This window comes from Scyliorhinus canicula, chromosome 6, assembly GCF_902713615.1.
Source record: "Scyliorhinus canicula chromosome 6, sScyCan1.1, whole genome shotgun sequence".
Classification (NCBI taxonomy): Eukaryota; Metazoa; Chordata; class Chondrichthyes; order Carcharhiniformes; family Scyliorhinidae; genus Scyliorhinus; species Scyliorhinus canicula.
In genome coordinates this window covers 98,338,024-98,626,381 of record NC_052151.1, presented here as the reverse complement: position 1 = coordinate 98,626,381, position 288,358 = coordinate 98,338,024, and the positions used below count along the sequence as shown (strand labels likewise).

Below are 288,358 nucleotides of genomic sequence, written 5' to 3'. Positions count from 1 at the left end.
TGGAGTCAGACGTGCCTACGGAGCAGGACGGGTCCTGGAGATGCAAGCCAAGACGGGAGCGACACCCTGGATGTGGACTTCCTGGGGAAGGCAAAAAGATGTTCATGGGGTGTGTTGTTAGTGGCGGTGCACAGTGGTGACCGAATGGAGTGTAGTGCATCAGGGAGGACCTGCTCCCAGCTGGAGGCCGGGAGGTTCCTGGTCTGAAGGGCCAGCTGAACAGCCCTCCAAACTGTCCTGTTCTCCCTCTCTACCTGTCCATTTCCCCGGGGGTTATAGCTTGTCGTCCTGCTGGAGGAGATACCCCTGCTGAGCAGGAACTGACGTAGCTCATCACTCATAAATGGTGATCCCCTGTCACTGTGGATGGAGGCGGGGAAGCTGAACAGAGTGAAGATTGTGTTGAGGGCTTTGATGACGGTGGCAGACGTCATGTCGGGGCATGGGATGGTGAAGGGGAATCCGGAGTACTCATCAACCACACTGAGAAAATGCGTGTTACGGTCGGTGGAGGGGAGGGGCCCTTTGAAATCCACACTGAGGCACTCAAAGGGCCGGGAGGCCTTCACCAGGCGCACAGACCTGGCAGTCTGGTGATTGTCCGTACTTCCTCGATGGAGTAGGGCAGATTGCGGGCCTTTATAAAATGGTACAACCGTGTGACTCCTGGGATGACAAAGGCAGTCGTGCAGGGCCCGGAGTCGGTCTACTTGTACCTCAGGATAGGTCGTCTGGGGGCTCGTTGAGCTTGCCGAGGCGATACAAAATCACAAAATCTCGTAATTGTAGATGGAGAGCTCGATCCTCCACCTCAAGATCTTATCATTCTTGATCTGGTCTCGCTGTGTGTTATTGAACATGAAGGCTACCGACCGTTTGTCAGTGAGGAGAGTGAATCTCCTGCCGGCCAAGTAATGCCTCCAATGCCGCACAGTTTCGACAGCTTGGGCCTCTTTTTCGACGGATGAGTGCCAAATTTCTGAGGCATGAAGGGTGAGGGAAAAGAATGCCGCGGCTCTGCCTGCCTGATTGAGGGCGGCGGCTAGGGCGACGTCTGATGCGTCACTCTCTACTTGAAAGGGCAGTGTCTCGTCTACTGCATGCATCCCGGCCTTGGCGATATTGGCTCTGATACGGGCGAAGGCCTGTTGTGCCTCAGCTGTCAACGGAAAATGGGTGGACTGTATGAGTGGGCGGGCCTTGTCCGCATAGTTTTGGACCCACTGGGCGTAATATGAAAAGAACCCCAGGCAGCGCTTGAGGGCCTTGGGGGAAGAGGGAACTCCATGAGGGAGCGCATGAGGTCGGGATCGGGCCCCAGGACTCCGTTCTGGACCACATAGCCGAGGATGGCTAAGCGGGTCGTGCTAAACACGCACTTCTCCTTGTTGTAGGTGAGGTTTAGGAGAGTGGCGGTGTGGAGAAATTTGGTAAGGTTGGCCAGGGGCTGGTTTAGCACACTGGGCTAAATCGCTGGCTTTGAAAGCAGACCAAGGCAAGCCAGCAGCACGGTTCAATTCCTGTACCAGCCTCCCCGAACAGGCGCCGGTATGTGGCAACTAGGGGCTTTTCACAGTAACTTCATTTGAAGCCTACTTGTGACAATGAGTGATTTTCATTTCATTGTGGTCCTGCTGATCATGGCCGCAGATGGTGACGTTCCCAGGTACAGAAAGGTGGCCCGCAAACTGTACCGGTCAACCATTCGGTCCATCTCCCTTTGGAAGACCGAGACCCCGTTGGTGACGCCGTAAGGAACCCTGAGGAAGTAATAGAGGCGACCGTTTGCCTCGAAGGCAGTGTATGGACAGTCCAATTTACGAATGGGGAGCTGGTGGTAGGCGGATTTGAGGTCTACCGTTGAGAAGACTGGGTACTGTGCAATCTGATTGACCATATCAGATGTGCATGGGAGAGTGTACGCGTCGAGCTGCGTGTACCAATTGATAGTCTGGCTGTAGTCCACGACCAGTCTGTGTTTCTCCCCAGTTTTAACTACTACCACTCTCCAGGGGCTGTTGCTGGCCTCAATAATACCTTCGCAAAGCAGCCGCTGGACCTCGGACCTGATGAAAGTCCTATCCTGGGTGTTGTACTGTCTGCTCCTGGTGGCGACGGGTTTGCAATCCGGGTTAGATTTGCGAAGGGGGAAGGCGGATCGACCTTTAGGGTTGCATGGCCGCACACAGTAAGGGGTGGTAGGGGCCCGCCGAATTTCAGGGTTAGGCTCTGGAGGTTGCACTGGAAGTCCAGGCCGAGTAGTAGGGCAGAGCAGAGGTTAGGGAGGACGTAGAGGCGGAAGCCGCTGAATTCTATGCCCTGGACCATGTGTGTGACAGTACAGTACCCCCGGATCGCCACGGAATGGGATCCGGAGGCCATGGTGATTCTTTGGTTTGCGGGGTGTACCGCGAGGGAGCAGCGCCTTACCGTATCCGAGTGGATGAAGCTTTGGGTGCTCCCGGAGTCCAGCAGGCAAGAGGTCATGTGTCCGTTGATTTTCACACTGGTTGATGCGGTGGCCAGGTTGTGCGGACGGGACTGGTCAATGGTCACTGAGGCAAGTCGTGGTCGGTCATCACTGGTGTCGGATGATGTGGAGCCCGGGGGGCACAGGTCCTGGAATGCTGGCGGTGCCCATGTGCCGTAGGGGAGACAAGGTGGCGATGCCTGAAGATCTTGAGGAGAACAAAATGGCGGCAACCATGGGCCACACGTGTCGGGGGTTGAACAAGATGGCGGCGCCCACTGGCCGCACGTGTTCTGAGGAGAAGATGGCGGCGCCTACTGGCCGTGCGTGGTCCGGGGAGGTGAAGATGGCGGCGCCCATTGTCCATAAACGAGGGGTTGGTGCGATAGCGGTGACTGCATAGGCCTGGCGCACCGCGGCGAAGTGCCCCTTCTTACCGCAAGCCTTACAAAGGGCAAAGCGGGCTGAGCAGCGTTGGCGGGGCTGTTTCTGTTGGCTGCAATAGTAACATCGGGAAACCCCGTGGTTCGCTGGCTGGCGCGTGGCACAGGCGTATTGGCTGGGTAAGGCCCCCGCTGGGGCGGACGTCTGTGGGGTCCACGGTGCATAGGAGGGGTGGGCCGTGTCGCTTGATTGCGGATCCAGCTGCAGGCGATCCGGCTTGATACGGAGGTCCATCGTTTGAAAATCTCAGAGCAATAATTTGATGCACGATCAATTGCACAAAGACGAAAGTTGAATTCAACTGGGGCTTTATTGCTCTAAGATGTGTGGCCTCCCACAGCAGCTGGTGAAATGGCTGCAGCATGGAGGACACACACATCTATACTCCGCCTACTGGGTGGAGCCAGCAGGCAGGGACTACTGACGTACCTGTAGTACAGATCCTACCATACATCACCTAATATAGGTACAACTGTGGTTTACCACATAGTGCCAGTAAAACATTGCAGGATCTGTTTTCAACTGGCAACAGCCTAACTTTAACAAAACTGACCTTACCGAAAAATACTAGACTTTAGCCTCATCATTTAATCCTTATACACATTTGTTCAACTTCCAGAGTACCCCTTCTGTGTTAGCTGCCTCTTTAGGAGGACGGAAAAAAATGTCTCTCGGGAGCTGATGCCCCTGCAAGAAGGCAACTTTTATATCTATAGATTTGCATTCCCATGCCTTGGTGGCTAATACGGCCAAGTAAATCTTTAAAATAACCTTTCCTGCCTTCGGTGAATCTACCCTCAAATCCCCTTGCTACAAGCCTGGCCTTTGCCTTATAAGTTCCATCCGGACGAACCTTTTCTGTGCAAACCCATCTGTGAGATAGAGCTCTTTGTCCCCTATCTGGTACTTCCGCGTATATCCCAAATTCACTCCAACTATGCAGTTCTTGCAGTTTTGCATCATTGAAAACATTCATTTATCATTCTCCATGCATTTCTGGGGTTCATCTTCCTACTGTACGCTTAACTGGGTTTCTGTCTTCATAATTTCCGGGTTTCAATCTCCTTCAATAGATTTGGAACCTGTTCGTAGCCGTATGATTTTGCCATCCTATTTGTAGTGTATCTTCCATATTCTGCTTTATTGCAGGCTGACCTATTTGGGTCATCAGAGCCATCGGAATCAAATGTTTCCCCAGAAACTTTTTTTAAAGCTTCTGTCATCTGTTCGAATAAGGTATCCTTATCCACAAACTGAACTCCTGTCAAAACCAGGAGCCTATCCATGTTCGTCACTCTAGCACAGTCAAGTAATTTAAAGGCCAACACAGACTGTGGAAATTCCAGGTTGTGTTTCTGCAGCCTTTTATATAGTCTGCCAAAAATTCCATTATATAGTCTTCCATGGAGAATTCCTCTATTTTCCAAAACCTATCAAAATCTGACCAGGCTTCATACGCACTTAACAAGTCATCTTTCTTATAAATCTTATCCATATAATATAATAAAGTCTCCAGACCTTCTTCTGAGTCTAACTCTTCCAATTCCAGCTCAGAAAACACTTTGCTCCGGATTTTACTGTCAGAAGGTAGAGAAAGAGCCAATGCCATACCTTGTTTTCTCTCTCCAAGGCAGTTACCATAGTCCACATAACTACTGCACTTCTCCATTGGTCGTACGATTCCCTTTCAGAAAATAAGGGGGGGTAGACATATCCGGCCATCTTTATCCTAGGTTCAGCCATATATCTTTTTTTTTCTTCTCACTCACTCCTTGGTTTGGTCTGGAAAAGTTGTATCTTTCAACCTTCACATTTGCACAGCAACCATCCTCTGCTGCCAATTGTTAGATGTTTAGCTGCTGAATAAAGAGTCAAAATTCTGCTCCTTTTCACCAACACCTTTATTTCACTTTAACAGACTCTGCACAAAACACTTACATCACATCACCAGGCACAAAGGCCACCTGAAGCCACTTTACATATTAGTGTTAATTATTGGATACTTAACATAAATGAGTTAACTAATTGGAATGTCTCTTAACCCATTACTTAACAGTCATCACTGTCCCGCCTTGAATAATGACCTGCTAACACTGCCAACCCAGGCCCATCAACCTCGTGTGATGTCAAATAGATCCTTGGGGGTGGAGAAGGAAGAGCATGATTTAGGGAAGGAGGAACTGAGTTTAGAGAAGGGAGATTGGGTTCGAGGAAAGGGGGAACACAGTTTGGAAAAGGGGGTAGCTGGGTTTAGGAAAAGGGGTTTGGGCTGCCGATACAAAGCTTCTTAACTTGGGAATCTGGAAGCTATGAGGGCGTTCCTGGTCCTTCTGGCCTGTCAGACCTTGCTGCCACCTGTCCTCCATCCTCCTTGGGCTTGTCCTCCATTCACTCTTGGTCTTCCTCCTCAGATGAGGTCACAAATTCCTACTCCTCCAGCATGTGGCCCCACTATCGTGCCAGGGCACAGCAGACTATAACGATGCGGGAAACCCTTCTGGGGCTGTACTGGAAAGCACCACCAGATGTCACAGGCTGTGGTTACACGTTGGTCACATTTTTTGCAGCCCAATGCACCGCTCAATGATAGTCCAGGTGGCAGCTTGGGCCTTATTGTAATGGGTCTCCACCTCAATCTCGGGCCTCCGCACTAGCATCATCAGCCATGACCTCAATGGATATCCCTTGTCCACCACAATCCAACCTGTCAGCTTGGGGTGGTCCCTGACTCCTCGGGGTTCTCTGAGTGCCCTAGGATGTAACTGTCATGCACGCTCCTTGGAGAGCATGCACACACACACACGCATGATCCTGAGGCAGTTGTCACACAGGACCTGTACATTCAGGGAGTGGAAACCCTTTCAGTTAATAAAGGGCATTCCCTGATGCAAGGCAGACAGACATTGACCACTGCATCAAGGTCAACACCGACTGGAGCCTGAACCGTTGCAACAGGGGGCCTCCTCTCAAGCTCAAGTCCCGGCTGCCCATCAGGCTGAGGAGTGCGCCAGAAGGGTACACCGACAACAACCCAGAGTGTATAGGACTCGATGATCCATCAATGAGCTGTCGGACACCAGACAATCCAACCTGTCAGCTTGGGGTGGTCCCTGACTCCTCGGGGTTCTCTGAGTGCCCTAGGATGTAACTGTCATGCACGCTCCTTGGAGAGCATGCACACACACACACGCATGATCCTGAGGCAGTTGTCACACAGGACCTGTACATTCAGGGAGTGGAAACCCTTTTAGTTAATAAAGGGCATTCCCTGATGCTATGGTGCTCTCAGGGTGATGTGTGCCATCGATGGCCCCCGGACCTGGGGCGATGGTGATGGATCCTGTACCCCGGGCATCCTGGTGAGCCTGGTCCAGGTCCAAGTGCATGTGATTCAATGTCCGGGATCTGTGACCACATACTTTATACATGTGTGGCCTGACGACTGCAAGATGCCACACAGGTCCTCACTCAATCCCTGGAATGGCCAAGTAGCATAGAAACTGAAGGCAGCCGTGACCTTCACAGCGACTGGGAGGAGCTGTCCTCCTCGTTCTCAGGGTGCGAGGTTCACAAGGACTTGGCACGTGCCACCCTGTCTCCCTGATCAGACGCAGTCTGGTGTCCGACAGCTCATTGATGGATCATCGAGTCCTATACACTCTGGGTTGTTGTCGGTGTACCCTTCTGGCGCACTCCTCAGCCTGATGGGCAGCCGGGACTTGAGCTTGAGAGGAGGCCCCCTGTTGCAACGGTTCAGGCTCCAGTCGGTGTTGACCTTGATGCAGTGGTCAATGTCTGTCTGCCTTGACTGCAGTCATTAAGATGATACCTATCTCAAAATCCTATCTCAAAATCCACATTTAATCTGGGACGGTGGAGAACCAGAGAGAATGACAGTCATAGAACATAGAACATAGAACATAGAACACTACAGCGCAGTACGGGCCCTTCGGCCCTCGATGTTGCGCCGACCTGTGAAACCATCTGAAGCCTATCTGACCTACACTATTCCATTTTCATCCATATGTCTATCCAGTGACCACTTAAATGCCCTTAAAGTTGGCGAGTCTACTACTATTGCAGGCAGGGCGTTCCACACCCCTACTACTCTCTGAGTAAAGAAACTGCCTCTGACATCTGTCCTATATCTCTCACCCCTCAATTTAAAGCTATGTCCCCTCGTGTTGGTCATCACCATCCGAGGAAAAAGACTCTCACTGTCCACCCTATCTAACCCTCTGACTATCTTATATGTCTCTATTAAGTCACCTCTCAGCCTTCTCCTCTCTAACGAGTCAGTAAGGTCTTCCATCCCAGCACCCTCAAAGCCCCCCCCCCCCCCCCCCCACCCCCCCCCCCCCCCACCCCCACACCCCCGCCACGCGCCCCCGTCACCCCCAGAACCCCATGTACTCACGATCCTGGAAACTGACAACCCATCACCATCCCGGCACCCAGGTTTCTATGAGACCTTCCTCATCCTTCTGAACTCCAGTGAATACACTCCTACCGGCTCAATCGCTTCACATATGCCCATCCTACCATCCCAGGAATCAGTCAGATAAACCTTCTCTGCACTGTCTCGACAGCAAGAACATTCTCTCTCAGATGAGGAAAATAAACTGCACACAATATTCCAGGTATGGTCGCACTAATATCCTGCTTTTTGGACCTCATCCCTTTTTTTACCCTTGTCATTCATGACCACTGGCTGTTCACTCTTCCCCCCCCCCCCCCCCCCCTCCCGACACCACCCGCCCCCCACACTGTCCTGTAACCGCTCATATCAGACATATCCTTGATCCGAGCACCAGAGATGCAATATACCATCCTGGAACCTTATTTGTGGTCTCAGAAATACCTATGTATTCCCTTACAATTGAATCCTCTATAATTATTGTGTTCCCACACCTTTTACTCCTCCTGTGTCGAGGCTCTCCTGCAATTGTCTCAACATAGCAGGATTGGGGCAGGGCGCAATACATCCCGAGAATCGCCCCCGCGGTGTGATTGTGTTTTGATTAAGTCATTTGATTAATCAATAGTAATCATTGTGACATTATTAACTGTGATCTTGTATTTTCTCAAGGCTTTGTTTTCACACTGGTCAGGCTATCTTCACAGCTGTTATTTTAACTAAATTACTGTTTTCCTTCTCATGTTAAATTTGCTGAGTATAAGTTGTTTGCTCAACAGGATCAATTTTTATTGTAAACAATTATCCTTGAAGGACAAGCCAGGACAATGGATAACCTTGGACATGGGATGGTCAACTATGATATGTAATAAGGAGAGGCAGTGGCGCAGTGGTATTGTCACCAGTAATCCAGAGAACCAGTGTCATTCTCTGGGGACGCAGGTTCGAATCCCACCACCGCACCGAGCTCCCGACAGAAAATAGCATGAGAGACCCATGCCGTCAGGAACTTGGCCGGTTGAGGGCGGAGCACTGGGTGAGGGCCTCAGGCAACGTTGATACTCCTCGAGTATCCTGCTTTGGAGGGGGTGGAGCAGCGTGAAAGTGCCGCTGACCTGTATTTGGTCGCAAACGGGGATTCACCGGCCGATTGCTGATTTTGGTGTCGGAGAGCGGAGAATCCCACTGCTTATTTATTCATAATCTAGACATTTTGCACCTTGCTTTGATTTATAGATTGTATCTATTAACTCTTCCTCCATCTATCGGGCAGCATGGTAGCATAGTGGTTAGCACAATTGCTTCACAGCTTCAGGGTCCCAGGTTCGATTCCCGGCTTGGGTCACTGTCTGTGCGGTGTCTGCACATTCTCCCTGTGTGTGCGTGGGTTTCCTCTGGGTGCTCCGGTTTCCTCACACAGTCCAAAGATGTGAACGTTAGGTGAATTGGCCATGATAAATTGCCCTTAGTGTCCAAAATTGCCCTTAGTGTTGGGTGGGGTTACTGGGTTATGGGGATAGGGTCGGGGTGTGGGCTTGGGTGGGGTGCTCTTTCCAAGGGCCGGTGCAGACTCGATGGGCCGAATTGCCTCCTTCTGCACTGTAAATTCTATGATCAAGATCAATGGAGAAAACCTACCAAATGTGGAACATTTCCCCTACCAGGGAGCCACCTCTCATCTAAGGCTGACATTGATGCGGAGATCCAACATCGTATCCAATCCCCGTGTGCCTCCTTCAGAAACCTAAGGATGAAAGTCTTTGATGTCCGCAACATTTGTGCTGACACTAGGATCCTCATGTACAAGTCTTCTATACAGGTCAGAAACTTGGTAGGGGAAATGTTCCGTATTTGGTAGGTTTTCTCCATTGGTGCAGCAGGATGGAGAATCCTGCCCATGAACTTTAGAACTATAGACTTTTATTTCACAGATATGGGCAGGTGGTGGCATAGTGGTTGTGGTGAATGTATTCACCATAGTATAAACTGTCTGTTTAGTACCATGGCCTATGGTCAGGAAATGGTAATACGATCTACCCTGTCTCTATAGTACTGTGGCCTATGACCAGGAAATAGTAATATGATCTACCACCATGTACCGTGCAAGAACCCCGGTATGCCCCCCCCCCCCCCCCCCCCCCCCCCCAGGGATGTATATAGACCTGGCCACCTGTGGGCGGCACTCATTGTTACTGAACTCACAGGCAGGCAAGCTCTCGGTTAATAGTAGCCTCTGTTCACTCATTCTCATCGTCTTGCAGTGAATTGATGGTACAACAATTTATTAAACGACGACATCACTATGGAAGCCACTCTGAAGCCTGATAAACTCGACCTTGAAGTACGAGCAACCGAAGCTAAGGAGATCTTCTCCCACTGGCTCCGTTGTTTCGAGGCCTGCCTCGACTCCTCTGAAACGCCTCCCTCTGACGCCCTCAAGCTGCGCCTCCTCCACGCCCAGGTGAACCATTGAATCTCCGTGATGATTGAGAAAGCCCTCACGTACGATGCGACTGTCGCGATACTGAAGGAGAGTTTTGTGAAGCCCGTAAATGAGGTGTTCGCGCGGCACCTTCTCACTATCCACCGTCAACGTGCCGGAGAATCGCTGGACAAATACCTGGAGAACCTGACCCTACTCGCCAGAAACTGCAACTACCAGGTTGGGAAGGCTGAGGAGCACATGAAGCTGCAGATCCGGAACACCTTTGTGGTTGGGGTCCAGTCTAACTACGTCAGGCAGCGACTGCTGGAAAACGGGGCCTCGGACCTGCAGGACACGGTAAAACTAGCCACCTCATTAGGGGTGGCCTACCAGAGCCTCAGCGCATTCCCCGCAGACCCAGCAAACCTCTCATGGGAACCACCGGCGCGGCCCTCACCAGGTCCGACTACGTCATAGGCTTGTGCTGCACGACTGCCCGTCCAGGCCGGGGTTCCGCCGTGCTACATCTGCTGTCAGGGCCAACACTCCCGACAGCACCGCACCGCAACATGCAGCGACTACGGCAAAAAGGGACATTTTGCCAGAGTCTGCCTGGCCCCACATAAAGCCCTGAAGTCTAAAGCGTACCAGGCCCGATCCACGGACTCACAGGCCCACAGACCCCGCAATGTGGCTGCGTGTTGGCCAGGGACGCTCCCTTCAGACGCGTCATCCGCCTCGTGCAACTCGTAGGGGGGAACCATCTTTCACGCAGCCCGACATGTGCAACTCATGGGGCCGACCATCTTGGCCGCCATCTTCAGAACCAACTGACACGTGCGACCGATGGGGGTGGCCATCTTGGTCGTCATATTCAACTTAGCCCGACACGTGCGACTCGTGGGGGCCACCATCTTGTGACTCCGATACCTCCGACCATGCAGACTACCCGCAGCTCGGTGCCGTCACCCTCGACCAGTCGCAGCTGAAGCACCTGAAAAATTAAATGATGGTCGTCCGGGTCAACGGGCACGTGACCGCCTGTCTTTTTGACTCTGGGAGCACAGAGAGCTTCGCCCACCCCGACACGGTAAGGCGCTGCTCCCTCCACATCTACCCCGCGTCCCAGACAATCTCCCTTGCCTCCGGATCCCATTCGGTGCAGATCCGGGGGTACTGTGTCGTGAACCTTGAGATACAGGGCTCAGAGTACAACCAATTTAAACTGCATGTCCTCCCTCACCTCTGCTTGGACTAGACTTCCAATGCAGTCACCGAAGTTTGACCCTAAAGTTCGGCGGACCCTTACCCCCTCTCACCGTATGTAGCCTCGCGACCCTTAAGGTCGTTCCCCTCTCCCCCACTCTTCTTGAACCTCACCCCCGACTGTAAACCCGTCGCCACCAGGAGCAGACAGTACAGTGCACAAGACATGACTTTTATCAATTCAGAGGTCCAGCGACTCTTGAGGGAGGGGGTCATCGAGGCCAGCAACAGCCCCTGGAGGGCACAAGTGGTAGTTGTCAGGACCGGGGAAAAGAATCGGATGGTTGTGGACTCCAGCGAAACCATAAACCGGTTCACACAACTGGATGCGTACCCCCTCCCCCACATTGCGCAATACCGGATTTTCTCCACGGTAGATCTGAAGTCAGCCTACCACCAGCTCCCCATCCGCCCGGAAGATCACCACTACACAGCTTTTGAAGCAGCCGGCCGACTCTTCCACTTCCTCAGGGTCCCTTTCGGCGTCACTAATGGGGTCTCGGTCTTCCAGAGAACGATGGACCAAATGGTGGACCAGTACGGGCTGCGGGCTACATACCCGTACTTGGACAATTCCACCATCTGCAGCCATGATCAGCAGGACCATAACGCCAACCTTCAGATTTTCCTCCAAACCGCCCAATCCCTCAACCTCACATATATGAAATGAAATGAAAATTGCTTATTGTCACGAGTAGGCTTCAATGAAGTTACTGTGAAAAGCTCCTAGTCGCTACATTCTGGCGCCTGTTCGGGGAGGCCGGTAGGGGAATTAAACCGTGCTGCTGGCCTGCCTTGGTCTGCTTTAAAAGCCAGCGATTTAGCCCAGTGTGCTAAACCAGCATATAACAAAGAGAAGTGTGTTTTCCGTACAACCTGGCTAGCCATCCTCGGCTATGTCGTGGAAAACAGAGTCCTAGGGTCTGACCCCGACCGCATGCGCCCCTCACGTTGGCCTTCCCCACAGCCTCAAGGCCCTCAAACGATGCCAGGGGCTATTCTCCTACTATGCCCAGTCGGTCCCCAACTATGCAGACAAAGCCGGCCCACTTATTAAAGCCACGATATTCCCCCTGATGGCTGAGGCCCGCTCGACCTTCAGCCGCATCAAGGCCGATATCAGTAAGGCCACAATACGCGCGGTGGATGAATCCAGGCCTTCCAGGTAGAGAGCGATGTGACAGACGTCGCCCTGGCCGCCACCCTCAAACAGGCGGGCAGGCCAGTAGCCTTCTTTTCCCGAACCCTCAACGCCTCCGAGATCCGTCACTCCTCTGTTGAGAAGGAAGCTCAACTACGTAGCCGGTAAGAGGTTCACCTTCGTCACTGACCAGCGGTCGGTTGCCTTTATGTTTGACAACGCACAACGGGGCAAAATTAAAAATGACTAAATCTTGAGGTGGAGGATCGAATTCTCCACCTACAATTACGATATCAAGTATCGTCCTGGGAAGATCAACGAGCCCTCAGATGCCCTGCCTCGCTGCACATGCGCCAGCGCGCAAGATGACCGACTTCGGGCTATCTACGATGACCTCTGTCACCTGGGGTCACCCGGCTTACCCACTTTATTAAGGCCCGCATCCTGCCCTACTCCACCGAGTAGGTCAGGGCCATGACCAGGGACTGCCACGTCTGTGCAGAGTGCAAACCGCACTTCTATCGGCCAGACAAGGCTCATCTCGTAAAGGCCTCCCAACCCTTTGAGCCCCTCAGTATTGACTTTAAAGGGCCCCCCGTCCACCAACCGCAATATATATTTCCTGACCATCATTGACGAGTACTCCCGCTTCCCCTTCGCTGTCCCTTGTCCCGACATGACCTCGGCCACTGTTATAAAGGCACTGCACAGCATCTTCACCCTGTTCGGTTTCCCTGCATACATCCACAGTGACCAGGACACATCATTTATGAGCGACGAGCTGCATCAGTACAGTACCTGCTCAGTAAAGGCATCACCTCAAGCAGGACTATGAGCTACAACCTGCAGGAAAACGGGCAGGTGGAGAGGGAGAATGCGACAGTGTGGAAGGCCGTTCTTTTCTCCTCCAGTCTAGAAGTCTCACGGTTCGCCGCTGGCAGGAAGTCCTCCCCGACGCACTCCACTCCATTAGGTCCATGTGTTTGTCTTCCCTAGGAAGTCCACCTCCGGGCTCCCGCTTCCATCCTGGCTGACAACTCCGGGGCCCGTCCTTCTCCGGAAGCATACGAGGAGCCATAAGACCGACCCCCTGGTCGAGAGGGTCCAGCTGCTGCACGCCAACCCCCGATACGCCGACGTCGCGCACCAAGACGGATGGCAAGATATTGTCTCCCTACGGGACCTGGTGCCCGCTGGTTCCCCGGCCAATGCGCCCCCCCCCTGCTGTCTACCGCCACCCCGCACGCTCCTTCCGCTCCCCTGGGGCTCCTATACTGTCCCGCACCTGCACTGCCACCATCCATCACCCCCCCTGCCTAGCCCCTCTCCTCAACCGACGCCGACACGCAGGACTGAAGCTCCAGACAACACGCTCTCGGAGTCATCAACTGCAACGCCTGCACCCGCCACTATTCCAGAGCCGAGGAGGTCCAAAAGAACAATCCGGCCTCCAGACAGACTGAATATATGATGACCACGCTTCACCACCGCGGACGTCATTTTTTTAACGGGGGTGAATGTGGTGAATATATTCACCATAGTATAAACTGTCTGTTTAGTCCTGTGGCCTATGGCCAGGAAATGGTAATACGATCTACCCTCTGTATAATATTGTGGTCTATGACCAGGAAATAATAATACGATCTACCACCATGTATTGTACAGGAGCGCTGGCGGGCTCCGCCTCTGGCTCCGCCCCCTCCCCCCCCCCCCCCCCCCCCCCCCCCCCCCGGGGCTGTATATAGACCTGGCCACCTGTGGGGGGAACTCATTGTTACTGAACTCACAGGCAGGCAAGCTCTCGGTTAATAGTAGCCTCTGTTCACTCGTTCTCATCGCCTTGCAGTGAATTGATGGTACAACAGTGGTATTGTCACTGGACTAGTAAACCAGAGACCCAGATTTGAATTCCGCCACTGCAGATGGTGAAATTTGAATTCAATAAAAGTCTGGAATTAAAAGTCTAATGGCGACCATTAAACCATTTTCGATTGCCGTAAAAACCCATCTGGTTCACTAATGTCCTTTAGAGAAGGAAATCTGCCATCCTTACCTGGTCTTGTCTACATGTGACTCCAGACCCACAGCAGTGTGGTTGACTCATAAATGTCCCCTCAACGGTAATTAGGAATGGGCAATAAATGCTGGCCCAGCCGGCGACACCCATGTCCCATGAACGAATTTTTAAAAAGATAGCAGCCATTCAGCCCACTCTGCCTATGTCAGCCATTTTCTGGAATGATTCAAAAGTCATCCAACTTTCTGGCTCTCCCCATAGCCTCCTATTTTCTTCAGCTTCAAAGATTCTTTAATTTCCACTTAAAATGGTACAATGGTCATTGCCTCAACAGTTCCCAGTAGCAAAGTATTCAATGCTCCAACAACCAACTACATTAAGAATGCTCCGTTTCTCTCTCTTAGTAACAATTTTAAATGGACAACCTTCATAATTGATTCTCCACAAGAGAATAGTCGTTCCCTGTTTATTGTCAAAACTCTTGATTATCTAGGGGCCGCACGGTGGCTAGTGGTTAGCACTGCTGCCTCAAGGTGCCGAGGACCTGGTCTCAATCTTGGCCCCAATCACTGTCCGTGCACAGTTTGCACATTCTCCCCGTGTCTTACCCCCACACCCAAAGATGTGCAGGGTAGGTGGATTGGTCATGCTAAATTGCCCCTTACGTGTAAAACAAAACCTCTTCATATTCTTACAAAAAGCTATTCTGTCCCTTCGTAGCTTTCCCTGGTCCAATGAAATTTCAATATCTCATTTGCTATGGCTAAAATTTTCCAAACTTGACATGAACCTGATGAATCTATACTCTCTATGGCATTAATGGGATGATCTTCAATTGTCAGCCACATCTTTTACGGCCTGAATGTTTCCATATTTTCATGAATTAGCTCTTCTAAATACTCTTCTTATTTTTTTTTTAATAACGTTTATTGTCACAAAGTAGGCTTACATTAACATTGCAATGAAGTTACTGTGAAAAGCCCCTAGTCGCCACATTCTGGCGCCTGTTCGGGTACACTGAGGGAGAATTCAGAATGTCCAAATTACCAAACAGCCGTCTGTCGGGACTTGTGGGGGGAAACCGGAGCACCCGGAGGAGATCCACGCAGACATGGGGAGAACGTGCAGACTCTGCACAGACAGTGACCCAAGCTGGGAATCGAACCTGGGACCCTGGAGCTGTGAAGCAACAGTGCTAACCACTGTGCTACCGTGCCTCCCATATGGAATCATATCCACTGGGCAGTGTGGTTGCTGACCTTGCCAGACAGGGTGAGGAGAAACTTCAGTTACTTGCATACTATCAGAGTGGGCTCACACAACAAAGGACAGCGAATTGTTCCTAAGGTCATAAAAGGATCCTTCTCCTGCCAGTCTAAGAAGTTCCCGCACGCACCATTTTTAAGAATTCTCATAATTTTAAAATAGGTATTAGCTTGTACTTAACCAAAGCGATATCCCATTTTGTCACATCTATATAACCAGCATTAAGGCCTTTATGAGTGCCAAAACGTTACCTGAGAGAGGGCAGCACGGTAGCAAAGTGGTTAGCAAAATTACTTCATAGCTCCAGGGTCCCAGGTTCGATTCCCGGCTTGGGTCACTGTCTGTGTGGAGTCTGCACATTCTCCCTGTGTCTGCGTGGGTTTCCTCCGGGTGCTCCGGTTTCCTCCCACAGTCCAAAGACGTGCAGGTTAGGTGGATTAGCCATGCTAAAATTGCCCTCAGTGTCCAAAATTGCCCTTGGTGTTGGGTGGGGTTACGGGGTTATGAAAATAGCCTTTTTCTTCACCGAATGGCCTTCTTCTTCACTGTAAATTCTATGGTCTAATATAGAGCTGGATATTCCTTGGAGTGTTCCAGCAGCAGTGCAAGAAAATACAGGTTGGATAGAGGTCCATTTCCTATTGTAACATTGCTATCCCACCTGAATTTGGACAACAGGAAATTTAAGGCATATAACAGCAATCTGCCCATTTCTGTTCCATTGCCCACTTGTTGCCAAAATCTAAATCCGCATCTTACCGAAATATACTTTTCTACTTGCTGTCTGGCACTCCCATTATTGCCACCTAAATAAATGTGATGAATTGCATCAGTCAAGTTGTAAATTGTTACTACTTATGACTGTAAGGCTTGATGTATCAGAAAACAAATGGAGTCAGAACTGGGGAGCAATTGGATTGACCACTAATTTGTCTGGAAGATTACCTCGACAGATTGTCTTAACATTTCCCAATCTCACAGCTCCAAAGATAGGGCTGTAACTTTCTCCACATCCTTCAAATAAAAAGGTTTGGGCAATAAATGTTTTTATTTATAATGTTAGGGTAGCACAAGTGGATAGCACTGTGGCTTCACAGCGCCAGGGTCCCAGGTTCAATTCCCCGCTGGGTCACTGTCTGTGCAGAGTCTGCACGTTCTCCCCATGTCTGCATGGGTTTCCTCCGGGTGCTCCGGTTTCCTCCCACAGTCCAAAGACGTGCAGGTTAGGTGGATTGGCCATGATAAATTGCCCTTAGTGACCAAAAAGATTGGGACGGGTCATTGGGTTACGGGGATAGGGTGGAAGTGAGGGCTTAAGTGGGTCGGTGCAGACTCGATGGGCCGAATGGCCTCCTTCTGCACTGTATGCTCTGTGTTTTATGTTCTATGTCATGTGAAAGTACCTTTAAGAAATAGGTGTTTATAAATGGGTGTGCATATAAATATCTGTAGTACTTTTAAGAAATAGGGGTTTACCACTGCAGTGATGTCAGAGCTGGGCTGTCTGTCAGTTTTTTACTTTCATTTTAGGCTGTTTGCTGCAGGGTGTGTCTTAGCATGATTTTCAGTATTGGAGCTGAAGCCAGACAGAGCAGGTGTACTGTTGTTCTATCTGCCATGAAAAGACTATCTCTTGATCATTTGGTGAATTCAGAATTATAAATGTTTTCAGTGGTGACATTTAAATGTTGCTAATTGTGTGCTTTTATTTAATTGCTCTGTTTTAATAACCTTTGCTCTTGAGTCACCAGTTTTACAATCCTTTATTCACAAATGAACACATTTATTTATTTACAAATGAAGACGCACAAACAAAAACAAAAGTTCTTTATTACATATCAAGGGGTTCGGGGGCCTGATGGAAACTGAAAATAGGGGATCTTATTCTGTATGCCGGGGTGCGAGAGCGGTAGGCTCTCCTTTGCCATTTCCTCATGCAAATAGTCTGCACGATGCTGCAGAGTATTGACAATGCTAGAAGTGATTCGACAGCATACGAAAGGGAGTACCATGTGATAAACTTATCACACCATGTCGGGGTACTGTCAATCGTTACTGGGCTCTGTGTACTATGGGGGGGTGAATCACTGATGGCCGGTGGGGTGGGGGTGAGGGGGTTCACGATCGCGTGCAACCAAATACATAATGTCCATAAAAGAAAGATGGAGGTCGTCTTCATCTTCTCTTCTCTTCTCTTCTCTTCTCTTCTCTTCTCTTCTCTTCTCTTCTCTCTTTTCTTCTCTTCTTGGAGCTTCTGGAATTCTGTGGATACAAGCATAATTTCTGTTATTATCTTGCTTAAGATCTCGTGTGTTAGTCTGTCTGTCCTTTAGTGCCAATTACCCTTCACCATCTGTGACTCCCTCATTTATTTTTTTTAAAACCGAATTTCAGGACCAGACATTCTTGAAAATACTGAAACAGTGCGAGACGTCTCGCAGCCTGTGCGATTTACCATCCCAATGTTTGAGGATGAAAATAGCAGGAGGGAAAGCAACCGAAGGGTGACCTTGAAACAAAACAAAAAATTTCTAAACAAAAGAGCCAAAATGAGGTGCGTATAGGCCGCAGCGGGTAAGAGTTGGATGGAATCCCCGGGTAGGGCGGGCTGTGCTCTACCCGAGCTTAGGTGACCAGAGGGGGGGTTCTCAGACAGGGCGGGGATAAGTGCCGTTTCTCCACTGCCTGAGTAACCCGCAAGAATGGGCAAGAATGTAGTCATCGTGGGGGGTTGCAGTAGTGTCTCTACCGACAAATCGGAAGAGCAGTTATGAAATGGGTGCTGGCAAGTCCTCAGCAGTTTCTGCTGAGAAGCTGGCCGGTAAGTTCTCATAGGTATCTGCGGACAAATTTGGCATGGGGCTGTGGAAGGCTGTCTAAACTCAGACAAAGAACTTTGACAAACACAAACAAACAAACATGCAACGAAAATCGTGCAGGTTCCATCAGAAAGGACACCGTTTCTCTCTAGCGGTTCCTTTTTAAAACATCATCTGGACACCTCAGTTATCTGTTGCGAACAGGGTCGCAAAGGGATTTGCGTTTTGGAAGTCAGACTCAATGTCATCATCTTCTCCCGGATGCCATACTCTTGTATGGATAAGGGTCGCCAAAGCTGCGTGGTGCGAGTTGGGGTTCATCTCATCATTCCGGATGAGCCTGAATGAATTGTCGCGGTGCCAAATACATGTGTCCAGTTCTGTGGTAATGGAGTCAGGGTCGTCATCGTTGGGCGGTAGTTCTGGGTGTGGGGTATTAAGGAATGTGATCAGGAAGGGATCACTCGAATTGTGTTCAGAGTCGCTGGGAGTGGGGCCTGTTGCAGGGGGACGGTAGCGAGGTGTGCTGTGGCTGTTGTCTGTGTCACTGTCGCTGCCACTGCTGCTGCTGCTTGTGGGTGTGGCGGGGTGGAGTCGAGAGTCAGGGGGCGGAGTCGAGGTCAAGTCCGTGGATGGGCTGGACGTGCTGGAGGAGGGTAGGAATACGTCTCCTGTGGGCAGGGTGAGGTCGTCTGCTGCGGCGAGCATGACGTTTGTCTGTGGATATTTGTCTGTGAGACCTGAACTACGTGTACTGGGGCGCTTTTGGGAGGGTTCCAAAAATAACCATGCCTGGAACCTGCTTTAGCTAGTGCGTCAGCTTTCACATTTCCAGGTTGAGAAGAACGGTGGTGACTGCGAACTTTTATGATTCCATATGTCCTGTCCTTTGCTTGTTCTAAAATATGTCGGAGTAATGGGGCTTATGGTAGGGGTTTTCCGTCTGCGGAAACAAATCCTCTTGCTTCCCACAGGGGTAAGAATTCTGTTTGGCTGTCACAGACATAGAGGCTGTCCGAGTATATGCCTGCTGGGCTGGGAAAGGAATTGGGGTGATCTAAAATATGAATGAAAATCGCTTATTGTCACGAGTAGGCTTCAAATGAAGTTACTGTGAAAGCCCCTAGTCACCACATTCCGGCGCCTGTTCGGGGAGGCTGTTACGGGATATACGCAATTGCTGCCAGTTCTGCTGCCTGCGAGCCTAATTGTCCTGGTAGCTTTAATGAGATTCCTTCGAGGGCGCTTCCCTGCGCATCCACTACATAAATTCCGCATCCTGTAATGCGTTTCCCATCTAATACAGTGGAAGAACCATCCACATATATTCTCAGGGGTGCGCACATGTGCTGGGGGCTCTGGGGTGAGCTACCTATCTTCTTGGGAGGCGTTTTAGCGATGAAGGGGTCTGTGTTGTGGTGCGGTGAGATAATCTCACATTCATGGGGGGGTGCCTGGGTACTGTAGGTTGTCGGCTAGGAAAGTGTGGGTTTTAGTCCTTTTAACAGTGATATCCCATCCCTGTAAAAGAAGGGTCCATCTGGCCCCTCAGATCTGGCTGACTGTGCCGTCCTTAAGTCATCCGTATAATAAAAGTTGTGTTGGGGTGTGTTCTGTGAGGATTGTGATGGGGTTGAGTTCTGTAATGTACGAAAAATACTGAACCGCCCAGAAAACTGCGAGCAGGTGCCTTTCACAGGCAGAAAATCCTTGCTCCACAGGATCTAAAACTCTTGAGGCGTATGCCACGGGTCTTAACTGTTCGTGCCGTTCCTGGAGGAGTATGGCCGAAAGGGTGCGGTCTGTGCTAGCTACCTCTATAGCATAGGGGGAAAGTGGGTTTGGAACCTGTAGCGCGGGGGCTGCGATGAGTGCGCATTTTAAAGCATCCACGGCATCCGTATGCTGCGGAAGCCATTCCCAAGGAGCTTTCTTCTTTCGGAGGCTGCCTTGGTGGCGAAACCAAGTAGCCAACCAGTCCTATAAACGACCGGAGGGCTGATACATTCTGGGGAAGGGGCAATTTGACAATCGAGTCAATACCTTTTATGCTCGATCTCGCATTTACCGTGCGTGATAATTGTTCCCAAATATATCACTTTGTCTTCCAAAATTTGGGCCTTCTTGGGGTTCACTTAACATCCAATCTGCTGCAGGAGCCCTAGGAGTTCTGACAGAAGCGAGATGTGCTCTGCCTTTGTGTCTGTCTGCAGTAACAGGTCGTCTACGTACTGGACCAGACATTCGGGGCGGGAAAATTTAGCTAATCCATTTGCCAGCTGTCTGTGGAAAATGGAGGGGGAGTTGTGGAATCCTTGTGGGAGGCATGTCCACTTATATTGCTGACCTTTGAGAGTGAATGCAAATTTATACTGGCACGCTTTAGCCAATGGAATGGACCAGAATCCGTTACGGATGTCCAAAACTGTAAAATATCGTGAATGGAGTCCCTGTTTGAGCATGGTCTCGGGACTTGTGGCTACAGTGGGGGCTGCTGCTGGGGTGACTTTGTTGAGTTCCCGGTAATCGATGGTCAGTTGCCATGATCTATCGGGTTTTCTTACTGGCCAAATCGGGGCATTATTAGTAGAGGCTATTGATCTTATTACGCCCTGTTCTAATAAGCTATCAATCACTTTGGAGATTTCTGCCTCTGCCTCTTGGGGAAATCCGTATTGCTTCTGGGGTCTAGGGTCAGGTCCTTTAATCTGAACTGAGCCAGCCATCCTGCCACTGTCATGTTTATGATGTGCAAATGCTGCTCTGTTTTCCTGCAGAACTGCCCTAACCTGCTTGTCTGTGCTAATTGTGCTCGGGTCAAACCAGTATTCGCCTACTGCGCTGATCCTATTAGCATAATCTCCTACTGTGAGCATGGCGGGAGCTCTTGCTGTCTTTGCCATTTTCCAGACACATTTGTTTACTGGATGAAAGGTTGTGGGAGCTCATGAAATCAATTCCCAAAATGTGTTCTGCTGTGTGGGGCAGATCAACTAGAACTATGGGGTGTTTGGTTGTAATGTTGCTAATCTGAATGGATACAGGGGCTATGATGTGTCCCTGCTGTGAGTACCTGTAAAGCCGCTGAGGGTGATGGTGTCTGTAGTGGGCCACGTGTCTTTTTGGAACATGGTGGAGGAATTAAGTGTGGTGGGGGACCCTCCTGTGTCCCAAAGGAATTCAACGGGCTGACCCCGTACTTTTGCTGCAACGACCTGTCGGCCGGACCTATCCCAAAGGGTGTCGCAGACCCAAGTTGGGGAGCCCGAACACCGTCAGTCTGCGCCATTCATGTCTCCCTGGTCTGAACGGGCGCTAACACTGTGAATAGGCTTTGGCCTATTCCTATTTAGAGTGCCTGTCTGTTGGGCTCTCTGTGCTTTCTGTGGGGCATTGCACTCTCATGCAAAGTGTCCTTATTGACCACAGTCATAACATTCCTGAGATTTCTGGGGTGGGCTGTTTCTACCTTCATTTGTCCATGCGGGTTCTGGTGCATTTTTACTGCATGCATGTCTGCATCTGTCTGCTCGTCATTGGGATTCCTAAATGCTGGTTTATTCTGAACAGATTGCTCCCATGCGCGGGACAACCTTTTTAAAACCCATTTTTCGTTGTGGGCCTCTTCTGAAGGGTCATAATTTGCGCACGCTCTCTGTCCTGCCTCTGTGGCATGAGAGATCAGGATTCAAGTCCATTTGGATGTGTCATCTGTGGACAAATGTGCATGGTTTAAGTTTCCAAAAACTGCTGTAAAATGGATCCACAAGCGTCCAGCAAACACTGTGGGGTGTTCTGTTTTCTTCTACTTACATTTGTTGAGGGCATCTACGGGGTCACCTCTATTGTAACCGATCGCATCAAGGATCACTGTGTGCATCTCTGCTAGGGTGCCTCCTCCTACATTCTGTGGGTCGGGAAGGGCTGCTACTACTGAAGGATTGAGACTCAAAACTGTGAGCTTCACTTGCTCTCGCTCCTCCAGGCCGTACATGGTTGCCTGCTGCTTAATGTTAGCAAAGAATTGGTGGGGGTCAGAGGTGGGGAGGAACGGTGTGATTTTCTCGCACACATCCCGTAATTGGGTCACGGTTAAGGGGGTTGTGTAAAGGAAATCCGTGTCTCCTTCTGCTGCGGCTCTGCGGTGTGTGGTTACCGGATTCATGGGGGTGTGTTCTATCTGCTCTGTGGGGGGTTGGGGTGCTCTTCTCTTCTGGGGTTTTTCGTGCGCACATGTTCCGTGCACATACCTATGCGCTGTTTCATTAAACTCTTGCCAATCGGGGCCGCTTTCCTCATTTAATTGGGATCCAAACGTGCTTTGGAATCCATTCTGGACTGAAAGCAGAGACTGCAGTTCTGCAATCTGCTTCCGGCACTTTGCATGATCTACCGAGCTCCTCCTCTGTTCAGTGGTGGAAGCATGTAGTGCTTGTAGAGCTGCCTTTAAATCGCTGCACTGCTTCTGCAGTGCCTCTACCTGTTGTTCCAGTTTCTTGTCGTACCAGGACCGCACGTTGTGTGTCCTGGTAGGCCTTGTTGTATTGGGTCTGGAAGCTGCTCAAGTGCGCCAGACAAGACTGGTGTGCCCTCTTGGCATCATCCACCTCTCTGTCTTTCGCTGCCAACTTCCCTTTTAATTCTATATTCTCCTTCTCTATCTCACTTACATCGACTTTACTCATCCTATTCCTCTCATCTATCTCTTTACGGAGCGTCCTAACGACCTCCTCTGTGCCTTTAGTGCCAGACAGGACACGATTGCCTCGGCTTGCGAGCTTTCCCTGAGCTCTTCTTATGGATCTCGGTCAGGTTCTCCCACCAAGTATGTCCTATACTCCCGGGACCTGTTTCCTCATTAGCGCAGAATTCACTCCAAAGTGGCCATCCCTTCCCTTTGAGGTACTTTCTGATTTCTTCTCAAACGGGACACTGTCCTACCCTACTGCTGGTCGCTGCAACCACGAATTCCTGCGGGTTCATAAGGCGTTCCATTGCCTTCATTGCCATTTTTCTTATCTGAATTCTCTTTAAAGTTAGAACAAGGGGTAATAAAGCGGTGCTGCAAACACGGGTATGGCTTTCGCTAATTTCCGGAATACAAACTCCCGACAGTTTTTCGCAACAAAATCTATCAGGTTTACCTTATATCCCTGTTAGTTACGCATGCATTAACACACTTCCCAATTCTGGAGGATTGATTAGAACTGCTTGAAAACTTGTGGTTATTTCTGTTCCTAATTGGATTCTAATTCAAATTTTGGGTTCTCTCGGAGTGGGGGGGCCACTTCTAAGTCGAGTCGCGTCAGAGTTCGCCAATAAATGTTGCTAATTGTGTGCTTTTACTTAATTGTTGTGTTTTAATAACCTTTGCTCTAGAGTCACCAGGTATCTTTCTGATACCACCACGAGGTTCAAAGCCAAGTACTGATCAATAACTCAATACACCAGTTAGTAAGTTTCAAATCAAAACACATTTATTATATACACAGTCAATCACTACTCATGCATAAAACTCTACTTACTAAACTATCGCTACTACTAAAGCCTATACTTAGCTTCGAATGGCCCACCAGGTCAGAGGAACAATGGCCTTTGTCCGGTTCTGAGTCTGCTGGCTTCAAGCTGGTATGGAATAGTAGCTAGGAGCGTCTATCTCATAGCGTGCATTGACTGGAGACTTACTTGGTTGGTGCAGCTGCTAGGCAGGTCTCTCCTCGCTGAGAGTCACGGTCAAGAGTTCTTTGAGAGCTGCCAAGAGCTGTTAGACAGGTCTCTCCTCACTGAGAGCCAAGGCCAAGAGAGCGAACTGAACTTGGGGACTCTACTTTACAATCCCCAGGGGTTTTGCGCCCTTTTGGGTGGACCCCGGACCTGGTCCCAATTAATTGGACCACGTCCTAATCGGTTCTATCGAGTTCTCCAATACTGGAGCTGTTTCCTGATCGCTGGGCGGTTCCTATGTGTCTGTTGGCCTTCCTTTGTCCTGGCTCCCGCTGGTGCCGGGGAGTCTGTCTTGGTCCTGATTGCTTCAATGTTTCTAATTGTTCCTGGGGATTGCTCATTAGTATGTAGATGGCTATTGGTTTCGGTTCTGTCTGGGTTCTGCAAGTCTTAATACACAGGAAACCTTGCACCTGCTTGTTTTCCTGTGACTGGCCGATTTTCCCTGCATTCTTTGCGGGCCTCCATTTTGGAATCAGGAAGTGGCCACCCCAGGTGGCTACAAACCTGACGTGCTTCTGTTGAAGGTTTTGTTTTTAAGTCGTATGGATGTTAAAAGGAAAGCTTAAAGGATTACATAGTGTTGTAGTCTTTGGAGGTTGTATTTGAATTAATGGTTTCTAAGATGCTCACTGTATGTTTTTAAAAATTTAACTTGAGTTCAGAGAATAAACATTGTGTTACTATTAAAAAAAAATACTTTCGACTTCCGGTGGCGGCGATGACGTAGGAAGCCGCACATTTGGGAGCTCCCGATTCAAACGGACTTTTCGGCTCTTTTTAGAGCCCAAAACGGAATTTATTCGACATCTACCGGTGGGAGAAGGTGTGCTGATAGACTTTCTCCGCATTTCATGACTCGAACTCGGAGTGGAAAGGGGGAAAAAATGGCAGCAGCTCCCCAGAAAAAACGGGGGAAGGATTCAAAGATGGCGGCCGGCGGAGCACCAGAGGAGTGGAGGCTGTGGGCCCAGGAGCAGCAAACTGCTCTCCTGCGCTGTTTTGCAGACTTTAAGGCTGAGGTGCTGAGCTCTCTGCAGGAAACGAATAAAAAGCTCTCGGAGATTCAGACGACCCAGGGTGCTGCCATCCAGACGTTGCAGGCGCAGGCCACTGAACGAGAGGAGGAGGCCGTGGTCCTCGTGAGTAAGGTGGAGGGGCACGAGGCACTCCACAAGAAGTGGCAAGACTGCTTCGAGGAGCTTGATCACCGCATGAGGCGGAAGAATTTGAGGATCTTGGGCCTTGCGGAGGGGCTGGAGGGGTCGGATGTGACAACCCACGTGGCCACGATGCTGAACTCGTTAGTGGGGGCAGGATCTTTCCATCTGCCCCTGGAGCTGGAGGGAGCCCACAGAGTACTGGCCAGGAGGCCTAAGGAGAACAAACCCCCCCGTGCAGTGCTGGCGAGGTTCCACCGGTTCAGTGATCGGGAGTGTGTGCTGCGCTGGGCCAAGAAGGTGAAGAGTAGAAATTGGGAGAAAGGGGTAGTATGGATCTACCAGGATTGGAGTGCGGAGGTGGCTAAGTGGCGGTCCGGATTTAATCAGACGAAGGAGGTGCTCTAGAAGAAGAAGATAAAGTTTGGAATGTGGCAGCCTGCGCGCTTGTGGGTACCTTATTTGGATCGGCATTATTATTTTGATTCCCCGGAGGAGGCGTGGGCCTTCGTGCGGACGGAGAAGCTAGACTCTAACTAGGGGTTGGTGGTTGCGGGGTCGGCTGTAATGCTTTATTGCTGGTTTCTGCTGTTGCTGTGTTTTTTTTTCTGTACTTTTGTAATTTTGATATGGTTATTTATTGGGGTGTTGTTCTGTTTTTTGTTGGGGGGCATTGTTTGGGTTTTGTATCTTGCGGGGGGGGGGGTTGGGGGGGGTTTGTTGTATTCTGTATAGGGTTGGGGGTATTGAGTGGGGCTGGTATTTGGGAGCTGCGTCAGAAGGGTGTGGTGGGGCACTGCGAAAGCGCGGGCTTTCCTCTGGTTTCCCGCGTTGCGGGGCTGGGGGGTGGAGATGATGACGGGGGGCGGGGCCTTAACTGGTTCCTCCCCGCGCTGGAGCGGTGCCTTGAGGAGGGACAGGATGGGGGATGATCCCACTTTGGGAGGGGTCGGTTTTTTGGCGGGAGTTTCCGGGGTCAGCAGATGTTAGCTGACCCACGGAAGCACAATGGAGGACGATTTGTGGCTAGGAGGGTTCCTAGCCTGGGGGGGGGGGGGGGGGGGGGGGGGGGGGGGGGGGGAAGGGGAATAACGGGTTGCTGCTGGCAGGGTCAGGAAGGAGCTGGTGTGGGCCGGGGGGACAGAGGTGAGGTGTTGTCGCTGTGGGGACTGGGTCGGGCGGGGGGTGCTGGCCTGGGGCGGGCAGTCGACGGGCTATGGCTAGTCGACGGGGGAGGGGGGCGGGACGTCCTCTGATCCGGTTGGTCACCTGGAATGCGAGAGGATTGAATGGGCCGGTGAAGCGGTCTAGGGCACTTGCTCATCTGAGGGGGCTAAAGGCAGATGTGGCAATGCTTCAGGAGACCCACCTGAAGGTGGCGGACCAGGTCCGTCTGAGGAAGGGGTGGGTGGGGCAGGTTTTCCACTCTGGGTTGGATGTGAAGAACCGGGGAGTGGCGATTCTGGTGGGGAAAAATGTGTCGTTTGAGGCATCTGAGGTGGTGGGGGATAAGGCGGGTAGGTATGTTATGGTTAGGGGCAGGCTACAGGGAGAGAAGGTGGTACTTGCTAGTGTGTATGCCCCAAATTGGGATGATGCGGGCTTTATGAGGCGTATGCTGGGACGGGTCCCGGATCTAGAGGCGGGAGGTCTGGTTATGGGGGGGACTTCAATACGGTGTTGGATCCTTCACTGGATCGGTCCAGTTCAAGGACGGGTGGGAGGCCGGCGGCAGCCAAGGTACTGAGAGGGTTTATGGACCAGATGGGAGGGGTGGACCCATGGAGATTTGTGAGGCCAAGGGCACGGGAGTACTCTTTCTTCTCCCATGTACATAGGGTTTATTCTCGGATAGACTTCTTCGTGGTGAGTAGGGGGCTGATTCCGAGAGTGGAGGAAGCCGAATATTCGGCCATTGCAATCTCCGACCACGCTCCGCATTGGATGGAGTTGGAGATGGGGGAGGTGCGGGACCAGCGCCCGTTGTGGCGGTTGGATGTGGGGTTGTTGGCGGAGGAGGAGGTGTGCAGGAGGGTCCGGGCAAGTATTGAGGGGTACCTCGAGGTGAATGATACGGGGGAGGTCCGGTGGGGATGGTCTGGGAAGCCTTGAAGGCAGTGATTCGTGGGGAGCTGATATCCATCCGGGCACACAGGGAGAGGAGCGAGAGGAGTGAGAGGGATAGACTGGTGGGAAAGATGCTGGAGGTGGACAGGAGGTACGCGGAGGCACCAGAGGAGGGATTGTTTGGGGAGAGGCGCAGCCTACAGGCTAAATTTGATTTGTTGACCACTAGAAAGGCGGAGGCACAGTGGAGGAAGGCACAAGGGGCAGTGTACGAACATGGTGAAAAGGCGAGTAGGATGCTGGCTCATCAGCTCCGCAAGCGGGATGCGTCTAGGGAAATTGCTGGAGTGAGAGATAAGAGTGGGAATGTGGTGCGGAAGGGGGTAGAATGAGGTCTTCAAGGACTTTTACGGGGAACTGTACCGGTTGGAGCCAACGGTGGAGAGTTTCTCGACGGACTTTCTTTCCCGAAGGTTCAGGAGGAGCAGGTGGAGGGGTTGGGGGCGCCGATTGAGCTGGAGGAGCTGGTTAAGGGGATCGGGCAGATGCAGTCAGGGAAGGCGCCGGGGCCGGATGGGTTCCCGGTGGAGTTTTATAAAAAGTTTGTGGACCTAGTGGGCCCCTTGCTGATGCGGACACTTAATGAGTCGTGGGAAGGGGGGACTTTGCCCCCGACAATGTCGCGGGCGCTGATTTCTTTAATCTTAAAGAGGGACAAGGACCCCCAGTAGTGTGGTTCATACAGGCCCATATCTCTCCTTAATGTGGATTCCAAGGTGCTGGCAAAGATCCTGGCCACCAGGATAGAGGACTGTGTGCCAGGGGTTGTACACAAGGACCAGACAGGTTTTGTGAAGGGAAGGCAGCTGAACACGAATGTGCGGAGATTGTTGAATGTCATCATGATGCCAGCGATTGACGGGGAGGCAGAGATAGTGGTGGCACTGGATGCGGAGAAGGCCTTCGATAGAGTAGAGTGGGGGTACTTATGGGAGGTGTTGGGGAGGTTTGGATTTGGTGAAGGGTTTATTAGATGGGTGAGGCTGCTATATGAGGCCCCGATGGCATGTGTGGCCACGAATGGAGGAGGTTGGAGTACTTCCGGCTTTACCGAGGGACCAGGCTGGGTTGCCCCCTGTCCCCCTTGTTGTTTGCATTGGCAATCGAGCCGTTGGCGATGGCGCTGAGGGATTCAGGGAGATGGAGGGGTTTGGTGCGGGGTGGGGAGGAACATAGGGTGTCGTTGTATGCCGATGACCTGCTACTGTATGTGGCGGACCCGGTGGGAGGGATGCCGGGGGTGATTGAGCTGCTAGCTGAGTTTGGGACCTTTTCAGGCTATAAACTAAATCTAGGCAAGAGTGAGGTGTTTGTGGTGCACCCTGGGGACCAGGAGGAGGGAATTGGTAGGCTCCCACTTAGGAGGGCAGGGGAGAGTTTTAGGTATCTGGGGGTGCAGGTGGCCAGGGACTGGGGGACTCTTCACAAGCATAATTTCACCAGGCTTGTGGATCAGATGGAGGAGGAGTTCAAGAGGTGGGACATGCTGCCATTGTCGTTGGCGGGGAGGGTGCAGTCCGTCAAAATGATGGTGCTTCCGAGGTTCTTGTTCCTCTTTCAGTGCCTGCCCATCTTCATCCCCAGGGCCTTCTTTAGGAGGGTGACTAGCAGTATTTTGAGCTTTGCGAGGGAACTGTGGTTTACCAAAGAAGTGGAATCTCTTGTTAAGAGGAAGAAGGAGGCCTATGTGAAGATGAGGCATGAAGTTTCAGTTGGGGCGCTTGATTGTTACAAGGAAGCGAGGAAGGATCTAAAGAGAGAGCTAAGACGAGCAAGGAGGGGACATGAAAAGTCTTTGGCAGGTAGGATCAAGGAAAACCCAAAAGCTTTCTATAGGTATGTCAGGAATAAAAGAATGACTCGGGTAAGAGTAGGGCCAGTCAAGGACAGTGGTGGGAAGTTGTGTGTGGAGGCTGAGGAGATAAGCGAGATACTAAAGGAATACTTTTCGTCAGTATTCACTCAGGAAAAAGATTATGTTGTGGGGGAGAATGCTGAGACCCAGGCTATTAGAATAGATGGCATTGAGGTGTGTAGGGAAGAAGTGTTGGCAATTCTGGACAAGGTGAAAATAGATAAGTCCCCGGGGCCTGATGGTATTTATCCTAGGATTCTCTGGGAAGCCAGGGAAGAGATTGCTGAGCCTTTGGCTTCGATTTTTATGTCATCATTGGCTACAGGAATAGTGCCAGAGGACTGGAGGGTAGCAAATGTGGTCCCTTTGTTCAAGAAGGGGAGTAGAGATAACCCCGGTAACTATAGGCCGGTGAGCCTCACGTCTGTTGTGGGTAAAGTCTTGGAGAGGATTATAAGAGATACGATTTATAATCATCTAGATAGGAATAATATGATTAGGGATAGTCAGCATGGTTTTGTGAAGGGTAGGTCATGCCTCACAAACCTTATCGAGTTCTTTGAGAAGGTGACTGAACAGGTAGACGAGGGTAGAGCAGTTGATGTGGTGTACATGGATTTCAGTAAAGCGTTTGATAAGGTTCCCCACGGTCGGCTATTGCAGAAAATACGGAGGCTGGGGATTGAGGGTGATTTAGAGATGTGGATCAGAAATTGGCTAGTTGAAAGAAGACAGAGGGTGGTGGTTGATGGCAAATGTTCAGAATGGAGTTCAGTTACGAGTGGCGTACCACAAGGATCTGTTCTGGGGCCGTTGCTGTTTGTCATTTTTATAAATGACCTAGAGGAGGGCACAGAAGGTTGGGTGAGTAAATTTGCAGACGACACTAAAGTCGGTGGAGTTGTAGACAGTGTGGAAGGATGTTGCAGGTTACAGAGGGACATAGATAAGCTGTAGAGCTGGGCTGAGAGGTGGCAAATGGAGTTTAATGTAGAGAAGTGTGAGGTGATTCACTTTGGAAAGAATAACAGGAATGCGGAATATTTGGCTAATGGTAAAATTCTTGGCAGTGTGGATGAGCAGAGGGATCTCGGTGTCCATGTACATAGATCCCTGAAAGTTGCCACCCAGGTTGATAGGGTTGTGAAGAAGGCCTATGGTGTGTTGGCCTTTATTGGTAGAGGGATTGAGTTCCGGAGCCATGAGGTCATGTTGCAGCTGTACAAAACTCTGGTACGGCCGCATTTGGAGTATTGCGTACAGTTCTGGTCGCCTCATTATAGGAAGGACGTGGAAGCTTTGGAACGGGTGCAGAGGAGATTTACCAGGATGTTGCCTGGTATGGAGGGAAAATCTTATGAGGAAAGGCTGATGGACTTGAGGTTGTTTTCGTTAGAGAGAAGAAGGTTAAGAGGTGACTTAATAGAGGCATACAAAATGATCAGAGGGTTAGATAGGGTGGACAGTGAGAGCCTTCTCCCGCGGATGGAGGTGGCGAGCACGAGGGGACATAGCTTTAAATTGAGGGGTAATAGATATAGGACAGAGGTCAGAGGTAGGTTTTTTACACAAAGAGTGGTGAGGCCGTGGAATGCCCTACCTGCAACAGTAGTGAACTCGCCAACATTGAGGGCATTTAAAAGTTTATTGGATAAGCATATGGATGATAATGGCATAGTGTAGGTTAGATGGCCTTTAGTTTTTGACTTCCCATGTCGGTGCAACATCGTGGGCCGAAGGGCCTGTACTGCGCTGTATCGTTCTATGTTCTATGTTCTATGTGTGGGCACATGGGACTCCGAGAGTGAAGAAGGTTTTCCTGGAGCGAGGGAGGGATGGAGGCGGGCTGGCGCTGCCCAACCTTTTGGGGGACTATTGGGCGGCCAATATGTCAATGGTGCGTAAATGGGTGATGGGGGGGGGGGGGGGGGGAGGGGGGGCGGGGTGGCAGCATAGAAAAGAATGGAGATGGCGTCTTGCAGAGGTACGAGCTTGGGTGCCTTGGTAACGGTGCCGTTGCCACTCTCTCCTAAGAGGTATACCACGAGCCCGGTGGTGGCGGCGACCCTAAGAATCTGGGGACAGTGGAGACGGCATAGGGGGGAAACAGGGGGCTCGATGGAGGCTCCATTAGGTGGAAATCATCGGTTCATCCTGGGGAACGCTGATGGGGGATTTAGGGGGTGACATAGGGTGGGCATCAGTAAACTGAGGGACCTGTTTATTGTTGGGAGGTTTGCGGGCCTGGGGGAACTGGAAGATAAATTTGGGCTCCCCCAAGGGAACATGTTCAGATACTTGCAGGTAAAGGCATTTGCTAGGCGACAGGTAGAGGAATTCCCTTTGCTGCCCTCACGGGGGGCGATGGACAGAGTGCTTTCGGGGGGTGTGGGTCGGAGAGGGGAAGGTGTCTGGCAGGAGGTGGAGGAGTCGTCAGTGGAGGAGCTGAAGGCTAAATGGGAGGGGGAGCTAGGGGAGCAGATAGAGGACGGGACTTGGGCGGATGCCTTGGAGAGAGTCAACTCTTCCTCTTCATGTGCGAGGCTTAGTCTCATCCAATTCAAGGTGCTGCACCGGGCCCACATGTCCGGGACTAGGATGAGTAGGTTCTTTGGGGTAAGGACAGGTGCACCAGGGAGTTCGGGGAGTCCAGCGAATCATGCCCATATGTTCTGGGCATGCCCGGCACTGGAAGAATTCTGGAAGGGGGTGGCGGGGACGATGTCAAGGGTAGTTGGATCCAGGGTCAGACCAGGGTGGGGACTCGCGATTTTTGGAGTTGCGGCGGAGCCGGGAGTGCAGGAGATGAAAGAGGCCGGTGTCCTGGCCTTTGCGTCCCTAGTAGCCCGGCGGAGGATCTTGATACAGTGGAAAGATGCGAGGCCCCCAAGTGTGGAGACGTGGATCAGTGACATGGCGGGATTTATAAAATTGGAGAGGGTCAAATTTGCCCTGAGAGGATCAATACAAGGGTTCTATAAACGGTGGCAGCCTTTTCTAGACTTCCTGGCTCAAAGATAGGTAACTTGGTCAATAGCAGCAGCAACCCGGGGAGGGGGGGTGGGGGGGGGTTCTTTATTATTGTTTCTATTTTTTCTATGATTATGTAACTTAACATCGTGTTAATTTAAGTTGTTGTTAATATGTTTTGTTGTTCATTGAGGATGGGCGAATGTTTAGGACGGCTATCATTATTGTTATTGTTGGTATTTTATTGCGGTTCGTTGTTATATAAATACAACATTTTTCAATAAAAATTATTTTAAAAATAAAATACTTTCCCATTTCTGCTGTACCACACCTGTAGAGTGGGCTGTGTGCTCTCCATACCACAATCTAGTAAAAGTTGTGGGTCAGGTGAACTCCATGATACATGTTGGCGTTCTCTAAACCCTGCCTCATAACAACGAGCCTATGAATTATTTTGCCTTTATTTTTAAAAATGCATCGTTTACCCAGAGCCAGTCCAAGAAAACTACGGGAAACTACTTTTTGTCTTGGGAACTTCTTTACTCAATATTGCCACTCATGTTGAGATAGTTGCATTTACAATTGTGAAAGCAGACTGAGGTTCTATAACCTTCTTTGTATAGTACCAGAGGGCATTATAAGTGCTGTTCCTGACCTACTTGTGGCCATTTTAATGATGTGTAGTATGTCACATTGAACAATTACAAGCTCTGGCATCTTATCCCTTTGTTACATGAATGACCTCTTTTTCTATAACAATCTATTTTTGACATTAAAAAATGCATTCAAGAATTAACAAAAGAAAACAAGCACAAGCAAAAGATTTGATTTATTCTACATAATTCAAAACAGTAACTTTAGAGCAGAAAGCAAGAGCAATCAGCAATAGAAATATCAGTGCCAGACTGAAAAAATATCCAAAGTCTGATAATGTGTTGAATAATACTACTGATAGCATAAATAAGGGAAAGGTATTTACAGTAGCCGAAGGGTCAGTAACCAGAGGATGCAAATTTAAGGTAATTGGAGAAAGAACCAGAGGGTCATGAAGCTATTTTATTTTATGCAGCAGCTGTTATGATCTGGAAATCTCTGCCTGAAAGAATGGTGGAAGCAGATTTAATAATAGATTCCAAAATGGAATTGAATAGATGTTTGAAGGGAAAAAATTTGCAAGGCTACAGAGAAAGGCCAGGGGGCCTGGGATAATTAGTGAGCTCTTCCAAAACACCGGCAAAGGAACAATCAGACTTCCTTTGGTGCTGTATCTATGATTCTATTCTATAATTTCAGCAAGCCCCCATTCCCCCTGATGCATACCTGCTGTTGTTCTGAAGCACACATTCTTAATGACTGCTCAGCCCAAATGCAGTACATTTTCCATGAGAATTGATTGAACCTATGAAGGGCCTTTTCTGTTAAGAACCGTGTCTCCTCAGAGAGAATAGATAATTCTCTGTAACTGGAACATTTCCTACATCTGAATTCAGGCCATTTCTCCATCCAATAACACATCATGGCACACATTTAAAATGCAGTATCCCTGAACATTATATGCTGCCCTGATGTCGATGATTAATAGATTAATTAATGAAGATGAAAGATTAATAGAAATAATGATGATTAAAGGAGAAAAATTGTACATTGGGCACGATTCGCCAGCCACATTGTGCCCTCGCTCGAGCGAAACAAGGCCGGTGAATAGCGGGGGAGGCTGAAAACGAGGACAATTCCAAGCGGCGAACAGTTTGCAATGCACCCGGCCTGCCCCCCGTTTGCAAAATCAGGAGCTCATCACAGCATGGCTAGAAACCAAGTATCACCACTTAAGCCCTATTGCCATATAATTAACAGGAGCCACCCCTTACCCAACGACCTCCCGTGATTCATTGGCCTCCCCAACAAGTGGTCACCATGGTGCCGATTAGTTGTCGTTTTTAAAAATGTGAACCTGACGGAAGGACGTCTGTGGGGAACTGAGGAAGTGAGTAGCCATCTTTGATCACAGGCAAAGAACCCGGGGGTGCTGAACTTGCCACCCCAGTGCTCAGTGGGGGATCCTCGGCTGGGGGGAGGAGGTCCCTGGCTGGGGGCGGGGTACCCTCCACATGGGCGGCCATGGGAGGGTGAGGGGGAGGCACGGGGGGGAGGGGGGTGGGGGGGGTGGGGGGGGTGGTGGGGGGGGTGGGGGGGGTGGGGGGGGTGGGGGGGGTGGGGGGGGTAACCCCTGGATCGTGTGTATCCATTCCGGGAACACCTTGTCCCTGCCTCTCTGCCTCACATAACCCCCACTGGCTGCTGAGGCATCTGGCCATGATGCTGAAGGCTATTGCTCATAGGGAGTTGGCAATTGTGGTTAAGTGAGCACTTCACACAACCCAAGTGATGGCACAGTGCCACAGTGGTTAGCACTGCTGCCTCACAATGCCAGGGACCCGGGTTCGATTCCGACTTCAAACCACTGTGCCTAGGTGGGGTTACAGGGAAGGGGTGGGGGATTGAGCCTGGTGGTGTGCTCTTTCAGAGGGTCGGTGCAGACCCGATGGACCGAACGGCCTCCTTCTGCGCCATTGGCCACAGCGAGATTCTCCATTCCTACTGCCGGCCAATGGGGCTTCCCATCATGGGCCACCCTACGCTGTCGGGAAACGCACGGGCATGGGTGCTCTGCGGGCAGGGTGAAAGATCCCACCGATGGAGAATCCAGCAGTGTATGTTCTCAAGAAACAGTTAGATGTTGCATTTGGGGTGAAGGGGTTCTAAGGTTATGGGTGAAAGCGAGATTAGGTTATTGAGTTGAATGATCTGCCATGATGATAATGAATGGTGAAGCAGGCTCAAAGGGCTGAATGGCCTCCTCCCGATCCTATTTTCTATGTTTCCATGTTTCTATGTCCTAAAAATGCTGCTACGTCGGCCCTATATTTATTTTGATGGAACCTACCACTTAATTTAGATAGCTGTCTCATCAAATAGACACTGGAGAAGTTAGGAATGGGCACACTGTCGGGAATAATAAAGCAATTACTAAACCAATTTCATGATCCTGTTTCATCCAGGTGGGAGGCCTCAAAAACTTCTCACACTCTTTTATTTATTTGATTTCTCTTATTTTCACTCCTTTTGCTTCCTACATATTTCATTTCTGCATTTTAACATTTTATGATCGCCATTCTCTGTCTTTTCCTCTGCCTGTGGTTCATGTGAACAAAGAACAAAGAACAAAGAACAAACAGGCCCTCCCAGCCTGCGCCGATCCAGATCCTTTATCTAAACCTGTTGCCTATTTTCCAAGGATCTACTTCTCTCTGTTCCCCACCCGTTCATATACCTGTCTAGATGCATCTTAAATGATGCTATCGTGCCCGCCTCTACCACCTCCGCTGGCAAAGCATTTCAGGCTCCCACCACCCTCTGCGTAAAAAACTTTCCACGCACATCTCCCTTAAACTTTTCCCCTCTCACCTTAAAATCGTGACCCCTTGTAATTGACACCCCCACTCTTGGAAAAAGCTTGTTGCTATCCACCCTGTCCATACCTCTCATAATTTTATCTCCCCTCAACCGCCATCTTTCCAACGAAAACAATCCTAAACTACTCAACCTTTCTTCATAGCTAGCACCCTCCATACCAGGCAACATCCTGGTGAACCTCCTCTGCACCCTCTCTAAAGCATCCACATCCTTCTGGTAATGTGGCGACCAGAACTGCACGCAGTATTCCAAATGTGGCCTAACCAAAGTCCTATACAACTGTAACATGACCTGCTGACTATTGTATTCAATACCCCGTCCGATGAAGGCAAACATGCTGTATGCCTTCTTGACCACTCTATCGACCTGCGTTGCCACCTTCAGGGTACAATGGACCTGAACTCCTAGATCTCTCTGTACATTAATTTTCCCCAGGACTCTTCCATTGACCATATAGTCCGCTCTTGAGTGTGAAACTGAAACTGAAAATCGCTTATTGTCACAAGTAGGCTTCAATGAATTTACTGTGAAAAGCCCCTATTCGCCACATTCTGGCGTCTGTCCGGGGAGGCTGGTACGGGAATCGAACCGTGCTGCTGGGTCTGCTTTAAAAGCCAGCGATTTAGTCGAGTGAGCTAAACCAGCCCGCGTGTGTTTTATTCTCTCTCCCCTTTCTTTTTTCTGTTCTTACCCCAATACTGTTCATTTGTCATATTTTTTGGTTCTGATATAAGCTTTTATACATGAATCATCAACAATTTCACATTTTCTCGATGGGGTGCTGCCTAACCTACTGGGTATCTCTGGATATCACTGTTTTTGTTCCAATTTAGTGAATGCCTTTGACCTGTGGTATGTGCAATGCATTGTTAAATTTTGAAATGTGCACCTCATACTTAAACTGGCCCATTCATATTGGGTGCAATTTAAGAAATCAGTTTAGTAAAACAGATTGCCATTTTGTAATGTTATGGTGGAGGCTGTGATTTTCCAGGTCATTGAAAGCGGCAGCTTCGCAGAGGTTCACCTGCTGCTGGGTTACATGCTGTGACCTTTCTGCTGCAATGCAAGCATACCACCTGTTCTATTCATTGCCCCACTTTAGAAAAAGCAGACTTGAGGTTTACCAGATTAAGAGATTCTAGTATCTCACACCTCCTGGATCATCTGTCATTTGTTTGCTCATTTATGTTGCTGACATTTTAGTTGACTAATTTCAAAAGCATGGTCTAAGAATCAGTGTGAAGATATATTATTCACTAAATTAAATACTTCATTGTCATCAGGCTCATTTTTATTTTCTCCAGACAAGGTTTTGCACCAAATCTAATCCAATATTTCACAGTTCTTAGTAACTAGTCATGAAACCCATTTTGAAATGATTTAGTATATGATTTTTCAATTGAAGAAACTGAGTAGATTAACAGAAGGTATTGGGTGAGAATACTCTTGAGAGGACTGCTTTCCCTTTCCTAGAGTACAGTAAACATACCCGAATCACACCATGCATTTTAATACACTAGCATGTCATAAGCGAGCACTCTCTCCAGATCTTCCCCACCTTCATGGAATATTCACTGGAGGCCAGCGTGACAGCACATTACAACAGGTTTACATAAATGTGAATCTGGCAGCCTCACTTCCCAGGGGGATATCAGGACGCACCAGAGAGGATATGGGGGACGCAGATGAGTTCAACTCAGGGCTGGGGTTGAGGTTCAGTCTCTCAATCTTGGGGGAGGGGTCGCTGATGTGTTGGGTATGCTGGGTCTGCAAGGACTGCGTTTACCATAGCAGTGAGAGAGACAGGCTACCAACACTTGTAGAAGTACAACTCTATTTTATTTAACTATAAACTGTTAAACATACTTGCACTGTGGGTTGACACTATGTTTAGTTGACTGGAGACCTGAGGCTAACCTGACCAGACTATACTGCTAGCACATGGTAGATGTTCGTGTTGCTGATCACGGGCTCTGGCTGTCTCAGAGGCTGCATCCCAAGAGAGCGGGAAAACTAGTGCCCTCTGGCTTTATAGTGGCCATGTCCTGTCTGGTGATTGGCTGCTATGTTCTGTGTGTCGATTGGTCATTCAGTGTGTCAGTCAGTGTCTGTCTATGTACCATCATATACTTGTGTGTATATTATTTTTTTTTTTTTTTTATAAATTTAGATTACCCAATTATTTTTTCCAATTAAGGGGCAATTTAGTGTGGCCAATCCACCTACTCAGCACATTTTTGGGTTGTGGGGGCGAAACCCACGCAGACACGGGGAGAATGTGCAAACTCCACACGGACAGTGACCCAGAGCCGGGATCGAACCTGGGACCTCAGCGCCGTGAGGCGGTTGTGCTAACCACTAGGCCACCGTGCTGCCCCTTGTGTGTATATTATGACAGTCGCTAGCAGGCCTTAGTTTCCATTTACTCCAGGGAAAGCCTTGCTTTAAGGAGGTCTGGAGGCTGGCATGTAGGGCTCACTTCCTGTGCCCTCCTTGCTGGGTTTGTGCTCAAATCAGCGCTGAGGGACTGTCCGTCATTAGTGTGAGCTGGAAAGTGGGTGGCAGGATGTGAATACAGAGGTTCAGCGCTGGGGGCTACTGTGAGGTTCTTGGGTGAGGTCCCATGAGAGGCCAGGGTGCAAGGGCAAAGTGGGGAATTCAGGAATAGGTTGCATCTCTGCATCATGAGGAATAAAGACCCTCGCACTTGGGAAAGCATGGCTGCAATGGGAGTAGAACCCCACATTCAGGCAGCACTGTGAGGACAAAGCAGTTAAGCAGTATGGAAGTTCAAATTTAATTGGCAGGGAGGTTTGACTGTCTGGAATTAGTGTTTTGGGCTGTGAATTGGGAGAATGATGGTGCCCTCCAGGTATGTACTTGTCATGCTAATTGCAGGCTTCACTCCAATCGGCTGTGCCACACCTGCCACAAGAGGTAATCATTTTCCTGGTATGCTTCCTCAACCCTCATTGACTAATCATTTGTGCCAATGCAATTTGAAGAACTAAACATCATTGCTACTGATTTGTTTCCCAAACAGCTGTATGTGCTGTTGTGTGGAGTTGCTGCTGCTGAAGGGAGTGGTTGCTTCCTGCTGCTGCTGGTTGTAGCTATTGCTGTGACTGGACTGTGCTCTGCCTGGGGAAAGGACCTGTTGCCTGGGCAGGATGAGGCTGTCACTACCTTTATCGGCCATTGTCACTGTCTCAAAAATGAATGGCAAAGGTGTATTGATTTCCAGAGGGCTGATATGTCGAGCGCCTTCCTGCCTCTTGACCAGAGAAGACGTTCTTCAGGGTGGATCACAAATACTTATTAGAACTCTGCGGGCATTTGGATGCGGGACGCAATTTATCACCCGGATCCGACTTCTATACTCAGCTCCAGAGTGTCAAGTTAAGGTGAGCCGGTCCCTGAAGGCACCCGTTAAGGAGTGTGTCAGAGCTGCCCTTGTCTGGCCATCTGTATTCTATCTGCATGGAGTCTTTCCTGTGCTTTTTGCGGAGGGCGTTGTCGGGATTTGTTCTGTGCGGGCCAGGTAACGGGATGCTCCTTTCAACCTATGCTGATGACGTGCTCCTCATGTTCGTGGACCCTGCTGACCTGCGGAGGATACACAAGTACCCTTCAGATCCTGCAGCGATACCTTTACATCGAGTGCCTTTCCAGATGGTGTGCCCTGGCAAGGTATTTTTTCTACCAGGTGCACAGCCTGAAGTCTGAGATACAAATCCTGTTCATAGACCCGAGGGGTCTTCGTAACTCCTTGCAGGCACTGCCCATCTTTTACCAGGACCTGCTCAAAGTCTGGACCGTGGTCGCCTTGCGCGGAAGCTCTCCCTCGTCTGGAATTGTGGCTGTCGTCAGGGAGCCGTTGATCAGGAATCTGCACCTCCACCATTTTGGGTGGCTGCCAGAGAGAAGGGTTGTGGCTGCTGGGGTGACCAGGATCGGGGCCATGCTGGGTGGTGGAGAGCGGGCTGGATGACACCTCGCAAATTGGCACATCGAACGTGATATCCAGCTCGCCTCAAAACGGTCATGCTCAGACCCGATGGCACCCAAAGTCTTGAGGTGGCACAGGTGTGAGGTGAACGCTCTTCTGAGTTAACCCCAGCTCGTAAGGAATTGCACACTGACCCCCAAACCCCTCCTCAGGAGCAGGAGCCCCACAGCTTGAGTCTCCTCACAGAAATGCCCTTCATGCCCTTTCGCACTGAATGGAGGGGTTTCCTGTCTGAGCTGCTGCTGCACACCCTTGATTTCATTGCCCTCGCCCGTCACCCGGTAACCATTGTTTCCGTCTTGCGGCGCAGGTCCCCGGTTGACGGCCCTCAACATTGGGGACCTTTGGTGGAGGGTATTGCTCGTAGCAATACAAGTGCAGACTGCATCGGCTCATGGACTTCCAATTTGCCTGCCTTTTGTGCGGCCTTCCGGAGTCCGTGGACCATGAGTATTAAATTTGCTTGAGATGGCACTCCCTTTTTCGTTATTTGAAGGTGGGCACCTGGTTCAGATAGGGGCAAGGCAGGAGGAGGACCTCCTTGTGAACCTAATCCTGGGCCTGGCAAAACTTGCCATCTATAGGTCTAGGCAGCAGGCGACCAAGGGGGTGGTTCGACCCGACTGTCTGCCTCCGTAGCATGGCTACATTCATGGCAGGTGTCCCTGGAGAGGGAACATGCTCGCTGGGCACCGCAGTGACTGGATGCCTTATTGATTCTTATAACCACATTTTAGTTTGATGTTTTAAGATACATTTGGGATTTTAGTTTGTTTAAGGCAGTGTTCCTTTCAGGGGCTACTCCTTTTACTAGATGGTTAAGCCTATCATCACTCACCCTGTTCTAGGTCATGACAGAAGGTGCCTTTGAGGTGCCACATGAGGATTCCGATGCTGGTCATGCAGTCATTCAACTGCCCTGTCACCTAAGGGTTGAGGGGTGGGGATAGGGGTGTTGGAGAAAAGGCGGGGGAAAGTGCCGCTGAGACTCTCGAGGGTCCAGGCTCCTAATCCTGTGCAGTTCAAGGGGACAGCTGTGGGGATTTGCCAGTGTGAGAAGGGAGGTTATGAGGCCTAGTGAATAGGCATTCACTGATGGGGAAATGCATAGAAGAAAGAAAATTACAGCACCGGAACAGGCCCTTCGGCCCTCCCAGCCTGCGCTGATCCAGATCCTTTATCTAAATATGTCGCCTATTTTCCAAGGATCTACTTCCCTCTGTTCCCCGCCCTTTCATATACCTGTCCAGATGCATCTTAAATGATGCTATCGTGCCCGCCTCTACCACCTCCGCTGGCAAAGCGTTCCAGGCACCCACCATCCTCTGTGTAAAAAACTTTCCACACACATCTCCCTTAAACTTTTCCCCTCTCACCTTGAAATCGTGACCCCTTGTAATTGACACCCCCAATCTTGGAAAAAGCTTGTTGCTATCCACCCTGTCCATACCTCTCATAATTATGTAGACCTCAATCAGGTCTCCCCTCAACCTCCATCTTTCTAACGAAAACAATCCTAAACTACTCAACCTTTCTTCATAGCTAGTACCCTCCATACCAGGCAACATCCTGGTGAACCTCCTCTGCACCCTCTCTAAAGCATCCACATCCTTCTGGTAATGTGGCGACCAGAACTGCACGCAGTATTCCAAATGTGGCCTAACCAAAGTCCTATACAACTGTTACATGACCTGCCGACTCTTGTACTCAATACCCCATCCGATGAAGGCAAGCATGCTGTATGCCTTCTTGACCACTCTCTCAACCTGCATTGCCACCTTCAGGGTACAATGGACCTGAACACCCAGATCTCTCTGTATATCAATTTTCCCCAGGACTCTTCCATTGACCATATAGTCCGCTCTTGAATTTGATCTTCCAAAATGCATCACCTCACATTGGCCTGGATTGAACTCCATCTGCCATTTCCCTGCACAACTCTCCAATCTATCTATATTTTGTTGTATTCTCTGACAGTCCTCCTTAATATCTGCAACTCCACCAATCTTAGTATCATCTGCAAACTTGCTAATTAGACCACCTATACCTTCGTCCAGATCATTTATGTATATCACAAAGAACAGTGGTCCGAGCACGGATCCCTGTAGAACACCACTAGTCACCTTTCTCCATTTTGAGACACTCCCTTCCACCACTGCTCTCTGTCTCCTGTTGCCCAGCCAGTTCTTTATCCATCTAGCTGGTATACCCTGAACCCCATACGACTTCACTTTTTCCATCAACCTGCCATGGGAAACTTTATCAAACGCCTTACTGAAGTCCATGTATATGTCATCTACAGCCCTTCCCTCATCAGTTAACTTTGTCACTTCCTCAAAGAATTCTATTAGGTTTGTAAGACATGACCTTCCCTGCACAAAACCATGCTGCCTATCACTGAGAAGTCTATTTTCTTCCAAATATGAAGAGATCCTATCTCTCAGTATCTTCTCCAACAGTTTGCCTACCAGTGGCGTCAAGCTCACAGGTCTATAATTCCCTGTATTATCCCTGCTACACTTCTTAAACAAAGGGACAACATTAGGAATGCTCCAGTCCTCCGGGACCTCACCCGTGCTCAAGGATGCTGCAAAGATATCTGTTAAGGCCCCAGCTATTTTGTCCCTCGCTTCCCTCAGTAACCTGGGATAGATCCGATCCGGTCCTGGGGACTTGTCCACCTTATTACCTTTTAGAATACCCAAAACATCCCCCTTCCTTATGACGACTTGACCTAGAGTATTTAAACATCCATTCCTGGCCTCAACATTCTTCATCCTTCTCCTTGGTGAATACCGATGCAAAGTACTCATTAAGAATCTCACCCATTTCCTCTGACTCCACGCATAAATTCCCTCTTTTGTCTTTGAGTGGGCCAATCCTTTCTCTAGCTACCCTCTTGCTCCTCATATATGAATAAAAGGCTTTGGGATTTTCCTTAACCCTGTTAGCTAAAGATATTTCATGACCCCTTTTAGCCCTCTTTATTGCGCGTTTGAGATTTGTCCTACTTTCCCGATATTCCTCCAAAGCTTCATCAGTTTTGAATCGCCTCGATCTTATGTCTGCTTCCTTTTTCATCTTAGCTAGTCTCACAATTCCACCCGTCATCCATGGTTCCCTAATCTTGCCATTTCTATCCCTCATTTTCACAGGGACATGTCGGTCCTGCACTCTAATCAACCTTTCCTTAAAAGACTCCCACATTTCAAGTGTGCATTTGCCCTTAAACAGCTACTCCCAGTCCACATTCCCTAGCTCCTGCCGAATTTTGTTATACTCGGCCTTTCCCCAATTTAGCACTCTTCCTTTAGGACCACTCTCGTCTTTGTCCATGGGTATTCTAAAACTTATGGAATTGTGATCACTATTCCCAAAGTAATCACCGACTGAAACATCAACCACCTGGCCGGGATCATTCCCAATACCAGTTCCAGTATGGCCCCTTCCAGAGTTGGAATATTTACATACTGCTCTAAAAAACTCTCCTGGATGCTCCTTACAAACTCTGCTCCATCTACGCCTCCAACACTACACGAGTCCCATTCAATGTTGGGGAAGTTAAAATCTCCCATCACAACCACCCTATTGCTCCTACATTTTTCTCTAATCTGTCTGCATATTTGTACCTCTACTTCATGCTCACTTTTGGGAGATCTGTAGTAAAGTCCCAACAATGTTACTGCACCCTTCCTATTTCTTAGCTCTACCCATATTGCCTCAGTGCTCGAAACCTCCATCGTGCCCTCCTTAATCACAGCTGTGATATCATCTCTGACTAGTAATGCAACTCCTCCACCCCTTCTACCTCCCTCTCTATCCCTCCTGAAGAATCTATACCCTGGGATATTCAGTTGCCAGTCTTGCCCTTCCCTCAACCAAGTCTCAGTAATACCAATAACATCATATTCCCAGGTACTAATCCAAGCCCTAAATTAATCTGCCTTACCTGCTACAATTCTCGCATTAAAACAAATGCACCTCAGACCACCTGTCCCTTTGCGTTCATCATCTTCCCTGTCTACTCTTCCCTTTAGTCACATTGAGTTTATTATCTAGTACCTTACTGACGTTATTTGCTGCCTCTTTACTGACCTCTGACTTCCTAATCTGGTTCCCATCCCCCTGCCACATTAGTTTAAAACCTCTCCAACAGTTAGCAAAAGCACCCCCTAGGACATTGGTTCCAGTCCTGCCCAGGTGTAGACCATCCGGTTTTTAATGGTCCCACCGCCCCCAGAACCGGTTCCAATGTTCCAACAATCTGAACCCCTCCCTCCTGCACATCTCTCAAGCCACATATTCATTCTGACTATTCTTTAATTTCTACTCTGACTGTCTCGTGGCACTTGTAGCAATCCTGAGATTACTACCTTTGAGGTCCTACTTTTTAACTTATCTCCTAACTCCCTAAATTCTGATTGTAGGACCTCATCCTGTTTTTTAACCTATATCGTTGGTGCTTATATGAGGGTTAGGAATCTGTCAGGAATTCTCACCACTCACTTTGGTGTTCTTTTCTTTTCAGTGCATGGTTCTGGTAAATCATGGAGCCTATTGAATTAGCTTTTCTACTCAGTATCAATCGAGCCACAGTAAAGACAGAGACTCTGCACTCGGCCAGGACCAATGACCTGCAGAGGAGGGGGAGGCTGGGCACACAGCAATTCCAGGAGCAGCACCACAGATGATGGAACCCTGTAAAGACACCACTGGCAAAGGATATTCCTACGTCAGACATTCTACCGACCAATGTCAGAGCTGCAGTGCTGGAGAAGACTGCGTCTGTCCCGAGGGATGGTGGACCACTGTTGCTATGTCCTGCAAAAGCTGGCACCACATGGAATGGGAGGGCACACACTGCCCGTGGCCCTTAAACCTACCCCCTCTCTGAGCTTCCATGTGAGCGACTCATTTCAGGGCAGCACTGGTGGTCTGTGTGGCATCTTGCAGCCAGCTGCCTACAGGTGTATTAGAGAGGCAACAGGTGCCCTTTATGTGAAGTCCCACATGTACATAAACTTGGGCCTGAGCCAGGTACCGGGGCCACGGGCTTTGCCCACTTAGCCGGCATGCATCAGGTGCAGGATGTGATAGACTGCACTCATGTGACCCTGCAGTGTCTATGGCATCATGTAATGCCATTCATGAACTGCAAGGGATCCTACTCCCTCAATGCCCAACTCATTTGTGTGACCACATGATGCACATAATGCAGGTGTGTGCTGTTTCCCAGGGACCAACCATGACAGGAAGTGACTGATGTCCCTAGTGTGGAGGACACAAACAGCTGGGGAGACTCACTACAATGAAACTCGTGCATCAACGTGCGTGCTGGAGGAGCAGGCTGCTCAAGATGCAGATCCAGGGCCTGAACCATCGAGGGGTGCCCCACAATACAGCCCCCTGCGGGTATCCTGCATTACTGTGGTCTGCTGCGCTCTCCACAACTTGCCGCTGAAGAGGGGAGCCCAGATGGACCAGGAGGAGATAGAGGAATGCCACATTTCCTCAGATGAGGTCGAGGGGGTGGCGAGGCGCTACCCACGGAGGAGGAAGGACCTTGGTCCATGGCCCAGGCCCAAATGCTAGGGTCACCCACATCGCCTTTTGATTTGGGGATGAGCGGGAGTAGGGAGTGAGGAGCTCTCATCTCATCATAACTGTGATGCAGGTCTTATCAGTAGCAGGGGGATGGAGAGGGGGAGGACGGGGGAAGGACTGGGGGGGGGGGTTGCGGGGCGGGGGGGGTGCGGGGCGGGGCGGGGGGGGGTGCGGTTCCTGTCAGTAGCAGTGCATCTTTTTTTTTTTCTTTTTTTTAAAAAGAAATTTAGATTAGCCAATTATTTTTTCCAATTAAGGGGCAATTTAGCGTGGCCAATCCACCTACTCTGCACATTTTTGGGTTGTGGGGGCGAAACCCACGCAGACACGGGGAGAACGTGCAAACTCCACACGGACAGTGACCCAGAGCCGGGATCGAACCTGGGACCTCAGCGCTGTGAAGCAGTGCATCTTTACCGAGTCATAAGTGTGGGATTTGGGAGAGTCATCGTGCTTCTATTCTCAAACTACGCATGGCTGGACCAGCCGCTATGTGTGGGGGTTTGCAGAGCACGGCGCCATGAAATAACAGAATGGAGGATCTGCCGGTGGTCAGCGTGATGTTTATTTACAAGCACTGTATTACAGTGGTGACCATCTTACCTGGTACTGATGTTCACCCATGCCCGGTGTCAGTTTCTTACTCTTCCTCACTCTCCCTATGACTAGGTGTATCCCTAGGATCCAGAGCTGAGGTTTAGGGGGCCTGCTGCCTTCCGTGCTCTGTTACCTGAAATGACCACCTGAGGGTCCTTGACCTTGAGGGTCTGGGCCTACTTTCGGGCAGTATGGATGTTGCAGATCTACCCTTCTTAGTGTGCTCAGTTGGATGTGCGTCACTCACGGGAGGGGGGTGTCAGATGGGTTGGACAGCCCCTGGGTGGAGGGGTCTGGGCTGTGCTCCTTCCAATCCTCTTCCCTTAAGATGTCTGGGGGGCCCTGTTCCTCTCCAGGAGATGGAGGCACAACTAAAGTGAGATCCAGAAGACCCGCCATCCTCTGGCGCTTACACTTGTGGATTCCCACCAGGGCCTGTACCATGTAGTTGAAGACCTGCACCATGTTACTCATGCCCTCGGCCATGAGGTCATGAGCTGAGCCATGGAGTGGACATCCCCCGCCATGGAATGCACCTCCTGTGCCAACGTCTCCACTGTGGATGTGTGAATGCTGCCTTCACTGTGTTGGCCTCACTGCTTTGGAATGATGTGACCATCTCCTTGGACAGAAGGCGATGGGACTTGTCCGAGGAGAGATGCTGTCATACCTTCCTCATTTTCACGACTCTACGTCTGCAGTTCCATCAGCTCTGGGATGACCAGACCCAGGAGCACATTATTGGCCAGGGACTCAGCCATATCCTGGGGTCTGACATCCCTCCGAGTTCTGGATCCTGGGATGTCCCTGCCTCCATCTGCCATCGATTTTCAGCTGTGTGGTGCTCACCAGTGAATGACCCAGAAGCATCTCTACTAAATCCCAGCGGGTTGTGAGTATCTGCGCTGATAGATAAGACATGCATGAGGTGGCATGGTAGCACAGTGGTTAGCACTATTGCTTCACAGCTCCAGGGTCCCAGGTTCAAATCCCGGCTTGGGTCACTGTCTGTGCGTTCTCCCCGTGTCTGCGTGGGTTTCCTCCAGGTGCTCTGGTTTCCTCCCACAGTCCAAAGATGTGTAGGTTAGGTGGATTGGCCATGATAAATTGCCCTTTGTGTCCAAAAAGGTTAAGTGGGGTTACTGGGATTTGGGGGTAGGTGGAGGTGTGGGACTAAGTAGGGTGTTCCTTCCAAGGGCTGGTGCAGACTCGATGGGCCGAATAGCCTCCTTCTGCACTGTAAATTATATGATTCTATCACACCTCTTCTGTAGTTAGGTCCAAGATTTCCCCTTCGGAACTGCTTGAGTCTGTGGTTTCCAGGGAGCGTGAGGATGGTCCGGGCTGTTCATCTGATTGCCCTGCAATGGAAGGGAGATGGCATTAGTATATCATGGGTGAGAAATAATATGAGCTGTTTACTCATGTGAGGTTTGTGGAATGACTGTGTCCTTAGGTTCCTCACTTTTGATCACCGCCCCTATTCACTATCAGCACAGACATGGTCCTGCTTCTCCCTAGCCAGCTCAAGGGCACTTTCCTCACATCGGATGAGGGTGCAGAGCTCTGGCATCACTTGGGTGGCTATGGCCTCTCATGTCTGGTGTGCTCAATTTTGTCCTGTGGGGATACGGACGGGGAGAGTGTAGGTGTGAGTCCTGCCACTTCAGGTTGAGGAGTGGCATGTGTGAGACTGGAGTGGGAGCAGATAGATGAAGGGCAGAGTAGAGACTGTGAGAGGACCATGGGGTTTGGGGGGGGGGGGGGGGGGGGGGGGGGGGGGGGGCGGTGTGGTAAAGAGAGCCTTGTGACAGATGGGTAACCCACGAGGTGACTGGGTGAGAGATTACCTTGAAAGTGCGAGGGGTGGGTGAGGGGATGCAGCAAGAGACTGGAGGTGGCACACCTATCCTGGCCGTGCAAAGAAGGTCATTCATTTTTTCTGACACTGCTGCTCCAACCTCTTCTGCAGGGAACTGGTGCTTACGAAAGCTGCAATAGCCTCCCAGGTGCGGGTGGTCAACTTGCTGGAGGGGCAGGTACAGGAGGTCCCGCCTCTAGTGGACTCCAGCCAGGAGTCTGGTCAGGGCCACCTTGTGGAGCTGGCTTTCTGGCTGCACTGATAAATCTGGAACAAGTGTTGGGGAGGCATTTATATGGAGGGGCAGGTAATACTGACAGGTAGACAGGTAGTACTGACAGGTAGAGACAGGTAGTACTGACGAAGCAGGACTTGGACAGGCTAGGAGAGTGGGCAAAGAAGTGGCAGAACACAATGTAGAAAAATGTGAGGTTATGCACTTTGGAAGGAGAAATGGAGGCGTAGACTAATTTCTAAATAGGAAAAGTGTAGGGAATCAGAAGCACAAAGGGACTTAGACGTTCGAGTTCAAAATTCTCGTAAAGTTAACGTGCGAGTTCAGACGGCAGTTAGGAAGGTGAATGCAATATTAGTATTCATGTCGGGAGGGCTAGAATACAAGACCAGGGTTGTACTTCTGAGGCTGTGTAGACTTCTGGTCAGACCCCATTTGGAGTATTGTGAGCAGTTTTGGGCCCTTTATCTAAGGAAAGATGTGCTGGCCTTGGAAAACGTCCAGAGGAGTTCGCAAGAATGATGCCTGGAATGAAGAGCTTATCATATGAGGGGTGGTTGAGGACTCTGGGTCTCTACTCATTGGAGTTTAGAAGGATGAGGGGGATCTTATTGAAACTTATAGGATACAGCGAGGTCTGGGTAGAGTGGACATGGAGAAGATGTTTCCACTCGTAGAAAGAACTAGAAGCAGAGGACACAGCATCAGACTAAAGGGACGCTCCTTTAAACCAGAGCCGAGGAGAAATTTCTTCAGCCAGAGGGTGGTGAATCTGTGGAACTCTGTCGCAGAATGCTGTAGAGGCCAAATCATTGAGTGCCTTTAAGGCAGAGATAGATAGGTTCTTGATTAATAAGGGGATCAGGGGTTATGGGGAGAAGGCAGGAGAATGGGGATGAGAAAAATATCGGTGCTGATTGAATGGTGGAGCAGACGCGATGGGCCTAATGTCCTAATTCTGCTCCTATGTCTTATTGTCTTATGACCCCACTGACTGCAGTGATAAAGCTTCCCTGGGGCAAGCGAATCTGCGGGAGGGTGCCTGGAGCGCAGCGTGACTCACATGAAGAAAAAACTTGTGCTTGAGAGGCTCAAAGGCCTGTAAGATTTCCCACCGACACTTATACAGACACCTGACTGTGCCTAAATTACTATAATCATCTGACACTTTCAGCACTCACACAGAAGAAGTCACTGGTAACAATAATCTGAGCCGCAGAGAAATTCCTTTTTCTTGTCATCCTGTGGCATTACTAGTCCACACAATTAGTCCCAATACTTCTAGCATCACATTGTTCTCCAGACTATCTCAGTTAGCTGGCTATCATTTACAAATGTTACTCCTGACACTCTCCCACCCACCCACAAACCACACACAAACCTTGCTGGTAACTACATTTCGCCAATATGTTATTCGCATTTGGCTGCACTAGCCAAATAGTGTTATGTTAACTTATTGTCATAAAAAATGTTTCTCTATGAATGGGATTCTCATTGCCCAGTGTCTGAATCACCACAAATTTCACTGTAGCATATTCTAATTAGAGATGCAGGAAAACATGGGGAATTTTTAATGTGCAAGTGACAGGCTGGGTGCCTAAATTTAGAGTGCATGTAGATGATCTCACCAATGCAGGAAATCTAGGACAGAATAAATACCTTCAAAGTTGTTTTTGAAATGATGGGCACGATTCAACGATCAAGTTGCACCTGGCGTGGATTCGGGCACCCCGGGTGAATGCGAGAGAGGGCAAAATCGAGATTCGTGCTGGGTCCGAACCATTTTGTGATTAATCTGGCCCGCTCCCGATGGCGAGTTATGGATCACGCCCAAAATGGCGTCAATGTCATTAACCCTCAATTGCATTCATTTCGATCTCATGAGATTGAAGCTGAATGCAGCGGCCTCCCTGAAATTACCTGATTCCACAACGAGAAATAAATCGGGCGCGTTTAGTACTCCTTTTTAAAAACGAGAGGCTGGCGTAATAGCTACTGACAGGAACTGAGGAGGTGAGTCGCCCTTTCCATTTTCCGGCATGCAGCTGAAAGGCACCAGAGCTGCTGCCCCAGTGCTCGGGTCAGGGGGATCCTTCAGGGGGCTTGGGTTTGGCTGAAGTGTTCCAGGTCACAGGTCATCTATGGGCTAGAGGGGTGAGAGGCTCTGCATCTGAGAGATCTTCAAGCCATCTTTAAATATTGTGAATACCCATAACATGGGCAAGTTTGATTTGGATGCTGGTGCTTTTAATATGCTGTTGTTTGTTCCCTGGTTTACACTATTGTATTGTGATTTGGTTTGTCTCGTCTCCTTTGTAATGGTGTAAAGTTGGTAACTTCATTGTATTGTTGCCTGCTTTTTGGTTTATGTAAATGTTTAGCACAGGGCTAAATCGCTGGCTTTGAAAGGAGACCAAGGCAGGCCAGCAGCACGGTTCAATTCCCATAACAGCCTCCCTGAACAGGCGCCGGAGTGTGGCGACTAGGGGCTTTTCACAGTAACTTCATTTGAAGCCTACTTGTGACAATAAGCGATTTTCATTTCATTTCATGTTTTGTACCTTGCATTGTCTTTTTTGTATGGGGGAACTGTTAATAAACTAAAATATTCTCAAGTGGCTGCATAAGTGGTGTGTTCTGTGTGTTCCTGCTCCTGACTGCAAAAATGTCAGTGTGATGTAGGGCAGCATGGTGGTGCAGTGGTTAGCACTGCTGCCTCATGATGCCAAGGACCTGGGTTCGAATATGGCCCTGGGTCACTGTGGAGTTTGCATATTCTCCACTTGTTTGCATGGGTCTCACCCCCACAATCCAAAAAGATGTGCAGGGTAGGTGGATTGGCCACGCTAAATGCCCCCTTAATTGGAAAAAAAATTAATTGGGTACATTTCCAGTAGATTATTGCGCGGCTATCCACTGATGCGGGCCTGCTAATGTGGTTGTGGGGGGGTGGGGACTGGATGGAGGGAGAACTCGAGTTGGCTTGCATGCTGATGACTTTGTTCTGTTATTGACTGTTTACTGTTTTCTGTCTGCAGGCTGTGTGTTTGTCAGCCATAGCCCCTTTTGTCTGAGGCCTACTTTCCAGAAAGGGGTGCACACTCGCCCTTCTGCTGTCTCCTGCAGTCGGGTGCTGTGGGAGAGGAAGGGAGCGGTGGGTTGACTTAGCTATTTTTTGTATTTTTCATTGTCTCCTGCTGCTTTGTGGATGCCATGTGCTTGTCAGCTGCAGCCCACCTGTGGCCTGGTTTCCAGAGGAGGGTGCTCCCTCACTCTTCCATCAGGCTCTGCACCAGAATAATTTTCCAGTGTATCATCATGTGCCCTCAAGCGGCTTTAAGTTTGCTGTCAGGGCTGCGGGGTGAGCGTTTGATTTGGATGCTGGTGCCTTCATTATGTTTTTTTTTGTTTGCTGGTTTATTCTATTCCACTAAATGCGGTTCTGATACCTTGACTTCTCTGGTGGTGCCTTGCAGTACATCTCCCAAAGTGGTGAGGGAAATGGGGGAAGAACCCTTCCACCCCCAGAGGGTCTCCCACTTTGTGGTGTTCTGCTGTGCCTTCCACAATCTGTTCCCGCAGCGGTGCGAAATGCAAGCGGAGGTGGAGGAGCAGGAAGAGGCAGAGGGACATGCGGTGGGGGAGAGAGGGGGGAACAGGGGATGGGGGTGCGAACAGGCCCACTTTGAAGATTAACGTGACCGAGGCTTCACATGTATGAGATGTGACATGTTTTAATAGTGAACATTTAACTGTGACAGCATTCCCCTAGGTACAGAAAGTGACCCTCCCAAGACAACCAGCAGTGCCCATTCAGTGATCCTCTCTCTTCTTGATCTTCCATGATCTAGTGCTACATCTAGATGTGTCCCCAGGATGCACATCAGCCTGCTGCTTTACATGCCCTGTGGTCTTTAATGCCACTGGCTGTAAGGCCTAGAGCCGGGGAGCCCCTTGCCGACTTACCAGTGTCACTGGCATAGTCGTGCCGCCCTGTTCTGCCCATGGAATGCAGCGATGTCGGGAGGGGGAATCAGAATTACAGTCTCCTTGGCGGCAGGCCCTCGGTTGATCTCCAGTACTTGCTCCTCCCGAACAGTGCCCATAGAGTCCTTGGGGACTCCATGGAATAGAAGGGCAGCTGGAGTGAGCTCCAGAGGCATCAGAATCACGTGGTGCTGCCAGTCCTGGAGGCTTCCTATTGTCTGCACCATGGTGTTGACGCCCTCAATGATTGAGCCATGCTCTACAGGTCCAGTGTTGAAGGAGGCTTCACCTCTCTAGGTACATTGTGACAGCAATTTACCAGATGATTGTGTTGGAAAATGCTTCCGATTGCATGAGCGGCCACCCCATGCCAGTGGCTTTGAAGGTCACAGTGGCCTTCAACTTCTCCTCCAGCAATTCTTTCCATGGGTCAGTGCGGAATATGTGGTGTTCCCCAATCAGCTGCACATAATTGTGTCTAGCTTGTGACTGATGCTCTTCAGAGACGTTCTACTATTTATCCATTACCTGCCTGGCAAAGAGAGCCAGAGGCTTTGCTGTGATTTCTGAGCCCCACTCCGCATCCAGGGTGTAATAGATTGCACTTGCGTGGCCATCAAGGCTCAGCAGGTAAGTCAAAGGGCTTCCACTCAATGAATGTTCTGATCGTCTGTGACCATTGCACACAGATTCTTCAAATCTGTACCTGTTACCTGTTATACACTTTGCAACACTCACACATACCAAGACTTATCATATCACCTCCACAATTGGATGGAATGCTCCTGATTGGCGAAGGCTATCACCTAAAATGGTGCCTCATGACCTCACTCCGACACTGAAGAACAGTGGTGGAGGAGAGCTTTAACAGGAGTCATGTATCCACAGGGGCAGTGGTGGAGAGGACCATTGAGCTGCTCAAGATGTGCTATAGAAGCCTTGAACAATCCCGGGGAGCATTGCAATATCTTCCAGCGTGTGTCTCCCTCATAGATGTCACATGCTGGCTCTGTCAAGGGTGAGCTGAGTAGCGGCTGAGGAGAGTGAGGCAGGTTCACAGGACAGGGTGATGACTCCAGTGAAGTATCAGAGGAAGAGCCTGGGAACGCATAGGGTGAGGACACTGAGGTGGATGACTGGGACATTCGGAGGTTAGGGACATGAGGGATGCTTTGATCCAGTGAACTTCCAATTACGTACTTCACATTAATCAGAGACCGTAACCAGCGGAGCAAGATCCATAGTGGCATTCTATATTCAGTGCATCCATCTTGTTGTGGGTGAGCAGTTGTAGATTGGACTCCCCACTGCCTGTCCGTTTACGCTCTGTCACATTCTGGCTTCTCTTCCCCGAAATGGAAGAATAGAATTAATCATTAGTGCTCCTTCTCCCTGAAACACTATTCCAGCTACCAGAGAGCTAGATTGTGGGGTCAGGCATGTCAGTGTGACAGACCTCACCCTCCAATGCACTGAGGCCAAGTGTGCAGACATTCCATCCTTGGCAGTGAAGGCTGTAGTGCCAGTTGACACATACACTCTTACATCCCTGAGCAGCCAGAGGAATGGGCACCCATTTAGACATCTTCCCATAGTTCCATACCAATCTATATTGTTATGAAACCCTGGGCTAGTGCATGGGCAATTCCAACTCCACTTGACCCGAAATCCCAACAGAATTGAATTAACAATGCAATGAAGCTACTGTGAAAAGCCCCTCGTCGCCTGTTTGGGTACATAGAGGGAGAATTCAGAATGTCCAATTCACCAACAGCACTTCTTTCGGGACTTGTGGGAGGAAACCGGAGCGCCCGGAGGAAACCCACGCAGACACAGGGAGAATGTGCAGACTCCGCACAGGCAGTGACCCAAGCGGGAATCGAACCTGGGGCCGAATGTTGCACAGAATTGAAAAATGAATTGAAAGATGTTCAGTTTAATCAAACAGCAGCCCTGTTGTAAAATGTTATGTGACATTGGCACTTTTGGAGAAAAGGAAATTGTTATTTACAGTCTTTTAACTGCCAGAAAGAACATTCGCATGACTTTGAGAAAATGAGGTCTGAATAAGGTGTTAGCTTGAAGGCTTTCTGCTAACATGTGATATATATCCAGTGACACCAAAAGGGACATGTATATACATCTGCAATAGATGCCATAATTTCTCTGTTGGATGCTCATATTCAATGTGAAAGCTCCTAATGTGTCCACGTTTTCTTCGTTTTATATTTATACCAATATTAGTCACTGATCCTCTAACAGAAAAACAGTCAAGGGGACAAATTACTTTTCTATTTTTTTTCTTTTTACAGTTGAACAGGGCCATTTGGCCCATTGAGTCTGCATCGACCCTTTGAAAGAGACCGGACCCAGGACCAATCCACTGCCCGATTCCCCCTAACCCCAACTAATCTTTGGATGCTATGGGTCAACTTAGCTTGGTCAATCCACCTAACATTGACCTGTGGGTGGAAACCGAAGCACCCAGAGAGAACCCATGCAAACACTGGGAGAATATGTATACTCCACACAGAGAGTCACCCAAGGTGGAATTGAACTCGGGTCCCTGGCACTGTGAGGCAGCAGTGCTAACCACTGTGTCACCCATTGCAATTTGAGGTGCCTTTATCATTCAGAGGGAAATGCCAAAACTCAAAATTATATAATCTAAGACTATTTTCTTTGTTAATTATAGAAGTTATTCAAAATGAAGAGTATCAGAGAAAACATTACAAGCTCAGAATAATGGGGCTAACATTTTTATGCTGAAGAAGCCACTTCCATACTTGATCATTTTAACATCTTGAAACCTTGACAACCATAGGAGATGAGTCTAGTTTTCGATAAGTGCTAACTTGTATCCATTATTTGAGTACTTGATATTAGAGTCTTAAAATAATGTTGTACACATGAATATTAACATTTAAATATTTACCATGTTTATATGAAATCCAGCTATCCACAATCTGAAGAGAAATATTAACTATTTTGAACTAAAATAGCAAGCATATAAATTGATGAATGAGTAAAGCTTTCACATATCAATAATTGCACAGTATAAGTGCAAAGTAACATTGCAGCATGAAGCAAAAACAAATATAGGCCTGGATCTTTGCTCCGGGTTGGGTGCTTGGAAGGGAGAGTTCCCAGCTCTGCACACCTGACATTTATAACTTAGTGCCCCTATGTGATGTTGTACGAAATAAGTAATGGCATGATGGGAAAACTGGTCAACTACTTGGTACAATGTAAGGAAAGCTGACTTCGCATGACTTAAAGCCTGAATAAGGTTGGAGAAGGTCAAGCCATTCCGAAATGCCTGACCTCCGCAACTTCTGATAAGACGAACTCGTCATAACCCAAGGCAGTCTAAATAAGATGAGATAAGGTCAGGAAGGAACAAATCTCCCCCGACCTTTTAATGTTCCATCAAAGGACAAGATAATGGTATGAGTGATGAGACAAAGAGTCCTGGAAGGTCAGCAAGGTGATGCCTGTTTTATGATATTGCTTATGTTTATACTTCTGATCGAATTCCTGACTAAGCTGTAGTCACGTAATCCTGATTCTGATAATGTATAAATACTGAGCTGATTCTGTGTGAAAGCGCAAACTTAGGAAGGAATCAGCAGTAATACTAACTGCTCTCTGACCTCAAGTTTCAGCCATTACTGCATGCAGTTTGTTCGTAAATAAAGTCTTGTTCTTTCTCCATAATGAGCGTTGTTGAATCTTTCTACCACAGTCCAGAAGAGGGAAAAATATTGACTTCTACACCTATTTCAGTTTACGTGTGCTGGGCTGGATCAGGATATTGGGGGGTGAGCATGACACCATGGATGTAGTGAGGGGTTGGAGGTGGGATTGGTGCAGGTTGGGTGACACTGGCACAGATTTGAGAGATTGGTAATCAATGGTAAGTCCGTGGGTGCAGCTTTGGTCCCCTTACGTGAGGAGGGATGTAGTTGCATTCGAGGCAGTTCAGAGGAGGTTCACTAGATTGATTCCAGAGATGAGGGGTTTGTCGTATGAAGAGAGATTAAGCCATTTAGCCCTATACTCTATTGAGTTTAGTAGAATGAGAGGAGATCTAATTCAGATATATAAGATCGTAAAAGGTATTTATAAAGTAGATGTAGAGCCAATGCTTCCTTTCATGGGGAAATCTGGAATGAGAGATCATGGTTTTAGGATAAAGGGTAACAGATTCAAAACCAAGATTAGGAGAAATTGCTTCTCTTAAAGGGTCATGAATCTGTGGAATTCACCAGCCCAGAGTGCGGGGGATGCCGGGACATTGGGTAAATTTAAGGAGGAGATAGACAGATTTTTAATTAGCAATGGGTTCCAGGGCTATGGAGAACAGGCGAGAAAATGGAGTTGAGGCCAAGTGGAGATCAGCTATGATTGTATTGAATGAAGGAGCGGGTTCGAGGGGCTGAATTGTCGAATCCTGTTTCTGGTTCCAGTTTTGAATCATACCGTTCTAATTAGCCATTACTTTGGTCATTTGATCTGGAGTAAGGCCATGATTGCTGTGAGCTGAGTTTACAATGTGTCGTCATGAGATTTAGATACAGATAAAAGTTGTTTCTCACAAAGCACAGCAAGCAAGCCTGATCTGCTATGAAAGTCGGGAGCGTAGGGCGGGACTCTCCAACCCCCCCCCCCCCCCCCCCCCCCCCCTGTTCGGGGAATCGCCGGGGGGGGGGGGGGGGGGATGGTGTGAATCCCGATGGGCTGAGTGGCTGCCCATTTACGGCGGGTCCTGCTGGCGTAAATCACAACAGGTCCTTACCGGCGGGACCTGGCTCCACGGCAGTGTGCAGAGTCCTTGGGGGGATGCGGGCCCACCGGTCCACGGGTGGGGCTGTGCCGTGTGGACACTCTTTCCTTCCGCACCGGCCACTGTCAACCTCCGCCATGGCTGGTGCGGAGAAGAAGCCCCCTGCGTATGCGCTGGTATGACGCCAACAGACGTTGGCACTCCCGCTCATGCGCCAACTCGCGCCAGCTGGCGGAGGCCCTTCGGCGTTGGTTGGCGTGGTCCCAAGCCCTTCCGCGCCGGCTGACGCTGCGCCAAACACTCCGGAGGATTCCGCACCTTCAGGGCAGCCCGACACCGGAGTGGTTCATGCCAATCCTCGGCACCGGATTGGCCCGCCCCCCGGTTCACAGAGAATCCCGCCAATAATATTTCAAACTATTTTTACACCAGCGGGAAACTGACCTTTGACCAGGCTCCAAAATTGTCTGGGTTAATAAATAGCCATCTTAACTAGGTTGTGTGTCTGCTCTATTTATTAAGCGAAGGCCTAACAATGAGGGACGACCCCCACGTTGAGGCTGGCTCAATACTTAGGCCTTGGAAAACGCACCTACAGGAAGAATGTGCAAACTCCACACGGCCAGTGACCCAGAGCTGGGATTGAACCTGGGACCTCGGCGCCGTGAGGCAGCAGTGCTAACCACTGCGCCACCGTGCTGCCCATAATCCAGGAAATTATAAATATAGGTGAGTCTTACATCAATGGTAGGGAAATTATTGCAAAAGATTCTTAGGGACAGGATTTCCAAACGTTTTGAAACAAATTGACTTATTTGCGTTAGGCAGCATGGTTTTGTGAAGAGGAGAACGTGTCTCACTAACTAGAATGAGTTTTTTGACGATGTGACAAAGATGATTGATGAAGGAAGGGCAATAGATGTTGTCTACATGGACTTCAGTAAAACCTTTGACAAGGTCCCTCATGGCGGACTGGTATAAAAGGTGAAGTCACACAGGATTAGAGGTGAGGTGGCAAGATGGATACAGAACTGGCTCGGTCATAGAAGATAGAGGATAGCGGTGGAAGGCTGCCTACTTTTCTGAATGGAAGGTTGTGACTCGTGGTGTTCCACTTGGATCAGTGCTGGGACCTTTGTTGTTTGGAGTACATATAAATGATTTGGAGGAGAATGTAGCTGATTTGGTCAGCAAGTTTGTGAACGACACAAAGATTGGTGGAGTTGCGGATAGTGAAAAGGATTGTCAGAGGATACAACAGCTTATAGATAGGTTGGAGACTTGGGCAGAGAAATGGCAGATGGAGTTTAATCCAGACAAATGTGAGGTAATGCATTTTGGAAAGTTTAATACAGGTGGAAAGTGTACAATAAATGCCAGAACCCTTAAAATTATTGGCAGGCAGAGAGTTCTGGGCATACAGGTCCATAGATTACTGAAAGTGCAACACATGTGAATAAGGTAGTCAAGAAGACATATGGCATGTTTGCCTTCATTTGTTGAGGCATTGAGTACAAAAAGTCATGCTGCAGCTATACAGAACCTTAGATAATTTGGACATTCTGAATTCTCCCCCGGTGTACTCGAACAGGCGCTGGAAGTGGCGACTAAGAGCTTTTCACAGTAACTTCATTGCAATGTAATCCTACTTGTGACAATAAAGATTATTATTATAGTTAGGCCACATTTGGAATATTGGTATATTGCATACAATTCTGGTCACCATACGACCAGAAGGATGTGGATGCTTTGGAGAGGGTACAGAAGAGGATTACCAGGATGTTGCCTGGTCTGGAGGGTATTAACGATGGGGAGAGGTTGGATAAAATCAGATTGTTTTCACTGGAACAACAGAGATTGAGGGGTGACCTGATAGAGGTTTACAAAATAATGAGTGGCGTAGAGTGGATCGTCAAACATTTATTCCCAGGTTGGAAAAGTCAATTACTAGGATACATAGGTTGGATTGGATTGGATTGGATTTGTTTATTGTCACGTGTACCGAGGTACAGTGAAAAGTATTTTTCTGCAAGCAGCTCAACAGATCATTCAGTACATGGGAAGAAAAGGGAATTGAACAGAATTCAAGAAAATACATGAGAATACATAATAGTTTAAGGTGTGAGGGGGAAAGTTTATAGGAGTTTGCAAGGAAAGTTTTTTACACAGAGGGTGGCAAGTGCCTGGAATATGCTGCCAAGGGAGCTGGTGGAAGCAGATATGAAAGTGGGGTTTAAGAGGCATCTTGACGAATACGTGAATAGGATGGGAATAGAGGGAAATGGACCCCGGAAGTGAAGAAGGTTTTAGTTTAGTCAGGCATAATTATCTACGCAGGCTTGGAGGACTGATGGGCCCATTCCTGTGCTGTACTGTTCTTTGTAACAGTCTGACATAGTGAACTCACAATCATACCTTACAGACAATGTCCCAGACTCCACTATTGCCATTGCTGGGTTTGTCCTGTCTCAGCGACAAAACAGACTCAGCAGAGGTGGCGGCACAGTGATGTACAGTCTGGAGGGAGTTGTCCTGGGCGTCCTCAAAATCAACTCTGGACCTCATGAAGTCTCATGGCTTCAAGTTAAACATGGGCAAGTAAACCTCCTGCTGATTACCACGTCATTTGGTGGCAGCATGGTAGCACATGTGGCTAGCACTGTGGCTTCACAGCACCAGGGTCCCATGTTTGATTCCCTGCTGGGTCACTGCCTGTGCGGAGTCTGCACATTCTCCCCGTGTCTGCGTGGATTTCCTCCGGGTGCTCTGGCTTCCTCCCACAGACCAAAGACGTGCAGGTTAGGTGGATTGGCCATGCTAAATTGCCCTTAGTGTCCAAAAAGGTTAGGAGGGGTTATTGGGTTATGGGGATAGGGTGGAAGTGAGGGCTTAAGTGGGTCGGTGCTGACTCGATGGGCCGAATGGCCTCCTTCTGCACTGTATGTTCTATGTATCTATGTATGTATCAGTTATGAATCAGTACTCCTCCATGTTTAACACCACATGGAGGAAGCACTGAGGGTGGCAAGGGCATAGGATAGTCTCTGGGTGAGGGACTTCAATATCTATCATCAAGAGTATCTCGGTAGTACCACAGACTGAGTTGGCCGGATCCTACACTGGGACTGCAGCAGGTGGTTAGGGTGTTAACAAGAGGGAAAAACATACTTGACCTCATCCTCACCAACCTGCCTGCTGTAGATGTATCTGTCCATGACAGTATCAGCAGAAGTGACCACCACATAGTCCTTGTGGAAACAAGGTCCCGTCTTCACATTGAGGATACCCTCCATCATGCTGTGTGACAGTACACCATGCTAAATGAGATGGACTTCAAACAGATCTCGCAACTCAATTCTGGGCATCCATGAGGCGCTGTGGGCCATCAGCAGCAGCAAAATTGTACCAAACCACAATCTGATGGCCCGGCATATCCCCCAGTCCAATTACCACCAAGCCAAGGGCTCAACCCTGGTTCAATGCAGAATGCAGGAGATAATGCCAGGGGCAACATCAGACATATCAAAAAATGAGGTGTCAACCTGGTGAAGCTACAACACAGGACGCTTTGGGTGCCAAACAGCAAAAGTAGCACGACAGAGCTACGCAATTCACAGAATCACAGAATCACAGAAAAATACATTGAACAAAAGGCCCTTTGGCCCATCAAGTCTGCACCTCCACATGAAAGGCATCTGATCTGCTAATCCTAATCCCATTTGCCAGCACTTGGCCTACAGCCTTGAATGTTAAGACGGGCCAAGTGCTCATCCAGGTACTTTTTAAAGGATGTAAGGCAACACACCTCTATCACCCTCCCAGCAGTGCGTTCCAGACTGTTACCAGCCTCTGGGTAAAACGTTTTCCCTCAAATCTCCCTGTGAACAGCGATCAGGCCACCCCTCAGTATTCACTGCTCCTGCAAAAATAAGCCAAGCCTATCCAACCTCTCCTCATAACTTAAATGTTCTATCTCAGGTAACGTCCTGGTGAAACGCTTCTGCACCCGCTCCAGTACAATCACATCCTTCCTATAATGTGGTGACCAGAACTGCACACAGTACTCCAGCTGTGGCCTCACTAATGTTCTATATAACTCAAACATGACTTCTTTGCTTTTGTAATCTATGCCACGATTGATAAAGTACCATATGCCTTTTCACCACCCTATTAACCTGCCTTTCTGCCTTCAGGGATCTATTTACAAACATGCCAGGGTCCCTTTGTTCCTCAGGTCTTCCCAGTGTGGTGTCATTCATTAAATATTGTTGGAGGTCATTTTGTGATACTGAACTATGATATAAATTATAGGTGGCCCTGTAACTACATTTGTGTTCCTATATTACTCTTGATTAGTTCTGATGAAACAAAAGGTACTCATTGGCTTAGATGCCTGTTTAGAAGAGGCAATTTGTAGAAATAGAGTATACACAATGCTTGTTAATATCAGAAAAGACACAAAATGGTTGTTAGCTATTTTGTGATATTAAAGACACAAAATGGCTGAACAAGCCACATTCCCTGTAAACTGTCTCATGAAAACCAACTATGGATATGTATAGGGAGTATCCCAACAGCCGCTGATGACAGCTTCACAGAACAAGACTTGCAATGTATCCTTGATAAAGCTCAAGGTCTACAGCTGTAGACAGGACACATCATTATGTTAGTTTTGAATGACTTCTGTATGAAGTTAGGGGCGGGTAAGACAACACCCACTTTAATCATATATGTGATAACTGGGATGCTAGGAAAATTGATTGACTGCATGAATATAGTTGATTGATTGTATGTAAATGAGAATACAACTAATTCCGCCCCTTGAATCTGTATATTAACCCATATGAGCCTTAGCTCAAGTGAGAAAAGGTGCTGTCAAAGGCTGCGGAGTCTGAGACCTTCTCTCCCAGAATTCTGACATAATAAACTGCTTTTTTTACTTATACTCAGGCCTTTGTGTGAATATTTTCACCCCTAACAAATATTTCCCAGTCAAATTATTCCTTCCAAAGTGTAACATCTCACACTTTTCAGCATTAAATTCCATCTGCCATTTTTCTGCCCATTTGACCATCCCGTCTATATCTTCCTGTAACCCAAGACACTCAGCCTCACTGTTAACCACCCAGCCTATCTTTGTGTCATCTGTAAACTTACTGATCCTACCCACCTCATAGTCATCTAAGTCATTTATATAAATGATGAATAATAGGGGGCCCCTGTGGTATGCCACTGGACTGGATTCCAGTCATTAAAACAGCCGTCTGTCATCACCTTCAGTTTCCTACAGCTCAGCCAGCTTTGAATCCACCTTATCACAATGAACGTACCAGATCTAAGCTCTGCAGTCCTGCAATATTCAGCTGTGATTGGTGGTGGACAATTAAACAACACACTGGAGGAGGACATTTGGTAGCATGGTGGTTAGCATCAATGCTTCACAGCTCCAGGGTCCCAGGTTCGATTCCCGGCTGGGTCACTGTCTGTGTGGAGTCTGTACGTCCTCCCCGTGTGTGCGTGGGTTTCCTCCGGGTGCTCCGGTTTCCTCCCACAGTCCAAAGATGTGCGGGTTAGGTGGATTGGCCATGCTAAATTGCCCATAGTGTCCTAATAGCAAGGTTAAGGGGGGGAGTTGTTGGGTTACGGGTGAAGGGTGGATACGTGGATTTGAGTAGGGTGATCATTGCTCGGCACAACATCGAGGGCCGAAGGGCCTGTTCTGTGCTGTACTGTTCTATGTTCTATTCCACAAATATACCCACCTTCGGGATGGAGGAGCCCAGCATATCTCTGGAAAAGACAAGTTTGAGGCATTCGCAACAATCTGCAGCCAGAAGTGCCGAGTGGATGACCCATCTCGGTCTCCTCTGGAGCTCCCCATCATCAGAGATGTCAGCTTTCAGCCAGTACGATTTATTCCATGTAATATCAAGAAACAGTCAAAGGCACTGGATGCTGCAAAGGCTATGGTCCCTGACAATATTCCAATAATAGTACTGAGGACTTGTGCTCCAGAACTTGCTGCACTCCTAGCCAAGTTGTTCCAGTACAGCTACAATACTGGCATCTACCCGGCAATGTGAAAAAGTGCCCAGGTGTTTTCCTGTACACAAGAAACAAGATAAAATCCAACCACCCTAGCAGTCTGCTCTCCATCATCAGCAAAGTGATGGAAGGAGTCATCAACAGTGCTATCAAGCGTCACTTAATCATCAATAACCTGCTCACGGAGGCTCAGTTTGGATTCTGCCAGTGTCACTCAGATCCTCACCTCATTACAGTCTTGGTTCAAACATGGACAAAAGAGCTGAATGCCAGAGGTGAGGTGAGAGTGACTGCCCTTGACATCAAGGCAGCATTTGACCAAATATGGCATCAATGAACCCTACCAAAAGTGAAGTCAATGGGATTATGGGGATTGCAGTCATAACTGGCACAAAGGAAGATGGTAGTGGTGGTTGGAAGTCAATTACCTTAGCTCCAGGACATCACTGCAGGAGTTCCTCAGGGCACTGTCCTAGGCCCAACCATTGTCAGCTGCTTCATCAATGATTTCCCTTCCATCCTAAAGACAGAATTGGGGATGTTCGTAGATGACTGCACAATGTCCAGCACCGTTTGATACTCCGAAGATAAAGAAGCAGTCCATGTTTCTACAAATATATAAAACAAAAAAGAGTGGCTAAGGTAAATATTGGTCCTTTAGAGGATGAGAAGGGAGATTTAATTACGGGAGATGAGGAAATGGCTGAGGAACTGAACAGGTTTTTTGGGACGGTCTTCACAGTGGAAGACACAAATAACATGCCAGTGACTGAGGGAAATGAGGCTATGACAGTTGAGGACCTTGAGATGATTGTTATCACTAAGGAGGTAGTGATGGGCAAGCTATTGGTGCTAAAGGTAGACAAGTCTCCTGGCCCTGATGGAATGCATCCCAGAGTGCTAAAAGAGATGGCTAGGGAAATTGTAAATGCACGAGTGATAATTTACCAAAATTCACTAGACTCTGGAGTGGTCCCAGCAGATTGGAAATTAGCAAACGTGACACCACTGTTTAAAAAAGGAGGTAGGCAGAAAGTGGGTAATTATAGTCCAGTGAGCTTAACTTCGGTAGTAGGGAAGATGCTGGAATCAATCATCAAGGAAGAAATAGTGAGGCATCTGGATGGAAATTGTCCCATTGGGCAGACGCAGCATGGGATTCATAAAGGGCAGGTCATGCCTAACTAATTTAGTGGAATTTTTTGAGGACATTACCAGTGCGGTAGATAACGGGGAGCCAATGGATGTGGTATATCTGGATTTCCAGAAAGCTTTTGACAAGGTGCCACACAAAATACTGCTGCATCAGATAAAGATGCATGGCATTAAGGGTAAAGTAGCAGCATGGATAGAGGATTGGTTAATTAAGAGAAATCAAAGAATGGGTGTTTCTCTGGTTGGCAATCAGTAGCTAGTGGGGTCCCTCAGGGATCAGTGTTGGGCGCACAATTGTTCACAATTTACATAGATGATTTGGAGTTGGGGACCAAGTACAATGTGTCCAAGTTTGCAGATGACACTAAGATGAGTGGTAAAGCAAAACGTGCAGAGGATACCGCAAGTACGCAGAGGGATTTGGATAGGTTAAGTGAATGGGCTAGGATCTGACAGATGGAATACAATGTTGACAAATGTGAGGTTATCAGTTTTGGTAGGAATAATAGCAAAAGGGATTATTATTTAAATGATAAAATATTAAAACATGCGGCTGTGCAGAGAGACCTGGGTGTGCTAGTGCATGAGTCACAAAAAATTGGTTTACACGTGCAACAGGTGATTAAGAAGGCAAATGGAGTTTTGTCCTTCATTGCTAGAGGGATGGAGTTTAAGACTAGGGAGGCTATGCTGCAATTGTATAAGGTGTTAGTGAGGCCACACCTGGAGTATTGTGTTCAGTTTTGGTCTCCTTACCTGAGAAAGGACGTACTGGCACTGGAAGGTGTGCAGAGGAGATTCGCTAGGTTAATCCCAGAGTTGAAGGGGTTGGATTATGAGGAGAGGTTGAGTAGACTGGGACTGTGCTCGTTGGAATTCATAAGGATGAGGGGGGATCTTATAGAAACATAGAAACAAATTATGAAGGGAATAGATAGGATAGATGTGGGCAGTTTGTTTCCACAGGCGTGTGAAAGCAGAACTAGGGGGCATAGCCTCCCAATAAGGGGAAGTAGATTTAGGACTGAGTTTAGGAGGAACTTCTTCACCCAAAGGGTTGTGAATCTATGGAATTCCTTGCCCAGTGAAGCAGTTGAGGCTCCTTCATTAAATATTTTTAAGATAAAGATAGATAGTTTTTTTGAAGAATAAAGGGGTTAAGGGTTATGGTGTTCTGGCCGGAAAGTGGAACTGAGTCCAAAAAAGATCAGCCATGATCTCATTGAATGGTGGAGCAGGCTCGAGGGGCCAGATGCTCCTAGTTCTTACGTTCTTATGTTCAAATGAAGAAAGACCTGGACAATATTCAGGCTTAGGCTGACAAGTGGTAAGTTACATTTGCCTCACAGAAATGCCAGGCAATGACCATCTCTTGCAGGAGAGGATCTAACCATCGCCCCTTGACATTCAATGGCATCACCATCACTGAATCCCCCATAATCAACATCCAAGGGGTTATCATTGATAAGAAACTGAACTGGACCAGCCATATTAATACTGTGGCTACCAGAGCAGGTCAAAGGCTAGGAATCCTATGGCGAATAACTCACCTCCTGACACCTCAAATCCACCACCTACAAGGTACAAGTCAGGAGTGTGATGGAATACTCTCCACATGCCTGAATGAGTGCAGCTCCAACAACACTCAAGAAGCTCAACACTGTCCAGGTCAAAGCAGCCCGTTTTATTGCTCCCCCTTCCACAAATAATCAATCCCTCCACCACAGATGAACAGTGACAGCTATGTGTGCCACCTACAAGATGCACTGCAGTAACTCGCCAAGATGCCTTAGACAGCACTTTCCAAACCAACGTCCACTACCATCGGGAAGGATAAGAGCAGCAGATATCTGGGAATCCACCATCTGAAGGTTACCCTCCAAGTCATTTACCATCCTGACTTGGAAATATATCGCCGTTCCTTCTCTGTCGTTGGGTCAAAATCCTGGAATTACCTCCCTAACAGGAAAGTGGGTGTACCTAAACCTGAACGTCTGCAGGGTTCAAGAAGGCAACTCACAACCATCTCGTGAAGGGCAATAAATGTTGCCCTAAGCAATGACATCCAAATTCCGTAAATTAATTAAAAAATATTCCCGGACCTTCACTTTGTAGAGTACTTTCTCCAATATGACTCTGGGATCCCAACTGGAACCATCCCCAAAGTTCCTCTCATAGACTTGGTTGCATCTCTTAAATATTCTTTCGGATCTCACAGAATCATAATTTATTTTCTGGTTCTCTTGTTGGGACTCTAATTCAAGTGGAAAATAGGCATGGCTCATATCTAACTTAGTAAACGTCTGGTCGCCTGCTAGTTTGATCATCAACACCTATCCAATTTGGAAACCCGATTGACCATAAGCTTATAATCCCCACAAAGGCCGGCCGATTAGTCTCATTTGAGGATGGGGACCACAGGTATTGCCCACTCTGTGAACTGCATGGGTTATACCTAGAATATTCAGGTACCCTAGTTCAGTTTCTACCGTCTGCAACTGGAAATATGTAATATTCAGGTGCCGAAATTGATTTTGGTTTTGGCTCCACTTATTTTCCCAAGGCCCCCTTGGAAAATTTCATGTTATTTGCTGATAACTTCATACAGTCCACCAACGGTCAGTCTGATGAAAAATGAAAATGAAAATGAAAATCACTTATTGTCACGAGTAGGCTTCAATGAAGCTACTGTGCCCCTAGTCGCCACATTCCGGCGCCTGTCCGGGGAGGCTGGTACGGGAATCGAACCGTGCTGCTGGCCTGCTTAAAAAGCCAGCGATTTAGCCCAGTGAGCTAAACCAGCCCCTAATAGATAATCTCTAGCCAATCCAGCCTGATCCACTGGACCAAAAGAGTCATCCAGACTTGAAACTTTAACTCCCTTCTCTCTCCATGGGTGCTGTCAGGCCTGCTGAGATTGTGCAGTATTTTTTGGGGGGGTTTCTCTCTGCATAAGGCTTGGTCCCTATCCTTGCACAATGATGAGTGGAAGCCGGACTGACTGCTGCCTGTAAATCATCGGGATTTTGTAATATCCTTAATCTGCAAAGGTTCCCCCGTATAGGTGGCTAATCTGGCTACAGTGTCTTCTAAATTTAAGGATTGGGTACCAGTTTGGAGGCGATCAAATGTTTGCTCTCCAATGATGGAGACCACCTCCAACTCCAATGGGTGATCTTTTACTCCCAACTTTATCATTACTGAGTGACCTTGGTCATGATGGTATGGTTTAATTGCATTCTCTATTTGCCTGGGAGTGGGCATACCTGCATGGTATGAGCCTGTGTTGGCCTATGCTTCTTCCCTGAGTAGCGCACATATTGCCAAATCCTATAGCCTTGCCTTTGTTGTGCCCTTTAACAGTGCTTAGAGTCATCGAATAATAGAGGTTTACAGCATGAAACCAGGCCCTTCGGCCCAATTTGTCCATGCTTTTTAGCACTAAGCTAGTCCCAATTGCCCGCATTTGGCACATATCCTTCTATACCCATCTTTCCCATATAACTGTCTGAATGCTTTTTAAAAGACAAAATTGTACCTGTCTCCACTACTGCCTCTGGCAGCTCAGTCCAGGCACTCACCACCCTCTGTGTGAAAAAGTGTTTCCAGTCCATTTCCTGACGTTTGCACTCTTCCGGAGTGTGTTCACTGTCATAATATCCACTCATGTATATCATGAGATGCAGACAGGCAGTGATTGACACACAAGATAACCAATGAACACACACGACACAGAACAACCAATCACCAAACAGGACACCACCACTATAAAGCCCACAGGGCATTAAGACTCTCTCTCTCACAGGACACAGCCAGGGAGATAGTCGCAGTGCACAGGCCAATGAACATCATCGCCATTTGATAGAGAGCTAGTCTGGTCAAGCCAGTAGGAGGTTATCAGTTAGGTTAATAGAGTGTCAACTCACAGCAGATTATGTACAGCAATCAACAGGTTCAATAAAACAGTGTTGGACCATCTCCTGTGTCGGAAGCCTGATTCCCATTTTACTGCATCCAGTTGCAGTTGATGTTAGACCAACACAGATAACACATCATTCACTAGCATGCGTAGGGTTGCCAAGAAATTTCCTGGACTGCCTGGGAACGCCAGCTAGGATTCAATTTGGTGATGGGCTATTCACACAAGCACCTTCAACGAGGCCTCCCCCCCTAACTAGAAGACATTACTGTCAGGTCTCCCCAGTACAGTAGGAGCCCCTTTTTCTGCACTTACCAGTGATAAGCTTGATAGAGCTTGTTCATAGAATCCCTAAAGTGCCGGAGGAGGCCATTTGGCCCATCGAGACTGCACCGATCCTCTGAAAGAACATTCTACCTAGGTCCACTTCCCCGCCATCCATAACCCCTTAACCTAACCTGCACAGCCCTGGACATTACGGGGCAATATAACTGAAATATACCCCTAACATGGACATCTTTGGTCTGTGGGAGGAAACCAGAGCACCCGGAGGAAACTCATGCAGATACTGGAAAAACGTGAAAACTCCACACAGACAAGGCCGGAATCGAACCCGGGTCTGTGAGGCAGCAGTGCTAACCACTGTGTCACTCTCTTAATGGCTTTTTTTTAGATCCAGACCCGGTTCTACCAGTATCCTTTCTTGAGTTGTAACATTGTTTATTACACACGCTAATCTGTCTGGCAACATCTCGTTCAGGGACGGGCCAAATTTACAATGTTCTGCCAGTTTCTGTTAAAAATTCAGTGACAGGTTCCCCCGAAGACCCCCTCACCATATTAATGCGATATCTCTGGAGGATGATAGAAGGCATCAGGTCATACTGATTTCGCACTAGGTCTACCAGCCCGTCAACAGTTTGCGAGTCAAGGGCTTCTGGGTCGGTCAACCTTTCTATGATGCTGAATGTCAGCAATCAGCAGAATCATTTTCTGCTTCTCATCTCCCACAATGTTATTAGCCCGGAAGAAGTAATGCATGAACTCTGCATAATATGTGCGGTCTTCACCTTTAACATCATAAGGTGTGAGGTTATTGAAAAGAGACACTTTGTTTCTTGCCGGAGAAGCTGCTTACATTGGGGCAGCACGGTAGCATAGTGGTTAGCATCAATGCTTCACAGCTCCAGGGTCCCAGGTTCGGTTCCCGGCTGGGTCACTGTCTGTGCGGAGTCTGCACGTCCTCCCCGTGTGTGCGTGGGTTTCCTCCGGGTGCTCCGGTTTCCTCCCACAGTCCAAAGATGTGCGGGTTAGGTGGATTGGCCATGCTAAATTGCCCGTAGTGTCCTAAAAAGTAAGGTTCAGGGGGAGTTGTTGGGTTACGGGTATAGGGTGGATACGTGAGTTTGAGTAGGGTGATCATTGCTCGGCACAACATCGAGGGCCGAAGGGCCTGTTCTGTGCTGTACTGTTCTAAATTTCTAAAAAATTTAACTGTGAAGGCTGCTCAGAAAAACGTGTTCTTATTCCTCATCGCCATTATAATAACTAGGCCATAACCAGTCCTTTAGCAATTCTCCAAGTGACAAAAAGGGCTGCTACCGCAGCATACAACACTTGAGAGTCCCAGCCCAGGGACCGAGGGTGCGGGTCCGGTTCAGAACTGCAGGTTTTAAACTCCTGCCATGTATCTCCTATTGGGCGAGACTTGGCCGCTCAGTATGCAAATTCGTATTCCACGAGCCCACGGGGAGATCTATTGATGATCCCCCTCCCCACAAAATTTGGAAAAACCCAGTCCAAAAGGGTGCAGAGACTACAGCAACACAGGTCAGAATGATGGGTTTTCTCGGGTCAAAGTGAACCATTAAATTCAATGACATTAGGCCTGCTTAACGTGTTTACTTCCAAAGCTAAGGCTGGTGCTTTCTGAAGAGCAATTATAGTGATGCCAATTCCATTGCTAGGTTTGGAATAAAAGTACCAAAATAGTTTGATGTAAAATAAAAGCAAATTACTGTGGATCCTGGAGTCTGAAACAATAACAGAAAATGCTCAGCCATCTCAGCAGATCTGACAGCATCTGTGGATAGAGAGAGCAGAGCTAACGTTTTGAGTCTTTGTAAAATAGCCTACAATCATAATAGTTTACCATTCCTAAGGAGGACATTCATTTTGTCATGTTCTTAGATGCTGGGACTTCTCTCACGGCTCTCACCTTGTCTTCAAGTGGGTGCAAGCCTTTTGAGTCCAATTTAAACCCTAGTTAGGTGAACTCACCAGCTTGGGAAGTGCACTTCTCCCATTTTGGTCGGATTCACTCATCGCTGAATCTTATCATTACCGCTTCTAAGCTTGCCAAATGTTCCTCATGTGATATTCCAGTTACTGTTATGTTATGCTATTTGATTAACATAAGTTGCTACTGACCATAGACGACATTGAAAGACACTCCAGTCCTTGAAGTAAGTTGAAAGGATTTATTCAGTAACAACAACTAGATAAATGAGTTCGACACTTTGCTGATCTAACTCTAGTAACTCAGTGATAATGACTAACTGTACAACTGGGATCTGGGCCATATGTGGTGACCCAGCCTGAGATCTAAACTATTCTGGTGCTAATCCTACAGTCCGTGCCAGGAGTGAGAGGGAGGGTCTAGTGTGTGTCTGGCTTTATAATGAGTTGTGTAGTGCCCTCTAGTGGTCGTGCCACAGCCGGGTGTTCTGATTAACCCCTTAGTTTCATGTCAGTCTACTTATCATTACAGTTACTAGGATGTCATCCAGGTAAACCACAACCTTCGGGATGTCCTGGAGTAGATTTGCCATTGTGCATTGGAATATCGCACAAGCTAAGGAGATGCCAAAGGGTAACATGGTGTATTGAAACAGGCCTAACCTTCAGGACTCTTCATTCAGCTCTAGCTGCAAATAAATAAGACTGAGATTGAATTTGGTGTAAGTGAGACCCCAGCCAACTTCACATAAAGATCTTCAACTCATGGAATTGGGTATTTATCTAACTGGGCTGCCTTGTGTCCCCACATATCCTAATTGAGTGATTTGGTGTTAATACAGGACAATGGGGGCTGTTGATTCTGAAAAATGCACGGGTCTGATAATTCCTAGTTCTTGCAGGCATTTAAGTTTGGCTTCAACCTTTTGGTGCAAGGCGTAGAGGACTGGTCTCGCTCCAAACAAATTTGGCGTTGAATGTTGACGTAAATCTTGGCCTTTGCTCACTTTATTCGACCCAACTCTTCTGGTACACATCCTTATATTTGTATATGACATAACTGAAAGACACTGCCCGAGATTTCGAAAACTTTCAACCAGTTCAACTTGAGGTTTGGTCGCTGTCTCTTGACAATGATCATAGGTGACTGGGCATCTTGTTGCTGATATAACATTGGAGTCACGGTTATTACCAAAGTTTTCATGGTCTCACCCAAATATGTCACCAACTTGGCTATTGTGTCACTCAAGTTCAAAGATTGAATGCCTCCTCAAATGTTTGTTCGCCCAACTCGCCCTGGTGTCGAACTCCATTTTCAGTGATCTTCCATTTACTGTGAAGACTATCTTCATTCATCTTCCTTCATGGTTGAGTAACTTTGAAGTGCTCTAACCGCAATCTTTATAAACGTCAACCGCTTCAAACAGAGTTAAGTGCTGTCAATTTCCAGCCAACCGCTTCAAAATAACTCAAGAGTGAAGGGGGGTGATTGGAAAGCACTTCCTTCAGGAGTTCCCCCCCCCCCCCCCCCTTGCCCACCATGATGTCCACTACATTAGGGCCACAATGCAAATGGGTGATTAAGACCTAATTGCATCCTCCCGCTGGTGTGAGGATGCTAACCTCGATCCCGATGCCAGCGGGGGGCATCGGAAATGAATCGGCACCCGGCACTAATCCCGTTTTCTCCTCGACGCCGGATTCTATGCCTCTCCGGGAACCTAGCTTCGCGAGGCGTAGAATTTAGCCCTATGATTATGTCTTGCACATTACAAAATCTTAACCTGTTATTAAGTGAACCCACGCTAAAATTGACAGGGATTGCCAAATTGTAAAGTTACCGTTCTGCATCGGTTAATTCTTCCTGGATTCCTTAGAGGATTCTCTCATCCATATTTCTGGACTGGATTTAATCCCAAATGTATTGGCTTGTAGTCTCAGATTAGATATCCCATTGCATTCAATTCTGTGGGCGCGATTCTCCGCACCCGCGGAAAATCGTAAAACCGTCGTAAAAATCGAAAGCGTTTTACGACGGTCGCGAAGGCTTCATTTCCCGACGGATTCACTTCCGGGAAATGGGCTAGTAGCGCGGCCGCGTCAATTACGTGCGTGATGACGACGGAACGCGGCGACGACACGATCACGCCCACGTGACGCCGCCCGACGCCGTAAAAAGGCGCGGGCAACCACAGAATCTGTCGGGCAGGATGTCGGAGCCGAGGAGAGCTGCTCCTCGCTTTGTTGATGCGGACGTCGAGGCGCTGCTCGATGCCGTGGAGCAGAGGAGGGGCATCATCCGCCCGCGGAGAGGGCATCGCCAACCTGCCAGCGCGGTATGCCAGGCCTGGCGTGACGTGGCTGCTGCCGTCAGTGCTGTGGGGCAGACCCCTCGCTCAGCTGAGCAATGTAGGAAGAAGCTACACGACCTCACCAGGTCTGCCAGGGTAAGTGCCATGAGGGTGCCCCCTAGTCACAACCCCTTAACTTAAGCACCCCCCACCGGCACGGGAGAGGGGGGAGGGGGATTGGGGCAGAGTTATTTGAGGATGGTTCACAAAGTTGTCGCAGACACAGCACTCTGGCCCCGAGGAGAGATGCAATCGTCTTATGACAACTTGACCCCCCCAAACTGTGCCAGTATCTGAACGGACTGCTGATACCTTCCGTTTTGTAATGATCTACCTATGTTCCCTCCCCCAACAGGCCAAGTCCGCTCACAACCACCGTGAGCGGCACAAGACTGGAGGGGGTTCGCCCAACCTGCACCCCCTCAGCACCTTTGAACAGAGGGCCCTGGACCTTGTTGGGGGGTCTGCCAACCGCGATATCGCGCTATGCGAGGTTGGCGGAACTGCAGCAAGTGAGACAACCCTCCCTGACAAACACTCACCCCTCCCCCATCCTCTGTCCCTTCACACACCCTGCCCACTGGGACACCTCCCCCATCCTCTGTCCCTTCACACACCCTGCCCACTGGGACACCTCCCCCATCCTCTGTCCCTTCACACCCTGCCCACTGGGACACCCCCCCCCCCCCCATCCTCTGTCCCTTCACACACCCTGCCCACTGGGACACCTCCCCCATCCTCTGTCCCTTCACACACCCTGCCCACTGGGACACCTTCCCCCATCCTCTGTCCCTTCACACACCCTGCCCACTGGGACACCTCCCCCATCCTCTGACCCTTCACACACACTGCCCACTGGGACCGTCCAGCGGCCTGCCGAGCAAATCTAAATAACCCGTCTCATTCTCTTCCCTAGGACGTGATGCCGAACGACCAGGGCCGTCTGCCTCCAGACGGAGACAGGAATCTGCCGCCACCTCACCCGGGGCCTCACAACAGAGGGTGCCCGATCAGCGGGCAGCCCCATCCGCCCCAACCCAATCTGCGGACCAGGACGCACAGAGGGTTCGAAGTCCACAACCACCAGAAATGGCCAGGGACAACCCTCCTGACACTGAGCAGCCCCACACCCTGGAGGAGGCCCTAAACATTGAGAGCATCGGGCTTGCGGCACTGCTTTCTCCCACCACATCCATCATCCCAGAGACACACACCCCGGCGGACCTATTTAGTGATGAGTCTCCTGGGGCACAGTCTGGTTGGCACATCACAGCTGAGCAGGTACAGCAGGTGGAGGTCGGAGCAACAGAGGGCCCGGACTCGCGGAGAACAGACCAGGCCCAGGATGCAGCTGGCTCCCAGACGTTTTCTGAGTTCCTGGAGTTTATCAACCCACCCGCACAGCCGATGCCTCACGAAACCCAGGGAAACAATGACGGGAGGAGGGCTGCCTTCCTGGCTCTGCAGACGCTGTTAGAGGAGTCGAACCGCGTCCAAGAGCAGGGAGTCGTGCCGCTCATGGCAGAGACCCAGTCCGACACCGCACGGGTGGCATCCGCGGTGGAGGCAATGGGTCAGGTTATGCAAGACGTTGGGGTTAATGTGCACGCGTCATCCTCGGCCCTGGACAGGGTTGCCCTCTCACAGGCAGCAATGTGCCAGAGCCAAAACGACATTGCCGGCGCCCTGCGGGCCATGGCCGAGTCTCAGCAGATCATGACCCAGTCGCAGCATGCCATGGCACAGTCCCAGCAGTCGATAGCACAGTCCCAGCAGTCGGTCGCGGAGACCATCAACCGCCTGACACATGTGCTGGATGGCGTCGTGCACACACAGGTTGAGGTCGCACAGTCCCTGGTGGGAATGTCTAACTCCCTGGACTCCGTCTCTGCAAATCTTCGGATCCTGGTGGATACCGTTGCAGGCCTCCAGGACAGCCAGCGCCAGGTGTCGGTGGTGCGACGGGGCACCTCCCCGCTCGCACCTCTGTCCCAAAGTGAGGCCCGGGGGCCACCGGGCTCCCCGAGGGAGGAGGAGGTTTCGGGGTCCGTCCCATTAAGGCCATCACGGGACGTCCCGGAATTCTCGGCCTCCCCCCGTCCCATCCCTGGTGCATCGGGTGGGCAGCAGGCAGAGTAGGGTGGCACAATGTCACCCGAGACGCCCGCAGACTGGCCCATCAAGGCCGGGTCGCCCCAGGAAACGCTTAGCCAAGGAGAAACGAGTCGAGGGGGGCGATTCACAGCAATCCTCCTCCACTCCTGCTGTATCATCTGGGGAGTCACTTAGACGTAGTGGTAGGGCCCGTAAGGCAACTAAGATAGACACTGAGTAAGTTGGCACGGGTGAAGGGCACAGTTTAGTTGTAGGGGCTAGGGCACCTGTAAATAATTGTTAACATTAAACGCACTGTTCCACCTTACTTGTAATACCGTGTGATTGTTCCACAGCCACAGGAATCGTGATGGTGACCGAGTGTCGCTGGGGTTGACGGGTGGTGAAACCTCGGTGCCGGGTGTGCAGTCCCTGCCCCCACCCCCTCCCACAGCTAGCCCACGCGGGCACGTGATGGAGTGTCAGTGACGAACTCAGCGGCCACCAAGGTGGATGGTTCAGCTATTGCCATGGGTCAGACTCTCTCTAACGATTCTGAGCTCACAGCTCTTCGCAGAGCGGGCTGTCATCATTCCACATGGCACTGATCACACCCGCTGACACAGCCATCGATGTTGTGCCATACCGTCTGGACCCAGTGATAAGCATGATGTCGAAGTGGAGCAGTGTACACTGAGAGGGGGGGGGGTTGTGGTGGTGGCAGTTGTGTGGTGACCCTCTGCATGACTAGCGATGCAGGTGGTGGTTTGGTGTTCATCGGGGACGTCACATGCGATGCGTGAACCGTGCTGCCACCAGGGCATCGCGTGCCCGCCGTCCTTGCCGGGTCCGTCGTGCCGCCTCCTGGACATCACCAGCACCTGGGTCGTGTCTGCGTTCTGCGCCCGCCACTCCGCCAGCCTCCTCCTCCTCCTCCTTCGCCTCCTCCTCCTCCTCCTCCTCTGTGCTGGCACCACTGCCACTAGCTTCTTCCTCCGCCTCCTGCAGCAGGTCATCTCCCTTCTGCATCGCGATGTTGTGCAGCGCACAGCAGACCACTACAATGCGAGCGACCCTGTCGGCCTGGTACTGCAGGGCCCCTCCGGAGCGGTCCAGGCACCTGAATCTCATCTTCAGGAGGCCAAGGCAGCGCTCCACCACACCCCTGGTTGCTGCATGGGCCTCGTTGTATCGTGTTTCCGCATTGGTCTGAGGCCTCCGTATAGGCGTCATCAGCCAAGACCTCAGCGGATAACCCCTGTCGCCTAGCAACCAGCCCCTCAGCCGGGGGGGACGTCCCTCAAACATCGCAGGGATGAACGACTGCGCCAGTATGTAGGAGTCATGCACACTCCCTGGGAACCTTTCACAGACGTTCATCATCCTCATGTGGGGGTCACAAACCACCTGGACATTAATGGAGTATGTCCCCCTTCTGTTTGTGAACACTTCCTTGTCCCCTGCAGGCGGGCGCATGGGGACGTGAACACAGTCGATTGACCCCTGAACCCTCGGTATCCCGGCCACACTGGCAAATCCACGCTTGTGAGTCTTGACTTGCTTGGTCCTCGGGAAAGGTGATGTAGCGGTCCGCGATGGCATAGAGGGCGTCGGTCACATCCCGGATGCACCTGTGCACCGATGACTGGGAGATCCCAGAGACATCCCCGCTCGGAGACTGGAAGGAGCCGGTAGCATAGAAGTTCAGAGCGACCGTCACCTTGATGGCAACCGGGATCGCGTGTCCTCCCCCCGTTCCACGTGGGGCGAGGTGCGACAGGAGTTGGCAGATATGTATCACCGTCTGCCTACTCAGCCGGAGTCTCCTCCTGCAGGTGATGTCCGTCATTGTTAGGAAAGAGACGCGGACACGGTACACCCTCGGCTTTGGTCGTCGCCTCTGGCGCCGTGGCTGCACCCTCACTCTCTCCTCTTCCTCTTCCTCCTCCTCCTCCCCCCCATGCTGCTCGACGACTGGCAACTCCTCGGCCCTTCCCTCTGCTGCTGCAGCTGGCCCTGCATCCACTGCGGGTTGTGGGTGTGGATGCTGCTGCATCTCCAAATCCAGTAGAGCGGCCCCAACCACTGCGCAGAACATAGCCGTTCTGTTCCCATGCATCGTACTAACCTACAGAAGGGTGGTGGGAGGCAGAGAAATGGGACATGTTAGACGGACGTTAGTCGACACCTCGGCAGCCGCCTGCCATGGGATACCTGTATGTCCCGGTGGCCTGGTCGCGCTGCTGACACGCGGGCAGCCTAACCCCTGGTCACTTTCTGCATCCAACGGCCAGTAAACTATGGCCTCCTCACGGGTGCGTCAGTGGCCTGTGGCCGTAAGCCACAGGGGAACCAGCGGCCGTGTCCTCGTGACCGGCACGCCATGGCATGGTGGCAGACATTTTGTAACCGGGGGTGGACGGCTCACTCTCTACCTAACCCCCCCCTCCGTCTCCCCCCACTGCCTCCCCCGTCGCCCCCCACTGCCTCCCCCGTCGCCCCCCACTGCCTCCCCCGTCGCCCCCCACTGCCTCCCCCATCGCCCCCCACTGCCTCACCCGTCTCCCCCATTGCCCCCTCCATCTCCCCCACTGCCTCCCCCGTCGCCGCCCACTGCCTCCCCCGTCGCCCCCACTGCCTCCCCCCACTGCCTCCCCCGTCGCCCCCCACTGCCTCCCCCGTCGCCCCCCACTGCCTTCCCCGTCGCCCCCCACTGCCTCCCCCGTCGCCCCCCACTGCCTCCCCGTCGCCCCCCACTGCCTCACCCGTCTCCCCCACTGCCCCCTCCATCTCCCCCACTGCCTCCCCCGTCGCCGCCCACTGCCTCCCCCGTCACCCCCCACTGCCTCCCCCGTCGCCCCCCACTGCCTCCCCCGTCTCCCCCACTGCCTCCCCCGTTGCCCCCCACTGCCTCCCCTGTCGCCCCCCACTGCCTCCCCCGTCGCCCCCACTGCCTCCCCCGTCGCCCCCACTCCCCCCGCTCTGGACCCCCTCCCGTTCTCAGGGATGCCTTCCCCGTTGTGGCCAGACTCGAGCGGTGCGCTGAGCGGTACGCTGAGCGGTGCGCAGAGTGGTGCCCTGACCTCCTCCAAGCAGTCGTCAGCCAGGCCGACTGGTTGACGAATTTAAAAAGCAGGTGTGTTTCACGACGTGCAAACAGGGCGCCATGACGTCGGGACTTCGGCCCATCCGGGCCGGTGAATAGCGGGGGGGGGCTATCAGTGGCGATTCTGGTCGTGTCAGGGGCGGGAAGGAGGCGTTTGTCGGGAATGGCGACTCCGACATTTTGCGGGGTTCGGAGAATAGCGGGAGGGCGTCGGAACAGCGTCGCCGTAAAAATTTCCGACGCCCGCTATTCTCCGAACCGTCGTGAGAATCGGAGAATCGCGCCCTGTGTTCCTGCTGGACCTCTAAAGCTCGCAGCATATATTAGCCTTATATATGACTAGTGTAAACTAGCTCCTGGCTATGAAGCGACCCTAATAGTCCTGGTGTGAAACAGAAAATCAAGAAACTGGAGGGTAGAAAAGAAGCTACAAGTCTATTGTAAATTTTAAAAAATCAATATACTCAAGTAGGTACACTGAAAGAAAATGCACTAATATATAATGTCAATAGGTTTCTTTCTGCTTAATTACTATAGACATACAATAAACAAATGTTCTTTACATGGTGTATGCATAATAAAACAGCATTTGTGTAACTTCCTAAATTATGTTGTGAATGAATAGATTGTGCTTCTTACTTCATCTGACAAATTATATTAAAGATTCATTTTGGTTGAAGTGAAGGAGAAAATTAGATCTTGTGGCAATGCGTCTACAAACATTAAAAAACAATAAATACAATTTATCTTCATATTTGAGGTAATTTCGTTTCAGTAATACAGGTGATAGGATGCAGTTCACAACCAATAGCAGGATCTTGGCTTTTCCGTTGCCTGGATACCGCCTGTGTCTGTGTTTTTTTTCCCCCAAATGTTCATTGTAAAGAGCAAAGCAGTTGATGCCTTAGGGGAGCTCTAGCAGACTGCTCAGTAATTGCTGCAATCAGTAAAGGCTCACAGACACTATCTGCACAGCTGACTTAACCCGCCCTGCGTGTATATATGTATTTTAAATGGATTATGCACTCAATCATGCTTGCTGTGTGGTTGGCTGCTGCACCTGCCTGATCAGCCAGGGAGAGACTGCAGGGCTTCTTGAGCTGGTTGCATGGTTGTGGTGAATGAATCTGACATTATGCAATTGTGACAAAGCTACTTAACCTTGTCTTAAAATGCAGACCACGATCTAAAAGTTACAAGATTTATGTACACTTACCTGTCCTCCATCTCCGTCGCCCCCTCGCCCCCTCGCCCCACCACCAACCCCACCCGCCTTCCCCACTCTCCAAGAATAAACTTGGCTGTGCAATAGCTGAAATTATTAGATTTGGTATTTTGCATGTGTTTCTGCCCATGTATTTGAAGTTTTTTTTCCTCTCACCAGGCTGCATTTCACCTTCCGTTTCTCCTATTTATCAATGGTAGCTAAGTGGTATTGCTACCCAGCACTTGGCTCCTCCTTTGATAGCTGCTCTGAATCACAGTTGGTGATGTGAGAGGTAGTTGTGAGGATGCTGCATGTTCTGCCATTCCCCAGCCCCATCACTGCATCAGGATTAAAATGGTGGTGCAGACAGGTCTGGACAGTAGAGTGAGACTTCAGCCCTTCTCTGCACCCAACAACTGGTGACTGGCATCTAGAAGTCCAGGTTTAATACTCTCAGCCATTAGAACACCAGAAATCAACTTATATTGCAAGGACTTATATATTTTGTTTAATGAAATTCACAACAGATGTTATGGACCACAAACAATCCGATTAAAATCTGCGTTATGCAGTGTTGTTTTCTATTACATGTCCTTGTTTATCCTCCTCCTCTCATCCAGGTACTGACCTTTACTGGGATAGAGTAATGCCCTTCAATAACTGACATGAGTGATTTTCCTCCATTTTTGAGCTTGGATGGTGAAGGTCTGAAATTCTGGTGTCTCTTCACTGCTGGGTTAGATAAAGGCCAAAAATAAACTTACAATATTTCAGCTCTTCCCCAAGGGGAACAAGAACCTTCAGTCAGTGGTCACTGATCCACTCTTGAATTGATTATCTAAGCTGTACGAGTTTGTTGAGACCATTAGTCGGGCCTTAATGGAAACTGTGCTGTACTCCAAGAGGCATTGAGCTTAAGGCGAACCTGCTTCTTTGGTATCCTTTTCGCCAGGAAACATACTCGAAGTGAATGTGGCTGCACTAGATAGAAAAGGGAATAGTCTTCTCCTTGCAGAATTGGGGATGGAACAGAAACTCAGTAGATCTGGTTCTGCCCAAAATCCCTGCCACAGCCACTTAAATTCCATCTCTGCCGTCTCAGAGATTTTAGCCTATAATGTGTAATGTTTGCTCTCACCCTAATATTGTATTGGCGTCCCAGGATAGCAATCCCAGATGTTTTTCCCTTTTCTCCCAAGGGCACTGAATCTAGTTTTAACATCCAAATGCTGTCCTAATGGACCAGCCAACTCAGATCATCAGATTGGGGGGGCGGTGCAGTGGTTAGCACTTTCAGAGGGTCAGTGCAGGCTCTTTGGGCCCCCTTCTGCACTATAGGGATTCTATGAAGACATGGCCAATTCCAATGTTAAATTGCACGTGGCAAGCAAACATGTCCCAAACCTGATGAGGGGGATGGGTGGTGGGCTTCTCTTTAAATATGCAAATCAGATTCCGATAGTTATTCAGAGCCCCGATCTGTAACTTCATCCTCAGGGTTGAGCAGGGGAGCAGTGGCAATCCAGTCTGCTGTGTTCTGGATCGAGGCCCAGAGAAAGCCCACTAAAATAACAGTAAAATATACTTTTAAAATTTTGGGGGGAACAGGATGTTGCAAGCCTCCCTTGCCCTGAGTATCCCAACTCCTCTGCAACCAAACTTGCTGCCAGGGGAAATTAATGCGGGACCCCCGCCGGGTGGCCTATTGCACCAGTCATGCAATGGTTCCGATCTGGTTTGGGCTGGAGATTGGGCCTCATTTTTTAAATGAGGCTCAGGATCTCTCTAGGCCTTAGCATATGAGTTATATTAGCCCACTGTACACACCCATTCTGATTTCTAACGAGGCCAGAAGAAAGAAATATACAGGCACCATAATAGAAAGGTGAGTTCCTAATTGACTGGTTTGTCCCGCTGATTATTTTTATTGCTGTGAAAAGTCAATACAAGGACTTGGAATGTAAATTTACTGTCTAACAGCTACATAAATTGCCACACCATGCCCTGCTCTTTCAAATGGTTGTGTCTAATTTTATAATGAAGCCAGAAAACTGGTTTGCCCGAGCAAAATCTCATTACTTCAGTTCTTTCTCTGAGAAAGAAGCAGCTTATTTAATGTTACTGATTGACTAACAGCTTGGTGATAAGGAAGAACTAGTAAGCTAAAACTCAGTCATAATAACCAATAGATTAATTTTAAGACGCAGCCAGACTGACAATCAGCCTATTAATTCAACATCATTAGATACCAGTGTCAGTCTCAACAGTCTAGAAATAGCTGCTGGTGTGGTATTCATGAGTAAAATGTGGGATACAACATGCTCTCAGAGAATTTAATCCTCCTGGTACCCAGAAAATGTTGCCGGATTGAGCCTGTGGCTCGGGGATTCTCTTCCACACAGTCAAGCAGCAAATAGAAAGGCAGCAGGACTAATCTTTCAAATCATATTCAAACTGCATTATGGAGCTCGGTAAGTACTTACAGTAGCGCTGGAATGGTGATGCTTGTCATTCACTGAAGAGAATTAGTGTGGATTAATCACGACTGGGGTGTAAAAAGTGACGGGAGAGATGGGGACATTAATGGTTAAATGCCATGGCAACCATCACACTCATTGCCAGTGCTGTGCCAATATTGTGGGTGACGGGGGAGGGGAACGAGGGAGGCTGACTGGGGGGGGGGGGGGATTATGGAGGAGGGGTGAAACTGACATTCAACAGTTTCCAAGTCCCAAACTGCCACCAGCAACATACTGCCACTGGGTCCAATTCTAACCCCCTTAAATTGACTGGAGACAGGCTTGGCTGCCAATTAATGGCCACGAAGGCTAGAATGAATGTGGGACTGTGTAAGTGCAGACTTGGTTTAAGCAGATTATGGCAGTCCTTACGATGGCTGCCATTTCATTGTATTACCTGCAGTTGGAACAGTGAGCAAACTTTTCTGGTCCCATTGTGGCAGTCCTTTGGGTATGTATTCTCCAGTGAACACACTAGACAAGGTGCCTGATGGTGCATATCATTCCTGAACATGGGAAGAGTGCTCAGAGCACTTACCGATTCCTTAGAATGACTCAGAGTCATAGTACTGCTGAGGCAACATTGAAACAAGTAGCTTCTATTGAATAGAAGAAGCTGGCATTGGCCATTGAGGCCTACAATACTTTATCTCTCTCCCTTTTGTCTTTGCAAGAGAAACAAGCTCATAATATCCATGAAAGGTCCCAGACTGGAGGAGAGGTTCGAAAACTGAACATTATTAACTTGGAGGAGGCAGTCATGGGCATCACTAGGGTCGTGACCCATGAGGAAATCAGGCAAGGTCTGTTGTCGAGATGGTGAGAGTGCAATATGCTTGTTGAGGGAGTGCATGACACTCGACTCTGCCAGCAGTATATCAGCCACTAAGTTGCATTGGAAAGCTTCAGAATTTCAAAGGTTTTAGCTCCCCAAGGTTAGTTCTCTTGTGTCTCCATCGCCAGGCTGAGCAACACCAAGCTCAGAAGTGGCACTGTCACACCTGACAAGCACATCATCCACCAGCACAGATACAGTCATCACTTGTTGATTTGATTGCAGCGGTAAATAGCTTAGATATCCAGTCAAATAAATAATTAACCTAAAAGACAGCGCTCAACAGAGAACTATGGTTTGTTTTGTTTTAATTCTTTATTAGATCTTGGTTGAAATTGGACTTTGTTGCATCTGTGTTGTGAGACCCAATTCTAGGGAAAAGATTCTGGGCCCTAAAAGCACCTGCAAAATGGCCCATGTAAACTTGGGTCAGAACATGATGGCTATCCACGTCTAATGTAATGTTCCTTTTATATGTAAATAAAGGATCTAGTGCCTGTTTTGGTTTCCCTCACAGAAATTGGGCGGTGGTAAGTGAGATATGGTTCTTCTTGGGTTCTCTGACCTGTGGGTCTAGGAAGAACTGGAGTTCACAGTTCAGACTCCACAGTCCTCATAAATGTGCTGTGCAGATGTTAATGAGACTCAATGCCAGAGAAAGGAAATAGGAGGAAAGAATAATATTATTACTTAAAAGCATCACAACCGTAGAAATTAAGGGTGCGATCTACTGGCCGCATCACAACAGGTGTGAAACGGTAAGAAATGGGCAGCAAGGCGGCACAGTGGTTAGCACTGCTGCCTCACAGCTCCAGGGATCCGGGTTCAATTCTGGCCTCGGATGACTGGCTGTGTGGAGTTTACACTTTCTCCCCGTGTGTGCGTGGATTTCCTCCGGGTGCTCCAGTTTCCCCCCACAGTCCAAAGATGTGCAGGTTAGGTTGATTGGCCATGCCAAATTGCCCTTAGTGTCCAGTTGGTTGCGTGGGATTACTGGGTTGCGGGGAGTGGGTAGAGGTGTGGGCTTAGATGAAGTGCTCTTTCAAGGACTGGTGTATACTCGATGGACTGAATGGCTTCCTTTTACACTTAGGGATTCTATGATTGAATGAAATGAGTGGGCTGGTAAGAAAGCGAGAGAAGCCGAAATCGCGAACCATGCTGGGTGCTGATTGGTTTCCGATCTAACCAGCCCGCTCCTGTTGGCGAGATCAGGATCCTGCCGTAGTGTGGCAAGAAACCAACAATCCATCCCATTAACGGGAAGGACCCCGTATTGAACAGCCTCCAGTGGTCAAACCAGCACCCCAAGGAGTGGTCATTTGGGTGCCGTTTAGTGTACCTATTTAAAAATGCGTTAGTGAACTGGCAGCTATAGATGTCCAAGGAGGTGAATAGCCAGTTTTGAAATCGGGCTGTCAACCTGGAAGCATGGACCCGGTCGGGGAATGGGGTGGGGGGGGGGGGGGGGGGGGTTGGGACTGTGGGCCACCATAGTTGAGGGGACACCTCTGGGCTGGGGTGCAAGCGCCCGTGGGTCCACCATGCCACCCTTCCGACAGCACCAGATGCTGCCTATCTGTCCCACTGAATATCCCCGTGACAGAGCCCTGCCCGTGATAATATGGTGACGGTCACTTTAACTACCGCTGACCGTGGCGGCAGTTGGCTGCACAGCTGAAGGCTAATGCTAATGGGGAATTGGCAGTTCCAGAAATGCGATCACTTCACAGCTCCCAAGTGGGCACAAGTGATATGAAGAGGGCAAATGTTATTGCCTCGTATTCCAATCAGACTGTAAGGCCTGGACACTGGTGGCATCAACACCACAGAGGCAGCGACCAGCATCTGAAAACCCAGGAGCTGGCCCTCAACACCAGGAAAATCCCTGCGAACAGAGGGTGGGTGTGTGAACCAGGGAGGGAGTCAGCACCCGGCCAAGGAGACTTTACCAGCAGGTGTCTGGGATAGAGGGTCTGGGGCTTAGTACCCAGGGCCCACTGCAGCGGTTAGGGGTGCATGTGCATGGCATGTTGGATGGCACCCTGAAGGATGACAGAGAATGTGAGGGTGGGGGAGGCTTGGGGGATGTGAGGATACCAGGGTGGACATCATAGCTGATTGTCTGGCTCTCACCTTCTCCAATTCCTTACAGATGTTACATTATGGATTATATCATGGTCGGAGAAGCATGCAGCAGCAGTGACGATAGAGACTCGAGTCGGCAGCCCATGTGCAGGGTCCCGACCCACACCCTGACAACCCGGTCGCCCATTAGGCCAGAGAGGTATCCAAAGGGGGAGGCCAACGACAGCCCAAGGTGTATAGGCGTCGCTAGTGCTTCGAACAGATGATGGACAGCATGTGTCGCAGGAGGCTTTGCCTCAATAAGGAGACAATGTTGCACCTGTGCCATGCCCTTGCAGACTCCGCACCACGTGGAAGAGGAGGCTACCCACTCCCGGTGGCCGTCAAAGTCACCACAACCCTGAACAGAATCATTTCAGGTCTCGAGCGGAGACTTGTACGGCATATCCCAACCAACAGCCCCCAAGTACATCCGTGAAGTAATGGATGCTCTGTTTGCCTGGGCAGCCGACTACATAAACTTTAACCTAGACTAAGCTCACCAAGCTCCAGGACATCACTGCAGGAGTTCCTCAGGGTAGTGACCCAGGCCCAACCATCTTCAGCTTCTTCATCAATGACCTCCCTTCCATCATAAGTTTAGAAGTGGGAATGTTCACGGATGACTGCACAATGTTTGAAACATAGATATATCGAAAAAAGAGGAGCAGGAGGAGGCCATTCGTGCCTTCTAGCCCACACTGCCATTCATTATAATCATGGCTGACCATCCATCTCAATAGCATAATCCCGCTTTCCCCGGTAACTTTTGATCCACTGCGCCCTAAGTGCTATATCTAACTGCTTCTTGAAACCATACAATGTTTTGGACTCAACTACTTTCTGTGGTACTGAATTCCACAGGCTTATCACTCGCTGGGTGAAGAAATTTCTCCTCAACCCTGTCCTAAATAGTCTACCCCGTACCCTTAGACAGTGACCCCTGGTTCTGGACACACCACCATCGGGAACATCCTTCCTGCATCAACCCTGTCCAGTCCAGTTAGAATTTTATAGGTTTCCATGAGAACCCCCTCATTCTTTTGAACTCCAGCGAATCCAAGCCTAACCGATTCAATCTCTCCTCGTACGTCAGTCCTGCCATCCAGGAATCAGTCTGGTAAACCTTTGCTGCACTCGTTCTATAACTAGAGCATCCTTCCTCAGGTGAGGAGACCAAAACTGCACACAATATTCCAGGTGTGGCCACACCAAGGCTCTGTATAATTGTAGCAAGACATCCCTGCTCCTGTACTCAAATCCTCTTTCAAGGAAGGCCAGCATGCCGTTTTCCTTCTTTACCACCTGCTGCATAGAACATAGAACATAGAACATAGAACGATACAGCGCAGTACAGGCCCTTCGGCCCTCGATGTTGCACCGACATGGAAAAAATCTAAAGGCCATCTAACCTACACTATGCCCTTATCATCCATATGCTTATCCAATAAATTTTTAAATGCCCTCAATGTTGGCGTGTTCACTACTGTTGCAGGTAGGGCATTCCACGGCCTCACCACTCTTTGCGTAAAAAACCCACCTCTGACCTCTGTCCTATATCTATTACCCCTCAATTTAAGGCTATGTCCCCTCGTGCTAGTCACCTCCATCCGCGGGAGAAGGCTCTCGCTGTCCACCCTATCTAACCCTCTGATCATTTTGTATGCCTCTATTAAGTCACCTCTTAACCTTCTTCTCTCTAACGAAAACAACCTCAAGTCCATCAGCCTTTCCTCATAAGATTTTCCCTCCATACCAGGCAACATCCTGGTAAATCTCCTCTGCACCCGTTCCAAAGCTTCCACGTCCTTCCTATAATGAGGCGACCAGAACTGTACGCAATACTCCAAATGCGGCCGTACTAGAGTTTTGTACAACTGCAACATGACCTCATGGCTCCGGAACTCAATCCCTCTACCAATAAAGGCCAACACACCATAGGCCTTCTTCACAACCCTATCAACCTGGGTGGCAACTTTCAGGGATCTATGTACATGGACACCGAGATCCCTCTGCTCATCCACACTACCAAGAATTTTACCATTAGCCAAATATTCCACATTTCTGTTATTCTTTCCAAAGTGAATCACCTCACACTTCTCCACATTAAACTCCATTTGCCACCTCTCAGCCCAGCTCTGCAGTTTATCTATGTCCCTCTGTAACCTGCAACATCCTTCCGCACTGTCTACAACTCCACCGACTTTAGTGTCGTCTGCAAATTTACTCACCCATCCTTCTGCGCCCTCCTCTAGGTCATTTATAAAAATGACAAACAGCAACGGCCCCAGAACAGATCCTTGTGGTACGCCACTCGTAACTGAACTCCATTCTGAACATTTCCCATCAACTACCACTCTCTGTCTTCTTTCAACTAGCCAATTTCTGATCCACATCTCTAAATCACCCTCAATCCCCAGCCTCCGTAGTTTCTGCAATAGACGACCGTGGGGAACCTTATCAAACGCTTTACTGAAATCCATATACACCACATCAACTGCTCTACCCTCGTCTACCTGTTCAGTCACCTTCTCAAAGAACTCGATAAGGTTTGTGAGGCATGACCTACCCTTCACAAAACCATGCTGACTGTCCCTAATCATATTATTCCTATCTAGATGATTATAAATCGTATCTTTTATAATCCTCTCCAAGACTTTACCCACCACAGACGTTAGGCTCACCGGCCTATAGTTACCGGGGTTATCTCTACTCCCCTTATCTGCATGCTTACCTTCAGTAACTAGTATACAAGGACACCCCTCACCTAATTTATGGCTATTCAGATAATAGTCTGACTTCTTGTTTTTTTCTACCAAAGAGGATAACTGTTCATGTTCAGCATCATTTGGGACTCCTCAGATAATGAAGCTGTCCATGTGCAAATGCAGCAAGACCTGGACATATCCAGGCTTGGGCTGACAAGTGGCAAATTACATTAGCACCATATGAGTGCCAGGCAATGACCATCTCCTACAAGAGATCTCACCACCACCCCTTGATACTCAATGGCATTATCATTCCCCCACAATCAACACCCTGGGGGTTACCATTGATCAGAAACTGAACTGGACTAGCCATATTAACACTGTGGCTACCAGGGCAGGTCAAAGGCTAGGAATCCTATGGCAAGTAGCTCACCTCCTGACCCCCCCAAAGCCTGTCCACCATCTACAAGGCCCAAGTCAGGAATGTAATGGAGTACTCTCCACTTGCCTGGATGAGTGCAGCTCCAACAACACTCAAGAAGCTCAACACTATCCAGGACAAAGCAGTCCGCTTGATTACTCCCCCTTCCACAAACATTCAAACCCTCCACCACTAATGAACAGTGGCAGCTGTGTGTACCATCTACAAGATGTACTGCAGTAACTTACCAGGTTCCTCAGCACCTTTCAAACCCATGACCACTAGCATCTAGAAGGACAAGAGCAGCAGATACCTGGGAACCCAACTACCTGGAAGTTCCCCTCCAAGTCACTCACCACCCTGACTTGGAAATATATTGTCGGTGTTGCTGGGGCAACATCCTGGAACTCCCTCCCTAACAGCACAGTGGGTGAACCAACACCTCAAGGACTGCAGCTGTTCAAGAAGGCAACTCACCACCGCCTTCTGAAGGGCAACTAGGGATGGGAAACAAATGCTGCACTAACCAGTGATTCCCACATCCTGTAAATGAATTAAGAATAAAAGTCCGGGCAGCTGGATTCCTGGCATTGTCGGGGTGCCCCAGAGGTAATAGATGGCGCGCAAGTCAACTTGCATGCACCGAGCTGTCTGGGAGTGCCTTTCACCAACAGGAAGGAGTTCCAAACCCTCAATGTCCAACTCGTATGCAGCCACCACCTCAAGATCATGCAGGTATGTGCACGCTTCCCAGCGAATGTGCACAAAAGCTACATCCTGGGGCAGTCGAAGATCCCCAGCATCTTCGTGGACCCCCCCCCCAGGGTGATTGGATGGCTCTTGGGAGATGAGTGGTACCCGCTTAGAACCTGGAAAATGACGCCAGTGCGGAGGTCAGAGACCAATCAAGAGACCCGATATAATGAGAACCATGTGGCCACTCGGACTGTCATTGACTGGTGCATCATATGGCTGAAAATGCGGTACCATTGCCGCGACTACTCTGGTGGTGCCCCGCAGTACACCTCCCGGTGGATTTCCCGTTTTGTGGTGGGCTGCTGTGCCCTCCACAACCTGGCATAGCAGTGGTTTGACGTACTAGAGGTGGAGTAGGAGGAACATGCGGCCACCTCCGAGGAGGAGCTGGACCAGGAGGGGCTGGAGGACGAGCCTAGGGAGTACCTACTGGACCAGCCGGAGGATGGTCGACAAGTGGCGGCGGCGAGGGTTCAGCATGCACGGAGGGCCAGGGAGGCCCTCATATTCGCCCGCTTCTCAAAGAACGTGGCTTTGTCCATCATCTCTCCCCACCTCGTCCCACCTACCATCCCACCCCTATCTCTCCCACACCTCACACTACCCCCACCCTCCCCTACCCACCACAAGCAAGGGGCTGGTTTAGCACAGTGGGCTAAACAGCTGGCTTGTAATGCAGAACAAGGCAGCAGCGCGGGTTCAAATCCCGTACCGGCCTCCCCAAACAGGCGCCGGAATGTGGTGAACAGGGGCTTTTCACAGTAACTTCATTGAAGCCTACTTGTGACAATAATCTATTATTATTATTATATTATCATCCCCCCCACCCATTCATTAACCCTCCCCCCAAGGGTCCAGGTTCCTAAGGTCTGTGTTACATTACTACAAGGTGAAGGGCCTATGTCAGCATTGTCAGTGGGTCCATAGACAAGGCAGGAGTGTGATGGTAACCAGCTGTGAACCGAGTTCTAGTGCTCCTCAATCTATGCTACAGTCTGACGCCTGTCTGTCTGCTGATTGCGGGCTCATATTTGCATGTGGTATGCCTTGTGGGAAGGGGGGGCAAGAGCCTCGGGGGCTTGGGCCTGGGGACGGTGAAGGGCTAACGGTCGATGATGGTGCATGCCGGCCGATAGAGTACACTCTTGTGGAGGGGGCGGAGCATGACTGACCGGTGTCAAGCTGGCGCGGGCCCCGAGCGGAGTGAATTCTCGCGCTTCATTCTTTCGGCATCTGGATGGGATTCACTGTCGGCTGATGCCAAAATCGGTTCCAACGCCGAAATCGTGGCAGATGCCGCTTTCACGCCAAATCGCAATTCTCCATTGCCTCGAAAGCGGCATCAATGTGTTCCAGAATGCACGAACAGTAAACACCGTTTGCATATCGCTAGCAGGCCTGACCCGGTATTCTTCGGGGTCTCTGCGATTCTCCGCCTCCGATGGGCCGAATTCCTGACAGCGAGGTTTACTTGTGCTTTTAGAAATCGTGGAACTGGCGTCATAGCTGATGGAGGGGAGAGAGGAGGTAGGACACGGAGAGGCGCGACTGAGGGCTGCCGGCTCATACACTGGCCAGGCTGGCTAGGGTGGGGGAGGGTCTCTGCCAGGGGTGAGGGGGAGTGGGTGGGGCTGTGGTGACGAGGAACAACTTGAGTGGCTGGGCTGGCTCCCCACTAGACTGGGACGGTGTCCAGGCATGGACCGCCATTACCACAGCTTGCAAGGCAACCAGCCTGCTTCGCACCCCACTGACCACCCACCTTGCCCCTGGTTCTGCAGAGTGACACCGGCTACCCCCATGGGTACCCCCAACTCCTCACCCCACATGCCACCATACCCTTTACCACCAAACCGGCCGCCACCTGCCGGCGGGGCTTCAGGCGGCTCACCCAAGGCAACACCCAATGGAGCCCCTATGGGGGCATCTAGCAGGGGCCATGAAGTGTAACGCTAGCAAGGGCAGCACCAGCTGTCAGTGCCCCGGGCACCGACGGCACCAGGAGTGCGGGGATGGGAAGAGGGAACATGCTTGGACAGAGTCCATAGTGCCAAACACGGTCGCCATGTAGCCCATTGGACCTGGTTGGTGCAATGTCCAACATGCTATTACTTATGGATATTATAGCTATTACTGAAACTTATCTAAAGGGGGCTGGTTTAGCTCACAAGGCTAAATCGCTGGCTTATAAAGCAGACCAAGCAGGCCAGCAGCACGGTTCAATTCCCGTACCAGCCTCCCCGGACAGGCGCCGGAATGTGGCGACTAGGGGCTTTTCACAGTAACTTCATTGAAGCCTACTCGTGACAATAAGTGATTTTCATTTCATTTCATAAAGGGGGAGCAGGACTGGCAGCTCAATGTTCTGGGGTACAGATGCTATAGGAAAGATAGAACAGGATGTATGAGAGGAGGCGGAGTTGTGTTTTTGATTAGGGACAATATCACGGCAGTACTGAGTCTATAAGGGTAGAACTGAAAAATAAGAATGGAGAGATCACTTTGATAGGAACTGTACTATAGGCCCTCAAATAGTCAGCGGGATATTGAGGAGCAAATATGCAAAGAGATTACAGGTAGCTGCCGGAAAAATAGGCTGGTAATAGTTGGGGACTTTAACTTTCCCAACAGTAACTGGGACAGCCATAGCACTAAGGGTTTGGATGGAGAGAAATTTGTTGAGTGTATTCAGGAGGAATTCCTCATTTAATATGTGGACAGCCTGACCAGAGAGGGGGCAAAACCTGACCTCCTCTTGGGGACTAAGGAAGGGCAGGTGATGGAAGTGTTAGCGAGGGATCACTTTGGGACCAGTGACCATAATTCCATTAGTTTTAAGATAGCTATGGAGAATGATAGTTCTGGCCCAAAAGTTAAAATTTTAAATTGGGGCAAGGCCAATTTCGAGGGTATTAGGCGGGAACTTTCAAAAGTTAATTGGGGGTGCCTATTTGAAGGCAAGGGGACAGCTGCTAAGTGGGAGTCTTTCAATAAGGTTTTAACTAGGATTCAAGGTGAGCACATTCCTCTTAGGGTGAAGGGTAGGAGGAGGGAACCCTGGGTGACTCGGGATATTGAGGCCATGGTCAAACGGAAGAAGGAGGCACATAGCAGGAATTGGCAGCTGGGATCAAATGGATCCCTTGAAGAGTATAGGGCTTGTCGGAGTAGAGTTCAGAGAGAAATCAGGAGGTCAAAAAGGGGACATGAGATTGTCCTGGCAGATAAGGCAAAGGAAAATCCAAAGAGCTTTTAAAGATACATAAAGGATAAAAGGTGACTAGGGAGAGGGTAGGGCCTCTTCAGGATAAACAAGCTCATCTATGTGCATATCCACAAGGGATGGGAGAGGTCCTAAATTAATATTTCTCGTCATATTTACTGTTGAGAAAGGCACGAATGTTAGAGAAATGGGGAAATAAAAAGTGATGTCTTGAGGAGTGTACATATTACAGAGAAGGAGGTGCTGGAGGTGTTAAAGCACATCAAGAAAGATAAATCCCCAGGACTTGATGAAATGTTTCCCAGGACAGTGTGGGAGGCTAGGGAGGAAATTGCCGGCCCCATTGCTGAGATATTTGAATCATTGATAGCGGCAGGAGAGGTGCCTGAAGATTGGAGGGTACCAAATATCGTGCCCTTGTTTTTTTTTCCAAATAAGGGGCAATTTAGCATGGCCAATCCACCTAACCAGAACATGTTTTGGATTGTGGGGGTGAAACCCACACAGACACTTGGAGAATATGCAAACTCCACACAGTGACCCAGGGCCGGAATTCAAACCTGCGTCCCCAGCGCCGTAGACCCACTGCTAACCACTGCGCCATCGTGCTGCTCTTGTGCCCTTGTTTAAAGAGGGCTGTAGGGATAAACCTGTGAACTACAGAGCGGTTAGCCTTACTTCTGTGGTGGGTATGTTGTTGGAAGGTATTCTGAGGGACAGGATCTACAGGCATTAAGACATGCAAGGGCAAATTAGGGAAAGTCAGCATGGCTTTGTAAGGGGAAAGTCATGTCTCACCAATTTGATTGAGTGTTTTGAAGGGTAACCAAGAAGGTAGATGAGGGCAGTGCAGTCGACATTGTCTACATGGGCTTTAGCAAGGCCTTTGACAAAAATGCATGGTAGGTTGTTGTAAAAGGTTAAATCTCATGGAATCCAGGGTGAGGTAGCCAATTGGATACAAAATTGGCTTGGCGACCAAAGCCAAAGGGTGGTTATGGAGGGTTGTTTTTCAAACTGGTGGCCTATGACCAGCGGTGTGTCTCAGAGATCAGTGCTGGGTCCAGTGTTATTTGTTATATATATTAATGATTTAGATGAGAATGTAGGAGGCATGGTTAGTAAGTTTGCAGATGACACCAAGATTGGTAGCATAGTGGATAGTGAAGAAGGTGATATAAGATTGCAACAGGATCTTGATCAACTGGGCCAGTGGGCGATGAATGGCAGATGGAGTTTAATTTGGATAAATGTGAGGTGATCCATTTTGATAGACCAAATCAGGGCAGGACCTACTCAGTTAATGCTGGGAAGTTGGGGAGAGTTACAGAACAAAGAGATCTAGGGGTACAGGTTCATTGCTCCTTGACGATGGAGTCGCAGGTGGACAGGGTGGTGAAGAAGGCATTCGGCATGCTAGGTTTTATTGGTCAGAATGTTGAATACAGGAGTTGGGACATCTTGTTGAAGTTATACAAGACATTAGTCAGACCACATACGGAATACTGTGTTCAGTTCTGGTTATTATAGGAAGGATATTGTTAAACTAGAAAGAGTGCAGAAGAGATTTACAAGGATGCTACCAGGATTTGATGGTCTGAGCTATAAGGAGAGTCTGGATAGGCTGGGACTTTTTTCCCTGAGCATAGGAGGCTTCGGAGTAATCTGATAGAGGTTGATAAAATAATGAGGAGCATAGATCAGGAAGATAGTCAACATCTTTTCCCAAAGGTAGAGGAGTCTAGAACTAGAGCTCATGTCCCCCAATGAGCACCTGCAGATGACAGGCCACTCGATACAATCTGAAAGGGGTTCCATTCGATGAACATGCAGGTTTAAGATGAGAGGAGAGAGATACAAAAGAGACCAGAGGGGAAATGTCTTCACACAGAGGGTGGTGAGCATCTGGAATGGGCTGCCAGAGGCAGTGGTAGAGGCGAGTACATGTTTTCCTTTAAAAAAACAGTTAGACAGTTACATGGGCAGGGTGGGTATAGAGGGATATGGGCCAAATGTGGGCAAGCGGGACTAGCTTAGTGATAGAAACTGGGCGGCATGGACAAGCTGGGCTGAAGAGCCTGTTTCCATGCTGTAAACATCTATCTATGACTCTATGCTAACATGTTAACCTTTCACCCAGCAATGGTGGCCTTCATGCTAGTTGCGGCAACCCTGGGTAATGGCCTGCAGCTGAACGAGCTGGAGCAGCTCGAGGAGGAGGAAGCTGCAGCAACGGAGCATGTCCCAGAGGAACAGGAGGCAGCTGCCCAGGATGGAGAGCCAGCCCAACAGGACGAGGAGGAGGAGGAGGTGCAAAGGAGGCACTGCATAATGCCTCTTGTGTAGCGGCAGCGCCTGTCACTCGAGGACCTGCCGAGCCGGGCATGCCGTCGAAGACTGTGGCTGAGCAGGCAGACAGTGTGACATATCTGCCAGATCATGGCACCGCGGGGAAACAGGGAAGGACACCTGTTCCCGGTGAATGTCAAGGTGACGGTTGCCCTGAACATTAACGCCATGGGGCCCTTCCAGACGACGAGTGGGGACCTGTCCAGGATCTCACAGATCTCGGTGCACAGGTGCATCGGCGCCGTCATGGAGGCCATATACACTCAGTCAGCACAATATATCCATTTCAATATGGACCGAGCCCATCAGGATGCCCAGGCAATGAGGTTTGCCGCCATCGACGGGATGTCCAGACTCCAGAGTGTGATCAAAGGGATGCATGTCCCCCTATGAGCACCTGCAGATGACAGGCCACTCTTTCCAAGTTGAAAAGGGTTCCATTCGATGAACATGCAGCTGATATGTGACTACCAGATGTGCATCATGCACGCTTGTGCTCGATACCTGGGCAGTGTGCACGATGCCTTCATCCTGGTACACTCGACGATTCCTGACATGTTCAAGATGCGTCTCCCGGCTGGAGTGTTGGCTCTTATGTGACAGGGATTACTTCAGTCGTGGCTGGTGTCGTCTATCCGGAGGCCACAGGCTGATGCTGAGACCCGCTTCAATGACGCCCATGCTGCGACCAGGGATGTGATCAAGCAGTGCTTCGGCCTCCTGAAGATGGGGTTCAGGTGTCTGGACCACTCTGGAGCGGCCCTCCAGTTTGACGCTGAGAGGGTCGCCCGCAGCATGGTAGCCTGCTGTGCCCTCCACAACATCGCGCAGCAGAGGGGCGACATGCTGGAGGAGGATGAACACAAGGCCTCCTCCGATGAGGAGGATGCGAGAATGAGCAGCATGTGGGTCCTAGGCAGGCACGGATGGCCGCACGACGTGTGAGCCAGTGCCAACACGCACGAGACGATCGATGGGTGAAATGGTGGAGAGCCCAGGCCACCCACAACATCTGCCCATTCCCCCCCCCCCCCCCCCCCACAAACCCCTCTCTGACCAGCCTAGACCAGCCCACCCCTCACACCAATCTGACAGAGCACCAATGCAGGTTGTAGCAGTGCCAACCAGGTGTTTAATGTGCACAAATATTTACAGATATGTGCCATACCCCCGATAACTAAACTGTGCACTGCGCTCATGCCAACGTAACTGGTGCATAACCTTTTGGTTAACGTCTAGGTGGTTCCTGAGACGGTACAGCAGGTGTGGAGGTGGCCTGCTGTGATTCCCACCCTGCGACCTGGATCCCCATTGGCTGTCTTCTGGGGTGACCGGGCCTGGATGGGCCCAGCTGCTGCTCAGGTGTCCCAGGAGGCGTGGTATGGCCCTGTTCTGCCCCCAGCCCATCAGATGCACCAGTGACAGAAAGGGGGGGGGGGGGGAGGGGGAATCCGAGGTGCTGCTGTGTTCCGGCACCTCCCCCTGTGGGAGTCACCGGCACAGGCCCCATCACTTCCTCCTCCCTGGGGGTGCCAGGTGGCCGCTGGGATACTCCATGGGACGGGGCTGTAAGCGGAGATATCCCCTGAAGCTCCCCCGCAACCTGGCGCACCCAGTCCTGGAGCCCTGCTCCGCTCTCGACCAGGGTCTGTATGTTCGTGCCAATGGAGCACAGGGAGTGGACCATCTCTGTCTGGGACTGCAGCACATCGCCCATTGACTGTGCCACCACCTTCTGGGTCTGTGTCACATCTTTCCAGTGACTTTGGACTGGGTCACCTCCCTCTGTGTCTGTGCCATCTCAGCCAGCACCAGCTGTACAGGTGGCTCTGGCACATGGCTGCCTGAGAGGTGGCAACCCTGTCCTGGGTCTTGGCCAGCACCTGCACAGAATTCCCCAGGCCCTGGATGTGCTGATCCATAGCTAAAGCCCTCGCCCCCAATGCCTCCACTTTGGATGTCACCCATGCTCCTGCACGCGGTTGGGCTCCTCCAACTGCGCCTGAAGGTGCTGGATGCTCGCCGACAACCCCTCATGCAGTCTCTGGCTCCATGACTGCATCTCCACAATCGATGGGACTGTCCATTCCAGAAGCCCGCCGACCCGCCACTCCCTCGGGTGTTCCCACCTCCGCCTGCTGTACCGGATCAGCTGTGTGGTGAGCACCAGATAGTGTCCCAGGAGCCTCTTCACTGAAGTGCCCGACCGAGGTGAGTGTCTCTGGGATGGTGGAGTGTGTTGGAGACAGCTGTGACGGAGTCAGTGTCATTCTGGGCCCGAGCTTCAAGGTCATTTTGGTCTCCTGTTGAGGGCTGCCACCCATCCTGCTCTCCTCATCGCTGGTCAGCTCACGTGCGGCTGTGGCACTGGGTGGGTGCGGAGGACATCTGATGGGCACACCCATCTCCAGCAGGTCCTGCAAGACACAAGACAAGGTGCATGAATAGACTGTAGGCCGGGGAGGGGGGTGGGGCGGGGGGTGGGGGGGGGGGGGGGGGGGTGGTGGAGGGGGAGAGGGCGGGGTGAGTCTGAGGGTGGGGCAAGGGTAGTGTGAGGGTGAGGTAAGAGTGTTGTGTGGGTGGTGTTGGGTGTGGTTGACACTCATGGCATGGGGAAACACAACTCAGCGGAGTCTCACTTCCTCGCGCGCAGCCGCTCTCCACCCCGACAACTTCCCCTTCCTCAGGGCCACGGACCATGTCCAGGGTCCTCTGCTCAGCCACGGTGAGGGGCTGCATAGATTTCATAGAATGTACAGTGCAGAAGGAGGTCATTCGGCCCATCGAGTCCACACCTCCACCCTATCCCCATAACCCAGTAACCCCACCCAACACTAAGGGCAATGGAAACCGGAGCACCCGGAGGAAACCCACGCACACACGGGGAAGAATGTGCAGACTCCGCACAGACAGTGACCCAAGCTGGGAATCGAACCTGGGACCCTGGAGCTGTGAAGCAATTGTGCTAACCACAATGCTACCGTGCTGCCCTAAGGTCGGCGATCCCCTCCAGTCTTTTTCCGCTATGTCGGAATTATCCTTCTGATGTATATTTCCTGAAAGCTCCTCCCCACACTCCATCCTTGGAGAGATATTCCATTTCGACTCTCTTTTGATAACATGGCCAAAGATTGTGAATGACAGGATTGAGGAAGCAAGGTGGCTGCAGATGGATTTGGACAGGCTAGGAGAGTGGGCAATGAAGTGGCAGATAAAATACAATGTGGAAAAGTGTGAGGTTATGCATTTTGGAAGGAGGAATTTAGGTATAGACTATTTTCTAAATGGGGAAATGCTTAGGAAATCAAAAGCACAATGGGACTTGGGAGTTCTTGTTCCCTATTCTCTTAAGGTTAACGTGCAGGTTCAGTCAGCAGTTAGGAAGGTAAATGCAATGCTAGCATTCATGTCAAGAGGGCTAGAATACAAGACCAGGGATGTACTTCTGAGACGAAAGGGAAAATGCTGGAAAATCTCAGCAAGTCTGGCAGCATCTGTAGGGAGAGTAAAGAGCTAACGTTTCGAGTCCGATGACTTTGTCAAAGCTAACAGACAGAGTGGGAAATATTTATACTGTGGAGTGAGAATAAAAGATGAGTCATAGCCACAGAAACCCAGGGAAACCAGGTGCTAATGGCCACAGAAACCAAGGGGAAGGAGTGTTAATGACAGTCCCCAGAGAGGAGAAAAAATGTGAAAGGTCAAACAGCAGGGAAACTAACATCAGAGGATGAACTGTAGGTGTGGGGGGAGGGGGAGGGGGAAGCAAAGAGGAGAAAGGTGCAGGAAAGAAAGAAATGGTAAAAGACAGTTAAAATGAAATGAAAACAAATGGGTTGAGGTGGGGCTGATCATCTGAAGTTGTTGAATTTGATGTTCAGGCCGGAAGGCCTGTAGTGTTTCTAACCGCAAGATGAGATGTTGTTCCTCCAGATTGCGTTGCGCTTCACTGGAACATAGCAGCAGGCCAAGAACAGACATGTGGGCATGGGAGCAGGGTCTTTTGTTAAAATGGCAAGCAACAGGTAGGTCAGGATCCTGAATGCGCACAGACGGAAGATGCTCAGCAAAGCGACCTCCCAGTCTGCGTTTGGTCTCTCCGATATAGAGGAGACCACTGATGGAACTATCAATTCAGCGAACACGTGTAGTTGGATCTGAACAGAGGTTTTAATACACTTACAATAGAGCCAGCCTATTTGTCGTTGAACTTCAGGTGAACTGGCAGGCTGGCTCTAAGGCACTGATCTTTATACATTGGTCCCAGAGGGAGGAGTCCTGGGCGAAGTCAAGGGAGGAGCCCAGTACAAACTCTCGCGTACTCCCAGAGCGACTCCCCCTGGTGGTCGGATAGTGCAACTGCACTTATAATGGGTAGATAACGAACATATATAGATGGAGTGATATTGGCAACTATATATAGTGCGAATCACATTCACCACAATCACATTGGGAGCAGCGAATGCAGTGGACCAAATTGAAAGAGGTGCAAGTGAAACGCTGCTTAACCTGGAATGAGTCTTTTGGGCTTGGAATGTTAAGCATGGAAGAGGTAAAGGGGCAGGTGTTACACCTTCTGCAATTGCATGGGAAGGTGCCATGGGTGATGGGAGAGGTACTGGGTATGTTGGAGGAGTGGACTAGATTGTCTCGGAGGGAACAGTCTCTGTGGAATGCTGACAGAGGGAGTGAAGGGAAGATGTGTTTGGTGATGGCATCACGCTGGAGTTGGTGAAAATGGTGGAGGATTATGCTTTGCATACGGAGGCTGGTGGGATGAAATGTGAGAACGAGGGGGACTCTATCCTTGTTCTAGGAGGGAGTGGAGGGGGCGAGGGTAGTGGCCCGGGAGATGGACCGCACACTGTTGAGGGCCCTGCCCACATCCCTGAAGATGTACTCCTGAGGCTGTATAAGGCTCTGGTCGGACCCCATTTGGAGTATTGTCAGCAGTTTTGGGCCCCATAATCTAAGGAAAGATGGCCTTGGAAAGGGTCCAGAGGAGGTTCCAAGAATGATCCCTTGAATGAGCAACTTGTCGTAGGAGAAACGGTTGAGGATTATGGGTCTGTACTCGTTGGAGTTTAGAAGGATGAGGGGGATCTTATTGAAACTTACAGGATACTGCGAGGCCTGGATAGAGTGGACGTGAAGAGGATGTTTCCACTTGGGGGAACAACTAGAACCAGAGGACACAATCTCAGACTAAAGGGACAATCCTTTAAAACAGAGATGAGGTGGAATTTCTTCAGCCAGAGGGTAGTGAATCTGTGGAACTCTTTGCCGCAGAAGTTTGTGGAGGCCAAATCACTGATACAGAGATAGATATGTTTTTGATTAATAAGGGGATCAGGAGTTATGGGGAGAAGGCAGGAGATGGGGATGAGAAAAATATCAGTGCTGACTGAATGGTGTTTGAATGCTCCAGGTGGTGTCCCTTGTTCAAAGGTACTCAATTGTTGACTGAAGGACCCAGCATTAGGCCTTGGGATGGGATTTGGGCTACTGAGAGTCACAGCCCTGCCATGCGCTGGAGTCCCCTCCCCCGTGACCCACCATCCTGTGAGTCTCACCTCCCCCCCACCATCACTCACCTGTAAGTGACAATACTAAGCCTCAGGTGAGTGACATATCAGCAGCAGCCAATTCCTATCTGGTGGTGTTGCTATTCAATGGAACTGCCAGCCTCTGATTGGTTGAAAGCTCTCAATGAGCATAACGATTGTGGTGAATCACAGTAGCATAATTCACACTGTTTTACACATGTTGTACTATTTCTCTGTAAGCTCGGCACATGAGCAGTTGCGCTGCTCTGCCGCTAGGGGGAGATGCACTGGGAGTGTATGGGAGTTTGTACTGGGCTCCACCCTTGGCTCCACCCACGGCTCCTCCTCCAAACCGGAAGTATAAAGGTTGATGCTGAGAGCCTGCCTGCCAGTTCATCTGGAGTTCATCTTGCCACAGGCAGGCTCTGTTGCAAGACGATTAAAATCACTGTTCACTCCTAACCACATGTCGCATGAATTGATGGTCTCATCAATTTAATCGTCTTAAGAAACAGTAAGGAATGACCATGGAATCAGCCCTCAAGCCTAATCGACTTGAACTCGACCCGCAGGATGCAGAGGCGAAAGGAATCTTTTCGCATTGGCTCCGATGTTTTAAGGCCTACCTGGCTGAAGCAAGCACCACAGAAACGATGGAGGAGCAGAAACTAAGTCTACTACACTCGAGGGTGAGCCATCGGATATCTACTCAGCTACACTGTACTGGCTCATATACAGAGGCCCTGGCCCTACTCGATAGAATGTACGTGAGGCCTATCAATGAGGTCTACACGCGCCACATTTTTACTACTCGCCGCCAGCGCCCGACAGAATCGCTAGAAGAATTCCTCAGAGACTTAAAAGCCTTATCCCGGGACAGTAATTATCAGGCTGTAACTGCTGCAGAACATAGAGAACTTGCTGTCCGCGATGTCTTTGTTGCAGGCCTTAGATCGAATTACGTGCGCCAGCGACTGCTGGAGAAGGGGGCCCTAAATTTAGAAGATACTGTTGAACTCGCTACAACCATGGAGGTCTCATTTCGCAGCCTCACCTTGTTTCCTGCCGACTGCGCGACCCCGTCATGGGCCCCCGACCAGCGACTCCCCCAGGCCTGCGCCGCGCGGCCACCCAGCCACCATGCTGCCGCAGCCTGCCACGTTTGTGGCCAGCCCCAGCACCCGCGGCAGCACTGCCCGGCCTGCAACACGACCTGCAGCAGCTGCGGGTGAAAAGGCCGCTACGCCAGAGTGTGCCTGGCAAGGAAGGCCCCAGTGGCACACAGTAATCGCCCTCCGCACTCGCAGGCCCCAGACGCAGCGGCCTATGCCGCGACTCCGCCCCCACCCACCACGTGCGATCCATGGGGGCCACCATGTTGGCGGACCCCCACCACGCAGTCCACCACGGGCGACTCGTGGGGGCCGCCATCTTGGACGCCATCTTCCTCGCCGCCCGCCACATACGATCCACGGAGCGGCCATCTTGGGCCCCATCCTCTCCACACTCAGAAAACTCGATTGAAGACTGCGACCTCAGCGGGCACTCATCGCGGGGCCATCCCAGCGCACCCGACCGAGCCGCCGACTATCCGCGACTCAACGCAGTCACACAGGACCAATCGCGCCCAAAGCATCTCCACAACTCGTTGACGACGGTCCAAATCAACGAGTACAGTACACCATTCCTTTTTGACTCCGGGAGCACTGAGAGCTTCGTACACACAGATCTGGTAAGACGCTGTTCGCTCCCCGTTTTCCCTGCACGGCAAACTATCTCCCTCGCTTCGGGTTCCCACTCTGTCCATATCCAAGGGTGCACCGTCACAACTCTAACAATCCAAGGCGCTAGCTACGCTAATTTCCAACTATACGTCCTGCCCGAACTCTGCGCCCCACTCTTATTGGGACTCGACTTTCAATGCAATCTCAAGAGTCTCACCCTCAGCTTCAGCGAACCCCTACCCCCACTCACTATCTGCAGCCTAGCCACGCTGCGAATCTCACCCCCCCTCCTCTCTTTGCCAACCTCACTCCGGACTGTAAACCCATAGCCACTCGCAGCAGGCTGTACAGCCTACAGGACAGGGCGTTCATTCGATCCGAGGTCCGGAGGCTTTTACGTGAGGGGATCATAGAGGCCAGTAACAGTCCCTGGAGAGCTCAGGTGGTGGTCGTCAAGACCGGGGAAAAATTCCGCATGGTCATAGACTATAGTCAGACTATTAATCGGTTTACGCTCCTCGATGCGTACCCCCTCCCCAGGATTGCAGACATGGTGAATCAGATCGCCCAGTATCGGATTTTTCCCACTGTGGATCTGAAGTCTGCACACCACCAACTCCCAATCCGCCCGGAGGACCGCCACTTCACGGCGTTTGAGGCCGTTGGCCGCCTCTTCCACTTCCTCCGGGTCCCCTTTGGCGTCACAAATGGGGTTTTGGTGTTCCAACGAGCAATGGACCGAATGGTGGACCAGTACGGGCTGCGGGCCATGTTTCCCTACTTGGATAACGTCACCATCTGCGGCTATGACCAGCAGGACCACGATGCCAACCTCATCCGATTTCTCCAGACGGCAGAGAAACTTAACCTCACATACAACAAGGAGAAATGCGTTTTCCGCACAACCAGACTAGCCATCCTCGGCTATGTCGTGGAAAACGGACTCCTAGGTCCCGACCCGGACTGTGTGCACCCCCTCTTAGAACTCCCTCTCCCTCATTGTCCCAGTGCCCTCAAACGGTGCCTGGGGTTCTTTTCGTATTATGCCCAGTGGGTCCCTCAATGTGCGGACAAAGTCCGCCCACTCTTTAAGGCCACACTTTTTCCCCTGTCAGCTGAGGCTCGCCAGGCCTTCAACTGCATCAAGGAGGACATCGCCAAGGCTGCCATGCGGGCGGTGGATGAATCCGTCCCTTTCCAGGTTGAGAACGATGCCTCAGAGGTAGCTCTTGCAGCCACACTAAATCAGGCAGGAGGACCAGTCGCATTTTTCTCCCGAACCCTCTCCGGTTCGGAACTTCGACACTCCTCAGTCGAAAAGGAAGAACAAGCCATTGTGGAGGCTATTCATCACTGGAGGCACTACCTCGCAGGTAGAAGGTTCACCCTCATCACCGACCAAAGATCGGTTGCCTTCATGTTTGACAACTCGCAAAGGGGCAAGATTAAAAATGACAAAATTCTGAGGTGGAGGATCGAACTCTCCACCTACAAATACGATATTATGTGTCGACCGGGGAAGCTCAACGAGCCCCCAGATGCCTTGTCCCGCAGGACGTGTGCCAGCGCACAGAGCGACCGCTTAAAAGCCATCCACAATTACCTCTGCCACCCGGGGGTCACCCGGCTCGCCCACTACATTAAAGCCCGAAATCTGCCTTTCTCCACCGAGGAGGTAAAAGCCATCACCAGGGATTTCCCGATCTGCGCGGAGTGCAAACAACACTTCTACAGACCAGACAGGGCCCACCTGGTCAAGGCTTCTAGGCCCTTTGAACGCCTCGCTATCGATTTCAAAGGGCCACTCCCCTCGACTAACAGGAATGTGTACTTCCTGAACATCATCGACGAGTTCTCCCGTTTTCCCTTTGCTATCCCGTGCCCCGATATGACCTCCCACACAGTAATTAGGACCCTGCATAGTATCTTCACCCTGCTTGGTTTCCCCAGCTATGTACACAGCGACCGGGCTTCATCCTTTATGAGCTACGAGCTGCGTCAGTACCTGCTCGGCAAGGGCATTGCCTCGAGCAGGACTACCAGCTATAACCCCAGAGGGAACGGGCAGGTGGAGAGGGAGAATGCGACGGTCTGGAAGACCGTCCTACTGACCCTCCGGTCCTGGAATCTCCCGATCTCACATTGGCAAGAAGTCCTCCCTGACGCGCTCCATGCGATTAGGTCCCTCCTATGCACAGCCACCAACCAGACCCCTCACGAACGGCTATTTGTTTTTTCTAGGGGCACTACCATGGGGGTTTCGCTCCCGGCATGGTTGAAGACACCGGGCCCAGTATTCCTCCAGAAGCACGTCAGGGCGCACAAAACTGACCCACTCGTAGAGAAAGTGCTCCTACTGCATTCGAACCCCCAGTACGCCTTTGTAGAGTTCCCTGATGGCCGTCAGGACACTGTATCCCTCCGGGATCTAGCACCTGCAGGATCCAACCCCCCCACTACCACCGCCGAGGTACCCCTCACACTACATCCCACCCAACTCGCAGCATCCCACCCAACCCGCCCCCCAGTTCGCTACATTTTTTTCACGCGCCAGCTAGCTCCCAGCGCCCCCAGTCCCCAGACGAACCAGACGGGTATGAAGATCGGGCGGAATCGTCCCCGGAGTCCGCCATCGTACCCCAACCGACGGTGCTCATCCAGCCACCAGAAGGGGCTGCAACCCTGGTGCTCCGCCAATCACAGCGGACAACTCGGCCACCGGACAGACTCAATCTGTAAGCCACCACCCCGACGGACTTGATTTTTTTACAGGGGGTGAATGTGGTGAATCACAATAGCGTTATTCACACTGTATTACACATGCTGTACTATGTCTCTGTAAGCTCGGCACACGAGCAGTTGCACTGCTCTGCCACTAGGGGGAGATGCACTGGGAGTGTACAGGAGTTTGTACTGTTCTCCACCCTTGGCTCTACCCATGGCTCCTCCCCCTAACCGGAAGTATAAAGGTTGATGCTGAGAGCCTGCGTGCCAGTTCATCTGGAGTTCATCTTGTCACAGGCAGGCTCTGTTGAAAGACGATTAAAACCACTGTTCACTTCTAACCACATGTCGCGTGAATTGATGGTCACATCAACCACCACCTCAGGGTCCTTGATCACAGGGAAAGCCGATCCCCGTCCAGCTAACTGCCTGAGTGACATTTCATACGGTGAGCTTCTTCTAAAAGAGGCAACATGAGACACTCGCTGCTCTCCAACCGGTTGGCAAGACACCCGTCGCCGTGATTTAATACCACCCATTGTTACTTAGAAAAACTTTCTCAAGATTAGCCTTTTGGATAGATGTTTTACTTCTTTAGCCAAAATAATTGTATATTTTTATTAGCTGTCTGACAAAGACAAACCTTTCTTAATGATTTTCAAATATTAAATATCTTGTCCGGCATTTTCGATTGGAAATTAATATTTAAGCTACCGATCGAGAAGGTTTTGGCTCAAGCGAAAAAAAGACTGGCGTAGAAGGAGGAGATTCTTTTAGTCAGTAGAATTTAAGTAAGGCTGAAATAAATTATTCCACAACAAAATATAAATCGTTGGCTTTGATGGCAGCTGTGAAATTCTTTCACAGTCACCCATATGAGTCTATCATTGTGTTACGAAGTAATCACAGCTCCTTTTATGGATTGTACATCCTCAAGGTTATATTTCATGCTGAATTCTAAAACTTGAGGAGTCCTCTTATTGAAGCTGACAGCGTACACCCAGGGGGATCGAGAAGTGAAACAAATTTAAGTAATGGAGACAGTTAGGAATCTTCAATCTGTAGAAGCCAATGTGATATACTGTTTCATTTATCTTGTCCCTCAGAAGGCAATATAGGCAAAACAAATTTTTTTTTATAAATTCGCCATTGTGACAAGCAGTCTCACCAGCTGGAAGTGAATATTGGGCAGCTGGCTGTGTGCTCACAGTCTGTACTTTCTTCCTGCATAAACCAAATGACAGGTTCCATGTCATTCACCTGAGGAGACAGGCAGCAGGCCTGCAATTTCTTGCGACCAACGGTATGCTAGTCCCCTGCTGATGGGCCATTTTCATTCAGTTAGGATTGCCAGGAGTTGTGGGGAGAGATACAGAGTGGGGGAGAGTGGGTGGGAGGGTGTGTGTGGTAGGGGGCGCAGTGGTGAGGAGGCGGTGGGGAGTGATAGTTATCCACCCGCAAGCAGTAGGTAGCCAATTAGCCCTATTAAAGGTTCTATTAAAGCTTCTTTGCATGTGGGCCCCTGCTAAAGCTGCAACACAGCCAAGAGATGGTGGCTGCCAACTGGTGAGGCACTAGAATACCACGAAGGAGCACACCTGTAGCTGTTATTTGTCCAGTGGAAGATTAGCCCTACATTAGCAGCATCTACCTCCTATTGAAACTTCAGCCTCAGAAGCCTACCTGCCATCTTCAAATGGACAGCAAGCATCAACCTGATCACTCGTTGGCTTGCTCATTAAAAATCATGTTGAGGGTTCATGTTTGTTGAGGGTCAAACACAGACCCGGAAATGTGCCTGATATCGGGGTCCCAACACCAGAACTCCGCAGGTAGAGGAGGTACCAAGAGAGTGTCGCTCGGAGCATTGTTCCATGACCCAGGGTGTACAGACAGCGCCTGACCTTCCTGCAGGTGAGTGAGAACCTGTGTCGACGAAGACTTGACCTGTCAACGGAGGTGGTGGCTCACATATACACCTTCCTGCAGCATTTGCAGCCACGGGGATCTGGAGAGTATCCACCGCCTGAGACACTGAAAGTCACAGCTCTCCTCAATGTTTACATGACTGGCTTCATCCAGGGCTCCATGCGTGACCTTTGCTACATCTCACAAGCCTCTGCACATATGCATGCAGGAGGTGATAGATGAACTCTTTTCGTGGCCACGCAATTACTTCCACTTCGACCAGAATCAGGCAAGTCAGGATGTGCTGAACTGAGGAGATGAGTAGCTATCTTTGCTCACAGGCAAAGAACCCAGCGATACAGGGCTGGCTGCTCCAGTGCTCGGCAGGGGGTGGATGACCCTTGGTTGAGGAGGAGGGGCACCCTCCGCAGGGGTGGGCCTCCATGTGAAGTGGGGGAGGGGAGGGGTGAGGACAGGGGCAACCTCGAGCAGCATCACCATGCCAACCTCAGGATCGTGTGTACCCATTTCCGAGCAATCCTAGCTCCTGCCCGCCTGCCTCAACGATCATCCTTAATGCCCACCGACTGCAGAGGCCTGTCTGCACACCCACCCCCACCACCTGGCTAGCTGTGCCACCCGGTCACGTATGCTGACTTCGAGACGTGGCTTCATCAGATGGGTGGAACCCAGAGGAGCTGGTGGCCACTCATGGGACTATTCCAGGTTGGCATCCAGCGCTCTCTCCTCCTGCTCTGTTCCTGGGGTTCGAGCCCGGTTGCACTTGCATCATTTGGCTCTGCCAGCCTAGGCGGCTCCCCGATGTCTGCACCGAGGTTTTGATGCTCTCAGTGAAGCTCCTCAGTGACTGGGCTATGCTCTGCAGCACCGCGGCAATGCCCACCTGCAACTGGGACAAGCTCCGCAGCGCCTCGGCCATTCCCATTTCACGAGCGGAAAATGTCCCACAGCACTTCATTAAGGTCAGCCTGGTGTTGGGTCACATCCCCCAGCGAGTCAGACATTCTGCTGAGGTACTCAGCCATGGCCTTGGAAACTCATGCTGCCGATGTTGTGCACTAGGTTCTCCATTGCGTTCACTAACCTAGTAGTGTTACCCAGGCATTAGCCTGGGCTGCTGGATTACTAGTCCAGTGATATTACTGCTGCGCCTCTGCCTCCCCTTTGATAAATTACATGGCTGAGCTTTGACTGCACCACCTGATGGAGAAACATTCTGATCACTGAGTGCATCCAAAGATTTGATTACTGAAATTTAGGGTGCTGCAGACCGTTTGGAGAGAAAGAGGGAAAACGCGTCGCATTTTTGAGGTATCAGCTATCAGTCTTTGCAGGATGCAACTGATATTTATAAAATCTGGAATCACAGACTGGTTACACATTAAAGGCGGTCAGCCAATCTGTCAATACTGTCAGTCCTCGATTGATCTCTTCTCCCTACAAGGTCCCAAACTCTCCCTCCCCAAAGTCCCTGATGTCTTCCTCATTGAAGCCCCGATCATCATTTTCCCCAACCCAAGGCCCCAATCAGAATCCCACAAGCATTACCTAGTTACCAGGGGCCAAACTTGGAGTTTCCACCTCTGTGGCCTCCACCCATAGTACTTTTTCAATCTAATGAAGTTCGAGGTTGAATATTCAAGCTTTTCAGGCCTCACCGTTTGGATGGAGGATTATCCAACGTGGGGTGGAGAGGTGTAGACAAAAAAGGGGCAGTCCCGAATGTCTCCCACATTGTGAAAATTCAAGGTATATTTTGGAGACATTCAGCTAATTTTCAAAGCATGCTGTCAAAATGCCCCGTAAATGGGTAGACACTCCAGCTTGAAAGAGAGCATGTCGTGCATCCTGCAACTCCCTGATGGAAGTTATGTACAGGCCCCCTAGCAGTAGTCAGGATGTGGGGCAGAAAATAAATCAGGAGATAGAAAAGACATGTAAAAAAGGCAATATTACAATAATCATGGGGGACTTCAATATGCAGGTCGACTGGGAAAATCAGGTTGGTAGTGGATCCCAAGAAAAGGAATTTGTGGAATGTCTAAGATTTTTTTTGGAGCAGCTTGTGACAGAGCCTACTAGGGAACAGGTAATTCTAGATTTGGTGATGTGTAATGAGACAGACTTGATTAGGGAACTTCAGGTGTAGGAGCCCTCAGGAAGCAGTGACCACAACATGATACAATTTACCCTGCAGCTTGAGAGGGAGAAGCTGCAATCAGATGTAATGGTATTACAATTAAATAAGGGTAACTACAATGACATGAAGAAGGAGCTGGCCAGAGTTGATTGGAAAAGGAGACTAGCAGGGAAGACAGTGGAACAGCAATGGCAGGGGTTTTTGGGGGTTATCAGGGAGGCAGAACAGAAATTCATCCCAAGGAGGAGGAAACATGCTAAGGGGAGGACAAGGCATCCATGGGTGACGAGGGATGTCAAGGACAGCATAAAGGCTAAAGAAAAAGCATACAAAGTGGCAAGAATTAGTAGGAAACCAGAGGATTGGGAAAAAGCAATAAGGGGGGAGAAGATGAAGTATGAGTGCAAGCTAGCTAGTAATATAAAGGAAGATAGGAAGAGATTTTTTCAATATATATAAAGGTAAGAGAGAGGCAAAAATAGACATTGGACCACTAGAAAATGTGGCTGGAGAAGTAATAATAGGAAAGAAAGAAATGGCAGAGGAACTGAATAGTTATTTTGCATCAGTCTTCATGGTAGAAGACACCAGTGGGATGCCAGAGCTCCAGAAGATCAGGGGGCAGAGGTGAGTGCAGTGACCATTACTAAGGAGAACGTTCTCGGGAAACTGAAAGGTCTTAAGGTGGATAAGTCACCTGGACCATATGGACTACACCCCAGGGTCCTAAAAGAGATAGCTGAGGAAATTGTGGCAGCATTAGTGATGATCTTTCAGGAATCACTGGAGGCAGGAAGTATCCTAGAGGACTGGAAGGTGGCTAATATAACACCACTGTTTAAGAAGGGAGGGAGACAGAAGACGGGAAATTATAGGCCAGTTAGCCTGACTTCAGTCATTGATAAGATTTTAGAGTCTGTTATTCAATCGCGAAGCACTTGGAAGTGCATGGTAAAATAGGACTGAGTCAGCATGGCTTTGTCAAAGGGAGGTTGTGTCTGACAAATCCGTTAGAGTTCTTTGAGGAGGTAACAAGCAAGTTAGACAAAGGAGAACCAGTGGACGTGATTTATTTAGATTTCCAGAAGGCCTTTGATAAGGTGCCTCTTAGGAGACTGTTAAATAAGTTAACAGCTCATGGTGTTTAGGGTAAGATCCTGGCATGGAGAGAGGATTGGCTGACTGGCAGAAGGCAGAGAGTGGGGATATAGGGGTTTTTTCAGGATGGCAGCCGGTGACTAGTGGTGTGCCTTAGGGGTCTGTGCTGGGCCCACAACTTTTAACAATATACACTAATGATCTGGAAGAAGGTACTGAAGGCACTGTTGCTAAGTTTGCAGATGATGCAAAGATCTGTAGAGGGACAGGTAGTATTGAGGAAGCAAGGGGGCTGCTGAAGGACTTGGACAAGCTCGGAGAGTGGGCAATGAAGTGGCAAATGAAATACAATGTGGAAAAGTGTGAGGTTATGCACTTTGGAAGGAGAAATTTGGGTATAGACTATTTTCTAAATGGGGAAATGCTTCGGAAAGCAGAAGCACAAAGGATCTTAGGAGTCCTTGTTCACGATTCTCTTAAGGCTAATGTGCAGGTTCAGTCAGCAGTTAAGAAGGCAAATGCAATGTTAGCATTCATGTCAAGAGGGCTAGAAGACAAGACCAAAGATGTACTTCTGAGGCTGTATAAGGCTCTGGTCAGACCCCATTTGGAGTATTGTGAGCAGTTTTGGGCCCTGTATCTAAGGAAGGATATGCTGGCATTGGAAAGGGTTCAGAGGAGGTTCACACGAATGATCCCTGGAATTAAAAACTTGTCAAATGAGGAACTTTTGAGGACTCTGGATCTGTACTCGTTGGAGTTTAGAAGAATAAGAGTGGATCTTATTGATAGTTACAAGATACTGCGAGGCCTGGATAGAGTGGATGTGGAGAGGATGTTTCCACTTGTAGGACAAACTAGAACCAGAGGACATCATCTCAGACTAAAGGGATGATCCTTTAAAACGGAGATGAGGAGGAATTTCTTCAGCCAGAGGGTGGTGAATCTGTGGAACTCTGCCACAGAAGGTTGTGGAGGCCAATTCACTGAGTGTTTTTAAGACAGAGATAGATAGGTTCTTGATTAATGAGGGGATCAGGGGTTATGGGGAGAAGGCAGGAGAATGGGGATGAGAAAATATCAGCCATGATTGAATGGCGGAGCAGACTCAATGGGCGAAGTGGCCTAACTCTGCTCCTATGTCTTATGGTTACAGGCCTGAAAGATCCTGTTGCAACACCCCACCATACCAGACTGCCCCCCCCACCCCCAAAACCAGTGATCTGTTAATGTGTCCCTAGTAAGGGTTTCTTCGCTAATCGTCCAATCTGAAATAATTGGCTGCAATCTTTTAAGGCTCTTACTCGGAGTTAACATTTTAGTGATCTGTCAGGTGAAAGCTCAGGAAAACAATGCCAGACGTATGTAACTTCAGTCCAAATTATTACCATATAATTAAAATGCCTCTGACTGTCTCAGGCAGGACCCTTTTTCTCTACGCTAGGGAAGAGTAATATAGATATATTACCAAAAGTGACACTTGGTGATGAATTACGAGGCTATTTAAATATATAGAGATGCATTTATTTTCAAAGATTAGGATGTACAGAAACAGTTTACATTTTCCAACCAAAAAATAGGGAATATGACTCCAAATGATTGCAACTGGACAGACCTGGGACTCCTGGGGTGAAGTTCAACATCATAATACAAAGAGTTTATACATAGCATGGTATTTTAATGAAAGCTTTTACATAAAGTCAGAGTTACATTTTCGCAGTTACCTTACATGAAAATATTGTATAACAATAGCTTACATTTCCCATAATTTCATGAAAATAACCCATTGGGGCTGTTTAGCACAGGGCTAAATCACTGGCTTTGAAAGCAGACCAAGGCAGGCCAGCAGCACGGTTCAATTCCCGTAACAGCCTCCCCGAATAGGCGCCGGAATGTGGTGACTAGGGGCTTTTCACAGTAACTTAATTCGAAGCCTACTTGTGACAATAAGCGATTTTCATTTCATTTTCATTGTGCAAATTGAAATGTTCCAGGTACAGGAATTATATTAACAGACAGGTACAAGCTTGCAGCAAGCTGGCCAGTACCATTTTATCTACAGGTAATAAGTGCAATAAGATGGTAACATTCCCAAGCTTGAGTAAGTAGTGAGGTAAAGAATTTTCTGTCAGTGGGTGTTGGGACAATTGTGAGCTAGAGTAGGGAGGTACTTTGCCAGTGGTGCCGAATGGTTAAACATGGTCCTCTATACTTGTGAAGGTGATGGCCGAAAAATTATTTGACCGACTTCACCAGTATAAGTATGGCGGTGAGGTTGATTCCTCCAGAGTATCAGGGGTAAGGATGCATTATCTTATTTCTTATTTCAGAGTGCACCTCAGCCATATGACTTCATTTTCAGCACCCACAAGAGGAAGTAAAGGAGAAAACACAACTAGCAAGCTACTTACAGACCATGGCTGGTATCACTGGCTGAGAAATCTTTATTCAATACTGTCATTCAGCCTTCTGCATTCGGAGAATGATTGCCCAAGCAGTATTTCAGAAAATACTTCTGTCACAATAAACTGAGTACCCAGCTTTTCCTGATTCTCGGTTTGCTATTTGGGAACAAGCTCAACCTACCCTAGGCCCTCCACCTGCAAGTCTTTCTGGCTCCTCCCGGTGGTGGTTTAATGATTCCAGACTCTGTCCAGTTCTCCACCTATCTTTTCCATTTTATCTTACACTGCCCTGCCCTATGCCACTCCAGTATCTTCTGGATTTAAATAGATATTTAGAAGGAAGTTTAAGGGTAAAAAAATAAAGGTTGTAAATTGGAAGGTATTAACAATGAACATTAAGGGCGTGATCTAGCAGCTGTGTCGCCGCCCCCTTCCACCCCCCTCCCTCCCCCCCACCATCCCCATACAGTGAATGGGGGCACAGCCATTGATACTGGGAGATCCCAGGATTTCGCGAGACGTCATGTTCTGAATCCTGCCCATTGTGAGCTGGATCAGTTTTTGCCAAATCTGCATTTTCGAGTGAGACAGCTTGACTCTAATATGCGCTCGCCTGATCTCCCGAGGCCCACGGATTTAACCTTAGAGACTTTAGGCGAGCACAATTCAGTACTGGTCCCCACAAATGAGGGCCAGACGGAACGGCACTTGGAGGGGGCCTCCCAGGAGATCTAAGGCCCCCAGGTGGTTGCCTTCTGGGCAAGGTGGCATCCTGACACAGTAGGTGCCACCCAAGCATCTTGGCCCAACTAGCCTGGCAATCTGGCAGCCACCTGGGTGCCAGCCTGTCAGGACACTGCCTGACTGCATATCTCCCGCACCAGGGATCGGGTCCGGAGTGTCCTGCGCATAAGAGATGGGGTGTGGGGGCCTGAGAACCCCCTTATAGGTGAGTTGGGGCTTTTTGGGGGGATTCGGGGGTGGTGGTCCCGATCCCCTCCTGCACTGAGGAGTTATAGCAATTGGAGCATCTCAGAAAACGGGACTAAGTGCAGCCTTGGTGGGGCCTTCCCCCCCCCCCCCCCACCCACCCACCCGAGACTCTGGATTACAACAACGCTCACTAGGTAGCGTGGTCATTCGTGGGGCTGCGAGCACCGGGAAACACCCGGCTAAACGCACTCAACACGGGACTCTGTTGAAATTTCATTTGATAATGCCCTAAATATCTGAGGGAGAACTTTACGGGTCCCTGTGGGTGGGTTTCCAAGCGGGAGGCACATCTTAAAACATAGAGCGTTAAATGATCATGGGGCCTTTGGAACAGGGGTGAGTTTTGCGCCGATTTCTTCAGCAAAGATGGTGGTGGTGGTGGTTGGTGGGGGGGGGGGGGGGGGGGGGGGGGGCGGAATCCTGCAAAAGTCTGCCCTTAGTGTTAAGTATATACAGCATAGTTTTAACAAAACACAAATTAATGACATAATTTGATGGAAAATGAGGGTATTTTTTGTGAAATTATGGTGCACACTAATACATGTAAATAAATAAACAGAGCAACATAAAATTGACTCAATGAGGTAATTCCAAATTTTACATTTGTCCAGTATATTTTGCATCTTTTTGTAGTTCATAAAATATATATTACACGTATGAAAATGGTGCACACAGTACTAGTAAAACTTGCAACATTATGTAAAATAATTAATCAGTATCAGTTCCATTATTTGAATCTGAATTTGATATTCTGAACAATATCATTGTCATAGAGAGGGACCAAAAATGGCACAGCTCCAAGAAATGTTCACTTCTTATAGAAAATATCACCTATAGCCATTGCTTCAAAGGAAAATATGAATGATGAGAGATTTTTTTTAACAGCAAAATAAATATTGGCAGAATGAGCAGCAACCATCTTACAGTTACCATAACAACAAGCTTCCATTTTATTTCTATGGGTCAGTATTAGGCAAAAGATCTGAAATTCATTTTTAAAAGTGGCTGAAAGAAATGAAAAATAAAACGGTGCAAAAAAATTACATTTTTTATTTCATTGTTGGAGGTTTATTTGTGGTATTAAAATAATAACATTTTAGCCTTTGCCATTAACAGGAGCCTTTTTCACTAGAGTAAGTGATGTGCATCAAAGGAATTTATTTTTGAAATAAGAGAATGAGTTAAGTCATGGCGCATATTGATGAACATGACAATAAGCTTTTTCTGCAGCCTCTGCCAAAATTTGGATTTTACTTAATGATTCTCGATTCAGAATCATCCTCCAGGACTTAAAGCAAAGCTTAGTTAATTAATGTAAATCCCCTCTCACATTTTAATGTAGCTCGGCTTCATTTTTCCTTCAAATCACTATTTCACAAGAAATATGTAGAATTCATCTGAATTTTCCAGTTTCCTAACTTTAAAAGTGACTGGATATTTTCAAGGACAAGTCTATTCAGCACAATAAAGGTTTATGTATCTGCAACCTATACTTCATTTAGAAGCAATGTTTATAGAGGACCAACAACTATTTGGTAAGAGCAACAGCTGCAATTAACTTAATGCCGAATGCTATCCTCACTTTCCTTTTTCTCAATTTCTTAACTTAAAGATAACGGACTTTGTTTCAAATGGGCAATTCAATTTCCATCAGCATCATAAGAAGCATTATTTGAAATGTTTAAACTATATTTTGGATGCCTCTACATTGTGAATTTTTGGGGTTCATATAAATATTTAAATGAATGCATAATAGACTTCTTGCATGATCGCATCTTAGACTGCCATAGCACTTTGAAAAACAAATCTCTCATCCATGTCCCTCCATTAAATCAGGAACTAGAAAGCTCCAGGGTTTAAAGAAATGGAAAGCTGTCCTCAAAAAAGGCATTAATTCAGTTTTAGTCCCTTGCTAACCTTTAGAAAGCACATAAGCCATGCTTATTAAGAGACCTATTTAGAGACAGTGGCTGTATTCCACAATTTTATATTTATTGTTGTATAAAATGTCAGCACAAAGACCTATCCCAGTTAATGAAAAAGGTCATTTTGGTCCATCCAAAATAAAACAAATAAAAATATTATAAATGACTGATAATCTATTTTTAATGCAATTCAAATGGTTAATGTATGCACTCTCATCACATTAAAAATATTTAGATAGTGCATTAAAGTGAAACAACATGGCAAAGTGGACTACATAGAATGCAAGTGAACACAATCTCAGAAATATGGAACAGTCTCTTCCATAAAATAAATGTCTTTCAGCGCATACACATGACACATAACCCAGTTACATTTCGAAAGGTTTGTATGACAAATCAATTAGGAATCTCATGAGGTATTTGAATTATGTAAAATTACATTGAAAAATGAACACCAGCACAGTGAGGAAGTTGCAGCCACAGCTCAAACAGCCAAACCCCTAGCCTTCCCACTCCGAATGAGCAAGATGATGTGTCCATTGGTTTTGTGTCAGCACAGCAAATTGAAAGAGGGTTCCAGTACCTTTGCCTCGAGACACATTTCAAATAAAATCTGGCATCTGGAACACCAAATTTAAAAAGTTTGTTTCTAGGTCCGTGCCAGATGAATGGGCTGGAGGATGAATCACACTATACACATCTTACATGTGTAAAACTGGAGCCCGAGGGTGCAGTGGTTCTGCATTGAAATTGGTTAGGGCAGTTCAGTAGGCATCCAGTTACATATCTCCAACTTGTATATTCTAATTTGAGGGGTGGGGGGGAGGTCTAATGCCCATTTTAGGCCCCTTAAACTACACAGGACATGCTGCAGTCTGTTTCTTCAGATGCTCATGCAGCATCCAAACTAGCAGTTCATATAAGAACGATTGAAGGCTACCACCCGAAAGGTAAGCTTAAAGATTTAATTTCCTAACTCCACACATAAATGGTGGGCACATGTTGGCACTCAAGACCTCATCCCGACTGCCTTTCTAATTTCATTCATGGGATTTGGGTCTCATTGGCTGGACCAGAATGCATTTATTGCCTATCCCTAATTGCCCTTGATTGTAGTGGCATGCTAGGCCATTTCAGAGGTCATTTGTAAGAGTCAACCTGTGCTGTGGGTCTGGAGTCACATGTAGGCCAGTCTAGGTAAGGGTGGCAGATTTCCTTCCCTAAAGGACATTCATGAATGTCAGATGGGTTTTTACAACAATCGACTTTTAATTCCAGATTTTCACTGAATTCAAATTGCACCATCTGCCCGGGATTCAAACACGTGTCCCCAGAGCAGTATCCTGGGTCCAGTGACAATACCACTAACCACTATGACACCGCCCTCCCCCTCTGCCTAACATAGACACTCTTGAGACCATTGGCGAGCAAGTGGATGGACTGGCCGATTTTACTGTACCCACTCCACTGTTGTCACGTTTCCTGTGGGCCAGAACAGTACCCACAACGTATTGGCATTACCATAATGAAGCCGGTGAAATAATTTCCTGTGACCACGTCACCAGCATGATCAGGCACGTATAACGTGTGGCACACTGGCATGATCCAAACTCGAGGCCAAAACTTTTGAATGGCTCCTACTTTAATAAGTTCAAAGTTCAGCAAAGTTATTCAGGAAGGAATATTGTCTATTGAACTGATTAATTTTAGTTACAAAAGGTTATATTATTCCAATTTGTTCTTTAGAAGGGAATTACATTTTAATGAATAAATATAAAGGTATAAACGAATGGAGGAAAATATACCCGACAATAGATTTCTGAGTTTAGACTGTTTTTCCCTCACTTTTACCCTATTTTACTCTTGGCATTAGATGTAGGCTTGAAACCTTTTTTCATAACCTTTTCATCGTGTCCTACTTCAACAGCACCTTTCAAACCTGCTACCTCATCCAAAAAGACAACTAAGAGCAGCAAATACCACCACTTGGAATTTCCCCTTCAAGCCACTCACCATCCCGGCTTGGAAACATATCACCACCACCCCGTGAATAAATGCTGGCCAACCAGCGATTACGCTACCCGTCAATGAACAAAAAAAGTGCCAGTCTTTCCAATACAACGAAAGAAAACAATGGGCTGAATTTTCTGAGCGGCACGTATTGCTCCCTCCCCAGAATAAACGTTGGTGCCACTCTGACCAATGCTAAATCAGGGTCGTCTGGTAGCAAATAAGCGCTGCCGGTAACATGACCGAGGTGAGCCCTCAATGGGAGTCCCACCCTCAAAAACTAATTGGCAAACAATGGTCCAAGCAGTATCAGAAGTCAGTAGTGGAAGATTTGAGAACTGTGAGGAGGCCCAGGATCCTGGAGTGAGGTGAGTTGGAATGGTTGAAACGGTAGCATGGTGGTTAGCATCAATGCTTCACAGCTCCAGGGTCCCAGGTTCGATTCCCGGCTGGGTCACTGTCTGTGTGGAGTCTGCACGTCCTCCCCGTGTGTGCGTGGGTTTCCTCCGGGTGCTCCGGTTTCCTCCCACAGTCCAAAGATGTGCGGGTTAGGTGGATTGGCCATGCTAAATTGCCCGTAGTGTAAGGTTAATGGGGGGATTGTTGGGTTACGGGTATACGGGTTACGTGGGTTTAAGTGGGGTGATCATTGTTCGGCACAACATCGAGGGCCGAAGGGCCTGTTCTGTGCTGTACTGTTCTATGTTCTATGTTCTATGTAATAAATAGTGAATGAATGGGGAACCTAGGAGGGGCTGTGGTTTTTGGAAGCCAGTCCGGGATGAATAAAGGAGAGGGTAACATCTTGACACATGGCAGCCCCCACAAAGAGCACACTTCCCTTTCTTCTTGTCTTTTAAACTGTTTGCTTAAAAAAAATGGCTAACCCACTCCCTATTGCCTGCCCACAACAATAAATTTATCATGCGAGCAGTGTACAATTCAGGCTAATTGGCCTGGTAACAAGCTCAATTGACTGTTAATTATTTATTTAAAAATAGCAGGCAGGCTGCCAATGTTGGCAGCTGTCCGTCCACCACATTTTAGGGACTAGGTCGAGGTGGGTGAGAAGGCATTGGGCTAGCCATCTCGCATATTTTATGTGCCTCTTTGCCGTAAACACTCGAGGCAGATGTTCGTAAATTCCAACCTAATGGATTCCTCATTAATTTGTCACTTAATACAACTTCATAGTAATATAAAAGTCAGGAGAGGAGGGCATGGGGGTCTATCAAAATTAATGTATGGGAACGATGACCTTTAATGACCTTTTATCCAGCGACAACATGATGTAAGATGCGTTCAGAAGTTCAGGGTAGTAGCTTGCTGGCCAGCCAGAATGGAAGGATAATACAGGAAGTGCAGGAGTCTCTGGGGTGGGTGCCACTCTCTCAAACCTGTACTCAATGTTAGGGAATGCGAAGAGTGACGACATCTTGAAGGAATGCAGTCTAGGGCGGCACGGTGGCACATTAGTTAGCACTGCTGCCTCACAGAGCTGAGGACGTGGGCCCGATCCTGGCCCTGGGTCACTGTCAGTGTGGAATTTGCACATTCTCCCCATGTGTGTGTGGATCTCACCCCCACAACCCAAAAGGATGTGCAGGTAAGTGGATTTGCCGCGCTAAATTGCTCCTTAATTGGAAAAACAATATTCTGCAGGAGAGAGAGAGAATCCAGAAGCTGTGGCAACTCTCAGCATTAATGGAATAGAGAGGGCAGGTATTGGGGTCCTACGGTCAGATTTTCATGAGCTAGGGTGCAAGTTAAAAATTAGAACTGACATACGACTTAGGAGTGGTAGTAGGCCCTTGGTCTCTCTGCCATTCAGTAAGATCAAGGCCACAGAACACTGTGGAAGCCATGTCACTGAGTGTCTTTAAGACAGAAATAGATAGGTTCTTAATTAATAAGGGGATCAGGGGTTATGGGGAGAAGGAAGGTGAATGGGAATGAGAAACATACCAGCCATGATTGAATGGTTGACTCGATGAGCCGTATGACCTAATTCTGGTCCTATATCTTATGGTCTTGTGATCTCATCCTAACTTCAACCTACCCCGATAATGTTTCATTTACTTTCTTATCAAGAATCTATCTACATCTGCCTTCAAGATATTCAAAGACTCTGCCTCAACCACCTTTTGAGGAAGAATATTCCAAAGTTTCACAACTCTCAGAGAAAAAACATTTCCTCATCTCTGTTTTAAATGGGTGACCCCTTATTTTTAAGCAATGATCCCTCGTTCTGGAGCACCTCGAAGGTAGTAATCTCTGAATTACTCTCAACATCAAGCACTAGCTAGAGCAGAATAGGAAGATAGTGAGGGTCAATGCATGCTTGAAACATGGTGCAGGAGGGAGGGCTTTAGATTCTAGAGGAATTTTGACATGTTCTGTGGCAGGAGGGATTTATTCCAAAGGGATGGTTTGCACCTCAACAGGACTGAGATCAATATCCTCATAGCAAGGTTTATTAGTGATATTGAGGAACATTTAAAGTGGCAATGGGATGGGAACTAACATATAGAAGTAGAAAAAGGGAATGAGAGAATCCAATGATACTAGAAAAGTACTAGAAACGGGCGCCAGTTTAATTCAGTTGGCTAGTCAACTGGTTTGTGATACAGAGTGAGTCCAACAGCACAGGTTCAATTCTCATACTGGTTGAGGTCACTAATGAAGGCCCCACCTTCTTAACCTTGCACCTTGCCTGAAGTGTCGTGACTCTAAGGTTAAAGTAAGATCTCCTCCTCAAAGGGGAAAGCAGCTTATGTTAATCTGAGTCTATGGCAACTTTACGAAAAAAAAACATTATATAGGTTCAGAAAAAGAAGGGTTACAAAAAATAAAAAGGTAGATTATACTGCATAGATGTAAATACACAGAGTGGTGAACAAAATTGATGAGCTACAAATACTAACGGACCTGTGCCATTTGTTGCTGATTAATCATATAATCATATAATAATGGGAGATGAGGAAATGGCTGAGGAACTGAACAGGTTTTTTGGGTCGGTCTTCACAGTGGAAGACACAAATAACATGCCAGTGACTGATAGAAATGAGGCTATGACAGGTGAGGATCTTGAGAGGATTGTTATCACTAAGGAGGTCGTGATGGGCAAGCTAATGGGGCTAAAGGTAGACAAGTCTTCTGGCCCTGATGGAAAGCATCCCAGAGTGATAAAAGAAATGGCTAGGGAAATTGCAGATGCACTAATGATGATTTACCAAAATTCACTAGACACTGGGGTGGTCCTGGTGGATTGGAAATTAGCAAACGTGATACCACTGTTTAAAAAAGGAGGTAGGCAGAGAGCAGGAAATTATAGGCCAGTGAGCTTAACTTCGGTAGTAGGGAAGATGCTGGAATCTATCATCAAGGAAGAAATAGCGAGGCATCTGGATAGAAATTGTCCCATTTTGCAGATGCAGCATGGGTTCATAAAGGGCAGGTCGTGCCTAACTAATGTAGTGGAACTTTTTGAGACATTACCAGTGCAGTAGATAACAGGGAGCCAATGGATGTGGTATATTTGGATTTCCAGAAAGCCTTTGACAAGGTGCCACACAAAAGGTTGCTGCATAAGATAAAGATGCATGGCATTAAGGGTAAAGTAGTAGCATGGATAGAGAATTGGTTAATTAATAGAAAGCAAAGAGTGGGGATTAATGGGTGTTTCTCTGGTTGGCAATCAGTAGCTAGTGGTGTCCCTCAGGGATCCATGTTGGGCCCACAATTGTTCACAATTTACATAGATGATTTGGAGTTGGGGACCAAGGGCAATGTGTCCAAGTTTGCAGATGACACTAAGATGAGTGGTAAAGCGAAAAGTGCAGAGGATACTGGAAGTCTGCAGAGGGATTTGGATAGGTTAACTGAATGGGCTAGGGTCTGGCAGATGGAATACAATGTTGACAAATGTGAGGTTATCCATTTTGGTAGGAATAACAGCAAACGGGATTATTATTTAAACGATAGGAGCAAAACTAATTCAGAGAGCCAGGGTAATGCTCTGAAGACCTGGATTTGAAACTCACCAGGGTAAAATTTGAATGAAATAAATTTCTAACAATGAAACCATTGTTGTAAAAATACATCTGGTTCACTAATGCTTCGGGATTATTATTTAAACAATAAAATATTAAAGCATGCCGCTGTACAGAGAGACCTGGGTGTGCTAGTGCATGAGTCACAGAAAGTTGATTTACAGGTGCAACAGGTGATTAAGAAGGCAAATGGAATTCTATCCTTCATTGCTAGAGGGATGGAGTTTAAGACTAGGGAGGTTATGTTGCAATTGTATAAGGTGTTACTGAGGCCACACCTGGAGTATTGTGTTCAGTTTTGCTTTCCTTACTTGAGAAAGGACATACTGGAGGGTGTGCAGAGGAGATTCACTAGGTTAATCCCAGAGCTGAAGGGGTTGGAGAGGTTGAGTAGACTGGGACTGTACTCGTTGGAATTTAGAAGGATGAGGGGGGATCTTATAGAAACATTTAAAATTATGAAGGGAATAGATAGGATAGATGCGGGCAGGTTGTTTCCACTGGCGGGTGAAAGCAGAGCTAGGGGACATAGCCTCAAAATAAGGGGAAGTAGATTTAGGGCTGAGTTTAGGAGGAACTTCTTCACACAAAGGGTTGTGAATCTATGAAATTCCTTGCCCAGTGAAGCAGTTGAGGCTCCTTCATTAAGTGTTTTTAAGGTAAAGATAGATAGTTTTTTGAAGAATAAAGGGATTAAGGGTTATGGTGTTCGGGCCGGAAAGTGGAGCTGAGTCCACAAAAGATCAGCCATGATCTCATTTAATGGCGGAGCAGGGTCGAGGGGCCAGATGGCCTACTCCTGCTCCTAGTTCTTATGTTGTTATGTTCTTATGTAACAGCAAGAACGGAACATGGCTTAAAAATTGTGAGAATTGGGCACTTAAATATTCCCGGACACAAACTGTAAAGAAAAGATGATCGGAGCACTCATCAGCGAGGACATTGTAGTGTTGAAAAGAGTGGATCTCATGAATGGGGCAAAGTCTTTTGGTTCGGGTTGAGTAGCAATAAGAGTCTGATCACACTACTGGGGGTAAGCGATTATTATTATTATAGGCCTTTAAAAATATGAGTTGGAGGAGCAAACCTTCAGAGATGTACAAATACATCTGTCATGTATTTATCCACTCACTCAATGGCCGGAATTAATTTTTCCTGCTGGCAGCGCACCCCCGCCAGTGGGCCTCCCGGCATCGTGGGAAATCCCATTGATAGGTGGCGGGAAGGTAGATTCCACGTAGCCAAGATATTTGCGGCTGGGAGACCAGCAAATCCCGTCCAATGTGTCCAAAGCAACTTGAAGCCTCATAACATCCTCTTCTCCACTCACAGGCCCAACCAGTTTTGTGTCATCAGCAAACTTTGAAATATTACTTTTGGTTCCCTCATACTAAACATTGATGTGTGAGATTAGCAAAGGGTGAATATGAGAATAGGATGGAAGATCACATGAAATATCTTCTACCAAAAATGTTCTACTGGCGTGTAAACTGTAAGTGTGTAGTAAGATGTAGGGTAAGGCCGATTGATGATAAAGAGGGTGACAAATGCTTAGAGACATAGGACAAGGCTAGAATACTAAATGAGTGCCTTGTGTCAGTATTTACTAAGGGAGAGGGTGCTGACAAAATATTAGTAACAGTGTAGGTGATAGAGGTAATGGATAAAGTGAAAATGGATAGGAAGGAGGTGCTGGAAAGGCTTAGAATTGATAATTCATCTGATTTGATCAGCTTGCATCACCGATTGCTAAAGGACATGGCAGTGGAGATAGCAAAAGGGCTTGCTTTAATCATCTAATCTTCCCTGGATAGAGGGGAGATCCAGAACATTGGAGAGGAACAAATGTGACACCTTCCTCAATGAAAGATTTTAAGGACATTACAAGTAATTAGATCAGTTGGTTTAACATCAGCATTGGATAGGGTTATGGTAGTCTGGTGGTAATATCACTGGGTTATTATTCCAGATGACCAGGCTAATTCTCTGGGGAGTATGGGTTCAAATCCCACCATAGCAGCTCGTGGAATTTAAACTTAATTAATAAAATCTGGAATTGCAAGTTGTACGTAACAGTGACCACAAAACTATTGTTGTAAAAACCCATCTGGTTCACTAATGTCCTCAGGGCGTTACATGTAACTTCAGACCCCAGCAATGTGGTTGACTCTTAGATGTCCACTGAAATGGCCTAGCAAGCCACTCAGTTTAAGGGCAAGTACGGGCAGCACGGTAGCATGGTGGTTAGCATAAATGCTTCACAGCTCCAGGGTCCCAGGTTCGATTCCCAGCTGGGTCACTGTCTGTGCGGAGTCTGCACGTCCTCCCCGTGTGTGCGTGGGTTTCCTCCGGGTGCTCCGGTTTCCTCCCACAGTCCAAAGATGTGCGGGTTAGGTGGATTGGCCATGCTAAATTGCCCGTAGTTGTCTAAAAAAGGTAAGGTTAAAGGGGGGTTGGGTTACGGGTATAGGGTGGATATGTGGGTTTGAGTAGGGTGATCATTGCTCGGCACAACATCGAGGGCCGAAGGGCCTGTTCTGTGCTGTACTGTTCTATGTTTTATGTTCTAAGTAGAGATTGGCATAAAATTGTGGCATGCCCACATCCTATGAAAGAATTTTAAAAAGGAAAACAAATTCAACAGGTACTTGTACTTGGAAAGATTCTAATTAATTAAAGATAACCGTCACAAATTTGTAAAAGGTAAATTGTACATGGCTAATTTTTTTTGACGAAGTAATGGATAAGGTTGATGGGGGGAAAGCAATGGATGTTGGCTATGTAGGCTTTAATAAAGCCTTTGATAAAATATTACACAAAAGACAGGCTAAAAATAAAATCAATGCTCTTGGAATAGGAGGAAATGGAGATGATGAATGATTTCAAAAGTGAATTGGATTGGACACTTGAGGGAAATTAGCTTACAAGGCTATTGGATAGAACAAGAGAATGGGACTGATTTGATTGTTCTATAAAGTGCCGGCATGGGCTCAATGGGCTATACAGCCTCCTTCTGTGCCGTAATGACTCTGTGACAAAAAAGAGAAGGTTAGCTAATTTGGCTTTGTTTCAATAATTTTACTCCTTGAAAAGAAGACCAGCTTTGGTGTCTGTTTCAAAAGCTCTGCAGAATATTTCCATATTATTTATATTGTGCCACACTTTACCGCTCAGTATCAAATCGCAATTGATAAACTAAAAGGTATATTTTGAATTGTAAATGCAATCTCAGCACAAATAGTCACTTAATAGTACAGAATTTAAATGTTGCTGCAAAATAGACAGGCTATCAAAGCTTTTTGTCTTGCCCTTAACTGGACAGATGCAAGAATACCAAAACTCAAAGGGAACAACAAGTTGTCCTGCATGAGAAGATGGTGCTGATTAGTTGGCATGTGGGTGAGTCTATTTGTTTTGATAGCATGTCTCTTCAGCAAATCTCAGTACAGTGAATGCTGCTGGCATAACAAAATACTAATATGAGTCCCATGCTGATCCTGATTCTGCAATTTGTTTGTACAATGTTCCCAGTAATAATCCTCTACACTGTAAATCACGGAGGGTTGGAATTGTCAAAGGTAAAACTGGGCAAAAATTAAAACAAAAACTCTAATAAACAAAATATCGCAAATGTTCTCTCCCCTTTACAAGATCTGTATTATCTGATATCTAGAAGCAACTGACTGATAATATGAATCTCATTGAAAGAGATTCAAACCATGATTTCATTGCGTCAGATGCCATAATTACATTGTGAATTATGGAAGAGAAAATATGCCTTTCAATATTGAATTGATGTTCATAAATGCAGGAAATGAGAATTCATGAAAAATAGAGAAATATTTTGAGTATTGCATACTCTTAAAAAGATTAAAATATAATGCACCTCATATCAAAAGTCCCCAAATTAACATCGGTTTTAGCATAAATCAACATGTTGGGAAATATAAGAATACCTTTCAGTGGTTTCTTTAGCGATGTATACTCCCAGGTTATTTTGTTTTACATGGCTTATTTGACATTATTTGGTAAACACAGACAATACTGCTTAAAGTAAACCTATTAATACCTCTCAATAAATCTGAAAGCTGCCGAAATCAATGATGACATATAATTGTCCAAATAATACTGAATGATAAATTAAACTGCAAAACAAATTATCATAAAGGAGAAAAACAAACCCCACAATTTTACCTGAAAGCTTAAATCTGCAGTTGATTTCAGTGACCTCGTAGTAACCATAATTTAAAAAAAGACACTTTTGTTTAAACTCAGTACGAACTTTACATTCCAGTCATTGCATGAAGATGGCTCATTAACAAGTTAGAACAGTGGAAGACATACGAACAAAGGTAATATAAAATTAACAGACTAACAGATATCCTTACTTTAAAATAAATGACAGCATAGAGAACAAAATTAGCCGTTACATGTTAGTCAATACTTCAGGTTCTCAACCCACCTGAGGAACATGCATCGATGTTTTATCAGAAAGAGCTGCATTTTACATGGGAAAGGCGCATTTCAAGAATTTGTTCAATTAGCATAACAATGTAAAAAATATCTCAAGAAATGTACAATAATTAAATAATATGGGCTGGCAGAAAACATTATATGCTTCTGTAAAGAACATGCAACATTCAGTAGTTTTGACAGAAATACTAACATTTATCAAAACTACTGTTAAAGGTTCTTTACTGACATTTTCATCATTTAAATACGAAATCTGTTGTCTGGGACTTTCAGCTTTAGCAGGGCATAAAATGGGTGGTAACCTATTGTCCACCAATTTACTCGGCCAAATTTTCCTCTTCGTCAAAGCCAAAGTTGAAAGCTCCCCTGTAGTAGATTCTACTAAATTGAAATGATCTAGTCAGTTCATTAAATTCAAAAACAGAGTTTTCTAACTAACTTCCATGCTTTGCCTGAGCTGCCTCTTCTCTTCACTTTGTAATCTATGTGAAGTATTTATGAATTTCAATGAAAAACCCCTTTAGTATGTGTTCCTGACATTACTCTCCATTGCATGTATCTGGTTTATTCCTGCTTTTGGTGATAGTTTTATTTACAATATATCATAGTAATGTAGAATTTAATGCATATCCATGAACATTTATAGAATATCTATCCTTTTCATGTCAACCTTGGGTCAGTGATAACACTCTTTTTCTTTGACTGTGAAAGTGAAGTGTTCAAACCCTACTCCATTGACTTGTGCACAGAAGCCATGTTATAGTATTCTGAGTGGTGCACATTCACCGGTCCTGTATTTTGAATGAGACATTAAATTTAAGCTGTATTTGTCCTTTTCTCACAGACATAAAATATCCAATGGCACGAAGGGCAGAGAAGATTTTGGTGTCCTGGGTAAAATGTATCATTTATCTGACAGCACTAAAACACACTATCCAGTCATTGATGGCGTTGCTTTTTGTAGGATTTTGCTGTGTAAAAACTGGCTGCCACATTGAGTCATTTATTGGCTGCAAAGTCATTTGGGATTTTCAATCCAATAAGAAAGTGAGAAGTGAATGTAGACGTTTCTCCCACATGGGAGTGGTTGATTAGCATAGGTGCATTTATGCTAAAGCTATATCAGCATAGGAGGCAGTAGGATATATTGATCGGGTGAGATGAAGCAAAATGGGAGGAGCCTCCAAAATGGGAGTTGGAGCATAAATAGTGGCATTGATCTGCTGGGCCAAGTGATCTTTGTGTTGTAGAAATGTAAGTCGATGTAAAAAGTAGCTACAAATATAATTAAGATAATGTAAATATTTTTCTTATATAGTGCCATGACAGTGATATTTGAAGTTAAATTTTCAGAGTAAGAGAATAGTTCCTGGCATGGATTCTCTTCCTGTCATTATTTTTCATGGAGAAACCTGTCTGTTTTTGAGGGCACTGTGTGTGCGTCAGGAAAGAATGATTCTTAGCGGAGTGCTTTGAGGCATTCTCATTGTGATAAAGCGCTATACGAATACAACTATTATTCTTATAGTGTTAACCATAAAACAATCAAACTGACAAGAAATATTTAGCCCTTTACTTGGGCAAAGCTACTTTTCTCCTACCAAAATATAACCTTTTTGAAGGGAAAGGCTGTTGGTGGGAGCAAAAGATTGAACAGACAGCATTTAATACAGGCTGCACAAGATGTAAACCTGGCTCAGAAAATATTTTTCACTGTTATTTTACATGGACTTCTGGCTAATCTTGTGGATTTTGAATACTTTCCAATGATGTTAAGAAAATGTATTTACAGTAAAGTTGGCACTTCCACTTTTTGAATACCGATGGTTTCCATCCTACAGGCAGGCCAGGATGGATCTGCAAATATTACAGCCTATTTCTAATTTGTAATGTTCATACCAAGTGACATGTTACCATCATAGTTCACACAGAATCCTCTGTGTTAAGCACACTACTCCTCCTGAAGAAGTGCTTTTCTCTTTCTTGAAAAATGTGTGGCTTGGAAGCTGTCAGTCCAGGGAAAGTAATGGTTGAGTATTCTCATCATCCTTATCTATGTGTTTCAGAACTCCAGCTTCAACCACTGACTGGGACCTGCAAGTAAAATGAAAGTGTATTCAGCCTGTGGACTGTGCCACAAATGCGTTACGAGAGACGATTTCTTGAATTTATTTTCCCAACAGCTGCCGTGTTTGAGACAACCTTCACTGTCTAGGCTCAAAAGAAATATAATAGTCACTCAGGCAAGGCAATGAAGGACAGCTGGTTGTCATGGAACTGTACCCAGCATGAGTCATCATTGTCAGGACAGCAAGGGGAGAAAAAAATCCAAACAAGCAGAATATTATGATCTGGCTGGGGAACAATTAACTTGTGAGTTGATTCTGCAATCAATAACTGGGCATAGCTGTCAAATGTAATTAATGTTGAATGCTAATGTCCAGGCAGGCCAGATTCTCAGAACCTGCTCACAGTGCCCTGTTTCTTTGTCTTTTGTTGCAAATATTGAAATTTAAATTTAAAAAATGAAGATGTAATTTCTGTTCCGTAGCGCCGCCTTTTCCAAAGACTTCAAGCGTGAAGCAATTTTTACTCCTTTTTCAGCACTTGACCCTACAATGATCTTGATTCAAATATGAATATTTTTTCCTTCAAATTTCTCATTATTTTGAAATCTACTATAAGACTTGAGATTTCTACAGCTGGACAGATATTCTGTTCCTGGCTGCCTGTTTTGCTCAGGCAAAATGCCTTGCGATCGGTTAAAAATCAGGTGAGCACCTTTGCCTCAGGAATTGTAGTAATGAACAGTCTCCTTCCAGACTAGAGAGATGTCTATAGTGGTGTCGTCCAGGGTCTGGTACTAGGTCTTTTTAAATTATATTACTGGTCTGGATTGTGCATACAGGATATAATTTCAAATAATGTAGATGACATGAAATATACTAAATAGTGAAGAGGATATGAAAATGAAAATCGCTTAATGTCACAAGTTGGCTTCAAATGAAGTTACTGTGAAAAGTCCCTAGTCACCATATTTTGGCACCTGTTCGGGGAGGCTGGTACGTGAATATTAGAAGATTTCAGGATTGATGAAATGGACAAACACACACCGCAGAAAAATCTAATGCAGCGAAGTGTGAAATGAGGAGAGACAATGTGAATTAAATGGCACAATTTTAATGCGGGTGTATGAATGTCTTGGGCTCTCTGCATAGACAGGCCAAATTGAGAAGACTATTATAAAGACATGTGAAAACCCTTAGTTTTGCAGTGGAGGCATGGAACATAAGAATGAGGGCCAGAATTTTCTGTCCCCTCCCACCAGCGGGATCTTCCGATCCGGCCAGAGTGAATGGACGTTTGAATGGTCCACCGCATCGGCCATGGTGGGACCTGCCGCACCAGGACTGGTCAAGGAATCTTTGCAAAAGAGTTGTGCCTCATTTGGAAATCTGTATTTAATTCTGCCCATCACACGTTAAGATGGATGTCAAGGGCCCAGAGAGGAAACAGAAGGGGATAACTTCAATGATACTCAGGGTGAGAGACCTCGGGACGGACTTTTCTGGCCATGCCCGTCAATGTTACCTTCTTGTCCCGCTGACAGAGAACCACCGCCGCAGGTTCCCCGGTGGCGGTGGATATGAACAATGGGAAACACTGCTAACAGTGGTGGAATCTTGGCCAATGGCAGGCCACTTCTGCTGCCACAAAACCTGCCACTGGGCCTGCAGAAAATATTGGCCAACATTTTCTTTACACCAGTGTAACAAATAATGTGGAATGCACTGCCCAAAAGGACGGTAACATAGAATTCATACACTGCAGAAGGAGGCCATTTGGCCCATCAAGTCTGCACTACCTCTCAGAAAGATCACCTTACCTAGGCCCACTTCCCCATAACGTAGTCCCATAACCCCACCTAACCTGCACATCTTTGGACTGTGGGAGGAAACCAGAGCACCCGGAGGAAACCCATGCTGACACGGGAGGAGAATGTGCAAACTCCACACAGTCACCCAAGGTCAAAATTGAACCTGGATCCCTGGCGCCATGAGGCAGTTGTGCTAACCATTGTGCCGCCATACTGCCAATGGAGGAGGATTCAAGAGGAATTGGTTACTTATTTTAAGGGGGAAATTTGCAGGGCGATGAGAAAAAGCAAGAATTGGAATGATTAGCTCTTTCAAAGAGCTAGCACAGGCCGGATAGGCCACTGGACCTCTTTGATGCTGTTTCTTCCAAAGAACCAATGATTCCAACTGAAACTGGTTTAGCAACTTGTGATAAAGATCTCAATAACAATGGAAATAGAATTAATAGCTCCTTCTTGTTCCTTCATTCATTTTGAGTTGGCAACTAATCTCAACTGTCTTCACTTTTATGGTCTTAATGAACTTTGCGAAGCAAAACTGCAGTTGGCTGTGTTGCTGTCAAAATATTGATAACAAATTGCATGCTCCCAAGTACAGATTTAAATTTTGCATTGAAACTGTAATTGGCAAAAACAAGCAGGGTGCCCAACTGTGGTTCCATTCCAGAAAAATCAGTCTATCACTGATCACAACATGAAATTTAACCAAGAATAAGCTTTCTTTTTTAAATGTGTTCATTGCATTTGAACTTTCTCAGCTCTTTTTTCCTCTTTTTATTTTCCAATTCAAACTCATCCGATCTGTGCTTTCTTTTCAATTCAGGGATAGGACCATGTAAAACTTGATTAATTTAAACAGGAAACACTGATTCCCTCCTGTTCATTCCAGATTTAAATCACAACTAACTCAAATAAATCACGCATTTTAATGTATAAGTATTACAACTAATTTTCAACTGCTGCAAAGTGTTTTTGTGTCATGCAAGCATTATGGGGTAGAAATTGGAATGCATCATATCTATTTTTTGGCTGCGAAACTGGTAAAATGCTGAAAAGGTAGCAGTGGGGATGCTTGTGCCCAGTTTTCACAGGCATTTGGCCTACTGCTAAATTTGTCAGACCCATTTCTTAGGCGGCAACCGAAAGCAGGCATCAGATTACTTGAAGACTCGTGTGCCAAAAGGAGCTGCTCTGAGCAGTGCAGACCTGAACAGTCTGTTCTGTCCTGGGTCTCCAGGCACCCATATGGCTTCACAAAAGGCTGTGACAAAAGGAAAATGATTTTATATTATTAATGTGGAGCCAGGCGGAGCTGCTGACTGCAGTCAATCTGCCTCCTGTTACATTCTCCCCAACCCTAGCTCCGGTATGATGTAACAATGGTTTCCACAGCATTGCAATCAGTGCATGGGGTTGCAAATGAACAGACTAAAGAGTTGTTGTCTTTAGATTCATTCGAAGCAGCATGAATTTGAGGCCTTCTCCTTTCCACCTTACTCACCTTCAAGAGAATAAAGTAATCAATCTGTGGAGGCACAAGGGGTCAGTGAGCCCCAGGGAAATATCAATATTTGGTTACCGACCTCATAAATAATACAACAGTAAAATCAAAATGACATGCTCTTCTCATCGCTACTTTTCTATTTATGAAAACACCAAGAATTATTATGTTTCTGATTCATTTTATAATTTTGAGATTGATAAAATATGAAAAGGTTATTTTTAATGACCACATTATGAGATTTAGATGTTTTTTTTAATGCAAGATACCTTTAGCTTTGGGACCTTAAGGCTGAATACTGTTCAGGCATAAACTGGGCACAAATGAAGAATTTAGCCATAAAGGTCAGCAGCTTCTTCAAGATTTTCCATCCACTAAAGTAAATTAAGGTAGGAAAAACCATGCACAGTAATTTACCAGTAGCAGACCACTGCAAAAACAAAACTTGCAATCCTTTCAAAGCCAAATGCCACATTTACAAAAGAAAAAGGGACCTTCTTAAGCGCTTTGGAGCTTTGAAACTGTGTAATGCCTACTTTCCATCTAATCTATCAAACATTTACCTGAACCATCTATAAATGATGGCACAGTTTTGATAAATAGAAGAATACAGACCTCTTCATGGACTTTGGGGAGAGGCCCTTTTCTACATCTTTGAAAGACATATTATAAGATTCACTGACATATTCATTGTCATCATCATACTCATGCTCCAGCAGAGTTCGTGCCCAGGTTCCCATGTCATAAGGTGGCAGCATCCCTCCAAATTCGGAAGGCAGGATTTCCGGATGTATAAGCTGGTGAAGACTGTTTAGGTTATTTCCATGCATAAATATCTGGAAAGATAATGCAAACAGTACATAAACTTGGATACCATAAATAATAAAACAGTAACATGTTTCAAACTATTTTTTAATTAAAATTAGTGACAATGTTACCCAACAGAATCCTATGTGATACTTACATTTTCACAAGTTCCACGTTGGAAACAAGATAAAGATGGCCACTAATTTCCTGTTGTTTTTTTCTGATTAGTGGGAGGCACTGGGGATTTACCAGCAATGGCCAGCCTATGACTGGCAATTACCCTTTGTCTGCAAGTGGGTTTCCAGTGGATCTTACAGTATATCAATTTATACTTTGACAATGCCTTGTTGTGCAATTATACTGATGTATCAATATAATTGTTCCAATCATTAACTTTTTTTTCTGAACTAAAGAAGATTAACAACTGGCTTTTATAAAAGAAGCTTAAGAGTCTTGTATAGTTTGTTTTCTCAAAATATTATTGAGACTATTGTTTAGGTGGTAGGATGCTGTACCTCCACCTTGACAATTTGGAATTCATCATTTTCAGTGGTGAGTTGGCACGCAGCACATGCTGTGTTGGTGCTTGTTGCTCCTGGTTTGTAGAGCCATGCTTAATTTTGCTAGCATTGTGTCACTTGCTGATATCGTTGTTGATACTGCACCAGTATTGGTGACGCTGTCGATGTTGCCTCGCTAGTTAATGATGCTGCTGATATCATTGGTAATCTTTTATATTTCCCCAGCTCAGGTGCAAATTGAAATGAGTCTCAGTTCCTTCGTATTTACTTACCGGGTTTGGTCTCAGTCTCGTATGGACCTTGGAGTGTCTGCTTCATTCGCAACACTTGCTGACTTCCAGGTTTTCGTGATTAGATGCTGGCAAATGTACAGTTTGTCTTTTCAACAGCTCAGGTAGGGATTTAGCATTCTTGTTGAAGAATCATAGAATCCTGCCAGTTCAGAAGAAGCCCATTTGGCCCATCGAGTCTGCACCAACCTTTCGAAAGAGCACCCTACCCAGGCCCAAGACCTGCCCTTTCCGCATAACCCCAGGGGCAATTTATCATGGCCGATCTACCTAACCTGCACATCTTTGGAATATGGGAGGAAACCCACACAAACACAGGGAGAGGATGCAAACTCCATACAGTCACTCAAGGCTGGATTTGAACCTGGGACCCTGGCACTGTGAGGCAGCAGTGCTAACCACTGTGCTGCCCATGTTTAAGTCCATGTTGACCTCCTTCTACTTGTGCATCAGTGAGTTGTTGTCTGATCACTTGGAGGGAGTACCTTCCTTGGCAAAGATATCTTATCCTTTCTTCCATTTAACAGCTTTGCAGATAATTTCATATCAGCCTCGAGAGATGTAGACTGGAGTGACAATAAGGCAATGTTCTATTTTCTCTTTCTCTCTCTGGATTTTGTGAGGGTTTGCTATATCGTCTAGACATGCCTTTCTATAAACTCTGAGAAGGTAACTACAAAAGAAGTTTAATCCAACAACAAAGTATAGGCCGTTACATGGCTCACAGTTCCAAGGTTCCAAACAGGACTATCATTCTAGCCGGTCCCAGTCTGGGCCGGCTTTTATGAGGTGATTTCTACAAGCTCCAGTTGATGGGCCTCCGTACACCACCTGAGGAGCTCATATCACACAAGTCCCATGGGGAGATGAATTGGGGTGTCCCCATGGGTCTTGTGAAGGTTATTACACTCTTGTCTTCTTATATTCTCTGAAGGTTCCCTTGTCACGTATTATTCTTTCAGGAATCCCCTACTCAGTGAACAGAACACATACTATTGAGCTGAATATTATAGCTGTCAAATCTTTCACCTTTCAGATAAAAGGGAACTCTTGTAGTAGTCTGCAAATATGAGATATCGGGCGGTATTCTCCGCTCCCGATAAAAATCGGGATGGCCTATGTGAAATCGGCCGAGCTTCACGACGGCCTCGGGGCCCGCTCCCCATACCCAATTCACCCCCACCCGGGGGGCTAGGAGTGGGCCCCCGTCGTTCCCGGCCGCGACCTCATCCCGCCGGAAATGACGTGGAAACGGCGCTTTTCTGATATCATCCGCGCATGCACGGGTTGCCGGTTCCAACCCGTGCATGCGCGGATGACATCAGCGTGCAGACGGCACGAACCTGCGCATGCGCGGTGCTGTCTTTCTCCTCTGCCGCCTGGCAAGACGTGGCGGCTTGATCTTGCTGGGCGGCGGAGGGGAAGGAGTGCGTTCGTTTTGGACGCTGGCCCGACGATCGGTGGGCACCAATCGCGGGCCTGTCCCCTCCCGAGCACAGTCGCGGTGCTCCCGTCTAAATCGGGTCCCTAGATGCCCCAAACGGGCATCTGGCGCCCGTTTCACGAATGCAGCGACCAGGTGTGGTTGCTGCCGTGGTGAAACAGGTGTGAAGGGCCGGCCGCTCGGCCCATCGGGCTCAGAGAATCGCTGTTCGCCGTGCAAAATGGCGAGCGGCAATTTTTCTGAGCGGGGTGGGGGGGAAATCGCTGGGGGTGCCAGGGGGGCGTAAAAAATGTCGGGAGGCCCTCCCACGATTCTCCCACGCCACGTGGGGAGCGGAGAATTCCGCCCACCATTCTTGATTTTGTGTGAATAAATTAACTCCTACAGCATACCATGATCTGGGTGGATTTCAGTCGCTGTCATCTCTTTCTGCTATGTGTCATAGAACATAAAACATAGGGGCTGGTTTAGCTCACTGGGCTAAATCGCTGGCTTTTAAAGCAGGCCAGCAGCACGGTTCAATTCCCGTACCAGCCTCCCCGGACTGACGCCGGAATGTGGCGACTAGGGGCTTTTCACAGAAACTTCATTGAAGCCTACTCGTGACAATAAAGCGATTTCATTTTTCATTTTCACATACAGTGCAGAAGGAGGCCATTTGGCCCATCATGTCTGCACTGACCCACTTAAGCCCTCACTTCCACCCTATCCCCGTAACCCAATAAACCCTCCTAACCTTTTTGGTCACTGATGGCAATTTATCATGGCCAATCCACCTAACCTGCACGTCTTTGGACTGTTGGAGGAAACCGAAGCACCCGGAGGAAACCCACGAGATACGGGGAGAACGTGCAGACTCCACATAGACAGTGACCCAGTGGGGAATCGAACCTGGGACCCTGGCGTTGTGAAGCCACAGTGCAATCCACTTGTGCAACCATGCTGTCCCTTGTACGTCTGTACTTGTACTGTCATTGTGTGCAGGGCCGGCCCAAGGCACCGGCAACTCGGGCAGTCGCCCTGGGCGCCATGTGCTAGGGGGCGCCAGAGACTCGGGTCCCGCGCATGCGCAGTTGGGCCGGTGCCAACCAGCGCATGTGCGGTGGCTGCCCTCCCCCAGGGCGGCCCCCTCCGCCCGCCCCCTCCGGCCCCCCCCTCCGTCCGCCCTCCGTCCGCCCCCCCACGGCTCTGCCCCCCCGCCTTGGGCCCGCCCCCCCGCCCCCCCGCCTCGGGCCCCGGGCCCCCGCCTCGGCCCCCCCCACCTCGGCCCCGCCCCGCCTTGCCCCCGCCCCGCCTCGGCCCCCCCCCGCCTCGCCCCCCCCCGCCTTGGCCCCGCCCCCCCACCTTGGCCCCCCCCCCCCCCACCTTGGCCCCGCCCCCCCGCCTCGGGCTCGGCCCCCCCCTCTTCCCCCCCCTCGGCCCCGCCCCGCCCCCTACCCCCCCGGCCCCGCCCCCCCCCGAAGGGCGCCGAAGTTCAGCTTGCCCGGGGCGCCAGCAACCCTAGGGCCGGCGCTGATTGTGTGACCTTGTACTTCTGACATACATTGCACGTAGACACTAGTCTTTCAATGTCTTTGTAGGTTTCAATGCAGGGCAGAGCCATCTGACTCTGAGCTCACACTTCTCTGTTCCAATGTGGACTTCATACATCTTCTGGGGCAATTCTTCCTGCATAATTTTGGCTATGATTATTCTGGACACCATCTCTTAATAAGATGTCACCTTTGATAGACCAACACTGCCATATCTCTGGCGAGTTTGCTGTTTCTTATCAAGTTATCCCTAGATCACTTACTGAGAGAGCATCCTGAAATCTTCATCTTTACTGGTCTTATCTCTAATTTGACTCAGTTTCACTAGTCTGACATTCACCAGGTGATGGATCTTTATAGCTAAATATTTTACAAGATGGACTGCAGCAGATCAAGAAGGCAGCTCACCACCACCTTCTCAAGGGCAATTAGGGATGGGCAATAAAGGCTGGCCTAGCCAATGATGCCCACATCCAATGAATGAATAAAAAATGTTTCTTCTGTGGTGACAACTGAGCTGGGAATATGCCAGCATTATTTCTCATACTGGCTTGTATTTCAGAGCAGAATTATAATTCGGAATCCTCAAAGCTGGCCTCAGCTGCTGTTAGAGATTTTGATGTGAACGCAATCAGTTTTTCTTTTTTATACCAGTGCTGCTCCCAGTCTTTCTTTAGAAGCATGTACTTGAAAAGTGGCAGGTTTCTTTCTGTTGTCGTGTTACTGACTTGTCTCATTGCATCCTACTTCTTTGAGTTTGTTGATATTCCTCTTGTGTGACTCTGACCACTGGGATTCAATATCTTTTTTTATCAGATCTCATAGTTGCTGTCTGTTCTGACATGTGAGTCATGTAGTGGATCAAGTCAAGAAAATTCTCAGCTCTTTCGTGTCACTAGGAGCTTCCATCCCAGAGATATCTGTGACTTTTCCAGGACTTGGTTTGCATCCAATGTGTACACCATTCTGAAGAACTGGCAATCTGTCACTTTCACAATGCATTTGGCTGCATTTAGTTTGATCCAGGCTTTAGTGGTTCTCTCCATGGCTTCCTGTAACAAATGGTTATGATCTTTTTAATCTTTAGATACCATCAGTTATGCCAACTGCTCCTCTGCATTCTCAATGTGTCTTATAGAACATAGAACATTACAGCGCAGTACAGGCCCTTCGGCCCTCGATGTTGCGCCGACCTGTGAAACCATCTGAAGCCTATCTGACCTACACTATTCCATTTTCATCCATATGTCTATCCAGTGACCACTTAAATTCCCTTAAATTTGGCGAGTCTACTACTGTTGTAGGCAGGGCGTTCCACACCCCTACTACTCTCTGAGTAAAGAAACTGCCTTTGACATCTGTCCTATATCTACCACCCCTCAATTTAAAGCTATGTCCCCTCGTGTTGGTCATCACCATCCAAGGAAAGAGACTCTCACTGTCCACCCTATCTAACCCTCTGACTATCTTATATGTCTCTATTAAGTCACCTCTCAGCCTCTCCTCTCTAACGAAAACAACCTCAAGTCCCTGAGCCTTTCCTCGTAAGACCTTCCCTCCATACCAGGCAACATTCTAGTAAATCTCCTCTGAACCCTTACCAAAGCTTCCACATCCTTCCTATAATGTGGTGACCAGAACTGCACGCAGTACTCCAGGAGCGGCCGCACCAGAGTTATGTACAGCTGCAGCATGACCTTGTGGCTCCGAAATTCAATCCCCCTACTGATAAAGGCTAGCACACCATATGCCTTCTTAACAGCCCTATTAACCTGGGTGGCAACTTTCAGGGATTTATGTACCTGGATGCCGTGATCTCTCTGTTCATCTACACTACCAAGAATCTTGCCATTAGCCCAGTACTCTGCATTCCTGTTACTCCTTCCAAAGTGAACCACCTCACACTTTTCCGCATTAAACTCCATCTGCCACCTCTCAGCCCAGCTCTGCAGCTTATCTATGTCCCTCAGTATCCTATAACATCCTTCAGCACTATCCACAACTCCACCGACCTTCGTGTCATCTGCAAATTTACTAACCCATCCTTCTACACTCTCTTCCAGGTCATTTATAAAAATGACAAACAGCAGTGGCCCCAAAACAGATCCTTGCGGTGCACCACTAGTAACTGAACTCCAGGATGAACATTTGCCATCAACCACCACCCTCTGTCTTCTTTCAGCTAGCCAATTACTGATCCAAACCGCTAAATCACCTTCAATCCCATACTTCCTTATTTTTTGCAATAGCCTACCGTGGGGAACCTTATCAAACGCCTTACTGAAATCCATATACACCACATCAACCGCTTTACCCTCATCCACCTGTTTGGTCACCTTCTCAAAAAACTCAATAAGGTTTGTGAGGCATGACCTACCCTTCACAAAACCGTGTTGACTATCGCTAATCAACTTGTTCTTTTCAAGATTATTATAAACCCCATCTCTTATAACCTTTTCCAACATTTTACCCACAACCGAAGTAAGGCTCACAGGTCTATAATTACCAGGGTTGTCTCTACTCCCCTTCTTGAACAAGGGGACAACATTTGCTATCCTCCAGTCTTCCGGCACTATTCCTGTCGACAAAGACGACATAAAGATCAAGGACAAAGGCTCTGCAATCACCTCCCTGGCTTCCCAGAGAATCCTAGGATAAATCCCATCTGGCCCAGGGGACTTACCTATTTTTACACTTTCCAAAAGTGCTAACACCTCCTCCTTGTGAACCTCAATTCCATCTAGCTTGGTTGACTGAACCTGAGTATTCTCCTCGACAACATTGTCTTTCTCCAGTGTAAACACCGACGAAAAATATCCATTTAACGCTTCCCCTATCTCCTCTGATTCCACACAAAACATTCCACTACTATCCTTGATTGGCCCTATTCTTACTCTAGTCATTCTTTTGTTCCTGATATCTACTTACTGTTTGTACACTTCCTGGCTCAATTTAAGACCAAAGCGTAGAGGCAGGAATTTGTACCATCCAAAGGAGTGAGCTGAATATTGTCAACAGTGAAGATCCGTCATCAAGCTTTATATATCAGTAGTCATTTCTTGCATCAAGCTTGCTGATAAAACTCTGCTCCTGCCTGTCCTGGTGTGATAGGATAGTGATTCCTCTTCATTGTTAAATTAAGATCTTTAGAATCCAGGCAAATTCTTAACTGCCCATTTGGCTTTTCTCTCACCGAAATAGAATTTCCCCAATCTGTAGAGATAGAGGTACATGGGACTGGGATATTATAACCATTACTGAAACTTGGCTAAAGGAGGTGCAGGACTGGCAGCTCAATGTTCTGGAGTCCAGATGCTATACGAAAGGGAGAACAGGAGGTAAGAGAGGAGGGGGAGTTGCATTTTTGATTAGGGACAGTATCACAGCAGTACTGAGAGGGGATATATCCAAGGGATCGCCCGCTGAGTCTATATGGGTAGAAATGAAAAATAAGAAGGGTGAGGTCACTTTGATAGAACTTTATTATAGGCCCCCAAATAGTCAGCGGGATATTGAGGAGCAAATATGTAAAGAGATTACAGATAGCTGCTGGGAAAATAAGGTGGTAATAGTTGGGGACTTCAACTTTCCCAACATTAACTAGGACAGCCATAGCACTAAGGGTTTGGATGGAGAGAAATTTGTCGAGTGTATTCAGGAAGAATTCCTCATTCAATATGTGGACGGCCTGACCAGAGAGGGGGCGAAACTTGACCTCCTCTTGGGGAATAAGGAAGGGCAGGTGACGGAAGTGTTAGTGAGGGATTACTTTGGGACCAGTGACCATAATTCCATTAGTTTTAAGATAGCTAGGGGAATATTTACAGGCAAGGGGACAGCTGGTAAGAGGGAGTCTTTCAAAAGGGTGTTAACTAGGGTTCAGGGTAAGCACATTCCTCTTAGATTGAAGGGTAAGGCTGGTAGAAGGAGGGAACCTTGAATGACTCGGGATATTGAGGCCATGGTCAAAAGGAAGAAAGAGGCATATGACATACACAGGCAGCTGGGATCAAATGGGTCCCTTGAAGAGTATAGGGCTTGTCGGAGTAGAGTTAAGAGAGAAATCAGGAGGCCATAAAGGGGACATGAGATTGTCTTGGCAGAAAAAGCAAAGGAAAATCCAAAGAGCTTTTACAGATACATAAATGGTAAAAGGGTGACTGGGGAGAAGGTAGGGCCCCTTAAGGATAAACAAGCTCATCTATGTGCATATCCACAAGGGATGGGAGAGGTCCTAAATGAATATTTCTCATCATATTTACTGTTGAGAAAGGCACGAATGTTAGAGAAATGAGGAAAGAAAAAGTGATGTCTTGAGGAGCGTACATATTACAAAGAAGTAGGTGCTGGAGGTGTTAAAGCACATCAAGATAGATAATTCCCCGGGACTTGATGAAATGTTTCCCAGGGCGTGGTGGGAGGCTAGGGAGGAAATTGCCGGCCCCCTAGCTGAGATATTTGAATCATTGATGGCCACAGGAGAGGTGCCTGAAGATTGGAGGGTAGCAAATGTTGTGCCCGTGTTTAAGCAGGGCTGTAGGGATAAGCCTGGGAACGTTTACTTCTGTAGTGGGTAAATTGTTAGAAGGTATTCTGAGGGAGAGGGATCTATAGGCATTTAAACAGGCAAGGGCTAAATTAGGGAAAGTCAGCATGGCTTTGTATGGGGAAAATCATATCTCACCAATTTGATTGAGTTTTTTGAAGGGGTAACCAAGAAGGTAGATGAGGGCAGTGCAGTCGACGTTGTCTACATAGGGCGGAATTCTCCGCTCCCGGGAAAAATCGTGAAGGCCGTCGTGAACTCGGCTGAGTTTCACGACGGCCTCGGAGGCCGCTCCTCTCACCGTATTCACCCCCACCCGGGGGGGCTAGGAGCGGCGCTCCGTAACTCTCGGCCACTGGGCGGCGTGCCGAGAGTGACGCGATGGCGGCGCCTATGTGACGTCAGCCGCACATGCGCAGGTTGGCCGGCTCCAACCCGCATGCACAGCTGACGTCACGACGGCTGACAGTTCGAACCCGTGCATGCGCGGTGGCCGTCTTCCCCTCAGCCGCCCCGCAAGACGTGGCGGCTTGATCTTGCGGGGCGGCAGAGGGGAAATAGTGCGTCCGATTGAGACGCCGGCCCGACAATCGGTGGGCACCGATCGCGGGCCTGTCCCCTCCCGAGCACAGTCGTGGTGCTCATTCCCCACCAGGCCCCCTATAAGCACCAAAACGGGCATCTCACGGTGATTTCACGACGGCAGCGACCAGGTGTGGTTGCCGCCGTTGTGAAATGGTCGGAATGGCAGGCCGCTCGGCCCATCCGGGTCGGAGAATCGCCGGTCGGCGTGAAAAACGGCAAGCAGCGATTCTTCCGAGCGGGTGGTGGGAGAATCGCGGGGGGTGTCAGGGGGTCGTGAAATTAGTCGGGGGGCCCTCCCGCGATTCTCCCACCCGGCATGGGGAGCGGAGAATCGCGCCCATAGACTTTAGCAAGGCCTTTGACAAGGTACCGCATGGTAGGTTGTTGCAAAAGGTTAAATCTCACGGAATCCAGGGCGAGGTAGCCAATTGGACACAAAATTGGCTTGGCGACCAAAGCCAAAGGCTGGTTGTGGAGGGTTGTTTTTCAAACTGGAGGCCTGTGACCAACGGTGTGCCTCTGGGTTCAGTGCTGGGTCCAGTGTTATTTGTTATACATATTAATGATTTAGATGAGAATGTAGGAGGCATGGTTAGTAAGTTTGCAGATGACATCAAGATTGGCGGCATAGTGGAAACTGAAGAAGGTGATATAAGTTTGCAACAGGGTCTTGACCAATTGGGCCAGAGGGCGATGATTGGCAGATGGAGTTTAATTTGGATAAATGTGAGGTGATGCATTTTGGTAGATCAAATCAGGGCAGGACCTACTCAGTTAATGGTAGGGAGTTTGGGAGAGTTACAGAACAATGAGATCTTGGGGTACATGTTCATAGCTCTTTGAAGGTGGAGTCGCAGGTGGACAGCGTGGTGAAGAAGGCATTCGGCATGCTAGGTTTTATTAGTCAGAATATTGAACACAGGAGTTGGGACATCGTGTTGAAGTTGCATAAGACATTAGTAAGAACACACATGGATTACTGTTTTCAGTCCTGGTCACCCTATTATAGAAAGGATATTGTTAAACTAGAAAGAGTGCAGAAGAGATTTATGAGGACGCTACCAGGACTTGATGGTCTGAGCTATCTAGGCTGGATAGGCTAGGGATTTCTTCTCTGGAACGTAGGAGGCTCAGGGGTGATCTTGTAGATGTCTATAAAATAATAGATAAAAGAGGGGCATAGATAAGGTAGACAGTCAACATCTTTTCCCAAAGGTAGAGAAGTAGAGCGTATAGGTTTAAGGTGAGAGGGGAGAGATACAAAAGAGACCAGATGGGAAATCCCTTCACACAGAGGGTGGTGAGCATCTGGAATGGGCTGCCAGAGGCAGTGGTAGAGGCGGGTACATTTTTTTCTTTTAAAAAAGTTAGACTGTTACATGGGCAAGGTTGGTATAGAGGGATATGGGCCAAATGTGGGCAAGTGGGACTAACTTAGTGATAGAAACTTGGCGGCATGGACAAGCTGGGCCAAAGGGCCTGTTTCCATGCTGTAAACACCTATGACTCTATGTAGGCTCTGTGTCCCTTGGAATGACATTTTCTTTCATCTTTTAAACTTTCCTTTCAGTTCTATTTGTGATTTACATGGGGGATGGATCACTGGTTTCATTGCTGCATGTGTAGTGATGCGATGCTGGTAACCTTCAAAATATCCAATTGTTTCAACAAGTACACTCTGTGATACATTTGTACCAGATATTTTTGCTTCTAATCAGAGAACGTATTTCAATGGGTGTATAACCTTCAACCCTCAGTGCCACCTCCTTCAACTCATGGTTACTGAGATAAGCTTCAGGTCTCCGCAACTGTTCAATTTCAGTATAGCAGGACCATCTGTCTCAGTGATGGAGAACAACATCATTTCCTTTGTGTGTCTCTCTAATCTGGGTCTCGGTTCCACTGTTTGCCCTTCGCATGACTTGCTTGGTTTGAGAGCATCTTTCCTTGAGTAACCATTTCCTATTAAATTTTCATGAAAGATTTTCTGGTCTAGTCGGAGTAGAATGACATTACTCTGGTACCAAGCTTCAGATTCAGATTTATGGTTATGGCCTTATTTCTAACTCTCATCCTGATCAGAATGTTTGTGTGAATTTATTTTCTCTGGGAATTGTCACATCCGGCCACTTCAGCAACTGTTAGGTTCTCATTCCTACAGCATCCACAAACTCATTTTCATCCTCCAGGCTACGAATGTTTCTTTGACTTCTCATTCATCTTGTTACTCGGTTCTGATACTTCATTTATATCTTCCTTCTTTGTTCTGCACAGAGTTTTCCTGTCTTTGCGCATTTCGCAAGCTCTGCTGTTTGTTCCATATGCGGATATTTTCTTCTATCATGAACTCATGTGTGTTCATCTACAGCTCTTGCAAATCTTTCCCTCTCCCTTTTGTTATTGCTTCGCTGCATCAAATCTGCTGCCTTTCTCCTGACTTAACTAAAAGCTAACTGTTTGGATAGTCAACACCTCAATTTGTCTACTTGTGGCTTCATCTGCTCTGGCAGTGTCTACAGCCGGTGATATTGTGAGCTTGTCCTTTCTAATTAAATGTTTCTGGACTTCAAGACGTGCAGCCTCCCAAATGAGCTGATCAAGTAAACTTTCATCTGTATCATTAACTTCACATTTTCTGGCTGCATTTCTCAATCGTGTTATGAAACTGTCAACAGGCTCCCCTGATTCCTTTCTCAGGCCTTGAAACTTATACCAGTAGCTGCAATGATTTAACTTTGGCTATTTCAAAAAAATTGTTTGGGTTTCTGATGTTGTCATCCTCAGCTCCTGGTTATTAAACAAATCTAACCCTTTCACTCTTGCCCACAAAAGGACGTAGATGACCCTTTCCTCTTCGCTTGTGCCTTTTAGAAAGCTAAAGAACATCTGCACTTTTCTTTCAACCTCTCAAATGCCTCTATGATGTCATCAGTTTCCCAATTCAATCATGGGCTAATGGTGGGAGGGTGGTTGTGCATTCATTGCCGTGGCAGTGGCCATTTCATTTTTGCATGACACACAATTCTTTTTTCCTCGGCATGAATTGAGGTTGGTTTTTCTATCTAATTCAGCATTGAATCCATTTACAATGTTTGGGTTTTTACTTACAGACAACCTGCTGCCTTCTGTGAGAATCTTCTGGTTCTAATTAGTCAGAGGTAATCACATTTTAGACTCAAATTGTTGGAAGTTGATCGGGTGTTTTTCTAGCTGTTCTCCATGTGGCTAGTAGACTGATAGAGTGATACATTGTTGCTTGCCACATCACAACAGTGCAGCAATAAAATGCGGTGGCCCAGATGTACATTCTCATAGCAATTACGAATAATATAACAATATAACAAGTTATTTTGCACGCATTGTGCGCGCGTGTCAACCTAAGGCGGCAACTTGTGTATTGTCTTTGTGAAAACTTTCAGGTTGCTGTGCAGCTTAGAGTGAATGTTGGCTACATGTTGGGAATCCTTATAATACATGGGGACATTTCCTTGTTTTTTTACCTTTCAGTGCAATTATGTATTCTTTAAGTTGGAATATACTTTATTTTGAATTCTAATTTCCAAACGCCCTAAGCATTCCAAATCAGGTCCATCATGCGCAGGTGCAAAGTCCTCTCTGTTAAGCCTGAGGAGGAATATAGTGGACAATCTATCTTAAACCTCAGTATAGCAGCATGGTAGCATTGTGGATAGCACAATCGCTTCACAGCTCCAGGGTCCCTGGTTTGATTCCGGCTTGGGTCACTGTCTGTGCGGAGTCTGCACATCCTCCCCGTGTGTGCGTGGGTTTCCTCCGGGTGCTCCGGTTTCCTCCCACAGTCCAAAGATGTGCAGATTAGGTGGATTGGCCATGATAAATTGCCCTTAGTGTCCAAAATTGCCCTTAGTGTTGGGTGGGGTTACTGGGTTATGGGGATAGGGTGGAGTTGTTGACCTTAGGTAGGGTGCTCTTTCGAAGAGCCGGTGCAGACCCGATGGGCTGAATGGCCTCCTTCTGCACTGTAAATTCTATGATTTATTCAGAATTTAAAATGAGAGCATCAATTAAAATGGAACGATGAAACTCTTGGGACCGAATTTTATGGGCAATTGGTGGACGAGAAAACAGGTGGTTGAATCTGTAAACAAGGGAACTGTGCCATTGGTAGTGGACTCACTACCCCCTGCCACTGCCCCAATTTTAGGGGCTGCAGCGATGTGTAAAGTGGGCTGCTCACCAATGACCCAATTGAGGTGCTTAAATGGGCAACGATGCTCACTTAAGGGCCTCATCCCACCACCGCTGATTTAAGAGATGTCGGGAGAGACATTTGCCTAATGTGTAACCCAATAGATTTAACCCTGCCGCTACTTGGTCAGTGAAAGGCAGGCTGGGTGTTCCCTTCCCCGATCCCTATGCAAATCTGAGGGTCCTTCCCACAGTTTTGTCTTTATGTCCACCCTACATTCTAATTAAACGGCCGACGCTTGAAAAATTAAAGCAGCTTGAGCTGCCCAAGGCGGGCTCACCCCGAAAGTTTGTGTTGGGATGCAATGCAGGCAAACTTCCCTCAGTATATAACCCAGTCTTTAGTTGCCATGCTTACATATAACTCAGGTTCTTGGAGGAACACCGCAGACATTTATCTGTTGAAAGTGCATAACGTGCTTTCAGCGCGTTGGTTGGGGTGGGGGGGAGCGGAGAACTGCGGTTGAACTTTAGTGAGCGTTTAGCTGGTTTTGTGAGGGTAGAGAGTTGGAATGATTTACCCAGCCACCTGCCAGGCAGCAGAACCGCGCGCGGGAGAAACCGTGCCCCAGTCGCCCTTTCTATCATCTGCTCCAACAAATGGATCTAAGCAGGACGAAAGGGGAAAGGTTTAGCATGAGTGAAAGGGCAGCATGGTAGCATTGTGGGCAGCACGGTAGCATTGTGGATAGCACAATCGCTTCACAGCTCCAGGGTCCCAGGTTCGATTCCAGCTTGGGTCACTGTCTGTGCGGAGTCTGCACATCCTCCCCGTGTGTGCGTGGGTTTCCTCCGGGTGCTCCGGTTTCCTCCCACAGTCCAAAGATGTGCAGGTTAGGTGGATTGGCCATGATAAATTGCCCTTAGTGTCCAAAATTGCCCTTAGTGTTGGGTGGGGTTACTGGGTTATGGGGATAGGGTGGAGGTGTTAACCTTGGGTAGGGTGCTCTTTCCAGGAGCCGGTGCAGACTCGATGGGCCGAATGGCCTCCTTCTGCACTGTAAATTCTATGAAATCTATGAATGAGTTCCAGTGGTCCTACGACTAGATTTGTGAACAGCTGGTTAATATAACACATAGCAACAAAAAAGTGGGAATAAGATAACATTCAAAAATGCAATAATTCAACTGAAAGCTATGCTTTCAAAAAAAAATACTAAAAAGGGTGAGTTTTCAACTTTGCTTTTCCCATGTGGTATAGGTCACTGCTCTGGGGTTCCTGGCTCAAATCCCACCACAGTAGATGGGAAAAACCGTCTCGGTATGCAGCCATACGCTGGCTTTCTTTGCTATCTGCGAATTGGCATGGCTTCAGGTTCTCTCTGTAGAGTGTATTAGTCATCACATTCGCCTACCACAAGGTTCCCTGCTTTGAGACTACATAGAAACATTGTCAAAGTCATTTGATTATGGAGTGAGGCAAAAGACCATTACATCACATTTATTGAACCAGGGTATAGTGTCAGACTTTTAACCTGAGGTTCCAGTCCTTGTCTGGGAGCTCCTTTCAACTCAGTATTTAATTTCTCATGGAACTATAAACTCAACCTGAGCAGCAGTGTCATGTTAAACAAGCACCGTTTAGCATGACAACTGGTTTGGAAAAGCCTTTTTTGTTTACTTAGGTGGCACAATGAAGTAAATCTGATCAAAATTCATTACAGTGTCTTGTACACACAAGAAGATAAATTAACGGATCCTGTATCCCAGTGGGGAGCTGCACTTGAATAACGTACAAGTTAGAGAAACTTCATATAGTCCTCTTGTATGATTATAATTGCACCATTGCAGTGAAAAACCTGTTATACTTCGGTGAAGAGAGAAAATTGCTAATTTGCAGGTCTACAGCAAAGATACTATTAATATAGAATGCTGATAACAGATTGCGTGTGGTTTAATGTCCTTTAAACATCAATTTAGACTCAGTTTGAGTCATACAGACTTGAAACATTAAATCTCTTTCCCTCTGCACAGATACTGCCAGACCTGCTGAGGTTTTCCTGCATTTTCTGTTTTTATCTCAGATTTCCAGCATCCGCAGCATTTTAATTTTATTAAATATATTTGTCTTACCCTTTTTCTGGTCTTCTCTTTCAGGAAGGGCCTAATGACAGTGTAAAGAGCATGAATGTACCAAGGCTGATTGACAAAATGAATTCCTCCGAAGCGAGAGGGAAAGCTGTCCTGTAATGAAAGGAATACACTTAGAAAGGAGTGACTCTTTCAACTGTCCCAAATTTATATTTAATTCCAATGAATTTAGTTGTTTACCCCCTGCACACTATATGCAAGCAACATATATGGGCCCTCTGTAGGGATCACAATGACGGAATTGCAAAGCTGTTGAATTCGAAGTACAGCACTTTTTTAAATAGCATGTTTAATTCGTCTCGCCATCAGAAACAGCGGCCTCAAATTACTCTTCAATAAAATATTGAAAATGAGGCCTGTTTTAATTGCAAAACGCAAAGAGCCTATAATTTGGTAATACGATGCTCCCAAAAATGGGGGTCAGCTGTAATGAGAAATATCAGCCAATCACAATGCATCTCAAACAACAATTCTTTAACACTTCTCAAGCACCTAATAAGCCAATTATTTCTAAATCTCACAAACTGGAGTGTGCAATTATAGGAACAAATGGCTAATTGCCAGCAGAGAAAAGCGTATTTCAATAACAAAGGACTCCAAGCTCTGTTGGATATTAAAATGAAGCATCAGGTTAACATATCTGGAGGGCAAAAGAGTGTTAGAAATAAATAGAAAATGTAGCAACAAATGCAGTTTGCAGATTAAACAACCCTGAGAGGAGAGGAGAGAAAATTTCCATTATGTTTAGAGCATGAAGGCAAATATTACTGTAAATGAGTAGTCCAGGACAATACGCACCCAAAAAACAGTTTCTGGATGAGAAATGTCAACAAAGATGTGGCAAGTAAGGCAATTAGAGCATAGAAATAGCTGCTGGTGATATCAGCAGTAAACACTTAACACATGTGTATGATAATCTTGTCATTGTATTATAACACAGGCACTAACCCATTTAAAATAAATTTAGTTAATATTTGCTCATGGGCCGATGTTCATATTTGTCCATTAATATTATGAACTGTAAGCGCCAACATTATTAAATGTCATCATGGGAGAATAAGTGGAGAAGGAATGTCTTTGATTGACATTGGGCACGATCTATCTGAATGGGAACAGACTCGCTAAGCGAGCATGTTTAGCCGGATGTTTCCAGGTGCTTGGAGCACCGAGAACCCCTTCGTTGTTGAACACCTAGTCGGGTAGACAGGGGGTTCAGCGGGAACGCCCCGACGAGGCTGCACTTAGTCCCGTTTTCGGCACTGAGGAGCTCTGCTCACCGGAACCCCAGTGCAGAACCCCAGTGCAGAAGAAGATTGGGATGACATTTTCAAATGGAGTCCCGATCTCTCAACCCCTTGACGTGACCCCCAAGCCCTAACTCACCTATAAGAGGACCAGCGCCGGCCCTAGGGTTGCTGGCGCCCCGGGCAAGCTGAACTTCGGCGCCCTTGGGGGGGGCGGGGCCGAGGGGGGCCGGGGAGGGCAGACCCGAGGGGGGGGCCGGGGAGGGCAGACCCGAGGGGGGGGCCGGGGAGGGCAGACCCAATGGGGGGGCCGGGGAGGGCAGACCCGAGGGGGGGGCGGGGGGGCAGACCCGAGGGGGGGGCGGGGGGGGCAGACCCGAGGGGGGGGCAGACCAGAGAGGGGGCGGGGGGCAGACCCGAGGGGGGGGGCGGGGGGCAGACCCGAGGGGGGGGGCGGACCCGAGGGGGGGGGGACCGAGGGGTGGCAGGCGGGGGGGAGCGGACCGAGTGGGGGGGGCGGACCGGGGGTTGCTCTGACATCAGCGAAATACAAATTCTGAAAGTTTAAATAAGTTACTCTGTGGAAAACCTGCAGCACAGGGTGGGTGTGGACAGCGCCGGCCCTAGGGTTGCTGGCGCCCCGGACCGCCCTGGGGGAGGGCGGCCACCGCGCATGCGCTGGTTGGTACCGGCCCAACTGTGCATGCGCGGGACCCGAGTCTCTGGCGCCCCCTAGCACATGGCGCCCCGGGCGACTGCCCGAGTTGCCGGTGCCTTGAGCCGGCCCTGAAGAGGACAGTAAGAAGTTTTACAACACCAGGTTAAAGTCCAACAGGTTTGTTTCGGACACGAGCTTTCGGAGCGCAGCTCCTTCCTCAGGTGAAATCACCTATAAGAGGTATATCAGGCCACCCCCTTGTACCCCTGCAGGTTACCCCAAGGCCCAACTGTGGCATGGGAAAAATGCCTGCCTGGCACCCTGGCAGTGCCCCTTCAAGCTGGTAATGCCATCTGGGCACCTTAACAGTGCCAGGCTGGCACACAGGTGGTACTGTCAGGGTGACAGTCTGGCATTGCCAAGGTGCCAGGGTGCCACACCTGGGTCATCCGGTCCACTGGGAGACCCCCACGAATGCTGTTCCATCCAGTTCTTATTTGTTGAGACGAACATTGAGCAGCGCTCTCCCGAGATCTCCAAGGCTAAGGGGTTAGATTCCAATGCCTTGGGTAGATTGTGGGAACACATATTAGAGTGAGATTAGCTGTCTCACTTTAATATGCAAATCAGCCAAACAGTGATCCGTCCACAATGGGATGTTTTACAATGTCTCATGAGATTGTGTTAGATCTCGTGAGGAGTTAGTTCTTGCAAGTCATTGCAAGCCGGGTAGTTGTGCGTGGGTTGTATTATTCATATCCTGGGTCACCATTAATCAGATATCAAATGCTAGTTTACAAGCACATCTGCTTTCATTCCTCCATTGGATTTCCTCTTCCTCCTCCAAACCAGGATAACAAGACATTATAACATAGTTCTGATGAAGACTTACCCCAAAATATGAATCTGTCCTTTCTCCATATGGGCCAGGATAACTCTACCAGATCTCTCTGCCTGTCAAAACTTGCAAGAGTTCTCCCATTTACTGTGTAATTCCTACATGCATTTTACCTTCCAAAGTGCATTACCTCACACTTGTTTGGATTAAACTCCATCTGCCATTTCTCCACCCAAGACTTCAACCAGTTTATATCCTGCTGCATCCTCTGACAATCCTTTTCACTATCCGCAATCCACCAATTTTTGTGTCATCTGCAAACTTACTAATCAGACCAGCTACATTTTCTTCCAAATCATTTATATACGCCACGAACAACAAAGGCTGCAGAACTGTTCCCTGTGGAATGCTGCTAGTCATAGCCTTCCATTCAGAAAAGCACCCTTCCACAGCTACCCTCTGTCTTATATGTCCAAGCCAGTTCTGTATCCAACTTGCCAGCTCTCCTCTGATCACATGTGACTCCACCTTTTGTATCAGTCTACTATGAAGTACTTTGTCAAAGGCTTTACTGAAGTCCATGTATACAACATCTACTACCTTTCCCTCATCTATCATCTTTGTCACTTCCTAGAAAAATTCAATCAAATTAGTGATGCACGACCTCCCCTTCACAAAACCATGCTGTCCATTACTAATAAGTCCATTTGTTTCCAAATGTGAATAAACCCTATCTCTAAGAATCTTTTCCAATAATTTCCCTACTACTGACGTAAGATTCACCAGTTTATAATTTCCTGGGTTATTCCTGCTGCCCTTCTTAAACAATGGAATAACATTGGCTACTCTCCAGTCCTCTGGAACGTCACCTGTAGCCAATAAGGATACAAAGATTACTGTCAAGGCCCCAGCAATTTCCTCCCTTGCCTCCCTCAGTATTCTGTGGTAGAACCCATCAAGCCCTGGGGACTTATCTACTTTAATGCTTTTTAAGATGCCCAACTCCTCTTTATTAATATCAACATGACTCAGAATATCTACACACTCTATCCTATACTCCACATCCACCGAGTCCTTCTCTTTGATGAATACTGAGGCAAAGTATTCATTTAGTATCTCTCCCATTTCCTCTGGTTTTATACATAGATTCCCTCCAATATCCTTGAATAGACCAACCCTTTCTCTGGCTACCTTCTTGCTGTTTACAGATGTATAAAATGCCTTAGAATTTTCCTTAATCCTGTTAGCCAATGATATTTCATGACCCCTTTTAGCCTTCCTAACTCCTACCTTAAGTTCCTTCCTACTTGCTTTATAATCTTCAAGGGCTTCATCTGTCCTAAGCCTTTTAGACCTTACGAATGCTTCCTTTTTCTTTTTGACAAGGTTCATAATATCATGAGTGTCAGAAAGAGCAAAATTGAGAGTGGAGCAGGGGACAAAAGAGGTGATAAAATATACATTAATGATTTGGATGAAGGAATTGCATGCAATATCTCCAAATTGGCAGATGACACTAAGCTTGGTAGCAGTGTGTGCTGTGAGAAGGATGCAAAGAGGCTGCAGGGTGACTTGGACAAGCTGGATAAGTGGGCAAATACTTGGCAAATGCAATATAATGTGGGTAAATATGAGGTTATCCACTTTGGTGGCAAAAACAAGAAGGCAGATTATTACCTAAATGATGACAGTTTAGGAAAAGGGAAAATGCAATGAGACCTGGCAGTCATGGTGGAACATGCACTGAAGGTTGGAATGCAGGTACAGCAGGTGGTGAGGAAAGCTAATGGTATGGTGACCTTCATAGAGAGAGGATTTGAGTATAGGAGTAGGAACGCTTTGCTGCAGTTATACCTTGAGGCCACTCCTTGAGTATTGTGTGCAGTTTAGGTCTCCTAGTTTGAGGAAGGACATTCTTGCTATTGAGGGTGTCTAGCGAAGGTTCACCAGATTAATTCCTAGAATGGCAGCACTGACACCTGAAGAAAGACTGGATCAACTGGGCTTGTACTCAATAGAGTTTAGAAGAATGAGAGGGGATCTCATACAAACATATAAAATCTTGATGTGACTGGACAGGCTCGATGCAGGAAGAATGTTCCCAATGTTGGGGATGTCCAGAAGTAGGGGGTCACAGCCTAAAAATAAGGGGGAAGCCATTTAGGACTGAGATGAGGAAGAACTTCTTTTCTCATAGAGTTGTGAACATGTGGAATTCTCTACCATAAAAAGCTTTTGGGACTAGTTTGTTGGATGTATTCAAGAGGGATCTGCACATGGCCCTTGTGGCTAAAAGGATCAAGGGGTATGGAGAGAATGCGGGAGTGAGATACTGAACTTGCATGATCAGCCATGAATATTGAATGGTGGTGCAGGCTTGAAGGGCCGAATGGCCTACTCTTGCACCTATTTTCTCTGTTTCTATATTTGTAAAAGAGCGCAAGAAAGAACGAGATTGAGAGCGAAACCAGAGAGATAAAAGAGCACGAGAAAAAAGCGAGACTGAGAGTGGGGACAGGGAAATAAAAGAGTTCAAGAAAGAACAAGATTGAAAGCAGAGCCAGGGAAATAAAAGTGCAAGTAAGAAGCTAGACCGAGAGCGGAGCCAGGGAGATAAAAGAGCGTGATAAAGAGCGAGACTGGGATCAGAGCCAGGGAGATCAATGATGCAAGAAAGAGGGAGTCTGAGAGCAGATTGCAAGCTTGGAGTTTGGAGCTCCTGAGGTATATCAGGATTCAAAAGTGGAAGCAGCTGATTGGATGAGTATGGTTGGGTAAGTAATTATAATTATTACTTTTATCTCTTATAGTTTATAAATCTATATTTTGTTGTCTATATATTCTGTAGGAAGGAGGACCTGTGAAGAAGGGACTGAGAGTAATTGATCGGGACTTACAGTAATTGATATTATTTTATTTTAACTATCTTCCAAAAGGTTTAATGCAAAGTGGTAAGTCATGGCAGGAGGGCTCAATACCAACTGTGCTTCTCCTGCTCTATGTGGGAGATGTGGATATTTCCAGTACTCGGGGTCAGCATTTGTGCAGCAGGTGTCCCAAGCTGCAGCTCCTAGAAGCTAAGAATTCAGACTGGAGCGATGTCTGGGGACACCGTGGAGCATCCGCCATTGCGGAGAGTAATGTGGATAGCACATATCGAGAAGTGGTCATGCTGCAGGCTAAGACTCCACAGGCAGGAAGGAATGGGTGACCACCAGCTAGAGTAAGAGGACGAAGCAGGCGGTGCAGGAATCTGCTGTGGCCTGCAAAACAGATATACCTTTTTTGAGACTGTTGGGGGATGACCTCTCAGTAGAAAGAAGCAACAGCCAAATGTGTTGCACCAAGGTTGGTGCTGCTGCACAGGGGAGGAGTACAAATTATGGGAATGCAATAGTTATAAGTTTTCAATTGTCAGGGGAATAGATAGGTGTTTTTGAGGCTGAAAATCAGACTCCAGAATGGTATGTTGACTCCCTGGTGCTCGGGCAAGGATGTTTTAGAGCAACTGCAAGACATTCTGGACGGGGCGGATCAACTGCCAGTGGTTATGGTACACATTTGTACAAACATAGGTAAAAAAGGAATGAAGTCCAAAAAGCAGAATATAGGGAGCCAGGAAGTAAGTTGAAAAGTAGGACCTCAAAGGAAGTGATGTCAGGATTAAAACCAGTGCCACATGCTAGTCAGAGCAGAAATAGCAGGCGAAGTGAATGCGAAGTGAATGCAGGCGAAGTGAATAGCAGCAGAGTGAATGCATGGCTGAAGAGATGGTGTGAGGGGCAGGATTTCAGAATCTTACATCTAGTTCTGGTGGAGGTGGGACCAGCACAAACTGGAATGGTTACAGCTGGACAGGACGGGGACTGATGTCCGAGGGGGAGTATTTGTTATTGCGGTTGGGGAGTGTTTAACCTAAAATTGCAGGGGGGTGGGAACCTATGCAAGATGCCAAGGGAGGGGGAAACACTGACAAGAACAAAAGACAGAAAGAGGAATAAGTAAAGTAATCAAAGAAACCAAAGCTCAGAATCAAACAGTGAAAAATTATGGGAATGGGATGAGGAAAGGTAAAAAGATAAGCCTTATGGTTTTGTTCCTTAATGCATGAAGCATTCAAGATAAAGTTAAAAAAAAAATTTAGAGTGCCCAATTCCTTTTTGTCAAATTAAGGCGCAATTTTACATGGCCAATCCACCTACCCTGCATATCTTTGGTTTGTGGGGGTCAAATCCACGCAAACACAGGGAGAATGTGCAAACTCCACATAGACAGTGACCCAAAGCTGGGATTGAACCTAGGACCTCAGTGCAGCAGTGCTAACCACTGCACCACCGTGCTGCCCCACATTCATGATAAAGTTGATAAATTAATCATGCAAATAGAAGTAAACAGGTATGAGATTGTCGGGATTACAGAGACATGGTTCCAGGGTGACCAGGGATGGGAATTAAACATCTAGGAATATTCAATGTTTATGAAGGACAGTCAAAAAGGAAAAGACGGTGGGGTTGCATTGCTGTTTAAAGAGAAAATTAATGCAATAGTGAGGAAGGACATTAGCTCTGATAATGTGGAATCTGTATGGGTACAGCCGAGTCACACTGAGGGGAAAGGAACATTAATGCGGTTGTACTTAGACCCCCAAACTGTGGTGGTGATGACATAAAACAGGAAATTATCGATAAAGAAACATTTGTAATTCTGAGTGACTTGAATGGGCATATAGATTGGGCAAACCAATTTAGTAAGAATACCATAGAGGAGGAACTCCTAGAGTGTTTACAGGAACCAACTAGAGAAATGGCCATCATAGACTGGGTATTGTGTAATGAGAAATGAATAATTGGCAAACTAGTTGTACAAGACCCCTTGGAGATGAGCGACCCTAATATGATAGAATTCTTCATAAAGATGGAGAGTGCCACAGTTGATTCTGAGACTAGGGTCCTGCATCTAAATAAAGGAAAACTACGATGCTATGTGGCATAAATTGGCTTTGATGGTTTGGGGAATGTTACTTAAAGGGATGATGGTGGATAGGCAATGGCAAACATTCAAAGAGCACATGGAGGAACTGCAACAATTGTTCATTCCTTGCAAAATTAAAACTGCAAGGGTGGCACTGTGGCACAGTGGATATCACTGCTGCCTCACAGCATCAGGGACCGGGGTTCAATTCCGGATTTGGGTGACAGTGTGGAGTTTGTACGTTCAACCCTGCCTGGGTTTCCCCCGGGTGCTCCGGTTTCCTCCCGCAAAGGTGGATTGGACATGATCAATTGCCCCTTTGTGTCCAGGGATGTGTAGGTTAGGTTCTGGGGTCATTGGGATAGGGCGGAGCACTCTTTCAGAGAATCGGTACAGACTCAATGGGCTGAATGGTTTCCTTCAGCATTTTAGGAATTGTAAGCTTCAAACAATGTCTTACAAGGGAAATTAGTGATAGTATTAGATCCAAGGAAGAGTCATACAGTAGGCCAGAAAAAACAACAGACCTGAGGATTGCGATCAGTTTAGAATTCAGCAATGGAGGACCATGGGATTGATTAAGAAGGGGAAAATAGAATGTGAAAGTAAGCCTGAGGGGACATAAAAACGTTTTGCCAAAGCTTGTATTGGTATGTGAAGAGGAAATGATTGGTGAAGACAAATACAGTCAGAAACAGGAATTTATCAAAGGGAACGAAGAAATTTATGACCAACAAAATACATTCTTTGGTTCCATCTTCAAAAAGATACATAATGTAAAAAATAGACACGGACATCAGGTGAAGCATACAGGAGTGTAGTACTACTCAGAGAAGATGTGTGAAGAGATCAGTTCAGTCCGTAAGAGAGTCAGTCAGGAGTCTAGTAACAGCAGGAAAGAAACTATTAGGCGTGTTCTCAGACTTTTCTATCTCCTGCCCAATGGAAGAGGTTGGAAAGGAGAATACCTGGGTAAGGGTGGTTTTTGATTATGCTGCCCGCTTTCCCAAGACAAGTGGGAGGTGTAGACAGAGTCAATGGATGGGAGGTTGGTTCGCTTGATGGACTGGGCTGTGTTCCGACTTTCTGTAGTTTCTCATGTTCAGTTGCCATACCAGGCTGTGATTCAGCCAGATAGGATGCTTTCCATGGTGCATCTGTAAAAATTGGCGAGAATCAATGTGGACATGCCTCAGAATCCGATTTATGAAAGGGAAATCACTCTTGACAAGTCTACTAGAATTCTTTGAGTATTCAACTAGCAGAGGTGACGAGGAGGAGCCGGTGGATGTGGTTTATTTGTGATTTCAGTAGTTTTTCAACAAGGTCCCACAGAGGAGATTAGTGTGTAAATTTAAAACTCATGGGATTTGATTGGCAGACAGGAAATGCACCAAATGTTTACTGGACTGATTCTTGGAATGGCGGACTGAAGTGTGAGGAGAGGTTGATTTGGTTAGGGTTATATTCACTATAGTTTAGAGGAATAATGGAGAGATCTCATAGAAACCTATAAAATTTGAACAGGGAGAGACAGGGTAGATACAGGAAGGAGATTCCCGATTGTAATGCACTCCAATTGGCTTTATTGGTTGGCCAATTGGAATATGAGCTCCCTCAATGATAGCTCATTGAGGGGGCCCATATAATCACCTGTGTAGGCTTTGTGAGCCAGTCTTAAGTTGACTGGACTGCTAGCAGCACTGTTTGTAGCTGCTCCTGTAATATCGTTATTGTAAATAAATATTGGTGTGGTGACGGAACTCCTGCCTCCCGTGGATTACAACAGTGGCGACGAGGTAAACTACGAATTTTGCGGAGACCAGCTGCCGCACTCGGAGGGTAAGCCTTGCCATTTAAAAAATGCAGTTTTTTGGGAGGTTAGAGGCATTTGATCCGGCTATTGAGTACTGGTCCCAGTATGTGGAGAGAATGTGTTACTTCTTCCAGGCAAATGATATATTGACGGACGAAAGGAGACGGCTTATCCTGCTGTCGGCGTGCGGACCCTCCGCTTTCGCCATTATACGTAGTCTGACTTATCCCGATGCGCCAGACACGAAAACTTTCCAAGAAGTAACGGAATTGGTGAAAGAGCACTACGACCCAAAACCACCCCTCATTTTGCGTAGGTACAGATTCTACACATCGAAGCGGGAAGACAGGAAGTCAGTCACGAATTTCTTGAACCGCCTGAGAAGGCTGGCGGAAAAATGTGAGTTTGGCCCGACGCTAAATGAAATGCTTCGGGACCGGTTAGTGTGTGGTATAAACGACCTCACAATACAGAAACGCCTGTTGGCAGAAACGGAGCTAGACTGCAGGCAGGCGTTGCAGCTCGCACTGTCCCTAGAAAAGGCAGCAAGTGGGGCGCAGGAACTACAGGGCACGCCAATGGAGGTAGATACCTGTGCGAGGGACTACCACAACGGGTCCTGCTACCAGATAGAACATAGAACATAGAACACTACAGCGCAGTACGGGCCCTTCGGCCCTCGATGTTGCGCCGACCTGTGAAACCATCTGAAGCCTATCTGACCTACACTATTCCATTTTCATCCATATGTCCATCCAGTGACCACTTAAAAGCCCTTAAAGTTGGCGAGTCTACTACTGTTGCAGGCAGGGCATTCCACACCCCTACTACTCTCTGAGTAAAGAAACTGCCTCTGACATCTGTCCTATATCTATCACCCCTCAATTTAAAGCTATATCCCCTCGTGTTGGTCATCACCATCCGAGGAAAAAGACTCTCACTGTCCACCCTATCTAACCCTCTGACTATCTTATATGTCTCTATTAAGTCACCTCACCTCTCAGCCTTCTCCTCTCTAACGAAAACAACCTCAAGTCCCTGAGCCTTTCCGCGTAAGACCTTCCCTCCATACCAGGCAACATCCTAGTAAATCTCCTCTGAACCCTTTCCAAAGCTTCCACATCCTTCCTATAATGCGGTGACCAGAACTGCACGCAGTACTCCAGGTGCGGCCGCACCAGAGTTATGTACAGCTGCAGCATGACCTTGTGGCTCCGAAACTCAATCCCCCTGCTGATAAAGGCTAGCACACCATATGCCTTCTTAACAGCCCTATTAACCTGGGTGGCAACTTTCAGGGATTTATGTACCTGGATGCCGAGATCTCTCTGTTCATCTACACTACCAGGAATCTTGCCATTAGCCCAGTACTCTGCATTCCTGTTACTCCTTACAAAGTGAACCACCTCACACTTTTCCGCATTAAACTCCATCTGCCACCTCTCAGCCCAGCTCTGCATCTTATCTATGTCCCTCTGTATCCTATAACATCCTTCAGCACTATCCACAACTCCACCGACCTTCGTGTCATCTGCAAATGTACTAACCCATCCTTCTACACCCTCTTCCAGGTCATTTATAAAAATGACAAACAGCAGTGGCCCCAAAACAGATCCTTGCGGTACACCACTAGTAACTGAACTCCAGGATGAACATTTGCCATCAACCACGACCCTCTGTCTTCTTTCAGCTAGCCAATTACTGATCCAAACCACTAAATCACCTTCAATCCCATACTTCCTTATTTTCTGCAATAGCCTACCGTGGGGAACCTTATCAAACGCCTTACTGAAATCCATATACACCACATCAACCACTTTACCCTGATCCACCTGTTTGGTCACCTTCTCAAAAAACTCAATAAGGTTTGTGAGGCATGACCTACCCTTCACAAAACCATGTTGACTATCGCTAATCAACTTGTTCTTTTCAAGATGATTATAAACCCTATCTCTTATAACCTTTTCCAACATTTTACCCACAACCGAAGTAAGGCTCACAGGTCTATAATTACCAGGGTTGTCTCTACTCCCCTTCTTGAACAAGGGGACAACATTTGCTATCCTCCAGTCTTCCGGCACTATTCCTGTCGACAAAGACGACATAAAGATCAAGGACAAAGGCTCTGCAATCTCCTCCCTGGCTTCCCAGAGTATCCTAGGATAAATCCCATCTGGCCCAGGGGACTTATCTAATTGCTAACACCTCCTCCTTTTGAACCTCAATTCCATCTAGCCTGGTCGACTGAACCTGTGTGTTCTCCTCGACAACATTGTCTTTCTCCAGTGTAAACACTGATGAAAAATATCCATTTAACGCTTCCCCTATCTCCTCTGATTCCACACACAACTTTCCACTACTATCCTTGATTGGCCCTAATCATACTCTAGTCATTCTTTTGTTCCTGATATACCTATAGAAAGCCTTAGGGTTTTCCTTGATCCTATCCGCCAGCGACTTTTCGTGTCCTCTCCTCGGTCTTCTTAACTCTCCCTTTAGGTCCTTCCTGGCTAACTTGTAACTCTCAAGTGCCCTAACTGAGCCTTCATGTCTCATCTTAACATAAGCCGCCTTCTTCCTCTTGACAAGTGCTTCAACTTCCTTAGTAAACCACGGTTCCCTTGCTCGACAACTTCCTCCCTGCCTGACAGGTACATACTTATCAAAGCTCCACATTTCGATTATACCCATCCCCTGCAGTTTCCTTCCCCATCCTATACATCCTAAATCTTGCCGAATAGCACCATAATTGCCTTTCCTCCAGCTATAATTCTTGCCTTGCGGTATAAACCTATCCCTGCCCATGCTAAAGTAAACATAACCGAGTTGTGATCACTATCACCAAAGTGCTCACCTACATCTAAATCTAACACCTGGCCGGGTTCATTACCCAGTACCAAATTCAATGTGGCCTCGCCCCTTGTTGGCCTGTCTACATACTGTGTCAGAAAACCCTCCTGCACACACTGTACAAAAACTGACCCATCTATAGTACTCGAACTATAGTATTTCCAGTCAATATTTGGAAAGTTAAAGTCCCCCATAACAACTACCCTGTTACTCTCGCTCCTGTCGAGAATCATCTTTGCAATCCTTTCCTCTACATCTCTGGAACTATTCGGAGGTCTATAGACAACTCCCAACAGGGTGGCCTCTCCTCTCCTGTTCCTAACCTCGGCCCATACTACCTCAGTAGACGAGTCCTCAAACGTCCTTTCTACCGCCGTAATACTTTCCTTGATTAACAATGCCACACCCACCCCTCTTTTACCATCTTCTCTGTTCTTACAGAAACATCTAAATCCTGGAACCTGCAACAACCATTCCTGTCCCTGCTCTACCCATGTCTCCGAAATCGCCACAACATCGAGATCCCAGGTACCAACCCATGCTGCAAGCTCACCCACCTTATTCCGGATGCTCCTGGCGTTGAAATAGACACACTTCAAACCAGCATCTTGCTTGCCGGTGCCCTCTTTCGAACTTTTAACCCTATCCCTGACCTCACTACTCTCAACATCCTGTACACTGGGACTACAATTTAGGTTCCCATCCCCCTGCTGAATTAGTTTAAACCCCCCCGAAGAGCACTAGCAAATCTCCCCCCCAGGATATTGGTACCCCTCTGGTTCAGGTGAAGACCATCCTGTTTGTAGAGGTCCCACCTACCCCAGAATGAGCCCCAATTATCCAGGAAACCAAAACCCTCCCTCCTGCACCAACCCCGTAGCCACGTGTTCAACTCCTCTCTCTCCTTATTTCTCACTTCGTTAGCACGTGGCACGGGTAACAACCCAGAGATAACAACTCTGTTTGTTCTAGCTCTCAGCTTCCACCCTTGCTCCCTGAATTTCTGTCTCAAATCCCCATCTCTCTTCCTACCTATGTCATTGGTACCTATGTGGACCACGACTTGGGGCTGCTCCCCCTCCCCCTTAAGGATCCCAAAAACACGATCAGAGACACCACGAACCCTGGAACCTGGGAGGCAACACACCAACCGTGAGTCTCTTTCGTTCCCACAGAACCTCCTGTCTGTTCCTCTAACTATGGAGTCCCCAATGACAAGTGCTCTGTTCCTCTTCTCCCTTCCCTTCTGAGCAACAGGGACAGACTCTGTGCCAGAGACCTGTGCCCTATTGCTTACCCCTGGTAAGTCGTCCCCTGCAACAGTATCCAAAACGGTATACTTGTTATAGAGATAGCCGCTCTCAGGAAAAACCTGAGGAATAGAGGGAAAAAGGAAAACCCCAGAACTGCCCCCAAGTCTGCCAGGACTAACTGGAGACAGAGGGAAGTACCGGCTGAGGCTCCCCCAACAGAGAAGGACCATTTCTGGCACCAGACAGAGTGGGGTAACAACGACAGAAACCCTAGAAGGAGGTGGCAAAAGAGGAATAGCAGGTGGGGACGCAGGGAAGTACACAACCTAGATGCCCCATCCTCCTCCGAAGGGGAACAATTATATAATATTACAACAAAGAAAGCAGAACCCATTAGGATTAACCGACAATAATGAAAATAGACACGGGTGCGGCCGTATCAGTAATGGGAGTGGCAGCATTTAGAAAAATCAAAGATGGACTCCAGCCACTAACCCTGACAAAAACATTGACGAAACTTAAAACCTACACGGGGGAACCCCTGGAAGTTCTAGGCACGACTCATGTACCTGTGGAATATGAGAAACTATTGCTCAGATTATCGTTGATGATAGTAGAGGGCTCCGGACCGAGCTTAATTGGACGGAACTGGCTGAAAGACCTAAAATTAGATTGGATGAAAATTTTCCAGAGTGGAAGCGGGCAGTTGAGTGGAGTACTCCAAAAATACCCGGAGGTCTTCCAGGAAGGTTTGGGGGAAATCATAGGTGCCAAAGCAACTTTGCACGTGGACCCAGAAGCCCTTCCAAAATTTTGTAAGGCCAGGCCGGTACCTTTTGCATTAGGGAAGAAAGTAGATGACGAAATAGAAAGGTTACGGCGCGACGGCATTATCAGACCAGTGCAGTTCTCGGAATGGGCAGCGCCGGTGGTACCAATTTTGAAGCCAGACGGCTCGATACGTCTCTGTGGAGATTTCAAACAGACAGTAAACAAATACGCACTCCTGGACAAATACCCAATCCCAAAAATAGACGACCTATATGCCAAATTGGCAGGTGGGCTTTTGTTCACGAAACTAGACATGAGCCACGCCTACCTGCAGTTAAAACTGGACAAGGGCTCCCAGAAGTTCGCTACGATCAACACCCTGAAGGGCCTTTTTCGTTATACTAGGCTACCTTTTGGAGTGTCATCAGCTGCGCTATATTCCAGCGTACGATGGAAAATATTCTACAGGGACTACCGCAGGTGGCGATTTATTTGGACGATGTTTTAATCACGGGTAGGACAAACAGGGAACACTTAAGGAACCTGGAGGAAGTGCTCAGGCGTTTCGCAAAGGCAGGCGTACGGCTAAAAAGGGAAAAATGTGTTTTTCTGGCCCCACAAGTGACATACCTGGGATATAAAGTAGACAAGTCAGGCTTACATCCATTAGAAGACAGAGTAAGGGCAATAAAAGAAGCCCCAGCTCCCAACACGGTCCAGGAGTTACGATCATTTCTAGGGTTGGTAACCTATTATGGAAAATTTATTGAAAATAGGGTGTACATCCTAGAACCCCTCCACCAGCTACTAAAAAAGGGGCAAGAATGGAAATGGTCCACCCGCCAAAACCGATCATTTAGGGACATTAAGGAACAGCTGTCATCCGAAAATGTCCTAGAGCATTATGACCCAAGGAAGGAATTGGTGGTCACTTGTGATACATCCCCCTATGGGGTAGGAGCTGTCTTAGCCCATAGAGGAAGGAATGGGGAAGAACGGCCAATAGCCTATGCTTCGAGGACCTTGGCGATGGCTGAGAGGAAGTACACCCAAATCGAGAAGGAAGGACTGGCGGTGAGATTCGCAGTAAAAAAAATTCACCAGGATCTGTACGGGTGCAAATTCACCATAGTGACGGACCATAAACCGTTATTAGGGTTATTAAAAGAAGACAAGTCAATACCCCCGATTGCATCAGCTAGAATCCAACGCTGGGCATAGCTACTTGCGGCATATAGATACGTTCTGGAACACAGACCAGGAACGCGAGTAGCACATGCAGATGCTTTGAGCAGACTTCCCCTCCCGGACACTCCGCCGCAAATACCAAAAGTAGAGGAGACAGAAATGACTCTAAATTTTTTGGACACCCTACCAGTAGACGCACAACATATTTGGTTGTGGACGCAAAAAGACCCAGTTTTAGCCAAGATGAAGCATTTACTGCTAACAGGGGAACTAGAAAGATCAGTGGAGCCCCAGATGCACCCATACTGGAGCAGAAGGGACCAAATAACCGTAGAAGACGGTATCTTATTATGGGGAGCCCGGGTAATTGCCCCAGCTCAGGGCCGTCAAGCAATCTTAACTGAGTTACATCACGGACACCCAAGGGTGTTGAAAAAGAAGATGCTAGCTCGAAGCTACGCTTGGTGGCCAGGTTTGGACACAGACATAGCAGCCTTGGTACGTCGGTGCCAGGAGTGCCAACAGGGGCAAAGAGTGCCACCAGCGGCACCATTGCACCCGTGGGAATGGCCAGGCAGACCGTGGACCCGCCTGCATATTGACCACGCCGGCCCTTTCATGGGCTAAATGTTTTTGGTGATAGTGGACGCCCACTCCAAATGGTTGGACGTCCACCGGGTAAACACGGCAACCACAGCATCGACAATTGAAAAGCTCAGGGCCTCGTTTGCAACACATGGACTTCCAGAGATATTGGTGTCGGATAACGGAACGGCATTCACAAGTGGTGAATTTGGAAAATTCCTGAAGGAAAACAGAGTCCGTCACATCAAAACAGCCCCTTACCATCCAGCGACCAACGGCCTGGCAGAGAGAGCGGTCCAGACACTTAAAGCGGAACTCAAGAAGCAGCCGGCAGCGTCAATGGGCACAAAGCTCTCCCGCTGGCTGTTTGATTACAGGACCACACCGCATTCCACAACGGGCATACCGCCAGCTGAACTCTTAATGGGAAGGCGGCTGCGAACGAGCTGAGCTTCCATTTCCCAAATTTAACGGGGAAAGTGGAGAAACAACAGGAGGCCCAACGCAGGGGGCATGATAATAGTCGGCAGCAGAGACATTTCCAGGTGGGAGCACCGGTTTGGGTCAAGAATTACGGGAATGGACCAACGTGGGTCAAAGGCACTGTAGAGTCCCAAACAGGGCCAATATCCTATGAGGTTTCAATAGGAGGTAAGGTGCTGAAGAAACACCTAGACCAAATAAGGGCAGCGGAACCACACCTGGAGGCAGGCGAAGCAGGACCGCCTCAAGCTGGGATAGCCCAGACGGAAAGGATACCCACACCCCAGCCCCGAGCAATTTCTCCAGACCCCGTCATCCAGTCATCAGAGTCGGAGATGGATACACTCGACGAGGCCGCCGCGACACCTCTCCCCGAGGAGGAGGAAGAACAACTTCCAAGGAGGTCGTCAAGGAAAAGACGGGCACCTATAAGGTACACCCCGCCCACTTCGGAGAACGACCCGGCGGACGACAGAGGTGACAGACCCAGACATGAGGAGCAGGAAGAAGCTCAGAGGAATGCCAGCTGGCAGGAATGAACTTTATTGGCTTTATTGGTGGCCAATTGGAGTATGAGCTTCCTCAATGATAGCTCATTGAGGGGGCCCATATAATCACCTGTGTAGGCTTTGTGAGCCAGTCTTAAGTTGACTGGACTGCTAGTAGCACTGTTTGTAGCTGCTCCTATAATATCGTTATTGTAAATAAATATTGGTGTGGTGACGGAACTCCTGCCTCCCGTGGATTATTACACCGATGTTGGGCAAGACCCGAAACAGGGGTCACAGTTTAAGGATACGAGGTAGATCATTTAGTGCAGAGATGAGGAAAAATACAGAGAGTGGTGAGCCTGTGGAATTCTCTGCCACAGAAAACAATTGAGGCCAAAATATTGTGGGCGGGATTCTCCGCCAGTGGAATTCTCTGTTGCGCCAGCAGCACACGCACGCCCACGGGTTTCCCAGTGGCGTGGGTTGGCCACAATGAGAAATCCCATTGGCAGGTGGCGGGTTCGGAGAATCCCGCTGCCGGCGAGGATGCACCGCCGAGGAACAAGCAACTGGCGGACCAGAAAATCCCACCCTGTATGTTTTCAAGAAGGTGTTAAAGGGTTCAATCAATATGGAGGAAAAGCGGAAACAGAGTACTGAGTTGGATGATCAGCTGTGACGAATAGCACAGTAGGCCTGAAGGGCTGAACGGCCTCCTTCTGCTCCTATTTTCTATGGGCCCGATTTATCGGGGAAAAAAACGAGTCTGTTCCAGGCGGGAATAGAGGGGTCGTAGCATTTGTTGAGCTGGGAACAACCCCGCTATCTAACTCCATCTGCTTTATTTTCAGGCTCGACGGGGAGCACTCCGCCAAGGCTGCATACAGTTGTATTTCCTGCACTGAGGAGCTCCAAATGGTGCCCGATCTGTCTACCCCACTGACACGACCCCCGGACACCTTCAACGCCACACCTCCCCTGTTGGAGGATCCTCGAGTGCCTCGCACCTCCCCTCATATGGGTAGGGTACTCCCATGTCCTGATGACCGACTTAGGCAAAATGCCACCGGACATCTTGGCACTGCCAACCTGGCATCCTAGCAGTGTCACCTTGGCACCCTGGCAATGCCAGACTGGCTGTGCCAACGTGCCAGGTTGCCATTCTTCCCAGATACTTTTAAGCTCACTTAACTCTGTAAATCTGGGTTTCACCCATTGTGGACAGAATCGAAATCGCGACATCTCGCGCAATCCCATTAGACCTCGTGAGGCGTTACGACTGTTGGGAATCTCGCAAGAGGCCTCACATGAGATCTCTAGCAGTGTACCTCTCCTGATTCCAGCAGGATGTGACTAGTAAACGCGCCCTGTGTTTTTTCAATGCTTCTTCAGGGAGATAGGGGGTTAATATTCAAGGGGGACTTCCACTGGCTCTTAGCAACATTTGTTTGCAGTAACTTGACAGCGTTAGTGATATGCAGTGCTAGAATCATATTAGACAGAATACTCTCGTGTTGGTGACGATCAATTGGGAAAACATGGAACAATTCCCTGTCTGAATTTTTTTATCCTTTCCTGCGATACTGAAAATCCTCCAAGCTGTCAGAGGAGTTGGAGGTTTTAAACATTAACAGTAGCTGGCACCTTGATTGCACTACAAATTCCGATTTTACCCCATGTCTGGAGATGTTTGTCTTAGCAATATCTATGAGGTTACAAGTTGTTTTTTTCTTTGGAACCTATGACATAAAACATAAAACAGTACAGCACAATACAGGCCCTTCAGCCCACAATGTTGTGCCAACCATTTACCCTAATCTAAGGTCAACCTAACCTACACCCCTTCAATTTACTGCTGTCCATATGCCTGTCCAAGAGTCGCTTAAATGTCCCTAATGACTCTGACTCCACCACCTCTGCTGACAGTGCATTCCACGCACCCACCACTCTCTGTGTAAAGAACCTACCTCCGACATCTCCCCTATACCTTCCTCCAATCACCTTAAAATGATGTCCCCTCATGACAGCCATTTCCACCCTGGGGAAAAGTCTCTGGCTATTCACTCTATCCATGCCTCTCATCATCTTGTACACCTCTATCAAGTCACCTCTCTTCCTTCTTCGCTCCAGTGAAAAAAGCCTTAGCTCCCTCAATATTTATTCATAAGACATGCCCTCCAGTCCAGGAAGCATTCTGGTAAATCTCCTCTGCACCCTCTCCAAAGCATCCACATCCTTCCGATAATGAGGTGACCAGAACTGGACACAATATTCCATGTGTGGTCTAACCAGGGTTTTATAAAGCTGTAGCAAAACCTCGCGGCTCTTAAACTTAATCCCCCTGTTAATGAAAGGCAACACACCATACGCCGTCTTAACAACCCTATCAACCTGGGTGGGAACTTTGAGGGATCTATGTACGTGGACCCCAAGATCACCTCTGTGTCTCCACACTTCCAAGAATCCTGCCTTTACCCCTGTATTCAGCATTCAAATTCGACCTTCCAAAATTAATCACTTCACATTTATCTAGGTTGTCCTCCATCTGCCACTTCTCAGCCCAGCTCTGCATTCTGTCAATGTCCTGTTGTAACCTGCAACAACCCTCAACACTATCTACAACTCCCCAACCTTCATGTCATCGGCAAACATACTAACCCACCCTTCCACTTCCTCATCCAAATCAAAGAACAAAGAACAAAGAAAAGTACAGCACAGGAACAGGCCCTTCGGCCCTCCAAGCCATTACCAACCATGCTGCCCGTCTAAACTAAAATCTTCTACACTTCCTGGGTCCGTATCCCTCTATTCCCATCCTATTCATGTATTTGTCAAGATGCCCCTTAAATGTCACTATCATCCCTGCTTTCACCACTTCCTCCGGCAACGAGTTCCAGGCACCCACTACTCTCTGTGTAAAAAACTTGCCTCGTACATCTCCTATAAACCTTGCCCCTCGCACCTTAAACCTATGCCCCCTAGTAATTGACCCCTCTACCCTGGGGAAAAGCCTCTGACTATCCACTCTGTCTATGCCCCTCATAATTTTGTAGACCTCCATCAGGTCGCCCCTCAACCTCCATTGTGAGAACAAACCGAGTTTATTCAACCACTCCTCATAGTTAATGCCCTCCATACCAGGCAACATCCTGGTAAATCTCTTCTGCACCCTCTCTAAATCCTCCGCATCCTTCTGGTAGTGTGGCGACCAGAATTGAACACTATAATCCAAATGTGGCCCAACTAAGGTTCTATACAGCTGCAACATGACTTGCCAATTCTTATACTCAATGCCCCGGCCAATGAAGGCAAGCACGCCAAATGCCTTCTTGACCACCTTCTCCACCTGTGTTGCCCCTTTCAGTGACCTGTGGACCTGTACACCTAGATCTCTCTGACTTTCAATACTCTTGAGGGTTCTGCCATTCACTGTATATTCCCTACCTGCATTAGACCTTCCAAAATGCATTATCTCACATTTGTCCAGATTAAACTCCATCTGCCATCTCTCCGCCCAAGTCTCCAAACGATCTAAATCCTGCTGTATCCTCTGACAGTCCCCATCGGTATCCGCAATTCTACCTCCCTTTCTGTCGTCTGCAAATTCCACCGATCTTTATGCTATCTGCAATTCCACTTGCCTTTGTGTCGTCTGCAAATTCCACCTACCTTTGTGTCATCTGCAATCATTGATAAAAACCACAAAGAGCAGAGGTACCAGAACAGATCCCTACGGGACACCACTGGTCACCAACCTCCAGGCGGAATACTTTCCATCTACTACCACTCGCTGTCTTCTTTCAGCCAGTCAATTCTGTATCCAGACAGCCAAATTTCCCTGTAACCCATGCCCCCTAACTTTCTGAATGAGCCTACCAAGGGGAACCTTATCAAATGCCTTACTAAAATCCATATACACCACATCCACTGCCCTACCTTCATCAATGTGTCCCATCACATCCTCAAAGAATTCAATGAGGCTTGTGAGGCATGACCTGCCCCTCACAAAGCCATGCTGACTATCTTTAATCAAACTATGTTTTTCTAAATAATCATAAATCCTATCTCTCAGAATCCTTTCCATTATTTTGCTCACCACAGATTTAAGACTGATGGGTCTGTAATTCCCAGGGATTTCTCTATTCCCTTTCTTGAACAGGGGAAAAACATTCGCCTCCTTCCAATCATCCGGTACTACTCCAGTGGAGAATGAGAACACAAAGATCATCGCCAATGGTGCAGCAATCTCCTCCCTCGCTTCCCGTCCTAATCTTAGGTATATCCTGTCAGGCCCAGGGGACATCTATCCTGATGCTTTTCAAAATTTCCAGCACATCCTCCTTCTTAATATCAATGTGTTCAAGTCCATTAACCTGGTTCACACAGTTCCCATGAGCAACAAGGTCCCTCTCTCTAGTGAATACGGAAGCAAAGTATTCATTTAGGGCCTCCCCCATCTCCTCAGACTCCAGGCACAAGTTCCTTCCACTATCCCTGATCGGCCCTACTCTCACTCTGATCATCCTCTTATTTCTCACGTAAGTGTAGAACGCCTTGGGGTTTTCCCTAATCCTTCCCACCAGGGCTTTTACAAGCTCCCTTCTATCTCTCCTAAATCCATTTTTGAGCTCCCTCCTGGCTACCTTGTAACCCTCTAGAGCCGTGCCAGATCCTGGCTTCCTCAACCTTACGTAAGCTTCCTTCTTCCTCTTGACTAGAAGCTCCATTTCTCTTGTCATCCAAGGCTCCTTCACCTTACCATTCCTTACTCGTCTCAGTGGAACAAAACTGTCCAGCACTCGCTGCAAGTGCTCCTTAAACAACGCCCACATTACTGTTGTGCATTTTCCCAAGAACAATTGTTCCCGCTTTATGCTCCTCAGCTCCTGTCTAACAGCAGCATAATTTCCCCTTCCCCAATTAAGTATCTTCCCATACTGTCTGTTCCTATCCCTCTCCATGGCTCTGGTAAAGGTCAAGGAGTTGTGGTCGCTGTCACCAAAATCTTCTCCCACCGAGACATCTGACACCTGGCCTGGTTTGTTGCTGAGCACCAAGGCCAATGTGGCCTCCCCCCTAGTCGGCCTATCTACATATTGAGTCAGGAAACCTCCTGTACACCTTCCTGTACTACTGTATCAGTAGTAGCAATTGTCAGCACTACACGAATGTCAGTGGTGGAACATTTGGTTTTATTTCAATGCATATTCAATTTAGAACCCGAGTAGTAAATAAAAAGAGAAATATCTGCCCACAAAATTGATCTTGTTCAGGAGTCATTATTTTACTGCTGGAAGCGAATCCAAACCCTCCCATGTAATGCTTATTTATATGAAGATACCTGTAAAATAGAGTGGAAGCATTTAAAATAAGTAATCCTAAGAAAATTATATTAGTAATTTGTCAGATAGTAGAAAATACTTAATCATAACACTCATATGTATCTTTTAAACAAGGCACATCATTTTTAATAGCAATTCATTCCAAGATATTTTATAATACCATAGTCGGGTAAATTGAGGGTGTAGACTGGTTAGTGGGACAGGTCTATGGTGTTTCAGGGGTTGGGGGAATGATGGAGGGGTGACCTATAATCATCAAAATCTCCTACTCTCTTTAGGATAATCTTTTCTCTGTTCCTCAGGGAAAGTGTGGAAGGTATTGTCGATATTGAAATAGAAACAGAAAATGCTGGATAAACTCAACAGGTCTGGCAGCATCAGTGTAGTGAGAAAGAGAGTTAACTTTTTGAGTCAAATATAACCCCGCTCCCTTTTTGGCTTTTGTTTTTCCATTCCCTTGGTTTGCCCCAACACCCCTCCCCCAAATGAGATATCCCTCCTGTCCCTTGTTCAGTTTTAATCCCACTGAACAGTAACCTTTGTTCTCCTATTAACACATTCTGCTATTTTCCCTTTTGTCACTATTAACATTCATTAGTCCTTAATGGCACCATCAATATTTCCTTTGCCATACGTCCCTGAAACCTTTGTTAATCTCTCCTTTGCACTGATGTCTTCCTGACTTTCTATTCTGCCCTATCTCCCCCTAGTGTATAATTCATTACATTTCTATCCCTCTTCAATTCTTTAGATGGGCCATATGGACATGAGCGTTGTGTGTTTCTCTCTCCACAGATGCTGCCAGACCTGCGGAGCTAATCTGGCATTTTCTGCTTTTATTTCAGATTTTCTGCATCCGCGATGTTTTGCTTTTATTGTCAACATCGAGTTTGGAGATGTGGTGCTACCATCCAGTAAGTACCCTCCTTTTTCCACATCTCATTCACAATCCCTGTCCTGCCTTTCCCTGGGGCTACACATATTAAACAAAAAACCAACGGCTGGATTCTCAATTCATTCACCATTCATGCATGCCAAACTCTTAAACTGCTTATTTATTCAACTCTTGTCAGTAAAAGAATTGCACTTGAATTTTCTTCCAGAACAAGCACCATCCACATTGAACATCCAGCTGGAAGATTCGGAGAACACGCTGTTCAACACCATTTTCATTTAATTTCATTTTCATTTTCATTTTATTTTAATTTCATTCCCTTGGTTTCCTGTCCTGGCAAACATCCACATATCTGCCGACTTGCAATAACCCACAAAACGAGAAGAAAAGTTTGCAATGCCCCCCCCCCCCCCCCCCCCCCCCACCTGCCACTCCATGCGATTTATTCAGCCCATCCAAGGTATAACTCCCATCAAGAAGGCCGATCTGGAAAAACTCTCCCACACAGGATTTTACCATCTTCTATCTACCCTAGCTGAATCACTCCAACCCAGACCTTGAGGCAGACAAAACAATTGTGTGCTGAAGGATTGAATTTAATTTTGTTTGGTGCTCAGTCGGTCCTGCTAAAACTATCACTGCCTTATTTAGTTAGTTCGGCAAAAAATACACTTGAGGACTTTGAACACAGGCTATCCAATGAGAATCCCTTTATTACTATGTTTTCAAGAGGAAATTATACAAGAAGATTGATTGGAAGATTTTAGATTGTGGTGTCTGTTTCCTATGCATGGATACTCTAGGGTAGGTCGTGCCTCACAACCCTCATTGAGTTCTTTGAGAAGGTGAAAAAACAGGTGGATGAGGGTAAAGCAGTTGATGTGGTGTATATGGATTTCAGTAAAGCGTTTGATAAGGTTCCCCACGGTAGACTATTGCAGAAAATACAGAGGCATGGGATTCAGGGTGATTTAGCTGTTTTGATCAGAAATTGGTTAGCTGATAGAAGACAAAGGGTGGTGGTTGATGGGAAATGTTCTGACTGGTGTCCAGTTACTAGTGGTGTACCACAAGGATCTGTTTTGGGGCCGCTGCTGTTTGTCATTTTTATAAATGACCTGGAGGAGGGTGTAGAAGGATGGGTGAGTAAATTTGCAGATGACACTAAAGTCGGTGGAGTTGTGGACAGTGCAGAAGGATGTTACAAGTTACAGAGGGACATAGATAAGCTGCAGAGCTGGGCCGACAGGTGGCAAATGGAGTTTAATGCAGAAAAGTGTGAGGTGATTCATTTTGGAAGGAATAACGGGAAGACAGAGTACTGGGCTAATGGTAAGATTCTTGGTAGTGTGGACGAGCAGAGAGATCTCAATGTCCATGTCCATAGATCCCTGAAAGTTGTCACCCAGGTTGAGAGGGTTGTTAAGAAGGCGTACGGTGTGTTAGCTTTTATTGGTAGAGGAATTGAGTTTCGGAGCCATGAGGTCATGTTGCAGTTGTACAAAACTCGGGTGCCGCCGCATTTGGAGTATTGCGTGCAGTTCTGGTCACCGCATTATAAGAAGGATGTGGAAGCATTGGAAAGGGTACAGAGGAGATTTACAAGGATATTGCCTGGTATGGAGGGAAGATTTTATGAGGAAAGGCTGAAGGACTTGAGGCTGTTTTCGTTAGAGAGAAGAAGGTTAAGAGGTGACTTAATTGAGGCATACAAGATGATCAGAGGATTAGATAGGGTGGACATTGAGAGCCTTTTTCCTCGGATGGTGATGTCCAGCACAAGGGGACATAGCTTTAAATTGAGGGGAGATAGATATAGGACAGATGTCAGAGGTAGGTTCTTTACTCAGAGAGTAGTAAGGGCGTGGAATGCCCTAACTGCAACAGTAGTGGACTCGCCAACACTAAACGCATTCAAATGGTCTTTGGATAGGCATATGGATGATAAGGGAATAGTGTAGAGGGACTTTAGAGGGGTTTCACAGGACGGCGCAACATCGAGGGCTGAAGGGCCTGTACTGTGCTGTAATGTTCTATGTTCTATGTTCTAATCAATAAATTCAACCACACAAGAATATTTTATTTGAATGTTTCTTCAAATCAATGCCTTGGGTTATCCCTCCTGGCAAAGTCCAAGCCAGTGAAGTGTCAGCTGTTGGCTGATGTGCTGTTCCTGACTTCCACCAAGGGAACAATAGTGTCTGTACCAGTCAGAGTCAGCGTCACCTTCAACATCTTCCTTGCAACATCTGGTGACCTAAGCTACCTTTGATAGGCAGGAACTCAGCTCTGCATAAAGAAGATTACTGGGTCTTTATTCAGGTATACGGTACACATTATTTCCTTTTCAATAAAACCAGAAAAAACAGTTAGAGCGAGGCTACGTTAAATAGATTTTTGACAGGAAAATGGAGTTGAGGCCACAATCAGATCAGGCATGATCTTCTCAAATAGCAGAGCAGGCACGAAGGGCTGAATAGCCTTCTCTTGCTCCAAATTCATACGTACCCAAGTATTTATGTACATATGTAGATGCTGATTGTTCCCTTCTCTACCCCAGTGGGGAAGGTTGTGAAGATTCACATTCTTTTCAGTGAAATAATTTTTCTTCATTTCAGTCCTAAATGATCGGCCCATTATCCTGAGACTGTGCCCATGTTTACAATTTTCTGACCAGCAGAACCAATCTCATACCTAATCTGATTGTGGCCTCAACTTCTTTCCTGTCAGCCTCCTATACTGTTTGACACCATTTGTCATGCAAAAATATATTTAACTTAGCCTTAAAAATATTCAATACCACGCCTCCACTGCCCCTGGAGAAGAGGGTGTCATAGATTTATGAGCCTAGCAAGAGGAAAATTCTTTCTTCATCTCTGACTCAAATGGAAGACCCCTTATTTGTAAACTGTGTCCCGTGGTTCCAATACCTCCAACAAGAGGAAACATTCTCTCAGCATCCACACTATCAAGTCCCCTCAGGATCTTATATGTTTCAATGGGATCACCACTCATTCATCTAAAATCCAATGGATACAGGCCCAGCCTTTCCAACCTTTCATCCTGAGATAACTCCTTCATCTCTGGAATCAGTTGGGTGAATCTTCCCTGAACTGCTTCTAATTATTTAGTAGGGAGCCCCTATCCAATCAAGCCCCTTCAGGCAGAAGGTTGGATTTAGTGACTAGGAACCAGAGTTTATTGTTGGGGCCGAAGACGATGGCTTTGATCTGTCCATAGAACATAGAACAGTACAGCACAGAACAGGCCCTTCGGCCCTCGATGTTGTGCCGAGCAATGATAACCCTAGTCAAGCCCACGTATCCACCCTATACCCGTAACCCAACAACCCCCCCTTAACCTTACTTTTTAGGACACTACGGGCAATTTAGCATGCCCAATCCACCTAACCCGCACATCTTTGGACTGTGGGAGGAAACCGGAGCACCCGGAGGAAACCCACGCACACACGGGGAGGACGTGCAGACTCCACACAGACAGTGACCCAGCCGGGAATCGAACCTGGGACCCTGGAGCTGTGAAGCATTTATGTTAACCACCATGCTACCGTGCTGTCCAACATTCACTGAGAGCACATTTCTGGTGATTCAAAACCAGATGTCAGACAAGCAGATTGAAAATGTAGAGACAGTGGAAACGGAAAGAAAGGTGGTGGTGAGCTAGAGTTGGGTGTTATCAGTGTGCATGTGGAAACTTAAGCAGTGTTTTTGGATGTTCTTGCCCAGGGTCATCATATAAACAGGAGAGAGCCAACAATTGATCTATGGGGTCACCAGAAGTTAATGGTGCAGTTGTCTGAAGAGAAACCATGTTGTGCCATTCAGATAGTTGAGAATGTGCAATCCTACCTAGCTGGACAACATGGAGGAAAGTTCAAGGACGATGATGTGATCAACAGTGTTAAAGACTATAGACAAGGCTAGAAAAATAACAAGGGATGGTTTATCATTGTCACAGCCCTGTAGGATGTGATATGTGACTTTGGCAAGAACAGTTTGGGTGCAGTTGGAGGTCGGAAACCTGAATAGCGGGCTTCAAACATGGAAATCTGGGAAAAACTGGTATAGTTTGGGAGGTAACAACAAATTCAAGGACTTTGGAATTGATATGAAGATCTATAACCATTCCTTGCAGTCGACTGCCACAAATGTCAGGGTCCTTGTAAACAAAATAATTCACCCAGATCTTGGAAGGGTGTGTCGGTGTAGCTTTCAGGCTAACCCTGAAAATATTTGTTAAAGGCTTAGAAGCTACCACTGTCCTTATCCGTTGTTGCTGCAGAAGCCCCTTAGGCTGTCACTCTCTCCATGATACTCTGCAGTTCCTGAAAAGCATCTTACAATGGTGCCCATCATCTCAACCTCTAATATAGAAACCAGCACCACTGCTTATACAGAACATCAATCTCCATTCATCACAGTTCTCTGGAGAAAAGGCATGGATAGTTATTTCTAGCCTCGAGTATCATTTCTCTGGAATGTAGATCATGCGGAAAGTGGGACAGTTCATCCGCGGCTTTCTTAGTGAACGGAGGTTCGAGATATTACTCCTCACTCAATTGCTCATCAGATTTTCAGAGCCTGGGGATTCACTCTAGGGAATTCTAGTAGGTTGACATCATTCTGTTTTGTTGCTGCATCATTTTCATTTGTTCCTTTCTGTCCCCTCTTCTGTTGGAAAAACTATATTGCTCTAAGGTATCACTTGTTGTGGGGAAGCAGACAATGTGCTGTTGTGTTAACCCTGAATGTGGACATATAAACATCAAGGCCGGGATTCTCCACTGCGATTCCATCTCGCTACCGCTGCGAGTGAAGGAGGAGAATTTTGGCACGCCGTTGGCTGGTGGCGGGATTCAGTATTCCCGCCGCTTGTCAATGACATGTGAAGCCACCCCACGTCACCGGGAAACCCGTGGGCAGGGGGTGCGCTGCCTTCAGGATCAGGATCAGATAATACCGCCGCCAGCGAATGGCTGGAGAATCCTCTCCCAAATCTGTAACTCTGTAGCTCATGTTACAACAAGAGAAAGGATATTGAGTGAATGACAGGAACAGCAGAACCATTATAAGCCCGTGCTGTCTGAAAAAAAGGGACCAAAAGTGATGTTCAGACAGACTCATCTTTTGTTTATTTATTTGTCCCTTTACTATCACTTTTTGCCTTGAACCTTCATTCTTTTTAACATTTAATCACTTTAACCTTCGACCCTATCACAGACTATTTCATTAATTGTTCCCTGCCACTGTACTTAATAACTGTTATATCTCAACATTTTCCTAGTTCTGATGAAAGGTCACAGTCTTGAAATGTGGGGCGATAGTTAACCAAATTGGAACAAAGTCCCATAGCGAGTGTGTTTAGCTGCGTGTCTCCCAGCGCTCAGAGAGAGAGAGATCTGGAGCCACCAATGCAATCCCCGACTCTCCCCCAAGCCCCAACGCACTATGTCAGTGTCCCCGCCCCCACACCCTAACAGGATATCCCCGGCTTGATCGCCACCGTGCTGGAAATGCCAACCTGGCACCATGACAGTGCCCCTGACAGCTGGCAGTGCCACAGTAGTGCCAGGCTGGCAGTGCCAGAGTACCACCCTGCCCAAAGGGCATGCACCTGGGGACCTTCGATACCCCGGGAGATGCCCATGAGTGCCGCTCCGTCTGGTCTCCGTTTGTGGAGACCAGTACTGAAGGGCATGTGCCCGTGGCCTCCGAGGTGAAGGCGATAGGTCCCAAAGCCTTGGCTACTTTGGGAAACTGCATGAGATTTGCTGTCTCACTCTAATATGAAAATGTGACTCACGATGATCCCACCCATCGTGTGCTGGGTGGGTCCCGGAGTGGGGTCTCCCGGCTTCTATCAGCCATGCTGCGCTGCAGCAGGCTGCTGTTCGGGTGCAGCATGGCCATTCAATCACGTCTATAAAGTCTGTGGGCGAGATTCTCCGCAAATGCGGAGAATCGTAAAGGCTGCCGTGGGACAGGCCGTAACCCACGGCAGCCTTCACGCCCACTTCCGGGGCCAATTCTCCGCTAGGAGCGCGGCCCCGTGCGTCACGGTGGCACGGCATGTCAAGCGTCACGCCGGCTGACGCGGCCGATGATGTCGGCCGCGCACGCGCAGGTTGGACAACTCCAACCCGCGCATGCGCAGTTGCCGTCTTTTCCCTCAGCCGCCCCGCAAGAGGGCTTGATCTTGCGGGGCGGCGTAGGGAAAAGAGTGCATCCGTTACGGACGCACAGCCCATGATCGGTGGGCACCGATCGCAGGCCTATGCCCCCTTGGCACGGCCATGGTACTGCCGTGCCATTCGGGCCCCCAGATGCCCCAATCTGGCGCCCGTTTCACGACGGCAGCGAGCAGGTGTGTTTGCTGCCATGTTGAAACGGGCGTGAAGGCGATTCGTGGCGTGGGTCGGGGAGAATAGCGGGAGGGCGTGTAAAATGTCGGGAGGCCCTCCCGCTATTCTCCCACCCAGCATGGGGGGCGGAGAATCGCGCCCTGTTTCTCTCCCCACAGATGCTACCTGATCTGCTGAATATTTCCAGCATTTTCTATTACCTCAGATGTGCAGCATCTGCAGTATTCTGCTTCTGTTGCGGCATTCATAGTGTTATAACCTGCCCGGATTCTATTGGCTCTGGACAACGGGTTAACCCAGGAATATACTTGAGGAATATGAGCTCCCCAATGTGGGGGTGGGGGGAGAAGAGAGGAGCAATCATACAGCTGTACAAAGTGAGCTGCTGCCTAGTATGGTACTGACTAGAGAGGGAATCAAAAGTGAATGAATGGCCCTGTGGACACAGTCTTGTAAATAAAGTTACTTACTGCTTGACTCTATCATGGATTCTTCGTGGCCCATATGTTTCAAACTCGATCTGCTGTTATCTTTAGCCAACACACCTATTCCTGTCCTTCCCACACCCAAGCAGCTTTCTTCATTTTATCCCAGAAGTTAACTTGGTTTACAATATTATTACAACTAGATAATTATCCAGCTGATACCTCCAGGTATTGATTATAAATTAATGTCTAGAAACCTCGTCCAGTAATGGGCTTTTCATGCGCTCCCATTGTAAAGTTCACACAGAATTTATACATGCACTGCCACAATATATACATAACAACAGCTTTCCACAATCACTGTGAGAATGACTCACTAAATATTAGCAGCCAATTAATTTGAGCCAATTAACAAGTCCATGAGACTTCATTTTCCACGAATTAGCTTTTTATGGTTAATTAAGGGAAGCCAGCATGGATTTGTTGAGAGCAAATCATGGTTAAGTAACATGTTGGAGTTATTTTGGAGTGAGGTATCAGAGAAGATTGCTAGGGTGTCCATGGACTTCGAAAAGCACTTGATGAAAGTGTTGCACAGCAGAGTTGTGGGCAAATTTATATCCCATGGAATAAAAGGGACAGTAGCAACTTGGATGTAAAATAATCTGAGTGACAGGAAACAGAGAGTTGAGGTTAGTAGATATTTTTTGGACTGGAGAAAGGTTCCCCAAGGTTTGGTATCGGAACTCTCGCATTTCTTGATTTGTTTTAATGACCGAGATCTTGGTGTAATGGCAGAATTTCAACATTTCTGAAAGAAAATGTGGAAGCATTGTGAATTGTGAGGAAGCTGGTGTAGAACGTCTGAAGGATAAAGACAGTGTTATAACCTGAGGAGTGGGCAGATGAAATTTAATGTAGAGAAGTGTGAAGTGATTCATTTTGGTAGGAAGAACATGGTGAGACAGTATAAAATAAAGGGTACAATTCTAAAGTGGAGGTGGTTAAGGAGCAGAGTGACCTATGTGTGTATATGTAGCTAAATCAGTAGAGGTGGCAACACAAGTTGAGAGAATATTTAATAGAGTATTCAGCATCCTAGGCTTTATTACCAGGAGCACAATAGAGTATAACAAGGAAGTCATGTTAAACTTGTATAGAAGTCTGTTTCGAACATAACTGGAGTACTGCATGTGGAGGCATTAGAGAGAGTGCAGATAGGATAGACTAGAATGGTCTCCGGGAAGAGGAATTTTAGTTAGTAGACAGATTGGACAAGCTGGGACTGTTTTTCTTGGAGGAGAGAAGGTTGAAAGGAGATTTGATAGAGGTATTCAAAATCATGAAGGACCTGGAGGGAAAGGATCCCCTCTAAACATCAATTCCACTGTTACTGGGAGGTGATTGTAGAATATATAAACACTAGGAGCCTAACACTCAGGACGTAATTGCAATGCATAATGAAAATCAGTGATCCGTCTAGAGTTGTTAAAGGAAGACTATTGTCCCATCAGCTTCTGCTTACAGCATTTCCATTTTCAACAGCTACAGGATTCACACCATTCACCAGACTGTCCTCCCAACACCCCTTTGCTCCCCAACAGTCACTGCACCACACCATCTCTCCCATTCACCAATATTTTCCAACCCTTGCTCACTGACAACTCACACCTTAAACATGGACTATCAGCTATTGAACAGCCACATCACACTAACATGAAACGGGTTAATTTCCCCTTAATTTCACTATGTCATTCGGAAAGAACTGGAGAATAGGAAAGAAAGAGAATTGCTGAGAGAAATAATTGCATTTGAATAGCATGTTTTCTCATGAGAATATTTCAAGTGTTTTAGACACAAATTCATTTTGTGTGAAATCCAGTAACTGCTGTTACAAGCATATAGGCAAATATGGCAACCATTTTATTTCAGATTGAAAAATTATATCATATTTCAGACCTCTCAATAACATTTATTCTATAAAATTTTGGATTGGGCCATTTATGGTGCCATAATTACACTGAACTAGTGTGAGTGACCTAAGAGGCACAGAAAAGAACCCCTGAGACATTTTATTAAAGAATTGTACACACTTCACAATGCTTTAAACTATACTCAGTAATCCTCCAGCAAAAGATATACTTCAGAAAATGTTACAAATTATGGTGATTTGGATGAAGCAGGGGTTCTAACTGCCTGGGTGAGAGGCTATCTCAGGCTGGTGAGATCTGTCGCTGAATATCAATCTATCACAGAGAACCTCCCCGCCTTGTTGCCAAGAGCTGCACGTTCTGTTGTTCTACCGCAAGCAGATGCTGTCTGAACAGATGTTGCCTGAAATTAGTTCTTTGGTTTCTAAACATAGATTGCTAATTTAGGTGGTCTTTAAGATTTTAATTGATGCCATGGGAGGAAACGAGTTTCCTTTGAGGAAATAACAATGATTTTTGTAGACCTTTTATTGTCCTATGACTCCTGCACACAGTAACAACTATTCAGCTAAGGCAAAGGAGGTTAGAAAGATGATCACTTCAGGGAGCTGAGCTTGCTTAACCCAAACTGATGGGACTGAAAGTTTCAACTTTGAAATTAGCTTGAAACCATCTCTAACTAGTTCGGAGTAGGTGTGGGATCAAAGCATTAACCTGCTAATATGTGGCTCTAATTAGCTTTGATCTCTGGAGAAGAAGAATTACATCATTAAGCAGTGAAGCAATATCATGTGTTTTGATATTGGAAAATGAAGAATCAGGTTTACAAATTGCATTCATACAAAACCAATCTCTTTGCATCGTGGAATCACCCTTATAAGCCACAAATTACTCAAGTGGGAAATCAAAAAACTTCAGACTGAGGCAGTAAAGGGCTGCTCTTCCAATGTTGTAAAATTATTCAAACAGTACCTAGCAACTCTGTTCCAGATCTATTTGGCACAAATCCAGGTTGGGATGCTCAGCCCATCAATAGTGTATATGGAAGCTATCAGAGCAATTCATTTTCCAGAATACTTCAAGATACATTGGATATATAGCAGAGAAACAGGCCATTTTGTCTAATCAATCCATGCAGGTGTAATGCTTGACTAGCTTGGTTTGCTTTTTAAAAATGATTTGCTAACCAGTCATGCTCTTTTGGTGCCATGGTAGTGTCGCTTCCTCTGGGGCAGAAGCTCAGTTAGAAGCTTGAAGAGGTTGATTATCAGCATGTAAATCCTTCCTCTATACCTGGTGGCTGGAGAAGACAATGGCGAATCATTGTAATACATTGCCAAGCATAATCATGGATAATCCAAGAGAAGTGCATGGTCTTTGGTAGTTGAAGGAGGAAGACCCTAGAGGGCAACATTTAGTGATTGGCATATTTGTACTCCAAGATCTCTCTGTTTCTCTATCCCATCTAGACCTTCACCTTCCAAGTAATAAGAGACATCCCTGACCCTCCTCCCAAAACAAACTACAGCATGTTTGTCTGTGTTGAATTTAATTTGCCAATTATTTGCCCAATCATCAAATTTATTAATGTCCTCCTATAATTCGTTGTAGTCTATTTGAGTATTTTCTATTACCATCAGCACACTCCCCCCAATTCGGTGTCATCTGTAAACCTAGAAATTATAGTTTTTATTATAAAGTCCAAATCGGTAATGTAAATTGTGAATAGCAGTGGTCCGAGCACTGATCCACTGGAACACCACTTCCCATCTTGTGCCCTTTGAATAACTACCCCTTACTCCCACTTTCTGTTTTTAGTTTGAAGCCTCCTCACCTACCGACTACATCTAATTCTTTCAGCATTGTGTTCTAGAAATTTCTCCCTCACATACTTACCTGAATTCCCCTTAAATGCATCTATGCAACTTTCATCAACTTATGTTTATTCATGGTATGTGGGCTAGCATTTATTGCCCATCCGTAATTGTTCTTGAGAAGGTTGTGGTGAACTGCCTGCTTTAACTATTGCAGTCCATGTGGTGTGGGTAAACTTATAGTGCTGTTGGGAAGGGAGTTTGACAGTGCAGGAACGGTAATAAAGTTCCATGTCAGGATAATGCGTGGCTTGGAAGGAAAATTGGTGGTGCTCCCATGCATTTACATCTCTTAGGTGGTAGAGGTCATGGATTTGGAAGGTGCTGTCAAAGGAGGCTTGGTGAGTAGCTGCAGTGCATCATGTAAATAGTACACTCTGCTGTCACTGTGCATTGATGGCGGAGGGAGTGAATGTTGATATTGGTGGATAGAAATGTAGAAAATAGGAACAGGAGTAGGTCATGACTGGGGGACAATCAAGTGGGCTGCATTGTCCTGGATTGTGTTGAGGCTCTTGAGTGTTGTTTGGGATGCACTCATCCGAGAAAGGGAGAGTATTCCATTATATGGCTGTTCCAGCTTAGTTTCTCGTCAATGGTAACTCTCGGGATGTTGCTAGTGGGGGATCTACAAATGGTAATATCATTGATTGCCAAGGGGAGATGGTTAGATTCTCTATTGTTGGAGGTGGTCATTGTCTATCACTTGTGTGGTGCAAATGTTACTTACCACTTATCATCCCAAGCCTGGGTGTTGAGGTCTTACTTCATGTGGGCGTGGACTGCTTCAGTATTTGAGGAGTCGTGAATGATGGTGTACTATTCCCTATAGTATTCACATTCCATATTCAAAATATTGCTATGATTTTCTATGATTTATATAAATTAATGAAAAGTTAAGGATTACTAATGTTTGAAGAGCAATAATCAGATTTTAATCATATGTGACAGAGACCACCACAGTAATAAAGAAAAATAATTCTTTATAAATAAAGAAATCTAGCAACATCTTGGGAGTTACCACTGATGAGAAACTGAACTGGAACAGCCATATCAATACTCTGGCTACAATAGCAGATCAGAGGTTGGGAATTTTGTGGCAAGAAATCACCTCCTGGTTCCCCAAAGCCTTTCCACCATCTACAAGGCGGTGGTGTAGTGATATTAACCACAGAACTGAGTAATGCTCTGGAGACCCAGGTTGAAATCCCGCAACTGTAAATGGTGAAATTTGAATTCAATAAAAAAAATCTGGAATTAACAGTCTAATGATGACCATGAAACCATTATCGATTGTCGTAAAAGCCTATCTAGTTCACTAACGTCCTTTAGGGAAGGAAATCTGCTGTCCTTACCTGGTCTGGCCTACCTGTGACTCCAGATCCATAGCAATGTGATCGACTCTTAACTGCCCCCTCAAGGGCAATTAGGGAGGTGCAATAAATGCTGGCACAAGAAGAGTATCAGTACAACTCTTCAGTCTGACCATTCTAAACCCTGGGCTGGATTCTCCCAAAATGGGGCTATGTCCCCACACCAGCGGAAAAAATGCAGGTGTTGCGCTCCCCAGTATCTTGCAAAAAATAAAAGTCGATTGTATTACCTTCTGGCGGCTAGCAGGGACCCGGGGAGCTTCATGCAGCGGATGCTGCGGATACGGGCCCCTGCATGTCCGGTTCCAAGTCCGTGCATGCGCACGGTGGTGGCCAGCAATGGCCACGCCGAGTGCCATGGTGGAGTCGGACCGCGGACCAATACCAACAATCCAGGTCCCCCCCGATCGGTCGCGCACCTGAGGATACTTCCAGCCCGAACGCTTCCCCAGCTGGCCATAAGACGCACCCCCCCCCCCCCCCCCCCTCCCCCAGTGCTCGATCTCCCCGCTCCCCACTAGGGCGGCCGTGGACTGAGTCTCAACCGGTCATACCACATTAGTTCTGCGCCATTGGGAACTCGGACAGTCAGGAGTTCCCCCCCCCCCCCCCCCTCTCCCCCCCAGCCACACGCCGGAGCGGCGCTGGGCCCAATTCGGTCGGGAACTTCGATTCTCCGCCCCCGCGCCAAACGTGATTTCAGTGCAGGGCTGCGGAGAATTCAGCCCACTGTATCTTAAAGTGCTGTCCTAACAAATTAAGAAACATTTCCATACATTTGCTTATATTTGCATGGTTGTTAAAATGGTTTTCCCCCTGTAAGAAGTAGACTGTAAAATTATTTTGCTTCTCAATTAACCTAAAATAAAAATGACTTGATTTCACCAGTAAACAAGGTGAACCAATGTGTATGAAGGCTCACAAAGTATATTTATACTGCAGGTTTTTAACAAAGTCAAAAGCACTAACTTATCATTTCATTCTAAGAGTATATAATTGGACAGTTTGAACCACAGTAGTCCTACTTGTCTCCACTAAAGAACTCAGTAAACCTCACTGTCTTTTTCTACCATTGTGAGCTGCCCAGGTCTGGCTCAACATCAAGATCTATACACTGCACTGTTAAACTAGCACGAACACCTTGCTGCTAAAATCATGTCACCATTTTTGTCCAGGTCCTGCATTTATTTTTTTCATTGCACCAATGTCATCAGTGTCGGTTTCAGACAGAGAGTCGTGGTTGATTCAGTTTGTGATTCTACAAATGCACCCATTTGTGCATTTCAGAAAAAAGATCCACGGGTCCACAAGATAGTCCCATTTGCACTGAAAAACCACAGACAAATGCTCAACACGAAAACAACAAGTATTTCATGATTTGCTAACCATTGGCAGATTACACTTTTCATTGCCATCCATATTGCAGCAAGCCATAATGAAATATCTTCCCTATGTTTTTAATGAGGCAGACCTTTAGAAGTGAAGAATGCACATGTGTAAAAGGCCACTCTCTTCACAATTAAAGAGATTCTTTGGTTCATACCTTCCAGTTGCACAGACGACACATTGTCCATCAAATGCTTTACACTGCTGGCATTTGAATTAAATTTAATTCTATACGCATTGTGGAACATAATGTTGTGGCAACACTTGCATCTCTTTGCACAGATTAAAAACAGATCTTCGACGAGCATCCAGCTACATTCTTGACTTTTTGTGCAACACTGCAAAGTACGTCTGTCCCAAGTGCAAGGTAAACTGATGGGGTTATAGGCCAATGGGTCCCTGGACCTGATGGATTGCATCCCAGGAAATTAAAGTAGCTACAGGAATAATGGATACACTGGTAGTAATTTTCCAAGAATCCCTAAATTCTGGAAAAGAGCCAGAGGATTGGAAAATATGTCAAAGTAACACCCTTATTCGGAAAGGGAGACAAAAAAAAGTAATTGGATGCCAGTTAGCTTAGCATCTGTCATTGGGAAAATGTTAGATAGAGTCCATTATAAAGGATGGAATAGCAGAACATTTAGAAATACATAATATAATTGGCAGAGTCAGCGTGGCTTCATGAAGGCGAAATCATGCGTGACAAATTTATTTGAAATATGTGAGGTGGTAATGAGCAGGATAGATAAATGGGGAACCAGTAGATGTTTTCAAAATTGGGTTTTCAAAAAGCGTTCGATATGGTCCCTCACAAAAGGCTACTTAATAAGGTAGGAGCCCAAAGTGTTGGGGGTGTATCTTAGCACGGATCGAGGATTGACTAACTGATAGAAACAGAGAGTTGGGATAAGAGGCGCATTTTCAGGACGGCAACCTATAACTCATGGAGTGCCACATATATCACTGCTGAATCCACAATTATTTACAATATATAATACTGACTTTGACGAGGAAAATAAGTGAGTGAGAAAAAGCATGACTGAGAGAATATAATTTTGGAAAATGTGAAATTATGTGAAGTTATGCAATTTAGATGGAAGAACAAATGGAGAAAGACTGCAGAAAGCTGCACCACAGAGGGATTTGGATGTGCTCAGGAATAAATCATAAACAGCTAGCATGGAAGTTCAGCAGGTGTTAGGGAAAGCAAGTGGAACGTTGGCTTTCTTTCAAAGGGAATGAAGTTTAAAAACATTGACATTTTGCTAGAACTATACAAGGCAAGAGTGAGACCATGTATGGAATACTTTGAACAGTTTTGGCCCCCTTTCTAAGGAAAAATATATTGGCATTGGAGGAAGTCCAGAGAAGGGGGTAGCAAGGTGGCACAGTGGTTAGCACTGCTGTCTTACAACGCCAGGGAGCCAGGATTGATTCCGACCTTGGGTATCCGTCTGTGTGCAGTTTGTACTTTGTCTGCATGGGTTTCTCCTGGGTGCTTCGGTTTCCTCCCACAGGTCAAAGATGTGCAGGTTAGGTGGATTGACCATGTTAAATTGCCCCTTAGTGTCCAACGGTTAGGTGGGGTTACAGGATTACAGGGATCGGACTGGGGAGTAGGCTTGGATAGAATGCCCTTTCAGAGGGTCGGTGCAGATTTAATGGGTTGAAAGGCTTCCTTCTGCACTGTCGGGATTCTATGATTCACTAGATTGATCCCAGGTGTGAAGGAGAGGTTGAGTAGATTGGGACTGTACTCATTTCTTCAGAAATTCCCGCCCTAGGTCAGTGGACCTTTACATGGTCTGTGCCCCACCCGTGGCGATCTTGCAGTGGATGGGGCGGAAGAATCCAGCCCATAGAATTCTCAGGAGGCTGGACATGGTAGTTGCTGAAAGTTTGGTTTCCCTTGTTGGAGAGTCTAGGACCAGAGGACATATTCTCAGAGTAAGGGGTCACCCAGTTTAGATAGGGATGAGGAGGAATTTCTTCTCTCTGTGGATTTCTTTATCAGAGAGGGCAGTGAGGCTGGGTAATTAAGTATGTTCAAGGCTGAGATAGGCAGATTTTTAATTAGTAAGGGAATCAAGGGTTTTGGAATAGGTTGGAAAATGGAGTTGAGGATTATCATATTAGATCAGCCATGATCTTGTTGAATGGTGGAGCAGACTCGATGGTCCAAATAGCCTATTTCTGCTACTACGGCGTATGGTCTTCTGGACTTATCGTCTTGCGGCAGCTCTGCTAAAGTCAAAGTAACTGGAATTGCATTGTTCTGTACTTGATTTTGATTACAACAGCCTGACTTTACAAGAGTGAACATATTGTACGGGTGGAGTTCCTTCCAACAGAAAATCAGTGAAGTGACATTGCCTGTTGTTACACAGTTAAATGGCTCCTCAACCAATTTTTGGCTCCAAGTCAACTAGAGAGCAAGTAAAAAATTATTTCAGTTAATTGTGATAATATTCTCTAAACTATTATAAGAAGCTAACCGGAGCTGCTGTGGAATATTCAACCAGAATGCCATCTAGCAAATAGATAGTGCGGTTAAGTACAAAAGGTTATATAAATTTCCAAGGAAAAATAGATCACAACTTTTCTAGAACTGTACAAAGCATTGGTGAGACTACAACTAGAGTACAGTGTACAGTTTTGGTCTTATTTGACAAGGCAGTTCAGAGAAAGTTTACGAGATCCATTTCCTGGGATGGTTGAACAGGTCAGGCCTACATGCATTGGAGTATTAAAAAATGAGAGGGCACCTTTTCAAACCAGGAGGTCCCTGAGGGGACCTGGCAGGGTAAATACTGAGAGGATGTTTCCCCCTCAGGGAGGATTCTTAGCGGCACAGTTTAAAAATCATAGGTCTCCATTTCTTCTCTCAAAGGGTCACTGCTCTTTGGAATTCTCTTCCACAGGGAGCAGTGGAGGCTGTGTTATTGAATATGTTCAAAGTTGAATTAGACAGATCTGTGACCTACAAGAGAGTTATGTGCAGCAGGAAGGAAAGTGGAGGTAAAACCAAAATTAAATTAGCCATGATCTTATTGAATGGAGGAGCAGTCTCAAGGGGCCAAGAGACGTACTCCTGCTCTTATATCTTCTGCTAAATGAAAGGCTATTTCAAATTCATATAGCAAACATGGGCGTGATTCTCCGTTTCAGAAACTAAGGGCGGGTTTCTCCGACCCCCTGCCGGATTGGAGAATCGCCGGGGGGAGCGGCGCGAATCCCGTCCCGTCACTCCGATGCCGGCTGCCGAATTCCCTGGCGCCGGTTTTTTGCCGGGGGCAGGGATCGCGCCGCGCCGACTCGGAGGCCGTTGGCAGTGGCTCCCCCGGTAATTCACCGGTCCCAGAAGGGCCGAGCACCGCCCGCTTTCGGGCAGTCCCGCCGGCGTGGATTAGACCAGGTCCGTACCGGCAGGACATGGCTCTGAGGGCGGCCTGTGGAGTCCTCGGGGGCGGGCGGGGTGATCCGGCCCATGGTGGCCTGGCCCGCGTTCGGGGCACACCGATCTGCGGGCGGGCCTACGCCAGGGGGCACTCTTTCCCTCCACGCCGGCCTGTGTAAAGCTCCGCCATGGCCGGCGCGGAGAAGAAACCCCCTGCGCATGCGCAGGAATCACGGCGAGGTTCTGGGAACACGCTGGCGCTCCTGCACATGCGCCAACTCGTGCCGACCGGCGGATGCCCTTCGGTGCCGGTTGGCGTGGCGCCAACCACTCCAGCTCCAGCCTAGCCCCTGAAGGTGCGGAGGATTGCACACCTTCTGGGCGGCCCACGCCAGAGTGGTTCACGCCACTATTTGGTGCCGGTACAGCCCGCCCCGCCGGATACTGGAGAATCCCAGCCTAAGTTTTGACGCCAGGACAGAATCAGTCGACTTCTATGGCAACTAACTTGGCGCTGATCCCAGAGCAATCCAGGATAGGTTAATGGGCTAGCACCAGCAGCACATGGAACACGATCAATTCCAATGAAAAACTGTGTCCAATTTGCGGAGGTCGGGATTGCTACCCAAGAGGCTGACAAGCTGCAGCCACTCCACTCCCCCCAGACTCACTCATCCCAGCCAACAGGGTGGTAGCACGGAGAGCAGCACTCCGGTTTGCGGACATCGAGCTGGAGACCCTGCTGGATGCCATGGAGAAGTGGGCCACCATGTTCCCCAGGGTGGGAAGGTGGCTGTAACCTGCTGCTGTACACTGGGCCAGGATGCGGGTGGCAGAGGCTGTGATCTGTGGGCCACACCGCCAGGACCGGCCAGCATTTCTGAAAGAATGTGCGCTACTTCCTAATGGCGGCCAGGTTGAGTAGGCCGCACTCTGCCTCTGGCACCAGCCCCCATCCCAAACACCCGTAACCCTCCACCCCCTCCGGAGGGCGATCAAACCCCACTGGCTGGCAGTGTGCGCACACCCCAACCTACGTACGTGCCAGCACCCATACCAGCCACCATAGCCGGGTGCCCTGATGACAAAGGCCATCAGCTGCCCACTCCTTGTGCTGCCTGCGTCCAATTACCTAACTATGTGCTTTCTGTCTCCACCCACCACCCCTACCCCCAGGTGAAGGTGTTGCATAACCGCAGAGATAGAGAGAAGACTTGAGGGGGACTGCCAGGCCTGCAGCTCCCCGCCAGAGCGTCGGGCGCTAGAGCTGGTCGATGGGCCTGGAGACCCCACATCATCCCCTCACCATCCCCACAACACCCCACACCACCCTCTTGCCACCCCTTCACCACCACCACCCCAACCAACGATCCAATCATGTGTCATAACTTGTGTCTTTCAGGATCACTTGGCGATGAGGCGGGCCCTACTGGTGTCCCCAACCCTGATCCCACCCCCAAGAAGATTCCAGTGACAAGCAGGTGATAGATAGTGAAGACAGCCCCCAGGCACTTGCCTGGCGTAAACTGGAGCACCAGTCCGAGGACGACACTGACCTACCATCACAGCTGTTTCCAACACTCTCCACCATCCCAGAGACACCCACCTCGGTTGGGCATGTTAATGAAGACGCTCCTGGGCAACCATCCCTGCCAGCAGGGGCACCGGCAACTGTCCATATCCATGCCAGTGGTATGCTCTGCGGCCCCCATTCGGTGCCCTCCTGCAGGGGCTATTAAGGTCTGAGGCGTTCAAGACAGGTGACCCTGACCTATACAAGATTTCCAGATTTGACCTCCATAAAGTCATCAGGGATGTCAAGAGACAATACCAAACCAAGCCAGAGTCACAGACTAATGACACAGACTCTCGTCAGTTGTGGTAAGGATTAAACAACAAAATGGTCCTCAAATTGAAGCCAAGCAGAATCTCCGGCTGCAGCGCATCCCTCCCCGATGAACTCAATGCATTCTATGTTCAGTTTGAGCAGGAAAACTATCAAACTGCTGTCAACTGCTCATGCAGCCTCGGACACACACATACTTACCGCCACAGCTTCTGAAGTCAGGTCGGTCTTCTTGAAATTGAACCCTTGGAAAGTAATGGGTCCTGACGGGGTTCCTGGTGGCGCACTCAGATCCTGCGTGGACCAGCTGGCAGATGTGTTTCTGGACATCTTCAATCTCTCCCTACTCTGTTCCGAGGTCACCACCTACTTTAAGAAGACCATCATCACACCAGTGCCAAAGAACGTGCCTCAACGACTATCGTCCGGTGGCCTTGACATCGATCATTATGAAGTGCTTTAAGAGGTTGGTCCTGAGGCACATAATCCCAGAGTGCCAGATCCACTGCAATTCACATACCGCCACAACCGGTCCACAGCAGATACCATCTCCCTGGCCTTACACTCATCCCTAGAGCATCTCGACAACAAGGACTCCTCCATCAACCTGCTATTCATTGACTACAGCTCCGTCTTCAATATCATAATCCCAACCAAGCTCATAGCAAAACCCCAAAACCTAGGACTTGGCTCCTCCCTCTGCAGCTGGATCCTCGACTTTCTGAACCATAGACCATAATCGGTAAGGATAAATAACAACACCTTCTCCACGATAATTCTCAATACCTGGGCCCCGCAAGGCAGCGTACTTAGCCCCCTACTATACTCCCTACACACACATGACTGTGTGGCAAAATTTGGCTCCGACTCTATTTACAAATTTTCTGATGACACGACTGTAGTGGGTCAAATCTTGAACAACGATGAGTCAGAATACAGGAGGAAGATAGAGAACCTAGTAGAGTGATGTAATGGCAACAATCTCTCCCTTAATGCCAGCAAAACAAAAGAGCTGGTCATTGACTTCAAGAAGCAAAGCATTGTACACACCCCTGTCAGCATCAACGGGGCCGAGGCGGAGATAGTTGACAGCTTCAAATTTCTAAATATACACATCACCAACCATCTGTCCTGGTCCACCCATGTCAACGTTACGACCAAGAAAGCACAACAGCATCTATTCTTTTTCTGGAAACTAAGGAAATTTGTATTGACTCTTACCAACTCTTACCAACACGCACTAATGGATTGAAAAACAGCTTCTTCCCCTCTGTTACCAGACTCTGAAGTGATCCTCTTATGGGCTGATCTGATCTCTTTACACATCTTCGCTACTGAGTAGTACTACACTCCTGAATGCTTCACTCGATGCCTGTGTCTATGTATTTACATTGTGTATTTATGTTTGCCCTATGTTTCTTTTTCATGCATGAAATAACCTGCCTGGACTGTATTCAGAGCAATAGTTTTCACTGTACTTCGGTACATGTGACAATAAGCAAATCAACCCAATCCTTGGATAGGCCATGAGATGCCCTGCCGGCAGGGGGCGCCTATCTGTGGATGGAGGATGGTGGGGTGGGGAGAGGGGTGGAGTGTGGGGTGGTGGGGCGAGGGCACCCATACGGCCTGTGTCACTGTGTGCGGCCCAAGGTCACAGTGGTCCTACCTACTCTCTGTCCCTCAGCCGCCAGGGCGCCTGTTTCCCGATTTTTTAAATCACAAGGAAACCTACCGTTGAAGCATGGCGGAGGCCCTGGAGAATACTGGGTCAGACCCGTTAATGGGCCAACGGTGTTTACTGTCTGCGCAGAGTAGAATGCATTCACGCCACTGAGGCATTGGAGGAAGGCATTCTGTGAAGTGCTCGGCGCTGGCCACGTTTTCGCCACACCCTCGATTCTCTACCCAATCGTGCTTTGCGTTTCCGGAGTCGCTGGATGGAGAATCCCGCCCTAATGTCTGCATTTTCCTGACCAATTTTCCATAATAAATCCCAAATCTTCATTTGTAAAGAAAAAGAACTATGGCGGTTCCACGTCACACTGAAATTAGAACCATCTGCACAGAAGAGGCATTGTAGCACCATTATTCGGAGGAGAGTTGAAATAGAGTGTGATATTAATATAGGCCATTGTATTATGAAAGTGAAGATAGAAATTTATAATGAGGAAAGTGGACAGGAAGTTGACAACAGGTACAGCAAGGAGATTAAAAAGAGGTGAAAATATTATGGAGTAGTAATACTGGGGGTATTCATTTTTTAAAATGTGTTTATGGGATGTAGACGTCGCTGGCTAGGCCAGCATTTAATACCCATCCCTAATTGCCCTTGAGAAACTGGTGGTGAACTGTTTTCTGGGTCTGCTGCAGTTTCTGTGGTGTATGTACATTCATCACGCTGTTAGAGAGGGAGTTCCATGATTTTCAAGCAGCGACAGTGAAGGAACGACGGTATATATTTCCAAGTCCAGGATGGTGAGTGACTTGGAGGAGAACCTGCAGGTGGTGGTGTTCCCATGTATCTGCTGCGCTTGTCCTTCGAGGTGGTAGATGTCACGGGTTTGGAAGCTGCAGTTGAAGGAGCCTTGGTGAGTTGCTGCACTGCATGTGTAGATGATACATACTGCTACTACTGTGCATCGGTGGTGGAGGGAGTCAATGGGCGGGATTCTCCGTACTGTCACACCACGTTTCTGGTATGCTGCGCCCCAGCCAATGGCGGAATTCTCTATTCCATCAGTTGGCCAATGGGATTTCCTATTGTGGGCAGGCCCGCACCGTCAGGAAATACCTGGCCGTGGGTGCGATGCCGGCCCAACGGAGAATACTGACAGCGGGGAATCCAGCCCAATGTTTTTTGTGACAGATGGGGTGCTAATCAAGTGGGCTACTTTGTCTTGGATGGTGCTTGAGTATTGCTGGAGCTGCACTAATAAAGGCAAGTGAAGAGTATTCCATCACACTCCTGACTTGCGCCTAGTAGAAGCTGGACAGAATTTGGGGATCAGGACGTGATTGCTTGTCACAGAATTCCCAGCCTTTGATTTGCTGTTGTAGCCACTATATTTATATGGCTGGTCCAGTCCAGTTTCTGGTCAATGGTAACCCCCAGGATGCTGATCATAGGGAATTCAGCATAGTAATGCCATTGGATGCACATTGGGCAGCACGGTAGCACACGTGGCTAGCACTCTGGCTTCACAGCGCCTGGGTCCCAGGTTCAATTCCCCGCTGGGTCACTGTCTGTGTGGAGTCTGCACATTAAGAACATAAGAACTAGGAGCAGGAGTAGGCCATCTGGCCCCTCGAGCCTGCTCCGCCATTCAATGAGATCATGGCTGATCTTTTGTGGACTCAGCTCCACTTTCCGGCCCGAACATCACAACCCTTAATCCCTTTATTCTTCAAAAAACTATCTATCTTTACCTGAAAATCATTTAATGAAGGAGCCTCAACTGCTTCACTGGGCAAGGAATTCCATAGATTCACAACCCTTTGGGTGAAGAAGTTCCTCCTAAACTCAGTCCTAAATCTACTTCCCCTTATTTTGAGGCGATGACCCCTAGTTCTGCTCTCACCCGCCAGTGGAAACAATCTGCCTGCATCTATCCTATCTATTCCCTTCATAATTTTAAATGTTTCTATAAGATCCCCCCTCATACTTCTAAATTCCAACGAGTACAGTCCCAGTCTACTCAACCTCTCCTTGTAATCCAACCCCTTCAGCTCAGGGATTAACCTCGTGAATCTCCTCTGCACTCCCTCCAGTGCGAGTACGTCCTTTCTCAAGTAAGGAGACCAAAACTGAACACAATACTCCAGGTGTGGCCTCACTAACACCTTATACAATTGCAGCATAATCTCCCTAGTCTGAAACTCCATCCCTCCAGCAATGAAGGACAAAATTCCATTTGCCTTCTTAATCACCTGTTGAACCTGTAAACCAACTTTCTGTGACTCATGCACTCGCACATCCAGGTGTCTCTGCACAGCAGCATGCTTTAATATTTTATTGTTTAAATAATAATCCCGTTTCCTGTTATTCCTACCAATATGGATAACCTCACATTTGTCAACATTGTATTCCATTTGCCAGACCCTAGCCCATTCACTTAACCTATCCAAATCGCTCTGCAGATTTCCAGTATCCTCTGCACTTTTCGCTTTACCACTCATCTTAGTGTCATCTGCAAACTTTGACACATTGCCCTTGGACCCCAACTCTAAATCATCTATGTAGATTGTGAACAATTGTGAGCCCAACACTGATCCCTGAGGGACACCACTAGCTACTGATCGCCAACCAGAGAAGCACCCATTAATCCCCACTATTTGCTTTCTATTAATTAACCAATCCTCTATCCATGCTACTACTTTACCCTTAATGGCATGCATCTTTATCTTATGCAGCAGCCTTTTGTGTGGCACCTTGTCAAAAGCTTTCTGGAAATCCAGATATACCACATCCATTGGCTCCCCGTTATCTACTGCACTGGTAATGTCTTCAGAAAATTCCACTAAATTAGTTAGGCATGACCTGCCCTTTATGAACCCATGCTGCATCTGCCCAATGGGACAATTTCTATCCAGATGCCTCGCTATTTCTTCCTTGATGATAGATTCCAGCATCTTCCCTACTACCGACGTTAAGCTCACTGGCCTATAATTTCCTGCTCTCTGCCTACCTCCTTTTTTAAACAGTGGTGTCACGTTTGCTAATTTCCAATCCACCGGGACCACCCCAGAGTATAGTGCATTTTGGTAAATCATCACTAGTGCATCTGCAATTTCCCTAGCCATCTCTTTTAGCACTCTGGGATGCATTCCATCAGGGCCAATAGACTTGTCTACCTTTAGCCCCATTAGCTTGCCCATCACTACCTCCTTAGTGATAACAATCCTCTCAAGGTCATCACCTGTCATAACCTCATTTCTATCAGTCACTGGCATGTTATTTGTGTCTTCCACTGTGATGACTGACCCAAAAAACCTGTTCAGTTCCTCAGCCATTTCCTCATCTCCCATTATTAAAACTCCCTTCTCAGCCTCTAAAGGACCAATATTTACCTTAGCCACTCTTTTTTTACTTTATATATTTGTAAAAACTTTTGCTGTCTGTTTTTATATTCTGAGCAAGTTTACTCTCATAATCTATCTTACTCTTCTTTATAGCTTTTTTAGTAGCTTTCTGTTGCCCCTTAAATATTTCCCAGTCCTCTAGTCTCACACCAATCTTTGCCACTTTGTATGCTCTTTCCTTCAATTTGATACTCTCCCTTTTTTCCATAGATATCCACCGTCGATTTTCCCTCTTTCTACCGTCCTTCCTTTTTGTGCGTATAAACCTTTGCTGAGCACTGTGAAAAATCGCTTGGATGGTTCTCCACTGTTCCTCAACTGTTCCACCATAAAGTCTTTGCTCCCAGTCTACCTTAGCTAGTTCTTCTCTCATCCCATTGTAATCTCCTTTGTTTAAACACAAAACACTAGTATTTGATTTTACCTTCGCACCCTCCATCTGTATTTTAAATTCCACCATATTGTGATCGCTCCTTCCGAGAGGATCCCTAACTATGTGATCATGAATCAATCCTGTTTCATTACACAGGACAAGATCTAGGACCGCTTGTTCCCTCGTAGGTTCCATTACATACTGTTCTAGGAAACTATCGCGGATACATTCTATAAACTCCTCCTCAAGGTTGCCTTGACCGACCTGGTTAAACCAATCGACATGTAGATTAAAATCCCCCATGATAACTGCTGTACCATTTCTACATGCATCAGTTATCTCTTTGTTTATTGCCTGCCCCACCATAACGTTACTATTTGGTGGCCGGTAGACTACTCCTATCAGTGACTTTTTCGCCTTACTATTCCTGATTTCCACCCAAATGGATTCAACCTTATCCTCCGTAGCACCGATATCATCCCTAACTATTGCCCGGATGTCATCCTTAAATAACAGAGCTACACCACCTCTCTTACCATCCACTCTGTCCTTCCGAATAGTTTGATACCCTCGGATATTTAACTCCCAGTCGTGACCATCCTTTAACCATGTTTCAGTAATGGCCACTAAATCATAGTCATTCACAATGATTTGCGCCATCAACTCATTTACTTTATTCCGAATACTACGAGCATTCAGGTAAAGTACACTTATGTTTTTTTTAACCTCTGTTTTGAATCTTAACATCTCCAGTTTTACTCCTTTTAATATTACTGGGCCTATTCACTGAGCTCCCCTCAGTCACTGTACCTTGTACTGTCGCCCTTTTTGATTTTTGACTATGTCTTCTCTGCCTTGCACTTTCCCCCTTACTTCCTTTTGCTTCTGTCCCTGTTTTACTGCCTTCCAACTTCCTGCATCGGTTCCCATCCCCCTGCCACATTAGTTTAAACCCTTCCCAACAGCTTTAGCAAACCCCCCCCCCAGGACATCGGTTTCAGTCCTGCCCAGGTGCAGACCGTCCGGTTTGTACTGGTCCCACCTCCCCCAGAACCGGTCCCAATGCCCCAGGAATTTGAATCCCTCCCTCTTTCACCATCTCTCGAGCCACGCATTCATCCTATCTATCCTGACATTCCTACTCTGACTAGCTCGTGGCACTGGTAGCAATCCCGAGATTACTACCTTTGAGGTCCTACTTTTTAGTTTAACTCCTAACTCAGCTTTTAGGACCTCATCCCATTTTTTACCTATATCGTTGGTGCCTATGTGCACCACGACAGCTGGCTGTTCACCCCCCCCCCCCCCCCCCAAGAATGTCCTGCAGCTGCTCTGAGACATCCTTGACCCTTGCACCAGGGAGGCAACATACCATCCTGGAGTCTCGATTGCGTCCACAGAACCGCCTGCCTATTCCCCTTACGATCGAGTCCCCTATCACTATAGCCCTGCCATTTTTCTTCCTGCCCTGCTGCGCAGCAGAGCCAGCCACGGTGCCATGAACCTTGCTGCTGCTGCCTTCCCCTGGTGAGCCATTTCCCTCAACAGTTTCCAAAGCGGTATATCTGTTTTGCAGGGAGATGACCGCAGGGGACACCTGCACTGCCTTCCTACTCTTGCTCTTTCTTTTGGTCACCCTTTTCTATCTCCCTCATTAACTTTCACCTGCAGTGTGACCAACTCGCTAAACGTGGTATCCACGACCTCCTCAGCATCGCGGATGCTCCAAAGTGATTCCATCCGCAGCTCCAGAGCCGTCAAGCGGTCTAACAAGAGCTGCAACTGAACACACTTCTTGCACGTGAAAGAGCCCACATCGCACACAAGGAGCATGACACGGGTCTGGGATCTGCTGCCATGTCTTAAATCTTAGGTAAACTTATACAACTATGATTTCAAAATAAAAATAAATAAATTAGACAATGAAAGAAAAACTACTTACCAGTCACTTACAAGGGTTAAAAAGAACCTCCGAAAAAGCACCTTCTCTCACTCTGCACCGAATTACCTCACTGCATCAAATTACCAAGTTGCAATTCCCACTCTGGATGTGCTTCACTCCGGCTGTGTCTCTTTGACCTGTGCAAGCTTCTTACCTGATATTCCCTAGAGGAGGTGGAAGGGTGGGGGACACTGCAAGTGTAGTGTCTCGGGTTTAGCAATCGCCCGACTTGTTCCAGGCACTCACCTTCCCGACAGGCCCCTGCTCTCGCCGAAACTCTGGAGGCCGCTCCCGCTGGAAGGTAAGTAAATCTAAAGGCACTCACTCACCTTCCTGACAGGCCCCTGCTCCCGCCGAAAATCCGGAGGCTGCTCCCGCTGAAAGGTAAGCAAATTTAAAAGTACTCACTCACCTTCACGACAGGCCCCTGCTCCCGCTTCCCAACGACCATGGTTGTTTTTTTTGGTTAGAGGATGGGGTAGGGAGGGAAACACCTGAGAAAGTGTTTCAGGTTTAACTGTCACTTGACAACAGCCGCTCCACAAACCACCTTCAAATTAGGCTGACCGCACTGCACGTATGGAAATCTCCCCAGGACAGCCAATCAGTGGCTCTGCTCTGCTGCCCTCTGCTGGATCTGCTGCCCTCACATTCTCCCTGTGTCTGCGTGGGTTTCCGGTGCTCCAGTTTCCTCCCACAGTCCAAAGACGTGCAGGTTAGGTGGATTGGCCATGGTAACTTGCTTTTAGTGTCCAAAAAAAGGTTAGGAGGGGTTATTGGGTATGGGGATAGGGTGGAAGTGAGGGCTTAAGTGGGTCGGTGCAGACTTGACGGGCTGAATGGCCTCCTTCTGCACTGTAATTCTATCTCACAAATAACCAGTTTTGAATTCTAGATCTGTATGAAATGTATCTCATTTAGCATAGTGATGGTGCCACATACATGATGGAGGGTACCCTCGATTTGAAGACAGACTTCATCTCCACAAGGACTGTTGTCACTCTCATCAGTATTACCATAGACAGATGTATACGTGACAGGTCGATTGGTTAGGACGAGGTGATTGTTGGTTCTGTCCCTGCTGCAGAACCTCTGTGTTCCTATATGTTTAAAGCAGAGATTGATAGATTTATGATGAACAGTAACGTAACGGGTTGTGGGAAATAGTGGGCGTAAAAGGCATTTAAGTCCATGATCATATTAAATGGCGGATCAGCCTTGAGAGGCTGAATGGCCTACTCATATTCCTATGTTCCTTTAACCTGTCTGGCAGCTATGTCCCTTCGGACTCAGCCAATCTGATCAGCAGTGATAATATTGAGTCACTGTTGGGAATGGACTTTGAAGTCCCCAACTGAGTTTACATTCTGTGCACTTGCCAACAACAGTGCTTCCTCCATGTAGTGTTCAACAGGAGGAGTACTGATTCAGCAGCTGAGGGGGAATGGAATGTCATAACCAGCAGGAGGTTTCCTTGCCCATGTTTCATCTGATGCTTTGAGACTTCATGGGGTCCAGAATCAATGTTTAGGACTCCCAGGGCAACTCCCTCCTGAATGTATACCATTGCGCCGTCACCTCTGATGACTCTGCCCTATCGATGATGATAATGCCGTCTGGGACATTGTTTGTAAGGTGTGATGCCATGAATATGACAATATTATTTGACAGCTTTCCCAATTTTGACAATAAGCCCTCAGATGTTAAAACAGGTGATTTTGCAGGGTCGATAGTGCTGCAAGTGCTGTTCTCATCTCCAGTGCCGAGGTTGATGTTGGGTGGTCCATTCGGTTTCATTCCTTTCAGGACATAGAGATTTTATACAATTGAGTGAATTGCTGGGCTGCCTTTTCAGAGGGCATTTCAGAATCAACCACACTGTCGTGGGTCTGGAGTTACGTGTAGGCCAGACCGGGTAAGGACAACACTTTTCCTTCCCTAAAAGGCACTAGTGAACCAGATGGGTTTTGATGGCAATCAGCAATGGTTTCATGGCCACGATTAGGCTAGCTTTTAATTACAGATTTGTTCATCATTTTTGAATTCCACCAGCTTTGAAATGGAATGGAACCTGTTTCCCCAAAGCATTAGCCTCGGCCTCTGGGTTACTAGTCCAGTAACACTACCACTATGCCACCACCTCCCCATAATTATCCAAATATAAACTGTGACAGTGGTTGTGTAAAGGGCAACGAAGTATTCCTAGACTGTGTTCAGGGGAATTTTCTGCAGCAGCAATGGTTCCAGTCCAATGAGTTTTTGGAATGAAGTGGACCAAGTCAATCATGTGTCAGTAGGGGAACATTTAGGGAACATTGATTATTGTACCATAAGGTTGAGGTTGGTTATGGAAAATAGCAAAGAGCATTCAAGTGGCAAGGAAGCATCTAGAAACAATATTTTGGAAAACAATTAATAGCAATTTAGGTAAACGCAAGTTAATTTTAGAAAAGCAGCATAGATTTGTTCAGGGAAAGTTCTAAGGGTTCCACTAAGACGGTTGAAGGTACTGATCTGAAGCTAGGCAAGTTCTCAGAATGTCAACTTTAAAGACCTCCTTTTGTATCTGAAGGCCATTTAGAATATGAGTGCTGATCTCCTTGAATTATGCGAAGAGCTGCGTACCCACAACAGGACGTTCACATTGGTGGTGCAACTGTAATGAAGTCTGCAGCCTGTAGTCCATTTCCTAGTGACAGTTAACAGTGTGACTAACATATCCAGCAGTGAAAGTCCCGAATCTTCATCCAGACATTGAGTGAAAGTATTAGTCCATTAAAGTATTAGTTTGTGGATGTCATGGCCATTTTAACATTTGTTGTCCGTCAATAGTCAGAAATAGGGAAATTCATAACGGAAAACAATGAAATGGCTGAGGAACTAAATTCAAACTTTGCTTTTGTCTTCACAAAGGATGATATGAATAATATACTGGAAGTTCTGAGAAACACAAGTTTTAGTGAGGAGCTGAAGGAAATTAGTATTAGTAAAGAAATTGTTTTGGCAAAATTACTGGGATTGAAGGCGGACAAATCTCGAGGGCCTGATAATCTTCATCCCAGAGAATTTAAGGAGGTGGCCCTAGAAATAGTAGGCCTATTGGTGGTCATTTTCCAAAATTCTTTGGACTCTGGAATGGTTCCTACAGATTGGAGGTTAGTTAATATAACCCTGCCAATCAAAGTGGAGATAGAGAGACCAGTTAGTCTAACGTCAGTAGAAGGGAAGTAGCTCGAGTTCATCAGCAAGGATTTTGTAGCACTGCATTCGGAAAGCAGTGTTGTAATCGTACAAAGTCGGCATGGATTTACGAAAGGGAAATTATGCTTGACAAAATCTACTAGAATTCTTTGAAGATGTAACTAGTTGAGTTGACCAGGGATAACTGGTAGATGTGGTTTATTTAGACTTTCAGAAGGCTTTCAACAAGTTCTCACATAGCCGATTATTACGTAAAGTTAAAGCGCATGGGATTGTGGGTAGAGTCTTGAGATGGATAGAAAGCTGGTTCGCAGACAGGAAGCAAAAAGTTGGAATAAATGGGTCTATTTCTGATTGGCAGGCAGTGACTAATGGGGTACTCCAGGACGAGGGAACTAAATGTATTATCTCCAAATTTGTGGATGATACAAGGTTGGGTGGGAGGGTGAGCTGTGAGGAGGTTGCAGGGATGATACAGCGGGATTTGGACAGGCTGAGTGAGTGGGCAAATGCATGGCAGATGCAGTATAATGTGGATAAATGTGAGGTTATCGGCTTTGGCAGCAAAATTAGGACAGCAGATTATTTTTTGAATAGGTGTAAATTTTGACAAGTGGATCCTCAGTGAGACCATGGTGTCTTTGAGCACCAATCATTGAAAGTAAGCACTCAGGTACAGCAGGCAGTAAAGAAAGCAAGTGGTATGTTAGCCTTCATAGCGAGAAAATTTGAGTATAGGAATAGAGATGTTTTACTGCAATTGTATAGGGCATTGGTGAGGTCACACCTGGAGTATTGTGTGCACTTTTGGTATCCTTATCTGAGAAAGGTTATTCTTGCTATAGAGGGAGTGCAGTGAATGTTTACCAGGCTGAAACCTTAGATGTCGGATAAATTGTTTCACTGCCCCTGTTTGGACTGCTCTCTAGCTTCCAGACAGGGGTCGTTGTCTGGGGGGGAGGGGTCCATTTAGTCAGGGGATCCCTGTGGGGGGGTTTCTTTAGTTAAGGGGTCCCTATGGGGAGTCCCTTTAGATGTGGGGTCCCGGTGGGTGGTCCCGTTAATCAGGTGGTCTATGTGGGGGGGGGGGTCCTTTAGTAGTTCTGGAGCACTGGGGGGGGGATCATTAGTTAGGGGGTCTCTGTAGGGAGTTCCTTCAGTTAAGTGAACCTGGGGGTTGCCTTATTAAGTGTGTCAGTGGGAGGGTCTCCCTATTCAGGGAGTCCTTGAGAAAGATCTCCCGATTAAGGGTGGTCCCTGGGGAGGGTCCCCTTATTAAGGTGTTCCCTGGGGTGGTCCTCCCTGCTCTCCCTATGAAGCGGGTCTCTGGGAGTGGTGTTGTCCCTATTCTGATGATCCTGGGGTGGGGGCGGGTCGTGGATCTCCCTAGTTAGGAAGTCCCCTGGGTGGGTGGGGGATGGGGCAGATTAGGTCACCCAGGCAATCCGGGGGTGGGGGGCCACTTTGCAGTGTGGGGGGACTGGCTGACCACTGGACGTTGCTCGAAATGTTGGTTCAATAGCAGAATTCCCTTGGGAATCACACAGGTTCCTGGCCATGCATAAATTTGCATGGCAACGGATACAGAATTGCTTCCCAATTTGCGCTCGCAGGGGGGACATAAATCAGTTACAATTCTCCTCCGGCGGGAGAACATAAAACTGGAATCTCCATTTGAGACACTAATGCTGCTGCCGGGATTGAATCGCGCGTGTTCTACATTCATGAAAGTGGTGTTGGTCCCAGAGCAATTAGGGTCCCATTAATGGGCTAGCTCCGGTGCCACGTAGAATCTGTGTGATTTCAATGTTTGCGAACCCTCATCCCAGCCAAGAAGGCGGCACTGTTTGCGCTGGAGCATACCCATCCCATTTTTGGGTCTGCTGTGGCCAGAGGATACCTAGAGGGTGGTCAGTCAGCGGCAACGTGCGCAGTCGGATGGTTGCCTTGCAGGCTATGGCAATGATGGTCCGTGCCTAGCCACCCCGACCAAAAGGTATTCGGAAAGGTGCTACATGAAAGGTTTCTGCACACAATTGGAGCATATGGTGTTGGGGGTGATATATTAGCATGGACAGAGGATTAACTAGCAAACAAGAAACAGTGAGTGAATGATAACTGGGTCATTTTCTGGTTCGCAAACTGTACTTAATGAAGTGCCAAATGGATCGGTGCTGGTGACTCAACTATTTACGATCTTTGTAGTGACTTGGATGAAGGAACAGACTGTATTGTAGCCAATTTTGCGGACGATACAAACGGTAAGGTGAGAAAGCCAGTTGTGAGGTGGATACCGAGAGCCTACAAAGGGATGACAGCGCTTAATTGAGTGGAACAGAAAGTAGCGGATGGAGTATGAATGTGGGAAAATGTGAGGTTGTCCAATTTTTCAGGTGGAAACACAATATTATTTAAATGGAGGGAGAGTGCAGAATGCTGCAGTACAGAGGAACCTTGGCCCTGAATTTCTAAGGATGGCTGGGCTCAGCCTCTGCCAAGCTGGAGAGTTGGTAGGGAAGACATCCTGACTGACTCAAACAGGCCCGTTGCCATTCACACTCTAATGAGGGTTGATTAGCAGAAGGTGGGACTTCCATTCTCACCTTGTCCTGCCTTGGAGGGCTGCTGGCCAATCATATTGCACCACAGCAATGTGCCTGGAAGGGAACAAGAAAAAAGATGGAAAATTATAGGCCAATTAGCCTAACCTCGGTTGTTGGCAAAATTCTAGAATCCATCGTTAAGGATGAGATTTCTAAATTCTTGGAAGTGCAGGGTCGGATTAGGACAAGTCAGCATGGATTTAGTAAGGGGAGGTCGTGCCTGACAAACCTGATAGAGTTCTTTGAAGAGATAACAAATAGGTTAGACCAAGGAGAGCCAATGGATGTTATCTATCTTGACTTCCAAAAGGCCTTTGACAAGGTGCCTCACGGGAGACTGCTGAGTAAAATAAGGGCCCATGGTATTCGAGGCAAGGTACTAACATGGATTGACGATTGGCTGTCAGACAGAAGGCAGAGAGTTGGGATAAAAGGTTCTTTTTCGGAATGGCAACCGGTGACAAGTGGTGTCCCGCAGGGTTCAGTGTTGGGGCCACAGCTGTTCTCTTTATATATTAACGATCTAGATGACGGGACTGGGGGCATTCTGGCCAAGTTTGCCAATGATACAAAGATAGGTGGAGGGGCAGGTAGTATTGAGGAGGTGGGGAGGCTGCAGAAAGATTTAGACAGTTTAGGAGAATGGTCCAAGAAGTGGCTGATGAAATTCAACGTGGGCAAGTGCGAGGTCTTGCACTTTGGAAAAAAGAATAGAGGCATGGACTATTTTCTAAACGGTGACAAAATTCATAATGCTAAAGTGCAAAGGGACTTGGGAGTCCTAGTCCAGGATTCTCTAAAGGTAAACTTGCAGGTTGAGTCCGTAATTAAGAAAGCAAATGTAATGTTGTCATTTATCTCAAGAGGCTTGGAATATAAAAGCAGGGATGTACTTCTGAGGCTTTATAAAGCACTAGTTAGGCCCCATTTAGAATACTGTGAGCAATTTTGGGCCCCACACCTCAGGAAGGACATACTGGCACTGGAGCGGGTCCAGCGGAGATTCACGGATGATCCCAGGAATGGTAGGCCTAACAAACGATGAACGTCTGAGGATCGTGGGATTATATTCATTGGAGTTTAGGAGGTTGAGGGGAGATCTAATAGAAACTTACAAGATAATGAATGGCTTGGATAGGATGGACGTAGGGAAGTTGTTTCCATTAGCAGGGGAGACTAGGACGCGGGGGCACAGCCTTAGAATAAAAGGGAGTCACTTTAGAACAGAGATGAGGAGAAATTTCTTCAGCCAGAGAGTGGTAGGTCTGTGGAATTCATTGCCACAGAGGGCGGTGGAGGCCGGGACATTGAGTGTCTTTAAGACAGAAATTGATAAATTCTTGATTTCGCGAGGAATTAAGGGCTATGGGGAGAGAGCGGGTAAATGGAGTTGAAATCAACCATGATTGAATGGTGGCGTGGACTCGATGGGCCGAATGGCCTTACTTCCGCTCCTATGTCTTATGGTCTTATGGTCTTATGGAACTGTAAGTGTAACTGTAAGGATTGAATGCAAGTGGCAGGGTTCCCAGGGAGGGGAGGGCATGGTACATGTGAGGAGTGAGCAAGGGGAGTTTTGAGGTCCCCGGGGATAGGTCGGGGAGGTGGGGGTGTGGGTATAGATTGAGGTCCGGAATCATCCAGGCCTTGAGGAGATAGCGCCACCAGTCAGAAGGGGACTTGTGATGGAGGCCCACCCACCCCTGCATCCGTACCCCTTCTTGCCCGAGTTGTAGGTTTGGACATTTTTTGGTTTCCTTCTGATCTGTCATTTGTCCGCCACTGTAAAGGTTGAGGCTGGGTGGGAAAAGCCCTTAAATGGTCACTTAAAAGGCTTAATTCTGGTAAGGGCATAGGCAGGCTTCTCCCCCATCCAATGGACCTTTCCCACCCCACTGTACAATTGCTTCTATTTCAGGGCAGGTGGGAATCCAGCAGGAATGTGCAGGTTAGGTGGATTGGCCATATCAAATTGCCCCTTAATGACCAAAGATGTGCAAGTTAAGTGGGGTTATAGGGATACGGTGGCGGAGTGGGCCTAGGTAGGGTGCTCTTTCAGAGGATTAATGTCGACTCGGTGGGCCGAATGGTCTCATAGATTCATAGAATTTATAGAGCAGAAGGGAGGCATTCGGCCCATCGAGTCTGCACCGGCCCTTGGAAAGAGCACCCAAACCAAGCAGACCCCTTCACCCTATCCCCGTAACCCAGGAACCCCATCTAACCTTATTGGACAGTAAGGGCCATTTAGCATGGCCAATCCACCTAACCTGCACATCTTTGGACTGTGGGAGGAAATCGGAGCACCCGGAGGAAACCCACGCAGACACGGGGAGAATGTGCAGACTCCGCACAGACAGTGACCCAAGTGGGAATCAAAGCTGAGACCTTGGAGCTGTGAAGCAACTGTGCTAAACCACTGTGCCACTGTGTCGTCTTCTGTACTGTAGGGATTCCATGGTTCTATGCAATCCCACCCATGCAATTTCACACTCACTCCCCGTCACCTCAAAAACAATTGGGTGGAGTGTAAAATTCTGGCCTCGGTGTTGTTGTGAATTAACCATAAGAAGTTAACATACAAATAGAGCAATTAATTAAGAAGGCAAATGGAATGTTGGTCTTTATAGAAAGGAAGATGGAGTATAAAAGTCAGGAGGTTTTGCTGCAGCTGTACCCAGCATTGGTGAGATTTCACCTGGAGGACTGTGTACAGATCTAGTAAACCAGCATGTGTGCAAGATCAAAGCTGGGAACAAAATATTCAGGATTCTCAGGAAGCTTGAAAGGGTAGCTGCTGAGACATTGTTTTCACTTGTGGTAGAGACTAGGAGAAAAGGGCATAATCTCAGGGTATGGGGTCGCCCATTTAAAACCGGGATGAAGAGGAATTTCTTCTCTGAGGGTAGTGAATCGGTGGAATACTTTATCGCAGAATGTTGTAGAGGTTGGATCATTAAGTATGTTCAAGACTGAGATAGACACATTTTTAATCAGTTAGGGAATCAAGGGTTATGGGGATAAGGCAGATAAGTAGAGTTGAGGATTATCATTTCAGATCAGTCATATGGTTTTACCTGTTCCCGGCATTGCAAAGGATGGGTCTGTCCATACTGCTGTGAAACGCTCCAAAGTATGTGGACCGTGCCATACCATCTGTCCTTCATTGAAAAATGTATGCAGAGAAACAACTTTCACCACAAGTCCATCAGGCAGACTCCTGCTTCATGTCAGTGTGAATGACATCCTGCCCCCTTTCCCTACCTTAATTTCAGAAAAGTGCAATCAGCTAGAAATAGGGTAGAAATTTCCACATCTAGATTCCACTCACCATTCTTAAAGGTTTCTGGGATCTTCACTATTCTGCAAAAATCCTCCCCTAAATCACAAAATGAAGACGGTTGAAAACACGTAAGGAGTGTGGTGCAAATATAAAGCCAGCCTAATTACTGCCATCAAGTACACTTACGTTGCATATTTAATTTAGCTTGGAATTTTCTGTCTCAACGATGTTTAAGTAATGCCGGTTCTAAAATATTCTGGAAATTTTGATAAAATGAAGTAACGGAATTCGAACTGCAATATAAACTTCTAAAACATTCCATGAGAATCCATGTTCACTGTTGCCTTTTCTTTCGTTTTTTTTCCTTTTATTGAACATGTTCGTACCACAATTCTATTTTTCATACTTTCCACTTGCTTTAAAGTGTTTTATTTGTTCATTCTCCCTTTTTTATACAGATTTAGTTAATTATTTGATATTTTACCTATTTGTGTCCTATCTGGGAAGATTAGAAAGAATCCAAGGTGGTTCTAGCATGCAGGACAGCTTCACAACATTGCTAAATAAAGGGTTGGGTGGGAACGGAAGGGGGTAACTGCAGTAGTTAACAATGGTGTAATATTGGGAGGAGTGGAATAAGGAGAGGCAAGGGAGGGGGGGGGGGGTAGAAGAGACAAAATGAATGCAGGTGAAAAAATTAGCTCTGAAGAAAAAGAAAGTTTCTTAATTATTGCTGTCCAAATCTAGATTTTACAAAGTAGTGTGCCCGAGGCTGAGCTTCAGGCATGGAGATCAGTGCACACGCTTGATTTTCTGTCCTTTCCTTTATATGTAATTTGGTTTTCTTTAGTTATTTTCCTTCTCCCATCTATTTGGTTCCATTAGTGCTATTTTTCTCAGACTTATTCCTTCCTCTTTCTGCACTTTTTTCTGATTCTTCTCTTTGTTTTTGGTAATCCTGTCCATCACGATGGCTTTTCCTTCCTACTTTTCACCTTTCTAATTCTCCACCCTACTGGACTCGAAAACATCAGACATACTGACATGGCTTGCACTATGTGAGAGGTAGCAACATCCTGAATTTCTCAGCGCGCCTCCTTTATAACTCTGTGGCCTGCAATCATAATGCGGTCACCATGTCTGTGCCTAATTCGGCCAGCATTACACTCCTCCAACAATCAAATTGGTTGACCTTAAGTGATAGCTCAATAACTATGAGATACTGTCAGAGCCTTCAAACATTACACGCAGAATGTCCATAACATTACATTAAAGCAAACAGAAGTGACTAATAATTATATCTCACTCAGGAAACTAGAATTGATAATTATATTAACTGTTTGCATCTGAACTGTATTGGTGAAGATAAATTCACATTGTTTCCCCCCCCCGCCCCCCCCACACCCACACCATAATATTATGACATCTTACTGATACTGATGTTGTGAAATTAAGGTATTGACTACATTTGCCTCCATGTAATCACAATCAAATTGAATCTGGCACATGACACAGTATTGACCTTACAAATCAGAGTAACAAATGCAAAAAATCTCGCTTTTATGCCCTTTACTTTGAATGGACTCACAAATCAGCATACAATCACCGCTAAAACCAATAAGGCAAAATGATGCAACGTTGAAGCTCTTCAGTCTCAATTGGATGTCACAACATCTATTGCGAAACATTTTGAATTATTGGAAGCATTTTCCTGCATTTATTAACCAGCAAAAGTGAACTAAAATAATGAAAGAACTTGCCAAGGTATCCAACAAAAATAGGTGACAGAAAAAAGAAACAGAAAAAGATTCAACCATGTCTGTGTGCCAGAAAAAGTGTGATTTCACAAAGTCAGGAATTCTCAAAATGAGAGGGTGAAATTTTATGTGAGCATTCTAGGGTCAGCATAATAACTGTCTGCATGACTGATTATCAACGTTGCATTAAATCCTAGGTGGCCACTCAACATATCAGCCAAAATAAATTGAATATAATAAATGCTATAGATACAGACAGTGGGACAGGTTTTTCTGTTTCTAGATAAAAACTGGGGATCGCCCACACTTCATAAGACTCGTGCAGTGGTCTACTATATGTTGCAGCCAAGTGATCCAGTAAGTCCAGGTGCAGGAACAAGAAAATCAGTCTCATTGAGACATAGGTAAATAGATCAATTGTTAGAAAATTTTAATTAGGACAAATAGCAGTTCGACTGGTATCCATGGCATCCTTTCCTTCAACACTTTTATTTAATGCAACATGGGTTTATTTCTATTGCTGGTCATAAATGGGAGAATATTTAATGCATTCATTCATAATTAATACATTTTTTGCGCCCTATTTTTACAAGGCCTTGGTGGATCAAGGAGCAACATATGAACAGTTTAAGGGTATTATTCAGCAGCCTCGTCGCGCCCAACTTGATGTCAGGGTGAGGCCATTAAATCTGGCAAGATTTGCGACGCACAAGCAATCTCGTGAGAACTATGTCGCAATCTGGATCTCGCAATCGCTGGGCAGGATCCAGGCACGCATATTTAAATGACCCATTAGGCTAGTTTAAATACCCAGACATTGGATTCACCCAGGACTCGGGACATACCGGCCATGCCTGGGAGACCTCGCCAGGGTGCCATTTAGTGCTGATGCACACAAACATAGACCAGTCATAACAGCACGGAGGGTGGGGTTGGGGGGGGGGGGGGGTCTCCCAGTACGTTGGAGACCTCTGGGTAGTCAATGAAAGGGCAGGGTTGCACCCTGGCACCTGAGTACCCTGGCACAGCCAGCCTGATACCATAGCACTGCCACCCATGTACCCAGGCACTGCTAGGCTGGCAGGGGAACTGCCAATGTGCCCAGGTGGCACTGCTGAGCTGGCAGTGCCTGGGTGTTGGGTTGCCAGTGCCAGGAGTCAGGCCGGGGGTTGGGGGAGGCCTTGCCTATAATAGGTAGGGTGAAGGGAGGGCTCAAGGACCCGGGAAGATGTAAGTTGTGTGGTGAGGTGATCTGGAGGCTGCCCCCTGCGAAGGCAGGGGGAGATCAAAAGATTGAGGTTGCCTTCAAAATGATGCTCCGATCTGTGAGTATTTTTCAGCTCTCCAGTGCAGCAAATGATTTAGAGTGGAGTCGGTGGGCAGTTCCTTGCCAAGACCAACAAGAATAGTGGGATCTTTCTCGGTGCTGCAGGCGCGGGAAACCCCCCATCAAACACACTTCAGCGGTCTTTAACTCAAATCTTTTGAATCATACCCAAGTGTTTGGCCACAAATAATGCAGACAGTATTTTCCATACTTTTGCTAGTTATTTGAAATACTTCTCCCTACCATTATTTTGAAGCATTTTTTCTCTGTTTCTTAGTGGCTGTTCGTGTGTTTGGTGATAACCACTGGAATTATGCTGATCTTCAACAACTGGCTCCCCACTGGAAGTGTAAATTCAAATTTTCCCACCCTTAATGATGATATCAACACTGATGTTTGGAGCTGTTATTTTATGCTGAGGAATATGGGGCTGGATTCTCCGATTTTGAGGCTATGCCCGGAGGATCTTTCGCGTTTTACATGGGAAAATCGCCGCCATCCCAGCACTGATCCTCAGACCAGTGAGGGGCTAGCAGCCGCACCATGGAAAACGGCAAACCTCCACAAAATAAACGGTGTAGAATTTCCGTGGCCGCGCAAGTGCATGGCGACGACCTGCAGCAGTCGCGCAGTACAACATGGCGGCAGCCATTTGTGGACCCGACCTGCCAGATAGCTCCTCCCTGGACACCCTCTCACCACCCTCTGTCCATGCCCCACCAGTTTCCCCAGCCTTTGCCGAAGCCACCCCCGGCCAGCAGCACGGTGCGCGCCCGACTGTAGCGGAGCTGGACACAGTCCGCAGCTGCCACGCTGGGTTCCCAACCGCTGAGACCACACGTCAACCTTGGTCGGGAACTCGGCCCATCAGGGGCGGAGCATCGGGGGAGGGCCTTCAGTTGATGTCATGAGGCCATCCCAACGGCTTGCGGATGACGTGGTTTTGGCGGGGGCGGAGCACGCGCAACCTGCGTAAAGCAGGATTCTCCACCTGATCCCCGATTACGAAATTGGCATCAGGGAAAGCAGAATCCCGCCCATGATTCTTTCCCCTATGCTTTAAATAACAAATGAATTTCAAGATACACCAGTGTGAGGTAGTTAATTGTGGTTGCAGGCTACATACATATTAGAACACAGGAAAAGGGTAGTGGCGCCAAATGATTTTGTGGCACACATGCATAAAGCAGTAAAAGCAAAGACACAGCTTAATAAGGCCATAAAATGCAAAAATATAATTCCCAGGATTGAGAGCTTGTAGCTGCTAGAAATGGGTTGCTGCTCTTTAGAAAAGAAAGAACAGGAGTAACCTAATACAACACTTTAAAAATATGAAGGGATTGACAGGGCAAGATAGAAAATATATTTTCACTTCTGGGGAAGTTCAAAACTAGGTGTCAAAACTGAAAGCCAATAAGGAATTCAGAATATTTTTTTTTCCCAGAGAGTAGTTAGATGGTGAAACATGGGGCTGGAATTTCACCGAGTTGTGATGACTTGGGAGATCTTTATAAATAACGGACACGTCCTGATTCTGGGATTCTGGGATTATCGACTCAATTCCCTGGATTTCCAATTTTCAGTAGTCCCTTTTAAAAATATGCACTGGTCTGGGTCACGAGCCTGTACTCCTGAGCTGGCAAGATGAATTGCGAGGGTAGACATGTCCTAGTCCTCTGCAATTTTCCAGGAGTCAGGCCAACTTTTCAAAGAGTTGTGGTTCATGGGACCTCAGAGGTGTCATAAACTATAGTCTACAGGAGGTAACCTTTTGAAGGGTAAGTTGAAAAGCTCCTCCTCATGCCAAGATATGCCTCCAACAATCCCCTTTGGCCCCTCATGTCTCCATGCCACCTCATACCTGCACCCACCCTGATGGCCCCACCTACCCCATCCCAGGGCAAAGTCTGGCACTTTCATGCCCATTCACCCAATATCTACTGTATAGAACCAATTAATGCGATAGTGACAATAGAATGTGTAAAAGAAAACCATTCTTCAATAATTTTCCACTTAAAAAACCTTTTTGCTACCGCCCAATTCAACTGTCAATCACCCAGACCCTTTAAAGTATCAATAGCAGAAACTGCAAGCTCTTGGATCCTCTTTTGTTGTGTAAATAAACATCCTGAAACTGACAGCATAGGTCAGAGAATGAGAGCTGCCAATCAAGCAATGTTTTCCTTGAGGCTCAAGTGTTTCAATAGGCTAATGAATTTCTGGGTTCTAAGCCAAGCCTCATTGTTTATTTGTGGCTGAGAGCTCAGACATCCATTGGCGTACTAAACCATCTAAAGTTCTGGCTCTCTGATCTATTTTGTTAATTGCATCACTTTATTTACACAAGGTAAAAAGGTTTCAAGTGCTTGCCCTTTCTGATATTGATACTTTAAATGATGATTGACACTCATATTGGGCTGTAGGAAAAAGGAAGATTTAAAAAATGTAAAGCCATCAATGAATACATACATCTAATGGTGCCTACAGGCACACGAGGAACATACTAATGTCTGTTCCCATAGCTTAGAATTTCTGGGACAGGTTGCTAGCTTGTCATTATTCAACTTCTTTGGCCACATTATGAACATATGGCCGATATATCCTGTGGTCGGACTCAAACCCAGAGCAACTGGCTCAGAGGCAGGCATGTTACTCACTGCACTACTAGACATTCTTCATCAATAACTGACTTTTTAATAGTTTTTTTCTTACAAATTCTATTATTTCTGTACGTTAAATAGTGGGTGAATGGGCATTGAATCCCCATACCTTGGAATGGGGATCAAGAAGGGATATAGGGTTGATTGGGAGACTTACATTGAAATAGGGGTCATCAGGAAAGGGTGGGAGCCATCTCTTGGTATTGGGAGAATGGGGGCATGAAGAGCCATAGGGTGTAAAGTGACATTGTTTGGCCATGGGGAATGTATGGGTGGAGGGAGGTGAGGGCTGGAGGGTCTTTCTGTTTTTATTAGAACTAGGGGAATGTCCGGCAGTACTGAGGTCAGCCTTTTAATCAGCCCACCTTATAGAATCCATAAAGTCCCTCCAGTGCAGAAGGAGGCCATTTGGCCGATCAAGTCTGAAAATACACCCTACCAAGGCCCAATCTCCCACCTAATCCCTGTAACCCCATAACCCACCTAAGCATTAGACACTTAGGGGCAATTTAACAAGGCCAGTCCACCTGTCCTGCATATCTTTGAACTGTGGGAGGAAACCGGAGCCATCTGGAGAAAACCCACGCAGATATGGGGATAACGTGCAAACTGCAAACAGTCAAATGAGGTTGCTGTGAGGCAGCAGTGCTAATCACTGTGCCACTATGTCACCTCTGTCCTGGCTTACAGATTTGTTCTCGGGTCAGCTAGATGCAGCTCCCGCCAGTTTCTCCACAATGAAAATCCCGTCCTTGCAGATACTTTCTCCTGAGGTGGACAGGCAAAGCCAAGAGATTTCCGAATTCCTTCTTCCTGCCTCACGGATGAACATCCAGCCCATGATGTCAAATAGAGTAGTTGAAATGAATTGAGTTGAAGATGCATTTAACATGAAGCTAAATCACATGGAGGAGAAAGGAGTAAATGATCATGCTGACAAGAGTGCGATAAAGCAAGGTGGGAGAAGACCTATGTCCTAAACCTCAGCACAGACAAGATGGCCTAGTGGACTGTTTTGTGCTTTTATATTCATGCTATTCTATGAAATGACTGGTTTAAAAAAAAATGAATTGACAGGATTTAAAGTGATTGGATCTTACATTTGGTTGGGTTTAACAGGCAGCAGTCAAAATGATGGACACTTTAATTTTTACTTTGGGTGATTTCATCCCAAATCAATTCAAACAGGAGCAATGACAGAAAATCAGCCAGATCTGGAACTGGTATTGTTCCTTTCACACTTTTCTCCTGAAGCACGATTGAGCATTACTGTCATAAATAGCGAGCATTGGATTATTTATCTGTGGAATGACCAAAGCTTAATGAAAAGTGCAGATAAAGACTTTGTAAAGCCTGAATAGCAGACTGGAATATAGCACTCTCAAAACCTAGATTGATTGCAATGCCCTGACCTGAACTGATTCTTGCTGACAGCTCTAACTCCACCTGATCCTGCCGGTAATTCTAAAATGAGCAGAATCTTGCGGACAGGCCACATACTCAAACACATTAATGAACTTACAATTCATAAAGCCAGCTACTCTTAATATGAATAGAATAGCAGAAGTAGGGGATTGATTTTTTGTAATCCATTAAATAAACCTTATAATTTTGCATGTTTAATTATTCCAGTGTATATGCCCCAGGAGGAGACCATTTGGTCCCTGAATCTATACCAGCTTGGTGCAAAGAGCTACTAGAACATTAAAGTATAAAAAAAAAGAGCAGGAATTGGCCATCTGGCATCTGAAGCCTGATTTGCCATTCAATAGGATCATGACTGATTATCCACATCAATTCTATTTTCCAGTTCTATCTCTATATCTCTTGATTCCCTTAGACCCATCGCCTCTTTAATTTTCTTTTATTTTTTTTGGTATATATATCCTTTGTAAAAGCTGTTCTGTTCCCTCAAAAAACACTCAATGATTTAACAACCCTTTGCATCAACCAATCAAACTCAGCCTTTCTTTCATTATTTAAATGATGATCTTAAAGATATGCCTGTCTACTAGTTATGCAGTCACTGTATTATCCGGACAACACAATTTTCACCTCTCCTCAATCTTTCCCACTGTGGTGAAAAGAGCCACAGCTTCTTCAACCTCTCCATCTAATAAAATTCTCTCATTCCAGCTTATCATATTTTACAATTGTATTCCTACCTCAATTAGGGGCTGGTTTAGCTCACTCAGCTAAATCGCTGGCTTTTAAAGCAGACCAAGCAGGCCAGCAGCACGGTTCGATTCCCGTACCAGCCTCCCCAGACAGGCGCCGGAATGTGGCGACTAGGGCCTTTTCACAGTAACTTCATTGAAGCCTACTCGTGACAATAAGTGATTTTCACTTTTTCAATGGTTTCTGCCCTGCCCTCAGCCCCCAATCTCTAAAAGCACTTTGATTTTATATTATGTGCCTGTATTTACAAACCCAATTAACCCACTTGTTTTTGCACACCATACCAGCTTGCTCTATCACTTTTTAGGAGTTGGGTATATGGACACATTTACACTTGCACATCTATATGTTAAAAATCATGCCATTGTGTCCTGTCTTTTCATATTAGTCCTCCAAAATGCAACACTTCATGCTTCTTTATTATGATCTCCATGCTTCTGACTATTTCACCAGATGTTAGGGCTGTTCTTCTTGGAATCGCAAATGTCATCCTGATATATGCAACTGTTCTCATCGCTATTTATTACATTGCCAAGTTTTGTATTATTTGTAAATTCCATAATGCCGCTCCAAATTCCCAAATCTAAACCGTTTATAAAAATAGAAAAGAGCCATGAACCCTTAATTGAACCTTGAGAAACACCTCCCAGTCTGCAAAACATTCATCCATCACCACCCTCTGCTTCCTGTCACTAAGTCAACCTTGCATCCATATTGCTTTTTTCTCCTCGATTCCATTGGCTTCTGTCTTCTTAACAAGCCTCCTGAGTGACACTTTGCAAATGTCCACTGAAAGGCAACATCTACGCCACTAGGTTGACCAACCCACTTTGTTACAAAAGTTAGTCAAACATGACTCCCCTTGGCCCCGCACATGCGGGAGATGTTCACAGACTCGCTAGCTAGGGGCACGTTGCCACCCACGTTAGCACAGGCCTCAATCTCGCTGATACCTAAGAAAGACAAAGACCCAACGGAATGTGGGTCATACAGACCCATATCTCTGCTGAATGCAGACGCCAAAATACTGGCCAAAATCCTAGCCAAAAGGCTAGAAGACTGTGTACCTGAGGTGGTCACAGAGGACCAGACGGGCTTTGTCAAAGGTAGACAGCTGACCGCGAACATCAGGCGCCTGCTGAACGTGATAATGACCCCCTCCGGGGAGAGAACACAAGAGGTGATCGTCTCCCTGGACGCAGAAAAGGCCTTTTACAGAGTCGAATGGATATACCTCATAGAGGTACTGGAGCGGTTCGGGCTTGGAACAGGGTTCACAGCTTGGGTAAAGCTCCTGTACAACGCTCCCATGGCGAGTGTACAGACCAACAATACCAACTCCCAATACTTCCAGCTGCACAGGGGCACCAGACAAGGATGCCCACTGTCCCCGCTGCTGTTCGCACTAGCAATCGAACCGCTAGCAATCGCGCTCAGGGCAGCAAAAAATTGGAGGGGGATCCGAAGGGGAGGTAGAGAGCACAGAGTCTCACTCTATGCGGATGATCTGCTCCTCTATATCTCGGACCCACAAAGCAGCATGGACGGAATCATCGCGCTCCTGAAAGAGTTTGGAGCCTTCTCGGGCTACAAACTCAACATGAGCAAAAGTGAGATCTTCCCATTACACCCGCAAGGGGGGGGGCGGGGCAGCACTAAAGGGGCTGCCGTTCAAACAAGCCCGACATAAATTCCGCTACCTGGGGATCCAAATAGCCCATGACTGGAAAGGGATCCACAAATGGAACCTCACCAGCCTGACGGAGGAAGTTAAAAAGGACCTGCAAAGATGGAACACACTCCCGCTCTCCCTCGCGGGGAGAGTTCAGACGATCAAAATGAACGTACTGCCCAGGTTCCTCTTCCTGTTTAGATCCATTCCGATCTACATCCCCAAGGCCTTTTTCAAAGCGCTGGACAAACTCATCATGGCGTTCGTATGGGGGGGTAAAAATGCTAGGATCCCAAAGAAGGTCTTACAAAAAACAAAAACCAGGGGAGGGTTAGCCCTCCCGAATCTACAATTCTACCACTGGGCAGCAACAGCCGAGCGAGTAAGGGGATGGATCCAGGAGCCAGAAGCTGAGTGGGTGCGTGCGGAGGAGGCCTCCTGCATGGGAACCTCCCTCCGGGCCCTCGCCACGGCAGCACTCCCATCCCCACCCAAAAAACACTCCAGCAGCCCAGTGGTGACAGCCACCCTCCAATCCTGGAACCAACTGCGGCAGCAACTTGGCCTGACCAAAATGTCGAACAGGGCTCCCATCTGCAACAACCATAGGTTCAAACCAGCACTGACCGACGCCACCTTCAAAAGGTGGAGGCAGGACGGGGGGACACTGACAGTCAGGGACCTATACACGGACGACAGGATCGCAACACTGGACGAACTGACAGAGAAATTTCAGCTAGCTGGGGGGAACGAGCTACGGTACCTGCAGCTCAAAAACTTCCTACAAAAGGAGACAAGGACGTACCCACAACCGCCACGACAGACACTACTGGAAGACCTACTGGACGCAAGTATCCTAGAGAAAGGGAACTGTAGTGACATGTATGACCGACTGGTAGATAGGGACGACACCGTACTGGACGCAACAAGGAGGAAATGGGAGGACGACCTGGGGATGGAGATCGGGTGGGGACTCTGGAGCGAAGCACTGCATAGGGTCAACTCCACCTCCACGTGCGCAAGGCTCAGCCTGACGCAACTAAAAGTGGTACATAGAGCCCACTTAACAAGAACCCGTATGAGTAGGTTCTTCCCGGAGGTGGAAGACAGATGTGAACGGTGCCAAAGAGGCCCGGCCAACCACGCCCACATGTTCTGGTCCTGCCCCAGACTCGTGGAGTACTGGACAGCCTTCTTCGAGGTAATGTCCAAAGTGGTGGGAGTGAGGGTGGAGCCATGCCCGATAGTGGCGGTCTTCGGGGTTTCAGAACAGCCAGATCTATTCCTGGGGAGGAGGGCGGATGCCCTTGCCTTTGCCTCCCTGATCGCCCGCCGTAGAATCCTGTTTGGCTGGCGGTCAGCAGCACCGCCCAGAGCTGCGGACTGGCTGTCCGACCTCTCGGAATCTCTCCAAATGGAGAAAATCAAATTTGCCATCCGAGGGTCGGACGACGGCTTCCACAGAACGTGGGAGCCATTCATGCAACTGTTCCGGGACCTATTTGTGGCCAATGTACAAGAGGAAGAATAGTCGGGGGAAGGTAGCGGGAGGGGGGGGGGGGGGGCTACAGGTTCGTTACGGGGGTTCGATGGCTAGCTAAGGCCCAAAACCAAGCTAAATAAACATGTTGAGGGGGGGGGGGGGGGGGCGCAGTTACTACTACGAAGATGCTTACCTGTAAATATGTATGTTAATTTTTGCGTGTTTGTTTTTGTTTGTTTTTTTTTCTCTCTCCTAACAATTTGTAATTTGTTCAATATAAAATACGAAAACTGAATAAAAACATTTATAAAAAAAAAAAAACATGACTCCCCTTTAACAAGTCCATACTGACTTTCCTTGATTAACCCATGCATTTCCAAATAAAATTACTTTATCCTTATAATGGTTTCCTATGGGTTTTGGGGCAGCACGGTAGCATGGTGGTTAGCATAAATGCTTCACAGCTCCAGGATCCCAGGTTCGATTCCCCGCTGGGTCACTGTCTGTGCGGAGTCTGCACGTCCTCCCCGTGTGTGCGTGGGTTTCCTCCGGGTGCTCCGGTTTCCTCCCACAGTCCAAAGATGTGCGGGTTAGGTGGATTGGCCATGCTAAATTGCCCGTAGTGTCCTAATAAAAGTAAGGTTAAGGGGGGGGTTGTTGGGTTACGGGTATAGGGTGGATACGTGGGTTTGAGTAGGGTGATCATGGCTCGGCACAACATTGAGGGCCGAAGGGCCTGTTCTGTGCTGTACTGTTCTATGTATTAAGGACAAAATAATCAGAAGAAAGCCCAACATAATTATTGTCATTGAGGTATTTCATTGAAACCCTAAAGTGAATGTATGAATTATTAATAATGGTTATAATTAAAATCAATTATCAGATATTTTTAATTCAACATTTAATTCCATAACAAAACTATTGGCTTCAATTGAAAGACAAGTTGGGTGAGGTCACGGCTTGTTTTGCAATTCAACTGCAGCAGGGGTGCATCCCCTGAGTACGTTATCTATTGATTTGCAACAGGAAGAGTGAATCTTTTTGCCAGCGAATGGTGCGCTGCCGAGAAACAAGTGATTGGAGAACTGGAGAATACCATCCATTGTTTTGCTAGAGTTCCACATGGCATTGGTGAGACCACATTTAGGATACTGTGCACAATTTTGGTCTCCTTAGTTACAGAAGGATATAAATGTGTTAAAAACAGTTCAGAGAGGTTTACTCAACTGATACCTGGGATTGGGGAAGATGGGGGCGGGGGGGGGGGGGGGTGGCAGTATCTTTTGAAGACAGGTTAGTTCCATGTACATTGGAATTGAGAAGATTCGGAGGTGATCTGATTGAAACATAGAACATAGAACAGTACAGCACAGAACAGGCCCTTCGGCCCTCGATGTTGTGCCGAGCAATGATCACCCTACTCAAACCCACGTATCCACCCTATACCCGTAACCCAACAACCCCCCCTTAACCTTACTTTTTAGGACACTACGGGCAATTTAGCATGGCCAATCCACCTAACCCACACATCTTTGGACTGTGGGAGGAAACCGGAGCACCCGGAGGAAACCCACGCACACACGGGGAGGACGTGCAGACTCCGCACAGACAGTGACCCAGCCGGGAACCGAACCTGGGACCCTGGAGCTGTGAAGCATTTATGCTAACCACCATGCTACTGTGCTGCCCGTATAAGATCATATAACATATAAGATCCTGTGGGGATTTGACAGGATGGATGCTGTAAGGTATTTTGTTTCTCCTTGTAGGAGAGACCAGAACTAAGGGATATAGTTTAGGGGTCTTGCATTTAAGGTGGAGATTAGAAGAAAGTTTTCCTTTCAGAGAATTGCGAAACTTTGAAATTCTGTTCCCCAGAGAGTAGTGGAGATTGGGTCAATGAATTTAAATATTTTTAAGTCAGAGGTAGGTAGATTCTTGACAAACAAGTCAAACATTATTTGGGACAGGAGTTGAGGCTACAATCAGGTCTTGTAGAATGGCGGAGCGTGCTTAAGGGGGCCGAATGGCCTACTCCTGCTCCTAACTGATATTGTCATGTGAGAGTACCTTTAAGAAACGGGTGTTTAAGAAATGTACCTTTAAGAAATGGAGCTGCTCTTGTTACTGGAGTGATGTCAGAATGTGGGTGGAGCTGAGCTCTACTTCTGCTTTTTAGTTTCAGTTTGATAAAAAGCTTGGGTTATGTCTGTTTTTCAGTGAGCTGCATCTGAAGTTTAAACAAAGAGCTGTACCATTGATTTCTGCCATCCAAAGACTATCTATGGATCATTTGGTGAACCCAGAATTGTAAAAGTTCTCAGTATTCAAAGTAAACCTCATGTGCTCCTGTTTGAAGGTTTGTTAAGTCTTTTGAATGTTAAAATGGGGCTGTTTAGTACAGGGCTAAATCCCTGGCTTTGAAAGCAGACTAAGCTGGCCAGCAGCACGGTTCAATTCCTATAACAGCCTCCCCGAACAGGTGCCAGAATGTGGCGACTAGGGGCTTTTCACAGGAACTTAATTTGAAGCCTACTCGTGACAATAAGCGATTTTCATTTTTTCATTTTTCAAATTACAGCTTACAGGGTTACTTAGTGTTGTAGTCTTTGGGGTTGTATTTTAATTAATGGTTGTTTAGATGTTCACTGTTTGTTTTAAAAAAAGTTAATTTGCGTTCATAGAATAAACATTGTTTTGTTTTTAAAAATACTTGTCCATTTTCTGCTGTACCACACCAGTAGAGTGTGCCGTGTGCTCCCCACACCACAATCTATTAAATGTTGTGGGTCAGGTGAACTCCATGATACGCTTTGTGGTTCTCTAAACCCTGACGCATGATAATATATTTGTTTGAAAGTTGCCAACAAATTTGCTCATTTATCTCTTCCTCGTTGTTTGGAGTTCTACAAAACATTTCCCAGAAATATAACAGCTCACCTTCTGTTCCTTAACTCAAACCAACTCGATTCAGTTCATCTGGTATAATCATTTTAGTTTAAAACTGTAACATTATCCTTAATCAATACTACCATAACCCCTCCTCTTTTTTCTCATAATTTCTGAATATATGAGCCAGGATTTGGAGAACTTGAGGCAACCCCACCTCATGGAAGGTCTGACAGAATTCTGCATATATTTGATGGTGAACTGCCTGCAAGAAAGCTACCATCCCTTTAAGAAATGAGATTGGATGGCCAACAGTTCTTCAGTCCCAGCCACACCTCTGAGAGCAGTGACCACTGCTAGAACTGCAGCTGGCCGGGACCAGCCACATGAAGGAGGCTCCAGAATGAAGAAAAGCTGGATCGGGCTTGTTGGGGCCTATCAGGCAGGTTCCAATAGGCAGGTTGTGGGGTGAGGATGGGGGCATGTTTGGGAAGACAGACCGGAGCCTTCCAGCCGGGATTGCCCTTGCCACAAGGGGAGCTCTCTATTGATCACAGGTTCTAGATCAGGACCAAAGTGGTGCCCCACTATGCTGAGCTAACAGGAATCTACCAGGATATACCCGCTAGTCTTGCCATGTGACAAGTTCCTCCCTCGCTGCTGGTATGGGAACAGTTCATTAAGTGGCTCTCAATTCTGTTAAGAAACCCCCATAAATTCCCTACTGGCACCAACTGAATCAAGTGTATTCAGGATCTGTTCCCATCATCATGGTATTTTACCAGCGCTTCTTTGAACAGTGAGCGAAGCCCCAATCAGCCCGATAGAATCCTGCCCATGAGAACACCACCACCTACAAGCTCCGCTCCAAGTTCCAAACCACCATAACTCAGAAATATATCCGAGTTCATTGTCACTGGATCAAAATCCTGGGACTCATACAAAACAACACGAAAGATGTACCTACACCTGATGTACTCCAGCAGTTCAAGAAGGCAGCTCACCCCACTTTCTCTAGGGCAATTAGGGATGGGCAATAAATTTTGACCTTTTCAGTGATGCTTATGTCTCACAAAATAATTACTAAAAATGACACAAACTGATATCTACCATTTAATGATCACTATTAAATATCTCATTTGTGCTTCTTCGCATCATTAAATAAGGGACAATGAAAAATCATGGGGGCGGAGAATCGTCGTTCCCAGCCCGATCATGACTGGTGCCGCTCCAGCGATTCTCCGTCCGTCAATCACGCCTTTGCCAGAGGCCCTCCCAGTGATACTCCGATCCTGACTGGCCACGTTCCCGCTGGCATGGTTCTAACCACGTATGGCCGGTCGGGACTCAGTCCGCGGCCGCCCTGGTGGGTGCCGGGGGTATCCAGCACCAGGAAGGCCTTATGGGCAGGTGGGTCAGCGATTGGGCCGGTCTGATGCAGGGGCGCGGGGCCGATCGGAGAGATCTTTTTTCTTGATGATGGTCCGCAGTCCGAGTCCGCCATGGTACTTGGCGAGGCCGCCGCCGTGCGCATGCGCGGACTCCACAGCCAAAGCTGCATGAAGCTCCCTGAGTCCCTGCTGGCCCCTTGCTGGTAAGTGAATAGCTCTTTATTTTTTGCAGGAAACTGGGGAGTGAAATGCCAGCGTTTTTACGCCGGCATGGGGACAAAGCTCCGTTTTTGGAGAATTCAGCCTCATAAATTTACTAAGACAAATTAACAAACTAGAAGTAGCCTTTATTCCTCCAGAACTTCCCATACCAGCCTCCCCAAACAGGTGCCGGAATGTGGCGACTAGGGGCTTTTCACAGTAACTTAATTGAAGCCTACTCGTGACAATAAGCAATTTTCATTTCATTTCATTTCATTTTCAGAACTCTTATGTCACTTTTGAATTTCTTTCTGAGTGTTCCGCACTCAACTCACAATCTGATTGTGTTACCAAAGAGCATTTTCACTGAGTCAGTTGCCGCTATCGGTTCTCCTGTGCTGGCTGCTCGCACTGATTCTCCGCTATCAGTTCTCCTGTGCTCTCTGCTCTCACTGCGTCCCTGCTCTCTGTTCACCTGTGCTCTCTGCTCTCACTGCGTCTCTGCTATCAGTTCACCTGTGCTCTCTGCTCTCACTGTGTCCCTATTCTCAGTTCTCCTGTGCTCTCTGCTCTCTGTGTCCCTGCTATCCGTTCTCCAGTGCTCTCATCTCTCACTGTCGCACCGCTGTCAGTTCCTCTGTGCTCTGATCACTCTCACCAAATCTGCGCTGTCAGTTGTCTCACTCTCTCTGCTTTTACTGACTCATTGCCAGCAGTCCTCACATGTTATCTGTTGGCCTCTCACCTTGTTTTCTCTCACAATAGGCCACTCCACTCTCCAATCTTATTTGCCAATTTTTCTTCCCAGTGCATCTTTTTTTTAATCTCATGACTGACAGCCAGCTTGCTAACCGTCGTGATTGATGCATATAGCTTTGCACCAGTTAGAAAATTGTACAATGTGTGAACAAAAGGAATCAAATGAATCAAAAAGTGGCTCCTATGCAAGTACTTTTGCATTGAAATAAAATAAAAGGACTTGCACATCTGAGTCTGAACGGTCAATCGACTAGAGGATTCTCTTTGTAATGTAAGAAAGGATTCTCTGCAGTATTGTTCTCAGTAACCAGGCAAGACCTTTAAACCAGACGATTGTTCCCATCAATCCTAGAATCTGAGCTCCTGATTTCTCACTGAGAACCTGACAGGACTGTTATAAGACGGTTTCCTCCCACAGTCCAAAGATGTGCGGGTTAGGTGGATTGGCCATGCTAAATTGCCCGTAGTGTCCTAATAGTAAGGTTAAGGGGGGAGTTGTTGGGTTACGGATATAGGGTGGATACGTGGGTTTGAGTAGGGTGATCATTGCTCGGCACAACATTGAGGGCAGAAGGGCCTGTTCTGTGCTGTACTGTTCTATCTGTTCTATCTATCTATAAGACCACTTTGAATGGAGAGAATTTTCTGATGGACTGTATTCTGTTCCATCACTATTTTATCATTTCAGCAAAGAAAATTAGTAAGTGTTTACCAGCAGTGGTAAACACCAAGAAATAATTTTTGAAACTTACTGAGTATTTGCAGGTCAGACTAATCCAAAAATAGTTAATAAAAGTGAGAGAGAAAGTAAATTTAAACTTATCTACCTATCATTATCTTGCCCTCTTCAAAAGTCTCCTCAAGGTTGATTTCTCTGGGCACCTTTCCTAACTATTCAATTTTTCTTTGATTTGCCTTGGGGTGATTTCTACATTTAAGGTGTTATACAAATTGTTGTTAATGGTTAAAAAATTCTATAAAACCAAAAGGGGAGTATTTAAATCCAAATTTTAGTTGGTGATTCCACGTAAGATTAAGATTTCAAGTATCACCACGGCTGGGTAGTATATAGGATATACTGCCCCAGTACGTAAGGGTCAGTGACCATTTCTGAGTAACACTGAATGCATTAAGTGGATCGCCCAGAACTACATCAGCTATTTTGACATGATGTAGCAACAGTGCATTAGTGAGCTCAGTTCGCCATCTATGATGCATGTAAATTGTTTTTGCTATAAATGCTATCCCACTTGAATGAGTAGCATTAGTCAATATTACAGTTAACTATTGACCTCTAGAGTACAAACCGAGAGATTAGAGGCTGCCACCAGTCAAGGAAACGCAGCCAGCACCTCAATTGCAGGGGATTCAAATAGCATAATATAGTCGTCAACAACACATCCTGATGAACCTAGATCAGCAGCAGATATCTCCTTTAATGCCTTTGCTGTGATACCATTGTGTTCAAAGCCACTGCCACATCCCTTGAGCAGGTTTTAAATAATTGGACAAAATTTACTTTGACAGTAAATCACCACACATGCAATTGTTGTAAGATATTGCCTCACAATGTTTACTGAACTGTGCAAGCAAGAAATACTGGACTGTGGGAACAAGGAATACTGGATATTTATGAAGCCTGAGAATTCTATGTATCTCCTCATTAACCATTCCCCAAGTGAATTGAAATTAGCCATGACAAATCTTGAGCCAGCTGTTCCTTCACCAACCACACCATATGGTTATCCTCTCCACTGCTGATGCTACTGCTGTTGTCACATGCTCTGTTGCAGGCTGTTGTAAGTGGTTGGGTCAACCTAGCCATATTTTCTTCCTATTCAATGAGCCCCCATTACTGGGTTCAATGGCAGGCTTAGGGAGAGAGTATGGCAGGAGGCCCAGAAATCGGTTTCATGCCGGTGCAAATTTACAACGTGGGGTGGGATTCTCCCCTACACGGCGGGGTGGGGGGCAGGGTCCTGGTGCCGAGGAGTGGCGTGAACTATTCCGGTGCCGGGCCGCCCCAAAGGTGCGGAATCCTCCGCATCTTCAGGGGCTAGGCCCGCCCAGGAGTGGTTTGTGCCCTGCCAGCCAGCGGGAAAGGGACTTGGTGCCACGACAACCGGCACTGAAGGGCCTCTGCCGGCCGGAGGCACTTCATCCCCGCGCATGCGCAGAGGGCTTCGTTTCCGCACCGGCAACGGTGGACCGCTACAGTCGCCGGTGTGGAAGAATAGAGTGCCCCCATGGCACAGACGAATCGGTGGGCCCCGATCGCGGGCCAGGCCACCGTGGGAGCACCTCCTGGGGCCAGATCCCCCGCGCCTCCCCCAAGAACCCCGGAGGCTGCCCGCTCTACCAGGTCCTGCGGGGAAGGACCTACTCCAATATACACCGGCAGGACTGGCAAAAAACGGGTGGGACTTCAGCCCTTCGCGGGCCGGAGAATTCGAGTGGCCCCAGGGCCCATTGAGTCGCGCCGGTCCCCGCCATTCTCTGAGGCGAGCAGCGCGATTCACACCGGGACAATTTTTGGAGGGCGGGAGAATTCGGAGGACAGCGGGGGCGGGATTCACGGTGACCCCTGGCGATTCTCTAACCCGGCGGGGGGTCGAAGAATCCCACCCAGGATCTTCCGCCAGTGTCCACCATGGCAGGTCATAAAACTCACCAGAGGCCAGCTTAAACCTCATTTGCATCCCATCAATTGGATGCAAATGAAGGCCTACACCCCCACACCAGCGGGAAAACATGCTGAAAGACGTCTGGAATAAAGAACAAAGAACAAAGAAAATTACAGCACAGGAACAGGCCCTTCGGCCCTCCCAGCCTGCGCCGATCCAGATCCTTTATCTAAACCTGTCTCCTATTTTCCAAGGTCTACATCCCTCTGTTCCCCGCCCATTCATATATCTGTCTAGATGCATCTTAAATGATGCTATCGTGCCCGCCCTAACGCCTCCGCCTGCAAAGCGTTCCCGGCACCCACCACCCTCTGCGTAAAAAACTTTCCACGCACATCTCCCTTAAACTTTCCCCCTCTCACTTTGAAATTGTGACCCCTTGTAATTGACACCCCCAATTTTGGAAAAAGCGTGTTGCTATCCACCCTGTCCATACCTCTCATAATTTTGTAGACCTCAATCAGGTCCCCCCTCAACCTCCGTCTTTCCAATGAAAACAACCCTAATCTACTCGACCTTTCTTCATAGCTAGCACCCTCCATACCAGGCAACATCCTGGTGAACCTCCTCTGCACCCTCTCTAAAGCATCCACATCCTTTTGGTAATGTGGGGACCAGAACTGCACGCAGTATTCCAAATGTGGCCTAACCAAAGTCCTATACAACTGTAACATGACCTGCCGACTCTTGTACTCAATACCCCGTCCGATGAAGACAAGCATGCTGTATGCCTTCTTGACCACTCTATCAACCTGCGTTGCCACCTTCAGGGTACAATGGACCTGAACTCCCAGATCTCTCTGTACATCAATTTTCCCCAGGACTCTTCCATTGCCCATATAGTCCGCTCTTGAATTTGATCTTCCAAAATGCATCACCTCGCATTTGCCTGGATTGAACTCCATCTGCCATTTCTCTGCCCAACTCTCCAATCTATCTATATTTTGCTGTATTCTCCGACAGTCCTCCTCGCTATCTGCAACTCCACCAATCTTAGTATCATCTGCAAACTTGCTAATCAGACCACCTATACCTTCCTCCAGGTTATTTTTTATATCACAAACAACAGTGGTCCGAGTACGGATCCCTGTGGAACACCATTAGTCACCCTTCTCCATTTTGAGACACTCCCTTCCACCACTACTCTCTGTCTGCTGTTGCCCATCCAGTTCTTTATCCATCTAGCTGGTATACCCTGAACCCCATACGACTTCACTTTTTCTATCAACCTGCCATGGGAAACTTTATCAAATGCCTTACTGAAGTGCATGTATATGACATCTATAGCCCTTCCCTCATCAATTAACTTTGTCACTTCCTCAAAGAATTCTATTAGGTTTGTAAGACATGACCTTCCCTGCACAAAACCATGCTGCCTATCACTGATAAATCTATTTTCTTCCAGATGTGAATAGATTCTATCCCTCAGTATCTTCTCCAACAGTATGCCTACCCCTGATGTCAAGCTCACAGGTCTATAATTCCCTGGATTATCCCTGCTTCCCTTCTTAAACAAAGGAACAACATTAGCAATTCTCTAGTCCTCCGGGACATCACCCGTGCTCAAGGATGCTGCAAAGATATCTGTTAAGGCCCCAGCTATTTCGACCCTCGCTTCCCTCAGTAATCTGGGGTAGATCCCATCCAGTCCTGGGGACTTGTCCACCTTAATGTCTTTTAGAATATCCAAAACTTCCCCCTTCCATATGACAACTTGACCTCGAGTATTTAAACATCCATCCCTCGCCTCAACCTCCGTCCTGTCCCTCTCCTTGGTGAATACCGATGCAAAGTACTCATTAAGAATCTCACCCATTTCCTCTGACTCCACGCATAAATTCCCTTTTTTGTCTTTGAGTGGACCAATCCTTTCTCTAGTTACCCTCTTGCTCCTTATATACAAATAAAAGGCTTTGGGATTTTCCTTAACCCTGTTAGCCAAAGATATTTCATGACCCCTTTTAGCCCTCTTTATTGCGCATTTGAGATTCATCCTACTTTCCCGATATTCCTCCATAGCTTCATCAGTTTTGAGTTGCCTCGATCTTATGTATGCTTCCTTTTTCATCTGAGCTAGTCTCACAATTCCACCCGTCATCCATGGTTCCCTAATCTTGCCATTTCTATCCCCCATTTTCACAGGGACATGTCTGTCCTGCACTCTAATCAACCTTTCCTTAAAAGACTCCCACATTTCAAATGTGGATTTACCTTTAAACAGCTGCTCCCAATCCACATTCCCTAGCTCCTGCCGAATTTTGTTATACTCTGCCTTTCCCCAATTTAGCACTCTTCCTTTAGGCCCACTCTCGTCCTTGTCCATGTGTATTCTAAAACTTACGGAATTGTGATCGCTATTCCCAAAGTAATCACCGACTGAAACTTCAACCACCTGGCCGGGATCGTTCCCCAATACCAGGTCCAATATGGCCCCTTCCCGAGTTGGACTATTTACATACTGCTCTAAAAAAACTCTCTTGGATGCTCCTTACAAACTCTGCTCCATCTACGCCTCCAACACTACACGAATCCCATTCAATGTTGGGGAAGGTAAAATCTCCCATCACAACCACCCTATTGCTCCTACATTTTTCTATAATCTGTCTGCATATTTGTACCTCTAATTCATGCTCGCTTTTGGGAGGCCTGTAGTAAAGTCCCAACAATGTTACTGCACCCTTCCTATTTCTTAGCTCCACCCATATTGCCTCAGTGCTCGAATCCTCCATAGTGTCCTCCTTAATCACAGCTGTGATATCATCTCTGATTAGTAATGCAACTCCTCCACCCCTTCTACCTCCCTCTCTATCCCTCCTGAAGCATCTATACCCTGGGATATTCAGTTGCCAGTCCTGCCCTTCCCTCAACCAAGTCTCAGTAATACCAATAACATCATATTCCCAGGTACTAATCCAAGCCCTAAATTCATCTGCCTTACCTGCTACACTTCTCGGATTAAAACAAATGCACCTCAGACCACCTGTCCCTTTGCATTCATCATCTCTTCCCTGTCTACTCTTCCCCTTAGTCACATCGAGTTTATTATCTAGTACCTTACTGGCTTTAGTTGCTGCCTCTTTACTGACCTCTAACTTCCTAATCTGGTTCCCATCCCCCTGCCACATTAGTTTAAAACCTCCCCAACAGTGTTAGCAAAAGCACCCCCTAGGACATTGGTTCCAGTCCTGCCCAGGTGTAGACCATCCGGTTTGTAATGGTCCCACCGCCCCCCAGAACCGGTCCCAATGTCCCAGAAATCTGAACCCCTCCCTCCTGCACCATCTCTCAAGCCACGTATTCATACTGACTATTCTTGAATTTCTACTCTGGCTGTCCCGTGGCACTGGTAGCAATCTTGAGATTACTACCTTTGAGGTCCTACTTTTTAACTTATCTCCTAACTCCCTAAATTCTGATTGTAGGACCTCATCCCGTTTTTTGCCTATATCGTTGGTGCCTATATGCACCACGACAACTGGCTGTTCACCCTCCCCCTTCAGTATGTCCTGCAGCCGATCTGAGACATCCCTGACCCGTGCACCCGGGAGGCAACATACCATTCGGGAGTCTCGTTTTCGACCACAGAAACGCCTGTCTACTCCCCTTAGGATTGAATCCCCTATGACTATAGCCCTGCCAGTCTTTTTCACGCCCTTCTGTGCAGCAGAGCCAGCCACGGTGCCATGAGCCTGGCTACTACTGCCTTCCCCTGGTGAGTCATCTCCCCCAACAGTATCGAAAACGGTATACCTGTTTTGTAGGGAGATGACTGCAGGGGACACCTGTGCTGCCCTCCTGCTCTTTCTCTGCCTTTTGGTCACCCATTCCCTGTCTCCCTCATCAATCCTAATCTGCAGTGTGATCGACTCACTGAACGTGCTATCCACAACCTCCTCAGCATCGCGGATGCTCCTAAGTGAGTCGATCCGCAGCTCCTGAGCCGTCATGCAGTCTAACAGGATCTGCAGCTGGACACACTTCCCGAAAATGAAGGAGTCAGAGGCATCGGCCACGTCCCTGAACTTCCACAATGAGCACGAGGAGCATAACACGGGTCTGGGAGATCCTGCCATTTTTACCCTTTACCTTAACTGACTACAAAATATCCTATCAAATAATTAATAAGTATGGAGATCACCTGCAATCCTGGACCACCACAGTAGTAGGTTAGGGGTGCATCTGCAGGAGGACCTTCCCGATTAGCTGTCCTAGAGGGTGCCCATCTTCCAGCCTCAGAATATTCCCAGAGATCGATCTTCATTTTCACATGGTCCACCTTCTTTCTTCATTGGTGGGTGAGTGTCATTGGACGCCTTCCCAGTGTGGCCTCCAGGCACAACAGCAGACTATGCGCCATCCAGGTCTCCCCCACCATGGAATATAGCACAAAACATCTGAGTACATAATTAATTAGGTAGGGACCGGAGGACTTGATAAATTTTCCCATCGGCCACCACAGCGGGAAACACTCCATTTTCCCACCCCGCCACTGAGCTTCAAAATGGGACAATTCCAACCAATATTTTTAGATCAAATAACTATCTAATGCAGACTTGGGGCGTGAGTAAAACTGGTGGTTAGTAGATTGGCCACCCATTACACTCTGGATGGAAAAGGAAAATAATGTGTGGTGTAACTTGAACAGCTGATCAAATATCACCAGCATTAATCCCCATAAAGTTGCAGGTTTCACTGCTGGTGTTAAAACTAAAGGGAAGTACAACTTGACCCCAATCGTCTTGAAACTGACAATTTTCTGTTTTCAATAAAGCGACAACAACAGTTCAAGTGATTAACCGGCTCTCGGGAGGCGGATCAGTCACTGAAGTATTTTAAGGTGACTGTGTGCTTCCATTTTAAAGTAATGTTTTATTTTTAGCACTTATGTGCCAGCAGCTGAGAGGGAGGGAGTAAGTATTTGCAGCACTGCTCAGGGGCCAGAAGGACCTAGAGTGTTTCTTTCCCATCCACCAGTTCCTCCACCTCCTTACCTCACTAACTTTGTGCTCTTTTATCCTGCAATTTTACACCATCTATATATGCGAGGAAACTTCTTCTTGAATTGTTGGCAAGTTATCCGTATATTTGAAGCCCTGCTGCCCTCTCAGTGACAGATTTCCACACTTGTTAGCGTTCAGCACTGAGGGATTGCCCTCCTGGAGCGGCAGCTGGAAAGTGTGCGGGAGCAGGTGAATCCACAGGGTCAGCACTGGGGGTGACTGTGAGGTCCCTGAGTCAGGTCTCATGAGATGCAAGACTGCATGAGCAGAGTGGGAGATTCTGACAAAGGATGGTTCCCAGCCTCATAAGGGCAAAAGGCCCTTAACGGGGGAGGTCAAGTGCAGGCACAATGAAACCCCACACTCAAACTGCACTTTGAAACCTGGGGGCACAAGCTGTCTAGAAGCTCAAGGCCACTGATATGGAGGCCAGGCTGTCAGGGATTGTGTATTGTTGGCTGGCTATTCAAGTTGGAAGCCTTGTTTAATCTGCAACCCATGAGAGCTGGGGGAATCAGGATGCCATCCAAGGATGAAGTTGATTATAAATTGCAGTCTTCACATGCATCAGTTATGCATCACCTGCCACAAGGGGCAGCCAGTTGCCTAATCAGCTCCCTGACCCTCCTTGATGAGTAAATTGTGCCAAGTTAGTCAGCATTTCAATGCATGAGTATGGCACTGATAGTCACCCAATTGTTAACCTTTTGTAAGCATAACCTCCAGGCCTGATGGGTTTTCATAACTTCTTGAAGGCATTTCCCGCCTTTTACTGGGACCTACTCAAAGCCTGGAGTACGGTTGCCTCTCACCGCAGCTCTCCCCTGTCTGGAGCGGTGGCTGTCATCAGGGAGCCCGTGCTCAGGAATCCGCACCTCCACCAATTACCATTTTGGGTGGTTGGAGGATTGACTGGCTGTGGCTGCCGAGATGATCAGCTGGGTGTCCCTCGAGGGGGATCATGTGGTGTCCACTGGCACCATCGAGGTCTCCCATGCCCACTGCACACTTCAGAGACTAGAATGACTTATTGACCCTTTCAATCACATTTTAGTTTGTTGATCTAAGTTTCATTTGTGATTTATTTTTGTTTCAGACAGTATCTCTTTTACTTTGTCCATCAGTTCTTTTAAATTAGTTTAATTGTTTTATGCTAAATAGTTGGTTCCACACAAAAGAGTTGGAAGCCTAGCCCCCAAGCATTGAACTCCAAGTTTAACACTCACGTTTCCATAACAGAGAGATAATGTATTCTGGTCTGGTCGCCTCATTATAGGAAGGACGTGGAAGCTTTGGAACGGGTGCAGAGGAGATTTACCAGGATGTTGCCTGGTATGGAGGGAAAATCTTATGAGGAAAGGCTGATGGACTTGAGGTTGTTTTCGTTAGAGAGAAGAAGGTTAAGAGGTGACTTAATAGAGGCATACAAAATGATCAGAGGGTTAGATAGGGTGGACAACGAGAGCCTTCTCCCGCGGATGGAAGTGGCTAGCACGAGGGGACATAGCCTTAAATTGAGGGGTAATAGATATAGGACAGAGGTCAGAGGTGTGTTTTTTACGCAAAGAGTGGTGAGGCCGTGGAATGCCCTACCTGCAACAGTAGTGAACTCGCCAACATTGAGGGCATTTAAAAGTTTATTGGATAAGCATATGGATGATAAGGGCATAGTGTAGATTAGATGGCCTTTAGTTTTTTTCCATGTCGGTGCAACATTGAGGGCTGAAGGGCCTGTACTGCGCTGTATCGTTCTATGTTCTATGTTCTATGTATATGTGGCTCCAAATGTAACGCATTATGGTAAAGGTGCTCACCAGTCACTCCATTCAGGATAGGCCCGGTGGCACTGTCTCTTTCCCTCGTGAGGTTAGAACGCAGATCTATTGAATACACTCACCCGCCCTCACTCCTCACCCTTGAGGGAAGGAATGCAGCCCACTGAGATTCTCAAGGGTCCAAGTGTTTCATTCAGGTGGAGTTAAGAGGGGAAACTGTGTGGAAGTGACTATTGTGTGACGGGGAGGGAGTGAGGCTGAGTGGAAATGCACTCACATAGTGGGATATGCATAGGGTGGATGTCCCAGATCCCAAGAGGGCTGTGGATCAGTACATTGTCAGGCCTCCTCATCACTCATTTTGATGTTGTCTTTCCTTCTGTTTTTGATTCGGGACATTGAGCCAGTCAAGTTAGCAATATTTTTGATTGTTATCGAACAGCAGCATAACATCAATGTGCCGCTGCGTATGGCAGGACAAGTGCCCTGCAGAGGAAGGGGGTGCAAAGGTGGGATCCTCCAGGATTGGGCCACAGATGTCAGAGCCTCGGAGGTGACACTGCCGGCTACTTCTATACCACCGTAGAACTTCCTACCTCCGGAGGTCAGAAGTCCAGTGCCGGAGAAGATTACATTTGTCCCAGGGGACTGTGCTCCGCCTATGTTAGGTGGTTCAAGAGTTGGCACCACATGGACTGGGAGGTCACCCATTGCCTGAGGCACTGAAAAGCACTGCTGCTCTTAACTTCTGTGCCAGTGGCTGGTTTCAGGGCTGCACTGGAGACCTGTGCAGGATCTCCCAGTCAGCTGCACACGTGCATAAATGCACGCTATTTGTGAGGGCCTACATATACATTAACTTGGACCATGACCAGGTGAGCCAGGGCCTTGAACTTCCTGTGCATAGCAGGTAGGCCCTAGGTATAGGGTGTCATCAACTGCACCCATGTAGCTCTATGTTTCCGATGACGATATGGGGCACCATTGTGAACCACAAAGGATACAACTTCCACAATGTCCATCTGTGACCTTGCAATGCTAATTATGCAGGTGTGTGTCAATTTCCCAGGGAGCGTCATGACAGTTAGATCTTGGGACACTCACAGATCGCAGCCGTTTTTGAGGGAGAGCAGCGACTGGAGGGATGGCTCCTCGAGGATAGGGGGTACCCACTCAGGAGGTGGCTGATAATGTCAGCGCGGAGGACACAAATCCCCACTGAGACTCAATACAATGAAACTCGTGCATCAATGCATGCGCTGGTCGAGCAGACGATAGGCCTGCTCAAGATACGGTTCTGGTGCCTGCACCAGTCTGTGGAAGCCCTCCAACACAGCCTCCAGAGGGCGTACCACATCATAATGGTCTGCTGCGCTCTGCACAACCTGGCATTGCAGCAGGACAAGCAGCTGGAGAGGAGGAGATGGAGGAGCACCACATCTCCTCAGATGAGGAAGATGTCGAGGAAGGCAACCCGCGTAGGAGTCAAAGGAAGGATCTCAGATGATGGTCAGGGCCCGCATAGGGCACAGTGCTAGAGATGTCCTCATAGCCTCTCCATTTGGGACAAACAGGACTAACCTGTGAAGACATCTCTCACCATGGGGTCTGACATACTCGCACTGCGACAGTGCCTCTGGGAGGTTATCGGGATGGTGGCTATATTCATGGGCAGGGTGTTAAAATGGTTGGCTGGATGCTGCAGGGGGATAATCTTGACTTGCAGTGAGGAGGAAGCAATGCTCATCATATCCTCAATGAAATGTCTGACTCTTGCCTGACAGAGAGCTGAACGTGATAGAGGGCCAGAGAAGCAGAATGACACATCTCAATGGCTCAATAGCTGATTTAGAAGCATTAAAGGGGAATGGCTAACACAAATGTCTGCTTTTTCCATTCTCGTCCCATTCCCATCAAATGCCATATTCAGCAATCATTCATTTCAAGAAGGACCCAATTTTTGGATCATCGACTAAGGTGAAAATGGGAATTTCTCCTGTTTTTCAAAACCAAGGTGGAAATCTTTGCCATTACCAATAAAATAGTGATTATTAGTCATGCGTCAGTCAATTCTGTTAAAGAACTGATTTATCTAAGTGACTATTGGAATGTGCTTAAATATGATCCTGTTGGCTATAGCTGATTATTGTGGTGCTAATAGCTTCATTTAAATGCAATTCTATTTTCTTTTATAATGTTCAGATGCTCACGGAAATATGTTGAGGGAACTAAATTCCCAGCTTCAAAGAATGGTCTATGAAAAGTAAAAATTAACCAATATACATTTTGATTCCCCATCCTAGAGCAACATTTTCTGTGCAAGTATTTTCATTTGAATTGATTTATGCACAAATATATTTGGTGAGTTAGTTGAACATAATGGGATATTCCGAGGATAGGTAAACACAGAGGAAGTATGAAAACAATTTGATTAGTATTGCAGTATACTCATTCTATACAATCACTTCCTGAATTATTTATTTCTGTAAAAGCAATGTCTTGTCACATACCTATTACTACATGTTTCTCCTGGGGAATATCCAATTACGAATTTGAAGTATTTTGCCTTCAAAATATAATTATAACATACAAAAGAATAGAAAAACTTTGACAAGATTATATTTTCTACAAAATGCAGTGATTTGATTCACAAATATGAATAACATTTTACACTGAAAATCTCTGCACGTTAATGAAACAACTAGAAAACATCTATACCTGCAGACCCTCAATAGCCAGTCGAAGCATACTCGGGGTTAGTTTAGAGGCTTGCTTGAACGTGAAGTTGCTCCAGTCTATGATCAAAATAAATCCATTCACTTGAAGTTCTGGGTCTTCAATCATTGCTTCCAATGATAGCAGTATGGCACGCAAAATATCTATTAATGTGTACCTGTAAACAGAGACTCTGTCATTAGCAATCGGAACTTTTTAAAGCAATGAATAGCAAAGCCAAAGGACTGTGATAATTTGGTTAACTATAGCGTTTGGAGCTAATATTCACCAATATTATCAATTATCATACTCTGTGGGCAACCAAAATACTAATTTAGCCAAAATAGTAACAAAGAACTGAATCTGCACCAAATCGAAATGGGACCGGTGTACTTGCAGGGAGGTTTGCTAGTACGTTGTGTAGGGTTTAAACTAATTTGGTCGGGGGGCTGGGATCCTGAGAGAAGTTACAGCAGGGATAGATACACAGCCAAAATTAGAAGAGACATCAAGTGAGTCAGGAAAAAATAGAATGTCTAGACCAGTTAAGTCACAAGGGAGTTTGGGAAGGTTGGATGGTATTTATTTTAATGCAAGGAGTCTGACGAACAAGGCAGATGAATTGAGGGCACAAATTATAACATGGGGGTATGATGTGATTGTTGTCACTGAGAAATGGTTGAGAGAGGGGCAGGATTGGCAGCTCATTATTCCAGGATACAGGGGAGTGAATTCTCCGTCTCCCCAGCGGGTTTCTCGGTGGTACGCTGTCACTAGCAGCGGGATTATCCATTCCAGTGGCTGGTCAATGGGATTTCTCATTGTAGCCACTCCATGCCACCGGGAAACCCAATGGATGGGGGTGCACTCTCAGTGAAACACACAATCCCACCAGCAAAGAATTTATCCCAGGACCTTCAGGCGAGATAGGGAAGAAGGTAAAAGAGGAGAGGTGTCGCAATTTTGATCAAGGAATCAATTACAGCAGTAAGGAGGGACAACATCTTAGATGGTTCCTCAGCTGAAGACATATGGATAGAACTTAAAAACCAAATAAGGGCAATCTCATTGCTGGGAATGTTCTATAGACCCTCTAACAGTGCAAGAGAAATAGAAGTGCAGGTATTTATACTACTATTAGAACATAGAACAGTATAGCACAGAACAGGCCCTTCGGCCCTCGATGTTGTGCCGAGCATTTTGCGAAACCAAGATCAAGCTACCCCACTCCCTGTCATTCTGGTGTGCTCCATGTGCCTATCCAATAACCGTTTGAAAGTTCCTGAAGTGTGTCCGACTCCACTATTGCCGCCGCCGAATTCGCATTCGGCGACTGGGCGGAGAGTCCCTTCTGACACCGAAATCGGGAGCAGTGCCTGTTTTCAGATGCTTCGTCCTCTTCAAAATGGCATCATCGGTGAGTCAGCCGCACGCCTTTGGAAGGCCCTCGCCTGATGCTCTGCCCCCGGGTGCTCCGGTTTCCTCCCACAAATCCCGAAAGACGTGCTGTGAGGTAATTTGGACATTCTGAATTCTCCCTCTGTGTACCCGACCAGGCACCAGAATGTGGTGACTAGGGGCTTTTCACAGTAACTTCATTGCAGTGTTAATGTAAGCCTACTTGTGACACCAGTAATGATTATTATTAATATCTGTGCTGTAAATCTCTACGACTCTGAGAGAAAACCTTCTTGGTATGCTAATTGGTTTATTTAGCTAACAACAACCTACATTCGAAGTGTGTTATGTTATTGGGCTAGTAATCCAGAAGTCTGGACTAATAATCACAGGCCCCACATTAGTAGTGGACTTCACTTTAGCTTGAAAAAAATTAAATAAAATCTGGAATAAAAACACAGCATCAATAGTTGATGAGGATGATGATCATGAAGGTAATGGATTCAATTATAAACCCAATGGGTTCATCAATGTATAAAACAAATTACTGCGGATGCTGGAATCTGAACCAAAGAGAAAATACTGGAAAATCTCGGCAGGTCTGGCAGCATCTGTAGGGAGAGAAAATAGCTAACGTTTTGAGTCCGATGACTCTTTGTCAAAGCTAACAGGCAGAGAAAGTGGGAAATATTTATACTGTGGAGTGAGAATGAAAGATGAGTCATAGCCACAGATACCCAGGGAAACTGGGTGCTAATGGCCACAGATACCAAGGGGAAAGAGTGCTAATGGCAGTCCCCAGAGAGGACAAAAGATGTGAAAGGCCAAACAGCAGAGAAACTAACATCAGAGGGTAAACTGTGGCATATGTAGATATGGGAGAAGAGAATGGGGAAGCAAAGGAGAAGAAGGGTAAGGAAAGGTGGATAAGATGGGGGGGGGGGGGTGGGGGGGGGGGGGAGTTACATATATATAAAGAAAGACAAGAGAGAAAGAAATGGTAAAAGACGGTTAAAATGAAATGGGTTCATCAATGCCCTTCAGTGAAGAAAACCTGCCGTCTTTAGCTAATCTGTGAGTCCAGACCCACAGCAATGCAGTTGATTCTTAACTGCCCTCTGACATAATGGGCTAATGCATCAAACTGATACAAAAGTAGTATAAAAATAAAACTGTCCCCAGCTGTAACCTAGGGATCACACTCAGGTATAACAAATGCACATCCAACCCTGTTGACCCTGACAAATTTTTCTCATTACTGTTGGGGATTTGTGCCAAAGTTGGGAGGGCTGTGCCACAGACTAGGCAAGTAACTACATCAATAAGAGGTGCACAGTCAGTGAGGGGAGACTGAGTGAGGCAGAGACCAAGTGAGTATATCTGGGAATTTAATTCAAAGTGTGAATTCGGTGCATAGGGGAAATATGTGCTTTAGGTAAGGTTTACTGCAAGAGTGTGTAGAGTGGGGAGTTTGGTGAAGAATAGGGAGGAGGTGCCTTTTTTTCCGACAGTGTTTCCAGCTCCATTATTAGATTTCCACATTGGTACAGGAAAGGAGCAGGCAAATCAGTAATTGGTATAGTATTGTAAAGTTTACTGGCAGGTTTGGGAGGTTTATAGCTGAAGTAATTAGCAATCATTAATTAATTGGGCAGCATGGCGGCATAGCGGTTAGTACTACTGCTTCACAGCTCCAGGAACCCGGGATCAATTCCGGCCTCAGTTGACTGTCTGTGTGGAGTTTGCACTTTCTCCCCATGTCTGCATGGATTTCCTCCAGGTCCTCTGGTTTCCTCTCACGGTCCAAAGATGTGCAGGTTAGGTGGATTGGCCATGGTAAATTTCCCTTAGCGTCCAAAAGTTTAGCTGGGGTTACTGCGTTACGGGAATAGGGTGGAGGAGTGGGCTTAAGTAGCGTGCTCTCTCCAAAGGCTGGTGCAGACTCAATGGGCTGAATGGCCTCCTTCTACACTGTAAATTCTATTTTACTCTATTATATTCTGCTCTATTTTATCCTATTCTAATGAACACATATTGAAGAAGGCAGAGCAGATGAAGTATCACCATTGCAGGATGTGGGAGATTCTGAGTACCAGTGTGATCTAGGGCTAACACATCTGCAGTAAGTATTTGCAGCTGCAGGAACTTCGACTCCGAGTTCTTGAGTTGGAGGCTGAGCGGCAGACACTCCCGCATATTAGGAAAGGGCAGAGATTACCAGAAATGTTTCCACACTATATTCCATCTGCCACGTTCTTGCCCACTCACTAAATCTGTTCAAATCCTCGTGCAGCTGATTTACGTCTTCCTCAGAACACTTTATTCCACGAGGCATCCTTCAGGATAGGGTGTGAAGATACAAATTAGGAGCAGTAAGCCATTCAACCTCATGAGCCTGCTCCACCATTAAGTAAAATAATGGCTGACCTGCTTGTACCCCAAATTCTTCAACTCCACATTCCTGTCTGCCCCGGTAACCTTTAACCCCTTGTTAATCAAGAATCTATCTAGCTCTGCCTTAAAAATATTCCAAGGTTCTGCTTCCACTGCCTTTTGAGGAAGAGAATTCCAAGCACTCATGACCTTCTCAGAGAAATAATTTCTCCTCATCTCTGTCTGAAATGAGCAGCCCCTTATTTTTAAATAGTGCCCCCTAGTTCTAGGTTCTCCCATAAGAGGAAACATCCTCCCCATCCACCCTGTCAAGACCCCTCAGGATCTTAAAGGTTTTAATCAAGACACCTCTTACTCTTCTAAACCCAAGGGGGTGCAAACCTAACCTCTCCAACCTTTCTTTGTAAGATAACCTGTCATTCCTGGAATTAGTCCAGTAAACATTCTCAGAACGTCTTCATCTTGCCTTACATAAGGAGACCAATACTGTACACAAACTCCAGATTTGGTCTCGCCAAGAAGACCTTGCACATTTGAAGTAGAATCTCCTTACTTTTGTACTCAGTTCCCCTCCGTAATAAACAATAACATGCTATTAACTTACCACATTACTTGCTGTACTTGCATACCAACCTTTTGTGATTCATGCACTCAGACACCCGGACCCCTCTGCACCTCAGAGCTCTGCAATCTCTCACCATTTAAGATAGGTGGGAATATGTGTTCTGAGGAAGACGTAAATCAGCTGCACGAGGATTTGAACAGACTTAGTGAGTGGGCAAGAACGTGGCAGATGGAATATAGTGTGGAAACATTTCTGGTAATCCATTTTGGTAGGAGGAATAGATCTGCAGAGTATACCCTAAATAGGAAGAAGTTAGAAAGTGTAGCTATGCAAATGTGCCTGGATGTTCCTGTGTATAAGAAGGCTAGCATGCAACTGCAGCAAGATAATGGAAGGCTAATGGAATGTTCACTGAGCTCACTGGGCTAAATCGCTGGCTTTTAAAGCAGACCAAGCAGGCCAGCAGCACGGTTCGATTCCTGTACCAGCCTCCCCGGACAGGCGCTGGAATGTGGCGACTAGGGGCTTTTCACAGTAACTTCATTGAAGCCTACTCGTGACAATAAGCAATTTTCATTTTTCATTTCATTCATTTCATTTTCATTTCATTTTCATTTCAATAGGATTTGAGTACAGGAGTAGTGAGGGCAATTGCTTCAATTGTACAGGAGCTTGGTTCGACTGCACCCGGAGCACTGTGTGCAGTTTTGGTCCCCTTACCTCAAAAAATACGTTATTGCCACAGAGAGAGTGCAATGAAGGTTCAGCAGAGATTGGGGAAACTGGGCCTGTCTTCTCTAGAGTTTGGTAGAATGAGAGGTGATCTCATTGAAACCTACAAAATACTTAAAGGAATGGAAAGGGTAGATGCAGGTGATTTTCAAAATAAGGAGGGATGCCACTCAGGACGGAGATGAGGAAACATTTCTTGACATAGAGGGTTGTGAATCTTTAGAATGTTCTACTCCAGGGGGCTGTGAATGTTCAGTCATTGAGTATGTTTAAACTAGAGATTGATATATTTCTGATTAACAATAATGTAAAGGGTTCTGTGGATAGTGTGTGTATGGCATAGCAGGCTTGACATGCTGAATGGCCTACTCCTGTTCCTATTGAGATAATGAACTTTTTTTCTTATTCTTCCTTTCAAAATGGACAATTTCACATTGTACTCCATTTGCCAGATTTTACCCCGCTCACTTAACCTATCTATGTCCTTTTGTAGCCTTCTTACGTCTTCTTCACAATTTACTTTCCTATCCATCTTCGTGTTGTCAGCAAATCTTGCAACCACGCCTTCAGTTCCTTCATCCAAGTCATTTATACAAATTGTAAAAAGCTGAGGCCCCAGCACTGATCCCCGTGGCACATCACTAATCACATCTTGCCAACTAAAATAAGACACATTTATGCCAACTCTTCTGTTCCCTGTTAACCAGCCAATCTTCTGATTTGTTCAGTGGCCAGAGACAGAGGGTGCAACTGCAAGTGAAGCAGGTAAGGGACCCAAATGGCAAGAGTGCGGGAACCTCACCTTGTGCATTGTCCAACAGGTTTGAGATTTTTTTTCAGCTTGTTTGAATGAGAGTGGGGTTTGCAGGTGGATGATCTAACTGGCCATGACATTGTGGTATAGGAAGCCATTCAAGCGGGGGAATTATAATAAATGTAGTGCTCAGGGCTGGAGAGGAACTTGCAGTGGGAGCACGAGGACCCAGTCATCATTGTCCAAGTAAGTACCAAGGACATAGGCAGCATGAGGAGCTTGGGAACAAACTAGTAAACAGAACTTCAGAAGGTCAATCTCTGGATTATTCCCTGAACCACGTGTAAATTGGTATATGACATTTCAGGTCAGGGAGATGAATGTGTGGCTCAAAGGCTAGTGTGGGAGGAGTGGGTTCCAGTTCATGGGGCACTGGTACCAATGGTGGAGAGAGTGGGATCTGTACCGTTGGGATAGTTTACACCTGAACCGTGCTGAGTCCCGTGTTCTTGTGAGCTGCATAACTACGGAAGTAAAGAGAGTTTTAAACCAAATAGTGGGGGCAAGGGATCACATTTGGGAGGATGTGATAAATTAAGAGTAGAGATAATGCAAAAGGAAAATGTATTATTATGGGAAATGCAAAACAGACTGTGACAGGAACAGATAGATAGAACAAATCTAACAGTAAATGAACAGATGAGACTAGAGGTTAGAAAATAGAATAAAAGGATAAAACTAAAGGGTTTGGGATGTCATCTGAGGCCCTCCCCCAATGTTCCAATGGGCCGACTTCCCGACGGCGTCGGTCGAGTGTCCACCCAATTTTCAGGGACCTTGTGTGGCGTTTGCAGACTGCCGTTCCACTGGCAGAGAGGGGCTGGGGAGACTGGTGGGGAATGGTCCAGGGCTGGCGAGAGAGGTTGTCAGGGGCACTATCTGGCAGGCTGGGTCCCTGCTGTGATGGCTGCCATGTACATGCGCGGCCATGGACCCAGCCATTCTGCATCCATATCTGCAGGTAGGGGCTTTATGTGGTGCAGCTGTTAGCCCCCAATCGGGCGGAGTATCGGTGCGGGGGCAGCACCGACTTTTTGGTCGTAAAGCCAGGCACTTCCTCCAGACATAGCAACAAAATCGGAGAATCCAGCGCTCTGTCTCTGATTTCACAAAGCATTTGAAATGTTTCCGATGAGTTGAGAGCATAACATAGAAATAAATACGGTTTGACAGCCATGTCAGAGACAGGGCTGCAGAAGGGCATGGATTGGGACCTGAATATTAAAACCTGCGGGACATTGAGGAAGGAAAGTTCATAGAACTTTGTCAGAATAGTTTCTTAGAATGGCATGTGCTGGAACCAATCAGAGAACTGGCTATACTGGATCTGGTATTGTGCAAGGAGATGCAATGAATTAATGATCTCATAGTCAAGGTATCCCTCGGAAACAGCGACTATAATGATATTAAATTTTACATTCAGTTTGAGAGAGGAGTGGATCGTAGACTATGGGTTAGACCTTCCTACTGTTCGAGATCTTCCGGTCCCACTGAGGGCAAACCCCACTGTGGGTTTTGCAGTGGCGTGGGGTGGATTCAATGGGAAATCCCATTGGCAGCGTCGGGACCACAAGATCCCATCACCAGTCAATGGCGGCCGTCTCTTGCCGTCGAGAAACACACCACGGGGAGGCCAAAGAATCTCGCCCTTTGCTTTTAAACGTATGAGGGTATGAAGGCAGAGCTGACTAAAGCAAATTGGTAAATTATGTTGAGTGACAAGTCAATAGAGAAGCAGTGGAAAAACATTTCAAGGGGTATTTCAGAATGCTCAGAATAGGTGCATTCCAATAAGTAAGGAAAAGTCCTAGGGGTGGAAACATAATCCTTGATTAACGAGAAAGGTTAAAGATAATATCAAACTGAAAGAAAAAAACATTTAATTAATAATAACAATTGTGTATTGTCACAAGTAGGCTTCAATGAAGTTACTGTGAAAAGCTCCTAGTCACCACATTCCACCGTCTGATCAGGGAGGCTGGTACGGTAATAGAACCCGCGCTGCTGGTCTTGTTCTGCATCACAAGCCAGCTGTTTAATTGTGAAAAGATTGGTGGAAGGCCAGGAGATTGGACAGGATATCAGGAAAAGCAAAGAATGACTGAAAGATTAATGAGGGAAAAATTAGAGTGTGAGAGAAAGCTGGCCAGAAATATAAAAACAGATAGTAAGAGTTTCTGTAAATATTTTCCAAAAAAATGAGTCAATAAAGTCAGGGTTGATCCTACAGAAAGAGAGTCTGGAGTATTGACCGTGGAAAAGGAGATGGCAGATGAATTAAGCAGGTATTTTGCATCAGTCTTCATTATAAAAGACAAAAGTAACATCCCAGAAGCAGCTACAAACCAGGAAAGGAAAGGGAGGGAGGAAGGCAGTTCAATTACAATCACCAAAGAAGTGGTACTGAGTAAATTGTTGGAGCTGCGGGCTGACAAGTGCTTGAGTTATGATGCACCTCATCCTATAGCCTTAAAAGAATTGACAAGTGAGATAGTTGATGCATTTGTTTTAATGTTCCAATTTGGGGAAATTTGGGGATTTGGGGAAAGCCCTATTAGATTGGAAGATAGCAAACATAACTCCATTATTTAAAAAGGGAACGAGACAAAAAGTGGGAAAAAATAGGCCAGTTAGCTTAATGTCTGTCATAGTGGAAAACGTTAGAAGCTATTATTAAAGAAGTTATAACAGGGAATTTGTGTATGTTTAAGGTAATCAGGCACAATCAACATGGTTTTGTGGAAGGGAAATCATGTTGGAGGGATAGAATGGTTGCTAAATCTGCTGATGATACAATGATAGGAAAGTAAGTTGTGAGTAGGAGATAAGGAGGCTACAATAATATACAGATAGGTTAAGCAGTGGACAAAGATCTGGCAAAAAGATTATAATGTAAGAAAAATGTGAATTTGTACATTTTGGCAGGAAGAATAAAAGAAGGTTATTATCTAAATGGTGAGAGATTGAAAGTGATCTGGATATCTTTGCATGAATTGCAAACGGCTAGTATGCAGGTACAGCAAGTAATTAGGAAAGCGAGCAGAATGTTCTCATTTATTGCAAAGGGAATTGAATACAAAAATAGGGAGGTAATGCTTCAGTTATACAGAGCACTAATGAGACCACATTTGAAGTACTGTGTACAATATTAGTCTCCTTATTTAAGGAAGGATGTAAATGTGTTAGAAAGATTTTAGAGAAGGTTAACAAGACTAACACCTGAAATGGGTGGGTTGTCTTATGGGAAAAGATTAGACAGGCTAGGCTTGAATCCACTTACTAGAAGAGTAGGAGGTGACTTAATTGAAATGTAGAAGATCATGAGGGGTGTTGATAGGGTGGACATGGAGGGGATGTTTCCTCTTGTGGGAGAATCTAGAACTAGGGGTGACGGTTTAAAAATAAGGGGTTGCCCATCTAAAACGGAGGTGAGGTAGAATACTTTCTCTCGGAGAGTTGTGAGTCTTTGGAACTCTCTTCTTGCAAAGGTGATGGAAGCAGAATCTTTGAATATTTTGAAGCCAGATGTGGATTGAGTCTTGATAAGCAAGGGGGTGGTAGGTTATCATGGGTAAATAGGATTCAGATTTGTGTTACTCTGAGATCAGTCATGATCTTATTAAATATCGGAACAGGTTCAAGGGGCCAAATGGCCAACTCCAATTCCTTGTTTACTTGCATGTATAACAATGCTGTGAAGTATCTTCACTACCTGGAGTACACTGGTTCAAGAAGGCAGCTGTTCAACTTCTCAAGAATAATGAGCGAACGCTTTTCCAGCAATGCTCACATGAATACACAAATACTAATGTGCAGTAGATCTTTATTTATGGGACCGACCTGTAAAGAATGGCTGTGGCTTATCTCTGCTTACCAACAGTCACTGCACTTCTATGTCATTCATTGTATGCAAAGCATTAATTACATTGAATGACATAGCATATTTCACAAAGAAATTTGGCTTAACTAGGCTGTGTTACTGTTTACCATGCCATGTGTTTCCTTCCATTGTATCTCATCTCAGCCTTTCAGAATAGCTAGTCCTTTCCTTTCCATGTACTGAATGATCTGTTGAGCTGCTTGCAGAAAAATACTTTTCACTGTACCTTGGTACATGTGACAATAAACAAATCCAATCCAATGTATTCATTGTCTCCATCCATCAAGTGTAATATTCAATGAAAGACCTTGGAACAAACAGTATCAAAATAAATTTTCATTTGGAACGGCATGGGTTAATCAAAGACAGCTAGCATGGCATTGTTAAAGGCAAATTGTGTCTGACTAACTTGATTAAGTTCTTAGACAAAGTAGCAGTGAAGCTTGCTCAAGGAAGTGCAATAGATGTCACTTGCAGAGACTTCCAAAAGACATTGAACAAAGTGCCAGATAAGAGATTGTTTAAGAAGATGGAAGCCCATGAAATTTAAGGGGAAACTGGTATACTGGTATATGGATGAAAATTAACTCAGTGACAGGAAGCAGAGGAGGATGGATTTCTGTCTGGGAGGTGGTTTGCAGTGGTGTTTGTGGAGGTCAGTTTTGGGTCCATTACTAATTTCAGTTTTTATCTATAGCCTAAATTTGGGTGTTGAAGATGATACAAAAATTGGCAATGCAGCAGACAGTGAAGATGACAAGTGTGGACTTCAGGATGAAATAGACAGAATGGTTAAATGGGCAGAAGTATGATAAATGGAGTCCATTGTGGAGAAGTGTGGAGTGGTGTACTTTGATATGGAAAGACAGTAGTATACATGAATTTGAAAAGTGTAGGTGAGCAGAGAGACCTTGGTGTCCATTTACATGAATCATCAAAGGTACAGGGGTACAATGGTAAGGTGGTTATAAAAGCATATGAGTTATTTGGGTTTATAAATAGAGGCACAGAACATAAAAGCAAAGAGATAATGTTAGAGCTTTATAAATCACTGGTTAGGTCACAATTAGAGTATTATGGACAATTCAGGGCACCAAACTTCAAGAAAGATATAAAGTTGTGAGATAGGGTACAGAAGAGAATTACCATGATGTTACCAGAGATTAAGTAGTTCAGGTATGAAGAGAGTTTGGAAAAGTTACAATTATTCTTGGAACAGATAAAATTGAGAGGTGAAATATTCATGGTTTTGATAAAGTAAATAGAGAAAAGCTACTCCTTATAATGAGCAGGTCAATAGTAACATTATGGTGGGGCAGGCAATAAACAAAGATGGGGGGTTTTAATCTACATTTCAATTGGTTTAACCAGGTCGGTCAAGGCAGTCTTGAGGAGGAGTTTATAGGATGTATCTGCGATAGTTTCCTAGAACAGTATAGAATCATAGAATTTACAGTGCAGAAGGAGGCCATTCGGCCCATTGAGTCTGCACCAGCTCTTGGAAAGAGCACCCTCCCAAGGTCAACACCTCCACCCTATCCCCATAACCCAGTAACCCCACCCAACACTAAGGGCAATTTTGGACACTAAGTTTCAATTTAGCATGGCCAATCCATCTAACCTGCACATCTTTGTGACTGTGGGAGGGAACCGGAGCACCCAGAGGAAACCCACGCACACTCGGGGAGGATCTGCAGACTCCGCACAGACAGTGACCCAAGTCAGAATCGAACCTGGGACCCTGGAGCTGTGAAGCGTTTGTGCTATCCACAATGTTACCGTGCTGGGAGCAAAGATTTATGGTGGAACAGTTGAGGAACAGTGGAGAACCTTCCAAGCGATTTTTCACAGTGCTCAGCAAAAGTTTATACCAACAAAAAGGAAGGACGGTAGAAAGAGGGAAAATCAACCGTGGATATCTCAGGAAATAAGGGAGAGTATCAAGTTGAAGGAAAAAGCATACTAAGTGGCATAGATTAGTGGGAGACTAGAGGACTGGGAAATCTTTAGGGGGCAACAGAAAGCTACTAAAAAAAGCTATAAAGAAGAGTAAGATAGAGTAAACTTGAGAGTAAACTTGTTCACAATATAAAAACAGATAGTAAAAGTTTCTACAAGTATATAAAACAAAAAAAGAGTTGCTAAGGTAAATATTGGTCCTTTAGAGGATGAGAAGGGAGTTTTAATAATGGGAGATGAGGAAATGGCTGAGGAACTGAACAGGTTTTTTGGGTCGGTCTTCACAGTGGAAGACACAAATAACATGCCAGTGACTGACAGAAATGAGGCTATGACAGGTGAGGACCTTGAGAGGATTGTTATCACGAAGGAGGTAGTGATGGGCAAGCTAATGGGGCTAAAGGTAGACAAGTCTCCTGGCCCTGATGGAATGCATCCCAGAGTGATAAAAGAGATGGCTAGGGAAATTGCAGATGCACTAGTGATAATTTACCAAAATTCACTAGACTCTGGGGTGGACCCGGCGGATTGGAAATTGGCAAACGTGACACCACTGTTTAAAAAAGGAGGTAGGCAGAGAACGGGTAATTATAGGCCAGTGAGCTTAACTTCGGTAGTAGGGAAGATGCTGGAATCTATCATCAAGGAAGAAATAGCGAGGCATCTGGATAGAAATTGTCCCATTGGGCAGACGCAGCATAGGTTCATAAAGGGCAAGTCGTGTCTAACTAATTTAGTGGAATTTTGTGAGGTCATTACCAGTGCAGTAGATAATGGGGAGCCAATGGATGTGGTATATCTGGATTTCCAGAAAGCCTTTGACAAGGTGCCACACAAAAGGTTGCTGCATGAGATAAAGATGCATGGGATTAAGGGTAAAGTAGTAGCATGGATAGAGGATTGGTTAATTAATAGAAAGCAAAGAGTGGGGATTAATGGGTGTTTCTCTGGTTGGCAATCAGTAGCTAGTGTTGTCCCTCAGGGATCAATATTGGGCCCACAATTGTTCACAATTTACATGGATGATTTGGAGTTGGGGACCAAGGGCAATGTGTCCAAGTTTGCAGATGACACTAAGATGAGTGGTAAAGCGAAAAGTGCAGAGGATACTGGAAGTCTGCAGAGGGATTTGAATAGGTTAAGTGAATGGGCTAGGGTCTGGCAGATGGAATACAATGTTGACAAATGTGAGGTTATCCATTTTGGTCGGAATATCAGCAAGCTGGATTATTATTTAAATGATAATATATTAAAACATGCCGCTGTTCAGAGAGACCTGGGTGTGCTAGTGCATGAGTCACTAAAAGTTGGTTTACAGGTGCAACAAGTGATCAAGAAGGCAAATCGAATTTTGTCCTTCATTGCTAGAGCGATGGAGTTTAAGACTAGGGAGGTTATGCTGCAATTGTATAAGGTGTTAGTGAGGCCACACCTGGAGTATTGTGTTCCGTTTTGGTCTCCTTGCTTGAGAAAGGACATACTGGCACTGGAGAGTGTGCAGAGGAGATTCACTAGGTTAATCCCAGAGCTGAAGGGGTTGGATTATGAGGAGAGGTTGAGTAGACTGGGACTGTACTCGTTGGAATTTAGAAGGATGAGGGGGGATCTTATAGAAACATATAAAATTATGAAGGGAATAGATAGGATAGATGCAGGCAGGTTGTTTCCACTGGTGGGTGAAAGCAGAACTAGGGGACATAGCTTCAAATTAAGGGGAAGCAGATTTAGGACTGAGTTTAGGAGGAACTTCTTCACCAAAAGGGTTGTGAATCTATGGAATTCCTTGCCCAGTGAAGCAGTAGAGGCTCCTTCATTAAATGATTTTAAGATAAAGATAGTTAGTTTTTTGAAGAATAAAGGGATTAAGGGTTATGGTGTTCAGGCTGGAAAGTGGAACTGAGACCACAAAAGATCAGCCATAACCTCATTGAATGGCGGAGCAGGCTCGAGGGGCCAGATGGCCTACTCCTGCTCCTAGTTCTTATGTTCTTATGTCAATAGCCAGATGGCATAGAATTAAAATTACTGACTAAATAACTGGAGGGAAGAGGAGACAAAATGATTTCACTCAGTGACTTGTTAATATCTGGACTACTCCAGTTTAGAAGGTAGCAGAAACTGATTCCATAATTAATTTTCAAAGGGAGTTGACAGATTTTGAGGATGAGGAATTTACAGGGTTAGAGGCAAAAAGGGAGCGATGTGGGACCAAATAAAGAGTCAGCACAAACAGGACAGGGTGAATGGCTTCCATCTGTACTCCACATTGCTAGGATTCCCTAGTTTCCACATATTTGGTAGAACAATAGAGGAAACCTGACAATAATGTTGAAAAAACTCATAAACATGGACTAATAAAGGGAGTCAGCATAACTTTAAAGGTTTTCTGTCTGACAAATCTATTCAACTTCTTCAAGAATTGGAGAGGAAACTCTCTGGTTAAGAAAGGGTACAATAAGGGCAGCACAGTGGTGCAGTGGGTTAGCACTGCGGCCTCACAGCGCCGAGGTCCCAGGTTTGATCCTGGCCCTGGGTCACTGTCCGTGTGGCGTTTTCACATTCTCCCCGTGTTTGCGTGGGTTTCGCCCCCACAACCCAAAAGATGTAGGGCAGCACGGTAGCATTGTGGTTAGCATAAATGCTTCACAGCTCCAGGGTCCCAGGTTCGATTCCCGGCTGGGTCACTGTCTGTGCGGAGTCTGCACGTCCTCCCCTTGTGTGCGTGGGTTTCCTCCGGGTGCTCCGGTTTCCTCCCACTGTCCAAAGATGTGCGGGTTAGGTGGATTGGCCATGCTAAATTGCCCGTAGTGTCCTAATAGTAAGGTTAAGGGGGGGAGTTGTTGGGTTACGGGTATAGGGTGGATACGTGGGTTTGAGTAGGGTGATCATGGCTCAGCACAACATTGAGGGCCGAAGGGCCTGTTCTGTGCTGTACTGTTCTATGTTCTATGTTCTATGTGCAAGCTAGGTGGATTGGCCATGCTAAATTGGCCCTTAATTGGAAAAAATGAATTGGGTACTCTAAAGTTGAATTTGAAAAAAAGAAAGGGTACAACTTGTGAGGCACAGCTTCAGGTGCAGAGTTTGATTCCATGACAGCTTGGATGGACAAGGGAAACGCTGCTGAGATCAGATTGCTGAATTCACTGCACGCTGACTTCTATTTTTGACTCTTCAATCCAGATTCCCATTGAGTTTGAGTGAGGCATTGAACTAAAAGCAAAACTTAATACGATTTATTGTTTTGTATTGATATTTCAATGACGGCTTTGATTGAGTGGTACATTAACGCCGTTCAAAAGGTATCTTGTCAAATACATGGATAGATTGCGTGTAGAGGGATACGGCACTCGGATGTGCTGAGGGTATTGGTCAAGGGTGGTATCATGACCGTTATAGGCTTGGAGGGCCGAAGGGCCTGTTCCTGTGCTGTATTGTTCTTTGAGTGCTAAACCGGAAATTGGTCCACCACATCAGAAGACATGGAACAAATCAACAGATTTTATTCATTCATAGAGCCTGTTTAATGGAGTAGATGTTCCTGGTTGTTTCACAGAGGAGGTAAAGTGATGCTAGGTAGTAAGAGCAGATCAGTTTGAGAAAGTGAATGAGACATGGTAAAATATGTTTGGAAATTTTGATGGGTTAGGGCAGGGGACAGTAATAGCAAAACTGTTGGTTAGGAAAATAGGTTATAAAGCCAAGATGGCTGAACACTTTGTCAATGAAGACAAACAAAGAGGAGCAAGTTATACAAGAGCCCAGAGCTGGAAGTGTGGAGAATGTGGACTGATTTGTAGGACAAGGAAAGGTGACAAAGAGTGAAAATCAATGCATAAAAGTGTGGAGACATTACGGAAGTTGTCCAGGACAAAATACATAGATCTGCAGAGCTCAATAAGAAATATGAAACTTGTTGCAGAGTTATGGATCAGTTCAGTTTTGTGTGGAATAAAATGTTTGACGTTATCAGGGTGTGTGTTAGACTAGTCAAATCTAGAGTTGAGGTAAGGATGTAGAAGTGGATTTCATTTGGAACTTCGCTGATAGGGTTAATATAACAGTTCTGAAAAGCTCTGTGAAAGAGATGTCAACAGGTCAAGGGATGAAATAAAGGGAGTGTGTCTGACCGTATCTGTAAAAGCAAAGATGTCAGAAGGTTATGGGATGGAATATAGGGAGTGTGGCATTGGTACTAATTAATGTTCTGACCCGTATCTGTAAAAGCAGAGAGGTCAAAAAGGCAAAGAATGGAATGAATGGGAACCGTTACTTTATTGCAGAGATAAACATAATTAAGCTCGTTTGACCAGTTGGAACAATTAAACATTGAAATGTAAGGGGGACTGTCTTTGGAGTGAGTTGAGCCATATGGCCATGGGATACAAAAACCTTTGTATTAATATTGATAGTGACTTGTGCTAATGATTATGTCAAAAATAACCTCCCAACCTCGAAGAATAATTCCATATATGTACATGTTCTGGATCCTTGCCAAATCATAGGTGTATCTAGGAATTTAAAGGGACCACCCCTAAGCTGTAAGATGTATAAAGATACCGTCCATATTTTGGACTTTGGCACTTCTCGAAGGTAGTTACCCGACTGCTTAGAGATTTGTCCCGGCCGTAAATAAACGAATATTCGTTACTGACGTGTTCGAGTGTTTTACTTCTGGACTGACAATCAGATACGTGAAAGCGCAATTCACAAGGATATGGATGAATAAAACATGGAGTTTGAAGATCACCTTGGACAGGGACACAATTGCCTTTATTTGTCATAATACAGAACTGTTACATATATTGCATTGAATGTATAGCACAGAAGCAGGCCATTTGGCTCAACTGATCTGTGTTGCTGTGAGTCTCTTCCTACTTCATCAAACTATATCAACATATGCTATTCCTTTCTCCTTCATGGATGTATCTAGCTTCCCCTTAAATGTATCTATGTTATTTGCTTCAGCTATTCCTTGTGGAGTTCCACATTCTGACCATCTTTTGGGTAAAGAAGTTCCTGTTGAATTTATTGGTGACTATCTTACATTTATGCTGCATAGTTTTACTTTCCCCCTGCAAGTAGAAACACCTTCTCAAATTACCCTAGCAAACCCCTTCTTAAGTTTAGAGATCTCTAACAGGTCTGATAAATACATCTTTGCACCATCCTTGTCAATCTTTTTGCACCTTTACCAGTACCTCGATATCTTTTGTTTTTACAATATGGAGATCAGAATTGTGCACAGTTCTGAGTGTGATCTAACCAGGTTCTGATACAAGCATAACATAAGTTCCCTGCTTTTTAACCTACAAGGTGTAAGTAAATAAATAAATAAGCCAAATATAGATTGATAGCTTTGGGCTGAGAAAGAAAATGCGATTTGATGAAGAGAAATGCAAGACAATGAGACCATGAGAGTCAAAACAAAATCTTAAAAAATAAGACAAATGTAATTTAGGAGAATAATCTAATGATGCTGATGGATATTTCATTGGCAGCATCAGCAGAGTGCCACAGCATTAACTAAGCAAATACATTGTTGGGATATGCAGCCAGAGAAATATAATACCTTGAAGATGATGGGAAGTTTGTATAAAACAATTGTTTTTCCCTGTCTGGAGTAGTACAGACAATTCTTGTTACGAAGAAAGAAAAGTAATAAGACATTTATTTTAACTGCATAACACAGAAGGTAGCAAATAGAATGAGCAAATGACCAGTGATAAAGTGAAGGAGAATAGGAATGGCAAATTCAAATAAAATTGCAATTTTTTTAAGTGTCAGGAGCAAGTGACTGGTGTATGAAACATGGTACCAGTCTGGTTACCCGCAGCAATTATTTCAAGTTTAGTGGCATTTCAATGTCCCTATATAGACTTGTATTTACCGTGTATCCAGATTAAATACATCACAAATTCTGAGTAAACTTTACCTTTCAAATGAGATTACTTTACTGTGAAAATCCTGTTAAAGGCACCTACAACATCAATACATGGCTCCACTTTGGTATCATGGTAGCATAGAATTGTACAGCCTCACATATAAAATGATTAAACAACATAATTTTTGCATCAGTTGCAAAAAAATCATGAAGCAAATGCTTCACATTAAGGTGGCTTTTTATATATTTAAATGTTGAATAAATATCTAAATGGTAATTTAATTTTCAGTTACAATCTGAGAAGCAACACCCTTCTGAAAATGTAATAATAATAATAGTCTTTATTAGGCTTACATTACACTGCAATGAAGTTACTGTTAAAATCCCCTAGTCACCACACTACAGTACCTGTCCGGGTACACGGAGGGAAAATTCTGAGTGTTCAATTCACCTAATAATAATAGCTTATTGTCACAGGTAGGCTTCAATGAAGTTACTGTGAAAAGCCCCTAGTACCACATTCCGGTGCCAATTCGGGAAGGCTGGTACGGGAATTGAACCCGCGCAACTGGCCTTGTTCTGCATTACAAGCCGGCCGTTTAGCCCACTGAGCTAAACCAGCCCCTAACAAGCACGTACAACCGTGCCACCCATGTAGTGATCAGTACTGTTACATTGATGTAATGGAGCTGTTGCCATTAAAGGTGGTTTGTGAAATATGCCACTGACCAAGTGCCATGGTAGATGATGGAATAGTGGAGGTAAGAGACACATTACTTCAAGGCTACTGATGTATTTGCTCTGGTTAATATTACATTCTTAATATATCACAAAAGACCTCCTATCCTGCTCAAGAATATTACATTACTGACCATTGACCTGATTGATGCTCACTATACTTGCTGTAAAGAACTGTAATGTGAAATTAAAAAGCCTATTTGTACTTCATATATTAATGTGAATTTTAAGTGAGCATTTTTTCAATGATTCCCCATGAGACACTGAACTGTTACTACCTAAAATGTCGTCAAGACATATTTGGTTTCCCATTGTTTTGGGAGAAATCATCCTTGGTGGTCTTTCCATGGATTCTCCATTCCCACCTACTCGATGTGAAGCAAAATCCTCTGAGCTTTGGGTTGAAGGAAAATACATCACCAATATTCATTTAATAATGCTTAACTTAATTAGTACAGTCACGGGGTCAGTATTCATGATGTGGTGAGGATGGACACAGGCCTGATGATGTCATGTTACAAATATATCTGATTATTTCATGTCTTTTAATTTTAAAATCAATCAGGAACATTCTCCTTGGTTAAAAACACCCTCTTTTGTGTTGTATTGACCCCCCTCATTGAAGTACTCTCTGCCATAAATAGGTTGGTTCAGGAATACATTCAGTATTTGTTTGTACTTGGCGTCTTTTTTGGATTTCTTTTGTAAACTAAGGATTTTTCGGATTGTTTTATTTTTATCTAGCAGTGTTTCAAGGATGGTTACAGCGAATTGATGCTTCGTTTTGTGCTTTGTAATTCAATGGGATACAGGCCAAGGGGAGCCAGGATGCATGTTCATACAAAAGCCTAACATTAGGAGGGGAATTATCTTTTTTTGTTTGCCAATCAAGCTATACTCGAAATGGACCAAACACAACAACGTTCATTTTGGGCCGATCAGAAGCTTTTATTCAGCCTTGTACCTGCTTTGGTCCCAGTTGGAAGCGAAGAGGACTAAGATTTTCCTGCCATAATGATCCAGGTTAGAAAGCACTCCAGGGAAGCCATCCTTCAGCGCCTGTTTGATCCCGGGGTCGGTGGCTTTGAAGTTCTTGAACATGTCCAGATTCTGCTGACGATACTCAAAGTACTGAGCCAGCAGGCGGAAGGCCTCGAAATGGTTAAACTTTCGGGCTCTCAGAAACCTTAAGATGAAAGCATCGTCAGTTCGAAGGAAGCCGATGTCCGGCCGGGTGATAATCATATCTCTTACTTCCTGGATGTCCTGGTGCAAGGTGTCGGGGTTTTCATTCAGCTCCAGTTTGGCTTTCTCCAGAGTTTCTGGAGACAGCCCCGCTTGCAAATGAGTCATTGTTCTCCTATTGCCTTTGGAGCGTGGGCAGGGTGTATCTTTACTGATCCGGCTCGCCCGCGAACGTGTGGCAGCCAACCTGTCCTTCAGCTTCCGATGGTCATACCTGCTGGCCGTTTGGTTCGGGGGGGGGGGGGGGGGGAAAGGTGCGAATCTGGTAATTCAATCGAAATGACAAAGGCGGACTAATTCGGCATTAACCCCAGGCTTAAAACCTCAGGCGCAGTCCCACGCATGTGGTGGTGTGTCTCAGCACCGTCTGTATGTCAGATCAATACAAGCAGCGAATTGCAGAAGACGGTTCCTACCATGGTCCAGGCAATGCGGCACCCTGCAGCAAGAGGCATCTCAATTCTCAGCAACTGTTCTATTACAAGCTGTTCACGCGGCGGCTCTTCGAGCTTCACGGCGACTTGAAAGCACTCGGGCTGTCCATCCCTTTCCCCGGTGTGTGTGAGAGAGAGGAGGGGAGGAGGGGTGTTGTTTTGTTTCAGTGACTCGGCGTCCTGCTGCTGCGTCCTATCAGCTTTACGTCAGTGCTGGAGGTGGTGGTGAAAGTGACTCGATGTAATTTCAGGGACAATCTGGGCGTGCAATGGTTGGAGAGAGACAGAGAGATGGAGCTGGATCGGATGCTCGCCACCTGCTCTGGCCGCTACCAGCCCATTGCTCATCTCATTTATTATTTAAAGCGTAAAGTGCTCCTCTCGCCCCTCCCCCTCCCAGAAAATCAGGGCAATAAGAAAAGTCTCCCCCACCCCTCCCCTCCTCATTCAATATTGGGAAAATGCATCTGCCGTTTAATAACAGGGTGACCTTTCGTGGGCGGCGAAGCTTTTATTATTATTTATATCGATTAGTTTGTCAGTGCTTGTGCTCAAAAGCAGGTCTCCCCCCTTTACCTGCTTTCTCGTAAGGAACATGGGAAATGTATGGGTTGTATTTGGAACCGCGTTCAGACATTTTATATGGGTTTTAAGGACCCTATTTTTATTGTTCCGAGGCTCTGTTGCTTCCATTCCGACCTCTACATCTGCCACAGAACAGGTGCCCCTCTCGATAAATGAACCCAAAATGCACCTTCATGTCATGACGTGCTTTTAGGATTAACATCGCGGACGTTTTGCCTGTCACTAGGAATGAAAGATTCGGCACATCGTTCGAATAAAGCCACAGGCATCAAATTGCAGTTGGAACATTCCCAAATTGTCGATTCCTGAAAGTGTGATTTCTGCTTGCAGGAAGAGGCTGCGATCAGTGCTGGTACCCTGGCTGCAGCCACGGGGGGAATGGGTGGAGCCGCTGCCGAGTGTTAGCAGCTGGACCACATCCACTCGATTTAAATAAATATCACTGGGCAGATACTGTTCTCAATCTCAATTGAACACAAAACAAGGCGAGGTAGGATTGAGGTACAGCTACCCCTCTCAGAAAGTCGCAATGTGCTTTTGGTCCTGTGGCTTCCATTTCCCATGACTGCTGCAGCGATTAACTGGATAGCGCTTCCATAGAGAGCCCACAGCGATTCGATGGGCCGAGTGGTCTCCTGTGCTGTTCTGTGCCGTGATTCGGTGAAACCTATCAACAGTCCGAAACAGTTATAGACCTGACAGAGCCAACCACCTGGGGCTCCATTCCTGAGCTGACCGAGCGGAGGATCCATGGAGATCCCCTCAGAAAAATCAGCGCCACACCCACACCCACACCGATTCCGCTACTGGTGAGGGGCTAGCACGACGCCATGTGGAACAGAAGCAGAACACACGAAAATGGGGCGGGAATTGCCGAGACCATCCTGGACACAGGCAGGGCTGGTGAGCTGCACCACGTGTGGACTATACACCCCCCTCACACACACCAATCGTGGCACTGGTTGTGCTGGACCGTGTTCCCATCCACCCTGAACCCACAGCCCACCTCCTGGCCACCCCGCGCTACTCCCCCCACCCCGAGAAGAAGCTCCCTGGCAGCAGCACGAATGTTGATGAAGTATGGCGATGCCAGACATTGTCCATACGCCCTCTCTCCGCAGCCACCACGCCAGGTTCACAATTGTTGAGAACACATGTGGACTGTGCCGTCGGGAACTCGGACCATCGGAGGCAGAGCATCATGAATGGGCCTGCTAATGAGATGCAAATGTGGGTGCAACGACGCATGGTGCGCGTTGCAATGACGCCGTTTTCAATGAGGTGGAGCATCGCGATTCGGCATGAAACCGGTGCGTGCTGCGATTACGGCATCGGGAACTATACCCCACCTGATTGCACACCCCGATTTCAGTGTCAGCCAACAGAGCGTCCCATCCCTGATATTTCTTAGTTCATAGATCCAGATAGTTATTTTATGGGCCATCTATTTCAACACATTATTTCAAAAAGATTTCAGGCTGTACGACTCTTCCACCCTGTCGGGCCATCCTTTCCACGGGCTGGTCACAATTTATGAAAAGAAGCTATTCTAAATGTGCCCTTTCCTGATGCCCCTTGTCCACTCTCACTGTTTAACTTGCAGCAATACTCCACATGCCTTTTTCTGAAAGGCAGCCTGTAGGTTGAACAAGCAAAGATTCTCCAGCCTTGTGGCTCCACCAGAAATTAAACAATACGGAACACACTGCAGAACAAAGACAAGTGCCAACGAGGGATAATATTAGGTCAGCTAAAAGGTGAATGAAAGTAGCATTGTAGATAACGGTGGTATTACTGGGACCATTTTTAAAGAGGAGTGTCAAAGAGTTCCAAGGAATGTACCGAGTCATTCAAAAAGGTTCAAGAACAGGTTGGAAAGGACTCTCATGGTATGACAGTGATACTAAACAAAGATAATATGCAACTGTCAGCATAAAGTGTCACTGTTAATAATAAAGTTAACATTAACATAGATGAAGGTATTGTTTTCTAAAGATCACAGAACCTTAAAATCGATCTGGATGGCAGCCAGGATGATATCCCCCTCAGGTCCTGAAGGAATAAGGACAGATGGTATATGAGTTCCATATGAGATCTGTAATATTTTTCTGGTGTCAAGAAGGTAGTTCCAATTTTTTTAAAAGAGGGATAAAGCAAGAACAGGTATCTATAAGCCCATTACTCGACATCAGCAATAGGAGAGGTGCTCCAGAGAATCATAAAGTATGCATTCTGAAATAAGTTTTGTGAACTGTAACGAGGATAGTGAGAGACTTCAAGAGGACATATGCAGGCTAGTAGAATGGGAGGGTACGTGGTAGATGACATCAAATACCAAGACATGTGAAATGATGCATTTTGGTTGGAAGAGAGGTGGTGCAGGGATTGCGAGAACTGGGAGCGCATATGCACAAATAATTGAAAGTGGTAATCAGGTTGAGAATAGCGTAGAGGATCCTGGGTTTTATAGATGGAGGCACAGAGTACAAATGCAAGGAGGTAATTATACGCCTTTTAAAACACTTCTTCAGCCTCAACTTGAGTATCCTGTCCACCGGTTACTCACTTGTTACTTATTATTGCTACTTAATATTTTTATTGACTTTAATTTTCCGCATGTTTAGAATCAGTCCCTAAGTATCAATACTCACCAGCCAATGAATTATCACTTTTCTGTGACGCAACACCTTCATTTCTGTTTCTGAGCATCCATTGGCTCAGATCGAACTCTCATTCTCTCCCTTGCCACTTTTACGGTCCTAAACTCTCACTCACCACATTTATAGCCCTGAACACTCTCTCACTGACCGCTTTGCCCTGAACTCTCACTCTCAGCACTTTTATAGTTCTGGGGCAGGATTCTCCGTCGACCGACGCCAAAACCAGGAAACACAATTGGGCAGAAAATTGGTTCTGACAGGGCGAGCTCCGATTTCACACCAAATCTCAATTCTCTGTTGCCTCAACAGTGGCATCAATGCATTCCAGATCAAACATACAATAAACATTGTTTGCATATCATCAGCAGGCCCGAGCTGGTATTCTCCGGGGCCTCCACAATTCTCCACCTCCGATGGGTCGAATTATCAATGGCAAGGTCCACTTGTGCTTTAAAAAATCGTGAAACCAGCATCGTGGCTGATGAGGGAGCAAGAGGAGGTATAACACAGAGAGGCGTGTATGCGGGCTGCGGGGCCGCACACTAGCCGGGCTGGCTGAAGCGGGGAGAGAGGGGAGGGGGGGGGAGGGAAGGAGGAGACGCCAACGCCGGGGAGTGAGAGGGGTTACGGGCGAACGGGCCTTGTGGCCGGGGTGACCATGGAACTGATGCCTGTGCCATCTCCAGCAGGTCCTGCAAGACACAAGTCGTGTGATTAGACCGCTGGCCAGGGCGGAGTGGGGGGGGGGGGGGGGGGGGGGGCTGAGGGTGGTGTGGGGATGAGGTCGACGGTGGTGTGGGAGTGAGGGTGAGGCTGTTGTGGGGGTGTGTGGTGAGGGTGGTGTGGGAGTGAGGCCGAGGTTGGTGTGGGGGTGAGGGTGAGGCGTGGTGTTGAGGTCAGTTGACACATGGGGCATGGGGAATTGCAACTGTGGGGTCTCACTTCCTCGCCCGCGGCCGACCTCTACCCCGGCGACTTTCCTTTCCTCTGGGCCACTGACCACATCCAGGGCCCTCTGCTCTGCCAGGGTACAGGGCCACACTTCCTGCGGTCCCCCCTCCACTTTTATCCCACTCCCAGTGATTATGGGTCTCTGTGGGGGGGGGGGGGGGGAGAGGGTAGATCAGAAAATGAATGTTAGACGGTCCAACCCCAGGGGGTCGATAGCTGGTGGCCTCAGTGGCCAGGGCACCTAGCCATGGAGGCCGATATGGGTACCAGCATGTGGTGCAGGGTAGCAATTCACCCACCTTCTGAATTGGAGGGTGGGGGAGGGGGCGGGGTGGTGCGTTTGGATTGGGACAGTGTTGGTTCTATGGACAATGTGTTGCCTACTCACCCTTGCCACCCTGAGGACATCGTGCAGTTTCTCTCAGCACCGCAGGCCGATCTGTCGGGTGTTGCTGGTGGCGCTGACCACCTTTGCCACCTGCGCCCAGGCACAGTGGATGGCGGCAGCTGGGAGCCTTCTTCCTGGGCCAGGGTGCAGGGTGGTCTGCCTCTCCTTCACCGCACCCTTGTGGGTCGCCAGCTCGGTGTTGGTGAAACCGGGTTCCGCTCTCCTTGCTGCCACCTTGGTTGGCATGGTGTATGTGGGGAGTGAAGAATATATGCAGCTGCAGTTTGTCAGCATCCTGAGTGTCAATCGTGAATCTGCCAAACTCGGCACCATTTCTCATTGGAATCGATTGTGTTCCATTGATGCCAGTGCTAGCCCCTCACACCACGTTTCCAGTCATGGAGCTGGATTCTCCGATCCTGCAGCTATGTCAACAGGATCCGCCTGGTTTTACGACCCTCGTACCGATACTCCATCTGGTGGGGGGCCAGCAGCCGCGCAGTGCAAAGTCCCCGGCTTTACCTGCGGTACGGCCGGAGAATGGCCAGGTCCATGGCCGCGCATGCACACGGCGGCGGCCTGCGGCGGCCATGCCATGCAACATGGTGCCGGCCATGCGCAGACCGGCCTGCCAAAAACTGCCCCCCTGTAACCAGCCTCTCACTCCCTCTCACCAATTTTATAGCTCTGGGGCAGGATTGTCCGTTTTTGAGACTAAGTGTTGAAGCCAATGCTGAATTTGTGGCCATTCATGACGGCAAAACTGGCGCCACATCTGGATCGATTCCGCTACTGTTAAGCGGCTAGCACCATGCCATGTGGAACAGAATAATTCTCATGAGAAACGGAGCCAGATTTGCCGGTTCCACAATTGACACCCAAAGGCTGACAAGCTCCAGCCGCACATACACACTTCACTCCCCACACCCACCATCCCAGCCAACAACATGGCCTTAAGGAGAGCAGCTCCCCACTTCATCAATGCTGAGCTGGAGACCCTCCTGGACACCGTGGAGGAGAGGAAAGTGACTCTGTACCTTGGGCCGGGAAGGAGGCTGCCAGCTCTCTCCTGCCAATATTTTAGCCCAGAACTAACTCTCACATTTCTTACTACTTTTATGGTCTTGTAAAATGTTGCCATGGAGCACCTGGATTTAAAGCAGTGATCTCTTAATCTGCAGTCAAACGCTGTGTCACTGAGCGACATCTACTTCCTTTCATGACTGACTTAATTCCTAATTTGGATAAGATGTATATTGGATATGAGGCTTGAAATTAAAACAAATTAAAACAAGTTGCACTAAATCTAGGAATTAAATTTGTTTTAGGTATAAATGAACGTAAACAATTGCACATATACACAATATCCAACACCCACTGTACCCCATTTCCAGAACACTTAATGCCAATGTGGAATATTTACAATGCTCACAAACAGACAGATCAACCGTTATGTACAGCCCCCATCCTTTCAAGAAAGGAACACTTACAAACATTCACAAACAAACAAAAAGTAAATTGATGGCCTTGAATTTTTTTAAATGTGCACAAACTCCTCAATTTGTCAAAGCTTTCCATATTTACTGATTATCTGCACATTGTGTTCTACTACTATTTCTTCTCACCTTTTGTGCCTAATCTCTAATTCCTCTGTGCTATCTCAGGAGATTCTGAGGTTGGTGGCTGGGGCAGAACTGATAGATCCTTCAGGGATTGAGGTGACATTCACCTCAGTGATGCTGATGTCCTTATAGAGCCTGGGCGGGACTCTCCATTTGCGAAATGCGATTGGGCGGAGAATAACTTCCGAAGCCGAAATCGGGGAGGTGCCGCTTTCACGCCAAATCGGGATGTTCCGGCACACCGAAAATGGCGTAACTGTGTCACTCGCCGCGGGAGGTAAAAGTACAGTAGGCTTATCATTAGTGGGCCTCACACCCGATGCTCCGGGGCCTCTGTGATTCATCGCCTCCGATGGGCCAAGTTCCTGATGGTGTCATTCACTTGTGGTTATAAAAAACATGAACCTGGCGTCCTGGCTGCTGAGCGAGAGAGAGAGGAGGACAAAATGGCGTGGAGTGACTGGGGCTGCTGGCCCAGACACCGGCCATGCTGTCTGCGGCAGGGGGGCCCTGCCAGGGCCGAGGGATGGGACAGTGAGGCGGTGGAGGGAGGCTGAGCAGTCAGGGTGCCCCCCCCCCCCAAGGGACTTGGGCGGAGCCCAGACACCGACCGCCATTACAGCGGCCACCTTGCCGACCACCCACCCCAGCCCCTGGTTCGACACAGTGACACCGGCAGTATAGGTGCGCCCCCCCCCCCCCCCGCCAAATCACGCCCCCCTCCCGGGCCCTGAGTACCCCACCCAACTGGCAGCCATCCACCGGGGGAACCATCCAGAGCCACACCCAAGGCAACCCCCAGAGAGGGCAGTGCCAGCCAACGGTGCCTCTAGCAGCAGGGATGGTCGCCAAGACCGGGGGCACCGACGGAGCCTGATACCGACGGGGCAGGGATGCAGGGGTGGGGGGAAGAACATGTGAGGGTGGAGCCTGCAGTACCAGGTCGGCCCCGCTAATGATATGCAAACCGTGCCTGCTGTACGTGCGGAGTGAAACACATTGACACCGTTTTGGAGGTGACGGAGAATCGTGATTTGGTGTCAAATCGGCGCCTGCCGTGATTTTGGCGTTGGAAGCTATTCTCCACCAAATCGCATTTCCAGATTTTGGCTAATGGAAAATTCCGCCCCTGTTCTTTAAAACACTTGCAGCATGGGTTCATTTGTTCTAATGATCTGAATGAAGTCGAATAGTTTCAAGGAAGTTCTGTAAGTTCTGAGTTAGTGAGCTTTAGGGGAATCGAAGGCAGTCCTTTGAAGCTGCAGTTGTGATTAGAATGACTTCCTGACATCTTGCTGCCACTTTCACCACAGTATTCCACATGCCGTGACATACTTCTTTCATTGTGTTTGCCATGCCTAGGTAAGGATATCACACTCCTACCTTTCAGGACAAGGACTTCAGTTAGTGCAGATTTTTGAAAAGTGCCTTAAAATGTCATCAAAATACTCCCCAAAAATGACTGCCTAGAGTCAGGTGGCTGCTGTTCGTAATCTCAGAGCAGACAACAAAATAACTAATGTCTGAACCTGCTTCTGGAAATTTTGCAAATGCAAATGTATCTCCCATGTGTAAATTCACCATCCTCACCAGCTCATCAGAAAAGAATGAACAGACGATGACTACCAGATTTGTCGGGGCCATGAGTATGGAATATCAATTAAAGTCTTCCAGTAGCTAATTATAGCTGGTATGTTGATAAGTTCTCAATCATTTCGCCGTTGCATATCAATCACACTGGGTCCAACCTATTATGCAGACAGTGGTAGGCAGTAAAACCTGCCATCACATTATCAAAACTAACTGGAGAGGAGTCAAGGTTTTATTATTCCACAAGAAAACCTAGCAGGGCAGCCCAAAACCTACAGGACAAGAGGGACAATTCCACCAGCCAGGAGAACAGAACCCGGCCTAAAGACCATTCTACCCATTCATTGCAAAGGGATTAAATTCTTATTCACCTGCCAAGCTTCACTTTACTTCACTGAAATTTGATCAAAACTATGTCCGGAAATCCAGAGACCTCCAACACGTGTTCATCTCCGAAGAACCACTAGAAGGAACCCATCAAAGCTGCGATGTGTGCTTCTGAAAGGGCTGTATATCCAGGTGATTTGCTTGTTGTTTTTTTTGCTAATAAACTAACCTCACGCTTTGCATATAGAATCCATCTTTGCTTGGGTGCTTGTCTGTGTGCTTAAGGGTGTGTTTCGTTACATCTGCATTTCGGGTGTTTTGTAAATAAACATTATTCTCTCTTTTGATTTAAACTTACCCGAAATGCTGCATGATCATTACCAAAAATCACAACACTCAAAAGGTTTAAAACACTTCATAGAAAGCACATCTTGTTGCAGACAATGGAGAGAAGAGTGAAAAGAGGAAAACTTATTCCATCGTCTCTCCCCGCCCGTACCACAACATTTTGAAAATGGTGGTCATGACCTTCTATCAGCTGATTAACTTTCTGCAACCTATGACAGGAGACAAGCTTTAGAGTTTGAACATGAGCTCTATGTTCTAGAATCATACTACTTTTGCAGAGTGGGCCTGACATTCAATCTGTTAATGCAAATGTAAGGCCCCCATGGAAAATGGAGCTGGGTGCTAGCAGAGTAATGTGGGTGGGTGGAGACAGGAAACCCAGACCTAATGGTTATTCTCAGCACCCAATTCTAGCGTGTGGCCACAATCTAATGGAATAAATTCAAAGTGTTATTCCGAGCATGAAAAGCGGGGAGTTGCTCGACGGCTGCGTTGGCGAGATCGCAACCCGTATCTAACGGCACTTAGTGCCGAACATTAGCCCCCCAAGAGCTTCTTGCCATTCCAGGCTCGCTCGCCGTCTGATTCACCACACTCGCACCCCAGCTGCTCGCTGTGAACAGGAGGGAGCTGATTTTAAACGCTCCCTCACCACAGAAAACACAGAAGAACGAAGAATGGCAGCCGCAGGCCAGCCCCTCGCTTCATTGATGCCAAACTGGACAGGCTGTTGCACGTGGTGGATGCGAGATGGGCCATCCTGTTCCCCCAAGGGTGTCGGAGGCCCAGCTGCAGGGCCAGCAATGCTGCCTGGGAGGCAGTGGTAACTGCAGGCAGCTTGGACCCACACTGATCTTTGTGCTTGTTCCTCAGAAACCCCGGCACCCACCAGCACAACCCCTTCATGTCCAGGTCCACTGCCCTTCACATGCCACCTGCTATAGACTCCCCTGACTCATCATGCCTGTGACTCACAATTCCCTGACTCTGTCCCCGCAGGAGAAGCTCGCCCATACCAGGAGGGAACTAGACATGACAGGGGCGGAGTACCCAATATCAGAGTCCTCACCCGACATGATGAATGGGACTTGGAGATCGTGGGCACAACATAGGACAGAGCAGTCATCGATTGGGAGGTTGGCAAGCGCCGCTGAGTTGAGGATCTAGGATCCACTGTCCCTTCACCCAGATGACCTGCCTCAGGTGAGTTTATCAGGGCAGACAAAATGATCCTTCGCTTTCACTGACCACATGTCCTTTGTCTCACAGGATCTCGACTCAATGGGTCCCAGCTCCCCCCCCCCCCACCCAAGAAAACATCTCGGAGCAGAGCTCTGAGGAGATCACCATCGATGTGTCACAGCTTTCATCTGTAACTTCCACCAGTGCAGAAACACACACCTCAGTGGGCAATATTAGCTAACATACAGGTGGAGGCAGAAATATCCAGAGAAGTGAGCAATGTGAAGTCTGCAGGACACCAGGACTCAGCTGAGTCCCAGGCAGATGCAGCGCGTCTGGACCAAGTTATCCTGGAGCTCATGCAGTCAATAGGGTGCGGCCGTGAGATTCTGATGGAGATGTCAGCCACACCCCAGTGAGTCCATGGCTGATTGGAGTCCAAAGGCTGTGGGCACAGGAGACGGTGCCGGCACGGAGGCCAACACTGCTAGGGTGGCAACTGCAGTGGAAAACCTGGTGCACGACATCCGCCACATGAGTGGTGTTGTCCGAGGCATGGTTCAGTTAGTGACAGCCATGGCTGAGGACCTCGACAGCATGTTGTAGTCACTGAGGAGCTTTGCTGAGGGTGTCGACATCTGATGCAAACAATGGGGAGCCGCCAGGACTGGCAGCACCAGATGACTCAGAGGCCTCTGGAGCTCACTCCAACTGCCGTTGCATCCCATGGAGTCCCCAGGGCCCAGCAGACACCGTCAGGTAGGAGGGAGCACTGGAGACCAACCCAGGCTCTTCCGCCAGGGAGACGAAGGTGGCCTCCAGTTCTCCTGAATCCCCTCCCTCTCCATCGGCATATCTCAAGGGCAGCGGGCAGAACAGGGTGGCACAGCAATGCCAGTGGCATTGGGGCCCTCCGGCTCCAGATTCTCCAGAGAACGTCCGCCATGGGCATTAAAGGCCATAGGGATCAGAAAGCTGCAGACTGCCTCCATCTCTGATGTGCATCCTGGGGACACACCTAGACATAGCAGTTGACCACGTAAGATGGACAAGATTGAGGAGCGCTGAGTGGGCACTGGAGGGCACTGAGGCGGATGGGACGTGACTATCTGTTGCTCGGGGAAATGGAAATGTGCACTATTAAAACATGTTACACCTGATACTGTGAGGCCTGCCTGCACCCCCACCCCTTTGTGCCCTTTGCTCCCCTACCCGCCAGCCCCAGCCCCGGCTCTGGCCCCAGGGTGACACCCAACATGGAAGTCTCCGCCCCCCCAACCAAGCTCAAACCCCCTCACTAATGAGATTTAAATGAATGATTGATTGTTTATTTATTATCACATGTACCACCAATGGAGAATGGTGGCTTCTCTCTCCAAGCTGTCAGTCCAATCAGAAGGCTGGCAGTACTGCATCCTCAAAAGCACCATCAAGAGAGGTTGCTGAGGCTTCCAGGAAGAGATGTTTTGGCATCTTTGAAGAGCTGGTAAGAAATGTTTTGTGATTCCAGGGCTGGCAGGTAGGGCCCGATGATTGAAGGGGTGAGATCAGGAGCGTCTTTGGAAAGAAAAACCCTCACTGGGAAGCTGCCGTTACAGCCTCTGTAATACCATGGTGGCCAGTGCATGTCCTCCTTCCCTCTTGAAACCTCCTGCTGCCATTTGACCATCCCCTCTGCCTTTGGAAAAATGGCCTGACTTGCTGAGTACTTTCAGTATTTTCTGTTCTTATTCTAGATGTGTTATTGCGGAGTGGTTTATTCCTCTGTAATGCGTTTAATAGATTGTTTGATAGTGTTAAGAATAACTTCAACATGGTCTAAACACAACCAGAGATTAGCACCAGAATTTGTCATTGAATGTAACAAACGAGTAATTTTCTTGCCATTTTGCAACTAATTACCAGCTCAATTAGCCCTTTATTATGTTGGCGTGAATACTACCATCAGTCGGTCGTGGTGAGTACAATTTTTGAATGATGGTAAATACTAGCTTTATCATTGAAAAGATGTTACCACTGACATTAAATTTCATTAATTGTTAGCGTCTTTCGTAGCTACAGGCAGATCTTTCCCGGCCACTAATTCTGCCATAAGGTCTCACTGCAGAAGTTAGCAGAGTTCTCATTGCCTTTTTGGTGAAGCTTCAGCTGTACAAAGCCTCGGTTAGGTAACATCTGGAGTGCTGTGAGCAGGCCCGGGCACCACACCTTAGGAAGGACATGTTGAATGGAGAGAGGGTAGCTTGGCTTTATAAGAAATTTACCAGAGCGTGAAGGGTTTAATTACAAGGAGAGATGGCACATACTAGGGTTATATTTCCAACAATTTAGAAGAGTGAGGGGTGATTTGATCAAAGTTTTTGAGGTATCACGGGGAACAGTTAGAGCAGATATAGAGAAAGCATTCCGCTGATTGGGAAGGTTATGATTAGGGGGTATAATCTAAAAATTAGAGCCGACCTTTCATGAGTGAAATTAGTAATTACCTCTTCACGCAAGGGGTGGTGGATGTTCAAACTCCCTCCTAAAAATGACAATTCATGCTAGATCATTTGTCAATTTTAAAATTAAGATTGACAGGTTTTCCTTCACCAAAGGTATTGAGGGATGGAGCAGAGTTAGGTCACAGATCTCACTGAATGGTGGAACAGGTTAAAGTTTCCAAATGGCCTGTTTCCAAAATGCTGTACTGATGGGATGGATTATATGCTCCTCACCAGAGAGTTTGAAGCCAATTTGGCGCATAAAAATCCAGAGGTTGGCCTGTCCTCTCCCTATCCACAATGTGGGGCTGGTTTAGCACAGTGGGCTAAACAACAGGCCCTGGAATGTGGCGACTAGGGGCTTTTCACAGTAACTTAATTGAAGCCTACTTGTGACAATACGCGATTATTATTATATCATGCCCCCACCACAATTGTACTGGCAGCTGGGGAGACAGCAGGTGGCCCATCTGCCAATACACCCACTTAGGCGTCTCATTCCACCTCCACTGGGATTTAACGGGTTTTGGGAGAGGCTCACACCAAGCAGGTTTGTGGACTAATGACAGCAAGGGTGATTCTCCTTAACTGGACCCTTGGGCCCATTGGATGCCTCCCTCCCCAATGTGTTACCACACCACCCCCCGAACCTCCACCCCCCACCACCACCCTGGACTCTCTCCAACCGCAACATCCCACCCCTTCCCCCCCCCCCCCCCCCCCCCCCACCACCGACTACACCCCCCACCCCCTTCCTAGGCTTGTTAACTTTGTATCTGGAGGGACCCTAAATATTTACAAAGTCACAATCCAACGTAATTCACCTCCTCGAACCTCGAGTGCAGTACCGGCAGTGGCCACTGCTCCTGGTGACACATAAGAACATAAGAACTAGGAGCAGGAGTAGGCCATCTGGCCCCTCGAGCCTGCTCCACCATTCAATGAGATCATGGCTGATCTTTTGTGGACTCAGCTCCACTTTCCGGCCCGAACACCATAGCCCTTAATCCCTTTATTCTTCAAAAAACTATCTATCTTTATCTTAAAATCATTTAATGAAGGAGCCTCAACTGCTTCACTGGGCAAGGAATTCCATAGATTCACAACCCTTTTGGGTGAAGAAGTTCCTCCTAAACTCAGTCCTAAATCTACTTCCACTTATTTTGAGGCTATGCCCCCTAGTTCTGCTTTCACCCACCAGTGGAAACAACCTGCCCGCATCTATCCTATCTATTCCCTTCATAACTTTATATGTTCCGATAAGATCCCCCCTCATCCTTCTAAATTCCAATGAGTACAGTCCCAGTCTACTCAACCTCTCCTTGTAATCCAACCCCTTCAGCTCTGGGATTAACCTAGTGAATCTCCTCTGCACACCCTCCAGTGCCAGTACGTCCTTTCTCAAGTAAGGAGACCAAAACTGAACACAATACTCCAGGTGTGGCCTGACTAACACCTTATACAATTACAGCCAGTACTGGAGAGCTGCTGGCTTCTGATTGGATGGCATCTTTCTGAGGCAGGACTTCTTGTCCCTGGAGAGCATCCTGTTTTCTCCTTATTGATTATTTCTGGAACAGGCAGAGGTGAAATCGAGGAAGCAGAGAGATGCACAAACCTCCAAATAACTCATCTCCCCAACCCTATGAGCACGATCTGCCCCACATGTAGCAGAGTCTTCAGATCGTGAATTAACTAACCAGCCATCTGAGGATCCTGAGTTGAAGGAAGCCATCCCTGAACCAGGAAATGCATAAGAACATTTAAGGAAAGGCTTACTGCTGGTGGGGAGGACGCTTGTGGTAGTCTTTTACACGCTCAGGCTATCAGTGGCAAAGGAAGGTGCAAAACAAACAAAATGCATTAAAAGCTTTTCGATAACTTGAATAATCACTCCACAATTTGCTTTATCAGACTGAAGCAAAGTCATGTACTTCTGTCACGGTTAGCGGCTGCTGGCACTAGGCACGCATTTGGTAACTGACCATTGGACAAACATGAGGTTATCCACTTCGGTAGCAAAAATAGGATGGCAGATTATTATTTGAATGGGTGTAAATTGAGAGAGGTGGCTACTCAGCGAGACCTTGCTATCCTTGTGTATCAGTCGCTGAAAACAAATACTCACGTACAGCAGGCAGTAAAGAAAACAAACGGTATGTTGGCCTAAATAGCGAGAGGATTTGAGTATATGAATCGAGATGTTTTACGGCAATTGCGTAGGGCATTGGTGAGGCCACACCTGGAATATTGTGTGCAGTTTTAGTGTCCTTATCTGAGGATGGATGTTCTTGCTATGGAAGGAATGAAGCAAAGGTTTATCAGGCTGATTCCTGGGATGGCGGCATTATCATATGAGGAGAGACTAAGTTGGCGAGGGTTATATTCATTGGAGGTTAGAAGACTGAGAGGGGATCTCATAGAAACCTATAAAATTCTAGCAGGGTTAGACAGGGTAGATTCAGAAAGAATGTTCCCGATGGTGGGGGAATCCAGAACAAGGGGTCATAGTTTGAGGATAACGGGGAAACCTTGTGGGACTGAGGTGAGGATAAATTTCTTCACCCTGAGATTGGTGAATCAGTGGAATTCACTACCGCATAAAGTAGTTGAGGCCAAAACATTTGTCCGTAACGTTCTGCATCATTCGAGACTTAAGTCGGTGGTGCACTGCACATGCATGGCGTGACGACCCGAACGTGCGGGCAGTTAGGCATGCGCACTGGAAGCAGGCAGCGTTTAAACTCCTGCCCTTTTTTTGCCTACTTGAAGCCCTGCACTGCTGAAAATTCCAGCATGCGGCGCTAACCTGGATCACTTACCCAGATATTTGGTGAGTTTTTACACCTTTTTATTTACACGGAAATGTTTTAGTCTAGCAAGAGGCATCGGGAGACATTTGTTGATAGGTTACTATTTTATATTATTAGTGTTTAGTGTTTATAAATATATTTAAAATGCAACTAAAATGAAAGGAAGATTTTTAAAAAAAACTTTTGTTTGTTATGAGGCTAATTCCATTAAAGGAACTAGAATAGATAGATTGCGGTGGCCACTCGCTAACGGGTCTAATTGTCCACATAAGATACTCAGTGTTCCTGCTCCCAGGTTCTGTGGCTCTTGCAGTGCTAATGAACCCAATCCTAGAGCCGCAGCTTCAATCATTCACTTGGTAGGGGTTTCCGAAAGGTTAGATCAGTCCTTGGACGTTAAATCGCGGTTATTCCTTTCTCAGGCTCCTTTCCGGGTCTCTTCTTGCCGTCGGGTGTTCTTGAAGAATTATGACCCTTCAATCAGGCGTGTAGAGATCTACCATGCAGATCTAGTGAAGTCTTGCAACACTAAAACTCAGTACAAATTTGAGTTAAACGTCTCGGACGCAGATAAGAATCTTTTATTGCCTCTACTTGATTACAATTGAGAGAAAATTAAATTTAGCATACTTGGCTAAATCACTGGCTTTTAAAGCAGACCAAGGCAGGCCAGCAGCACGGTTCAATTCCCGTACCAGCCTCCCCGAACAGGCACCGGAATGTGGCGACTAGGGCCTTTTCACAGTAACTTCATTGAAGCCTACTCGTGACAATAAGTGATTTTCATTTCATTCATTTTCATTTCATTTCATAAAGTCTGGCTAGCAAAAGGACTTAAAGAGAAGTAACTTATAAACTATTTAACTATCAAAATAATACAGAAATAGTTTCTTGTTTACAGCAAAACAGCTTGCATTTACTTCAAGAGTCAGAGTGGAAAAGTAAAAATATGAAAATAGAGATAGCGAGTAGTGAAAATATAGAATGATCCTGGATAAAGATGGCCGTACGAACCATCATGTTTAAGGAGAATTTTATCAGTCTTTCGCCATCTGTCTACACCTCTATGTTGTCCTAATTGGTTTGGATTTAATAAAAATACATTTGATTCGATGGTTAACTGTCAATCCTCTATGTGCAACATAAGTTCTAAATCTTTCATGTTTGAATATTTGTGTATGTTATGGAATGCGAATTTGTGCTATTATCAAGACTGGTTTTTACTTGTTTTCTGCTGACTTTGCTTTATCCACATTATGAACAATGGTGCTTTCATATTGCTATGGACCTTGATCTAGATTACTGGTACAGCTAATTTCTTAATGTCAAACTGACTTTGAAAATCTGTTTATTAGAACAATAGCTTGTTCTAAAATGTTGTTTTAATCTACAATTAGTTTATGCATGTGTCAGGCTTTTGTGCTTCTGTTGAAGTTATGTGTTTTGTCACGGCCTGAGGTTATGAGTGCTGAAATCCTTATTTTAAAAAGGGTATTAAAACTGGGCTTTAATATTTACATTAAAATAGCCTTTTTTTTACCTATCAGAAAGTATTTGATTACTATCAAGGAGGTTTCTCCAAGTAAGTCTTTTCTGAGCAAAGGTCTTCCCGGCATTGACGTCTATGTTCCATGTCTTGAGGTAAGCCTATAAGGTGTCTTTGAAGAGCTTCTTTGACCTCCTCTTGTTCGGGATCCTCCTTTGAGCTGGGTGAAGATTTGCTTTGGCAGTCAGAACTCTGACATCCTAAGCATATGGGTGGCCCAGCAGAGTTAGTTTTGGATGATCATGGCCTTGATACCGCTGCTATTGACTCCTTCAAGGATACTAGTGTATACAGGGTATGGAGGATACAGCCACCACGCTGCCCAAATTAGATATAGCCCTTCGGGCTAAAGAAATCAAGGGAAATGGGTAGACTGCGAGATCAGGGTATTGAATTTGATGATCAGCCATGATCATAATGAATGGCGGAGTAGGCTTGAAGGGCTGAATGGCTTCCTCCTGCTTCTATTTTCTGTGTATGTTTCTATGTATTAATTGCCATGGTAAAATGGGGATACACATTTGTTACTTAAATGCTGTTCCTGCTCGTAAGAATTTAATTGAATGATCTCCCAACAGCATCAGTAAAGGTCTTTGTAAAGGCTACACATGGTGACGGGAACTACAGGATATCAGCACAAGGCATTAAACATGGCAGAAATGGCTCATACCTCAGAATCTCTCTCAGAAAATGTTCTGCTTTGGTTTTTTTTGTTGCTTTTCTGAGCAACGTAGTCGTGATTCATTGAACATTAAACTGAGACAAATCAACATTCTGGTGCTAAAATGTTTGATGCTGAACATTGGGGTTTCGGATTTGTTTTTATTTTTAAAAAAAGTTACTGGTCTTGACCGAGATCATAAAAAGTTGGGTCGTGTCCGGGATCGTTAACGCTTTTTATCCAGAGACAAAAATTGAAATTACCCCAACATGTGCATTATGCCAATTAGGGTTAATGATATTAGCATAATTGGGAAATGACCTGGGGTTGGAGTGCACCATACCACAGAGCTTTTCTGTTCCGCATCTAATGTATTCCCTCCACCCATGTAATGACTGTTGTCAGCTGTAGCAGTGACTGAGTAGCTAACTACTGTTTATTTAAGTTCCTAGGCATTGTTGTTTTCTAGACACAGCACAATGGGGATTGCATTTGCTGCTCCCCTGTCATTTGAGGATAATCAGCGGGAGAGGTAGTGGGTGTCAGAGATGTTGGGTGATATCAAAAGTCCAGGAGTGATGAATACTATGTTGCAGGTTTACTATACCAGGCACAGTTATTTATTGAATACATTAAGGGCTACAATTTAAAATAAAGTTAGAGAGCATCTCCGACAGAAAGATTCTCAGTTAACACCGACAATATGGACAGAATGGCCAGTGGCATCAAGGTCTCTGAGGAATTTAATTATTATAGTTCCAGTTCATTCAAGGATCGTGCCAGGGATTCTGTCCTGTCAGAATGATGCCAACAGATGCATCAAGGAAATAGCTGAACTTTATTGAAGAAGCTTACCATGCTCAGAGCATTCTTCAGTGAGTAACAGCTTTGATGTGAGAAGCTATACATTTAAGGAGCATTTGAAAATGAGCTTTCCTCAGGCACAAGGAGTGACTCATTTCAACCTTGTGAACTAAAGCCTGCGAATACAAAGAACAGAATAATGCAGGTCATCGCCCAGTTCCCCAGCACTTTCCACAGAGTATTTATTTTGCATTTATTGCTGGTACCGGCTTTATTTGAAGAGAAAGGTAGTGGTAAAAAGATGGTTTCAGGATAAAAGAGACTCCCCACTTCAGCCAGGATTAGTAACATTGTTGCAGGATGCCTTAGAAACTAATCGCAGATACAATGACACCCAGACAATCACAAGAGTCCTACGATTGGGACCAAAGAGCAGCACCTCGAGTATCCAAACAGATCAGGGGGTAAGTTTCAGCACCTCCTGCCCAGGTTCATTGTTCCATGCTACATTATGGACGAGATTTTACCAAACATTGTCCAAGTATGGTAGCGAGCGGGAAATGCTGCAAGCTCTCCAATGCCCGTCCCTGTGGGGGCCGACACCACTATAAAACATTAATTGGCCCACTTAATGAGTCCTCACAGGCTTCTCACCTTAATCATGGTCCCTGGGACCGCATTTACCAGCCCCCTGCTAACAAGAGACAGCAGCACTTAACCCTTTGCTGCACAGCCAACCCCGCTCAACTCGCAGCCATGCCACCACGCTTTGGTGATGCCGACCTGGGATGACTGCTGGAGGCCAGATGGGATGTCCTGTTCCCCCGGGCGTCCAGGAGAGTCAGCCACAGGTCAGCCAGTGTCGCATGGGATGAAGTGGCAACGTCCATAAGACTGGGGAGCGTGGCGAGCACTGGCACCCAGTGCCGCGAGCAGGTTCATGACCTCCACCAGGCTACACGGGTGGGTTGGCACTGAGATCCCCTTGCCCCCCCTGCATTCAAGATACGTGCGGCTCATGATGCGCCCTCTGTGTCCCCGCAGGAGAAGCTGGCCACAACAGTAGGGAGAGGGCCCAGATGGGTGGTGGGAACATACGAGTCCTCAGTCCCTTCGAGAAAGGGGCAGATCCGTCACCACTGTGGAGTTCAGAGCGCGCCGCAGAGGTGAAGTTCCACTGGCCCCGACCCAGATGACCTGTCACATGTGTTGTTATTGCCATACAAACTGACCCATCCCTCCCATTGACCAAATGTCCATTCTCCCGCATGATCCGCATCCGGTCCATCCCAGGTGGACCCCCCCTCTCATCCCATGAACACCATTGGAGGAGAGTACCGTGGACACCACCTTATCCCCATCACAGCTGTCACCCCCATTCTCCACCAGCACAGAGACACACACCTCAGTGAGAGAATGTAGTGGTCAGACTTCTGGGGCACATTCTGGTGAGCACCACACAGCTGCAGATGCACATCAGGTGGAGGCAGGAATACCCAGGCGGGACAACAGTCGGCATCTGCTGGATCCCAGAACCCAACTGGGTCACAGTTAGATGTTGAGCCTCTGGACCAGGCTAATCCAGAGCTACTGCATATATTTAGAGAGGAATGTCAGTGACACTCCAGCAGGTCCATAGCCTGATGGAGGAGTTCCAGAGGCTATGGGAGCAGGAGTTGGAGCCGGCAAAGCGTGGCACCTGGCCAATACTGCTAGGCTGGCAACTGCAATTGAAAGCCTAGTGCACAACGTCGACAGCATGAGTGGAGGTGTCCAAGGCGTAGCTCAGTCGGTGACAGGCATGGCCGAGCGCGTCGACAGCCTGTCCCAGTCATTGGATGATGTCACCCAGTACCAGGTGGACCTTGACGTGGTGCTGCGGAGCATGTCCCAGTCTTAGGTGTTCATAGCTGAGGTGCTCTAGCACATGGGTAGCACGGTAGCACAGTGGTTAGCACAGTTGCTTCACCGCTCCAGTGTCCCAGGTTCGATTCCCGGCTTAAATCACTGTCTGTGCGGAGTTTGCATGTTCTCCCCGTGTCTGCGTGGGTTTCCTCTGGGTTCTCCGGTTTCCTCCCACAGTCCAAAAGTGTGCAGGTTCGGTGGATTGGCCATGATAAATTGCCCTTAGTGTCCAAAAGGTGGGGTGGGGTATGGTTACTGGGTTATGGGGATAGGGTGGAGGTGTGCGCATGGTAGCGTGCTCTTTCCAAGGGCTGGTACACACTTGATGGGCTGAATGGCCTCTTTCTACGCTGCAAATTCTATGATCTATGTCCCAGTGTGAGGGTACATTCCCAGTCTCAGGAGGCCATTGCAGGGTGCTCCAGAGCATGTACTAGTCACTGAGGAGAATCACCAAGGGCGTCAATACCATGGTGCAGACATTGAGGAGCCGCCATGCTGGCAGAGCTAGATATTGCGGGGGCAGCTGGGGCTCAATCCAGCTGCCCCCCCCCCCCCATCCTGAGGGGAACCCCAGGGCCTGTGGGCACCAATCAGGAGGAGGGGTGATAGGTGCCAACCCGGAGCCACCCTATGGAGTGGCGACGCGGCAGCCAGCCATCCCGCTGACAACAGCATGTCTCGGGATCAGCACCCAGGACAAGGTGTCATAGCGGGGCATGTGCCACCGGCATGTGCACCGGGGCCCGCAGAGGACAACCGCCAGGAGCATCGAAGACCATGGGATGTGGTAGGCAGCAGGCTGCCCCCACCTCTGAAGTGTATCCTGGGGACACACACCTAGACATAGTGGTAGAGCACCGAAGGCTAAGCAGATCATGGATGGCGCGCAGTGTACGGAATAAGGTAAATGAGCTTTTTGCACACATTGAAATTGGCCAGTACCAATATTGTGGGCATCACAGAGACGTGGCTGCAAGGGGCCCAGGGCTGGGATCTAAATATCCAAGGATATGTGTTGTATCGAAAGGACAGGCAGATGGGCAAAGGGGGCGGGGTTGCCTTGTTAGTAAGGAATGAACTCAAATCAATAGCAAGAAGCGATATGGGATCAGAAGGCATAGAATCTCTGTGGTAGAGCTGAGGAATCACAAAGGTAAAAAGACCCTGATGGGAGTTGTGTACAGGCCCCGTAGCAGTAGTCAGGATGTGGGGCAGAAAATAAATCAGGAGATAGAAAAGGCATGTAAAAAAGGCAACATTACAATAATCATGTGGGATTTCAATATGCAGGTGGACTGGGAAAATCAGGTTGGTAGTGGATCCCAAGAAAAGGAATTTGTGGAATGTCTAAGAGATGTTTTTATGGAGCAGCTTATGACAGAGCCTACGAGGGAACAAGCAATTCTGGATTTGGTGATGTGTAATGAGGCAGACTTGATTAGGGAACTTAAGGTGAAGGAACCCTTAGGGAGTAGTGACCACAATATGATAGAATTTACCCTGCAGTCTGAGAGGGAGAAGCTGCAATCAGATGTAACGGTATTACAATTAAATAAGGGTAACGACAAAGACATGAAGGAGGAGCTGGCCAGGGTTGATTGGAAAAGGAGCCGAGCAGGGAAGACAGTGGAAGGGAAATGGCAGGAGTATTTGGGGGTTATTTGGGAGGCACAACAGAAATTCATCCCAAGGAGGAAGAAGGGGAGGACAAGGGTTCCATGGCTGATGAGGAAAGTCACGAACAGCATAAAAGCGAAAGAAAAAGCATACAATGTGGTGAGGGTTAGTGGGAAGCCAGAGGATTGGGAAGCCTTTAAAAGCGAGCAGAGGACAACTAAAAAAGCAATAAGGGGGGAGAAATTGAAGTATGAGTGCAAGGTAGCTAGTAATATAAGGGAAGATAGGAAGAATATTTTTCAATATATAAAAGGTAAGAGAGAGGCAAAAATAGACATTGGACCACTGGAAGATGTGGCTGGAGAAGTAATAATAGGAAACAAAGAAATGGCAGAGGAACTGAATAGTTACTTTGCATCAGACTTCATGGTGGAAGACACCAGTGGGATGCCAGAACTTCAGGAGAACCAGGGGGCAGAGGTGAGTGCAGTGACCATTACTACGGAGAACGTTCTGGGAAACTGAAAGGTCTAAAAGTAGATAAATCACCTGGTCCGGATGGACTACACCCCAGGGTTCTGAAAAGAGATAGCTGAGGAAATTGTGGAGGCATTGGTGATGATCTTTCAGGAATCACTGGAGGCAGGAAGAGTCCCAGAAGACTGGAAGGTGGCTAATGTAACACCACTGTTTAAGAAGGGAGGGAGGCAGAGACGGGAAATTATAGGCCGGTTAACCTGACTTCGGTAATTGGTAAGATTTTAGTGTCCACGATTCAGATAAAATGAACTTGGAAGTTCATGATACAATAGGACTGAGTCAGCATGGCTTCATCAAGGGGAGGTCATATCTGACAAATTTGTTAGAGTTCTTTGAAGAAGTAACAAGGCAGTGAGACAAAAGAGAACCAGTGGACGCGATTTATTTAGATTTCCAGAAGGCCTTTGACATGGTGCCGCATAGGAGCCTGTTAAATAAATGAAGAGCCCATGGTGTTAAGGTTAAGATCCTGGCATGGATAGAGGATTGGCTGACTGGCAGAAGGCAGAGAGTGGGGATAAAGGGGTCGTTTTCAAGATGGCAGCCGGTTCAGTCAGCAGTTAGGCAAATGCAATGTTCACATTCATGTCGAGTGCGCTAGAATACAAGAGCAGGGATTTAGCTCTGAGGCTATATAAGGCCCTGGTCAGACCCAATTTGGAGTATTGTGAGTAGTTTTGGGCCCCATATCTAAGGAAGATGTGCTGGCCTTGGAAAGGGTCCAGAGGAGGTTCACAAGAATGATCCCTGGAATGAAGAATGGCAAATGAGGGCTCTGGGTCTGTACTGGTTAGAGTTTAGAAGGATGAGGGGGGACCTTATTGAAACTTACAGGATGCTGCAAGGCCTGGATAGAGTGGTGAGGATGTTTCCACTTGTGGGGAAAACTAGACCAAGAGGATACAATCTCAGACTAACAGGACGATCCTTTAAAACAGAGATGAGGAGGAATTTATTCAGCCAGAGGGTGGTGAATCTGTGGAACTCTTTGCCGCAGAAGGCTGTGGAGGCCAAATCCCTGAGTGTCTTTAAGACAGAGATAGATAGGTTCTTGATTAATATGGGGATCAGAGGTTATGGGGAGAAGGCAGGAGAATGGGAATGAGAAAACTGTCAGTCATGATTGAATGCCGGCGCAGACTTGATGGGCCGAATGGCCTAATTCTACGCCTATGTCTTATGGTCTTATGATCTTATTTATCACAAATCACTGAGAGGGCACTGGGGAGGGATGGGTTGCAGGTAAGGGGGGGGGGGGGGAGGGTGTGATGAGGGGTGGGGGAAAGGGTGGGGGAGGTCAGTGGGGTGAGAAGAGAGGGGCAGCATTACGGGACTGGGATAAATGGGGACACATGTGTGCACAAATAAAAACCATTGACCTTGAACACTATGGCACCTCTGCTGCCTACTTCTGCAATGCGGGCTGAGCGGCAATACTATGACCCAGCTCCCTGAACATGGAAGTCCCTGGTGCTGGGGCCTATCCCTTAGGTGTCCGGACATTGGCCCCTGGCCCCTAGGTCTTTTCTCCTGTTGCGTTGAGGCACAGTGTCCAGTCATCACGGTCTGATTAGGGTGCGAGGCAATGACTCCCAAATGCTACATGGCACGCCTACCACAGGGATCCACTCGGGATGTGTGACCTGTTCACTTAATTACAATTGTCAATTCCTAATTGGCAATAATATCATAATCTTTATTGTCACAAGTAGGCTTACATTAACACTGCAATGAAGTTACTGTGAAAAGCCCCTAGTCGCCACATTCCAGCACCTGTTCAGGTACACTGAGGGAGAATTCAGAATGTCCAATTCTCCCATCAGCTCGTCTTTCGGGACTTGTGGGAGGAAACCGGAGCATCCGGAGGAAATCCACGCAGACACGGGGAGAACGTGCAGACTCCGCACAGACAGTGACCCAAACCAGGAGTCAAACATGGGACCCTGGAGCTGTGAAGCAACAGTGCTACCCACTATGCTACCCTGCTGCCCTAAGCCTTCAGCTGTGTGGCCAGAGGTCTCATGGTCATTGGGAGTTCTAGGTGGTTATTGGGGCAGCCAGGGAGGGGCTGGTGTTGCACCTGGATCGGGACCATAAGGTCCAAGGATTGGCATGGCAGACCCGCAGGCACTGAGAGACCCATCTCCATGCCCCCCCACAAAACTATCCCAGGCTATGGGCGGCCAACCCCCCTGGCTCCGCAACCTCTCCCCGACCAAAGCTGGTCCCCCGGGTGGCTGCCCATCCCCCTCCAAGCACAAGGGCAGCTGCCCCAGTGCTCCCAGGGTCTGTGCCCGTGTACAAAGGTGGCTACTCACTTCCTCGGGTCCTCGCAGCAGCCATTCCGCTAGCTTCGTATTTTTAGAAAGGAGTACTAATTGGCGCCCGCGTGACCACTTGCTAGGGAGGGGATTAGATCAGGGAGGTTCGTTAGATAGGGGATCGCTCCCGTTAATTGTATGGAGATTGAGCTTAAATGGTGATTATTGGTTCCTCGCCACACTACAGCGGGATTCTGACTTCACCAATGGGAGGAGGCCGGTTAGATCGCAAGCAAATCGGCACCCGGCTTGCTTCTTGTTTCAGACCTCTCCCGCAATTTAACGGCCTCATTGTGCTCTCGCTTAAGTGCAACGTGGCCACAAAGTTGCACCCTACAATTTTAATTGATAAAGAGATCTATTCATGGAGGAAGAATAATATGAAAGAGTCGGTAAATTCAGAAAATTATTCCTGAAACACAGTGTACAAGACAAGATATATTCAGTTTTGTGCCTGATTGTCACCTTTACGAAACCTTTCTATTCATATGTACTGAAGAAACAAGCCTGGCTGGAACCATTTGACACTGATACTGATGATTGGGCCCAATACGTCGAATGGGAGTAACTGTTTTTTTGGACAAATGCCATCGCGGGTAATGGCAGGCAGATGGTCACGCTGCTAGCCACCAGCAGCAATCCAAGCTTTCATTAAAAGCCTCGCCTACTGGACAGGCCGGACATGCTGCCATTCACAACACTGATCCACTTGGCCGAAAGACACTTAAACCCACAGCCCCCAACCATGCTCCAGAGATACCGTTTCCACACAGCCTTGCAGGCCCCTACTAAATCTAATGGGGAGTTTTTGGCATACCCGTGGACGCTTGTCATACCCTGCGAATTTGGGGCCGCCTTGGTCGGATCGCTGCGGGACCGTTTTGTCTGTGGGCTACAGGACTGAGCGACGCAATGCAAATTACTGATGGAGGCTCCATTGACCATCCAGAGACAATGCACTCTCAATGGAGACTGCCGAGCATGGCCTCCAGGAACCCCAGTGCCTAGCGGTCCTAGCGGCACTGACTGCACCGCCGGACAGCTGGGGTTTTCATGAGGAGGAACCCACCACAGGTTCCGCAGCAACTTCCCCCAGTCAAAATTTCAATTGTATCACTTTTATCAATTAGCTGAATGCTTTGTATTAAGAAATTACTAAATGTCGGCACTAACTTTTGTGAAGTCACGGGGAGTCCACACAGAGTTGTATTACAGTTCCTGGTAGTTCTCAAACGGGTCTTCACGGTCGGTGCCAAACTGGTGGACATTATATACAATATGGATAGAGCTTACCTTGCTCCCATAACCAGGGAGCTCGTACTCTGTAAGGGACACGGGGAAGACAATCATCTTCACCCCGTAAGTCCCGTACGGTGGGTTATGACACTCACCTTGTATTTAAAATATTATTTGACATGTTATGAGTTAAATACAATTTCTTTACAAATAGATGCATGTTTCTAACTTGCGGAGGAGATTTTGGGAGCTATTTGCTGAAGGTTTGAGGATGTGTAAGCAGGGCTTACCAGATGCATACTGACAATGGTACTGTGCCCATCAGATCTATAATGGTTCAAAAAATCTGAGCTTAAGATCATGCAAGAGGGGTTTGCATCAGAAGCTTTTACAGATTTATTCCTGGCCAAAGGGCACCCTTTGCTAATGCACAAAGTTGAATTGTGTTCTGCATCCTCAAGCCAGAGTAAAAGTGCTGACAGCTGTCCTGGAAAAATAAAGGAGATTTATGAAATGCATTTTAAATTTAGATATAACCAGATTGGACACAGATAACGGTCACTGTAGATCAGACCATCAGTTGAGCTCATTACAACAATTAAGAGCAAATGTAAATCAAATTGTCCCAGACATGAAATAGGCCACCAAAGTATTTACATTCCTGCTAAGAATAATTTACTTAAAGTGGTATTTATTCAGGTCAGCACAGTAGGTACACAAAGTCACTGTAAATGTTCAGTACAGTACTTACTCCCTGCAACAGATACAAAGCAGCACATTTGACACAGACACAAGAAATTAAACTAGGCAAGGCAAGTCAATAATTAAAATAGAAAATCATATTGTAATAGGATTGATTTTATTCTTATTTCACTTGGGTCTAACAAAATTGCCATGGGGTGACAGATGGAGGAGAACAGGGTGGGGCAGAAATGAGATGCATCTATCATTTTTATTTGGGAGAATTTGTTTTCTGCTGAACCCTGTTCCATTGCTTCTCATACTGTCCATTCTACTGTATCTTTAGGTCCTATCTTAGGCTGGGATTTATGCTTGCTGGAAAGGTGAGGTTGGCAAAAGCTGGAAACACATGACACGGCCACTCCTGCCCAGTCCTGTGTCCCATTGCAATTATGTGCCGGCCAATTAGCGGCCAACTGGCTGGACTGCTGGGAAATTGGAGGCCAAGGGCAAGTTGTCAGGCAGTGATGGTGCCAGGAGTTTAACAGGGAGAAAATGACTGCTAGCAATGGGTAACAGAGCAATGGGCACCAGGGCAATGGAGGGACTGCATTAAGTGGTCACTTTGCATGCAGAAGAAGGCACATTTGCTCCAGACGGAAGAGCTACCAGCATCCTTGTAATCCCAGTCTTCCTAAAATGCTAATCACAACTGCTGTGTACCCAGATCTTCACCAAATGGTGAAGATTGGGAAGATTGAGAAAAGTTAAAATGACCTATCTAGACCAATGGCAGAGGCACGGCCATGGCTAGCCCGCAGTTTGATGGTGACTTCCCTGTGAGCCCTCCTCCAAGTTGTGGCCAAATAGGAAGATGTTTTCCTGCCGCGGGATGGGAAAAGGAGATATTTCTGCCTGACTAAGCAAGCCTGCATGGAGGCGGCAAAGAAAATCAGCTTCCATGGGGCACCCATTGGATCTGTCTACAGTGCTGCAAGCGTAAGTGAGGATCCTAACTTTCGGTGTGGACACACACTCATTGGAGGATATGCAAGTATTATGTAAAACCTTTAACATAATAAAACATTCCATAGTGCTTCTCAGCAACTATTATGGCCAGAATTGTATGTTGCTTGGGTGGCGCATGACCGACCCGGAAGCACGTGAAATTACCTGAGAAGACGTTGGGCTTGTGTCTCGACGTCATCGTGCACTTATGCAAAATGTTGGGTGGTTGGCACGAGTGGGAGTCAGCTGTGTGTCCGCCGACAATAAAACAGCTTGTTAAGAGGATTGAAAGTTCATCTGACTGGAATTTTATGCTGTCCGTGCAATTTTCAGGTCGGCGCAGGGTGGGATTAAAGAGGTCAGGGTGGCACTGACTGTGTGAATTGTTAGGTGGTCAGGTGAGAGTTTGCGGTAGCGTTACTCTTGAGATTTCAGACCTTTTCCTCCGGCGACCAAAGAATCAGCACCAATCGCGCCGGCCCGGTCGCCGCGGTGCCGGTCGGGGGCCGTTGAAAGCGGCCCCCACAGTGATTCTCTGTGCTCGATGGGCCGAGTACCCGCCAAATTCCGTCGAGTCCTGCGGCTTGGTTTACATATGGTCCCACCCGGCGGGACCTCAGCGTTCTGGCTGCAGGGGTCGTCCTGGTGGGGGGGGTGGGGAGGGGAGCCGGGTCCGGGGAGGAGGGAGAGCCTCCACGGTGGCTATGCCCGCGATTGGGGGCTACCGATCTCCGGGCGCGCTAATTCCGGGGAGGGCCTATGTTCCTCCATGCTGGGCCCCTGTAGGGCTCTGCCATGTTGCCTGGGGGCTGGCGTGGAGACGGCCGTGGCGGCATGCGCGGAACCCCCGGCCGTGGCGCACATGCGTGGACCCGCACCGGGCATGTGGTGGCGATTTTTGGAGCTGGAGCAGTGCAAAGCACTCCGGCGCCGTTCTAGCCCCCGAGGAAGGGGAGAATGACTGGGCCTGGAGGTCTGTTGACGCTGGTGTCGCGCGCGCCGGTTCTGATGCCGGTGTCAACACCTGGTCGGGATTTAAGAGAATCCCGGCCCATGTATCCGCATGAAGAATCACAGGAGAGACCTCAGGGAGGAGAGGTGCAGGAACAGGGAGCACAGGGCCAGCAGAGAGGGCAAGGAGGACGGTCTTGTAGAAGACACCAGTATCCTGCTGCCAGAGTGTACATCCAAAGATCCAGCTATGTCAGCATGTCCGAGGTCCACTGCCGCAGGAGGCTCCGCCTCTCAAGAGAAACTGTGGCATCATTATGCTACATGATTGGACTAGAGATCACCTCCAACTGTGTGGGTGGGTACCCAATGCCAGTGACTCTGAAAGTAACAGTTGCCCTCAATTTTTATGCATCCAGATCGATCCAGGAGTCAGTGGGGAATCTGAGCGGAGTGTTCCAATAGCTGTCCATAGCTGTATCAAGGTGGAAACTGCCGCTCTGTTCAGATGGATCCGCACATTCATCTATTACCGGACAAACAAAGTCAGCCAGACTGAGCGAACCAGAGGCTTTGCAGCTATTGCTGGGTCCCCCCCCCCCCTTGCTAGACTACATGTGGCCATCAAGGAACCAGCGGGTCAGCTGGTTCTTTTGTAAATTGGAAAGGTTGTCACTCTATGGATGTCCAGATAGTATGTGACCACAGGACCCAGATTCAATAAGTCTGTGTGAGTTACGCTAGCAGCTCCCATGACGCATACATACTGCAACACTCTCAGGTGCCAGAGCCGCTTGGTTGGATGGTTGGTTGCTGGGTGACAAAGAGTATCCATTTAAACAATGGCTCATAATGCCACTCTGGCACCCTTGGTCAGGGGAGAAAGCGAGACAATTGGAGACATTCCTCCACAAGGGTGGTGGTCGCGAAGATAGCAGACTTACTGAAGTTGAAGTTCCACTGCCTGGAATATTCCAGGGGGTCCCTGCACTATCCTCCAGTGCAAGTGTCGCTTATCATTGTGGTACGCTGCACTCTGCACAATCTTGCACTGGCAAGAGGGGGGCCTACTTGAGAAAAGGGGCACCAAGGTGGCGACAAGGTCTCAGAGGAGGGCTCCACAGTTGAATCTAATGTGGAACTTTGGTAGACAGAGGGTGAGAATGAGGGGTGGCTTCGTTGAACCTTCAGGGAGAGAGGCTTTGATTCAATGCTCCTTCGGCTATGGTGCCAAGGCTTGGCGTCCATTTAAATTTAAGGGCACCCAAAGGCACAAACACTTCTGAGAAGGCAATGCCATGAACCCAGTGTCATCTCACAAGGTCTATGAAGATGTTTGCTGCGCCTGCCATCCAACATAAAGCACCGATGAGGCCTGAACCAATCAAAAACATGAAGGACACTAAGGTCATTGCAACACAGTACTTATTATATCATCGGCAGTCTTGCAAACAAGGAACAGTACATAAGATGGTTGTCACAGTTACACAGGCGCAAAACATTACTTTGATGAAATGAACAAAAGTCACCTGTGAAAGCCCATCCTGCGCTCATGGTACCTTAAGCTTACATTTGTGACTGATAAACCATGGGGCCCCCACCCCTGATTGCTGGGAGCAGCAGTAGAGGCAGATTGCTGACTCTCCTGTTGACCCTGATTACCTTGGTACACGCTCGCACACCAGCTCTTGGGCGTCTATCTCAAAGTTGCTAAAGTTGAGCAAGTGGGTACCCTACCACCTGTTTGTGTGAACTCGATGGCATTATGGCTTCTCTTCTCCTGTGTGGACAAAAGTGCATTCCTTAATCCATCCTCTACCTGCAACACCATACCAAGTAGGCACTCCCACCCCCCTCCCACCAGAACCAGGTTGAGCTGTCAATGAGATGTGCACTCTTCACCCTTAGATGCTCCGAGGACTAGTGCTCTGATCTTTGAGCCTGAGCAGGCACAGGTATATGGGCCTTCTGTTACTCTGAATCTTATCCCCTCGAGCGCCATGAAGAATGGCCACCCATCAAGACCTCTCCACACATTACCATGCCAAATCAGTACTTACCCTTGCCGAGTGCAGACAATCATTGAAATCTTTTGCGGCACTGAAACCACGTCATGCCCATATACATGGGCTGTCATCTCTGACCTGGCCTTCTTCCTCCAGTGCAGCGGCCTCCTCTTGCCATCCCACAGCTTTAGAATGTCCCTACTGGCACTGGCTGCTTCCATGAGAGTGCGCAGGTACTCGTTCATAAAGCATGGAGCAGAGTGCCCACTGGCATTACCCTCCCAATTGTTGTGTCGAGTTGAGGCTATAATTTCACACATTGTCTATATTGTCTCCTGGACAGCTCCTTCAAGCTCCTCAGGAATTCTTGGCAGCTTTCAGGGAGTTGCCTCATCTGCATTTAAATACCCCCCAAATTCCCATTGGGCCCGTTGCCCACCAAACTCCTGTCTCGGCTGTTTTGTTATGCTCTTGACGTAGCATAAGCTGCTTCCTTGATGTACACTCTGGCAAAGGAAGGTTCAGACTTGGAGAAAGCTTTAACACATTTATTAAAATGTTAACGATTTTCCTACTTGGATTTGACTCTCCTGTTAATCCTGCTATAGCTACTCAGACTATCTAACCACTATGCTACAATCCACGTGGTGGGTGTGATGTGTTTCAATCAACTCTGTGCACTCACTAAGTGGCTCCACTGGAAAGAGAAAGATCATATGTGCTGTGTCCTTTTATATGGGTTGGTGTAATGCCCTCCTGTGGTAGTGCCACCTCTGTGTGTGTCTTGAATGCCCATTGGTTATGTCCTATCTTACTGACCGATTGGTTGAATGTGTGTATGTTATGTCTCTGGTGCTCCCTCTAGTGTCTAGCTCATCTACGTGTATTTACATTAACCTCTTGTGTATTTACAGTGACGCATATCACCACATCTGCCAGCAGCCCTTCCCTACTGTCGGGGCAAGTTTCATGCTGGTCGGCCCTTAATTGGCCAGCCAATCTGAAATCGTGCTCGTCTGGAAGAGGAAATTGTGGTCAATTCCAGCCCTGCAGATCGTGCAGCATGTACGTGCAAAATACAGGCCTGTAAAACAAAGTATGGCACTGAGACTCATAAGGAAATATGAGGTCAGATGACCAACAGCTTGGTCAAAGAGGTAGATTTTATGATGTCTTAAAGGAAGAAAGTGAGGCAAAGAGGCGTAGCGAAGGTAAGAATATAAGGCCTCAACAACGGAAAGCTCAGCCAACAATGGTGAAATAATTAAAATCAGGATACACAGAATTTGATGAGCACAAATATCTTGGAAGTCCGTGGAGCTGAAGGAGATTATAAAGATAGGGAGTGGTGAGGTCATGGATGGGTGGAAAGCAAGATGAGGATTTTAAAATTAAGATGTTGCTTGAGCAGGAGTCAATGTAGGTCAGCAAGAACTGGTGTGAGAGCGGAATGGGATCTGGCCTGAGTTCAGATACTGGCAGCAGAGTTTTGGATGACCCCAAGTTTACAGAATATGGAACCAGCCAAGAGTGTGTTGAAATAGTCAAATCTAGAGGTAGCAAAGATATGGCTGAGGGTTTTGATATCAGATGAACAGGGACAGGGGCAAAGTCGGCTAATGTTAGGAAGGTGAAAATAGGCGATCATAGTGATAACACAAAATGAAGTCAGCAATTTCTCTCAAGGTCGAATGTGACACCAAGGCTGTGAACACACTAGCGTTATCTCAGACTGTTGCCAGGGAGGAGGATGGAGTTGATAGATAAGGAACCGAGTTTGGAGCACAATTATAAACAATGGCTTTAGTCTTCCCAATATTTAATTGGAGGAAATTTCAGCTTATCCACTACTGGATGTCAGATAAGCAGTCTTATAATTTAGCAACAGTGGAGGAGTCACAATAGGTGATGATGAGCTAGGGATGGGCGTTGTCAGCCTCCATGTGAAAACTAACACTGCAGTTCCGGATGACGTTACCAAGGAACAGAATCTAAATGAGACATAGGAGGGGGGAGCCAAAGATTGATTTATGGAGGATACTAGAGGAGGAGAAGCAGGAAGAGAAGCCATTGTAAATGATTCTCTGGCTGTGATTGGAAAGGTAAGAATTGAACCAGGTGAAAGTAATCCATCTGGATGACAGTGGAGACACTAAGGTGAACAGTGTGGTCAACTTAATTTGAGGCTGCAGACAGGTAATTTGTAACTTTAATAAGAGATTGTTTACAATTGAATGGGCCGGTCAAGAGGGCACGTGTGTTTACGAACATGGGGAGAAGGCCAGCAGAATGCTTGCACAGCAGCTTAGGAAGAGGTTGGTGGTCAGGGAAATAGGGAAGGTGGTTGATGGGAATGGGAACTTTGTAGGGGAGTCGGCAGGACTAAACAGGCGTTCAAGGACTTTTACAGTAGGCTCCATAGCTCGGAACCCCCCACGAGGCCGAAGGGGATGAGACGCTTTTTGGATGGACTGACCTTCCCAAGAGTGGGTGAGGAGCTGGTAGATGGGCTGGGGGCCCCAATTAGGGCCGAAGAAATATTTGAGGGCTTGAAGGCAATGCAGTTGGGTAAAGCCCCGGGGCAGGACAGGTACCCGGTGGAGTTCTATAAAAAGTTCTCGGGGATATTAGAACTGGTGCTGGTCAAGGTTTTCAATGAGGCAAGGGACAGAGGGGTGCACCCCCGATGATATCACAGGCCACTATTTTGTTGATATTGAAGTGGGACAAGAACCCGGAGCTATGAGGGTCACATAGGCTGATCTCCCTGCTTAATGTGGATGCCAAGTTGCTGGCCAAACTTTTGGCCTCCAGGATTGAAGATTATGTGCCGGATGTTATTATGGAGGACCAAACCGGGTTTGTCAAAGGCAGGCAGTTGGTGGCCAATATAAGAAGGCTGCTCAATGTGATCATGATGCCCCCAGAGAGTAGGGAGGTTAAGGTAGTTGTGGCAATGGATGCAGAAAAGGCGTTCAACTGGATGGAGTGGGACTATTATGGGAGGTGCTGGAATGATTTGGGTTCGGTAAGGGCTTTATTGACTGGGTTAGGCTGTTGTACCAGGCCCCAGAGGCTTGTGTAAGGACGAATAGGACGACCTCGGACTATTTTAGACTATACCGGGGGACAAGAAAGGGATGTCCCCTCTCCCCACTGTTGTTTGCATTAGCTATAGAGCCGCTGGCAATTGCTCCGAGAGCTCCAAGGGGCTGCAAGGGGATTGTTCGGGGGGGGGTGGTGGAACATAGAGTCTCGCTGTACGTGGATGACCTGCGTACCGTATCGGATCCAGGGGCAGGGATGGGTGAAATCATGGCGATTTTGGGGGAATTCGGCCGGTTTTGAGGGTATAAACTGAATATGGCAAAGAGTGAGATGTTTGTAGTTCAGGTGAGGAGTCAGGAGGGTCGGCTGAGGGAGCTGCCGTTTAGGTCAGTAGGGGACAATTTCAGGTACTTAGGGATACAAGTGGCGTGCGACTGGGGCCGGTTACACAAGTTGAACTTGTCCCGGTTGGTTGAACAGATGTGGAGCGAGTTTTGGAGCTGGGATGCGCTCCCACTGTCGTTAGCTGGGAGAGTGCAGACGGTCAAAATGACGGTCCTACCGAGATTTTTGTTTGTATTTCAGTGTCTCCCAATTTTCATTCCGCGGTCCTTTTTTAAGAGGGTCAATAAAATCATCCTGGGCTTTGTGTGGGACGTATGTCCCCGCGAGTGAAGAAGGTGATGCTGGAGTGGAATCGGGGGGAGGGGGCTCTTTGTGCTGCCGAATTTTAGAAATTATTACTGGGCGGCTAACATAGCCATGATAAGGAAGTGGGTGGTGGGGGCGGGGTCGGTTTGGGAGTGGACGGAGACAGCTTTGTGTAGGGGCACCAGTCTGGAGGCGTTGTTAATGGCACCTCTGCCGTGCCCGTTGGCGCGGTACTGCACCAGCCCTGTAGTGGTGGTGGCTCTAAGAATCTGGGGTCAGTGGAGGAGGTACCCTGGAGCAGTGGGAGCATCGGTCTGGTCCCCAATATGTGACAATCACCAGTTTGCTCCGGGGAGATTGGATGGGGGGTTCCGAGTACGGCGAAGGGCGGGAATTGAGAAGGTGAGGGACATGTTTTTAGGGGGGAGCTTCCCTAGCTTGAGGGAACTGGAGGAGAAGTTTGGGTTGGCAAGGGGGATATTTACAGGTGCAGGACTTTCTGTGTAGGCAGGTATCATCCTTCCCACTCCTGCCACTAAGAGGGATCCAGGATAGGGTAGTGTCTAGAGGATGGGTGGGGGAGGGGAGCATCTCAGATATCTACAAAGAACTCATGGGGATGGAGGATACGCAGACCGAGGAGCTGAAGCGTAAGTGGGAGGAGGAGCTTGGTGGTGAGATGGAGGATGGCTTATGGGCGGACGCGCTGAGCAGAGTCAATGCGACCGCAACATGCGCCAGGCTCAGCTTGATCCAATTCAAGGTGGTCCACTGGGCCCACGTGATAGTGGGCTGGATGAGTAGATTCTTTGGGGTGGAGACAGGTGCGCAAAATGTGCGGAAGGACCAGCAAACCATGTTCATGTGTTCTGGGCCTGTCCAAAACGTAGGGGATATTGGCAGGGTTTTGCGGACATCATGTCCAGAGTATTGAAAACAAGGGTGGCAATGAGTCCAGAGGTGACGATTTTTGGGGTGGTCGGAAGACCCGGGAGTCCAGGAGGAGAAAGAGGCTGACATTTTGGCCTTTGCTTCCCTGGTAGCCCGGAGACGGATACTGCTAGCTTGGAGGGACTCAAAACCCCCGAAGTCGGAGACCTGGCTATCGGACATGGCTAGCTTTCTCGGCCTAGAGAAGATTAAGTTCGCCTTGAGAGGGTCCCTTCTCAGGTTGGCCCGGAGGTGGCAACCATTCATCAACTTCTTTGCAGGGAATTAATCGTCAGCCGAGGGGGGGGAGGGGGGGGGGGGGGGAGGGATG

General features: G+C 47.3%; 1 protein-coding gene across 2 annotated transcripts; it reads right to left on the bottom strand.

Annotated features, from left to right (window-relative positions):
• Window positions 1-122,708: 122,708 nt before the first annotated feature.
• On the bottom strand, window positions 122,709-253,485 carry clvs2 (clavesin 2). 2 transcript variants are annotated; one of them, XM_038799720.1, is made up of 5 exons: window positions 252,456-253,485; window positions 233,131-233,305; window positions 146,133-146,243; window positions 130,723-130,943; window positions 122,709-126,823 (listed from the first exon to the last, which is right to left on the bottom strand). In XM_038799720.1, exons 1-5 carry the CDS (start codon window positions 252,842-252,844, stop codon window positions 126,739-126,741), a joined length of 981 nt encoding a protein of 326 aa, XP_038655648.1. In that variant the 5' UTR covers window positions 252,845-253,485; the 3' UTR covers window positions 122,709-126,738. The 2 variants fall into 2 exon arrangements, with proteins under 2 accessions (XP_038655648.1, XP_038655650.1); XM_038799722.1 differs by lacking the exons at window positions 122,709-126,823; window positions 130,723-130,943 and adding an exon at window positions 135,228-135,753.
• Between the last annotated feature and the right edge of the window lie 34,873 nt (window positions 253,486-288,358).

Coding starts and splice junctions, on each gene's coding strand:
- clvs2 (XM_038799720.1), bottom strand. CDS start 252,844: ATGACTCATTTGCAAGCGGGGCTGTCTCCAGAAACTCTGGAGAAAGCC. Junction 146,244..233,130: donor TGGCTATTGAGGGTCTGCAG/GTATAGATGTTT, acceptor CTTTCATTACAG/GACAGCTTTCCCTCTCGCTT. Junction 130,944..146,132: donor AAGAGAAGACCAGAAAAAGG/GTAAGACAAATA, acceptor TTATCTTTCCAG/ATATTTATGCATGGAAATAA.